The sequence below is a fragment of the Antechinus flavipes genome, chromosome 3 (genome assembly GCF_016432865.1).
Source record: "Antechinus flavipes isolate AdamAnt ecotype Samford, QLD, Australia chromosome 3, AdamAnt_v2, whole genome shotgun sequence".
Taxonomy (NCBI): domain Eukaryota; kingdom Metazoa; phylum Chordata; class Mammalia; order Dasyuromorphia; family Dasyuridae; genus Antechinus; species Antechinus flavipes.
This window is the reverse complement of record NC_067400.1, coordinates 333,918,631-334,202,331: the sequence shown is the minus strand read 5'-3', so window position 1 is coordinate 334,202,331 and position 283,701 is coordinate 333,918,631. Positions and strand designations below refer to the sequence as shown.

The following is a 283,701-nucleotide window of genomic DNA, read 5'->3' as shown; positions in this document are numbered from 1 at the left end:
GCTTTGGTAGATCTCTAGGATAACAGACCTCGGTCCTGATCCTTTCCCTTCCAGCTGCCTCCCACAGCTGGCTTTAGAAGAGACCGCTCTACTTGGCTGCACCAGCAACTTCTTGACCTTTTCACCGACGACCCGCCTCCTCAGAGCCCCAATAGCAAAGGATCGAAACAGTCACCGAGTAAGGCCCGGGAGGGATCTTGGACGCTTTCCAGTCCCTCTCATTTCACGTTTCAGGACAACGAAGCTTTTTCTTCAGATACATGGATATAAGTTTCCACGGGGAAACGTGACAGCTGATTGGACTTGAACGGAATAACAGACACCCTGCAAATTAAAAGCAGATCTTCAAGGGTGATGAGGAGTCTCTCAGTCCATCTCGTCTACCTTGTTCTTGAAAAAAGGATCTCTTCGAATGACATAATATATGTATATAGAGAGACACACGCATGCACGCACATACAGAAAGAGAGAGGGAGAGACAGAGACACACACAAAGAGAGGGAGAGAGACAGAGACACAGAGAGAGACAGAGACAGAGACAGAGACAGAGAGACAAAGACAGAGATAGAGACAGAGACAGAGAGACAAAGACAGAGACAGAGAGAGAGAGAGAGAGATGGATGTGACTGGTATATCCCTATCCCTCCACTTTCCACCTTCTGCCTGAGGGGATAATATTAGCATTAAATTTCTTACCTCTCCATTCCTTATTCATTTTTCCTGCTTCTTTTTAATTTGGAAAATATCCTCACTTTGCTGATCCTATAGGATATTAAGGAATGTTACCATTGGTATTATACTGCAACTCAAACGATATATAAGTTTGAATTTGGAGGGACTTAGGCTGTTCCAGTAGACAGAAGATACCATTTCTCTCCCATTACTGCCCACTTCAGACATGGAGGCCATCCATCAAAACTTTCCATGGTGGTACCTATTCTCTCCATATGAGGAATTGTGAAGGTTGTTAAAGCTGTCTCTTTGTGCAGGTGTTCTTTTTTTTTTTTTAAATAATAGATTATTTTCAAAATACATGCAAAGATAGTTTTCAAAATTCACCCTTGTAAAGCCCTGTGTTCCAAATTTTTCTCTCCCCCTCCCTTAGACAGCAAGTAATCTAATATAAAGGTTAAACATGTGCAGGTCTTCTAAACATATTTCCTGATCAGCAGAATACTCTCAGGAAAAAAATAACTTGGAAAATTCTTCATGAACAAAGTGAAATATACTGTATACAGAGTAATAGCAATGTTCTAGAATGACCTGCTGTAAATGACTTTGTTATTCTCAGTAGTATAATCATCCACTACTACTCTGAAGGACTTAGATGAAAAATTCTATCCATTCCCAGAGGAGCTGAATGTGTCTGAATATAGATTGAAGCATTCTCTAATTCTCTGTCTCTTTATTTTTAACTTAATTTTTCTCCAGGATTTGTATTTTCATTAAGGTTGGGAGATCTATGTTTTCTTTCATAACTTGATTTTTATGGAAATGTTTTTCACAACTTCACATGTGGTTTCTTAATTGTGGGTGGGGATAAGGAAGAGACCTAGAACTCCAAAATCTTAAAAACGAATGTTAAAAAATTTGTTTTGAATGTAACTGGGGAAAAACAATAAATAAATAAAAACAGCTAAACATATTTCTACATTTATCATGCTGCACAAGAAAAGTCAGATGAACAAGGGAAAAAATGAGAAAAGAAAAAAAAGGTAAACAAACAACATCAAAATAGGTGGAAATATTATGTTGTAATATACTTTCAGTCCCCATAGTCCTCTTTCTGGATGCTGATGGCTCTCTCCATTGCAAGTCTATTGGAATTGGTCTGAATCATCTCATTGTTGAAAAGAGTCACATTCATCAGAGTTAGCCAAAACAGAATCTTGTTGCTATGTACAATGTTCTCTTAGTTTTACTCACTTCACGAAGCATCAGTTTATGTAAGTCTCTCCAGGACTTTCTGAAATCATTTGTGCGGGGGATCTTTATCTCCTGCATTACATACACGAAGCTTTAGAATTCTATGGTCTCATTTCAGTCTCACAACTATGAAAATAATGAATCAATAGACATTCACATTCCTCCTCTGTGCCTGGACTGTGTTAAGCTCACACAGAAAGAAACAAAACAAACAATAAACTAAACAGTTACTGTCCTGTAAACACTTTACAATCTAATGGAAAGTACGAGTATAATAGGAATAGAGACTGGATGTGAGTACCAGTTCAAGGAATTATCAATATGTATATATTAAGATCTTAATATGTATCAGGCACTCTGTTAAGGCTTTTGAGTACAAAGAAAGGCAAAAGCCTTGTCCCCATCTTTCAGGTGTTCACCATCTAATGGGGAAAAGACATGTAAACAACTGTGTTCATACCAGATATATATGTATATATGTATAGGTTACCTTGGTAATCTTAGAAAGGAGGCATAAAGGAAAGACTAAGAGGAAGAAGGAAGTATCAAAGAACCTCGAAAATCATCTAAGTGTAAATGGAATTTGAGCTCTCTTGAAGAAGGTCAGGAAAGTGAGAAGATGTGAGGAAGCAGAACAATCCGGGCAAGGGGGACAGCCAGAAAAAAAGGAACAGTGGGAGATTGTCGGAGTTTCAGTCCAGTGAAATACAAAGATCAGGAATGAATATCCAAGGCCAGGTGGAAGATAGGCTTTACAACCTCCATTTATTAATCTGAATGCCAGTGTTTATATACCTTTTAGGCTAGTGTTATAAAATTACTAGCTACTTTTATCACTGGCATTTCCAATATCCATCTTAACTGTCAATACCAAGATGCTTATTAACACAGAATTGTAAATATAGTAGTTGTGATGCTCATCAACATCAATAGAAATAATTGTAAATAATTGTGATATTTATCAATACAGAGCAGAAATTATCATACTAATATATTTACCTCAAGTATATCTTTGATTCATTGTATAGTTAAAATGCCTTGTTCCTGTTGCATGCATTCTCCATCAAGATTATCCTGAATTTACCAAGTGTCTTTACAATTATTAGAGAGATGGTGAGCTGATGTAGTTTGAATAGTTCGTCTTAACAGAGAGTAGGTCTCAAGTAATATCTGGATTGAACTCTTGCTGTTTCATGGACTTATTCAATACTGGCCCTCTATAGGAGATGGACTGGCTTTTGGGAAGAACAGCAGCCATTGGCTCAAAGATCAAACAATTAATAATACCAGACTGGCATTCTGGAGAAAGGCTAAGACTGGATAAATAGATCTTAGGATCATCTGCATAGAAAGCCATGGGTGCTTTGGAGGTTATAAAGCCAGATAGAAGAGAAGAGAGACGAGAACATCAAAGACAGATCTTTGGGGTCCCCTTTTCTTACCGGGAGTGGCTTGAGTGAAGACTCCACAAAAAGGGATTGAGAAGGAGTTGGGAGCCAGGAGGAAATGAAAGAGCATTGTCCCAAAAACCTAGAGAGGAAAGAACATTTAGGAGACGAGTGTAATGTCAGAGACTGCAGAGAGGTCAAAGGGAGAAATGGCTACTTTGAAGAGTGCAGTTTCAGTGAATAAAATCTGGGGCAGGTTCCAGAAGGTTTGGGAGAGTGAGAAGAGAGGAGGTCAAGGAATCAATTGTCCAGTTTTCTCATAGACTTTAGTCATGAAAATGAGGAGTAGGGTTATAAGATGACTATTATTGTTACTCTACAGTCTAAATGAATATTTTTTATTTTTGAGGATGCACCAGACAAGAGTGTATTTGCAGACAGTGAGGAGATTAAAGATTAGTGAGAAAATGTGGACAATAGGGCAGCTAGGGGGTGTAGAGGAGAGAACTTCCTGTCTGAGATCAGGAAGATGAGTCTGAGTTACAAGGTGACCTCAAACACTTACAACTTGTGTGATCCTGAGCAAGTCACTTAGTTCTGCTTCAGAGTAAAATGAGCTGGAAAAAGAAATGTCAAACCACTCCAGTGTCTGTCAAGAAAACCCCAAATGGGGTCATAAAGAATCAGACATGGCAAAAATGACTGAGCAACAACAATAAAGGGACAATCTGCAGGTGAAGGTAGGATAGAATGGGATCAAAGGTATCCATAGAGGGGTTCTTCTTAACAAGTCATAGGTCAGTTCATCTTCTGAGACAGCAGTGAATGAGCAGATTAGTGTTAGATGATATCTGGATAATGTGAAAGGAGGAAGAAGAAGTTCCTGGTGAATGGCGTTGTTTTGGTTAAGCATGAGACAAGTTCTTAGCCAAGACAGTAGGGTGCCAAAAGAGGGATTGAGGAGTGAGGAAAAAGCTTTTAAAAGTTGCTGTAATGAGTGGTTAGTGAATTGCTTGGGAACTTATAAAATGATTGCTTTGTTGCAATGAAGACTCTATTCAACATGGTTTAGTAATTTTTAACAGTTCTGTTCAGCAGTATTATCATTATTAGGAACAAATGCAGCAGATAGTGGCAGTAATTCAAGGTTGGAATTTGGTAATGCTCCTTCTGTGAAACACCTGGGTAGCACAGTGGATAGAGCACCAGATCCAGGGTCAGGAAGATCCCAGGTAAAATCTGGCTTGTGTGACCCTAGCCAAGTCACTTTATCCTATTTACCTCAGTTTCCTCATCTATAAAATGAGTTGGAATAGTAAATGGCAAAGCCACTGTAGGATCTTTGCCAAGAAATCCACAAATAGAATCTCAAAGAGTCCAACACAAATATAAGTGATTGAACAAAAACAATTCTTCTTTGGAATATATAGTCTTAGAAAGTTGCCTAGAATATGAAAAGATTAACTGAGAAGAAAAATGAATGTTTTTCCTCAGTTCTTAAACAGTTAGGATTACAGATTTGGAGCAGAGACTTTGACATTTCTGAGAATCAATGATTCTAACCACTATCTTTTTATGTCAAAAATGCTATAATACTGATTATAGCAATGATCTTTGATTTGTGATCAATGGGATTAATTTCAAGATTAGTACATCCAAAGACATAGAAAAGAAAAGATAGTCCTCGAGGCTGAGATCTGCGACAAGCCTGTGTAGGGTATAAACCACCCATATATAAAAGTAAACAGAACATTTCTTTATTTTTAAAAGGACACATAATATATCCTTGTCATGAATTTAGGATTCAAATATTTAGATTTGTGTGTGAAATCTGAAAAAATCTGAAAAAACCTTATGACAACATCATAAAATATTTTTAAAGAGTAGCACCATAAGAAAAACAAATGCCAATTATAAAACTTAACACCTTAACTACAAAAAAACAAAAACAAAAATTAACAATACTTTAATTCTCTTGATTTAGACTTCCACTAGTTCATGGAAGTACCCTCGAATACCTTTGAAGAATTGCCACCATTTCCCATAGCAATTATATTGGGACAGGCCTAAAATTTGGCTTGTAGAAATCTTAAATACAACAAATTGTTTCAATGAACTTCAACTTTTTAAAAATTTCCAAAAACCACTAGTTCCAGAAGAAAAGGAAATGTTTCCCAAGCTTCATGGGATTCCCTCTTTTCTATCCTACATGCTTCCTCTCCCATGTCACACACAATTTCCCATTCTTTCCCAAGAAAATCTGGACAGTTCTGCCTCCTGCAGTGGTAATCTCTGCTCTTTCAGGTTTCAACCAAATAAGACCTCAGTATTTATCTTTTTGTGTATGTGTTTGCTTGTTTTAAGGCAATCAGGTTGAAATAACTTGCCCAATATCACATTGATCCTGGATTTGATCTTAGGCTCTCCAGTGTTGGAGTTCTATCCACTGTACCACCTAGCTGCCCCAGTGTTTGTAAGACCTAGGAAGGACCCAGCTAGTCCCTCTTTCTCAGTTTTTTTTGTGGGGGGAATGAAGTAGAATCCATAGCAGAATCCTATCTGGCTTTTTTCTGTTGTGAAAGGAAAAGGAAAGATTCCAGGAGGATAAGGTAAAAATCCTTAAAACCATTGGCCAAAGTCTAAAGCTCTAGATACAATTATCATTTGTATTCGCCTCATCTTATTCCAATACTAGTTCACTCTGAGACCCTAACATAATCTATTATTTTTGCTTGTGCAGTGAAAAGAATGTTTTAGGCCATATCACATTTTCTGAAACACTTTAAGAAACTTGGGCTAGGAACATATTTCAAAAAAGAAGAATTAATAGGATTTTTGTAATGGAAACAATAGATTCTTTTTAACAGTATACATATGTGTGTATGTATGTGTATTTTATACACACATACACACACACACATATATATATATCAGATACATGCATATAGATAATCCAGGTCCAGAAGAAAGACTTGTTTTATTTATTTAAAAATTAATTTAACCTTTATTATTTAATTATCTTCAAATCTCTCTCATTCTTACAGATTATTTCTGTATACACACACACAAACACACACATACATACACAGGTTAGATAATTTGTCCAGAATTGCAAAGCCAGTAAGTGTGAGAGACAGAATTTGAACTCTGGTCATCTTGACATAGATACAAACCTTTAGATATATATGTATAACATGCAAAATTATATATTTTATATGTTCATATATGTATGTATATACCCATATAATATATATGTCTGTGTGAGTATATACACATACACACAGCTGTAATATGGCACTGTCCTACTAAAGAAAGCTTAAAGAGGAATAAAAAGCATGAAATATAATCAAACTATCTACCTGCATAGGTAGAAATGAAAGAAAGAAGAGAAAATTCAGCACTCTTCATTAAAAATCTATTGGAATTGGCTTGAATAATTTCATTATTGAAAAGAGCTACGTTCTTCAGAATTGATCACTGTATAATCTTGTTATTGCCGTGTACATTGTTCTTTTGGTTCTGCTCATTTCACTTAGAATCAGTTCATGTATCTCTCCAGGACTTTCTGAAATCATCCTGCTTGTCATTTCTTATAGAACAATAATATTCCACAACTTATTTAGCCATTCTCCAACTGGTGTACTTCCACTCAGTTTTCAGTTCCTGGCCACTACAAAAAGGGCTGCCACAAACATTTTTGCACGTGTGGGTCCTTTTCCTTCTTTTATTATCTCTTTGGGATACAGGCCCAGTACAGATATTGCTGCATCAAAGGGATGCATAGGAAAATTATTTTCTTGAAAATAATATCTCCAAAAGGAGTAGAAATTCTGCCAGTGACTTCTACATCTCACCTCACACACTGAACACTAGGTAACTTTTAGCTTGCAGGACCCCAACAGCTTCTGACCTTCAGACCAGATTCACTGTAAGCCCTGATTAGTAATAAAAAGTCACTAATCTGACATAGGAAATAGCTTTCCTTGTCCATTCACCATTGCTTCATATTCACATTCCACACTTTTGACAATTCTTTTTTTTTTAATTGTTTAATACCTTTATTTTACAAGAAAGAAAGTGAAACTAGAGAAGTTGTCTTAAGTAGTAAGTGATAAAATTTATGGCTCCAAATGTAATATTTTTGATCATAAAGAGTGGCCTTCTCTTTTATTGTAAACAGTGGTTTTCACTATACTATGGTACCCTGGCTTCTGTCATTAACTTCTTTTTTCTTTTTCTTTTTTTTAAATTAAAGCTTTTTATTTTCAAAACATATGCATGGATAATTTCCAACATTCATCCTTGCAAAACCTTGTGTTCCAAATTTTTACCTCCCTTCCCCCCACTCCTTCTCTCAGATGGCAAGTAATCCAATATGTTAAACATGTGCAATTCTTCTATACATATTTCCATAATTATGCTGCACAAGAAAAAATCAGATCAAAAAGGAAAAAAATGAAAAAGAAAACACAATGCAAGCAAACAGCAAAAAGAGTAAAAATACTATTTTGTGATCAGTATTCAGTTCCCACAGTCCTCTCTCTGGGTGCAGAACTGACAATTCTTGCTACAGTCCACATTTCAAGATTAAATACAGTTAGAAAAATCAGAGTTCTATCTGTTCTCTAGGTTTGCTTGTTTGGTATTTTAAAAATTCTTCAGGCTCATTATTCTTGTACTACTAATAGGAAAGTAACAAGAAGGGGGAAAGTAGCAAACTTTTAAATGGTTTCTCCCTCAATAGAGATTCAGTTCTCCCTGATATCAATATTAAATAGTACATAAATGTGTTTTTCCTAACGATGATCATTATGGAAGTTGTATTGTACAGTACAATTTATAGATGAAGAAGTCTGTAATAGCTCCCATTTGTTACTGAAAAAGACTTATAGAGGATAGAGCCAGGAGTCAAAAAGACTTGTGTTCAAAACTGATCTATACACTTATTACCTGTATGATTTTGAGCAAGCCACTTTATCTCTACCTCAGTTTCCTCATTTGTAAAATGGGGATAACAAAAGCACTTACCTTCCAGAGTTATTGGGAGGATCAAATAAAGATAATATTTGTAAAGTGTTTGGCTTAATACTTCTTCCATGGGAGCTATATAAATATTAGTAATACTTTAAGACGGGTGGGCAATTTTATTGAGCTAATTGGCCCTACCTTTACATCTGTAAGGATGAAGTTCCACTGCTTCTGAAAGATCAGAGGTGCAGGTGACCCAAAGGGACATAATCAGGTTATAGCACATTAACAGTCACAATTTGTATTCAAGAAGTGGGGCAAGAGATATTCATATGGATCTGTGATCGGATTAATTTGAGAGTTCCCCCCAGCAAGGCAGAGTGAAGTCAATGCAAGTCTGTCCATTCATTGGAAATCTTTTCCATGTTCTCCTAAAAGCTCCTGTGTGTATGTGTATGTAAGAGAAAGAGAGACAGAGACAGAGAGACAGAGAGAGATACAGAGACTGAGAGAGAGACAGAGAGACACACACACACAGAAATCTCATTTGTGTCTAGATTGTATTACTCAGCTTTCTTAAATGAGCTCAACTCTACGGAACCTACCCTATGGAAAACTTGATAGAGCTACATTTGCTAGACCTCCCATAAGGACTAGCCGATTCCTGGAGACTCCTTGGTAAAAAAAAAAAAAATCCCATTTTTAAAACCTTGCCCATATTTCAAGTAGGAATGAATATCCTGATTCCTTCCCTTGCTGGGGACTTGTACCACTCTGAATTTTGATCCAGGAATATTTGGGAGAATCAAGGGCAAATCTCCATTAGCCTTTACAAGTCACCATCAGAAAAATATTAGGAGACCAGGAACAGGATATGAATTTAAAAATAAAATTAACTCCACAGACATTTTCTCATCAGGTGAAATTCTTTCAAAGACCAGATTTGGCTCAGGGTTTTCTCTCAATCCACGTAGCTGTCTTCATATGTCTTATTTTTAGTTTCACCAGAAGATACTATATTTCCAAATGTCATCAGCCCTATTTTGTCATGTCAAATATAGTACTTGGCTATAATGTAACCTAGATCCAAAAGAAAAGTCTTTAATTTATTTATTTAAAAATTTTAGCTTTTATTCTTTATTTGTCTCCAACTTTCTCTCTTATTCTTGCACTTCGAGAAGTGAGAGGTCTTTTGAGAGAAGCTCCGAATCATAGATTTAAAGCTGGAAAGGTCATTCATCCTCCATTCTCAAAGAAGATCAGTGACTTGCATGAGAATTGGATATAAGAGAGACAGAGCTGTGCAAAGTTCTCCGTCTTACTCTTTTCTCTAGTTAACAAAGTCCACTGGCAAGACAAAAGATAGGATGATAGCTGGAAAGGGTCTTAAAAGTTATATGTCTTAAAGATCGCCTTTATTTTATATATTACTACAAAAATAATAATAAGTAATTAAGGGCAGCTATGTGGTATAATAGAGCACCAGGCCTGGAGTCAAAAAGATTTAGTTTTCTGAGTTCAAATCTAGTCTCAGATACTTAATAGTTGGGGGACTCTGGGGAATTCACTTCAGCCTGTTTGCCTCAGTTCCTCATCTACAAAATGAACTGGAGAAGGAAATGGCAAACTATTCCAGTATCTTTGCCAAGAAAACTTCAAATGGGATTATGAAGAGTCAGACATGACTGAAAAATGATCAAACAATTATAATAATAAGTATTTATGTAATGTTCTTTGTTTGGTTTTCTGGTGGTCTCTGGAGCAGCCTTTAGCCAGGTGTTAAAATTCAAGTCCTTTATTATCTCTTTCAAAGTCTTGTCTCCTTTCCTGGGCCGGGTTAGCTTTTTTAAAGGTCTTCCAGAGTCTTGGTTTCAGTGGAGAAAATGCAGGAGGAGGGTCTTTGTCTTCTCTCTCTCTCTCTGAATCTGGCTGTGACCCTGGCTTATATGCTCTACACTGAGTATAAACCAATCATTATATCACTAGGAAACCATTATTTGTGGTAAGATTAAATCAATCACACTGAATTTAGAGAACTGTTAATCACCATGCTAAACTAGATCACCATTGTCTCATCAAGTCCACTCACTTAACACCTTGTAAGAATCTTTGTTTTAAGTACAGAGTTCTGGCCCATAACATATTTATGTGACACTTTAAGTTTTACAAAGTCTTTTAGGTATGTTATTTCATTTGATCCTCACAACTCCATGAGTTTGGAACTAATGTCATCTCCATTTTACAAAATTAGTAAACTGAGATCTAAAGAAGCTAAGTGACTTGTCTAATATGCCTTTCAACAATTATTTTCTTATAAATGTGAAAATTAATGGAATAAATCAAGTTAGTATTGAATCAGAATAAAAACTGCATTTATGCCTGTGGAATTTGGAGCCTTGGCTTGACATTTATTGCCTTTGAAACCTTGAGTGGATGCTTTAATTTAGTTGGGACTCAGTTTCCTTCTAAAGTTTATAACTCTGAGGCAAGATCTGAATCCTGACTTCAGGTCCAACATTGATTTCATTAAAGCACAATGCCTCATTTAAGTTTTTCCTCTATTTCACTTTATTTAAAATTTAAAAATATTCAGTTAATGAAATCAAATATCTAAATAAATGTCCAAAACAAGGCAATTTGACAAAAACTGCTTGGAAAATTGGAAAACAGTATGGCAGAAACTGGGTATTGCCCAACATCTTATACTATATACCAAGATAAGGTCAAAGTGAGTATATGTTTTAGACACAAAGAGTGATATTAAAAACAAATTAGGAGAACAAGTAATGGATCTAGGCAGAAGGGAAGAGTTTGTGACTAAACAAGAGATAAAGAATATTAAAAGATATAAAAAGGATAATTTTGATTAGAGAGAAAACTTGTAAAAAGTAATAGTAACACTGTATGATCAATTGTTAATAACTTTAAGTATTCTCAGCAATACAATGATGCAAGACAATTTTAAAGGATTCATGATGAAATATGCTATCTACATCCAGAGAAAGAACTGATGAAGTCTAAATGTGAATTAAAGCATTTTACTTTCTTATTTTTGGAATGGATTTTTTTGTCTTCTTTCACAACATGACTAATATGGAAATATGTTTTGCATGATTGTACATATATATCCTTTATCAGATTGCTTACCACCTCAGGGAAATGATAGGGGAAGGAAAGAATTTAAAACAAAAAAAGTTAAAAAATAATTATTAAAAGTTGTTTTTACATGTAATTGGGATAAATATTAAAAAGAAACAAACAAAAAAGAGATGGAGGTAAATGCCCTCATACCCTTATCCTTTGTAAGGTAGAATGGAGCAAATTAACAAACAACAGACACACAAAATATTTTTGTTCTATGACCCTTTCCAGATTTGTTAAAGTTTTGCCATTTTGGCGTTGTTTTCCTTCCTTCTTGCCTAGAAGACTTCTTTAATGGAAAGGGGATAGAGGCCAGGAAAATGCTATATTTTATTACTGAAGGTCTTAAGAAGAAAATTTGTTAATGCCAGCATTCAGCATCAGTAAATGGTAACAAGAATCAAGACAATTATCTTGCCAAGATTTTGCAACACTTACTGTCTGTCTTTTAGATGAAGACCAAAAAGAAAAAAATAGAGAAATCTGCCTAGACTACTAACATTGGCTACATTTTCCAGGATAACAAAAGGGATTCGATTGGGTTTTTAGATTCTGTTAGGTTCAAAATAAAATGGAATCAAATTTTTCCAATTACTATTGTCAATTAATACATTTGATTAATGTATATTTAAATTATGTTTTATATTATAATTGTAAGAAGACTTACCATTTATCTAAATTTTCTTTCAATGATTATGTCAAGGAGGATTATGATTAACCTATATTATCTGGAGATAAAGGACATGGTTTCAAGTCCCTGTTACTTGCTATCTGTGTGACTTTGGGTGGATCACTTAAAATGAAGGAATTGGACATCTAAGGTCACTTTCATCTCTAAATCTATGATTCTGTTTCCAGTGTTCTCAAAATCAAACTATGCTTTCCCAAACTAGACACAATACATTAAATATATATATAAAACTGTGGTATACTTTGGATTCACACTGCAGATTGGTAATCTCAGCCTCTAAAAATAATAATCACTAGAGTAATCACTTATACCAAGAACCAGACTCAGTTTATGAAGTAGGCAGAACACATATATTCTAATGTACACTATAGTTTGACAAAAATAGTTTTCTAACATATACTTTATAAATGATGATGATGATGCTTACTCCCACTTATCAGTTGTCCACAGAAATCCATTCAATTGGTTGAACGCTTCCCTCTAGATTTTTTTTTAGACAAAATAAACATAAATCCCTTTTAGAAGTATGGAATGTAATCCATTTACCTGTGATTTTCTCTTCCTTAATACATAGCTGATCAATCTATTTGTTGTCATATATTTTTTGTACGATGCAGGCTGTGATTTGTGTCTTAATTGTCTTAATGGATTTTCACTGTTGTGATTATTGGTGAATTTAAGGCTCTTTTCAAAATGTGCTTTCAATTAAACAAGTATTTTTCTCTCTCCCTTCCTTCCCCCATTGAAAAAATAAAAAGAAATCAAATCTCTTGTAAACAACCAGGCAAAACAAATTCCCATAAAGAATTTAGGTTAAATATAAGAAAGAAGTGAGAATGAGAATCTGAAGGGAAGCTAAGTGGTCAAGTAGATAGTACACTAAGCCTACAGTCAAAGATTTATCTTTCTGAATTCAAATCTGGCTTCAGACACTTACTACTTGTGTGACCCTGGCCAAGTCATATAACCCTATTTGATTTGTGTTTGTTTGTTTGTTTGTTTTTATTTGTAAAATGAGCTAGAGAAGGAAATGACAAAGCACTCCAGTATCTCTGCTAAGAAAACCCTAAATATGATTATGACAATAGTCAGATACTACTGAAATAATTGTACATCAACAAAGAATTTGAAAATTAGATTATATTTTAAAGATTATCTAAACCACATAGATGAAGCCCAGATTAGTTTAATGACTTGTTTCATTATTTTTAAAAATCATGGATTTTTTTTTGTTTTTGCATCACTTTAATTTCTTAATATATTTCTATCCTCCTACCTCAGAGATATATCCCTTGTAGCAAATATGGCAAGATATGCTCTGGTTGGTTACACATTGGCCAGAGTTCTAGGTATGATGTATGAGGGAAGCTGTCTCTTTATTCTCATCAGTTCAACATTCCCACAGTTTACAGTAGCCTTGGTTTGTTGGGGGAGAGGAATGTTTAGAGCTGCAGTTACATTTAACCACTTAATATAGACTAAGTTTACAAGGGAGAAGTACTTCAAAGATATCCCAAGAACAATATAAACATCTCCCCCAATACCTCTAGTGCATATGTTCCCCTCTATCTGTTTCTGGGGAGTAGGAGACACATGTGATTCAGTTCCTACATACATTCTCCACCAAGTTCATATGGCATATGATAGATGAATCCTTTCATTGGGCTAGAGCCAAAGGCCACTCCCAAATATTCAGTATATCACTAATGGGCTAGCTGCAACATCAGTGGTTAATACAGTGTTTGACACATAATAGGAATTTAATAAATGCTTGTTGACTGACAACTTGCCTGAATTCCAACTTCTAGATTCTTATGGCTCATCTATCCCTAGTCAAAGATTACTCTCTTTGAACCTAGAATGGAAATGAAAAAACAAAAAAGCAAAGACACTTCTATTTTTGGAGTGCCATATGTCTTCAGAGAGGCAGAAGGCCCTGAGGCCTTTCTCCTTACAGCACAGTGATTATTAATCAATCACCTTATTTCCTTTGACTCAAATCAGCAAAAAGTCTACATCCTCCTTTAATTGCTAGCTGTTTATATTTGTTGACCATGTTTCTTTTGATGCAAGATTATAAAGAAATCTGAGCCAAATTTTGTTTATTGAATAGTTATACTTTTTTGGGGGGAGGGGAAGCAATTGGGATTAAATGACTTATCTGGGGTCACACAGCTAGTAAATGTTATGTTTCTGAGGTTAGGTTTGAACTTGGGAACTCTTGACTCCAGGACTGGTGGAGCCCTGTCTACTATACTAACTAGTTGCCCCTGAATGATTATGCTTTTAAGGTAATTGGTTTAGGAGAAGGAGGTTTAGATACCTTCAGCCCACATCATCTGCCTGGATAGAGAACAATATTATTTCTTTCCATTCTTATGTTAAGAGACATAAAGAGAAATATACTTGAGAAAATTTTTCATTGTGTATTTTATAAGATGTTGAACACAGTAGGTGCTTAATAAGTGTTTGTTGTTGACTCAGCACTAACCTCTAGAATGAATTTGTAATAATAGAATGATATGGTGAAAGTAATCTACTCTATATTGTTATTATGAAGATAGAAATTAATGTATGTAAAGTGCTTTATAATTATCCATTATAATTGCATGAAGAAAGATTAAAAAAGATACAGAGGAAGGACCTAATAAAAACTGTAATGGAAACAATATTGTATATAGGAACTCATTTTTGTCAGTTTAAGTTAAATGCTTAATATATTAAAATGAAATGCTTTTAATGGGGAAGTTACAATATGTAAAGTGAAGTCTTTGCCAGATGCTACTCAACGTGATTAGTCCAAGTGAAGGTAGAACAAAATGGAAAACTGGCCTAAAGTGGATCAGGCCGGATATATCCAAGCCTTTCTCCCTAGGAAGGAGGAAATTCATTTATGCATTAGTCCAGGAAATAATGCTTTTCTTCATATCTGACCTCAGACACTTACTAGTTTTTTGACTCTCAGCAAGTCACTTAATTGCTGTCTGTCTCAGTTTTCTCATCTATAAAATGGGGATAATAATAACACCAAATTCCCAAGTTGTTGTAAGGAAGCATTTAGCATAATATCTGGCACATAGTTGATGCTAAATAAATGCTTGTTTCTGTCCTTCTAGGTTGGAACATAACTTTTAAATACTTTATTTGCTTTCAGCACTTGCTATAGTTCTTATTTCTAGCTCTTTGCATCCTCCTACTTTTTGATGTTAAGGCAATTGCTTATTGATACCTTTTCTAGTGAGGATGAATGAGTAACATAAAATAAGCATTATTAAACATTTATTATTTTCTGTGAATGTATCTAATGATATTACTACAATATTATAGGTGATGAATTGTGACTTGCTACTGAGTACCTTTTTCAGGAAAATGAAATTGTTTATATCTCTCTGGGCAGAAGAGAAATTCCTTTTGACCTTTCCCATTTCTTGTATTTCAGAGAGAAGGCTAAGGCATTCCTCCACTTCCATTCTTTCATAATAATAATAGTAACTAGCATTTATACAGTGCTGTACCAAGTATTATGCTAAGCCCTTTACAAATATTATCTCATTTGGTCCTCACATCAACTTTGAGAGATAAATGCTATTATGACCCCCAATTTACAGATTAGGAAACTGAGACAGAGAGAGGTTAAGTCACTTGCTCAGCATCATGAGGCTAGTAAGTATTTGAGATCATATTTGATCTCTATCCACCATCCCTCTACCACTATTAGCATTTAATTAAAAAAAAAGATTTGATAACACAATAAGTCAGCTTGGCACGGTAGTTAGAGAACCAGCATTAAAATGAGAAAAACCTGCCTTCAAGTCCTGCCTCTGAATATACTGGCTGTATGACTTCGAGGAACTTATGTAACTCAAAGTGCTTCAGGAAACGCTAAAGCTACAAGTTACATAGAAATATGTAACTGATATTTGTGGATAGGAGTTTTCTTACCCAGGAGTTCCCTAATCATAATAAAATCATGGTCCTGGTCCTTGTCTCTAAGTATTTATTATTTTTGGTGAATTCACTCATTGATCTTAATACATTGTTTTAAGTAGTGAGCTGTAACTTAGAGTACCTGCTCCAGAGAACTGAAATACTTCATATCCATTTAGAGAGAAAAGGAATTCCTTCTAACTTCTTGCATTCCTGTTATTTCAAGGAGACGACTAAGTCATTCCTCTCATCATCTCTCTACTTTCATTTCTTTTGCTACTATGGTTATTTAAAAATCCATTTTTTAAAAAAGGCATGGTAATGCAAAATAGGACAGCAATATGCAAGTTGGAGGCACCTTGCTCTTTTTTCTTTCTTTTTTTCTTAGTATTTCTTTGGACTGATTAAAAGAAAAATATTTAACAATGGGGAATTTGATTAATTATTAAGCTCTGTCCAAGCTAATGCAAGCATATTTATTAACCAGGTAATGAGGAATTTCCATCACAAAAAATGCTTTCTTGAATTCCTGATGATGGCGATTCTACAGTCTTGCTTATTAGAACTTATGTAGGAAATTGATTGTCATGCAGATTTGGAAAAATATAATTTTGAATTACTTATATTTTATCATGAAGCTTAGCTTTAGATAAGTTACCTTCCTCCTCTCATTCACCCTGAAAGCTCTGTGCTTGGACTCCTGAAATATACTCACAGATTTTCCTGAGGTTTGTACCCAAACATTTCTGCATTCCTAACCATAATTTCTCTCTCTATTTTTGAGAGTGTGGTCCTTTTCCTTGCTTAACTGTTAAAAGAGGTATTGGACTAGAGTTATTCTTATCTAGAACATCTCGAATATGTTTAGTCTAAGGGTACAACACTTTGGAGAGCCCAGGATCAATGCTATTTCCCCCAATCACTCTCAAGGGGAATTTGACTATTTATGAACACCAGTCTACCTCTCTGCCACCAAATATTGATTCTCCAAAAGACCATCAGCAATAGCTAGTATGCCTCCTTATCAAAGTAAACACTAAATAGAAGATGATAAAGTTATATGATTAGAATAGACCAAAAAATGTACAGTGGACTCCTTTGGAGCAAGATTCTGTTAACTATTCAAAAGTTGGTGCCCTTAAAAGTGTGTCTTTTAACTATCTCTAGAAATTGCTTCACTTGTACAGGTATAGTGCAACTCATCATTTTCTCAATCAGATAATAATGTCTTTTTCCACCTACAGTTTTCAAAGAGGTATCCTATAGAAAATCAATCCAATCTATAAGAATGGAGATGTTACATATGCAACACCTATACAGTGCTGGACAGCATAGAAGACATAAAGTTGAACACAATGTGATTCTGGTCCTCAAAAAACTAATAGGTTTGAAAAAGAGAGCCCAAAAGGATGCAAATGGCTAGACCAAGATAAATGCATATGAAGCTTCTATTTTGATAATTATACTTATCCTAGGATAAAATAGAGATTCAAGCAAAATATGATGGTAGTACAGAGGACTAGGAGAATTAGGGAGGAAAACAAGCAATGGCAGGCAAGCTAGATTTTGAAAGATGGGTAGAATTTTTATAGGCAGAGATTTGGAGAAGGGCTCAGTTCTAAGTAGAAGGAATAGCATTAGCAGCAGGAAAGTAAGCAGTATGTTTTAAAAGTGTAATAGCTATAGTGTAAGGCAAATGAGGGTAAGTAATAAGTGATGAGGTCCAAAAAATAAGTTGGAACTAGATCACAGAAGGCTTTGAATGCCTGGTGGTATTTGCTATCTGTTATATAGCTGTTAGAGCAAACTACAATCTGATTTTTGCCCTTCACTTCCCTAAAGCAGCTCTCATAAAAGAGTCCAATGATCTTTTGCCCTCTGTATTCTTATTATTGCTGATCATTATTGCAGATCCTCTGAAATAGTCTCTCCTCTATGGGTTTTTGTGACATTGGTTGGTTCTTCTCTCATTCCGTCTCTCTCTCATTTCTTTGCTAGATCATCACCTATAATTTAGCTCCCAACTACGTGTCTCCCAAAGCTCAGTTCTAAGTTTTCTCTTCTCTAGAGACAGACTCTCTTTCAATGATCTCATCCATTCTCATGGGCTGTAACCATCTCTACACAGATGTCTCACAGCTCTATATATCCACTCCTCATTTATCTCCTGAGCACCAGTCCAATATCATCAAGTGTTTATTGGATATATATCATGGCGGCATTTAAAATTCAATATATTCAAAACAGCATTTCCTTAATGTACTCTTTTTTAGACTTTCTTTTTTTCTTTTTTTTCTTTTTTTGTCAAGGATACCACCATCCTTTCAGTCATGCTGCCAGTGGCCAAGTTTTGTCAAGTCTCCCTTTACAATATCACTTGTATCCAGCTCCTCACCTCTATTCACATGGAGACCATTCTAACTCAGGCTCTAAACCACTATACAATAGCTTGTAATTAATCTCTCTAAACTCATTCTTGCTCTTCTCCATCTTTCACAAAATTGCTAGATTAATATATTCCTTTTTAGATAATATTTTCTTTTAAAAATTATATGTAAATACAATTCTAAAAATTCATTTTTCTAAAAATTCAAGTTCCAAATTTTCTCTCTCCCTTCCATCTCTCTCTTCTTCCTATAGTAAGAAATTTGTTGTAAATTATAGTGTGCAATCATGTAAAACATATTTCCATATTATTCATGTTGAAAAAGAAGAAACATTTCAAAAGAAAAAAAAGAAGAAAAGAAAAGAAAAATAGTATGCTTTGATTTGCATTCAGAGTCTACTAGTTCTTTCTTTGGAGGAGAGTAACATTTTCCATCAAACTTTTTTTTGGTAATTGTTTTGAATCAACATTCCTAAAGTATAGATCTGACCACAATGCTCTCCTATTTAAGAAACTGCACTGACTCCCTCTTGCCTCTAGGATAAAACATAAACTTTTTTTTTTTTAAACTTTCAAAGCCCTTTACAATATAGTTTTAGTCTACCTTTCAAGGGGTGTTGCATGCACATTACCTCACACTCTGGTGTGATCATACTGGACTTTTTCCTGTTCCTCAGAAGCATTATCTATTCTCATATCTCTGTGATTTTACTGAAGCTAAGTTCCATCTTCTCTGCCTAGAATGTACTCTCTCCTCATCTCTGCCTTTGAGAATTTCTTATTTCCTTTAAAGTTCAGCTCAAGATATATCATCTTTTTTTTTCATTCGCCCAGTTGATGACACTTTTTCCCCAAATTACTTTCTATATTTCTTGTATAGATTTATACATGTATATGTTATTTGTTACCCAGTAAAATACAAACTCCTTGAAAACAGACACTATTTTATTTTTCGTCTCTGCATCCCCAACCCCTAATTCAGTATCTGCTTCATTAAAGACATTTAATAAATGCTTTCTGAATGAATGAGTGGTATGATCAAGGTGGCCAGTCAGGAAGACATAATTTAGAGGGGAGAGAATCTACAGCCAGAGGGACTAATTAAAATTCTAATGAAATAATCCTGGTAATAGATCATGGAGGAGTCTGAACTTATTATTAGCTATTAGAGTAGAAAGCATTGTAGCAATAAAAAAGGAGATAAAGAATTGACCTCCATTCATCAGATAGATAGGAACTTGATTGGCCTTTAAAGGCTGCTTTTGAGTATAAGATCTCACCAATAAGGTTATATGGGAGAGCTTCTGGCTTCCTAACCCCTGATTCTAGCCTTGGAAAGGTAGTGGTATATATAATGTAAGGATTCCAGAGATGGCAATAATGGAGAGGGGGAATCACATGGCCAAGAGAATGGCACTGGTTAGAAACTCCCCCTTCTCTCATTAGAAGGTAAAATTCAAAGATTATATCCAAGAAAGGCAGGACCTCTCCCAACTTAGCTACAAGTTCTCCCTCACCCTGGTTGCCATCTCTTCAATTGAGAGCTTATATTACTGCTTATCCACAGCTAGGTTCAAGAGCAACCTAATAAATGGTTATTATGTAATACTGATGACTAATTGAATATGGGGAACAAGGGAAGAAGTGAGTAAGTGTGACTATAAAATTTTTATGTTGGGTGATTACAAGAATGGTGATATCATTAACAGAAAGAAGAAAACGGATAGTTGAAACTAATTTGGGGAGGAAGATGAGTTCACTTCTGGATTTCAGGTATTGGTGGGACATCTACATGGAAGTATCCATAGATGTTTGGAAAAAAGTTCGATTGGGACTAGCTACAAGAGATTTAGAAGTCATCTGGATAGAGGTGATAAGTGACTCCATGGACATGAGTAAAAACCAAGGGAGACAATGTACAGAAAAATGAGAGAAAGTTTAATAAGATAATTTTGTGAAATACCTACATTTAAGGTATGGGACTAGAAAGAAGAGTTAAAAAGAAGAGAGAACGACCAGAGGAAGAATGAGATGATGATGATGATGATGATAATTATTATTATTTATTTTTTAATTTAATAGAAAATAAAAAGGCAGAAAAGAAAAACAAAATAAAACATAGAACAACATTGTCGTGTGCCCAGCAGAATGTCTGGGAAGATTCAAAATGTAACAATGAATTTCCAGTTCAAGAAAGGATGTATAATAATAAAAGAAATTTTATTCATATATGTTCATATTTTCTTTATTTCCTTGTAGATTGTTCTTTTGTTTTCTGCTGGGTACTTTTTCTACTTTGTTCTTACCCCTTTTATTCCACCACCCCCCAAATGAGATTAAAAGAAAATAGGAGAACGTAGCACAACCCTATTCAAGGAAAGGATTCTTGGCCAAACATGGAATTAAGATGGTCATAAAATAAACAATTTTGATTGCATAAAATTAAGAAGCTTTTATGGACATTGACGTGGAGCAGTGGATAGAGAGCATGGACTGGAATCAGGAAGACTATCTTTGTGAATTCAAATTTTGTCTCAGAAATCTATTAGCTGAGTAAGTCACTTAACTTTGCTTGCCTTGGTTTCCTAATCTATAAAATGATCAGGAGAAAGAAATGGCAAACCACTCCTGTATCTTTGCCAAGAGAATATCAAATGAGGTTATAAGTCGGACATGAATGAAACAAAAAAAAAAGACCTTTTTCATAAACACAATTAAAATAACTAGAATAAGAAGAGAAGTTATTTGAAGAGAAAAGAAAAACTCTTTGAGGCAAGGAAGTCTGCTAAAGAATTGACATCTAAGATATATATGGAGCTAATTTAAACATAGAACAAGAAACATTTCCCAATTAATAAGTGGTCAAAGGATATGAACATGTAGTTTTCAACCTTGTAGAAACAAGGTTGTTCTATAATCTTGTTAGAAGAATGCATGAAAAATATGAAAGAATGCTCCAAATAATTAATAATAACAGAAATACAAATTAAAATTACTTTAAAGTCTTGCTTCATGTCCATCATATTGATGAAGATGATCAAAGATGAAAAGAGACAATGAATTACACACAGTAATGTACTATTGTTGTGTATGTGAAATAGCTCAACCAACTGGAAAACCATTTGGAAGTATACTAGTAAAGCCAATGAAATGAACATATCCTCTGATTCATTAATACCACTTCTTGGTATGTACTGTAGTAAAGTTAAAGGCAGTAGAAGGTCCTATGTATACAAAAATATTTATAGCAGGACTTTTTGTGGTTGCAAAGATGTGGAAGTAAAGTTTATGTTCATTGCTTAGGGAATGACTGGACCAATTGTGGCATATGAATGTAATGGAATATTATTTTCTCATAAAACATGAAGAATATGATACTGGATAAGATACTGGACAAGATTACAGATACTGGAAAAGACTTTAGTTGAACTGATACAAACTGCAGTAAGCAGAAGTGTAAAGGGAGGAATTCACACAATAATGGAAAAGTCAGTAACACTGAAAGACATTGGACCTCCAATCAATGTAGTGATTAATCTTAAATTCAGTGAGCTGCTAGTGAAGCATGTCTCTCTCCTCTGAGGCGAGGGTTTTAGAATATGAATGTGGAATGAGGCTTATCTTGTCAGACATAGTTAATATGATGATTTGTTCTACTTAAATATTTTTCTTTTTAGGGAGGGTTGTATTGGCAGAGAGAGGAAAGTCTTTGAGAAAGTCAATTTTTTTTAAAGGAACATTTGTGAATCAATAACAAAAGGTAACCAGGATAGTAGATTTTAAAGGAAGCCAAGGGAAGAGAGATATTCAAGAAGGATCTAGCCAAGAGTATCAAATCCTACAGAAAAGGAAAAGAGGATTAAGACTGAAAAAAGGCCATTGATTTGGTGAAAAGGCATTTATTGATAATTTTGAAAAGAGCAGTGTCAGTACAGTATTTTGGATGGAAATTAGAATGCAGTGGATTAATCAGAATGAATTCAATATGTATGTTTAGGAGAAAACAGTTTTCGTAATTCAAGTATTTTTCCCCCTAATTGATACTGGTCACTAGGGAACATTATGATAGTAGAAACGCCTAGTTATCTGGAATCCTTTTACTTGGAAACTGGGATTTTTAAATTTTAATTTGGGGAAGTTTATTTTGTCTGATGGGAAATGGTGAGGTGATTGCAGCTGCCAGAATCCTTCTGCTCATTAATTCCTGGGTTTCATGCAAATGTGCATGTTTTCAATTCATCTATGGAGAAACAGTTTCAGCTTCAATCCTCAGGAATTCAAAGCAAGTACTACATTTGAAAACCTAGTTCTGGGGGCGCTAATCGGAATTCTGGCTACATGTCTCAGAACTGTTCACATTTTGGGAGAAAAAGAATCATTCTTCTGCCAAGTTGATTTTTTTAAGAAAGAGAAAAAGATTCAACTATTTCCCATTAAAACCAGGTGTTGATTTTCCCAGGCCAGTGGACAGTGATATTTTTATTGTGTCTTTCCCAATAAATCCTGGAGGGTGCCAGGTAACTGAGACCATTACTAAGGGAGAGAATATGTATTTTCAGGTGGTACTTGAAATTCTAGAAACTTTTCCCACTTTGTTCTTATGTGTGCATGCATATGTGTGTGTGTGTGTATGTGTGTGTGTGTGTGTGTATGTGTGCACACTGCTTTAAAGGAAGTAATTTAATATAAAAAGATCACTAAACAGATGTTGTTCTTAAGTGAGTGCTTTTGTATAGCTCTCTGGAGAGATATATAGAGGACAATGGGATTCATTGTTCCTGAAAACCATCAAAAAATGTCAGCATATTCGTTTTCATTTTCTTCTTAACTTAGTGTTCTGGGGCCATTTTTGGAGGGGAGATATTATAAATCTTCTGCTGAAATAAAAACATCATATTGGGTTCCAGATATTTTTAGTGGGATATTATAGGGAAAATGTGAGAAAGTTGCAAAAAGGCCCTTCCATCCTAGCAAAGGTGAGGGACTATGGATGTGGTATACTGTATACATTGTTGACCATAATAGTGTGTTAGTTTTTTGTTGAACTGCTTTATTTTTCCTTCTCAAAGGATGCAGATCCAAAAAATAGGAAGTGAGATCCGGAAAAGAGGAGCTATAAGTTAGGATGTCAAGATAGATGAAAATGCCAGAAGTCAAGGTTAAGGAAAATTCCACAGTTCATTATTATACCATGTTGCCTCTGTTAATATATTAGTTCTGGCAAAATCCTGGTTAAGGTGATTCTGAGCATTGAAGGCAACGGAATAGTCAAGGTAAGGTGATCTGAGTGTGTTTTGGAAGTGGGAAATAGTTGTAAAAATACTGTACTAAAGTACTAGGTAAGGACATACACAAGGTCACAGACATTAAGGGTAAAGTGAAGACTTGTGAACAAGCATTAATGAAGACTTGGAACTGTACAGTTCCCAGTTTTGAAATGGCCACAATGAAAAAGGCCAGTTGTTATTTGCCCTTCAGCCTAAAGCTCTTTGCATTCATTAGGGCATATCCCTAGTTGTCTGTTGACATTACTCTTTCCTTATTTCTGTTGTAAGCATCTATCCAAAATAACAAGCATAAGAAGCACAGATGGTGTCATCCAGGGCGATTTCTGCTTGTTGTCTTTTGGTGATTCATTTTTTTCCTGCTATTAAGACGCTGAAAGGCTATTCTTTTGGATGGTAATAATATTGTGCATTCTCTTCATTGCCTAAATTTAATGAGTTCTAAAAGCTAAGTATCCAAACCTGTAATGTGCCTTTTTCAGCTCAGCATGATATATTTCCTTCAAGGGAAGGAGCTCAGAGGTATGCAATAAAATTAAACCACATTGTGTTCTTCATTTCCTGAAATGTTCTGTGGAATGACTTAACATAAAACAGTTATGACATATTTATCCAAGTAGAGGCTACCCCTAATATAGACTGCTCTTTAAAAATGAAAACTCTTTGAAAGGAAAAAAAAAGGTATTGGGCAAAAAATGAAAACTAACACTATTCTAGGCCACACATAATTTATATAGGCTACATCTAAAGTTAATAGAGCCAATATTTGGACTGATAACATTAATAACTCACCCTACTCCTCACCTGGACTTTACTATTGTCCCATTTTCCTACAAGATCATATCTGAAATTCATTCTTGGATAGGATAGAATATGGTCCTGTAGATTTCTTCTCAAATTCTTTATTAAAGGAGAAAGCCTCATCATTTCCCATCTAGCTGCAAGTCTTCATCACCTGCTTACTCTCACCCTCCTCTTCTCTATTCCTCCTGACTCTTTCAGGTTTTTTATATGTTATCTCCCCCTATTAGACTGTGAGCTCCTTGAGGGCAGGGACTATTGTTTATCTTTCTTTGTATCCCCAGTGCTTAACATAGATGTTAAACAAAGTTTTATTGACTGTTGACTATTATATCAACTGTATACAACACAATTTTCCTCCAAGAAGTTTTATTTTTGTTATATCATATGTTCTTTAAGGTAGACAGGGAAGGGCTTGTCATTATTACATTTCAAAGATGAGGAAACTGACAAACACTTTTACTTATTTGTTTGTTTGTTTATTTTTTGCCAATAGATAGATGTATGAAACAAAATAAAATAAACTAGGCACCGGGAATGGCAAATATGAAAGAGTTGGGAGAACTATAGGGTTATCATTATCAAGGAAAAGAGTTTGAATGTGCCACAAGGCATGGGTGTGCCATTGACTGGCAAGTAACAAATACTATTTAAAATAAAAATAACATTTCTTCATACCAGCCCCCTGAAATAAGTAATGTTTTATTATTCTTATTTTATAAATAAGAAAATATAAATCCATAAAGGTTAAGTGATTTGCCTAAGGCCATATAGCTGATTTGTAACTGAGTTCAAGACAAAATAAGTGTCTTAATTCCAAATTTAGTATTCTATCCTTTTATATGATATAGTCATTGAAGATGATAGAATTAAGATAATATTTTTTGCCATAAGATAATAGAATTAAAACATAAAAACATGTAAGAGATCTAGTATGTAGATTCATGTTATAGTGATGCTCTCAAGGCTAATATTATCCAGGACAAAGCGTTATTGGCCGTCTTCCTTTGCCTTTTATAGTACTGTTCTTGGGGTCTCTTTGGCTCCTGGTCCCAGGAACAGTTCCTCTTTCAGGGGTCAATTAGCCAGGAAATATTTGGATAGCAATAATGAGGAGTTACAACATGGGTAGATTCCATTAGGAAGTCAGATATTTGTTTTTATCTGAAGAAGGATATGTCAGGAATGTGTTAACAGCCAAATAGCAGCTAAGAAGATTGCCTTGAATTAGCCAGAGAAAAGGCAGTAAGTCTGCCCTATGTAAATTAAGGTTCTTAGAGAGTACATATCAAATGAGCCATCAGAGCAGCAAACCGACATGCCTGTGTGTCATAGCAGTTAGTCAATTTACAAACATTTATTAAACACTTATTATATTCCAGGCACTGCACTATGCACTGGCGATACAAAGAAAGGTACAAAGCTCTCTAGGTGCTTATGTTCTTAAAAGGGAGATAAATAACTATGTACAAATGAGATCCGGACAGGATAAACTGGAAATAATCTCAGAGGGAAAGCACTCGAATTAATGGGGATAATAAGGAAAGGCTTCCTGCAGAAGGTAGGAAGGAAGAGGGAAAAGGAAGTGGGAGAAGCCATGAGATGGAGCTGAGGAGAGAGAATTACAGGTATGGAGGACAGTCAGTGAAAGGTCTCAGAGTCAGTTGTTGGAGGAACCCTGAGGAGGTCAGTGTAAGTGGATTGTAGCATCGGTGGGGTATATGTAAGATACAAGAAGATGAGATGGATAGAAAGGGACCAAGTAATGATGGCCTTTAAAAGCCAAACAGAGGATTTTATTTTTATTTGTCCCCATAGGTAATAAAGAACCATTGGGAATTTTTGAGGAGGAGTGGCAGTGATATAATCAGCCTATGGTTTAGGAAGGTGATAGTGTTAGCTAATATTGATCCTTTAACAAAGAATTTTAATAAAGAATAATAAAACTATCTTAATTCCAAGATAGACTGGAATCAGGAGAGAGTTGGAGCAAGAAAGCCAAACAGGAAATGATTGCAGTAGTTCAGATGTGGGGTGATGAGGTCCTACCCCGGGCTGGTGGCAGTGTCCGAAAAGAGAAAGGGGTGTTTAACATGTCCCTTTCTATCCATCTCATCTTCTTGTATCTTACATATACCCCACCGATGCTACAATCCACTTACACTGACCTCCTCAGGGTTCCTCCAACAACTGACTCTGAGACCTTTCACTGACTGTCCTCCATACCTGTAATTCTCTCTCCTCAGCTCCATCTCATGGCTTCTCCCACTTCCTTTTCCCTCTTCCTTCCTACCTTCTGCAGGAAGCCTTTCCTTATTATCCCCATTAATTCGAGTGCTTTCCCTCTGAGGTAGAAATGGCAGGACTTCCAATTGGCAAAGGATTGAGGAGTTTCTCTTCTCATGTGAGAGCAGCATGTACCCTGAGAAAAGGTTGCTAGGATCTGTCACTAAAGCGTCACTTCTATTTGAACCAGCATAAGGAAACTTCCATCTCCTGCTGCTAGTCCAGTCTCCCAACTCGCATGTAAAGAACAACTCTCCCTTTGACTTCAGGCCTTCCAGCTCTTGCTGGCCTGTCCTGTGTAGGTATGGATGGCACCTTCCACTCAATGATAAACATTCTCACACCTGGTCATACCCAACCTCATTCCATACCCCCTATCACCTGATTTCTCATTTCCATCCCCTTCAAAGCTCCACCCCAAAGTTTCAACCTAACTTCACTTCTATGATACCCTTTGGGATTCCATTCACCTTAAATCTTAATGATTTAAATAAACTCTAACTGATACCTGGCTTCCCCATGATGATACAGTCTCCCTGGCCATCCTTTCCAGTACTGGCTGCATTTGAGCTCTCACTGCACCTAGGCAAGCCTACTATACCTCCCTTGCTATTCCATTCTCCAGAGGGATTTTCCCAAACCTTTTAATCCTTCCTCAAATCTCTCATGGCTCTCCTTCTCCCCATCCTACTAGCTGGGAACCTTGCTTCATATTTTACAGAGATAGGAGAAGAACCAGAGAAATTAGTGTCATGAAAACTTAAGGAGAAGAGAATATGACGAGAAGAATATAATCAACAATTTCAGGAGGTCAAGGAGAATTTGAACTGAGGAAAAAAACCATTAGATTTGGCAATTAAGAAATTATTGGTAGTTTTGGAGAGAGCGGTTTCAGTTGGATGATGAGGTCTAGGTTTCACAGAATTAAGAAAAGAATGAAAGGACGGAAAGTCAAGGCACAAACTATAGTTTTCCTAAAGAAAGGAAGAAAGGGAGATATAGGTAGTGGGAATGGATGGATCAAGTGAAGGTTTTTTGGAGGATGGAGGAGATATATCCTTAGGCAGTAAGGAAGCAGCTAAGTGGATTTAAGAGAGAATGAAGATTAGTGACAAAAAAGACAATCTGTTGGAGAAGACAAGATGGAATGAATTCAATCATGCAGATAGATTGATTTGCCTTGTCAAAGAAGACAACCTCTTTTTTTATTATAGCTTTTTATTTGCAAGATATGTGCATGAACAATTTTTCAGCATTGACAATTGCAAAATCTTTTGTTCCAACTTTTCCCCTCCTTTCCCCTACTCCTTCCCCATGATGGAAAGTTGACCAATATATGTTAAATATGTTAAAGTATAAGTTAAATACAATATATGTATATGTGTCCATACAGTTATTTTGCTGCACAAAAAGAATCGGACTTTGAAATAGTGTACAATTAGCCTGTGAAGGAAATCAAAAATGCAGGCAGACAAAAAATAGAGGGATTGGGAATTCTATTCATACTCATCTCCCAGAGTTCTTTCGCTGGGTGTAGCTGGTTCAATTCATTACTGCTCTATTGGAACTGATTTGGTTCATCTCATTGTTGAGAGGGCCACATCCATCAGAATTGATCATCATATAGTATTGTTGTTGAAGTATATAATGATCTCCTGGTCCTGCTCATTTCACTCAGTATCAGTTCATGTAAGTCTCTCTAGGCCTTTCTGAAATCAAACTTCTGGTCATTTCTTACAGAACAATAATATTCCATAACATTCATGTACCACAATTTATTCAGCCATTCTCTAACTGATGGGCATCCACTCAGTTTCCAGTTTCTGGCCACTACAAACAGGGCTGCCACAAACATTCGTGCACATACAGGCCCCTTTCCCTTCTTTAAGATCTCTTTAGGATATAAGCCCAGTAGTAACACTGCTGGATCAAAGGGTATGCACAGTTTGATAACTTTTTGAGCATAGTTCCAAATTGCTTTCCAGAATGGCTGGATGTATTCACAATTTCACCAACAATGTATCAGTGTCCCAGTTTTCCCACATCCCCTCCAACATTCTGCATTATTTTTCCCTCTCATCCTAGCCCATCTGACAGCTATGTAGTGGTATCTCGGAGTTGTCTTAATTTGCATTTGTCTGAGCTAATTCAGTTTCAATTGATCAAGGACAGAAGCAGCTACACTCAAAGAAAGAACACTGGGAAATGAATACAAACTGCTTGCATTTCTGTTTTTCTTCTCGGGTTATTTGTACCTTCTGAATCCAATTCTCCCTGTGCAACAAGAGAACTGTTCGGTTCTGCAAACATATATATTGTATCTAGGATATACTGTAACCTATTTAATGTATAAAGGACTGCTTGCCATCTGGGGGAGGGGGTAGAGGGAGGGAGGGGAACAATCGGAACAGAAGTGAGTGCAAAGGATAATGCTGTAAAAAATTACCCTGGCATGGGTTCTGTCAATAAAAAGTTTTAAAAAAAATTTGCATTTCTCTGATTAATAATGACTTGGAGCATCTTTTCATATGGCTAGAAATAGTTTCAATTGAAGATGACCTCTTCATGTAAGGTAGGTATGAAGGAGAAAAGTGTCAGAAAGCATTTAGCTAAGTATAAGAGAGAGCTACTAAAAAGAAAACTTAAGATCAGGATACTTATGATTTGGATTCAAGCATGTAAAGTGGCCAAGAAGAGAGGCTGTGTGACATAGTGGATGAAGTGCTTGAATTAGAGGCAGAGGATCTGAGTGTGAATCTCACATCTGTCACTAATTAGCCAAATGACCGTGGGCAAGTTATTCCAACCAGTTGGACCTCTGTTTCTTTATCTATAAAATGAGAGAATTGGGCCAAATGATTTCTAAGATTCCTACCAGATCTAAATCTGTTTTCCTAAGAATTTTGCATTGACATATAATGTTTGTGCTTTTGCTAGTATCTACAAAATAAAAGTTGGATTCTGTCCTAGAAGATTAGTTTTCATTTGGGAAAATATTTCTGTAATTTTCAGATTATCAGAGAGAATAGAGTAATTATTGAAAGAAAGGAAGATTAGTTCCAAATTAAAAAATGAAAAAAGATGTGAAGAAGTAGAGGGATGTTAAGCTTATTTCATGAGGTTGGAGGATGGAAAATTGTCAGAGAGAAGGAAAAGTGTTTGTATTTCAGTGATAAGACAATATTTGTTAAGTCTTAGCATAGTTCCTGGCACAGAGTAGACACTATATAAGTGCTAATTCCCTCCTTTCCTTTCCAAATAAGTGTGAGCTTTCTTCTGTAGAGGAGGATCTGGTCTATTTGGTAAGAAGAGATATGTTTGTGCTACAAGATATATATATATATATGTACATATATATGTATATATATATGTACATATATATATATTTATTTATTAATTAAAGCTTTTTATTTACAAAACATATGCATGGTAATTTTTCAACATTGGCCCTTGCAAACCTTTCTGTTCCCTTAGATGGCAAGTAGTCCAATACATTAAATATGATAAAATATATGTTAAATCTAATATAGGTATATATATTAATACAGTTATCTTGCTGCACAAGAAAAATCAGATCAAGAAGGAAGAAAAAACTGAAAGAAAAAAAATGTAAGCAAACAACAGCAGAAAGAGTAAAAATGCTATATTGTGATCCACACTCAGTTCCCATAGATCTCTCTCGGGGTGTAGATGGCTCTCTTCATCACTGAACAAGTGGAATTGATTTGAATCATCTCATTGTTGAAGAGAGCCACGTCCATCAGAATTGATCCTCATATAGTCTTGCTGTTACCCTGTACAATAATCTCCTGGTTCTGCTCATTTCACTCAGCATCAGTTCATATAAGTCTCTACAGCCCTCTCCAATCCTTCCTGATCATTTCTTACAGAAAAATAATATTCCACATTCATATACCATAACTTATTCAGCCATTCTCCAACTGATGGGCATCCACTCAGTTTCTAGTTTTTTGCCATTACAAAAAGGGCTGCCACAAATATTTTTGCACCTGTGAGTCCCTTTCCCTCCTTTAAGATCTCTTTGGGAGAAACAAGTAGTGGTAGCCAGTGACTTCCTTTGGAGGTAGATCCTAGCATAATGGTTTGCTGACCTAACATAAATAATGAGGGAAATGGTTTGCTCTCTTCCCAAAATATGTATCTGAGACATAACAAAGTACCTTCTGATATATGTCAAATCGTGCTCACTCATTCAAATCAGTGATTAGATGACAGAGTGTTTGGCTATCTTAGAAGAATCACAGTCAGGAGAAAAGCCGATCCTAACAATGACTATCCACTTTTGATGATTAATTATAAATAATAGCACCAGAAGGGACTCAGGTAACATTATTAAAGATGATAAAATCCTATGGAGAAAAAGTTGAAGACTTTAAGCTCACAAGGGATCTATTCATCATTAATGCTGATTGAAAGTAGGGGATTCATAAAGAAAAGGTAGATTTTTGAAGGAAACAAATGATGGAAATACCCTTGAGATCTGTCACACTTGACAGTTGCCATACACTCATGTGATTCATGTGATGACAAATGATACTGTGAGAAGAAACTTAGAAAGTTTTGCTAAGGATTTGAAGTCCCAAAGGGAAAACTGAGGCCAAAAGAATACAAAGAGTGTTTTTGTAATTAAATCTGATGGAACAAAAGGGATTCAAAAGAGAAAGGCAGATTTTGGAAGTATACAGCTAGCAAAGAAGATAACTGAAAATGGGAGTTAGATTTATAGACCAAAGATTAAAATATAAGAATAGTGGTCAATTGGCCTGGGATGGAGTATACCTAATGAGGGTTGGCAAACTATATTTCTTAGTGTTTTGTAAATCTGAGTAAGATAGTTTTGGACAGGAAATGGAAGGAGAGCAGAAAAATTAGTAGACAAGTAGTAGTGACCAGTGACTCTCTCTGGAGGGAGATATTGGGGTGGCGGTTGGTTAACGTAACATAAACAAGGTGGGAAATCGTTTGCTCTACTATTATAGAGAGTAGCAGGTAGAACACTACAAGAAGAATAGTAGAAAAAAGGACAATAATTCTTAGGAAACAAAATCCAAGGGAGATATATGAATAAAAGCCATAGTTTCAGATCTCTGTATACAGATGCACAAAGTATGAATAATCAATAGGGAAGCTTGGTGGCTCAGTGGATAGAGTATTGGACTGGAGTCAAGGAGACTCATCTTCATGAGTTCAAATCTGGCCCTGAGTGATCCTGGGCAAGTCACTTCACTCTGTGTGCCTCAGTTTCCTCATCTGTAAAATGAGCTGGAGAAAGAAATGGTAAACTCTCCAGTGTCTTTGCCAAGAAAATCCTCAAAAGGTTCAGGAAGAGTCAGGTACAACTAAAAAACAGCTGAACAACAATGATAGATAATAAATAGGGAGAAGTAGATACCTTAATAATGCAAGGGGACAGATTTGATCTCATATTTATCATAGTGACTTAATAAAATGAAACTCATGACTACGTATGGCTCCAGAATGGTATACTTTATTCAAAGGGCACTAGCTAGATCAGAGATTCCAACTTGGGATTCATGGGTCTTGTGGACAGATTTCAGGGAATCTATGAATTTGATAAGAAAGAAAATGAAATCATTATTTTCACTAAGCATTAGTTTTGTTTAATCATATGGTTTTTATTTTATATATTAGAGAAAAGATTTATGACTTCCTCTGCTTGGTCAGCAATTATATTTATTAAAAACCCAGAAAAATACTTCTCATCTCCATCAAATGGCTCAGCATAAAAAATAAATATAATTTTATCAATGTAAATGACATTAAAGATGATGCATTACTATTTGCTTTGCTTCTGGGACCATTGGACCCTTCCATCTGACTTGAAGCTGAAACCACCTATATAAACAGAATCTCCCTAATAAATGAAATGTGCACTCTTTGAGGGCAAGGACTGTTTTGCCTTTCAATTTATATCCTGATTACTTACCATAATGCTTTGCTTGTATTTAATGTTTAATGAATGTTTTTTCATTTAGTCATTCATTCACTAGATTGTGAAAGGTTAAGAATCTTTGGAATAGATAGAGTGTTAAGGACTGTTAAGGGATCCCCTGAACTTGTCTTTTTGAATTGCCATATTTTCTAGAAACACTAAACTCACATTATGCAAAAAGCCCTGAATAAAAACAAAACCCTGTTAGATGTAATTTGTTGTTCACCTCCCAAACTGGACTCCGGGTGTGTCCTTGGGAATCAAGACAGGTGGCTGTCACTTTGCCCTAGGCTGAGAAACTGCTTGTGCTGCTAGGATCCAGGTAGATAAGCAAACCATCCTATCTTAATAGTCTAGCAATTCTCAAGAGAAAAGGATGCAACTTTGGCCTTGGCTTTGCTCTTCTCCTTTGGGAGAGAGTTTTGTTCTTTTTCTTTCTTTCTTTCTTTTTTAATTAAAGGTTTTTATTTACAAAACATATGCATGGGTAATTTTTCAACATTGACCTTTGCAAAACTTTCTGTTCCAAATTATCCCCTCCTTTCCCCCACCCCTCCTCTAGATGGCAGATAACCCCAATACATGTTAAATGTGTTAAAATATATATTAAATCCAATATATGTATACATATTTATACAGTTATCTTGCTGCACAAGAAAAATCAGATCAAGAAGGAAGAAAAAAAAAGCTGAGAAAGAAAATAAAATGCCAGTAAAGAACAACAGAAAGAGTGAAAATGCTATGTTGTGGTCCACACTCAGTTCCCACCATCTTCTCTTTGGGTGTAGATGGCTCTCTTCATCACTGAATCAAACAAAGAGGTTTGAATCATCTCATTGTTGAAGAGAGCCATGTCTGTCAGAATTGATCATCATATAGTCTTGTTGTTGCCATGTGTAATAATCTCCTGGTTCTGCTCATTTCATTCAGCATCAGTTCATGTAAGTCTCTCCAGGCCTCTCTGAAATCATTCTGCTGGTCGTTTCTTACACAAAAATAGCATTCCATAGCTTTCATAAACCACAATTTATACAGCCATTTTCCAATTGGGCGTTCACTCGATTTCTAGTTTCTGGACACTACAAAGAGGGCTGCTACAAACATTTTTGCACCTGTAGGCCCTTTCCCTCCTTTAAGATCTCTTTGGGATATAAGCCCAGTAGGAACACTGCTGGATCAAAGGATATGCACAGTTTGATAACTTTTTGAGCATAGTTCCAAATTGCTCTCCAGAATGGTTGGATCCATTCAGTTTCATCAACAATGTATCAGTGTCCCAGTTTTCCCACATCCCCTCCAACATTCATCATTGTTGTAGGTTTTGTTCTTTTTCTACCTTTACTGCACCTTTCCCCCTCCTCTGCCATATCTATTTAGGTGGAAATTTATGCTTCTGTCTCCTTCCTTTGTCCTGCTATTATAAAAATATAAACTTCTGCATATATTATGAACTCTTTGGTTCCACATGTATGTTCACTTCTCTTGGAATAAACCTAGTTTTCACTTAAGTTTTGTAGAGTTGTGAATGCCTGTTAACAAGAGGGAATTGCATATTAAATAATATATGTATTTAAAGAGTTGTAGCATCAGCACTAGGAGTGCTGCCTTAGAGACATCAAATTCAGGAAATAATTGTAGACTCTGTTGCAGAATTCACCATTTTGGTTCTTTGTTCTTGTCAGACTTGTAGAAAAGATAGGTGGGAAGAGATTTCTTCTTGAGAACCACATGGAAGCATGGGACCAGGTTAGGGTGCTGGAGGGATACCTCCTGCCATGGACATCCCTTCCCCACCTGTGGCCCTTGTGGAAGGCTGCTACATCAGGCTAGGGATTCAGAGGTGACTTACACTTAAATGGACTTGTTTCCCCCACCCTGTGGCTCCTAGAACGTCCTGCTTTTGCAGGATGATGGATTTGAACTGATGGAATGACATGGGGCTATCCAGAGATGATGAATAAGTTCTTGAGGTTTGGGCTTCCTGTTGGCTGTGTTTCTCTCTGCTCACCAAGGAGTTAACTCAAAATTTCCCTTATTCCAGATGAATGGCGGGGTGTCTGCTAATGTCTCCATTCCTTTTCTTGCTCAGTTCGGGAAAGAGATAGACAAAAAAATAGGGATCTGTTCTTCTTGTCTTTGAGCCAAAAGAAGCCAAATGCTTTTGTCTTTTACTTCCTTATTGTATCCCCTATGGCTGTCCATATATTAATAAATGGAAAATTTTGTGGCCACCAAAATTCTTGTTTGTGCTATTAATGTTATCAGAAAATAGAGATTTGGGAAAATGTATTAACTCTAAAGAGAAGATATTATCCCTTTTAACACAAGTTAAAAGGAGAAGGGAGGGCCATAAACAAATCTATCTGAATCTTCACAAAAGGGATGTAAAGCTAAATCATAATTATCTTCTAGATCAGATATTCATAACCTAGGTTTTGTGAATAAAAACATATACATACATAATATATTTTGATAATTATATTACAACATGATTGATTTCCTTTACAATATTGTATATTTTATTTGTATCTCTCTCTGTCTCTGTCTGTCTCTTGTCTCTCTCCCTCACTCCCTCCTTATCTCTATTTCCCTTCTTCCTTTCCTCCTATTCTCTGACTCTATCTTTCTCTTTTTCTCTTTCTTCCTCCCTCTCTCTGTTCTTCTCTGCCTCTCTCTTTCTCTGTCTCTCTGTCTTTCTCTTTCCTCCCCTCCCCATCACCAGCCTTCACAGGTACACAGGCTAATAACCCCTGGATTAGATTAAACATGGAGAAAAATTGAGACAAATAAGGATCTAGAAAGAACAAATCTCACATAAGATGAGGGCTAGGAAATTTGTGGACAGTGAGAGTGGGGTGTCAGTGATGTGGTTAGTGGTAGTTGTAATGAGGTGTGAGAATTGGGGTGGGAAATCCCCTCTGGTCGGAGCCGCAGGTCTTCTTCTCTGACTCTATCTTTCTCTTTCTTTCTCTGGCAAAAGGGATTTATTAGCAATGAGAAGACAATATCTTTACCAGTGCGCAAAAGTCCTGGCAGGGTAGCTTGCCAAGAAATCAATAATCCTGGCAAGAGTAATCGTAATCCTGTTTGAGACTTCTGCCCACTGGTGAAGATTCTCTTCTCAGGGTTAACCTTTAAAATCTTCTTAATAGGACCTTTTGTCCTAGCAAGCTGACTTCTCAGTGAACAATAAAAATCCCTTTTTGCCACACAGATTTCAGGTTTGCGAATTCTTTCACATAGGACCTGTGGCTTCGACCAGAGGGGATTTCCCACCCCAATTCTCATACCTCATCACATCTATCACTAACCTCATCATCAGGGCAGAGTTTAATGTAACAACTATATCTATTATTATGAACAGTCTACTCTTAATGAAGACAAGGATAGCAATGGCATTTTTTTGGACTGCCATGTCACATTTCTTTAAAAATTATCTTTTTTTTATGAAGAATATAGCAATCATCAATGATCATAAACATCTCAAAATTTGAAGAACAAGGAAAAGGACCATATTATGAGTTTCTACCACTTAAGGTGTTTGGGATTACACACACACACACACACACACACACAAACACACACTACCTGATTGCACTACTTTGGCATTTTACTACCTTTAAAAAAACTTTCAAAAATTCATTTTGAACTTAAATCTAAAAAGAAGAGGCTTAAATTTTAAAAAAAAACACACACACATAAATTTCCATTTCACAGTGTTTACTTTTTTTTTTTTTAAAAAAAACTATGTAATAAATATTACACATCATTTTCAAAACCATTCTGCTTTTCTGTGCTTGCTTCTTTTTTTGTGATGCAATCTGAGTTAAGTGACTTGCCCAGGATCACACAGTTGGTGAGTATTAAGTATCTGAAGCTGCATTTGAACTCAGGTCCTCTTGACTCCAGGACTAGTATTCTATCGGGGCTTTACCTACTTGTCTCTCTGAACTTACTTCTAAGTTTTCTTTTATTTTTTGCTGTGGATTTCCCCCCCTCCCCACCTCACTTTAGAGAAGGCTCTCATTAGACACAAATATACACAGACATAGATGAAACCATAGTACACATACTTCTATTTAATAGCATTTTCTCTGAATATGGATAGCATCTTCCTTTATAAGTCTTTTATAGTTGATTTGAGTGCTTATAATACTCATAATGACATAGTTATTTAAACTTGTTCTTAACTTCTCCAACAAGCCTTAGAAAGTTCCTATTGGGATAATTTTAGCATCTTCTAAGATTCTGCATGTTTTGGCACTTCAGTTCATCACTATCCCTCTGCCTCTGTGATTGGAATTTGGGGCCATGAACTCTAAATCTTTATTTTTTAAGGAGAATGCTCAGTTTAGCTATTTCATTTCTTACTATCTTATTTTGGGCCTTCTTTTACTTACTTCTCTACCATGTCCCTTCATTGGGTACCTTCTCTGTCCTACTTTATTATTTTTTTATTATAGCTTTTTATTTACAAAATATATGCATGGGTAATTTTTCAGCATTGACAATTGCAAAATCCTTTGTTCCAATTTTTCCCCTCCTTCCCCCCACCCCCTCCCCTAGATTGCAAGTACAATACATGTTAAATATGTTAAAGTATATGTTAAATACAATATATGTGTATATATTTTGCTATACAAGAAAAATTGGTCTGTCCTACTTTTTAGCTTTCTTTTGTGTGGTCTTCAACCATTAGATTATAAGCTCCTTGAGGGCAGGGACAGTCTTGTATTTGTATCCCTAATGTTTACCATAGTATATGGCACATAGTATTTAATATGTGTTTATTGACTGATACATAAATATACATATACATGTATACATAGGCATTTTTATGAAGTCTTAATCAAGTAACAACAAATTGCTCTATTTTGGACTCCTGCATCATATCCCTTTCTTTCCCTTTGTGAAACTAATAAATTGTTTTAGTCATGTTCTCTCTTTTTTTTCCATCTCTTTATCAGAAATGTCCTTTCTCTCTCTTTATTTGTTGTATTCTTATAAAAGTTTAATTGGAATGTTACTTTTTTCACAAAGTTTTCCTTGATATTTTCTCCTCCCTACACCTTACTTTTGTGTTTAATAACCCTTTGCTTTGCATGTCTTTATTGTGGGATAACTGTGTATTTAATTGAACGTCATCTTTTCCAATTCACTTGCATGTCATGGCTTCACTTTCCTGATGTTCTAGTCCTTTCAAGAACGAAGGACAAACAATAACAACAAAAACCTCTTTTATATTTACTAATGGATCATTGTAAATAGTAAGCTCCTATTATGCATTTAAAATAGGGTCTAATTTGCAAAATTTTATTTATATGAACTTTGAAAGAATGCAGATATTAAGTAAAGGTAGTGACATCCCTATTGAGCTTTTCATAAACAATTCTTTTTTAAATAACAAGTTCATGACATTGCTTGATTCCATTATGTGAACATATTAGGAAAGCACTTTGGGTGAGGCTTTTGATTCCCATTTTATCAGAGTTCAGCCAGACTGATTCAATTCAGAATAACTCTCTGCTCTTTTAGAGGAGTAAAATTTCTCAAAGGCAGTGGACACCCATCAGTTTTAACAGTGGCTGACTCACCACACATACCACAGATCTCTTTTGCATCACAGATGCTATCACAAAGTTTCCCCAGATGCAAACAGAACAAACAGAATTCCAAGCAGCTGAGATGCTGCTTACATAGAAGCAGTTGGAATGGATATCTGGACAGGGAGTTAGCTTATACAAACATTCATTCCTGTAGGAGTCAGCCTCTTAGTTAGGTTGTTTTTCTATTGCCTGAACTTTGAAACATTTACCCACCTGTCATGAAATACTATCTATAGCTGAAATTGTCCCAAATTGCTAATGCTTTAGAATGCCGGCCATTATCCAAGTTGAAGTCAGAAATTGCTTACATTATCAACTTTGGCTCCCCCATTGAGGGGAAGTATGCATGACAGTTTAAACAGCTGCTGGAGAAAAAGAATGGGGAGAGAAAGCCAGGATTGCATTTTGGAAAGTGATCCACAAGGGCCAGTCAGCTTGCATCAAATTTGATGAAATGTTTGGTGATACACTATCATGGGACTGACCCCCTAACTGAGGTCTCGCATTTCTGTCCACTCTTTTGACTACCTTATCAAATAACAGAGCACACTGACCACTTTCAAAACCTACTTGGAATTAAAGGACATTATTTATTAAAGGGTAAAAATAGAAAAGCTCTAACTCCGGCTTTTTTAATTAGAGTACCAGAGATGGAGCTCTATCATTGGTGGATCTCAAGTGAACCTGATGGATGTTAGCCCACATCACAAAGATGTTGGCAATCCAAGCGGATAAGGACTACAATAATAATCATCACCCTATCACTTCATGCTTTGATTATTACAAGATCCTGTTGGTGGGCCTGCCTGCCTCAAGTATTTTGCCATTCCAATCCATCCTCTATTTGGCCACCAAAGTGATTTTCCTAAAGTACCAAAGTGATTTTCCTAAAGTACAGATCTGATCATATAATCTTACCCTTTCTTCCATCAATAAATCCTTATTGCCTCAAGGATCAAATATAAACCCTCCATTTGGTGTTCAAAACCATTCATAATCTAGTTCTCTTCTACCTCTTCAGTATTTTTACATCTTTATTCTTTACTACATACTCTTGCTGTTGCACGAACAAATACTTCATCTCTTGGTTCTGGCTATTTTCTTTGGCTGTGTCCCATACCTGGAATACTCTCTCTCTTTATCTCTACCTGATGCCTTGCTTCCCTGCTTCCTTCAAGTCTCAGCTAAACTACCATTTTTAAAAAACCGTTCTTTACTGTAAAGCATTCCTATTCTAAAAATTATTTGGAATAAAATTTTATTGATATTTCCTCTTTCTTATATAACCATAGTATCCCACAGTATATAACCATTGCCGCCCCTCCCCCGTCCCTTCCAGAAAGCCATCTCCAAACAAAAATTATTTTTTGAGAGAAAAAAAATCAGCACAATTGATTAATAATTGAAAAAGTACAAAAGCATGAGCAATATGTAACATTTGTGGGACCTCTCACCACAAAAGAGTAGGTTGGGAGTTTCCTCTCATTTGAATCTCATTTGATCTTTCTAATTTTGTTACATTTACTTTTGATTTTTTTTGGTAAGTCATCATTCTTTCCATTTACATTGTTTTTCACTTTTCATTAACTCATGTAAATCTTTCTATGCTTCTCTATATTCATCACATTTCTTTCAGCACAATAATATTCCATTATATTCATTAACACAATTTGTTTAGCTATGTCTCAATGGAGGGGCATCTACTTTGTTTCTAATTTTTAGCTATAACAAAAAGTGCTACCATAATTATTTTGGTATATATGTGAACTTGTTTCTTATCAAAATTCTTTTTGAGTAATAGTAATGGAGTCTCTGGCTCAAAGGCCATGGACATATAATTTATCTGCATAATTCTAAATTGCTCTCCAAAATGATTGTACCATTTTACAGCTCTACCAGCAAGATAATAATGCCTCTATCTTTTCACAACAACTCCAACATTGATCATTGCCTTTTTTTGGGTCATATTGGGTGAATTTTCAAATTGTGAATTAAAATCTCAAGATTGTTTTGATTTGCATTTCTTTTGTTATTAGTGATTTGAAACATGTTTTCACATAGTTGTGAATACTTTGGAGTTCTTTTGAAAACTGTTTGTTCATATTCTTTGGTTATCTATTGAAGAATGGTTATTAGTCAAATACATTTATTAATTATATATATATATATATATTGGATACAAAACCCATTCAATAACTTTTCTTTTTATTGTAGATATATTGTAGATATGTAGATATATATGTTATCTATGCAGATGACTTCATTTTCAAGTAATCAAAGTTATCCAATTTATTTTTAGTAATTACTTCTATCTCTTGTTTGGTTAAGAATGTATTTCTAACATAAAGATATGAGAGATATAAACTCTTTCTCTTCCATTTTTTTAGTATGTTCTTTTATATTCAGGCCACCTATAAATTCAAAGCATATTATAGAGTGTAATTAGATGCTGGTCTAATTCTAATTTTTGCCATACAGCTTTCCAGTTTTCTCAGCAGTTTTTTTTTTTTTTTATCAGATAGGGAGTTTTTTCCCTAGGTAATTTGTGTTTTCCTCTTTTAATTTGTGTTTTCCTCTTTTAATTCGTGTTTTCCTCTTTATCAAATAGAGTGTTATTGGATTCGATTGTTCTGAATCTTCCCTGTCTATTCTGTTCTATTTATCTATCTCTTTATTCTTTAGCTTTGATGGTTGCTGCTTTGTAATATAGTTTGAGGTCTGAAAGTGCTATTCCCCCTTTTCCTTTCTTTTCATCATTTCCTTTGATATTCTAGATCTTTTGATTTTCCAAATGAATTCTGTCACCATTTTATCAAGATCTGTAAAGAATCCCTTTGGTAATTTGATTGGTATAACATTAAATGTCCAAATTAATTTTGATAGTACTGTCATTTTCATTATATTGGCATAGACTTATCATAAATGCAAAATATTCCTTCAGCTATTTAGGTTGTTTTGTTTTAAAATTTTTTAGGTAGTAATTGAGTTTATGCTAGTCTTTTGTTTGTTTTGAGAAGTTGATTTCCAAGATATCTTACACATTTTGTAGTTATTTGGAATGGGATATTCTTTTCTATTAATGCCTCTGATGTTTTACTGTTATTATATTGAAATGTTGATTATAAGGATACTTTTCCCTGTGAGAACTGCTTTATTGCATCCCAGATATTTTGGTATACTATTTTATATTTGTTGCAGTGCTCTGGTCTGGGTCAGGGAGTGGCCTGGTTTAGGTTACTATATCTTGCCTCTCCTTGGGTGCTAAAGTGCTCCAGCCCTGGGAGGTCCTAGCTCAGTCCTGTCCCAGTACTCATAGAATTCTTTGTCTGTCTTTTTATGCTGACGTGGGCTTGACAAAAAACTCACTGTGACTTTTTTTTTTCCTGGATTTTTCTGGAAAGATCTGGCCTGGAACATGTCACTTCACTTGCATTCACTTTCCAATTCACTTGCATGTGATGCTATCTCCCCTCCCTCTCTCCCATCATAGTCCTCTTCTAGAAAGAAAGATGAATAACATCTCCTATCACACTGCCATCTTAGCTCTGTCCTCTTAATGTCTTTATGATATGACATTTGTATTTCTACTTGGAACTTATCGTGGTAGATGATGTGGGATTTTGGCAAAATCATAATTTTTTCCAAACTGCTTTTCAATTTTCCCAACAGTTTTTGTTAAATAACCTTTTACCCTAGTAGTTATAATCCTTGAGTATATTGAACACTGTGTTGCTAAGTTTGATTGCTTCTGGATCTTGTATCTATTTCATTGATACAACAACATTGATACAAACAACAGTGCCAAGTTGTTTTGATGATTATTGTTTTCCTTCCCATTTCCCTTGAGTTTCTTGACTTTTTTTTTCCAGATAAATTTTGTTTTGACTCTTCCTTAGTTCTATAAAGTACTATATTGGTAGTTAGCTTGGTGTGATATTGAACAGCTAGGTTAATTTAGGCAACATTATTTTAATATAAAAATTAGTATTGGCCCGACTGTGAACAATTATTTAGCTGTTCCCTTATTTCTGGGAAAAAAATCCCACAAAAATCCAGCATTTTGTGGCTATATTTATGTAATTTCTGTGTATATCTTAGTAAGTAGATTCCTAGACATTTTTAGTACATTCTTCAATTTTGAATGGAATTTCTTTTTCTATTTTGTACCTGTTGGTTTTGTAAATGATATACAGAAAGTGTGATTACTTTTGTGACTTCATTTTATATATTACTACTTTATTGAAATTATTCTAGCTAATTAAAAAAAATTAATAGCTTTTTATTTATGTTATCTAGCTAATTTTTTAGTTGAATCTTTAGAATTCCCTAAATAATCTTAATACACAAAATTATATATATATACATATATATATATTTGCCTATGCTTGTTTCTTCATTTTTTTTGTTGGTCCTATCATTTCAATAGCTAGCATTTCTAGAACTACATCTTAACTTGTTTTTGTCTTTTGTTATTCTATGGTTAACAATTAACATGAGATTTATTTATACAAAAAAAGGACAGAAAAAAAAAGATTGCATATGAAACCATTAGTCTACTATAATCAGCTTACTTCTTTTTTTTAAAGCATATAATAAAATGAAGTTGGACATTGAATTGATCAGAGTATTTAAGTCTTTTCAAGGTTGACACCTAAATACAAAAAGCAGAAATGATAAAAATAAAATTTAAATTTAAAATCCTCTCCCTTGTATCAATTAAGTCCTCTCATGAAAAATAAATCAACATATCAATATTTTTCTGAAAATACACACCACATTCTGCATTTCACATCTATCATCTCTTTTTAAGGAGGTGGGTAGCATGCTTCATATTTATCTTCTAGATCTAAAGTATGTCACTGATTTCTTCAGGCTTTTTTTAATCTTTCAAAATTATTTTTCTTTACCGTTTTGTAATTACTATTCTCCTATTGTTCTCCTAATCATGATCATTTCACTCCATCAATACATACACATATTACTATGTTTCTTTGAATCCATCTCTTTCATTGTTTCATAAGGTACAAAAATGTTATTATATTCATATATCATAATTTGTTCAGCTATTTCACAAATGATACAAAAATGTATCCTTCTATTTTTCAATTCTCTGCTACCATAAAAAGATGTGCTACTGCAACAATAAGACTATACAATTCTGATGGACATGGCTCTCTTCTACAATGAGTTGATTTAAACCAGTTCCAATTGTCAGTAATGAAGAGAGCCATCTACACCCAGAGAGAGGACTATGGGAACTGAGTGTGGACCACAACATAGCATTTTTATTCTTTCTGTTACTGTTTGCTTGCATTTTTGTTTTCCTTCTCAAGTATTTTTTCTTTTTAGATTTGATTTTTCTTGAGCAAGATGACTGTATAAATATGTATACATATATTGGACTTAACATATATTTTAACATATTTAACATGTATTGGACTACCAGCCATCTAGGGGAGGGGATGGGGGAAGGAGGGGAAAAGTTGGAACAGAAGATTTTACAAGGGTCAATATTGAAAAATTACCCATGCATATGTTTTGTAAATAAAAGCAATAATAATAAAAAAGGGAAAAAAAGTGTGCTAGAAATATTTTTGTACATGAAGGTTCTCTCTCTCTCTCCATGTCTCTCTTTGTCTTTCTCTCTTTGTGTCTCTGTCTTTGTTTCTCTTTCTGATCTCTTTGGAGGTATAAACTTTATAACGACATCACTGGATCAAACAGTACCTAGGTTAATAACCATAGGACAATAGTTTCCAATTGCTTTCCTGAACTATTGGATCAGGAAAATAGAGGGGGACCGAGAATATAAAATGGAGAATTTTAATTATACAAAGTTAAATAGTTTTATTTAGTTCCTACAATGAAAACAAAGAAGAAAATGCTTAACTGAGAAAAAAATTTGCATTAAGGGGCAGCTAGATGGCACAGTGGATAAAGCACCAGCCCTGATGTCAGGAGGACCTGAATTCAAATCTGGTCTCAGACACTTCCTAGCTGTGTGACCCTGGGCAAGTCACTTAACCTCAGTTGCCTCAGCAAAAATAAACAAATAAAAAAATTTGCATTAAACTTCTCTGATAAATATAAGATATTCATGATGAATAGGGAACTATTTAATGAATAGGGAACGATTTAAATTTATAAGAAATAAGGATATTTTCCAAGTAATAAATGATTAAATGATATGGACAGGCAGATATTCAGAGAAGAAATTCACACTATCGATAGCTATATGAATAAATCACTAATAATTAGATAATGCAAATTAAATTAATGCTGAGATTCTACCTTACATTCTTCAGATTCCTTAAAATGATCAGAATGAAATGCAAAATGGACAATTTTAATTACATCAAATTAAAAAGTATTTGCACAAACAAAACCAACATAAACAAGATTAAAAGAGAAGTACAAAACAGGGGGGAAATTTTGCAGTCAGTGTTTTTGACAAAGGTCTCATTTCTAAAATAATGGTGTCAAATTTGTAAGAATACAGGTCATTCCTCAATTGATAAATGGTCAAATGTTATGAATAGACAATTTTCAGATGATGAAATCAAAGCCATCTATAGTCATGTGAAAAAATGCTCTAAATCACTATTGATTAGAGAAAATGCAAATTAAAACAATACTTCTCAGATTGGATAAAATGGCAGTAAAAGATAATGATAAACATCGGAGAAAAGATGGGAAAACTGGGACATTAATGCATTGTTGGTGAACTTGTGAACTTATCCAACCATTCTGGAGAGTAATTCAGAACTATGCCCAAAGGGCTATAAAACTGTGAATACCCTTTGACTCAGAAGTGCCATTACTGGGTCTATATCCGAAGGAAATCATAAAAGAAGGAAAAGGAGCCATCTGAACAAAAATGTTTTTGTGGTGGCAAAGAATCAGAAAATGAGTAGATGCCCGAACAAGTTGTGGTACATGAAGATAATGGAATATCATTATTCTATAAAAATGATGAACAAGCTAATTTTAGAAAGGCCTGAAAAAATTTACATGGACTGATGCTGAGTGAAACAAACAGAACCAGGAATACAGTGTACACAGCAACAACAAAATTGAGCGATGATCAACTATAAAAGACTTGGTTCTTAGCAATTCAGTGATCCAAGGCAATCCCAATAAACATTGGATAGAAAATACTGCATCCAGAAAGAGAACTATGGAGATTGAATGTAAATCAACACATGCTATGTCCACTTTTTTTCTGCTTCCCCCCCTCCAAATCTGTCCCAACATGATTCATAAAGAAATGTATATTTAAAAAGTTAATATACATTCATAACCAGAAAAAAATAAACTTAAAAAATAAAATGACCAGAAAAGGAAAATGACAAATGTTGTAGGAGTTTATTGAAAACAGGAACGTTACTATACTATCAATGGAATTAATTCATTAATTCATTAATGGAAATTAATCCAATCATTCTGGGAAGCAATGTGGAGCTGTGCTCCAAATAATGTTAAAATATGCATTTTTTTCCCCTGTGACTTAGCAATACCATAGTCCCCAAAGATCAAATAAATAGGGAAAAGACCTATTATATATAATATTTATAGTAGCACTTTTTTATTGTAGTGAAGAACTGGAAACAAAGAGGATACTCATCAATTGGGAAATGGTTGAACAACTTATGTACATGAACATAATGATATATTTCCGGACCATAAATGAAAAAGGGGACAATTTTAGAGAAACTTGGGAAGACTTATATAAATTGGTGCAGAATGAGGTAAATGGAACCAGGAGAACAATTTAAATAACAAGAACAGCATTGTTAAAAAAAAATGTTTGAAAGACTTAAAACCTCTCTTTACTGCAATTATCAACCATCGTGGAAGTAAGCTACCACTCATCTCCCTGACAGAGATGATTAAATTGAGATGTAAATTAAGGTATGCATTCTTACTTGCTTATACATATTTGTTACAAAGATTTTGGGTTTTTTTCTCTTTTCTAATGATTAAGGGGAAGTGGGAGAGAGAAGAAAACTAGCATTATTATTGATAAAGATATAAAGAGAATGGCTGTACCATTTGACAGCTCTGCCAGCACTATATTAGTTTGCCTGTCTTCTCATGTCTCATCCAATAATTGTAATTTTCCTTTTTCTGGTCATCTTTGCCAATCTGATATATGTGAGATGAAACCTGAGGGTTATTTTAATTTTCATCTCATTATTAGAGATTTGGACTTTTAAATATAATTATTCAAAGGTTGAATTTCTTTGAAAACTGCTTATAAATATCTTTGGCTACCCGTCAGTCATTTTTTAGTTGCATCTGACTCTTTGTGATCCCTTTTGGGGTTTTCTTGGCAGAGATACTAGTTTTGCCATCTCCTTCTCCAGCTCATTTTTCAAATGAGGAAACTTGAACAGGGTTAAGTGACTTGTCCAGATCACATAGCTAAGTATCTTGATTTGCATTCAGAAAGATGAATCTTTCTAACTTCAGGCTCAGCACTCTAAGTATAGACTCTCCTAGCCACCTATTCTCATCTTTTGGCCCTTTATCTATTAGGGAATTACATTTATTCTTTTTGAAAATCGATTTTTATTGATAATTTTTGTTTTAACATTGCCTACATTTCTCCCCTCCATTTTCCCAGAATCATCTCTTATAAAAGGTTTTCTTTTAAATAAAAAAGAAAAAGAGGAAGGAAAAAAATCAATAAAGCTGATCAATATAAGAAAAAAAATCTTTTATAACATGAAATATTTCTCACCTATGGACTCTAACTCTGCAAAGTAGTAATAGATGTTTTCCCATATCCCTAGTCTTTTCAATTTTGCAACATTCATATCATTTAACTATCTATTCTTGTATATTTGAATCATTTTCCTATAAATTTTCATGATTAAATTTCTATCAGAAACTCTACAAAGATTATTTTATCCTGGTTGTTTACCTATTCATTGTAATTGTCTTGATTTTATTTGTGCAGAAGCTTTTATGTAATCAGTCTTGTCCATTTTATTTTCTGTGATCTTTTCTATCCTTTGGTTAAGAATTCCCTCTTTATACCTGGCTGAAGAAGTTATCCTCTTTCCTACTCTTCTAATTTATTATATGATCTTTTATACCTGTCATGTATTTATTTGGAATTTATTTGGGCAAATCATATGAAATATTAGTCTAAATTAATTTTCTGCTTCATTACTTTTCATTTTTCTTAATAGTTTCTCTAAAAGTCAATCACTAAGCACTTACTGAGGACTTACTATGTAGTAGGCACTTTATTATTTTCTTGGGATGCAAAGAAAGGCAAAAAATACTTTCTCTGGCTTAAGGAGCTCACATTCTAATGTGGGCAACAACATAGAAATATACATACATGATATACACAGAATAAATCCAAAGTAACGGGAAACATTATCAGAGAGTAGATTTTGGTAAGTTTGAGAAAGAACTCCTGAAGAAGGTGCTACTAATGTTGTCAGAAGTCATTGAAACAAAGAGAGGGAAGAGCTTTCTAGGTATTGGGCTAACCTAGACAGCTTTGAATGGAATCAAAGTTAAGGGATAGAGTGTAAAGAACATCAAATAGATTAGTATAGCTGCCTAATAGAGTATTTTTGTAAAGTCAGATTTGGCTTCATCAAAAACTATGCTACCAAATTTGTTTGCTTCTGGATCTTGTATGCTTAATCTATTCAAATGGATGTTTGTTTGTTTGTTTGTTTTTTCTAAAGCTAGCAAGTAGCTAAGTAGCATTGATAATTACTTTTTTTTTTTTTACAGAATAATTTCAGCTATTGTGCTGTTAGGCTTCCTAGCTTCCTACTTTTTCATTATTTCACTTGAGATTATTGACTTTTTTTTTTTACTACAGATAAATTTTCTTTTTATTTTTTTCCCTAGTTTTGTAATGTAGTTCTTTGACAATATGCTTAGTATGGAACTGTTTAAGCTAATTAGGTAGTGTTGTTATTTTTATTGTGATGAATAATCAATACTTCTCAAATTATTTAGTTTTTTTTTTCCATATAGTGTTTTATAATTGAAATTATCTAGTTTCCCTGTATCTTGGAAGATAGACTCTCTAATATTTTATATATTCTGTTGTTATTTTGAATGGATCTCTCATTCTTTTCCTCCTGGCTTTTATTGGTAATGATGGGGGGAACCCTGAAACTGTCTTCCCTGATTTTTTGGGGGAAGCCATGGGGGTGAACTCTGAGAAACTCTCCTCTGCAAGAAGCCTGCCTCAGGGAATCAAGATAAAGTGGCTTCATTCTGTTATCTTGCTGACTAGCCTGCACTCTGTATTGAGCTGAAAATTAGTCCAGGACCACTCCTACTTAGCTAGAACTTAAGGGGTCTCATTCAATTGGAAATCTAGGCCTGGGAAAAGTGACAACATTGAAGGAATCTCATTCAATTGAAACCCCACTCTCAGATCTCTTATAAAAAAAACCACAATTTTGAACCCATATTTTTGCAGAATGTCTGAAGTAGGATTATGCCTTGTCAAGGAACCTCTCTCCTTGGCATAGCTGCCTGCCAGGACTCCTGCCTGCTGTGAAGAGAACCTCTTCTCAGTGAAAACCTTTTGTTATTTCTCTGTCAGGACCTAGCCACTGAAGAAGTCAGTCTCCTAGCAAATGACTTCTCAGTGCCACTTTTTTTTTTCTTTTTTGCCACTAATATTTTGGGTTCGTGAATTCTTTCACATTGAACCTGTGCCAGCAAGAAGGGGTTTCTCACACCTTGACTCTCTGCACTGCCACTAACTGTATCAGTAATATAGAGAAAAAGTGACAATTTATATGTGTTTGTTTTATATCTTGCTACTTTTCTGAAATATTTCTTTAATTAGTATGTTCAACTCACTCCTTAGAACTTTAGAGCATAGTATCTTTCACACACAAAAAATGCTAGTTTTGTTTCTTATATGTATTCTCTTAATTTCTTTTTATCTTATTGCTAAAACTAGCAACTGTGCAAAAAAAATGGTGGTAATTATGTATCACAGAGTAATTGATTTACTCTGATCTCATTAGGAAGGACTCTAATCTTTTTCTGTTACAAAAAATACTAGCTCTTGGTTTAGTTAGATATTATTTACAATATTAAGGAAAGGTCTATTTATTTTAAAATTTCATTGAAATTTTTTTTCATTTTTTTCCCAGTGTTAAGCACATATTTTATCTCTTTTCTTCCTCTCATCCTACTCTAAAGAAAGAAAGAAAAACAATGCCCTTGTAACAAATAACTATAGCCAAGCAAAACAAATTCTCATACTGTCCCATTTATTCTTAGACATTTTGTTTTCACATAATTTGGTGTTGAATTTTGTCAAAAGCTTTACCAGCATTTATTGATATAATAATGTGCCTTTTATAAATTTTGTCATTAATACATTAAACTATGCTCATTATTTTCTTTACACATTGAACAAATTCTCCATTCTTGGTGAAACTTTTGCTGTTGTTTAGTCATTTCAATTGTGTCCAATTCTTCATGACTCTATTTTCAATTTTCTTGGCAAAGATAATGGAATGGTCTTCCAGTGCTAAGATGACAGAGTAAAGGAAGAATTCACCTGATCCCTCTCAAATTCCCCTTCAAACAACTTTGAAAATTGCCTCAGATAAAATTTTTGGATTGGTGGAAGCTCAAGACAGCTTGCAAGTTCAATAGGAAAGGTCTAGCTCACTGAGTTGGGAGGGAAACAAGGTCAGGAGCACAGGCTGCACCCCAGGGGGCTTGCAAGGAGACCCCCCCAGGACACCCAACACAAACTAAAACAAGACCAGAATCTTGAAACAAACTAGAAGTCTCTGAAGACCAGCAGCACAGTGAGGTTCCCTTTCCCTCAATACAGGCCCACTAGGCCCTGCTCTCACTGATGGCTTGTAGCAAATCTCCTTTCCTGGAGTAACAAGTAGCAAGATCTTGCCCCTGGGGTGGTCATCAAAAAGGTTCCATTCCCAGGAAAAGCCAGCCTGGAAATCCTCCTCTAAAGCAAGTCAGCATCTAGGCCTTGAGGCCTGGTGCAACCCAGCAGCAAGATCCAAAGTGCAGGCACAAGAGCTTGGGACAATGTTCACACCACTCCAGGAGCAGAAATGATATCTTTATCAGAAACCATGGCTGTAAATTGCCCCCTCTCCCTAGCTTTGTACTTCCCTTTTAATCTTGTTTCTGTTGGTATTGTTTGTGCAAAACCTTTTTAGTTGAATATAATCAAAGTTGTCCATTTTGCATTTCATAATGTTCTCTAGTTCTTCTTTGGCCATAAATTCCTCCCTTCTCCAAAGATCTGATAGGTAAACTATCCTTTGCTCTGCTAATTTATTTATGGTATCACCTTTATACCCAAATCATGTGCCCATTTTAACCTTGTTTTGATATAGGGTGTGAGATGTAGGTCTTTGCCAAGTTTCTGACATATTATTTTCTAGTTTTCCCAGCAATTTTTGTGAAATACTGAGTTCTTATCCCAGAAACTGGAGTTTGGAGGCTTATCAAATACTAGATTACTACAGTCATTGACTATTGTGTCATGTATGTTGAACCTATTCCACTGATCCACCACTCTATTTCTTAGTACCAAATGGTTTTGATGACTATTGCTTTATAATGTAGTTTTAGGTCTGGTACTGCTAGTCCATCCTTTGTATTTTTTCCCATTAATTCCCTTGATATTCTTGTACTTTTGTTCTTCCAGATGAATTTTGTTATTATTTTTTCTAGCCCTATAAAAATTTTTTTTGGACAGTTTGATTGGTATGACATACACAGAATTAGACCATTTAAGTAGCACTGTCATTTTTATTATCTTAGCTCATCCTACTTATGAGCAATTGATATTCTTCTATTTGTTTAGATCTAACTTTGTATGAAAAATGTTTTGTAATTGTGTTCATATAGTTCCTGGGTTTGTCTCAGCAAATATTTTATTTTGTCTACAGTTATTTTAAATAGAACTTTTCTTTCTATTTCTTGTTGCTGGGCTTTGTCAGTAATATATAAAAATGCTCATGATTTGTGTGGATTTATTTTATATCCTGCAACTTTGCTAAAGCTGTTGTTTCAAGTAGATTTTTAGATGATTCTCTAAATATATCATTATATCATTTACATTTTATCTCCTCACTGTCTAATTAAATTTCTTTAATTGTTTTATTTTTTTCTTTTCTTATTGCTAAAGCCAATATTTCTAGCACAATATTGAATAATAGTGGTGATAATGGGCATCCTTGTTTTAACCCCTGATCTTATTGGAAGTCTATCCAGGTTCTCTCCATTATAAATAATGCTTGCTGTCTCATCTCTTTTATCATAACATTGTTGAGGTGTGAGAAATGAGGGTAAGAGATTACCCAGGCTGGTTTGGTGTCCAGGGTTTTGTGAAAGAATTCTGAATGCAGACATGGTTTGTGGCAAAAATGGGTTTATTACACTAAGAAAACAACTCAGTGGGCTCTTCCAAAAGGAATTTAGCAAAACTTTGGGGTATAAAGTTGTTTTTTTTTTTTTTAGTAGCCTTCTAAAGGTTTGGGGGCTAAGGAACAATTAAAAGCTAATTTTCAATTCAATAAAGAATGGTGATTATGCCCCAGGTCAAGATCTCTAATTGAATTGTAGGTGGAGATCACCTTCTGGGAGTCAGAAGGGGTTGAAATTTTACAGTTTCTCTAACCCAGATCCACACCTTCCCCCACCCCCAAAATTCAGGGTGTCAGTTTACATCAACAATGTTTCATGGCTTATCTCTTTTAATTAAATCCATTTTTGCTTTAATTTTGTCTGAGATCAAGATTGTTCCCTCCTTTTTTTTTTTTTTTTTTGCTATCATGTAAAATATATTTCCGTATTAGTTAGAGTTATGAAAGAAGAAACAGATCAAAAAGGAAAAAACAACTATGAGAAAGAATAAAGTTTAAAAAATGCTTCTATCTGTATTCTGAGTCCATCAGTTCTTTATTTGGTTATGGATGGCATTCATGAGATTTTTGTACTTGTCTGGGATCATTGTGTTGCAGAAAAGAGCTCATAGTTGATTATCATAGTTGATTTTCACACAGTGGTGCTAATACTATGTAAAATGTTTTCCTGGTTTTGTTCATTTCACTTTGTATCAGTTTTTACAAGTCTTTCCAGGTTTTTCTGAAATCTGCCTTTTCACCTACAGCTCTTTAACTCTGGAATGGGTGGAATTTCAGAGCAATGTCTTGCATTTTAAAATGTGTTTCTTATAAACAACATATTATCAGATTCTGATTTTTTAACCTATTCTGATATTCATTTCTGTTTTATGGGGGAGTTCATCCCATTTGTATTCAAAGTTATAATTACTATTTGTGAATTTTCATCCATTCTATTTTTCCTATTATCTTTTTCATTCTCTCTTTTTACCCAATCTGTCCTCACACTTCTAATTTACTTCTAACTATGACCTTCTTAATCTATACTCTTTTAAAGAATACCTCTCTTTTCCTCTCCCGTACCTTCAGATTTACACAATCTTCTAAAAGTCCCTCCATTTTTAATACTTCTTGATGTCATTAGCTTCCCCAGTCCAATTTTAATTTTTAAGGAGTTCTCTTCTTAAGTTTTTGTATTTCTTTGTCCAATTGGTTAATTTTCTTTTCATAAATTTCTTTGATTGTTGTTCTTTTTTTTTTTTTGCCTATTTTTTTCCTTAACCTCTCTTGATTTTTAAAGTCTTTTTAAGTTCTTCCAAGAATTCTTTTGAGGCTTGTGACCATTTGACATTTTTCTTTGAAGTATTTAAATTTCTCTGTCTTCTTCTGAATGTGAACCTAGATCTTCTCTATGACCATAGTAGCTACCTAAGAATGGTATTTTTTATCCTTTGCTTACTCATTTTTTTTTTTTTACTAATTATTATAATCAAGTTCTAGTCCCTAGATGTAGGAATGATGTTTCAGATTTTTCTGAGTTCCATCTGGGGACCTGACCTAAGCTATTTCTTTTCACCCATGAGCCATGGCTAGAGCCACCAGCCATGTTGTCTTCCTATACTTCCTCTGCTCTTCCTCCGTGCTGTCTCTCCCACAGCTGCAAACTTCAGCTCACTCCTCCACCTTGGAAGCCAAACCAGGGATTCTGGTCTCCTGCAAGTGTTCTTAGCCAGCAATCTTCATCGCTCAATTACTACACTCACCTGAGATGAGCTCTCTCCTCTTCGCTCACAATTATAGTTTGGCAATGCATCTGGTCAGCAAATCTGGGTCTGGCAGCCAATGTCAGTGGAGAGTCCTTCAATCTTCCCCTGCTTAAATGTTTGATCATTACACAGTCTGTGAGACAAAAGTTTCTGAAGCTGAGGATGCTGTCTGACCCAGATGCCTCTAGGGCTTGTTTTTCTTGATTCAGTAAAAAGAGGTTTTGCAAGTGACCCGAACCAGAGAATCAAATCTGCTAGAAGTTGCTCTGGAATTCCATCCATTCCAGAGTGCTTAAGAGATTTAAGGGCTGCATTATATGTTCTCAGAAATCAATTTTATGATATATTAAAGCCCTATAATATGCTGGACTGATGAAATGAACAATAGGAGTGGATTAACCTTTTTTTTTTTTAACTTCTTCCCTATGAACCTCTATTCTATAAAGTCTGTTTGTCCTTTAATAGCTCCTGTCAAAATGTATGTTAATCTTATGCTTCCCTCATAGTTTCCCATCATAAGCCAATAGTTACATTTGAATTTCCCCATTAGTAGAGTTTTACTGTCTATTTTCCCTATAACTTAATATTTTCAATTTGTTATTTCTTTTGGAAAATGAATAGTAGATTCTATTTTCACTTTGTCCTCTGGCTCTAATAGGTCTTGAGTGTTGTTTTGTGAATTTTGTGAAGTTTTAAATTTAAAGAACCAGTGTTTTATTATTGGTCATGGTTTTCAAAGAGCCAAGTGAATATTAAATTATCTTGCTTTTACTTGTATTCTATTTCTTTTGAGAATGTACACTTTATATTCCCTTTCAATTTTCTAGTCTTTTAACTTTGTACTATTATTTCTTGTTTTGTGGAATCATTGAGTTTAGTATACTTCATTTTATTTTTAGGGCATCTATTACTTTGGAAAGTTGTTAACCTTCTATTTTAAGTTATTTTATTCTTCTAATTTTTTTCTCAGGAGCCCTAAATTTGTTTTGTTTCTTGTTTCATTTCCTTCAGCTACTCTTGAAGTCTTTGTGGCACATGTTTTTCTCTGAAGTTCTATTTATATTTATTGTAGAATTACTCTCTTCTTCAAGATTTGTCTTAGGCCTCTCTTAATTCAAATTTTCTCATAGTGTTTGAAATTTCCCCTTTTTGCTCATATAATATCTCAGTTCTTAGTTCCTATATTGGGTTTTGGGCCAGGTTTTACTCCTTCTATTCTTAATGGATGAGTTGGACAGATCATCTCTGGTTGTACCTCTATGTCTACAAATCTCTGCAAGTTCTGGATGAAGTATCTGGGGCTAGTTTCCATACTCTTCTATGCTGTTATTGGTCCTTGGCCTAGTAACTCAATGTAGATGTTGAACTTGGCCCAGTCTTTGTCCCTTTTCCCCATTTAATCACCCTGTGAGTTGGCCCTGTCTCCATCTAGGGTTCTGACAAGGTGTCTCCCTATCCCTAACCTACTGAGCAAGCCATTTCTTGCTCCGACTCTAATAGGAATTCTGTCTTCATTTCTCTTTCCCTTGCCTTGTACTTAAATGCTTCAGTTCATTTTCTTGTGTGGTTCTGGTCTGGATACAAGAAAACTATTTTCCACTGGTTTTCTTGGTCATTATTTATCTTATATGATCTCTTAAATCTTTTTTTTTTTTTTAAATAATCAGAGGAATGGAGTTGGCTAGTTAGATCAGTCAGTAAACATTTATTAAATACCTATTACACACCAGGAACTGTGCTGAGTACATGTTGTCATTTTCAGAGATTTTTGGTCCTTTGCAATTTCCCAGTGACATTACATCCATATCCAGTCTGTGTGTTCCCCCCAGTACTAGGTGCTATGAGGAAGTCAATGGATGGAAACATCTTGTTCTTTAGGATTCAAGAGACAATTTGCACTTAGGAAACAGAATAAGATTAAGATAATACATACTAAATGCTGAAATAAGTGACACTGACAACAAATGTTCTAATACTCTCTTTGTCTTGGATTACTAAAGTGGTTCAAGGGAAGTACCACCTAATCTGGAGTTTAAAAGAGGGAGAAGTGAATTAAAAAGCATTTGTGAAACTCTTCCTATGGGGAAAGTATTGAGAATACATAATAAAAAAGCAAGATAACCCTTATTCTCTTTTTCTTTTTGATGGGGCAATTGGGATTAACTGATTTGCTTAAGGTCACACATTTAGTAAGTGTTAAGTGTCTGAGATCAGATTTGAACTCATATAATTCTGACTCCAAGGCTAGTGTTCTATCCACTGCACCATTTAGCTATCCCTGGTAATCTTTATTCTCAAGAAGCTCACATTCTAATGGAGAAAACCCCAAGAGAAATAAGCTGAAAGTCAGATGAAAAATTTCTATATCCTTAGGGCACAATGACAAAGCAAATGGTAGTACATCTTCTTTAGTGTCATTTCTGCAAACCACAGCTAGAAATGGGGTAGGTGAAGGGAAGATATTCCTGGAAGGTGAGGAAAATAGCATGAATAAAATCTTGGAGTCAAGAATGAGTAAAGATAGAAACCAAAATATTAGCCAACGAATTTTTGATCTGGTCATTTAATTCAACCTCCTCATTTAGTATAAAGGCAAGTGACTCTAGTCTTCCACTTTAGTATGGGCAAATCTTTTTTTTTTTTTTTTTAAAGGGAAAGGCAATTGGGGTTAAGTGACTTGCCTAAAGTCACATAGTGTTAAGTGTCTGACTTCAGGGCTAGTGCTCTCTCCACTGCACCAACTAGCTGCCCCCAATATGGGCAGTTCTTATACATAAGCCTACAGCAATTTAGTGAACTGGAGCCTTGATAAAGGGGGGTAATAGCAACAACAAGACTGATGAGATTCATAACAGGACTTCATGACTGGAATGTGGATCTGGAACTACAAGTGCTGGTCTGAGTTTAGAGACCGTCCGGTGCTGATATGAAACAATTCTGGGATTTTGCTATGGCTAAATTCATCCAGAAGGTGAGGGCAAAGGATTGCTATTATGTTAAGCTCAGGGCACGGCTTGCTTGCAGGGACTTAGTTCTGGAAAACAGGTGTTTCCTAAAAGTAAATAGAGGAGTAAAATGAGAAGGAAATCTTTGCATGGAGAGTCTGACAGATCCTATGCTTCTTTGACCTAGTCAATGATGTTTCCAAATTATTGTCTATTGTGATATAGGAGCCGCTTGCCAGTGGCTGCTGGAGGTCTAACTCAGACCTGTAGAATGGATCTCTTCATGTGAGAGGAGGAGGAGGAGGATGATGATGATGATGATGATGATATAAAGAGACTGAGAGGCAGTTGCATTCTTTGACTTCTTTCCTCTTCCCTCTTCCCTCCAATGCATTTCATTCCCAATCTACAAGAAACAAGTGTGAAGGCTGCTTTGCAATTCCTTCAAGTGTTATGATTCACAACTGTGGATGATCTCAGAGAATTGACTTGCCCTTCTCTTAGGCATGGTCCTTAATAATTGTCTTCTCTGTTCTCCTTCCCTTTCCAATATTATTTTTTCTCCAATTGAACTTATAGGCTTATTATTCTTAAATTTGAATTTATAGGCCTTAGAAAAAAGGTCCATATCTCTTCCTCACATAGCACAAAAGGTTCTCTTTAAATATTGACTGAGGACTTGGTTGCCCCTTTTTTTACTTCTTTCCATTTTCCTTCCTCCTCTAGGAGAGGCAACATAGCATAGTAGGTGAGCTGCTTTGGAACCAGAAAAAGCCTAGGTTTTATCTCTGATATGTACTGGCTGTATGACCCTGGTCAAGTCACCTGTTTAACAACACAGGCAACTCTAAAACTATAAATGACAGGATCTACATTGATAGGGGAAATTAATGAATCCAGGTAGTTTCTTTTCCCAGTGAAATCACAAGTTCAGTCCCTATTCTCTATCTAAATGTAGCATACTAATAGAAAAGGAACATAAATCACTAATGTAATTCTTTCAAGTTTAAAGGGTAGAAATCACCTGTCAATGATCTTAATCTTTATCAGCACTTTTTCCCCCCCACAGAATGAAAAGTCCAGGGATAGCAGGAATTATTTTTTGACATAGTCCATCACTGGATTTGGGCTCAGATCTGGGCTTTCCTATTGATAGAATCTGCTAATTGTTGTTGCTTTGGTCTTGTTTGACTTTGCAAGACCTCCTTGGATTCTGTCCATGGGTTTTTCTTGGCAAAGATAGTGGAGTGGTCTGCCATTTCCTTCTCCTGTGTATGCTGTATCCACTGTACCACTTCACTAGCTAGTCTTCAAGAATCCAGGGATATTTTGTGTTATAATGAAATCTCTAAGTAAGACTTCACTGGAAGAGCTCTAATATTAATATCATACATCTTTCATATGTGATTTCAGGAAAGTCAATTAAATTCAGGTCAAAAATATAAAGTACCTACTCTGTGCCAGGCAATGTCTTAGGTATCTAAAGTTAAGAATAAAACAACCTTTGCTTTTGAAGAACTGACATTCTTCTTGGGGAATATAGCATTATCCACAAAAAAACAAAAGCAAAGTATGTACATGGAAAGTAATCAAGAGTTACTGCCTATAACTGGGAATATCAGAAAAAACCTCATGTAAGAGATGGCACTTGAGTTATGCTTTGGAAGATGATAAGAATTCAAAGAGGTGGTGATGAGAGAGTGCATGAAATATCTTCAGTGTTCTCCTAGGAAAATTAAGGGCTAGAAATAGATTATCTCTAAGTCCTTTCCAATTTTGACATTCTTTATTACATAAACTGCTCCCCCCCAATTCTTCTGATCCCAAATCAGTAGGGAATGCACTTTGAATTATTTTCTGGTAACAGGGATGATTTTATACTATGTAATTGATGTGAAATTTTATTCTCATCTTTGTGAATGAAATCAAACATTATTAGTAAGTTTGGCATGGGTTGTGGAGGAATGGTGTGGGGTAAGACATGATGGCACACAGAATTTGAGATTATGTGTAGACACCAAATAGAACAAATCTAACGGTCTTGAAAGGGGATTAACCTCTTTATTATCACTGGGCTCTAACCAGCTAAGCTCACCAAAATTGTCTCTTTTAGTGTCATGCTCACACAAGGAACAACTGACAGACTGAACAGCAGACTTTATTAGAAATGCTCCTCATTCATCAGTAAATTCACATTAAAAACGCTGAAGGCAGCTCCGTCTGAATATTTGACATCCCGCCATTACAACAATTTCCAGTTAAAAACTAGACCAGGCAGATAATTTGAAACATGTAAGAAATGCAAATAGGAAGCAGCATCTTAAAAAATATATATAATATGTATATTTTATGTATATATATATATATGTATATATGTATACATATATATATTAACTGAGCTTGGAAAATGAAGGATGATACCTTAAACATTCCACCATTCTAGTTACAAGGGGCCCAAGGTTCCCAAACAGATAAACAATAGAGCACATGTTCTTTGTGCATATGTTAGAAAATGGGGGCTGAGAATTTAGAATTCACATAAAGTGAAAATAATACTTTTAATAATAAAGATATAAGGCTGGCTCTATGTTTAAGTTGGCAGGTCACCTGCCTCGGGGGTGTGATTTGAAGTCATGGAAAAGGCCCATCTTCCTACTCTTACCTCCAAATATCAACTGAAACAGCTGTCAAGCCTGAAATTCCATTTTTTCCTTTCAGTTCAGCATTACCCTACTCAGGCTACTTTTTAAAAATCTAGACTCCCCCAGATGGAGGAATAAAATGAGGATAAACTCTTTCCTCTCTGACTGATCTGATAGGGCTTGCTAGAGAAGAGGTGAGTGGGGGACGGCATTTAAATAGGGGGAGTGTGGTTTAATAGGGAGAAATAAAGGGAAAATATAAGAGGGGAGGGCTGCCAAAATAATTTGCCACCCTAATGATTTTATTGAGCACTAGCGCTAGTCCTTTAGATCCCTTGAGAAGAACTGCACTCCAGCCTCTAAATGGTGACCAGTCCTCCTTACAAATTATGCAAAGTTGGGAAGGAACTGGCCTGGGCTTGGAAATAACTAGAGCACTGGCACTTAGCTGCTTTCATCATCCATTATTCAAAGGCAATTGTTTTTCTTTTTTTTTTTTTTTTGTTCCCGCTCTGTACAATCACCCTCAATATATTTGAAACCAGGGTACAGGATAGAAAATCTTTTACCTAAATGTTTTATTCATTCTTTTGAATTAAAAATATGCTTTTTAATCAACACACTGATAGCATCCCTGTCTTGGTTGAGTGGGCAAAGCCTCAAGGCAGAAAGCTAACTGGTTTAGCTAAGCTCCCTATTGAGGTGTCCAGCTTTAGAGGTCACCTTTGAGGATGGCAAATACTATTGGCAATTGACATTTATTTCCAAAATCAGTAACAAATCCCAATTGTTCACATTATCTAATAGCTCCCACACTGTCCTGTTGAACTGATTAAAGGGGGCAGGGAATGCCCCACATACATACATACATACATACATACATATATATATATTTATCTATTTTTTAAAAATTAAATTATGGTCAAGTGTCCGCTGAGACTTTGCTTCTGATGTAAACAATTCATTGTGCCGGGTGCATTGCTTTAGTCTATTTTGAGTCCAGAAGGGCTTCAGGCTTCTTATTGGTACTGGAGATAGTTTTTCAGAGACTGAGGCAAAGGCAGAGATTCTATTTCATGCAGGCGATCCCGACTGAGGGCAAATCGAATTGATCTTCGGCACAAGTCCATTAGGGGCAGGGGCTCCGCTGAAACATAAAAGTGAGAGAGATTGAATATCACCAATAGCATTGTGGGCACTTAGATATACTTCCTCTGCTTATGAGAGAGGAGAGATGCAGCAGGTCCATTTAAGAATAAAGCAGAAGGAATAGAGCGGGGCGAGTTAGGAGGGATCAGGAAAGTTTATTTTATGCCACACTTGCTACTACCTCCTTGTGCCTTTGCTCATGTCATACACAAGAGCACAAATCATAGATTTAGAGCCAAAAAGGGCTTTTTGGGTTACCTAACTGAACATCCTCATTTTTACAGTTAAGAACCTGAAATTTAGGGACATGATCTAACTTGTTACTTAAATCACAGTAAATATGAGAGTCAACATTTTAACCCAGGTCTTTTGATTATAAATCTGTTTCATTGTGCATTACTCTCTAGCCTTTTAAAAAACAGTATTCATCCATTTTAATTGTATAACAATTGTATAATTTATCTCCAACCACAACACCTTCACTCTCCCCACTCAGTAAGCCAACCCCTGTAACAATAAAAAAGAAAAGTAGTTTAGCAAAGGCAATGAACATGTCAACTGAGTCTGAAAGTATATTCAGTAATTTATACCTATGTTCCCCAACTCCTGCAGACAAATACACAACTTTTCTAGAGCTTAGACACTTGAATCATTATAGTTACAAAGTATTTAGTTTCTTTTTTTTTTCTTTTTTGTTATTGTTCTTTTCAACTACTTTGTTGTAGATAGGTAGCACAGTGAATAGAGTACCAATCATGGACTCAGGGAGACTCATCTTTCTGTGTTCAAATATGACCTCAGACACTCACTAGTGGTTTGATCTTGGGCAATTCACTCAATTCTGTTTGCCTCTGTTTCCTCATCTGTGAAATGAGCTGGACAAAGAAATGGCAAACCACTCTAGTATCTTAACCAAGAAAGTTCCCAAATGGTTCAAGAAGAGTCAAAAATTGAAAAATGACTGGAGAACAAAGAACTGTATTACAGGATCATAGAATTGAAAGGTGACCTCAGAGACCATCTATTCTAATCTCATTTTACAGGTGTTTAAATAAGTGAAGGTTAAATAACCTGTCCCATTTCACAGAGGTAGTTAATCACTGGAGGCAGAATCTGAGCCTAAAGTCTTCTATTACTCAATGAATACTTACTCCATTATACTTTAAGGTCTTCCATGTATTTTTAATTCTGCTTATTTCGACCTGCTTCAGTTCCTATAAATATCTCTTGTGCTTCTCTGAATTTTTCATATTGATCACTTTTTAAGGCATTTACATTCAAGTACTGTAGTTTTAACTACTTTATTGATGGGCATTTATTGTCTCTATTTCTTTGCTATCACAAAAATATGCTGTTAACCCCTAATTTGATGTATTAGGACCTTTCCTTAGATAAAGGCCTAACAAAAGAATTCTTGGATTGATGGGTATGGATAGTTTAATTACTTTTAAAACATAATTCCAACTGAGTGAATGCCCATCAGTTTGAGAATGGCTGAATGAGTTATGGTATATGAATGTTGTGGAATATTATTGTTCTGTAAGAATTGATAAGGAAGATGATTTTAGAGACCTGGAGAGACTTACATGAACTGATATTAAGTGAAGTAAGTAGAACCAAGATAACATTATATACAGCAAACAGCAAGATTATGTGATGATCAATTCTGATGCATGTGGCTCTTTTCAACAGCCAGGTAATTCAGGCCAGTTCCAATGGTCTTGTGATGAAGAGAGCCACCTGCACTCAGAGAGAAAACTGTGGAGATAATGTGCCTATCTTTCCACATGGAGAAGGAAATGGAAAAAAAAATCTAGTATTTTTACCAAGAAAATCTCAAATGGGTCAGGAAGAATCAGACATGATTGATGCAACTCAGCAACAACAATCTTTCCACAGCCTCTCTAAAATTGGCTATTTCCACTTTTTGTTACCCATGCTCTCCTATCCTTTTTAATCAAGATCCTTCTCTAATGTCTATGTATAGAGACAAGAACACCAGATTTGGCATCCAATTCTGATTCTGCTCTTTCTTTTATGGATGTGTAACTCTGAGAAGTCAATGAACTCATCAGGATTTCAGATTTCTCAACTATAAAATGAATAGACTATATAGTTTCTAACATTGCTTATGTCTAAATCCTGAAATCTTGGATGTCTTACTGTCACTATGAAAGCTTCTTTGACTTCACTGATCAAATCCTTTAATATTTACATTTTCCCCAAAGTAGTGTTTATTAGATTGCTAATTTGGCATTCCTTTTTATGTGCTAATTTTTGAACAAGGTTACAAACTCCTTAAGGTCAGGGAAATGATTATTTGTAATAAAAACCAGTAAGATTTTCAGTATCTTATATCACATTTGAATGTGGTTAAACCACAAAAGAGAGACCCTAAAAAACAGGAATTATTGTGTAATGGAAAGAACATTGAATTTGAAGTAAAAAAATAAAGTTGGGTTCGTATTTTGATTCTACCACTTCCTAGCCATGTGACTGGCTTCTTTGACTGTTCTAGCCAAATCTTTTAATATTTACATTTTTCTAAATTAGGGTTTATGGAATTGCTAATTTAGCAATTCCTTTTTATGTGCTTTTAAACTAAGTTATAAACTCCTTGAAGTCAGGAATAACAATTATTTGTAATAAAACCAATAAGATTTCAACATCTTATGTCACATTTGAATGTGGTTAAACCATAAAAAATAGATAGTAAAAAAAAAATTGATTTCACATCTCCACTATTTGCTAGTCATGTGATCTTGGGCAAGTCCCAAGCCTTTTTGAAGTTCACTTTCCTCATTTGTCAAATTTGGGGGATAATAACATTTTAAGAATTTATGCTTTGATGCTCCTTTCACATTTATTATTTCATTTGCTTGTCAGAAAAAGTCAAGTGAATTGCAGAACTGACTTACACATCTCTCCACCATCCTCCTTTTCCCCCCATTTCCATGACCCCACACTAGGCTAGGATCTTCACCTCACACTTAGATTACTCTAACAGCCTCCTAATTAATTTGTTTCCATATTCCTTTTCCTCCAAACTCACAATTCCCATTTCTCCAAGATTAAATGCTCCAAAGCACATCTTTCATTTTGGCACTGCCAGGAACCCAATAAAAGGCCAAGAGTAAATAAAACTCGCCATTGGGTATTCAAAGTCCTCCACAAACTAAAGTTACCTTTATTGACTATCAATACTGTCAATAACAACTGTCACTAACAACAACAAAGACAGACATTTCCAGGGCACTTTAAAGTTTGCCAATAAATGCTTTCCATGTTATCTCAGGTATTCTGTAACCCAGTGACATGTCCTTCTTTCTGTTCTTTGCACACCATATGCCATCTTCCAACTCTGGGCATTTTCACCAACTGTCAGTGCTGAGAATATTCTCTCCTTTTCTCTTCCTCCCGGACTTTCTGGCTTCCTTCAAATCTAATCTAAAATCCTACCTTCTATAAAGTATCTAATAAGCCTCTATAAGAGGCTATTCCCCTATAAACTGTTTATAACTTTGATCCAGTAATATCACTACTGGGTCTATATGCCAAAAAGATCATTAAAAAAAAAAAAAAAAGGAAAAGGACTACATGTACAAAAATATTTGTAGCAGCTCTTTTTGTTGTGGCAGAGAATTGGATATTGAAGGGATACTCATCAGTTGGGGAATGGCTGAGCAAATAGTGGTATATGAATGTCATGAAATGTTACTCTGCCTTTAGAAATAATGAACAAGAAGAATACAGAAAAAGTTTGGAAAGACTTAGATGAACTGATGCTGAGTGAAGAGGACAGAACTAGGAAAACATAGTACACATTAACAGTAATATAGTGAGATGATCAACTATGATCGACTTAGCTCTTCTCAGCACTACAGTGATTCAAGAGAATTCCAAAAGATTCATGATGTAAAATGCTATTCTCATCCAGAGAAAGATGGAGTCTGAATGCAGATGAAAGTATACTATTTTCCCTTAACTTTTTATGTTTTTTTTTCCTTTTGCAAAGTATCTTAAAAACCTTTTTCTTCTTTTGAAACATGATTAATATGGAAATATGTTTAGCATGATTGCCTACTTATAATACAAATCAAATAGTTTACCATCTTAGAGAGGGAGGAAATTTTGGAACTCAAAATTTTGTTTAAAGAGAATGTTAGAAATTGTCTTTACATGTAATTGGAAAAAGTAAAATACTATTTTTTAAAGAGGCCATTTCCAATACCCCTTAATGTTGGTGTCTTCCTTCTAAGATGACCTTCAATTAATTTTGTATGTATCTGGTGCGCGTATTGTCTCCCCATTAGGCTATGAGCTCCTTGTTTTTATCTTGTGTTACCAGCATTTAAAACAAGGTCTAGCACATATAAGTACTTAATAGCACTTTGGGTTTGCAAAATGCTTTATGTACATTATGTCATTTCAGCCTCCCTGAAATCTGTGAGTTTTACTATTTAAATATAAAACAGGTTAAGTGAGTTTGTGACCTTCCTGCCTATGGCCGCACAGCTAATAATGCCAATTCTTTTCCTCCTTTTCCCTTCCCTGAGACAGAAAGCAATCTGATATAGGTTATATATGTGCAATCATGTAAACATATTTCTATATTAGCTATTTTGTAAAAGAAAAAGAAAGAAAAAATAGTAAGCTTCATTTTGCATTTGGAATTTATCAAATTCTTTCTCTGGAAGTGGATAATATTTTCCATCATGAGTTCTTTGTCTTAGATCATTTTCTTGCTGAGAGTAGTATCCACACAATACTGCTATTACTGTGTACAATGTTTTCCTGCTCACTTCACTCTTATCAGTTTATATAAGTCTTTCTAAGCTTTTCTGAAATCATCTTGTCATTTCTTACAGTAATAATCCATTATATTCATATACCACAGCCTGTTCAGATATTCCCAGTTGAGCAGCATTCCCTCAATTTCCAATTTTTTTTTGGGGGGGATTTACATTCAACCTCCATAGTTCTTTTTCTGGATACATATGTATGATGTGATGGGGTAAAAGGAGAAATCCCACAGAAGGCTGTAGGTAGGCCTCATTGTGAAAGATCTTGAATGCCAAGTCAAGTAGTCTGGCTTTTATCCAAACTTTTTAGTGATGAAACCTGGGCCAAATTCTTTTTAGTAAAATCTTTTAAAATCATTATATTTAATGCTAATATCAAATAACATAAAAGTTCATTTTAAAAAATGAGGGTGTTTCATTGGAATAATTTTTCTATCTAAGTAAGAGAAAATAAAAGCTAGTTAATTGAGGGAAAAAAGCTTAAAAAAAAAAAAAAAAAAGGAAAGCAATATTGCTAGTGGGAAGAGACAAATGAAAGGTACCATGGCGTTTTCACAGCTACATAACTAGAAAAAGCTCTCTCTGTGGTTTACACTTTCTCTCTTCTCATTCACTTTTCAACCTTTTCCTGGTTTAGTTTCTGAGCTCATAATTCACAGTTTTCTCTAAAGTTACCAGTGATCTCTTAATTGCCAAATCCATTGATTTTTTCTCAGTTCCCATTTTTCTAGTAGTTGAGAGACATTGATGGCCACTCTTTTCTTCTTTATCGCTTCATTATACTGCTCTTTCCCGGTTCTCCTCCTACCTATCTGACCATTCCTTCTCAGTTTCTTTTGCTGGCTTATCATCCATATCATACCACTTACTGGTAGTTGTTCCATGAAATTTTGTTCTGTCCTATTCCTTTTCACCCTCTTCTCTATCTCTGTTTGTAACTTTATTAGTTCCCATGGATTCCATCTTTCTGAAGATAATGTACTGTTTCATATACTTCTATGAGCAGCCCTCTTTTTCTATATCCTGCCCCAGACTTTTCCCAAAGTACGATCCTTCACCACCAATTTGCAATCTCTTTGATATACCTGATACTGTTGACCATCCTTTCCTCCTAGACACTGTCTGCTCTCAAGATTTTTATTACACTGACTAGATTCACAGTTCCTGGTTCTTCCACCAGACCATAGTGTCTCTTTGCACAGCCTGTTTCCAGAGTCTCTCCTTGTCTTACCCTCCCATTTTTATCAAAAATAAGACATGACTCCATTCAACTACTCAATTAGTGCAACTATATATCAGGCAAACAACTACTGAGAAAGCAGAGGGAGGTAAAAGTCAATTGCTTCCATTCTAAGTCCTCCTGCAGTCATTAAAATTAATCTAGAGCTAAAAAAAAAATAGTTGGAAACACATTTTTAGTTTTAAATGTGAATCATAAATCATCTCTCTTGCTCCTGAAGGGACTTCTAAATGGTAAATGCTTAACAACAGAAGCGAATAAAGAAAGCCCTTAAGCTCTTATAACAGCTGCAAAACTTCAAGAATTCAGCCTGTTTTTCTAAGGCAAAATGTTAGTTGATTTTTTCTCTTTCCTTAGTCTTGGAACTCCTTTCAGAACTGCAGCGGTAAGACTGAACTGTGAGCAATCTGATAGGCAGGAGAACATTTGACTTCTCTGGCAGGGGTGCTGTTCTGAAAAACATTCTCCTGCTGGCTATATAAATGGGAGAGAGCCCTGGATTTAGGGTTACAAGGTGTGGTTTCAGATTCTGGCTCTGCTACTTATTTCAGTTTTCTCAGCTGTACAATATGATCAGACTAGATTATGTCTATGAACCCTGATAGCTTTTATAATGCTACTAATAAATGGAAAATGTTTAAAAATATGTAATATATAAAAAAGCATCTAATCTAATTATTTTTTTTAATAGATGAAGAAACTGAGGTCCAAGGAATTTAAATGATTTATTCAGCATCACAGAGTAAATGGAAAATCTGGGATGAGAACTTAGGAGTTGCTTCTAAATCCAACTCTTGTTCTACTCTGTATCTTGGAAAGAAAGTGGGGTGGGGGAAGGCAAGGAAAGGAAGTTAAGAGCTCAGGAAAGGACCACATGATTATAAATTCAAAGCTGGAAGTGACCCCAGGGGCCATTTAGTCAACTTTCATTTTACAGAGGAAGAAACTGAGATTGAGAAAGTAATGTGCTGAAGATCATATATGTGGTAAGTGTCAAGGATGGAAATTGCAACTAGGGCCTGACTCTGAACTCCACTCTCAATTTACTGCATCATGGAGATGAAGCAAGTGGAGCAGGGGTGGAGAAAGACATTTAGAGGCATGGAAAAGGATCTGTTATAACAAATGCAAATGTTCAGCAACAGAATCTGGCATGTAGTTACTCATATATACAGTGAAAATCAATGATGGATGGTCCACCTCAACTTGGACCTTTGCATAACTGGGCACATACCACTCCTCCCCTTCTGTTTCCATTCAGCTATCAGGTCTTTGGAAGACTAACACTATTGTCTTGTGAAATTTTATTAAACTACTTAGCAGATATGTTCATATTATAGCCAGAGACAGTATAAAGTAGGTCCCACAGGCAAAGCCAATATCCACAAAAACTGTGATGTAAATGAAATCAATCTTTTGGCCTTCAGTCAAATTCCAATTCTATTCTCTAGCTGTGTAACTTAGAACAACACTCACCTCTTTGGGTCTCAGTTTCTCCATCTGTAAAATGATGGGTTTGGACCAAATGATGTCTAGAAGTCCCATCAGGTCTAACATTCTATGAAACTAGGATTTTGGTTTCTGGAGACACCTAATATTGCATCTATAGGAAGAGGCAGGATATTAAATAGAATTCACAGGTGAAAGGACCCTTAGGAGTCATCAAGTTTAATTATCTCCTTTTAGAGATATGGAAACTGAGGCAGGGAGAATAAGTGGGTGATCAAAGCAGTAAGTAGCAAAGCTGGGTTTGATTTTAGGTCATCTAATTCTAAAACAACATGAGCCACACTTTCTCAAAGTAATGTGAATAAATGTGAAAGAAAGGACAACCTTCCCAGGCCATTATAAACTTACAAGTCATGGATACACATTATTAGGTCTCAGAAACCCAGCAGGTTATTCTCATACTTTCCCATTCTCGGCCTGGCATGGAGAAGACATTTGGCTAACTATTGGAAGGAATCTGTTGTATTAACTTCAAAAATTAAGTGGGAGAATTCAGTTAGATCCCTCGATTCAACAGACATGTTTTCACAGGAAATCTAAGGTTTCCTTTTAGGCTCCCAGACTCCAAAGAGGTAGTTGCCTTCCAAGGACCTGTCGTTCCTTTTTTGTGAGTTTGCAGACATCTCCTTGCATTCAGACAAAATCAAAATCACTCTCCAGCTAATGGGGCCTCAAGGAGCCCTTAAATGAAGTTGGACACAAGACGAATTCTTTTCACCATATCTTTGTCTCCAATTCAAATCATTCTTTCTTGATACTTGATCACAGCTTACCCACCCCTTGAAGCCCTCCAGGTAGGCAGGACTGACTTTTTCTTTTATTTAAGTGGAGTGAGCAGTGGGAAGTCATTCCTGTTCACTGATATCTAGAATTCTTTGACAACTAAGAGGCAGGAAGGTACAGTGGAAATAAGTGCTGGATTTGGAATCAAAGGACTTGGCTCTACCACTGTGCATCCTTGGGCAAAACAATCACCTCTGGGCTTCAGTGGCTTTATCTGTAAATTGAGAGAACTAGACTAAGTGACCTCTAAGGTCTCTTGAATTATCATTCTAAAACTATAATTCAAAATTTTCCATTTTGTGGTTAGAGATAAAGAGGAAAATGCAAATCTTCCTGGAAGAGGATAAAGACTCAGTAAATGATTGTGATCAGATTCCTTCCTGAGAGCAAGTTTTGAAAGAGGGATTAAAAAAAAAAAAGAAATTTACATTTAATTTTGTTATATATTTAAAAGGAAAAGCAAGTTATAACTAAAATAAATACAAAAAAAAAGAAAGAGGGAAAATCATAGGATTACAGATTTGGAGCAAAAAAAGCTTTATAGGTCATTACATCTAATCTCCTCATTATACAGATGAGGAAGCTGAGACTAAGAGAGGTGAATAGAATTGCCAGGGTCACACAGATTGGTAGAATTTGAATCTAGGCCTTTCAGATTTGAAGGCCAGCATTTTTATCTATGTCATGCTGCTTTTCAAGGAGGAAGCTCAAGGGCAAAGGACGCTGCAGGGAGAGGATGCCACAGAATAGGAGGATGGAGGAGTCCTGATATTTCAATGAAACATTTTGCCAGTTCACAATGATGTCTGAGGCTGGCCCAAATTACTGAATTCAGATTCTGCCTGAGTCCTTAAAATTATTTTTTTTTAATTATAAAAGACTCTGCATCCCCAGGTTCTTTCACCTCTAAATACTATGTATTCATATAATACATTTTTGTTTAAGAGACAACACAGTGTGCCTGCCAGAGACTTTTATGCAGATACTTTTGCAGAGGTTTTGAAATTCTACTCCAGGTTGAAGTCGACCCACAGAAATTAATTGTCAAACCATCAGCTGGTATTTCCTGCACTAAACCTGACAACTGAACTGCAGGAATTGCACTGAGACAACTATCCTTCCAGCCTGCATAACAACTTCTAGCCCCCAAGAGCAGAGTATTTCTTTGATAACAACTACAACAAAACTTTCTTGAAAGCTCATGAATTTGAATAAGGGAGGGCCATTGTGCATGAATGATGTGACTCAATTCTAGAATATTTCTCAGAAAAAGAAAACTTGATAATTTCCAACATAAAGAGCATCTCAAATTGTTGATTAAGTCTTCCTTTACGGGGGAGAACTCACAAGTCCTTTGTAATGGACATATATCACTAGTGAACAGATTCTGCCAAAGCCTTCAAAAATAACTAAGTTGGATGTGTGGATTGCTTTACATGTATTATCTTATTTGAGTATAACAGCAATCCTGTGAGATAGGTATCACAAGTATTCCCATTTTACAGCTGGGAAAATTGAACCTAAAAAAGGTTCAGTAACCTACCAAGCATGGGAAACAAGATCAAAGGGTCCCAGATTTAGAGCTGGAAAGAGTCTCAATAACATTCATAATAATAACAAGTAGCTAGTCTTATATAGTACCTATTATATGCCAGGCACTGTCCTAAGTGTTTTGACACACATCTCATTTTATCCTCACAACAACCTCAGGAAGTAGGTACTATTATTACTATTACTCCCATGTTACTGATGAGGAAACCGGTTGCTTGGTTGATTGTTGTTCTGCATTCTCCAAGAGAACCAATCACTATGTTCGAGTTACAGCGTGTCCGACTGCGGTTGCTCAGACCAATAGGAGCTCGGGATGCTCTGCCACAGATAGGACACAAATAGTCCCTATGGACATTAGGGATGGCTTCTTTAACTTTGCCCATCTCTTGTTTCTCTTGAGGGCCTGCCATGCTAGGTGGTCCTGGCCAGTGTTTCCCATGCCATATATTTTCAACAATGGGGAAACTGAGGCAGATAGGGATTAGATGACTTGTCCTGGGTATTCCATTGTATTTGCTATTATTATTATTATTCCTGCACAGAATACCTTCTTCCTTCTTCTACTCAAACCCAACTTGAGAATTACTGCCCTCTGAATGCTTGAGTCCCAGCTCCATTAAATAGCTCCAAGCCATTTACTCGGTGAGCTCCAGTTTCCTCCTAAAAGGGTTGCATCAGAGACTATATAAATGTGAGATGTTACTATGACTCATATTTCAAAGCTCAAATTTCCCCCACTTTATGAAGTCTTTCCTGACTGTTCCAGTCCACATTAATAATTTCCCTTTTGTCTAAATTCCTCTAACACTTATATTCTGTAGAGGCTCTATCTAGCATTAAATTCTACTCTGTTTTTCCATGGCAAACTGCTGTTTCATGTATTTTGTTGGTCTTATCTTCTCCAATGAAATCATAAGCATTTTGAGAGCTGGGCTCCCATCTTCTCCATCTCTAAGCTTCTCTCCAATCTCTAATCAGAACAGGGGCTGCTCATGTTGAATTGAACTGAAATGAGAGGAATTATTTCCTCTCTAAATATACAGCATTCCATCCATTGATATTGTCATGAATTAGCCAGAAACAATCATTAACATTCACAGAGCATTTGGCAGATAAATCTTCCTTGAAGGAAAAGCTTATTACTGTTACCTTCAAAGGAGGTAATTCAGGGATATAGGCCTTCAGTCTAACATCCACAATTGTTATTAATAGCTGACATTTAAATTTTTGAAGCATTTTACATGAATTGTTTTATTTTATCTTATAATTCTATAAAATAGTAGGATTTTTAAACTGTGGTTTGCAACCCCCATAGGGGATCAGGTCACATAACTGAATATGGGGGTCATGAAATTATGATTTGTTATCAGTAAATTTTTGATTTGTATACCTATTTTATATAACTACATTACTAAGGTCATATAAAAATTTATCAGGTGAAAAGAAATCTTGGTATGTGGAACTCCTAGGTGAGGAAACTCCTTTTATCAAAGGAAATGGCAGCTTCTTGACAATTTATAGTCCCAAGAGAGTTTCCTGGAGTTCTAAGACATTAAATGATGATCCATGATCAGACTAACAATATGGCTTTGAGGCATGATTTGCATGGGATCTTCCCAGCTTGAAGGCCAGTTCTCTGTCTACTAAGCAAAACAGCTTCTTGCCTTGCATTTCTTTTTTTTTTTTTTTTTTTTTGGAAGGCAATCAGGATTAAGTAACTTGCTCAAGGTTATACACCTAGTAAGCATCCAAGGCTGAATTTCAACTCAGCTCCTCTTGGCTCCAGGACTTGTCCCCTAACCATCTACTTGTCCCTGTCTCAAAAATCAAATTGGGTCATCCCCAACATCAGTTTAAGATTATCTCAGAGATGAATGAAACCAGTTCCAATCATTTTGTGATTAAGAGAGCCATCTATAACCGGAGGGAGGACCTGGGGACTGAATGTGAATCACAATAGTATTTTCACTCTTCCCTCCTCCTCCCCACTCCCCCCCCCCCCCAGTTGTTTGCTTTCATTTTGTTTTCTTTTTCCCTTGTGGAGCAAGAAAATTGTATACATATATTGGATTTAATATGTATTTAACATGTTTAATGTATATCAGACTACTTGCCATTTATTATCAGTAGATTTTTGATTTGTATACCTATTTTATATAACTACATTACTAAGATCATATAAAAATTTATCAGGTGAAAAGAAATCTTGGTATGTGGAACTCCTAGGTGAGGAAACTCCTTTTATCAAAGGAAATGGTGGGGAAAGAAGGGGAAAATTTGGAACACAAGGTTTTGTACAGGGGTCAATGTTGAAAAAGTATTGATATATATGTTTTGAAAATAAAAAGTTTTAACTAAAAAAAAAAAAAAGATTATCTCATATAAAACTCTTCATCTCTTACCTTCTCCCATTTTCTTTTTGCTTCAAAACCTGTATATTTGTTTCAAAGGCCATAGACTACATTCTGGACTTCAGTAACTTGCTATCTTATTAATGATATATCCATACCTGGGAATATCATATCCAGAGTGGCAAGCTTCAGTGATAAGCAGGTGGTTATATTGGAGGCAGGAAGACCTGACCTCAAATCCTACTTCTGACACAAGCTGGCTGTGTAACCTTGGGCAAGTCACTGACTCTCTTATTTCTGTTGTTCTCACAAGTCTTGACTTGCAAGTGAGCTGGATTTAAATGAGATAAGGTTCTGCAAGTTATCAGCCTCACTTTCTCCTCCAATCATCAGAATCCAGTGGCAAGACAAAGGTCACAAGGACAGGATGCAGTGGGGGGGGGGGGGGGGGGGGGGAGACCTTGGCCTTTTTAAGCTAAAATCTTTCCCAGGTCTTCTCATTTTCTCAGACTAAAGTTGTGGAGAGATTGCCAATTTGCATTCAGTGAAAATTCCTCACTAAATAAATGAAATTCATAGGTCTTATGAAGAAACAAAGGCAATTATAGGTAAAGATGGTTTACAACATTCATTTTTGTATGATCTTAAATTTCAATTTTTTATCTCCCTCTCTTATCTCTTCTCTACCCAAGACCATAAGCAATCTGATAAATATTATATATTTATAATTATTTTAACATATTTCCATATAAGTCATGTTAAGAAAGAAAAATCAGAACAAAAGGGGAAAACCACAAGAAAAAAAATTAAAGATGAAAATAGTATGCTTCAATCAATATTCAGTCTCCATAGTTCATTTTCTGGATATGAATGGCATTTTCTATCCTAAAATCTATTGGAACTGTCTTGGACCACTGGATTTCTGAGAAGACTTAAGTCTATCAAAGCTGATCATCACAAAATCTTGCTGTAACTGTGTACAATGTTCTCCTGGTTCAGCTCACTTCACTCAGTATCAGTTTATATAAATCTTTCCAGACTTTTCTGAAATCAGTCTGTTTATCATTTCTTACAGTATTTCATTACAATCATATACCACACACAGCTTGTATCCCAGTTGATGGGATCCAATTTCCATTTCCTTACCATCACAAAAAAGAGCTGCACACAAAAAAAAGTTTCCCCATCTGTAAAATGGCAAGAAAAATTCTCTCTCTATTAAGTCACTATAAGAATCAAAGGAGAAATCTATTTGAAGGTAACTTCAAAAAAATTTTTATATAGATCCTGGAAGGAACTATTGAGTTAACAAGTGTTTTTGGATGACTATAGCACCTTCTTCTCTTGGAAATGCTGGAGAAGTTTAAAAAAGTACCTAGCTGATGCCAAAAGTTTATCCTCGATTGTTTCAAGAACAATCTTATTTAACATCTTATAATTCCTGGCTATTTCTAGTTAAGTTTTCTAGTTAAGGATGTGTGTGTGTGTGTGTGTGTGTGTGTGTGTGTGTGTGTGTGTGTGAATATGTTCAGGCACAAATCTACTCAACTACCCAGTGGTTATGCAGGAGGAACCACTTACTGGTATCCTCCTTCTATAAAGAAAATAGTTTTGTTAGAGATGCTTTTTTCTGTTGTAGGAATGAGCTGCTTGAAACCTTTACATTCTGTCATAACATCAGAATCTGAGGCTATTAAGGCCCTCATTTTAGAGGTGAGAAAATTGAAGCCCAAAGAGAGAAATTAAATAATCTAAAATAAAAATAAAAAAACAAAAACTAGTTAGTGGTATATCATGAGCTAGAAATTGGCCTTTAGTCACTAGGGATAAGAAGGAATATTCTGAAATAAGATGTAAGCTTAATGGTTTCCAAGTTTGTGCCCCTGAACCTGGATTAGTTCATAACTAGCATTTATATAACACTTAAGTAGGCACTTTACAAAAGTCTGATCTCCAAAACAATCCTGTGAGGTAAGTGCTATTATTATTTCCATTTTACAGATCAAGAAATCGAGACCAACAGAGGTGAAATGACTTGTCACACATCTAGCAAGTATCTGAGGCTGGATTTGAATTCAGATCTTTTTGACTACAAATATAATACCATTCATCTAGCTCTTTCTGGATTAATAAGACTAGCTTCCCAGTGAAGAAACCTTCCAACACAGATCAGCAACTAAAAAGTCTCGGAGAATTGTCCTGGACGTTGAGGGGTTAATTACCTATGGCAAGTTGACTAAAATTAAAATTGAATTCAATAAAAATTTATTCAGTATCTACTCTGTATTCATCCCTGTGCTATGAGAAGGAATAAATATGGTCCTTGTCCTCGGAGCTGATCATCTAAATATAGGAGATGGAACAAAAGTATACAAATGAAAAGTTAAGTAGCTATATAACAAGAGATGTCACAGGCAGTAAAATGTCTAGTGAGTCACTGGTCATTTCCATTAGTGTTAAGAGTTTAGAGGGAGAGATTTCTATGAACCAAAGAAGGCAGGAAGGCTTCAGTGAGGAGGAGACTTGAGCTAACTCTGAAGGATGGATATGCTCATTATACAAATAATAACTACTATAATTACTAGATGGTGATTCATGAGTGCCAAAATGCCTTGGGTTTCTTATTTCACTTACTTAACCACTGATTCATTTTGGCATCATCAAAGCAGAGGGAGGGAATTTTGCTTTCTGAATTATTCATTCAGAAATCCCTGAGGTCCCCCCCTGCTTCCAAAGGGGTCGGACTTTTCAGACAACTTGCTTTATTGATGTACCTTTTTGCTTTATGAAAGGCAGAGTTTACATTATTGATTGCTGCCAACCAGCTGTTGGTAGAAATCGACGAAACCTGGCTTCCCTGGGGTTTGGGGGAAGCATTAGTGATCTGAGGTCCTATTTTATGAATACAGGCTGTAAATAAATATGTCATTTTGGTTGTTCTTTTTATTTTCAATGCAGGGGCCGATCTTTATGGAACCCATTTTTTATAAAGGCAAAAGCAATCATGCATGTTCCAAGCCACATTTAGGATCCTTCCTCTGAGTGGCCCAGACAGAAAAGTCCTTGGAGAATGACAAGTCATTTCTAGCTTTGTTTCTTTCTTTAAAAAAAAAAAAAAAAGAATAAAATCTATTTTCTCTAGATCCCATCTCCTGAGATTGGGGAAGAACAGAAAACAAAACCCTTGTGGTAAATATGAATGGTCAAGCAAACAAATTCCTGCATTGTTAGTGTCCCCCCCCCCCCGCAAAAAAAAAAAAAAAAAAGCAAGAAAAAAAGATTTTGTACCTGGAATCTATCACTTTTCTGTCAAGAAAAAAATGTTTTATTGTGGATCCTCTGCCTAGCTTTGTTCCAAACTTGAAATATTTTCAGATCTTAAGAAATAACAGCTGGTACCCCCATGCTATACCCTGGGAATCTCAAGTATGATGAATGATGGGGTTTTCTAGTAAATCATCCCTATAATGCAGGGACTCATTATCTTTCTTACGTTATGGAGCCCTTTGCAGTCTGATGAAGCCTATGACCTCCTTCCCAGAGTAATGTTTTTAGATGTATAACTATATATATAGAATTATGATTCTATAATCATACATAGGATTACATGTAATATACATATACATATTCACATGTATGTGATACCTATTACATAGAAATATGTATTTCTTGGCACCTAGTAAGTAAATGCTTAGGAAAGCATCATAGCATCAGAATCTGAGGCTATTAAGGCCCTCATTTTATAGATGAGAAAATACATAGGATTATAAAAGAAATCAATTACATGATTACTAATGCAAAGTATTTTCCATGTGTTGTCTTATTTGATTTGATCTTTACAACAACCCTGAGAAGTAAATGCCATTGTTGTCCTTATTTTACAGATTAAAAAACTGAAGCTGATTCATATAGCTAGCAATTGTGTAAAGCTGAATTTGAACTCATAATCCTGATTTCAAGTTTAACCTTAACTAGTGAGCCACCTAATCACTGATGTTGACAGTTTTCTAGTTGCTCTTCCCTCCCCTCCCTCCTTACTTTTCCAATTTTTTGTAATTTTGTACAAGTCTTTTTGAAATATTTGTAGAAGATAGGAATTATGGGCAATCAAATAGTATTTTGTAGTGGAATTTGTAAGTCCAGTAATTAGCTTTCTGAAAGTAGCTAGAGAAGCAATGTGTATTAGGAAGGAGATCAGGGTTCTGGGAAAAAGACAGTCATTATTATAATCCAGGAGGGACAAAGCAGATCTGACGCTATAAATGAGAAGTAAATAAGTTTCAACGAAAGTATAGTTCCCTTCATAATTTGTAACTCCCACTGGCCAAAGTGTAATATGGGGCATGTAATCAATCAGTCCTTTACTACTAAGTAATGGAAAAAAAGATGATGAAAATGGTGTTGACCTTTATGATGATAATGAACTTAATGGAGACAATGGCAGTGAGTGATGATTGAGATCCATATGATAAAGAAAATACTTTGAAAGGTAATGGGGTGATTAGGGCACTGAACTGGGGAGTCTGTAAGACTCTCTACACAATTATAGGTGTATGAACTTGATTGAATAAATTACTGAATCCTGCTCAGAGATGCTCCTCATCTCATTTGCAAAATTAAGATGTTGGAATCAAAGGCCTTTAAAATCAGAGCATGATTGTAAAATAATGAAACTTCTTTTTTTTTAATTAAAGCTTTTTATTTCAAAACATATGCAAAGATAATTTTCAACATTCACCCTTGCAAAATCTTGTGTTCCAATTTTTTCTCTCCCTCCCACCTCCTTTCCTAGATGGTAAATAATCCAATATATGTTAAACAAGTATAATTCATATATATATATGAATAAAAAATGAAAATATTATGTTGTCATCCATTTTGGGGGACTAAATAGTCCCCACAGTCCTTGATCTGGGTGTGAATGGCTCTCTTCATCATGTGATTTATTTTTCAAAAGAAAACCAAAAAAAACCCTCAAAAACCCCCCAAAAACAAAAAAAAAATTACTTTTAAGTGAATGTTGTTTTTTTCAATATAGGCTGTACATTTATTCCTAAGGATGCTGTTTTTTGGACACTATATTTGACAAATACTTCAGCTATGACCTTCAGAGTCTATGCCATATTTTATCAAGTATTCCCAGTGGTGACACATGTTTGTCCTATGAGAACTAGTTTGACTTTTGAAAATAGCCAAAAAATGTCCCAAATCTAAAAAGGGGGAGAGTCCCATTTTGCTTGTATTTTTAAATAAAAGGCCAACACACTAATTTGATATAATATATGTTATTTGTTTAAGAATTATAGCTAGGTCCCCATTAGTGTGAATAATAAATTCCATAAAATGATCACATTTATTCAAACTTATAATTATGTAAAATATGGCAATTGGTTTCAGCCCAATGAGACTATGGGAGTGGGAACTTGAATAATGTGATCACTTGAGGGGATTCATTATTCCCACTAATCTGAGCCAAGCTGCAGTCACTTTATTTTGCAATTATCTTTCTATATAATGTGGCTAGGTATATGATCCTGTGTCTTAGGTGGAAAAGAAACCTAATCAAATCGAAGAGAAATCAGAAAGCTGACTGGGATATGTAAGTAATACTTTCTCTATTACTACATAATGCAGGGGAAATGGATCCAAGTCCCAAGAGGAAAAAGCCAGTTGCAACATTTGAGCAATGGAGGGGTTCCAGCATCTACCATTTATCCCTAGGGGAATAATCACATACTAAGAGGCAGAAAAGGAGAGAAAAGCAAAGGAAAAAGACAATTTAATTAAACTACAAGATGACAAAGTCTCCCATAAAATGAAGTAACTGTGTGCACAATTTATATAGGAAGCAAGATGAGATAGAAAAAGAACTGGCTTTAGATTCAGAGATTCTGGATTTAAACCTGTCTTTGATGCTCATTTCATACGTGATTGGCCAAGTTGTTTTACCTCCATAAACCTCAACTTCCTTATCAATAAAATAATAAGTAATAATAATAGCTAATTTTTATATAGAGCTTACCATGAATAAGGCCCTGTGGTAAGTGCTTTATAATTTTTATTTCATCTGAACCTCCTAATAACCTTGAGAGGTAGATACAATAATTATTCCAGTTTTATAGATAACGAAACTGAAGCAAAAGAGACTTGCTTAGCTAGGTTCACACAGCTAGTAAGTGCCTGACCCATAGTTGAATTTGGGTCTTCCAGACCTAAAGCTCTATACCCTGAGCCATCTAGCTGCCTCCACATCTGTAAAGGACTTTTAATTTTCATACCAAATCATTTGATCCTGATACCAAGCTGATGAAGAAAGTAGAAGAAATAGTGTTATCCCTATTTAACATATGAAAAATTTAAGCCACAGAGTACCATTCATTCTTGGACTATAATAATAGCTAACATTTATGTAGTGTTTTAAACTTTGCAAAGCACTTTACCCATATATCATGCCATTTGATCCTTACAAGAACCATGAACATGAGATTTTTATTATTATTTATTTATATTATATATTATATTATATATATGTTATTATTATTATTATTATCATCATCACCCCATTTTACAACTGAGGAAACTGAGGCTAACAGGTTGAGTGACTTTCCCAAATAGATATCACAGAATAAGTAAGTTTCAGGTGAATCTTTAACTCATGTCTTCCTCACTTCAAATCCAGGGCTTTATTCATTATGCCACTTAGAATATCACGTTCCTTATTAACAGTGTGGTGAAAGTGCCAGATTCAAGGTCAGGTATAAAATCACATGCTTTCAAAGATGAATTCAGAAAAGATACAGCCAGGTGTAGCAGATAAAGCATGGGGGGGCTCAAAAACCTACTTCTATTACTGATTTATCTACCCGGGCAAATCACTTAATCTCCAAGGAAACTATGTTTCCTCCTGTCTGAGGGAGTTGGAATAGATGTTACCTGGAAAACCTCAGGCAACTTCCTAGGAAGCATCTACTATTTGCTATGAGAGAGAGTTTCCCTGCTGAAAAAACCACATATTTTGGTATTAAAGCTTTTCAAACTTAGTTTTGACAATGCAGCCAATTAAGTATTTACTTACTAGGTACCAAGAACTGTGTTAAGTGCTGAAGAAAAAGTCAAAAAGGTCTTTGCTTTCAAGGAGCTATCATTCTATTGGGGGAGATGACCTTCAAATAGCTGTTACATAGAAGATATGTACAGAATACATGTGGGGTAATTTCAGTGGGAAAGGTTCTAACTGCAGGAAGAGCAGAAAAAATCTCCTGCAGAAAGGAAGATTGAAGGTAAGTGAAAAGGCACAAGTCAGGAAGTGGTGCCAGGATAGTTTCTCTAGATCACAGAGTATGTAGGAATCCACATACTTTCCACATCTTGGGGTTAGGAGGACAGTGCCCTAGTGATCTGAAAAATCCAAATAAAATTTTTTGGCTCTCCCTTTGTACCAGATAAGAAGTCTGAATTATTCTAATATTAAAAGATAAAATATTGGTATTATTCAATACCATACATATTTTAATGCATTTCTGAATTTCTAAACTTTCTCTGTATCATCTGCTGCCTTTTGAGTGTTGTCTGTGGCTTCTACAAAACTTCCAAAAATTTTCCATTTAATTTTTTATGCCAACTGTGATAAATCAAAACCTTGATGGGGAAAGTCAAGATGTGGAAGGAATTTCTGTAAAGCTTAAGACTAGAAAGGTAGGAAGTGGCTGAGTTGCAAAGGGATTTTGAAATACTATCTATAAGAAATTGCATGTAAATATTTTAGGCAGGTCTAACCCTGTATTAAGATAATATGACATAACTGAATAAACATTGGCCTATGAGTCATATAATCAATTGTAGAATTTTGGAACAGGAATGAACCCCAGAGATGGATTATCTCATTTAACCCAATCTTGTCTCACAGGTGGAATTGTCTTGTCCAAGGTTATACGACTAGTTAGTGTCAGAACTGGAATTAGAATTTAGGTATCCTGACTCCTGGTCCAGAATGCTTTCTCCTTAAAAATAGTGCTTCTCAGGAAGTCTGGATTTGAGTTCTAACACTGTCATCAATTTGTTGCATGATACTAGGCCTGCTTCACAGGGCTCTTGTAAGAATCAGATGAAATGCTGAATGATAAGAGATGATCATTAGGAATACAGACAAGTTTTGCTTTACATAAGTGGAAAATTGGCAGACCTCTACCTAAAGCAATTTTTACTTAATGCAAATTTGTCCATGTACATGGGGACTAGAGGGAGGCAAAAAGGGGGCCATGATAGGTGTAGGGTTCAAGGACAAATGAGTGGTAGGTATAAAAAAGATAGATCAGGAGGATAAATTTGTAGGGTAGTACAGGTGTATGTGGGCAGACAAATAGGGGCTGGAAATTGACACAGATCCGGGACCTGGACACATGGACAGCAAGTGACCTATCTGGTGGCAGCCCTGATGGCAATCTCTGTGATTTTCTTCATAAGTTCATTTTTCTGCTTTTACTTGGTAGTTTTCTTTTCCTTTTTTTTTTTTTTGGGCAGGGTTGATGGTGGTGGTAATGATGGAAACCAAGCCAAGGGGCAGGAAAAAAAAGAGCACAGTAAAGAATAAAGTTAACAGGTTGGTTTTTTTTTTTTTTTGGGGGGGGGGGAATCTAGCTTTCTTTCAGAATTCTTTATATAAAGTTGAATTTGGATAATGTAAATTTATATAATGTTAGAGCTGTCTGTTCTGGTTAGTGATACTTAATTTTCTGGGGCAGGTAGATATCTGAAATTGCTACTATAAAGCCCTAAAAATAAATAAATAAGTGTATGTGTGTACACAAACATACATGTATATATGCTATACATATATGGGATGTATATATAGTATATATACATCTGTGAGTATGTGTGAGGGTATATTTTGGCACAGGAAGATTTCCATGCAAGGAACTTAAAACAGTAAATGGAAATCCAAATTCACTAAATATAAACAAACCAAAGGATGAGAATTCTTATTTTAAAGGGATTCGCTGCACTAAAAACAGATCTATCAGGATTATTCTACTCAGTGGTTCTCAAAACTCTTTTTCTCAGTATCTTTACGGTATTAACAACGATTGAGAATATGTCCAAAGAGTTTTTGTTTATATGGGTTACATAATAGATATTTATCATAAATAGAAAAATTAACTAATTTTGAATTTGTAGACCCTCTGAAAGGATTTTGAGAACCATTGCATAGTGAGCTCCCTAAATTATTCAATGTATAATCGAATATTATGATCTAGATTTTTATTATAATTATACTTTCTAATTATTCTATTTTCCTTTTCATCATCTTTCCCTTCCTCTTGGGATATATAGGTAATCTGTTTTCTGGTTAGTAGTTGGTCTATTCCAATGTTATTTCCAGTTAACCAAGGAAGATTAAAAAAAAAACAAACACATGCTATCTCCCAAAATGGTGTTATTTTTTCTTGATGATATCAAAGACTGAAGATCCCAGGCATTTGAATGAGGCAGGAGGAGCTATTACTTAGCAAGTTTAGGGAGGCTGGGAGTGGCAGTGAGATTTAGTGTCAGGAGTATATCCACACATACATATATACATATTACACCTACACATATATGTATATATCCACAAACACACACACAAATTTTTACATGTAAAATTGTTAAGACATTTTTGTTTTGTTTTTAAATTTGATTTCCAAATTCTCTCTTTCACCTGCTTCCATCATTGAAAAGGTAAGCAACTAGACAGAAGTAAAGAAAGTCCCTCTCCCCCCAAAAAACAAGAAAAATAAATAAAATATTAAAAATTATTTTGATCTGCACTTAGGCTCCATCATTTCTTTCTCTAGAGGTGGAGAGCATTTTTCATCATGAGTCCTTTGGAATTGTCTTAGATCATTGGATTGGTCAGAATAGCCAAATCATTCACAGTTGATCATTGCATGATATTGCAGTTACTATGTACAATGTTTTCCTGGTTCTACTCACTTTACTTTGCATCATTGTTAGAATCCTTATTAAGTGATAAGTCAATTGCCTAATTTAGCATGGTACTTAGCAAATTCTCTAACTCACTAATGTATTTAAGTACTCATTGGAGTTACAAGTATGGGAGATTCACAAAGTTAACTTTGTAATTTTGTGAATTCACATTCCCATAATCCCACTCTCAGAGGAGGAATCAACCTTTGAGAGAGCATAAAAACAGCTGAACTCAGTCAGCAAATTGAGTTGAAAAGATTGAGAGGGGAGCGGCAGTCAGTTCAGAAGAAGCTCAAGGAGGGAGAGAGGCCTCTAAGAAAGCTTTCTGGGCCCAAGGAAAGAAAGACCAAGGCTACCTCCAGAAAACCTCTCCAAGAAACCTGCTCCCAGAGAACCATCATATATATTATAGAAAAGAAGAACACCACACATCACTTCATGCAAATCTTTGCAGGTTTTTCTGAAAGCATTAGGGTCAGGATTTTAAAGCTGAAAGAGACCTTAGTGATCATCTAGTTCATCTTCTTTTTACAAATGAGTAAACTGAGATTTACTCTGGATTATACCACCATGTTTCTACTCCCTCCTCACTAACAAGCTCCTTTTCCTGTATGTGAGTTCTTTCTGGGCCTTCCTTTTTTGTGGGGAGGGTCCAGACCAGTCATCTCATATTCTCTAGAGTCTAGACTAATCTATCATTTTCCTACCCCCCCTCACTTTGGGTAATTTCTTCCTTCTCAATGGTAATCCTTTTCATGAGACAAGCATTATCTTGCTTTTTGCTTGAATTTGTACTTCCAGAGCCTAGCATATAGTAAACACTTAATAAATGCTTATTGACTGACTGACTGACTGACTGACTGATGTTTTGGGATGGGTAATGATTTTCCAATAATGCTGTGAGGGCAAGCACTGGAGCTCAACTTCCAATATATCTTCAATGATATCTGGTTGTAGCAACTTAAATAGAAATGGATTCTAGTCAGCTGAATATTGACTTAGAAAACCACATATTAAAGATTAACTATGTCATAGTGTATTTTATTTATTTTGTTAGATATTTTCCAATTACATTTTAATCTGTCTGCCATACTAATTCCCTGGTCATGAGTAGCTGGCTGGTTGATTTGATACCTGTGAATTAGAAACATATCAACTAAGAATCTGGTATCACATAAACAACTTATTGAATGAAAATAAGGTGCAAGATGATATTTAAGCGCAAAAAAAAAAAAAAAAACCCAACAGGGAGAAGGTGCTAAAATTCTTTAAATCTAGTGATTTAAATTAACTGCGAATACATCTCATTTCTACAGCAACAGTGCCTAAAGGGGAACAAAGGTAGGGATTGACCAAGTCAGTAACTCACTTTATCCTCACATTTTTTTATAAAAGAAGGGGTGAGTTTTTGTATAGCTAGAGGGCTGACCTTTTGACTGCCAGCTATGAAAATTGCTCTTAGCCTCTTCTAAGTCAGAAGACTATATATTTGTACAACGTTCAGCGTTGAGTGTTAAGGGATAGAAAAGAGAATAAGAACAAGGAGTCCAGCTCCATTTTACATATTAGTTACTGTGGTGAGAAGGCATTTCAGGGTCATTCTTGGCAACTTCTCTCTTTCCCTTCAACTGATTCATATATTACCTATCAAAATCTACCTCAGTTCTCACCATATTCACAAAGCCTTTTAGTGTACTAAAGTGATTTCTCTCTCCTCTAAACAAGGTAACATTTACTACCTCCTCAATTCATCTGGCACTGACTTGTCTTATTAGCTAACTTTTCACTTTGTCTAGATCCTGTCTGCACGGCCAAGTTCCTCCAGGACAACAGAAACACAATAAATAGCGATCTGGAATCCAGGGCAAGAAGAACCTAGAAAAGATACTTGGTGCAAATAAGGGCCCTCTAATAAACTTTGTTTAGATGGAAAGAAGTGAACTTAGAAAAAGATCTTAGGACACAAGGTCTCATTCAGGGAGAGATTGTACGGCACCCAACTTATGGAGAAAATTATAGTGACTGGGAAACCTAAACACTAATGGTGAGGTGAGGTGGTAAGGTGAGGCTGAGCTGGGGTGTGTGTGTGAGATATCTGATATTTTCATATTTCAACTACTTTTGCTAACTAGGTGCTAAAAGTTCAGTTACAATTATTATTTTTTCTTTTTTTAATCTCAAAGAGTCTCAGTAAGTTCCACACAAAGTAAATCCCCAAACCTTGGATGCTCAGTCCTAATAATGGCACTAGTTGAACTATTGCAAATAGGGGTGGCTCAGTAAAAATTAATTAAAAGAGGATGATAATTGATGAGCATCATTTTATAGTAATTTAATTTCCCTCACCTGCTGACTTCTACGCATAGTCTTTAAAGGACATGAAAGCTGTCCTTTTTTTTTTTTTTTTTTTGGTCGTTTCCTATGTTCCCATGCCTGAGTCTGCAGCTTACTTTTAACTTCAGGGTTTCTCACACACCATTAAGGATGACAAAATGTCCTCTTCCCAGCTTGGCTGACATGCTGTTGAATTATAACTCCCCCTAGAATGCCGCCATCAAACTATTCTCATAAGCCGCCTTTCTTGGACAAATTCCCTCTTGTAATAGAGGCACTTTAAACAGTATAAAAGTTATTTTTTGAAGTGATCACCAAATGAGACCCTAGACATATCCTCACAGCAAAATGGTGAAGAAGTTTCTTTTCTTTCACTTAACCTCACCTTCCCATACTTCTGCATCTAATTCAGGCTCGTTGCACTCTCAGACTGGTCCCCTCCCCATCCTGTAATGCCCTTCTACCTCTCCTAGGAGATTAATCACTCCAAAGTATGACTGAACGTGTTATTCTTCAAAGAAGAATTTGCATTAAAAAAATTTATAGAGGTTTCCTAGACCTTAACCAAAAGGAATGAATCTTTCAGAGTGGAATTTCAGACACTTTAGCATCTGGAAGGAGGTTTTTGAGGGGGGTAGGATACAAGGACTTGCCAGGACTTCTCAAACCACACCAAATAGGGGACGACTTCCTGCTTTCCTTTTTTTTTATTGCCAGTCATGCTAAGACATGAGGACATAAACATTTCAGACTCTAAATCACTCCAGTTTTAGTGCTAAAGACAGCAGGTAAAAATGATCAATCTACGGTATTAAATCTATGGTATATGTTCACATAACCTAGGTTCAGATCCTGGCTCTGTCACTAATAATATTACTTATGGGACCTGGGACAACTTATTTTCCTGAGTACCCTCCCTTTTTTGTCCCCTCCCCCAAATCTCTGTCCTTCACTTTGCTTATCTGACTCCCTGTGGCCTTATGATCCCACTCTTCTTGAGAGGAAAAACCAAGCCACAAAACTGATTGCTACCCCATGTGAAGAGGCTACAAAAGGTCATAAAAATGCAAAGCATCTAGAATTCCTCCAAATTGCAGCTGAAGCTCAGAAAGAAAGTGGGGGGAAGGGGGGCGGGGGAAGCAACTGCTGAGGGGCCTAGGATAGAGAGAATGTCAGGCATAAACTCCTTTGAAGAGTCACCAGAGCAGGTGGCTGACTATGTGATTTGACCTGAGGGACTGGGAAGGTCCCTCATCCCCCACTCTCTCAGTGCCTGAAAATTCACTTTAAGTGATTCATTCTTTTGGATTAACCATAAGCCCTAGTTAGCCTCTGTGGCCATGGAACAATATAGGTCTCTAAGGGGTTTTAAGAGAAGCAGAGAGGGTTCAAGGTTGTCCTTGGACCTTGGAAATATGCGGTGTAAATTCAGCTAGTGAAACCCAGCTGATGCAGCAGGAAGTGCTTATTCTATGACACCTGAAATTCCTTTAGCAGGGGAGACTATCAATCTACAACCAGAGACATAGGGCTGAATACGGCTGAGATAGCTCTGGGAGAAGGAGCACAAACTAAAATGAAAATGACTTTCTAGAGAGTTTGTTTTTAGATTAAATTTGATTTTTCTTAATGATCAAAAAATTAATTCCCCACCCCCCCCCACCTTTCCTTTCAACTCCTCCACTCTAAACTGCCACCACTGAAAAAGAAAGACAAAATCTTTGCAAATAAACATAATAAAGCAAAACAAATCCCAAACTGGCCATGTCCCCCAAAATTGTACATCTCATTTTCTCTCCTGAGATTATCACTTCCAGGATTAGGAGAGGGGTATGCTTCAGTATAGGTCCTGAGGGCAGGTATGGGGGGGTTGGTAAGAGATCCTGGGCACAAGGAATCCTGTTGATCTGGTGGGAGTTCAAGGCACTGAGTTAAAGATAGACTTTATCAACTTTTGCAATTTGATAAGGCTCAGAACCCATAGCTCCATTTGTTTCTGGAGAATAAAATCAATACAAATTACTGACTGTCCTTCATGTATATGGCACTGTACTTAGCCCCAAGGATGCAAAGATGCCAAAAGAAATAGATTATCTCCTTAAAGAAGTTAGAATCTGTTATATGTTGGGCAAGACATTCATAGCAATACTAGTCTGAAACAAAGCAGATGGAAAAGAGAAGTCCAGAAAAGGTGTTAGGAGACTTTTAAAGAGGGATTGGAAAGATTTAGCAATAAAGGTTTCCTTTATACAAAGATGGGGTCTGGTCTGAGTTGGCTCTTGGGGGATGGAAGGCAAAAGGAAGGAGCAAAGTCTTAGTCCATTCTAGACATGGGAAATACTGAGCTATAGATATGGAACTGGAAAAGACCCTGTGGGCCATGCAGTCTAATTCCCTCTTTTTACAGATGAGGAAACTGAGGTCAGGAAGTTAATTTGCCCAAGGTAACAAGAGTGCTAAGTGTTGGAGTTGGATTTTGAACTCAGGTTCTCTGATTCAAGTTCAGGGGTTCTTAACATGGATCCATGGACAGATTTCATGGAGGTCTGCCATTTTGGATGGAAAAAAATTCTTTATTTTCATTAACTTCTGACTGAAATTTATCACTTTAATTATGAATGTAAGGAATAAACCAAAGTTTATTATAGACATTATCAATGATTGTGCCACCAATAAAAAATCATATTTTCATATCATATTCATTTTAGATCTTAAAATATTATATTCTTCACTATTTCAAAATTACTATAATTATTAAACCTGCTGCTAGATCACACACGAGTACTTCCTGTCTATATTTCATTGGTTTTCTTCACAATCCTTTGTATGAGTTTAAAAACACCATTCTGAAAGCCATTCTGGCTATACCACACTGGAAAGGAGTCCAAGACATAAAAAAGAGCAAATACCACTGTTCTACAACCAGAGTGCTCTTTCCACTGTGTGGTACATTCCTGGTCTTGATAAATGGAATTCCTACCTGTGTATTCCAAGCCTAAAACTTTGGAATCATCTTTGCATTCTTTCTCTTTATTTTACCGATATCTAATTGGTAATCAAGTGATTTTTCTTTGAGCATTTCATACCATCTATGTCTTCCCCTTTTATTTTTGTTGTTGCTACTGTAATCCAGGCTCCCATCTCTTTATATCTGAATTATGCTAGTGTCATGCCTGATCTCCTTGTACCTCCAGATCCATACTACATGCCATTGACAAATGAAACTTTTTCAACAATGCTTCTATGTTTCTCCCTGATTAAAAACAAATGAACAAAAAAACTTTTGGTATTTTCCCTGTCTTGTTTCTTTAATTATTTGATTTCAATATTTTTGGGTAGGGACTGAATCTCATAATCCTCCAGAGCAATGGTAAAAAATTCAAGTAGAACCAGGGGCCACTAAATGATATTATAAAGATCTCTAGGGCTGCACACTGACTTAGAAGACTACATATTAACATTATCTGTGTTTTATTGTGGACAGCTCGGTGGCAAAATGGATAGAGTGCTAAGCCTGGAGATAAGAAGAGGCTTCTTCCTTCAAATGACCCTCAGACACTTACTAGCTGTGATTCTGGGAAACTCACTTCACATGTTTGCCTCAGTTTCCTCATCTTTCAAATGAACTGAAAAAAAAATGGCAAACCACTCCAGTATTTTTGCCAAGTAAACTCCAAAATGGTCAGAAAGAATCAGACACTACTTTAAAAAAATGACTAAATATCAATTTTAAATTTTATTTTAATTTATTTTGTTAAATATTTCCAATTATATTTTGATCTGGTTTGGGGCATATAGGCCCATGTATTTGAAACCTCTAATCCAGGGCATCTGGTTGTTATGTTATAAGAGCAAAATCATCATTTGTTGTTCAAACACTGAGCCAATTAGAAAATTAGCCTTTGTGGAAAGGAAGACAGGCATCAGAAAGTTTGTGCCTTCCCAAAATGAATGCAATTTTAGTCCAACTGTTTTCAGAGCAGAAAATAAGAAAAAAATATTCCTTTCATGCTGTCCAATTTTTCTTGCTCAAGAGAACATAACATGCCAGGTAAGTCTCTAAAGACCGACAAAATTAGTAACGTCCTGCACCACTTTCTCTCAGTTAACTTGAGAAAGACATTCCTGATTCAGCCAAAAATTTCCCAGAAAACCTCAGTGGTTTCAACTTGTATTCTTTCTCAAGAGAGTTAGGGGATACAGACATATTACAGAGGGCTACATCCTTAGATGAGAATAATACTTGGTCACGTAGGCAATTAACTCTTGGTTAGCTACTCTTGGAAAACAAGTTCTGTATGTTCCATGAACATACAAGAAAGGAATATAGGTCAGGAACAAAAGGAGTTGGAAGCCCCCAAAACAAGTTGTCTCTCACTCTCCCAAATTATTTTGTTCTTCTCTGGGGATATTACTGGTCATTATTGATGCCAAAGAAACCAATTTTGCCAAAATTCTAGAACAGGTAGGATCATAGAACTAAAGTTGGAAAGGAACCTCCATATTAGAGTCTAACTTCATCCCCCCATTTTACAGAGAGTAAATGACTTGTTCAGAGTCACCTGGGTAATAAGTGAACTCAATAAGGGGAACTCAAACTTTGTAGCTTAATCCTCTGACTCCAAATCCAAAGCTCTTTCTACTAAATTTTACAGGTTTCTGCACTGATGAACTTTTTTTTAAGCTACAGTGACAATAAATAGATGATAAAGGCATGCAGAATGATAGGGTAGGGTAGCTATATCTTAGGATATCTAATACCCCTGGCAAATGTTCTCTGCTGCTATCAGGTTTTCAAAATCCATTCTTGGAGTCAGGATGAAAGGCTCAGAGATAAAACGTACAACCTAGCATGCATCTAGACAAATTTTTGTGACACACAGTTGAGAGAGAAACTGCTGCAATTTTCCAGGTTTTCTAGCATTATGCACACTCAGATTATTTTATCCCAATCTTGTTCTTTTCAAATAAGCAATCCTGGTGGGGCATGGTGGCACAAATTTGTAATTCTAGCTTCTTGAGCCACTGACACTAATGGTTTTGAGTTCAGGAGTTCTGAGTCTCAGTGACTATCTTTGCCAATCCACGTTCACTAAATCAAGCATCAATATGGTAAGGATGGAGCAGATTGCCTAAGGAGAGGCTATTTAGCCTATGCTACAAATACAATAGGTCAAAATTCTCATAATGATGAATAGTAGGGTGAGCCACGCTAGGAGACCCAGTCTTTAAAAAAGGAAAAAAAGACAAAGAAAAGGCAAACCTCTGTTCTTAGTCACTGTTTGTTAAGAAAATATTTGATAAAAGCATTTTAAAATACTTTAAAAAGAAAACACAAGGTAAAAAACTACCCAAGCAACAAACTTCCTGAAATTAGAATGGACTAAATAGAAGTTAATGATTCGACAAAATAAATATTAAAATTGAAGAAAACATAAGCTATCTCTAAGCTAAAATAACTGACCTGGAAAAAAAATCACTGAATTGTTAGAAAGCCATGAGGGGAAAAGGGGCCTAGAAATCATATTTCAAGAAAGTCTAAGAAAAAACTTGCTCAAATCTCTTAGACTCATAGAACAAAATGAAAATAGAAAAAATCCATTGGTCATCTCCTAAATGTTGTAAGAAATGAAGGAATAGTTTCAGAGTGAAACCTCAGAAGACTTTTAGGAATTGATACATAGTAAGGTGAACAAAACCAAGAGAACAATTTGTATAATAAAACAATATTATACAAACAACTTTGAAAATTTTAGGAAATCTGATCAAAAGAATGCTTAGCCACAATTCCAAGGAAATCGTGATGAAATATGCTACCTAATGAGAGAGAGACAAAGACAGAGGGATGAGAGGCAGGGAAAGATGATGAACTCAAGAGTGGACAATGAATATGGGAATTTGTTTTGTTTGAACATATTTATAACAATTTTTCCCTTTTTCATTTTCAATTAGTGAGAGTGAGGGAATAGTTAAAAAAAGAGATTTGTAATAAAAAATGTAATTAAAAAGCAAAAATCATCGATTGTGAATAATCTTTACCAGTCATTTCCTTAAAATCATGCCAAAACCTCAGAAAAATAGGTTGATGACAACATAGCTTTTAAGAGAATCTCAGGGTTGGTTCCTCTGAAAGTGTTACTAATGTCTTTGCTAATAAAGAAACAGCTAAACCCTTGCATCTTCCATTCCCTGCTATTAAATTTGAGATTTCTGAGAATTAAGACTACTTATGGCAAATAGCAAAGGTGAGGGCTGAAATAAAGGCTGTCATTTAGGCTGTCAACCTAAATCCCCTTGGGTTCCTTTATCAGCTAGTGAATTGTTAAGGAAGCATATTTTGTGCGTGTGTGTGTGTGTGTGTGTGTGTGTGTGTGTGTGTGTGTGTTTTACAAAGGAGATAATTTTTTAGTGAGTAATCGGGATTAGGCAAGCTTCCTTCCACTTGGAAAATGTATGACTTTAGCCTCTAACTATACAGTACAGGCCCCCTGGGTTTAATATTAAAGTTTTTAAAAATAGATTTATTGTGTTTATCTGACCTCTCTACGCAAGAGCTCAGGAACAAGTTAGAAAGAAGAGGGTGGGAACTTGTTTTTCCTACCTAAAGCAAAACAGAAGAATAAATAAACTCATTGATTGAATTATTTTAGTGTTCCTGTCTCTTTATCTGGACTAAGAAAGACTAAAAATGTTTAAAGAGGGAAAACAAGAAAGGAAAACTATGTTCACGTAGAGGCAAGAAATCATGAAGTCCACAAATACATTTTGGATTTGCAGAGGAAGAAGAAAAATAAGCAATTAGTAGATTAAACTTTTACTAGAGTTCATAACTAAAAAAAATAATTTGTTGGGGGTTAAGAACCATTATTAGTTTTAAGGAAGAGTTCCAGTCTTAATTAGTAGTATTCATGGATGAATAAAGGTTCGCTTATGTTTCACAAATATATTTAAATGTCAAGACTTACATCATTTTACACCAGGGATTCAAATGTATCCTCAATACTTTTATGTAATTAGCCAAAGCATAAGGTCTCATTTAAACTAATAAATGTTTAAAAATCCTTGACAAAATAAGTATAAACAAAATCCTGATTCATGAATATATTAATCAATTCTTCTCTGCTGTGGACATTACTTAGCTCTATGTTTTTGGCCCGAGCTCTACACAAAATACCAGAAAGACCTCATAACACCAGCATACATGACCTGGCAGCTTGGATCCTGCAAGATGATATGGTTGATCCTAATAACTGATGGTGACACTAATGGAATAGGAATCAAAGATTTCTATTTCTTAACCGATTCTCCTCATAGCAAATCAGGATCAGGACAAAGTCAGGCAAAGAAACCTGATGAATGTACTGAACAGAAGACAAAAAAGTGATTTTAACTCCTGGTTCTGTCATCCTCCCCTCTATGAGTCTGGGTTTCCTTATATATAAAATAGAACTTATTGGTCTAGTTGTTCTCAAAAGTACTTTCCAATTCTAAGGTTCTGTGACTCAAAGGAACAATGAGTATGGACTACTGCATACTATAGTAGCTGTGGCTTTTCTGTTCTCAGTCTCTCTCTACTTCCCTTCTTCTCCCTCCTTCCCTCTGTATCTTTCCCCCCTTTCTCTGTTTTTTTCTCCCCTTCGTTCCTTTCTTCTCTCTCTCTCTCTCTTTCTCTCTCACCTCGTTCTTCCTTCCTTCTTTTCTTCTTCCCTCCTCTTTTTTTCCTTTCTTTCGGGTAGAGATAGTAAAAAAAAAAATGAGATTGTATATAAAATTTACTGTGTACCCAGGCTAGGTAATGTGTAAGATGTAGTCCATCCCTTCAAGGAGCTCCCTATATAGTTAGAAAGACAAAACAAAGGCATTTGAAACATTTAAAAGACAAGCCATTGCTTAGGGATGTGGTACTAATAAATCCAACAAATTAAGAGTCACAAAGGTAATATGGTATAGTGGAAGGAAGGAAACACAGATTTATTAAATACCTACTATGTGCTAGGTACTATGCTAACCATTTTGCAGATATTATCTCATTTGAACTTTGCAAAGGGGTGGAGGAGAGGTGTTATTATCCCTACTTTACAATTGAGGAAACTGAGGCAAATAAGACTGAATAACTTGCCTAGAACAGCTGGTAAATGTTTAAGGCTTTCTGATTTCAAGTTCATACTGTACCTTCTGTGCCACCTTGATGTTTCTAAAATGGCTAGTGGAGAGATTTGGTGATAGAGAACCTGGGTTCAAATCCTAACTATGCAACAATCTACTATTTCTATGATCTTGAAACAAATCACTTAATTTCTATGGATCTCAGATTCCTCACCCATAAAATGATTGGACTACATGATCCTTTCATCACTCAGTGTCTGGTCCTGGGGAGATAGCATCTCCTTGGAATGGGTAGAATATATTCTGAGCTCAGGATATAGCTAAAAAATTTTGTCTTTTATTGAATAAAGTCCTGTCTGCGCTATCTCTTTGGGGCAGCAAGGTGGAACATTTAGATAGGGTATATAGGGGCCTGGAATCACAGAGACCTGAATTCAAATCCAACCTCAGATATTTACTAACTGTATGACCATGGGCAAATCACTTCACTCTGTTTGCCTTGGTTTCCTCATATATAAAATGAACTGGAAAAGGAAATGGCAAGACCACTTGAATACCTTTGCTGAGAAAAACTCAAATGGGATCACAAAAGATTTGGACATGATTGAAAATAAGGCTGGCTAATTTAGCTTACAAAGAGTAAAAAAAAGTAACAAGTCTTGCTTTATCTAACAAGTATTTAAATTCTCAGAATTACTATCTCTCAGGGCAGTTGTTGGGTTGCTACAGATGGATGTCCTGTTATCTCATCATCTAAGAACTTTGTTGATGAATATGGCCCTAAGAGTGTTAATCCAACTGTATCAGGTAGTAAGAGAAGGGAAGTAAGGAAAACAGTCACAAATCAGCATCAGAGATTCAGAGTCTGGGGATAAATTTGGAGAAGCAGACAAAGGAAAAATAGGAAGAATGAAGAAATCAGAATAGCAGTGACCTCTAGGTTCTAAATTAGATTCATTTAAATTCAATTGAATTTAAAAAATTAACTATGGGCTCAGAACTGGAGATAGAGGGGACTGGTGATTTCATTAATATAGGGAAATCTCAGAAGAGAAAATTCCTATCCATGTAAGTCATCACCTTCTCTTTAATACATAATTTTAAAGAGCTGCCCAAAACATGTGAGGCAGTGACTTGCCCAGGATCTCATAGCTAATGTGTGTTAAAAAGCCATGTCTTCCTGGCTTTCTGGGGATACAAAGATGACTCAAACATTGTTCCTGATTTTGATGATCTTTGGTGCTAGTAGAGAATGATAGATAAAAACATATATGAGCATAGGAGAGTTACAACCACAGTCCTAGCAGTCAACCAATGTCAACCAACCTGGAAACACCTATATGCATTAAGCATTTTGCTAAGTGCTAGGGTGGCTAGAATCAGGAGGACTTGAGTTACAAATCTGGCCTAGTTTGCATGACCCTAGGTAAATCACTTAACTTGTTTGCCTTAATCCACTGAAAGAGGAAATGAAAAATCATTTCAGTATCTTTGCCAAGAAAACCCAGCATGGAATCATGAAGAATTGGTTATGAATAACAACTGAACAAGGAACACAAAAACAAAACAGTCCTCCCATTAGGAAGTTTTACATTCTATCAGGGAAGACCAAAGACAAACATACACAACACACACTGACACACGAAAAAACACATATAAATGATGGATACAAAATAAATCCAAGATTATTTGTATTTTGGGGGGTGGGTGGGAAGAAAATGTTCTACCCAATTAGATAAATAAGGATATCAGAAGAAATTTGTATCTAAATTGACCTTTGAAGGAAATCAGAGATTCTAAGAGATAGAAGTAATTAAGTAAGAAGGTAAGAAGTAGAAAGTGCACTCAAAGCATGAGGAATAGCTAGGTCAAAGGCATGGAAGTGGTGGGAGATAAAGTGTTATGAGAGAGGAATAGCAAAAAAGCCAATTAAACTAGATTGTTAGCTTATAGGGAAGGGAAATGTGTAACATCTGAGGAGAGAGAGAGGGCATCAGATTGTTGGTTTTTTTTTTTAAGCTTCATGGAAATGGAACTGGAGTTGGCCCTTAAAAGACAGGAGGGACATCAATAAATAGAAATCTAGGAATTTGGACATTATTTCATAGGCAACAAGAGTGACATGCTTTATTAAGAAGTTAATTGTTAGCAAGAGTATGAAGGATGGATGAAAGAAATTGGAAGGGAGTAGGTAGGTGAAGAAAAATTCATTGTAAGAATTCAGGCAAGGGGTCATAAGAGAATGAACTAGGTGAGATGGTACCGTATGAGTGGAAGAAATGACAGAAAATTCCCATTCATACTCCTCTAATTTTGGCTCTTATCCCATCATCTCTGGACCACTGGGACAATTTCCTAATTGATTTCACTGCATCAAGACTCACCTCTCTGACCTATCCTTCACATAGTTGCCAAAGGGATATTCCTATAGTATAGGACGTTAATCACTCCCCTTATTCTTTTTGGATAAAATATGAACTTCTATGTTTAGCATTTAAAATCCTTCCCATTTTAGCTACAGTCTACCTTTCTTTTCTTATCACATTCCTCTTTGTCAATTCTATTGTTTAGGTACATTGCTATTCGTAGACACTGGATTCTGATTCCCATCACTTTACCTTTGCACATGCTGTCCCTCAGACTCGAAATCAACTCCCTCTTCATCACTCCCTCCTAGAACCCTTAGATTTCTTAAGTTCACCTCAAGTATAGCCTCCTAATATCTTCACTGATGGTGCCTCCACATTCCAAAATTATCTTGCATTTATTTTATATTTACTTATATGCCTATCGTTTCCTCTGAAGGACTGTACAGCTTGAGGGCATAAACTGATTGGTTTGCTTCTTTTTGTATTTCCAGTGTACAGAACAGAGAATAAGGCATAGGATTTAAAAAAATACCAAATTAACAAGGAACTTTTAAAATTAATTAAAGCAGAATTGATAAGTCTTGGTTTTAGAGGATATAGGGAAAAAAAGAAATAAAGAATAAAAATAAAAATAATGGATAACATTTGCACAGCAATCACTATGTGCCACTTACCATGCTTTTGTGCCATTTGATCCTCACAAGAACTCTGGAAAGTTGATGCTATTATTACCCCTATTTAGCAGATGAGAAAACTGAGGCAAAACTAAGGTTAAATGACTTGCCCAGGGTCACAAAGCCAGCAACAATGTGAAGATAGATTTGAACTCAAGTCTTCTTGGTTCCAAATTCAATGCTAAATCCATGTGCCACCTAGTTGCCAATAATGACAAATCAGAGCCAAGGAAAATATACTTATTAGATTTTAAAAATTGATTATTTACTTATTGATTACTTACTGGGTTAAAGGAATTGAGAGGAAAAACACTGTTTTTCTCAAGAAGTTAATCCTCTAGCATATATTTAGCTTATATCAGATTGCTTGTTGTATTGGGGAAGAGGGAGGTAAAGGAGGAAGAGAGAAAAATTTGTAACATAAAGTTTTATAAAAATAAATGTTTAAAACTATCTTTACATGTATTTGGGAAAACAAAATTCTATTGAGAAAAAAAGAGAAGTTAAGATTCTAGATGGTGAGACAATATGTCATTCCATGAATGGGGAAAAAAGCACCTGGAGAATAATAAAAAACAACATTATACTAAAACACTTGGGAATATTTGTGTTGTGCTTGGATATACAGGGTAAAGTCAAGTTAACAGCCTTTAAATACAAAACTAAGAAGTATGGAATCAATGCTGAGGGGTAATGAGGAGTCATTGTTGGTTCTTGAATAGGATAATAACATTACGAAATTCATCCTGCTCTAATCTTGCCACCGTATCCAGATGGCTCTGGACGGTAAAGTGAGGCTGGTGACTTTGCAAAGCCTTCCCTCACATAAATCCAATTCACTTGCCTGTCATGGCATCATCTCTCTGACGCCATGGCCTTCTTCCAGAACGAAGGACAAAAATAACAAAAGAGCAATAGCAACAAACATGATGAAAACAATATTTTAGGCAACATGGAATTGAAAGCTTAGTCTGGAAGGTTTCTATCGATTGCTCAGTGAGGCAGAGATTAGTCAGGGATACCTGTCTGGGGGCCATTGAAGTAGTTCAGATCTGAGGCTAGAGCTTCTGCTGAATGAATATTCCTGGAGCCATTCGGAAATAGAACTTGGACTCATAGATGTAAGAGTGGAATGAGTTCCAAGAGGTCATCTAGTCTAAGCACCTTATTTTATAAATTTATAAGTAACACTAAATAGCTAACACTTACCTAGCACTTCCATATGCCAGGCACTGTACCAAGTGCTTTACAATTATATCTTACTTGATCCTCACAACAATCTTGGGAGGTAAGTGCTATTATTATCATCTCCATTGAACAGATGAGGAAATTGAGAGATTAAGTGATGGATCACACAGCCAGCACCTATAGGAGGTCAATTTTGAACTCTGGTCTTATTGATCCCAAGTCTACTTTCTCCAGAGCACTACCTAGCTGCCTGAGGATCATAGAACTACAGGTAGCATGGTCCCCCAAGGTTATCTATCCATATCTCATAATTTTACAGATGAAGAAACTAAGTCACATAAGGAGTTATTCATCAGAGGCAGGATTTGCAGCTCCTCTGAATCTAGAACCAGTGTGAGATATTGCCCCCCAAATCCTGAGCACACACCCAGAGCAGCCAAATCATAGTGAGAGCCTACATCTTTTCACTGTAAATACAGCTTTCTTTCTACTATTCCATATGCAAGGTAAAGTGGAGAAGGAAAACCTTGCCTAAATCTTCTTGCCATCTTGCCTTGAAACTAAACAGGAGGGTTAATTCCTCAGCCATCAAAATGCCCAGAGAACATTGATGCTTCCAAAGCCAGCTACTGAAGTGATACTGAATGATGGAAGAACCGCAGCAAGGCTCCCTAAGGAGGAATCAGAATGCCAGGCTATGTAGGAGTTTCTATCAGGTGAAGGGATAGAAGGCAGAGTTAATAGGTCAGAGCCAGAATTTCAGATTCAGGTTTGTAAAATGGCTACTCATATTAGGGAGGTTTGAAAGTGAGGATCGTCTGCTAATAGCCCACTAAGTCCAAAGAACAGCATTTCACCCTCCAAGGAGTTAAAATGATGATATGATTACAGTTACCCAAGTTCAAATAAAGGAAAAAAAATTACAAGGCTAAAGGGAAAACTCCTGTGATGGAAATATGCAGCCAGAGGACATGCATCAGACCTCATTTGGCAACAACGATTAAAGTGCTATAAATAGCACCCAAGATAGACTCGAAGACCATAAAACATGTTTCCCGGTACAGCTCAGATCTTACAGTCTTCCTTGCTTAATTGGGTCTCAAAAATAAAGTACTTGGAAGTAAGTACACTTCCTACGCATTTTGAAGCCTCCTCCCCCTTTCTTTCCCCCCTCCCCCGTTGCCATAGTAATGAAATTTGGCTCTGGAAAAGAGACCTGTCAAAATGTTATTCTGAACAAAGAGACCCCACCCCTTATTTGGTCCTTTGACAATACCTGTTAGGGTCATAGATTGAAAGCTGGAAGGGATAGCATTTCATAAATAAGGGAACAGAGGTCCAGAGAATGTTAATGACTTGCCCAAGGTCACATGAATAATGAATATCAAAGCCAGACCTCAAACTCATGGCACCCCCAGATTCTGATGAAGTACTCTTGTCCACTAAATACTTCCTTTTGTTGAGGTCATTTTGATCCCTTATGGATAATTCTGAACAGGATAAAGAATCTTCTAAACAATGTATTGCTAAAATGAATTTTGAGTAATTCAACCAAACAAAAGGCCACCTTCTAGTTTGGTAATTCGGGAGGATGAAGGAATTTGAGACTTCGTCAAACAGGGAGGGAACATAGTCATTGTCTTCAAATAATCAAAAAGTTGTGATTTAAAAGGAGGATTAGACTTATCTTAGCTTATTCTGATTAAAAAGAACTAGGATTGATGGGCAAAAGTTACAGAGCAGCAAATTTCTGCTTTAAAAAACAAACAAACAAAAAATACCAAACAGCAATTCCAAACACACTCTCCTTTTCCCTCCCTCCCTCCCTCCTCTCCTCTGCCTCCTTCTCTCTCTCTCTCTCTCTCTCTCTCTCTCTCTCTCTCCTTCATAGTGCCTTCCCTTTAATGGTGCCTTGTTACTTACCCTTTGACCCAGCAGTGCTACTACTGGGCTTATATCCCAAAGAGATCTTAAAGGAGGGAAAGGGAGCCACATGTGCAAAGATGTTTGTGGTAGCCCTCTTTGAAGTGGCCAGAAACTGGAAACTGAATGGATGCTCATCAGTTAGAGATAACTGGCTGGATAAGTTATGGTATATGAATGTTATGGAATATTATTGTTCTATAAGAAACTATCAGCAGGATGATTTTAGAGAGGTCTGGAAAGACATGAACTGATGCTAAGTGAAATAAGTAGAACCAAAAGAATATTGTACACAACAACAACAAGATTATGTGATGATAACTGTGATGGACATGGCTCTTTTCAACAATAAGGTGATTCAGACCAATTCCAATACAATTGTGATGGACAGAGCCAGAGAGAGGACTATGAGGACTGAATGTGGATCACAACATAATATTTTTTGTTATTTGCTTGTTTTTTTCTTTCTTATTTCTTTTCCCTTTTTTCCTGATTTTTCTTGTGCAACATGATAAAGGTGAATTTGATTTAGAAGAATTGCATTGTTTAACAAGTCTGTGAGATAGGTAATACAAGTATTCTTGCCTCAATTTTACAGATACAAGAACTAAGGCTCAAAGTTCTGTACCCATAGAGAAGTCAGTTAGCATTAGCAAATGCTGTGCAATAATATAGAGCAGGATCAAGAGGATGAAATACTAAATACATAAATGTAACTAAAGGATAAGCATAATCCAAAAAGATGGAACAAAGATTTTTAGTCTTATTCTCTTAGTAAAGCACTTTTGGGGCCTCTATTTCCTCATTTTATAAATGAAGAATTGATCTGGATGATCGCTAAGGTCCCAATGATCCCATGTAGCAGATCATAAACACAACTGTGTCTTACAATTTCATTCCCCCTGCAATATGTATTCACTACCACCAGGTGGTGGTATCGAGTTGCAGTAATAATTTGAAACTGCTTCAGGTTTGGTTTATAAAAATCTGTTTAAATCATTTAAAACTCAACAAGTAAAACAATTGCAGTTAAAAATAATTTGCAAAATAAATGATGAAAAAAGCTAAACCTGAGTCTTAAATTCCGATTCATGTGGGTTATTCCTAGCAATATGGAAATTAATTATATAAATTACACAAACCATATTAATTAATTATATGTTATTATATAATTAATAATATATTAATCACTACATTATATATGATATATTATATTAATTATATAAATTATAAAAATTAACTTAATTACATAGGTTTAATAGAAATTTATTCCCATTCTTCTTATGGATGCTATGTATATCAGTCAGTAGTAGTGTCTACCCCTAGCATATGAGGAGGAAATGCTATGTCTTCGTTTAAGAAAGGGGCTCACTCTTTCAACAGAATTTTACAGTTGGGGAAAAAAAAACCCTAGTGGTCCCTTAGTTCAACTCACTAAATCTGAAATAACAGCCAAATGGAAGTGGGAAAATTCAAAGGATGGAACATGAGTTTTGTTCCTTTCTCTTCCTCTCCCTGACCCATAGATCTGAAATCATACTATGTTGAAATGATAATTTATAATATTATAATCACCTTCCTGGTATTACTCCCTTTCCCCAAACATGATTCTTTACTTTCATTATTACTAACTTCCCTATGGTGGCTTGTTAGGACCTTTACTTGGCTACTCAGTACCCAAGTGATTTTTCTAGGTCTCACTTTTCCTTTTCTGTCCAATGATAACCATCTCAGAAACCTTCTAAATCCTATTATCTTGGTAAGCCTTGTCTCTGATAGCATCCTAAAGACCTGAGATGATTAGGATGAAGTGTTTTGGAAGGCAGTGTAGTTAGGGATGATGATAGTTTTCTTAGCCAGTAGCAGGGGTTCTTGCTGCCAGTGAGTATTTCTTCCCCAGAGTTATGAATATTTAATTTTTGTTTATTTTTTTAGGGGAGATGGTTCTTTAAGTCTCTTCTGAACTGTGCTCAGAGCAACACATCATCATCTCCCAGGGATAGTCTTGACATACTGCTTGTACAGGTGTTCGTACTATTCTATACAGTTGGCAGATATTCCTGAAAAGGTTCCTTCCCATCAAGTGAAAAATTTCCAAGTTCGGCAACTATACAAGTATACTGCATTTCATCGTGCTTTGCTTTATTGTGCTTCACAGATAATGTGTTTTTAATAAAGTGAAAGTTTGTAGCAACCCAGTGTGGAGCAGCAAGTCTATGGGTGTCATTTTTTTCCAACGCATATGCTTACATTGTGTCTGGAAATACTTGCAACATTTCAAACTTTTTCATTATTACTGTTATAACATCTGTCATGGTGATCTGTGATCAGTGATCCTTGATATTATTTTTGTCATTGTTTTGGAGCACCATGAACTAGCCAATATATGATAATAATGTTATCTGTGCTCTGACTGCTCCACTGACAGGTTGTTTCCTCATCTCTCTCCCTTTCCTTGGGCCATCTATTCCCTGTGACACAATGCTATTAAAGAATATTACATAAATAAACTTGGTTGACAAAGCAGCAGCCAGATTTGAGAGAATTAATTGCAATTTTGAAAGAATTTCTACTGTAGGTAAAATACTATAAAATAGCATGAAAGGAAGAGTCAATTGATGCAGCAAACTAATATTGTCTTATTTTAAGAAATTGCTACGAGGAAGAAGAAATTTGTGACCAAAGATGAACTAGAGATCATTATTGATGACAAAACAGAAAATTTTGATTACATCAAATTAAAAAGCCTTTGTACAAACAAAACTAATGCAAACAAGGTTAGAAGGGAAGCAACAAACTGGGAAAACATTTTTACAGTTAAAGGTTCTGATAAAGGCCTCATTTCCAAAATATATAGAGAATTGACTCTAATTTATAAGAAATCAAGCTATTCTCCAATTGATAAATGGTCAAAGGATATGAACAGAAATTTTCAGATGATGAAATTGAAACTATTACCAATCATATGAAAGAGTGTTCCAAATCATTATTGATCAGAGAAATGCAAATTAAGACAACTCTGAGATACCACTACACACCTGTCAGATTGGCTAAGATGACAGGAAAAAATAATGATGAATGTTGGAGGGGATGTAGGAAAACTGGGACACTGATGCATTGTTGGTGGAGTTATGAACGAATCTAACCATTCTGGAGAGCAATCTGGAATTATGCCCAAAAAATTATCAAACTGGGCATACCCTTTGATCCAGCAGTGTTACTACTGGGCTTATACCCCAAAGAGATACTAAAGAAGGGAAAGGGACCTATATGTGCCAAAATGTTTGTGGCAGCCCTGTTTGTAGTGGCTAGAAACTGGAAATTGAATGGATGCCCATCAATTGGAGAATGGCTGGGTAAATTGTGGTATATGAACGTTATGGAATATTATTGTTCTGTAAGAAATGACCAGCAGGATGAATATAGAGAGGCTTGGAGAGACTTATATGAACTGATGCTAAGTGAAATGAGCAGAACCAGGAGATCATTATACACTTCAACAACGATACTGTATGAAGATGTATTCTGATGGAAGTGGATCTCTTCAACAAAGAGAAGATCTAACTCAGTTTCAATTGATCAATGATGGACAGAAGCAGCTACACCCAAAGAAAGAACACTGGAAATGAATATAAACTGCTTGCATTTTTGTTTTTCTTCCCAGGTTATTTTTATCTTCTGAATCCAATTCTTCCTGTTCAACAAGAGAATTGTTCAGTTCTGCCAAACATATATTGTATCTAGGATATACTGTGTAAATCCTTTGTATATACATTTAACATGTATAGGACTGCTTGCCATCTGGGGAAGGGGGTGGAGGGAGGGAGGGAGGGGAAAAGTCGGAACAGAAGTGAGTGCAAGGGATAATGTTGTAAAAAATTACCCAGGTATGGGTTCTGTCAATAAAAAGTTAGAATTATTGAAAAAAAAAAAAGAAAAGAAATTGCCACAGCCATCCCAGCTTTTAGCAACCACCACTCTAATCAGTTTGCAGCCATTAATATCAAGGCAAGACCCTATCACCAGCAAAAAAATTATGACTTGATGAAAGCTCAGATGATGATTAGCATTTTTTAATCAATAAAGTGTTTTTTAAAGCTTTTTATTTTCAAAATATATGCATATTTTACAACACTTACCCTTGCAAAACCTTGGGTTCCAAATTTTTTCCTCCTCCTTTTCCCCACCCCCTTCCTTAGACAAAAAGTAATCTGATATATGTTAAATATGTTCAATTCTTCTATACCTATTTCCACAATTATCATGTTGCCCAAGAAAAATGAGATCAAAAAGGGAAAAATGAGAAAGAAAACAAAATGTAAGCAAGCAAACAACAAAAGGAATGAAAATGCTACGTTGTGAACCTCAGTCCCCACAGTCCTCTCTCTGGATGCAGATGGCTTTCTTCATCACAAGATCATTGGAATTGATCTGAATCATCTCTGTTGTAAGTGAATACACTTATGTTGTATTTGCTTAATTTATATATATGGTTTTCCCTCCCACCCCTCTTCAAGAATGCAATCACCTGAAAAGAGCAATCAGCTATCAGAATTAATCATATAATCTTGTTGCCGTATACAATGTACAATGATCTCCTGGTTCTGCTCATTTCACTTAGCATCAGTTCATGTAAGTCTCTTCAAACCTCTTTGAAATCATCCTGCTGGTTGTTTCTTCCAGAACAATAATATTCCATAACATTTATATACCATAATTTATTCAGCTATTCTCCAATTTATGGGCATCCACTCAATTGCCAGTTTTTAGCCACTACAAAAAGGGCTGCCACAAACATTTTTGTACATACAGGTCCCTTTCCCTCTTTATGGTTTCTCTGGGATATAAGCCCACCTTTTTTTTCCTTCTTTATAGTATTTGTCTAGAGATAAAATAATAATACCCGATGTGTTTAGCTCACAGATTTGTGACAAAGTTAAGAAATGTATATACAAATATAATGGGATTTGTATTATTGTTAAGAAATCTACTTCAAGAACTGATGCTACATGAAATGAGCAGAACCAAGGAGATCATTGTATATGACAAAATTATACAAGGATCCATTCTGATGGACATGGCTCACTTCAACAGTGAGACCATTCAGGCCAATTCCAATGATCTTCTGATGAAGAGAGCCATCTACACACCCAGAGAGGACTGGAAATTGAGTGTGGATCACAATATGGTATTTTCACCTTTTTTGTTGTTGTTTGCTTACTTTTTGTTTTCTATCACTTTTTTTTCCTTTTTGATCTGATTTTTCTTGTATAGCAAAATAATTGTATAAATATATAGACATATATTGGATCTAACATATATTTTTTAACATACTTAACATATATTGGATTACTTACCATCTAGGGGAGAGGGTGGAGAGAAGGGGGAGAAAATTTGGAACACAAAGTTTTGCAAGGGTCAATGTTGAAAAATTATCCATGTATATGTTTTGAAAATAAAAAAAAAATAAGGCATTTTCAGGAATGCAAAAAAAAAAAAAAAAAGAAATCTACTTCAATCCTGTTTCCTGTATATAATATTATTGTGTCTCCTCCTTTCATCCTTATGCATAGGGTCCCAACTTTTTGGCCTAAGATACTGCCCCTCCTGACTCCTACCTCTTGGAATCCCAAACTTCCTTTAAAACAGCTCAGGTGTCTTTTTATATGTGTTGTATTTGCTTAATATATATATATGTATATATATATGTATATGTATATATAAAATTTGCCTCCCAATCCTCTTCAAGAATGCAAACTCCTGATGATAAGGGACAGATTTTTGGAGTTGTTGGTTTTTTTTGGGGGGGAGGTTGTCTTCATATTCTAGGACATAGCACAAAAGGGAACCCTCTATTTCCCTTTGCCTGTAAAAAGAGCAGCTATATAAAGTAGTGTTATGCCAAGGAATTCCTACTCTTACACAAGGGCCCTTGCTTGGGTTCCCACTGATACTATTCACTTTACAAAAGGTATTTTCATTTATTTCAAACTCCTACAAATATAATGGGGCAAATTATGTGACAATTTTTTTAAACTTGAATCAGCATAACTAGCACCTCATAAAATGACATTGAAAATATTTGGCTGGTTTCATAAAAGGAAAGACACAAAGGCACATTTGTGAAAATATTTCTCTAGCAGAGGCCTTTTCCGGCTCCCGCCTCTTACACATGCTGGACTTGCAGACAGTTGGTCCAGGGGCAGCTATTGAAAGTTGCAGGCATCACTGCCCCACTGATTCCAAACACTATCAATTTGTTTGGAAGGAGCCCGAGAGCTGGCAGCCTTTCAAGCCATTAGGAAGAATTTCGGTCACAGGCACACATTATAAACTTCATACATCTTCCTAAGCAGACTTCCCCAGAAACAACCAGGGACTTCCAAAAGCTGAGTGGTCAAAAATAAATTTGCAGCCATTTATGAATCTAAAAAGTGCTCAGGTAGCAGGAGAAACCACTGCTAAGTTAGAGCTCATTTTGGAGGCTGCATGTGCATACTGCCTCTCACAATTTCATAACCCTCCTGGCCATATTTCTCATTCTTGTCCCACAAATTTTTACTCCAGCTTATCAAAATAATTTTGTATAGAGGAGAGAATAGGCATACCAGTCAGACATGATATTTTCTTTGTCACTTTTTTCATTATTAATAAGATCTAAGGTGCTTTCTATCCTCTTGTCATCTTCTCTATCTTTACTTGCTTTAGAAATCAATTCTTCATGAATCAATTCACACTATTATATTGGTTCTAATAATAATTCCTTTTAAGCACTTTTCCACACAGGCCTAGCTTTTTAAGGAAAAAAAGTAAATGAATGCTTTATTGATGCCTTTGGGCACTACCATTTCCCTGCAGAACCCTCTCTTGTGATAAAGAAACAAAGTTACAAGTAAATACACTGTCCATGCTACCAATTCTGCCATATTCTATTAATTTTTTTATCAGGAGAAGGGAGGCATGTTATATCTGACTCTTCAGGACCCTATTTGGGGTTTTCTTGGCAAAGGTACTTCAGTGATTTGCCATTTCTTTCTCCAGCTCGACTTACAGATAAGGAAACTAAGGCAAACAGAGTTAAGTGACTTGCACAGGATCACATTTGAACTCGGGTCTTCCTGTTGGGCACTCTATTCAGTGTGTCATCCAGCTTCCTTTACTCTTCACTCACTCTAAAGTCAAGATTTGCCTCATTCCTTGCTGCCTCTAACATTTTGCTCACAATTTCTTCTCATGGATTGTCTCGATATGTCCCCTGCAGGAAGCTTCATCAGATCACTTTTGGGACAAGAGATCCTTCCTCGGAATCATAAACACAAACATCTATACTACAGATTTAGCAATTAACCATATTCTTCTTTGTCTTGACTTCTCTAAATTTACATGTAACACTGGAATTGCTATGGCAGCATATCATTTCTTCAGTCTGTAGTCTGAAGTCAGCTTTTTGGGTAGCCAAAGTTTACCCTCCTATAGTGTATAACTTTTGTTTTTTCTTTAATCATTACATTGCAGAAGTCTTTCTAAATTTCCTTGTCATCTTCAAGGTATGTAAATAATTCACCCTTCATTTAATGATTTGTCATCACTATGAAACTCAGTGTATCATCCTATATAGACCGTTAAGTCATGCTATCAGGAACTCTATTGAAGTATAACATTGTAGTGATCACATTAAGTCCAAGAACATTGTAGAGCTTCCTACATAAATGGGATCCACAAACACTCAAAAAAATCTAGTTTAAATTGAAACATTAATATATTGTTGATGGAGTTGTGAAATGATCCAATCATTCTGGAGAACAATTTGGAACTATGCCCAAAGAGTTATGTTATCCCTTTGATCCCTTTGATCCAGCAGTCTCACTATTGGGTCTGGATTTAAAAGAGATCATAAAAAGATTCATTATATGAAAAAATATTTGTAGAAGCCCTTTTTCTGTAGTGGCAAAGAACTGGAAACTGAATGGATGCCCATCAGTTGGAGAATGGCTGAATAAATTATGGTATATGAATATTATGGAATATTATTGTTCTGTAAGAAATGATGAGCAGGCTGAGGGAAGTGAATAGAACCAAAAAAACGTTGTACACAACAGCAAGATTATGTGATGATAAACTATGATGGATGTGGCTCTTTTCAACAATGAGGTGATTCAGGTCAATTTCAACAGATTTGTAATGAAGCGAGCCATCTGCATCCAGAAGGAGGACTTATGGGGACTGAATGTGGATCAAAGCGTAGTATTTTGACATTTTTGTTTGTTTATTTAAAACCAAGTGAATGAAAAATGCCTATTGCCTGGACTGTGATATGTAATTAAATAGATAACAATAGAGAAATCTATCATAAAATGGACAACACATAGAGCTTATCTATCATAGTCTCATAGATTCAGAATTAGAAGGGACCTAAAAGTCACTGAATCCAACCCTCCCATTTTATGGAGGAAAAAAATTAAGATAGAGTAAGTGACTTATCTAAGATCACACAATTAGCAAATGAGTACACACACACACACACACACACACACACACACACACGTAGACAGATTCTACAACTATGTAATGACATTGTTCCGTGTTTTAATGTTTTGTTTTGTTTCTTTTGGAGGCAATAATGCAGGGCTTTTAAGAATCCTAAGCTTCTCTCTGAAACGGTTTTATTATTTTTAACATTAATTTTCTTTCTTTGACAATTTGACATGGCTTTGAGTCTTTAAAACCTCCAAAGAAATAAATTTGGGGAATACCTAAAGGACTACGGGGATGCACCTGATAAATATGACTTGAGCTACATCATATCAAAAATAAAGAACTCTTTGGATTCTCTCTGGAAGACTTATGGGAAGAAATGGACAACAATTCCCCAAGACCTAGGTTGTAGTTTGGACATATAGAAGCAGTAGTCACATTGAAGAGATCTTAGATACATGAAGTGTGGAAGCAGTTTATCTTAGTCTGAATGCTACCATGCTAGAGTTCTTATGTCTGTTTGCCTTTGACAGCTGTCAGGTATCATTTCTTTCTGTTGTTTGTATCCCCCAGCAGCTTCATCTACCCTCCTATTTGGCTCCTTTTAATCTTCCTTGATGCTGGCTGTCCCTTGCACATGGCACTTCATCTCCTGATGTTGAACATTTTCACTGGCCGTTCCATCTGTAACTTTTTCCTTGTTATGTCTATCTATTAGCTTCTCTGACTTCCTTCAGGTCTCAGCTACAAGTCCATCTTTTGCAAGAAACTTTTGCCAGTGCTCTTTAATCATAATGCCTTCCCTGTTAGATTAAAAACCCAGTTTATCTTGTTTTATTTCATTTGTACATGTTTGTTCTCTCCCTCATTAGAATGTGAGCTCCTTGACAGTAGGGATTGTTGATGCCTTTCTTTGTAGTCCTAACCCTTAGCATACTTCTTGGAACATAAAGCTTAAACTTCTCTTCTACAATTCCAAAAGCCCTAAGAAAATTAATTTTTGTTGTGCAAGATATATGCAAGAAATCTATTTATTTCAGGTTTGGGGCTAAGTTCTGTTTAGTCAGGGTTGTCCTTGATTTGATAAATGAGCAGATATTGCATTTAATTCTGTGCATTTATTTTTTCTTTCTTCCAATAGATGGCAAGTTTTTGCCAAGTTCCTTGAGTATGGGGCTGTTTTATACTTCTTTGCCTTGCAGAGTGCCTTGAAAATAGGGAGTTATTCAACAAACATTTTAACTTACTTGATTTCCTGTAGAGAATACACATTCTGAGAAAACTCAACAAGATATATTAGTACCAAAAATGATGTCATTTTCAAGGGAGTCTTACTTAATTGGTATACTCTTCACTTCAAATCCCACCATTACTTTCCATTATTTTTCAATTAGCTTAAACTCAAAGCATCCAGCACTATACTAATCACTAAAGACTGCTCTTCATCTTCTCTCTGGACTAGAAAGTTGACAGGGAAGCATCTGTGGTAGATGGTTCTCTAAATGAAATCTGTTTTGGAATTGGATCAAGATAAACAAAATTTTCTAAATTGTTATCACATTAGGTCTTCTGAGTTGTCAGAACAACTTCATTTAGGATTAAGAATTTGCTCACTTTGTACATGATATATACATATACATATGATATTACTATGAGCAGATAATGAAGTGACCACAAGAGACATCTAGTCCAAAATTTACCTTAATGGAATTCTATTATATTCTTTGCCTTTTACCTTTCTTTGTAACCCCAATGCTTAGTATAGCACCCAGGACGTAGTAAATGTTTTTTAAATGTTTATTAAGTAGCCCAACTTGGGGCAGCAAGGTGGTGTCCAGTCCGATGTCAGGAAGATTTATCTTCCTATGCTCAAATCTGGCCTCAGTTATTTATTGGCTATGTGGTCCTGGGCAAGTCACTTAACCCTGTTTCCCCTCGTTTCCTGTAATTGAGCCACAAATTTCTTATAAATTGAGCTGGAAAAGGAAATAGCAAACTACTCCACTATTTGCCAAGAAAACCCCAAACGAGTCATGAAGAATTGGACTTGACTGAAATCAACTGATCAGCAACAAAAAGTAGTCAACTAGTCTTCACCTGATGATCTTCATTGTTTAGGAACTCACTGTTTCCTAAAGAAACCTACCCCACTTTTGACAGTTATAATTTTTAGTATTAGAGTATTTATTTTTTCCAAGCTATGCCTTTTATTGAAGCAAAATGTGTCTCTCCATCTTCTACCATTTGTTCCTAGTTCTACCTTCTGCAGCCATGTAGGAAAAAAATCAAAATCTCTTCCAAATAATGGCCCTTTTTCTTTTCCCCAGGCTAAATATAAATCCTCTTGTTCAACCAATTCTTTTACATAGCAAGTTCCCTTATTATTCTGATTACCTTTTTCTGAATCTGCTCTAATTTATTAATTTTTATTCTAAAATGTGACATCCCAAAACTGAATACAAAGCTTGAAACACCATCTGACCAAGGTAAAGTATGGTGGAAGTAGAGTATAAAGTAATGATTCATTGTTAGTTCATCTATTGATTAATAAGGCTATTCCAAAAATTTTTAAATGACAGCATTGGTATAATTAGAATATAAAGTAATAAGTAATTTTCCAGAAAAGGTCATAGAATCATAGATCTAGATGAGACCTCTAATCCAATCCCTTTAATTGATTTGCCTAGTGTCACACAGTTATGGCAGAACAAAATTTTAACACAGTTCCCTCTGACCTCAAGTCAGTACTCCTTCCACTGTACTACAGATATCCAGGTTCCATTATTTGAAAGAAAAACAAATCAGATCTAATACAGGGGCTAATAAAGTATTATTCACTCCTATGATGAGAGAAACAGAAGGTAGCTGTCAGGGAAATCCAGCTGTTTCCCTGGATCCAATTCTTACTACTACTTCATGGCTGCTGCCAGAACCCTGTGAGGAAGCAGCCCTGAGCAAGCTGAGTCACTACACATTTAAAGGATTTAGCTGAAGTGAGTGTTGTATGTCAGTGACGGCTCTTTTCAGGTCCTGGAAAAAGCTGTTGGTAAAAGAGGAAGCTTTAAAAAACAACTTATGGGCTATTCTCTTTGGCTCCTCAAGGTATGGGATATAGCTTGGTTAGAACCTGTAAAATAACTCAAGCTTTATAGACACATCTGGAGCAATAACTCTACTGGCATAGATATCATTCACTTATTTTTATCAGTGAAATCTTGTTTAGGATCCACAGCCACTCTTGTGTCAGAAAAAAATGACTAGACTAAAAATATGAGAAATTAATAATTAACATAAAATATACATTATATATTACAATACACAATGTTTATTACATATATAATGCTAACTTCTGTATAATATATAATGTACATGAAATATAATATAATGTATTTATATATAACGTACATTAATATAAATATAAAAATGTATATTAATCTATACAATATAACATGGCCTCTTATCTGACCATCTATTTATGCAGAAGAAAGCCTTAAATGGTTTGTTGACTATAAGGCAGAGGCTACTATTATTCTGGAGGCAATCACTGAACAAAGTTTATTTATTGTGTTAATTCAACAAAAATCTCAACATCTACTTGGAGCTTATCAGCATCTACCTTGTCCTTTGTGCTTGTATTCCCCTTCTCAGACTCATGAGCTCCCTTGAAAGGCCCCTAAAAGAATAGCTAAGTGGAGAAATACCATGTATTCCCAGTCCCACCCTGACCCACCTTTTCCTTTGCCTCCTCTCAAAAAGGTAGATTATGAAATCAACTTTTGCCCATTTTCTATCATTGAATTCAACAAGTCTTTAATATAAGGCAAATTTTATGCAGTCTCTGTGGCAGGTACTGAAAAGGAAATAAGTGAGCAAATCAATTCATGTCTCTGGACTTGTTTCTTTTTCTCAGAAATAAAAAGCTATGGTTTCCAGGGTAGTTGAGACCAGGAGATATTGCAGTATCCTATGGCATCTTGGTGAAAAAATCTGAGTGTTTAGTAGTTGATGGAAGATCAGAATGTTTGTTTAGATTTTGGGCTATAAAAGACACTCTTTGGATTGATTTTTATTTATTTATTTTATTGGGGCATTTTTTGTGTTGAAACAGGAAGGCCTACCTAGATTCCATTATCATTAATAATAAGCATTTACTGAATGCTTACTGGATATAGGTAGGACAGTGTTTTGGGGATGCTGACTGAATAGATCTGTCCTTATCATTCTGTTTTCCACAAATTGGTAAATGATATTACAGATCATCTTGTTTCTGTAGGCCTATCTTCTGCCTGGGCAGAATGTAGAGGTCATTTACCCATATTCATGGAGCAAATGTGAAAGTTAAATGCCATCTTTCCCCAATATCCACCAACTCTTATCTCATCTCTAATTCATAAAAATGTTTTCTCTGACCTAGAGACAAAGATCCTCAAATCACTGTAACATTGTCTTTCTACCAGACCCACATCAACAAGAATTTTAATTCTTTTCCCAGTCTCCTTCTACAGATTTTCCTGACCCTCCCAGTTTCTAGTGCCCCCAATCCTTTCCAAGACTATTTTTTAAATCATATGTTCATATTATTTCTCTTGATAGAATCTAAGTTCCTTGAGGCCATAGTTTATTTTAACTGTTCATTTACAGATAATGAAACGGAGAATAATAAATGACTTGGCCAAGATTCCAAATACCTTCATTCTTCTGTACCTTTATGTTTCTCTTGTTTTATTATCTGAAAATGAACAATCAATCAATAAGTATCAACTGACTATGATGTGATAGTCTCTGAGTATTCCAAAAATAAAATAATCTTAGGAAGTATGATCTCTAAAGTCCCTTCAACCCTCATATTCTACAAGCCAATTAGGACTAAGGAAGACTAGTAGAGCACTAGCCCAGAGGAAAAAACAGAACAAAATATGTTTTGACTAAAAAAAGTCTCTTCCTGAGTTCAAATTTAGTCTCAGACACTAGCTGTGTGATTCTGGGTAAATCACTTAACCATGTTTGCCTCAGTTTCCTCATCTATAAATTGAGAAGGAATGGCAAACTACTCTAGTATCTCTGTCAAGAAAACTCCAAATAAGGTCACAAAGATTTGGGCACAACTGAATTAACTGAACAACAATGACTGAACTACCAGTACCTAGCACAATATTTTTATTTAACAATAAAATGGGAATAATAAAAAAAGAAGCTTAATAAATGCTTTTTAATAGAATCAGAGATGCAGAGTTGAAAGAGACTTTGCAGGGGGATCTCTGTCCTTTGGAGGGAGAGATGGGGATGGAGGAGGGAGGAATGGTCAGTGTAGCAACCATAGCCTCCTTTTGGCATCCTTGCCCTCATGGAATTTATTGCTAAATAAATTTCTATAGACTTTAATTTCCCCCCTACTACCAGACTGAGCTAATTATTTATTGTTTGTTCACTTATAAACACTGGAACACATTCATAAATATCAAGAGGACAAAGAGTTCTTCCCTTCATGGTGTGTACCCTGTGGCAAGGAACACAAGAGCCAGACAGAATGAAATAATGGGAGGAGGTCAGATATGTCACCTCTGATACTGGTTAATATTTGATGCTGTGATGTCACCACACCCATCCAGAGACACCCATTCCCATTTGAGGAGAGAATGTGGGGGAACTGACCTAAGAGCTATTGTAAAATCCCCACAAAGAATCTTTTCATTCTTAGAACTTCATGTAGATAATGTCTTTAAAAATACCACATCCTCACATAGGTTATTGGTGGATAGCATCTCTAACTGAACCCAAATCTACTTTCATTTTCTCGAAGAAGCCTGGTCTGATTATATTAGCCAATAGGGCTTTCAGATTATTGATGTCTCCCAGGAGAGGGTGTTTCTGGTGAACCACCTTAAATCAATAAAATCACCATGCTGACAATGAGCAGGGAAGGATTAAGTCTAAATCATCTTGGGCTAGTGTTTGGGTTTTCTGTTTTGTTTTGTCTTGGGGAAGGAGGGAAGATAGTTGCTGTTAAATTAACCCAGGGTCACATAGCTGATAAGTATCTAAAGCTGAATTTGAACTCAGGGCCTTGACTTCAGAGCTGCTATTCTATCCTTGCATTACTTAGCTGTTGAGCTTCGTTTTTAAATAGTTTCTTACACCCCTATTTCTGAAGGGTTGCTTATAATAACATGACTCTAAATTTACAAAGTACATTACAAATTTATCTCACCTTGCAAGATAGGTTTTTTTTACACATGAGGAAACTGAGGCTCAGAGTGGTTTTAAGAGACCTGTGCAGGGTCATACAGATACTAAGTGTCTGAGGATAGAATCTGAACATAGGTCTTTCTAATTTGGGGTCCAGTGCGCCAATCTATTGAAATTATGTTGAATTGGTTAAAATACTGAATGGGAAAGGGTCAAACACAGATTCCTGGAGATGTTACATTGGAGACCTCCTTCCAAGTGGACATGGAATGACTATTTAAATCCATCCATTCAACCAGTGTTTGCACCCATCTGTGTTATCCTTTAGTCCTTATCTCTCCACATTTTCCACAAGAATAACATGAGTTATTTTATCAAAGTTGGCAGCTAAGTGGTCCAATAGATGCAGGAACTGGAGTCCAAAGAACTGAATCCAGCCTCAGATATTTACTAGCTGTGTGAACCTGGATAAGTCACTTAATTCTGTTTGCCTCAGTTTCTTCATCTGTCAAATAAATTGGTAAAGGAAATGGCAAATTACTCCAGTGATTTTGTCAAGAAAATCCTAAATGGGGTCATAAAGAATTAGACATAACTGAAACAATGCTTTATTCAAATGCTTAGTTCAGATCAACATAAATTATATATACAGCATTTCCTTGATCACTGCTAGCTTAGTTATTCTGCCAAAACAATGAAATACGGCTAACTGTCTGGCATGATCTGTTCTTGATAAAACTGTACTCTTTGTAATCATCATTTCCTTTTCACAATGTTTTACTTCAATGATTCATTCTAGAACATTCCAAGACATAGAAGTCTAACTTGCAAACTCTTTTTTTCTCCAAACAACTGTTACTTATATAGTGCTTTACATAACTTATCTCCTTTGATGTTCATAACTTTAAGCAGTACTAGTTATAACCCTCATTTAACAGAAAAAGAAACTGAAAATGAATGAATTAAGCAATTACTCAAGATCACATGGATACTATGGCTGGAGGAGTAAAATCATCTCTTCCTAATTCATGGCTAAGCTCATGTTCCATCTCCTCAAAAGTTTTCCTTGATTACTCCAGTTTCAAATATTTCTCTCAATATTGGGTAGGAAAAATTTATTGATTTCCTTTGTAGTTCTGTGTATTTTATTTTATGTAATTATACACATTATCTGAAAAGGGGTCCATATAGTAAGGAATATTATTTTTCAATTATATCAATAACCAATTATTAAGTTAGAATTAAGATTTTTTCACTTTGTTTTCTCATTCAGCCAGTCTCTGAAGGAAAAAGCTGATAGATGAAATTGGCTTAATCCTTACAGTATATGTTTCAGGATCTTGGGCAGATCAACTAGGAGACCTTACTTCTGTTTTGATTGCAAAACAAAATCGAATCTAAGTGAATTCTAGCCCCCAAATATAAATTTTATGCCTTTGTGCTTCTCCATTAAAGTTTAGGGTAGCCCATCTCCATCAGAGTAAACCAACCAGAGAGGTTTGGATAGAGATGGATTCCTGGAAGCGACTGAGTCTCATGATTATCCCACTTACTCAGCAGAAGTGAAGATTTTTAAACCATCTCCTCATTAATATACCCACTCTCTTATTAATTGTTCATCATATTCAGTGTTGATTTCTCCTGTGAGAGACATTCCCTTTAAAAAAATATTTAAAGCATTCAATGCCCCCATTAAGTGTCTTTGGTTACTGAAACCACTGACTATCAATTTATTATCAGCTAGCCTAATTAATAAGCTGATTATTACCCAAAAACTATCTCTCAGGTTTTTCATTTAATAGGTTTTACTAGATTGCCAAAAGGTTGCATGGCTCCTGTTTTTAAGCCACAATTTAATTATATTCAGCAATATATTCCATGTGGAAGCCACCTCCTAAAGACACTGTTAATACTGAAGACAAGGATTTGTAACAAACTTCTGCCATCACCTATCATATTACTGAGCTCATATTAGAAGACTGATAAGTACTGGTTGATTGATTGTCTCTCTCACATAGCCACTAGACAAGCCTTCCTAAAAATGTCATTTCTTCATATTTTTCCTTTTCTTAAGAACTTTCAGTAACTACTTATTGCCCACAAAGTAAAGGATAGCTATTATCATCAAAATCCTGTCCACCCTTCAAAGCCCAGGTCTTACCCTTAAGGACATCAGCCTAGTAGGAAAAAGAGATAGACAGATAGATAGAAACATATATAGATTAATCTTTCCTTAGGAGCCAATACAGGAAACATTCTACTTTTGCAAATTCCAAACTGACTGCTTCAAATATTTGCAGGCTATTTTATTAATAATATATACTGGAGTCAATTAGATCCAGTTCCAGTGCTGCTATAATGCTGGCCCAGTACCAATGATGTATTTTGTCTTTGCATTGTCCCAAATCTCTTAATGATTCTGATTTCTGGCAGAAGTCTCTTACATAGGGCAAACTGGTTAGATGGGGGAATAGGGAAGGGGGAGAACTATACACAACAGGGAGGACAAAAGGAAATGTTCTATTTATGCTATCTCAGGCAACCTGCCAAATGATGCTAGGTACTAGGGGTCTGGTCAGGTGTGAGTTGATAAGAGAAGATGGTTCCCTGGAAGACTGGCCTTCCAATGATGAACATCCAGGACTAGTAAAAGGAAGAAATGAGGGGAGGGAAAAAATGCATTACCTTTCTCCAGGGTACCAAAGAGGACATACTTAGCCCTACATCAACTGCTAATGGCAAAGAATTGCCCTTTGATCTATGTCAGCAACCACAAGATAAAGGTCATTGCCTAATTGATGCACTCTAAATGTAATTTAAAAAAAATAAAAAATCATTTTAAGAGAGGGAGAGCTTTGGAAAAGAAAACAGCAATATGAAGCATTGTGTGAGAAATAACTCCCTTTTAAAACATTATTCTATTAGTACAGTTCAATATTTGTGGATTTTTCACAGAAACAGAAAAAATTATCGAGGTCATCAGTTCCCCAGCTTCATAAACTGTGGTTCACAAGCCCACATGGAGTCTCATAACTGAATGTGGTGTGGGGGTTGCAAAATTATGATTTATTACCAATAAATGTTTGATTTGTCTACCTATTTTATATATCTATATATCCGGGGCCACATAAAAATTTCTTGGGTGGGGGCAGCTAGGTGGCACAGTGGATAGAACACCTGAAGTCAGAAGGACCCGAGTTCAAAATCTGGCCTTAGACACTTAACACTTCTTAGCTGTGTGACCCTGGGCAAGTCATTTAACCCCAATTGTCTCAAAAAAAAAAAATCTTGAGTAATTGCATCTGGAGTATTATTTTCAGGTCTGGATACCACATTTTTGCAGGAACTTTGACAAAATGGAACATTTCTGGAGAAGAGTGACTAGAGTTAGGAATCTGAAAGTATGTTACAGAAAAATCAGCCAGCAAACTAGGAATATTTACAGTGGAAAAGAACTTAGTGGAGTATAAGGGGAGGAAAGATGCAATTACTGCCTTTATATATTTGAAAGATTGTCATAAAGGAGAAGTATTGGTTTATTGTGCTTGTTTCTGAAAGGAAGAACAAGAATGTTGTTAAGAGGCAGATTTTTGTGTCTGTTAAAAGTGAAATCTCCTAACAATCAGAGCTGTACAAAAATGGAATTGTAGTTTGGGAAGGTGGTCCATCTTTCTTCAAGTGGAGGCTGAATGTCTATTTGTCAAGAATGGTAATCAGAGAGGTTGGGTTAGATATAGAGGCTTCTGTATAAGAGCCTTGAAGAAAACTTAATGCAAGAAGAGGAAATAAAAAGAGAGAGCATTCCTAAAATGGCAGACAGTTATAGAAACTGGATTTTTTTTCTTGGTGTGTAGAGTTTGGAGAAGCTGGAGAAACTGAGTATGCTGTGTTTGAGGGGCAAGGAAGAAACTCTACTAGAGGAAAAAGTTTCTTTTAAGTCAAAATAGGAATTGTGGTGGGAAAAGCAGAGATCATTTATAGAGGATCTCATAGAAGGCTTCAGATATAAAATTTCCTAGATAATAAAATGAGGGATAGAGGTGTACCCAAGATACTATCTAAAGTTTCTGCAAGCTCTTATGAATATGAGTGACATGATGAAAATGGTATAAAAAGGGGAAAAAAGATGAAAAAGATATTAAAATTGGCTTGAAAGCAATATATCAAGTAAAATGGAAGGGATAGAGATTAAGAGAAGGGAAAGTCCCTTAGTTGATTCAGGATATAAGGAGTGAATTAATGAAAGCCTGTATTAAAGTGTTGGCAATAAAAAAAAATGAAAGAAAGCCTTAGGAAACTGCTTCAATTCATACTGTATCTCACTTCTTAATCTCTATAATCTATTTAATCTATCTCATTTCTTAACTCTACAAATCCAGAAAACTATTGTTACTGAATGTTACCTATCTCCTTCAAGAAAGATGATGACTCAAGATGCAGAATGAATTCTCACCTTCCTCATTTCTCCCTCTTGGCTGCCTTGACTTCCCTTCAAGTACTATCTAAAAATTCCACCTTCTTTGGGAAGACTTTACCTATATTCCTTATTACTAGTGTCTTCCTTCAGAGATTATTTTCAATTTATTCTCTCTCTCTCTCCCTCCCTCCTTCCCTCCCCCCTCCCTCCCCTATACCCCCCCTGTCTCCACACACATACAAACATCTTGTTTGTTCATAGTTATTGTATGTTGTCTCACTCATTAGTCTGTGAGCTGACAGAGATCCAGGCATGCCTATTGCCTTTCACTGCATCCCCAGCATTTAGCAAAGGGACTGATTGACTGGCTATTTTTGGTCATCACAAATATAGTAAATTTTTTTTTGCTTGACTATGAGTAGATGTTACAAAGGGTCAGTTTTTCTTTTTCTTCATTAAGGAAAGAGATGAAAAAGAAAATAAATGTCAATTAAAAAAATTAATCTAAATTTTTAAAGTTTTAAAAAATTCCTACATCATTACATTGTGCATAAAAAACTGGTCTTGGAGGATCCACACACTGCCTTGTAATATATATTGCATTGTTCTTGAAAGCTACATCAATAGAATTTAAGCTCTAACAAGTCCTATCGAGTTGAAAAAGCTCAGGTATGGGCCCCACGAGAACCAACCTAGATCAGAGATGCTTGCCACTGGCTTACCACAAGATGATGGACTTTTAAGACCTTAGGTGTTGAGATGGGGGTGAAGTCAATAAACATTAAGCTCCTACTATGTGTTTCAGGCACTATCCTAAGTGTTAGGGATACAAACATGAAAAAGCCAATTCCTGTTTAAAGAGCTTATAAATTAATGAGGTAAGTTAGCACAAAATGCAGCTTAAAAAAGATAGGGGTGGTGATGTCCCTTGCAAGGGGGCATGGTGAAGTCCAGAACACTCCTTGATAGTGGATGGAAAATGATGAGAAAATTTTTCTTCCAGCCTTGATTTCAAAGTTCTTTGTTCTGCCCACTGGCCCTCCAAGTTATGGGAACAGAGGCTGCTACAGTCTCCCAGGATGAGTTTCCCCTAAAGGCAAAGTGGAGTCTAATAGCAAGGAGTGAATGTGGTAGGTGAAGTGTAATCCTTATCAGTATAAGGAGGATTGTAAAGTTCAGTGTTGGGAATACATAATCCAAAGAAATTTTGGATCTTTGAAATATATTCAATATTTCATAGACATATGAATTTGGATGAAGACTTTTTTTAAAATTAAATCTATGGATAACCAAAACCTGGAAAGGGCAGCTAATATGTTGTCTACTTACAGAATTAGATTTACATTTGTCTTTAGAGCTTGGGACTACTAAAAAGAAATTTAAATCCCTCATTTAAGTTAAGGGGAAAACCCAACCCAATTACATTAGCATTAGGGGGAAGGGAGTCTCCACATTATAGAAATAAGCTCATATGAAAAACGCTGAGGTGTTTTAGTTTACCATAAGTTCAATGAGTCAACAGTGATGTGATTGTTCAAAGAACTAATGAAATTCCAGGTCTCACTAAAAGAAATGCCCCATCCAGAAAAATAGATCTTACTCTATCCTTAACTAGTTAGAACACATCTGGAATATTTTTCCAGTCCTGATTGCTACAATTTTGACAAGCTACAGTATGTTTTCTGAAAAGGACAAGTAGAATGGTGGGAAAGCCTGGCAAGCATGCCATAAGTCATAGTTGGAATAGCTGGTTCTGAGACTGCAAGTGTTCTGTGACTTTTGACCCAGGCCTGTTTTGAGAGCTGGAAGAGGCATTGGATATGATGTAGATTAAATTTGATTTTCATATGAAGAAATGTGTTTTAGTTAAGAACATGAACACAACTATAAGTGATTTTATGATATACAAAGTCATCACTAAGCAGCTTTTTGGTATATTTTAATTCAAAATGGCATATAATTTCAAAACGGACACCTAGATGGTGGATAGATCTGCAGGCCTGGAATTCAAACCCAGCCACAGTGTGACCCTACGCAAGTCACTTAACTCTGTTTGCTTCAGTTTCATGTAAAATGAAATGGAAAACCATGTTATTATCCCTGCCAAGAAAACTCCAATTGGGCCATAAAAAGCTGGACATGGCTGAAATGACTCAACAACAATAACATATTTTTAAAAAATTTGACTGAAAGCAATAAAGAGATATTTAGCTGAGACCAGAATACCAGTTAACTTAGACTGTGAGTTTCTTAAGGGCAGGGACTATCTTTTACCTTTCTTTATATCCCTAGCTTTTAGCATAGGGCCTGGCACATGGTAAGAATTTAAGAAATGCTTATTTATTGAATGAGACTAGGATCATAGTAGCGAAGTTAAAAAAGGATGGGAACCCTCACAATACAGGATGTCTTAGCCCAGAAGAGATGGAATATTTCCTTCTTTCCCTTCCCTTCAGTTACATTTACTCTAGGTGTTTATTTGAATTTCTAGTTAGAGCTCTACTATAGCCTCTGTTTTGAACCAAGAGTGACACTCATTTTCCTTTTAAAAATTAAAGTGTGATTCCTGTTCAGGTTGTCTGAATGTAGAATCACCAAATGATGCCTCTTTTCAACAATGAGACGATTCAAGGCAAGTCCAATAGACTAGTAATGGAAAGAGCCAGGAGCATCCAGAGAAAGAATTATGGAACTGAATGTGGATCACAACATAGTATTTTCACCTTTTGTTGGTTTGATTTTTTTTCTTTCTTGTGTTTTCCCCCTATTAATATGATTTTTCTTGTGCAGCATGACAAATATGAAAATATATTTAGAAGAACTGCACATATTTAACCTATATCAGATAGCTTTCTTGTCTAGGGGAGGGGGATGAGGAGGAAGGAAGGAGAAAAATTTGGAACACAAGGTTTTGCTAAGGTGAATGTTGAAAACTATCTTTGCATGTATTTGGAAAAACTCAAAAGCTATTATTTAAAAAAAAAAAAAAACAATCACCAAATGAGAAGCTGAGGGACAATGGACAGAGAAGGATCATTGGAATTGGGGAAGTGGTAGCTCCTCATTTTTTGGTTATTGTCTTTGATATAAAATCCACCTCCTCTTTATATCTTTTGCCTTTTGGGACCAAGTAAAATAACTCTACTATTTTCTCTTCATGACAATATCTCATATATTTCAAGCCAGAGATTATGCTTAAGATTTCAAGCAGTTTATAATACCAGTCTATGCACAAATCCTTCTCCAGAGACACAACACGGAACACAAATATGGGCAAGGGATGTAGGGAAGACCACCTGGTAACCAGACTCACTGAGAACTGTCCTTCTCTGCTACAACAGTTTCATTTGACAAATCTTGCTCTTCCTCCTTCCAACAAAGTGTTAGAACCATAATATAAAGATCAGTTAAATGAAATGAATACTATCCCACAGCCATGGATTCACTCTGGACTATGAAGTACCCACTGTCAACCTCACAGTTAGGGAGGCTGATGCCTTTGTTAAAGCTATTAGCAGCAGCTGTCACTTTACTGTTCTCACTGCTCAAGTGCCTTGCTTCCCTGATTGTGGTTACTCTGGAAATCTTTAGTTTAGAAAAAAAAAATGCTCTCCCTGCAAGCATGAAAGCTTTCTTCAAATAGTTACAGGGCTTTTGTAGGGAAAAGAGAATGAGATCAATTTATTGTTTCAGATGACTAGTGGACAAAAATTACAGGGAGACAGATTCTGGCTAATCAGAAAAGAATTTCTTACAAAAATAGCTACCCAACAATGCAATGAGCTTTCTTATGTAATAGCAAATTCCCCATAATCAAACAGAAGTTAGGTGTCCATCTGTTAGGCAAACTATAGGGGTCAATATTATTGAATTCTCTTGGAAATTGAAATAGATGATCTTTAAGGTCACCTTCTAACTCTAAGATTTTGAAGAGCATTAAATTATTATTCTAATAAATCATCCAGGAGGAAATTAAACTGCCTTGTCAACCAACTCTTTACTTATCAATTAACATATTAACAGGGATTAGTAGAAATAAAACATTAGAATAGAAGTATCTTGGGAAGAAGGAAAGGGAGGGCCAAGAATATCCAATATCCAGAAGGAAGAATAGGGTCATCAAAAGATAATGGGTAGAAATTAAAGACAGAATTCATTGAACTTATTGAACTCCTTCTATTTGTTCTAAACCTGGCTCAAGGCTTTTTTTTTTTTTTTTTTTTACTTTTTAAAAAATTTATTTTATTTTAAAAAAATAATAAGAAAAACAGAAAAGAAATCCAAAACAAAAGAGAAAACTGTCATGTGCCCAGCAGTCAATATATAACAACAAATTACCAATTCAAGAAAAGTGTGTATGTGTAGTATGTGTGTGTGTGTGTATCAAGGCTTATTTATTACAATGAAATTTCTTACCTCGATATTTTTGGATATGCATCTCAGGATATACAAAAGTACCTCTATAAGAGGTTTCATAATATAATAGAAACGTTCTAGATTTCAAATCAAGAGATCTGGGGGTTTGAATTCTGATTCTTTCATTTATTAGCCATATGATCATGTACAAGCAATTTTAAGGAGCATAGGATTTACAAAAGAAAGAAATGATGGAAATAATCTAGGTTACAGTCTTTCCTTTTATAAATGAGTAAACAGAGATTACTTGGCCCAAATGAAATCACACAGGAAGAAAATAGCAGAATCCATGTCCTATAACTCTTACTTGAACTTTCAAAAATCCCAATTTCGTAATCTTGGGGTGAAAATATTTACTCCATTTCCTATAGTTGAGAGAATGTACTTTCACCCTAAATATCTTATATAAATTAGAATAATTACATTTCAAAGGGAATCAGGTCTTTCCCCACACCTTTCCCTCTCTGCTCCCATCTTCCCCCTTCTATTGCTCTTCTTCATAAAGAAAGGATATGTCCAGGAGGATTCTCCTTTCTTCTCCCTTAATTTTGTCACCGTCCTTTCAATCTTGGGAAATCAGTCATGGGAACAGTCCTTGACTAAATTCAGGTTAAGCTGCTCTTTCTGGCCTGTTACTACTGTATCAGCCAATTTGACCCCATGATTCTTACCTGAAGGTTCAAGTCTGGTCCCTGCCCTGAGTCTTATTGATTCCTGGCTTCCATTGTTCACTTTGCCTCTGATCTCTGTGTGTTCCCCACATTCTGATTCACAGTTTTCCTTAGGTTACTGTCTTCCACATGTTCCTTGGTCCTTCTAGTCTCAGTTTTGCTTCCCACCAGGTTTCTATGTTTTCATGCTGTCCACAGTCCTGCTGTGGTGAAATACCACAACTACTATATGAAAAATGAAAACCCAGTCCATTCTAATGAGTGGTTTTGTTCAGGGAAAAAATTTCAAATAATGGACTGAATTTTCAACATTCACTCTAGAGGTCTGTGGTATTGTTAAAGCTCAGCCTAAGACTCAGGGGACAGGAGGAGTGGAGCAGGTGGGTGAATGAACAATGAATGAACCCATTCTAAACCCTCAAGGCATCCTCTTCAATTATTAATGAGTATTCATTAAGTAGCCATGGTGCACTAGGCTCTATCCCAAATATACAAAAGGCACAGCTGTTGAGCACTTTGTAATCTTGCATTTATGGACTAGCTGTAACAATCTCAATCCTTCTAACACTGACCTCTGCAACTTTGGTGCCCATGGGTTAACCCAGTCCCTGAATCTTTAGGCTATAACAGACTTGCTCATCTCATATATGTGTGAAACATCATATTTATTATGATGTCAGGCTCTGCTTCCAAAGACAATGTTGTTAATGTTCAATAAATCTCTATTTTCTTTATGCACACATATACACACACAAACACCCTTCCCCCCTAATTTTTAGGAGACTAATATCTCTTCTGATTAAAAATGAGAGTAGGAATAAGGACCGTACCTCTTGACAGTTTGGAGGCATAGTAAATAGAGTTCTAGATTACGACTTGACTTGAATTCTTCCTTAAGATATTTGTAAATGTAAAATAGATAATTTTGATTATATAAAATTGAAGTTTTTGCACAAACAAAACCAATTCAATCAAAGACATAAGGAAAGCAGAAAACTGGCAAAAAAAATTTGCAACAAATATCTCTAATAAAGATCTCATTTCTCAAACACATAGAGAACTGAATCAAATTTATAAACATACAAGTCATTCCCTAATTGATAAATGATCAAAGGATAAGAATGGCATTTTTTCAGATAAAGAAATCAAAGCTATCTATAGTCATAAAAATACTCTATCACTTCTGATCAGAGGAATGCAAATTAAAACAAGTCTGAAGTACGATCACATAATTATTAAGAATGACTAATAAAATATTAAGAATGACACAAAAAAGGAAAATGTTGGATGTGGAGTGGAAGTGGAAAAACTGGAACACTAAAGCATTGTTTATGGAGTTGTGAACTGATCCAACCTCTCTGGAGAACAAGTTCTCAAGCCATCTCTTCCAGCATTGGCTGCATCTTCATTCATTCCCCTCAGTCCCCTGATCAAGACAAGGGAGTTGTAATGCCATCACTTAGTAACTCCTCTTCATTTGAAGTTCATACTATTTATATCTACCACCCAAATTTAAAAAAAAATATATATATATATATATAGTTGCTGTAGTCTACCTGGCTCACATCTTTTCTCTTCTCCCCAATACTGCCCTCATATTAAGAGTCTTAAACATACATATTGATTCTCTTTCAAACACCCTAACTACTCAGTTCCTTTGCTACAACCTAGGTAAGTTAGATCTACACCTTACCCTGATCTAGTAGCTCCATCAAAAAAAAGATGTGGAGATAGTCTAATATAATCTGTTCTTAATGAAGACAAGTTTTTTGTCGTCATGACCATTGCTTTCATCCCAGATGGGAACTGACCATACCTTTACTAATAAAGATAGATTTCATTGGAACAGAGCAATCTTGAGCAAAGAAACTCCCTCTACCAGCAACTACTTTGCAAATGTAATTTGCTTTGCAAATAGTTTAAGAAAGCTGCCTAGGTTTATTGTGAGGATCAAATGAGATAATATTTGTAATGAGTTTAGCATTGACCTGGCACATGGTAGATGCTTAATAAATGCTTTTTTTCTCCTTTCATATATACTGGATAGCAATGGATTTAGAAGGTCTCTAATTTTAAAACCATCCTTATAACATTAATAAAATACAGGATTCATTCTTCTTTGGAAGCCATAAAAGATGAATATATCTTCATCAAAAAGCAGAAAAATAATTAATCGTCTCAGAATAGATAATAAATTGATTAAAATTTTACAAAAATACTTTTGTAACAAGAAAATCACTTCACAAAACAATAGTAAAGGCAGACACCAAGTATAGTCCGCTGAAATTTCAACAAAATATGATTTACTTCCAGATGGAGCCTATAAAATAGCTGTTTCAAGAACAGAATTAAAAAATCTCTTCATGAGTGACACCCACACAAACTCAGGCACCATGTATCTATCCATGTCACCCACAAGCCTTCTTCAGAGATTTAGATAGCTACACATATGTGTATATGCACATATATATGTGTATTTACTACATTTACTTATTTGTTCCTCATAATAATCTAGTAAGGTAGAGACTACTATGATCTAAACATTAGAAGGTGAGGAAAGTATAAAGAATATGTGAGGAAATTTTTAGAAAAAATTAGATGAAGAACTTTAATGACTTGCCTAGTAATACACAGTTAGTAAGTGATAGTCCATGTTTAGCAACTATATCCACTGGAAAGGTATCAAATTCAAGGCCTGAAGTCCCAGCAAAACTCCTTAGTGCAGCAACAAAATGGGATTGGGAAATGCTTTAAAATAAATAAATAAAGACCAATATGACATAAATTTTTTAAAAAGTTGCCTAGGTGGATTTCAGAAAAATCTGGAAAGATTTATTTGGATTGATGCTGATTGAAATGAGCAGAATATTGTACATAGCAACAGCAACACTGTATGATGACTTAACTTCACAGCAACACAGTGATCTAAGACAATTCCAAAAGACTCATGGTGAAAAATGCTATCTAGATCCAGAGAAAGAACTATGGAGTCTAAATGTAGATCCATGCCATTTTATTTTTTATTTTTTCTTTCTCATGGATTTTCCCTTTTGTTCTGATTCTTTTTTTCACAACATGACTAATGTGGAAATATGTTTAATATGATTGTACATGTGTAACCTATATCAGATTACTTGATGTTTTAGGGAAAGAGAGAAGAAAGAGAGGGAGGAAAAAATGGAAATCAAAATATTATAAAAGTAAATGTTGAAAAGAAAACAAAAAAAAAATTTAAGGGGGAAAAATGTTACCTAAGGCACTGATAAATTAATTTACAAGGGGTCACATGGACAGTGTATTTCAGAGATAGTATTTGAATTTAGATCTTCCTGATTCCACAGCTGGCTCTTTGTCTACCATTCCACACTATCCATAGAACAACTAGGTGGTAATATACTCAGATCTTGCCAGGAAGTGAAGCCAAGCTTATTAGCCTATCTTTTATAGATTCCTTAAAGAATTTAAGAAATTTAAAGAGTCCTTTCTTTGCAAAACAACATATTTGATCCTTCTTCAAGTCACTGAATTATAGATTTAAAGTGGAAAGGTCTTTAATAGTCACCTAGTCCAGTGACTTGGCTGCCATTTAAGTCACTTAGCTTCTCTTTGCTTCAATTTCATCAACTGTAAATTGAGGATAATAACAGCATTTATTTCATAGGGTTGTTGGAAGGATTAAATGAGATCTGTTAAGTCTTTTGCATAATGTCTGCCACAGTAAGTATTTAATATTTAATAAATGCTTGTTCTCTTCTCATTTTTCCTCCAATGATCTTTCAAAATTTACAAAAATTGATTTGGCAATCAATTGGCCATTTCTTTCTATGCTGTAATCCATCTAAGTTTGGTGATCTGAATTCATTCAGCCTCAGTTCTTTCAATACACTCTTACTTATCTTGGAATTCCACTCCCTATTAACTCTCTTCCAGTCCAAAGATTTTCTCTTTAATAGAGAAAATAAAAGGAAAGCAGCAAAACCTTTTCTTCATTGTCCATATCCACCACAAACAGAATTCCAATTTCTCCCTTAATTCTTTTCTGCTATAAAGCTCAAAACATAAACAAACTAAGTTTTTGTTGGCCTTAGTTTTCTTCTGCGCTTCAGTCCATGTTGAGTCCTAGCATTCTTGATAACATTCTTACAGTATCATGTCACCCAAATTAGCTTTGCTATACACTAAACTCCCTACCTAATCATGGTCTCTGAGGGGGATATAAAGAAAGGAGCTTTAGGGTTAGGATTGAAGATCTGTTAGATCTGATAGACATGCAGTTTATCTACACATCATTTAAAAAATCTGAATCAGTAGTTTTGCTCACAACTGGGTGGTGGGTTCCATTTTTTCAACATGGCACAATGAAAACAACTCTAGATTGAGAGCCAAGGAACCTGCATTCTCATCTTGGTGGTGACACTAATCAGTTGGGCAATACAGGATTGACTATTCCACCACTCAGAGTGGTAAACCATCATTTTGACCGCAATGCTTGTGACTCAATACAGTACTCAACTATAATTTGTCTTGCTATAGAGTTACACAAATTTTTTTAGCCCCCTGAAGACTGTATTAGAAAAGGTGGCCAGCCAAAGAAGGAAATGCCTTCATTTTTCTGCACCAAACCAGCAAAATTTCCCAAATCATCACTGGTCTTTGTACTCACAGCTGCTTCTTCCCTTTCTCACATCCTCTGCTTGTTTTATATTTCTATGATTCAGGATCTCCACTGCCAATCCAAAGACACAGGAATTTAGTAATTTAGTTCCTTTAAAATACAGCAACTTTAACTAGTAACTCAGTTCAGTCTTTAAAAATGAGACTGATGGTATGAGATAACCGATCCAAAGTAGACAGCCCCTATTTCTTGTACCATTATTTGTTTGGTGAACTAACTCAACATAACTTCCTTATGATACTTTTTTAATTGCTTTATTATATACAAAGTTATTAACATTTTAATTCCTGGCCTAATATAATGGAAGGAACCTAGATTTTGGAGTCAGAAAAATCTATGTTAATAATAACTTGCATTTAATACAGTACTTTAAAGGTTTGCAATAAACTTTACAAATTTGATCTTCACAACTCTGGGAGGAAAGTGTTTTTATTATTGCCATTTTTTTTTCCTGAGGCGATTAGGATTAAGTGACTTGCCCAGGGTCACACAACCAGGAAGTATTAAGTGTCTGAGACCAGATTTGAACTCCGATCCTCCTGACTTCAGGGCTGGTGCTCTATCCCCTGTGCCACCTAGCTGCCCCAATTACTCCATTTTAAAGAAAGGAAACTGAGATTCAGAGAAGTTAAGAAATATGCCCAGAGCCACAGGGTATGAACTGAGGTCTTCCTGATTCCAAGTCCAAATCTCTACTATCAGCTATCTCTGCATAACATTGGGTAAGCATGATATTGTGATTCATCAGTAAAATGTAGGGAATAGACTATATGATCTTTAAGTACCTCCCAATATTAAATTCTATATTCCAGTCTAGCCATCTTCTGGTTGTCTTTATTCTTGCCTTTGTTCATCTTTTCTCTGTCTATCCCACCAAACTTTTTTTTTTCTTTTTGCATCCTTCATATCCTTCTCCTCCATGAAACCTTTCTTAATCCAGACTATGCATTTCTAGGTGGCACAGTGGATAGAGTGCTGGGCCTGGAGTTAGGAAGTTTCATTTTTCTGAGTTCAAATCCAGTCTCGGACACTTCCTAGCTGTGTGACCCTGGGCATGTCTTTTAATGTTTGCCTCAGTTTCCTCATCTATCAAATGAGCTGGAAAAGGAAATGACAAGTCAGTAACTTTGCCAAGAAGATCCCAAATGGGGTTATGAAAAGTTGGACACAACTGAACAACTATAAATGCTTCTCTGAATTCCCAATTACAACTTAGTTCTTACTTATTCCTGTTAGCTTCATCCCCCAATTAAACTGTAAGCAATTTGAAGACAAATTATTCTCTCTATCTATATTCTCCATAATGCCAGCACAGAGTGAGCTGCTAAAAGTTGCACAATAAAACCTGATGATCCAACAAAGTTTTACTTCTTGTACCAAATTCCCCTAAGTAGACCTTCTAAAATTAATTAGTATGAAACCCTGAAAATGTGGTCCAAAGGCAGACAGAATCTTGGAGCATCATGTACTTACTGCCCAGCCAGCTCACTAGATCCTGATGTACAGAGCTGTTCCTCTCAGGGATCCGGAAGCTAACAGAGACTGCGTATTCAAAGTCTATTGGGTCTTTGAATAATGTATACGAGTGGTTGACTCACAGCTGTTCTCAAAGAATCTGCCATCAGGAATTGGCCTTGAGCTCATTACACAGAAAAAGCATCTGAAATTTTATATGTGTGTGTAACAGAATGATACAGACTCAGTCATTTGTCTTTAGAATTGTGAGGTTACGGCTCATGCCCACCATTTCCATGTCAATAATGAAATCCATTGTCCCTTGGATGTTTGATTTCTCTGGCCTGGATTTAACTGTAGAGGCAGATTTTTGGTATGATCCAAGGAAAAACTTCTTAGTTTTAAATCTTTCCAAAAGTGGATTGGTCCACCTCAGGAGGAGATGTCTGTCTAGATATTTCAAAGTAAAGACCCCGTTGGCTGTTTGTTGGCTGTGTTGTAGATGGAATTTTAGTTCGGCTTCAAGTTGGATTGTATCCTTTGAAATCCTTTTCAGCTTTTCAGATTATGTGACTCCAAGCCCAAAGCACTTTCTATAATACCAAATGACTTCTCTGTTGATGTGGAAAGGCTCTTTTGGAGGACACACACACACACACACACTCTCTCTCTCTCTCTTTCTTTCTCTCTTTCTCTCACCTCACCATCAAGAAGAAAAGGATTATATATCCTTGAACATTTTCCGCACCTCTCTACTTCCCAACCAATACAAAAAGACTGAATCTGATTCTGGAAGCAGCTATGCCCATAAAATGGGCACATGAGGAGAAGGCATTTCATTTTCCTCAGTGTCACAGAATCATAACACCTACCACAACTGAAGCCCCATTAGCATTCAGAGAGGGCGAATATCCTATACCCAGGTTAGAGGAGGATTTATCATCATTAAGATACAATCATGGCTATGTGAAGCAGTCCTGCTTAAATAAATGGCTGACAGGGTTTTAAATTTCTCATCCCAAGACCCTTCCATTTTCATGCTCATTGAGCCACAGCCAAACTTTCTCTTCCTAAAGAGCCACATACAATTAGAGGTCACAAACGGACGTTCTTCTACATCTTCTCCTCTGCCCTCTACCCCAGACTCTAAATGGTAGAAAACTATATGACGCTATTTTCTCCTATGCTGTCCCTGCAAAATCCCTGTTCTAACAACCTCAGCTATAGTGCTTCTGTTTGTTATAAGGAAGGCCTTATAGGATATTTCCATGAATGGAGTTTCCAGAAGACTTGCCATAAAGTGAATTCTATTCTGCAATAAAGCAAGTCTCAGCAAAGTTTTTGGCATTTATTTGAAGAATTTCCATGCCTGATTTAATGATAGAAATTTAAATATTGACCCACAACTGCATTTTAAAAACAAATATCCATAAAAACAATTGAAACATTCCCAGGCCAGTGAATCCCTGAGGTTACTCTTTTAAGCACTCACACTGGCCATTTTAGATTGCCATGGAACAGGACATTAAAAACAACTTTTAAAAGACTATTAATGCTGCCTTTGATGACATCTGCAATGGAAATAAATGGTAACATGAGAAAAAAAATCCAATATTCCTGTTTCTATAATATGATTTCATACATACATTTGAATGTAAATGTCTGTTGAATGTGAATGTCTAAGGCTCTGGAAATAATGAAGCCACATTGTGAAGATTTAAGTTGGAAGAAGCTAGAAAGCAGTGCAGTATTCCTATCCTGCCTTCCTGCTTTGATAGCTTTCCTGATTCCATTTCAGAGTAAATCACATTTACTTCTTAGCCAAGGGCTCTTAAGCTGAAGTTCATGAACTTGGTTTTTAAAAATATTTTGATAAATTTCTATCAATAGTATTTCTATCAATTTCTATCAATAATAATTGGTTCCATTTGTAATCCTATTTTTAAATTTTATTTTATGCATTATTCTGAGAAGGGGTCCAGAGGTTTCACTAGACTACCATAGTTGTCATACTACCATATGTCATTAACACATAGAAGGTTATAAACTTATCTTGGCTTAACCGATACAAAGCAACCACTTCTAAGGGAGAACTCTATAGATGGTTCAGTGTCTTTTCCTTTCAGAGAGCCTTCATCAACTCTGTATGTATTTTATATATAACTAATTATTCACATGTCTTCCCCAGGAGCTACATTTCTTCAGAATAGGGACTTTTTTTTTTTTAACTTTCTTCATATCTACAACACTTAGCACAGTTCCTAGTTAAATATTTGTTGACTGACAACACAATACTGAACTCGATGACAACTCTTTGAAGGACACTGCTAGTTGCTGGACAGGGAAGAGATTTCTCCCACCTATTGTCCTATGTAGAGAAAGAAAAGAGGCAGGCAAATTACTTAACTCTGTTTGCCTCCATTTCCTCATCTGTAAAATGAGCTGGAGAAGGAAATGGAAAACCACTCCAGTGTCTTTGCCAAGAAAACCCCAACAGGATTACAAAAAATTGGACTTGACAACAACAATAAAGGATGGAAAAACCCAGGGGCATGTTTAAAGTACAATAAGTATTACAATTTGATTGCAATATAGGCTTGCTGTAGGAGAGTAATAGAGAGTAAAGCTAGAAAAACTTGAACAAATTGAAGAATTTAGATGATTTCCTATGATTTAGATGATTATCATAGGGATGATGGGGAATGTTTAAAGTTTCTGAACAGTGAGATGACACAATCTGGACAATTCTAAATACTACATTTTAGGAAGGAATACTGAAATATGTTTTAGGAAGGATAAATTGAAGAACATTTAGGACAGGGTACTTTGGATGGTGAATAGGTTCATGCCAGTTGAAGGGCCCCTGAGGTAATTGGGAAGCTTATTCTGGAAAAGAATGATCAGTTAGAGAGAACATGATAGCTGACTTCAAATATTTGGTAGCCTTCATTCTCTTAATTACTTCCCATTTAACCTGAATGGTATGCTTTGTATATATGTTTGCATGTTGTCTCCCCCATTAGACTATAAGTTTTTTGAAGACAGGGACTGTCTTTTACCTCTTACTGTATCCCCAGCACTTAGCACAATACCTGACACATAGTAGATGCTTAATAAATATTTGTTGACCAACTGAGTCAAGATGATAAACGTGACATCATGTGTAGAGAGAAGAGAAGAAAGACTGGAGATTGATTAAGAGGCTATGGCAACTGTTTGTAGTGGCTAGAAGCTACTTTGTCTTTTCTCATGTTTTCCTCAAAGTTTTTTTTAGTGCTTACATAAACAGTTCTCAAAGATTTTATAGAGAAGAGGAAGCACTTTATATGAATTGGTAGCTCGTGATATCTTCCTGGTCACCTTTTAGAATGAAACAATGGATGGAAATGAATGGATGCCCATCAATTGGAGAATGGTTGGGTAAATTTTGGTATATGAACGTTATGGAATGTTATTGTTCTGTAAGAAATGACCAGCGGGAGGAATACAGAGAGGACTGGCGAGACTTACATGAACTGATGCTAAGTGAAATGAGCAGAACCAGGAGACCATTATATACCTCAACAACGATACTATATGAGGATATATTCTGATGGAAGTGGATCTCTTCGATAAAGAGAGCTAATTCAGTTTCAGTTGATCAAGGATGGACAGAAACAGCTACACCCAAAGAAAGAACACTGGGAAATGATTATAAACTGCTTGCATTTTTGTTTTCTTTCCGGGTTATTTATACCTTCTGAATCCAATTCTCCCTGTGCAACAAGAGAACTGTTCGGTTCTGCACACATGTATTGTATCTAGGATATAATGTAACCTATTTAACATGTAAAGGACTGCTTGCCATTTGGGGGAGGGAGGTGGAGGGAGGGAGGGGAAAAATCGGAACAAAAGTGAGTGCAAGGGATAATGCTGTAAAAAATTATCCTGGCATGGGTTCTGTCAATATAAAGTTATTTAAAAAAAAAAAAAGAAAAAGAGGCTATGGCAAGAGCAAATATGTTCCTGAGAGCCTTTATAAAAGAAAAAAAGAGATGACAGATGGATAAAATTGGATAATTCTCTCAACATTTTATACTGATCTATCTTTTTCATCCATAATGAAAATAGCTCAATAACCAAAGTGAGTGAATGGCAATTCATTCATTATTCCATTTATTTATTTGACAAACATGTATTAAGTATTGCAGGGACTACAAGTATACAAAGTTAAGAAGATGAAATAAAGCAACACTGCTTGAATCAGACAAAGCACATATAGAAGAAATCCATGATGGAGGTAAAATTTTTAAAGACATTCAGTTATTAATTGTTGATGTGTGTTTTTTTTTTTTTTAAAAGGAACAGTACAAAAAAGAACAGATTGTTTCATTCTAAAAGGTGACCAGGAAGATATCACGAGCTACCAATTCATATAAAGTGCTTCCTCTTCTCTATAAAATCTTTGAGAACTGTTTATGTAAGCACTAAAAAAAACTTTGAGGAAAACATGAGAAAAGACAAATCTTTTCAGAAAACTTTCTATTGCAGATAATATTTTTATAGTCACACATAAATGAGAGACAGACAATTGCCTTTTGTTTATAGATTAAAAAAAAAACATACCTAATAAAAAGCATAGCCTCAGATGCTCAAAGTGTCTCCTAAATTGATATTAAAATTACATAAGACTATGACAGATGCAACAATGGAAATAATTTTGTTTAATGATCCAGCGAATATTGACATCAATCATTACTAGAAGAGCACAAATTATATATTCACTTAAGATGTGTTACTTGCAATACTTTAAATCAAAGGAAAGAATGTAAGAGTGGGCATTTCAAGGACTATGGCTTGTGCTGAAGTTATTCTGAGATGAGAGATTTTAGTAATCTAAAAATTAGAAGTAGCCATACATGATGAGTGGCACTGCAATGTAGTGAAAAGAGTATAGAGAGTTTGCATCAGAGGCCTAGGGACAAAACTCAACTCTGCTATTCAAAACCTGTGTCACTTAATCAAGCACTCTTGGCTCTTTTTTCTCACATATAAAATGAGGGATTTGGATTAAATTTAATTTTTTTTTGTTCCCTCAAAAAAAGAAAGTATAAAGGATATGTGAAACTGTTTATTGTTTGGAGAAGCTTGCTATATTGTATTACATGACTATATATAAAAATGAGAATCTATAATCCATGATTTGAGAACACTGCGTGTTACAACAATTCACACATCCACATCTGCCTCTGGCCTCCTTTTCCTCTGCACCAGAGACCATTGCTACTGCCAAAGAATCCATTAAAAAAAAAATCTTGGAGCGTTGAGGGAATCTTGTGAATTAAGAAGTGAAAATGTAGGAAAGGAAAACGCTCTGAAAAGCAGGCAGAAGTTTCGTACAATCCATATGAGGAAGAGTATGGGAAGGGTAAGATGCCTTAGATCTGACTCATCTATATGGTAATCCTAATTCCCAATATAGCTTTCTCTAAAAATCTGAAATTCTAATTATTTAAAGATTCATTTGGGTTAACAACTTCCTCTTTTAATTGATTCAACAATAATTAATTGTTGACTCTTTTTAAAAAGCATAAATTAACTTTGGTAGTTTTCTTTAGTCATTCAGATGAATTAGTTAAATCAGAAAAATTTTGTAGTGAAACCTGGCAGAGGCAACAATATTGAAGGAATAGGCAAAGGGAGAGAAAAAATTTTAGAAATTGTTGGATTATTGAACAACACAAAAAGATATGATCTGGAGGCTGAAGAGGGAAAACCTATAAAGCAAGAGAAAGTTGCAGAAAAAAAAAAGGTAGATACTATTAGATATATATCCCAAATAGATCAATTAAAGAACAAAATTATCCATGAGTAGTACAAAAATACTTGTTACAGTCACAAAAGGTGGTAAAGAACTACAAACTAAAGAGGAATCTATTACTGAGTAATAGCTAAATAATATATAGTATATGAATGTGAAGGAATATTATTGAGCTATAAGGAATGATCAAAGGAATGTTTTAGAGTAACCTGAGAAAACTTGTATATATTGATGCAGAAAAGTGAGTAGAACTAGAACAATGTATACAGTTAAATATTATTGTAAAGACAAGAACTTTGAAAGACTTTAGAATTCTGATTAATGAAATGACCAACTACAATTCCAGAGGATTCATGCTGCTTATCTCCTGAGGTGATGAACATAGCTAGAGATTTTTTTAGATATGATCAATTAAGGTTTTTGTTTTGTTTAACTATACCTGTTTATAACATGTTTTTCTTTCTCAAATTGCAGGGGTGGGGATGGGGATGAGGGAGAAGGATAAAAGGATTTTGTTAATTGGATAAAAAATAAAATTTAATTTAGAATTTTTTTTAAAGTAAGGAAGGCAGAGGAAATTTCATTTTCCTTCATGCTCTCCCTCCTTTCCCTTTTCAATTGATCCAGAAAAGAACAAAATGAGACTCATAGCCTTCCCTCCCTACCACTATCTGCAGTTGATGTTTAAATGTCTTGCTGGGTTTGCCATTCTGACTCTTTGATGAGGAGGTGACTGCAAAGGCTTTACTTATTTATTTATTTTTTAAATTTAATTTTATTTAATAATAACTTTGTATTGACAGAATCCATGCCATGATAATTTTTACACAGCATTATCCCTTGCAATCACTTATGTTTCGTTTTTTTCCCCTCCCTCCCTCCTCCCCCCCCAAGATGGCAAGCAGTCCTATATATGTTAAATATGTTGCAGTATATCCTAGATACAATACATATTTGCAGAACCGAACAGTTCTCCCGCTGCACAGGGAGAATTGGATTCAGAAGGTAGAAATAATTCGGGAAGAAAATCAAAAATCAAATAGTTCACATTCATTTCCCAGTATTTCTTCTTTGGGTGTAGCTGTTTCTGTCCATCATTTATCCAATGAGACTCATTTAAGTCTCTTTGTCAGAGAAATCCACTTCCATCAGAATACATCCTCATACAATTATCGTTGTCGAAGTGTATAATGATCTCCTGGTTCTGCTCATCTCACTTAGCATCAGTCCATGTAGGTCTCTCCAAAAGGCTTTACTTATAAAAAGTAGTTCTGCTTTTCCTGCTGTACTTCTTGCCAATGTCCACAGACATCTCCTCAACTGTCTGTGGTTATACTATATTGCTTAAGGCTGAATCAAGCTTCAGAAAGTCCCACTCGTTGAATTAACTAGAGTGAATTCTTTAAAAACCACTTTCATTGTTATTATTCAGTCATGTCCAATTTTTTGTGACTTCATGGTTCATACTATCCATAGAGTTTTCTTGGGATTCTGGAGTGGTTTCCCATTTCCTTCTCCAGTGAATTAAGATTTAACTAAGATTAAGGGATTTGCCAAAGGGTCACACAATTAGTAAATGTTTAAAATCAGATTTGAACTCAGGAAGATCAGTCTTGTTATTAAAATAAAGCCTTCAGTAGTCTTCCTAAAATGGGACAAAGGCATGGAAAATAACATTTGTCCCCAAGAAACTATAAATTTGATTGTTCGTCCCAGTTACTAATCAAGTAATCACATATTACCTGAGCAGTAAGGAGGGGAGCTAACTCCCGCTAGTAAAACTAGTAAAGTAGAAAAGGCAATACAAGGACACTCTTAAAGAACTTAGGCATTAATTGTGTGACATGGGAGATGCTGGCCATGACCACCCAGCATGGCAGGCCCTCCTCAGAGAGGGTGCTATGCTCTATGAGCAAAGCAGAATTGAATTAGCTCCGAAGAAATGAGAGATGCACAAAGTTAGAGAAGCAACTCCATGTTCACAGGGACTATTTGTGTCTGATCTGACCTCCTCAGAATGGAAGCATTCTAAGCTCCCATTGGTCTGATCAGCCATAGTTGGACACACTGAACTTGACTCTAACATAGTGATGTTATTTTGTTCCTCTTCTAGAACAAAAGGCAATAATCAATCTTTAGTAAACTCTTAAGATTTTCAGTGTCAGCATTTATACTTTAGAAATCAACAAACACTACAAATCAGGGCTTGAGTTATTGTTTTGTTAATTGTCCAGACTTAAGAAAGTGATGAAGAAAATGCTAATACTACAAATTAAACCCCCAAAATGTGTCCTCTGCACATTCCTCCACCCCCACCCTCACTTCAACCAGCCAATTGTTAAATATTTACTGGCACAGAGCTGGATGTAAGAGACCTTATAAATTTTTAGTTGTTGAACTACACTCTTTTTACACAGGAGAAAATTAGGCTCACAGAAATTGTCACTTGCCCAAAGTGACAGTGAGTCAGTGGCAAAATTGGATTGGAACCAGGTATCCTGACTCCTAGAATAATACTCTTTCAACACCACCTCTCCAATAGACACCACCCCGTCCTCCCAACACACTTACATAGATGTCTGACCCATTCATCATTAGAAAATGAAGTCCATAAATAAGTTAGGGCAAACGCAATTAGAAAAAGAATTGAATAGCCCACTGAAAGAAAGGAAATAACCTTGTAAAGATCAAAATGTATTTTTAAGCAACCTCATTTACATTAAGATGAAGAGGCTCAAGTGAGTTTAAAATATTAAAAGATATCTGAGTATCTTTTACTTTCAACCTCCAACAATGTTCTCAGCAAAACTACGCTGTCAATAATTGTCAGTGCTTCCTGCTCACGATTGTATTTTTCTTTTCTGGAATCCACCTGTGTCTCTTTTCCTCCCTAAATACCAGTGTCCTCAGCCCCTTAGTCTGCCATAGAACCCACTTCCTCATTCCCTTCAGCCTATCTTCCCGCAAGGGAATGGTACATACAAGGGGCCAATGTCTTCACCCTCTGCATCCTTACCATCTCCTATCATCATTAAAACTTAACCTTCTGAGTATCATTACAGATCTATGCTAACTGACTCAAAAACTTATGCTCTAGAAGTTATCACAATGGGCAGCAAGTTGCTAAAGTTAATTCACAGGAATGACTAATCCTGTTTTAATGTGTTACTCCTGGGTGTGGGTCAGAGAACCTGGTTTCATATCCTACTTCTGTCACTAAGTATTTATTTAACCTTCAGGAGATTGTATTTAGAATATATGACCTCTAAAGATTGTGTATGATTCCGTAATCCTCTTGGGTTAACCTGAGAACTTTGAATCTTAGGACAATGAAATAAATTTCTAATATTATAATGTCATACATTAGCAACAGGCCAAAAGGAGGGGGATGTTTTGGGGAAGGCAAGAAGACTTCACGAGCAAACTACACATGACATTATATATGAAATTTGACTGAATAATCAGCCGATTAACAAATAACATTTAAGCACATATTGTGACAGGTACTAGAAATGATACAAGGATATGTGACAGATATAAGGACAAAAATGAAGGCTCTCTGATCTCAAGCTTAACTGGCATTTATGTATCATATTAAGGTTTATAATCAATCAATATTTATTAAGCAGAGTACTTTATATATTACATATCATATTTATTATTATATATAACAATATTATAATTTATACAATGTTATCACATTCACAACAATCTTGTGAGATAGGTGGTATTATTATCCAACACTTATAGATATAGAAATTGAGTCTCAAAGAGGTTGAATGATTTACCTCAGCTAATAAAACTGAGGTGGGATCTGAAATCAGGTTTCTTGACTCAAAATTGCTGCTTCTGGCATGTAAGTCTGGCTTTTTTGCAGATCTGAGCAAACCAAAAATGCATCCCAAATGAGCATGGAGTCATATTTTCTAAATTGAGTGTGGGAGAAGTCAGAGAATCCTGGCCCTCACATGTTGGGAGGCCAATATAGCAATCTGCTGAGTGCTTTGGGTCAAAGACCCCAGAGGTCAAAACCTTTGCCTGGTATTAATGAACACAGATTAAAAACACATGGGGTGTACAAATGGTTGAACTCAGCAAAATATGATGCCTTTTCACAGATGGCCTCAGGAAATGGCACAAACAGCCAGAAACTGTTAAAAAGTACTATGTGGGTCCTCAAAGACATGAGGCCTCCTTACCCCACTCTGGTACCCAGATTAGTTAAAGCCATGTTGCCCTGTTCTCCATTTTCAGTCCTCCCTACCTCCTTCCCTCTGTCTCTGTCTGTTTCTTTCTGTGTCTTCCTCTTCTTGCCAAGGTGATAAGGAGCTAAAATTCATCGATTCATTTGATCACCTCTATGGATCCCACACATACTCTCTTAATACTCATGAATTTTAATTAAGACCTCTAAAAGATATATCCTGCACCATCTCTTTTAAAACTGTATATCAAAGAATATTAAAACTAGAAGAAACATTTATTTTACACAAGGGATTCTTATCTTTTTTTGATTTCCAGGCGTTTTGGACAGCCTGGTAAAACTTGTGAATATCTTCTTAAAATAATGTTTTTAAATGCATAAAATATATAAAATTACAAAGGAAACCAATTCTATTCAAGTAGTTTTCAAAACACTAAAAAACAAAGTTCATGATTAAGAACCCTTAATTTAGACCAATATTTTTATTTTTTAGTCAAAAAGAGGTGAAGTGGTTTAGTTGTTTACGGGTCATAAGCTAAGTACACAGGTGTAAATACATGGCTCCAACTTCTTGTGGTCAGGTACCTTTTACTCACTGCATTCAGACCAGATTCTGGGTCTGGTTTTGGACAATAGGACTAGAAAAGGAAGGGGGTTCTCAGCTGGGAACTCTAAATTTTTCAATGACATTTTGAAGAGGATCACAAATAAGGATGTCTCCAACATAAAAAGACTGTAGTTGCCTCCTGCTCTCATTGGTAAAACAAAACAGCATTTTCTGTGATTGCCTCCAGCAGGGTAATGGGGTGTTTCAGCGACCCATCTGGTCTACTCCTAGGCACAATAATAGAAGCTTTGTGAAACATATGTTTTTGCAAAGAGGGCTGGGGGTTTGGATGCCAGGTACAAGGCTTGGCCCCTGAGGAGGGTGGAGTTCTAGCACAATTGCTTCCCCAAAAGCATTATACTGACTGTGGCACATTGTGAAAACATCAAGTGCTATGTGCACAGCTGGGAGACTTTGGAGGTAATCCCTTGGGAAGTTTTCAGTGTTAAGGACACTGCTATTACATCAGAACAATTCCTGACTAAAGGACCCATGAGACTGGATCAATAAATTAATATTTACTGGGCGCCTATTGGAAGGATTAAATTTATACTGTATAGCTCCATAGGAGAAACAAAGGCCAGTTGGTAGAAGTACAGGAAAGAAAAATTTTTTTTAATATTAGGAAGAACTTTCTAACATTCAGAGACATACAAAAATAGCATGGCCTTGTCACTACAAGTATTTCAGCAGAGATGAGATGGATCACCTACAGGGGATGCGATGAATCGTATTCTTGTACTGGCTGTAAGTTAGTACCGGATGACTGGAGTACAAAGTCCCTCTTTGTGATCATATATCTGGCAGAGACAAGAGAGACTTAGGTCCTGTCATCAGGAGGTTTGTTTATGGCTTTGATTCCTATTCTCTCTATCTTTCTCCAAAATTTTGGAGTCATTGCCTATCACACATCTTCAATCTATCTTTGTGTGTATGTGTGTGTGTGTGTGTGTGTGTCTGTCTGTCTCTCATTTGCTTCTTTACATCTTCTAACTTCCAGACTCTGGACTATCTATTTGGGATGAGAGGTAGTGGAAAGACTACTCACTCTTATTCTTAAAAAGAATTTTTTACAACATGCTTTTAAAAAGCAAATGCATGTAAAAGAAGTTTGTGGTTTCATATACAATCCTTTTCATTATTCTTTGTATACTGAAATGTTTGATTTTGTTAATAATTATATTCAGGTCTATAAGTTTGCCAATGATCTCTTGCTCATCAAATTCAATGTCCTTTTTTAATCCTGATGCCCCTTGATTTTTATTAACTTTAAAATACTGATATTATACTCACTTTATATTAATGTTACACTTTGAATTAAAAAAAGTTTTCCCAAACAAACAAATTAATGTTGAAAAATGGCATTGTTTTACATATTTTTGCAAATCTAGCAACATAAAGTCAGACAACTGGATTTTCATATCCGCTTCCCATTCAAACTGTTGTTATGTTGTTTTGGCTGAAGGAGAAGAAAATCTGACTTCACATTGATATGTACTTGGAAAAGGGAGGAGTGTCTTAACAGGCAAATAATATCTTAGTTATTGTTTAGTTATTTCAATCATATCTGACGCTTCATGATTCCATATGGGGTTTTCTTGGCAAAGATGATAGAATGGTTTGCCATTTTCCTCTCTGGTTCATTTTACAGATGAGGAAACTGATATATAACATCATTTAGTATTATTTTGAAAATATAGCTTTGATCCATAAAAGGGTTTTGAGAATTCTCAGAGGTTTATGCATCATACTTTTGGAACTACTGTCCTTGCCTGAGAAGTCTTCTGACCTCTATCCTACCCCTTGAAATCTAGCCTTCATACTACTAAGAGAGTAATTTTTCTTGCTCAAAAATCTTTAGGGACTGTCTTCTGTTTTCTGGAGAATGAGAGACTTCAGCTACCCCTTGAATATGTAGATTCAGAAGAGAAATAGAGTAAGAATGGAATCATATGTAGGACACATGATGAAAATAAAGGCATAGAGAGATAAATATGCTAAATGTGTTCAGGAGATGGAATAGACCACTTAGGTCTATAGACCAAGGGACTATAGAATAGACACAGGGATTATGTGATGCTAAAGAAAGCAGAAAAAGTTTAGAAAACCATGTGAGGCCAGGTAATTTAGGATCTTGAATACTAATGAGTTTGAACTTGACTCTATAGCTGTTAGGGAAACTGTAAAGGGGTCACTAGAAAGTGTTGTCTTTTAGGACTTAATTATAGATCTTAAGTTAGTCGCATATTGTTTTCTGTTTTTTGTGTAAACTATTGCCTTAACTAAATTTAAAGTTCCTTGAGGTCAATGACCATGTCTCACCAATCAATTATATCATTCCCCAGTCCCTGAAGCAGGCCTTTTCTTCTCTGATCTTTAATCTGTCCTTGTGGTTCTGTCATGGTCAACCACATAAATCTGATCCCTGATTCTGACCCTTACCATTCACTAAATCTTTTTCTGCTTCTTTGTTTCCTAGATAGGGGCTCATATAGACTGTCAAGGCTAAACTGGCAACTTTGAGTGATAAACTCCTTGACAAAGTCTTGTTTGTCTTTATTTCTCACTCAGTGCCAAAGGTAGGAACAGGTCCAAAGCAGGTTGAATTATCTCCAATTCTTTAAAGCACTTAAGGGAGGGCTTCAGGTATGATTCCTTGGGGCTACAATAAATGGCCATAGTTATTCACCCGGAGCAAGGCACAGAGATCTGGATAGAAGTGGCTTCTTGAGGGAGTGGGATCTTGGGCCTGGTCCAGAAAGATACAGAATGGCAGGAGGTAAAAATTGTGAGAGTGATTTAAAGAATGGAGGGAGTGGACTAAAAAAGAAAAATGTCAGCTGTATTTACTCGAAAAAATGGGAAACTAAATGAAAAAACATTTCAATGATAATTGTTATAATAAAGTGGTGGAACACATTTCAAACTCTTACCATTTTACATTCTTGAAAACATCCCACTAATAGACAATTAAGCTACAAATATTTTAGCTATGTTTCATTTCCTTCTTGATCTCATGGTCAACATTTTAAAACACTAACCACTTTTCAGGCTGCAACTTTGTCTAATGAATGTCTTCTCCCTATGGGCTAACAGTCATTCAGAAATGAAATCAAAAACATGATTAAAAGAAAAAACAACTCGACCACAGAACCCAACATTCTCTATAGCTTGGTTCAAATTGGGTGTTCACTAGTGAGAAAGAGAGACGGATAGACAGAAACAGAAAAAAGTGAGACAGAGGAGATAGTGCTAGAAAAAGTGAGAGAGAGAAAAGAGATAACACTAGAAGGTGAGAGAATGAGAGAAAGGAGAGAGAGAGCGAGCGCACTGTCTGCCCCTGGAAATTTTGCCAAAAGTACTCTAACCCTTTGTTCTCTCTGGTCCCTGCTTGATATATACAGTACTTCCTTAAGTCAACAAGTATTTCACAGGCCTGCTATTTGTGTCCAGTACACTGTAAAACAAAGGTGTCAAACTCTAAAGCCAGAGTAAAATATAACTGGAAAATATTTAACAAAAAAAAAAATAACAAAACAAAACAAAACAAAACAAATAAATATATATATATGATGTTAATTTGTGGTTCCCTAAGTTAATATTCAGCAGGCAAGGATCCATTTCTGTTTCAATTAGGCATTAACTGGTATTATATAGCTCATTAAAGGTTGACTTGACATATATCATCTCATCTGAATCACATATATTATAATATCTCATAGTATAAGAACCCTATAGTATTGGTAATATTGGGGCAGCTAGGTGGCGCAGTGGATAGAGCATCAAATCTGAACTCAAGACCTGAGTTCAAATCTGTTCTCAAACACTTAACATTTCCTGGCTGTGTGACCCTGGGCAAATCACTTAACCCCAAATGCCTCAGGGAAAATAAATTAGTACTATTAAATAATGCTAATAATATTAAATACCAAAAGAATTCTTTTTCTTACTTTATTGATGATAAAACTGAAGCCACACAGTAAGCAACTAATGTGGGAAAAGAAATTAGGGTTATCCTGATTTCCAGGTGAGGTACATTAGGAGCTATAACCACACTATATCTAGGCTATGGGAGATAATAGAACAAGACACAATCTCTGTGGTTCATAGAACTTAGAATCTGGCTGAAGGATCAAGATATACACACATGAAAAGATAACATTCTAAGCCAACATGGGATAAATGAATCCAGATGAGTTGTTTAAATAATAAATGTTATAGGCATTCAGAGAGAAGTGTGGGCTGGAGTTATCAGCAATAGCTTCATGGTACAGAGAGTATGGGTGTTGGCAGGTTGTACACCAGGGAGTATACAATGTAGAAATTTCTGCTTTGACTTCTTATTGAAAATAACTCATTTTGATCTCTCTACTACTTAAAAGAATTTCCTAGAATATAGCAAAGAGGGCTGGCGATAGAAAACTCCTATGTAGATTGCCCAAATGAGCCCAGTTAAACTATAAGCACTTTGAGGAAAGCATTGTTTTTCTGGTTTGGGTTTGTTTTTTGTTTTTGATTTTTTGATCTTTATATCCTCAGTCTATATAGCACACTACCTTGTACTTTTTTTTTTGGAGGGGGGGAGGAGGGGTTGTTATTCACACCTATGATTTCATTGGTACAACGAGCTCCCAGAAAGGAAACATTCTCTACCAATGCAGATTAGTAGTACTAGTTCTGCAGTTTTTAGACTTAAATGCCTTGGAGGCCCTGAGAAATTAAGCAACTGGTTGTTCACACAGTCAAGATATCAGGAGTGAGACTTGAACTCAGATAGGTCTCTCAGATTCTAAGGTTTGTCCATGCTGCCTCTGCCTTGAATGTAGAAAATGCTTAAATGTTTCTTTTATTAAATTTTTTCTAGTCTAACACCTTTTCTTTTATAGAGTATTTCCTGTGGAGTATTCTTTAATGTAGTAGCCTGTAAACTACACAGTATAAGTGGCTATTAGGGTAGCTGAATTAAAATTTAAGTCATATCTCAGGTGAGGTTGGATGTGTTTAGATGCTGCTTACTTTTGCACTAGAGTTGAGTACTTGGATAGATCCTTTAGGTTCAAGAAAACATTAGTAAGCAGAGATGCTTGCAGATTGATTCAAGGGAAAGGAGGGATATGTATAGAGACAGAATACCCTTAATGAGGAAAAGAGGGAAGAAAAGTTAGGATAGAGCCTTCAAATACCCAATTGATGAGAAACCTTTGAGCCTCTTCTTCTAGTCACTGTGAAGCTATGACTCTAAGAAGAAAGTAAATGATAAATTTATACATCTCTGCTTCACTTAATTCTAATTTATATGCAAGTCAAATCATCATTGTCATGATGTCACTGGTCCTCTTCGAGATGGACAAACAACAATAACTATGTCAGACTGGTTCAAAGAGGCCAGAGAGATTAAAAATGAATAAAAAAAAATTACTGATAGTTTATTCTTTTTCTAGGTGCTATGGTAGACAGAAAAGTTACAATCAGAATCCTCAATGTGTATATACACTGATTGAAAAGGGAAAATTAATAAACAAAAGAATTAGACAACAATACTTTACAAGATAATATATTATGAACTAAATTGAATAACTCAGAATTTTTTATAGGAGTTCAAGGAAAGGAGAAAAGACCGAGAAAAATTTGATCAAATGCCATAAAAATTTTGTTGTTTTTGTTGAGTCATTTGAGTTGCATTTGACGCTTTGTGAGCCTTTTTTTTTTTTTTTTTTGGCAAATATACTGGAGTGGTTTGCCATTTTTTCTCCAGCTCATATTGCAGAGATGAAAATGAAAACGTAAACAGGATTACATAGTAAATATGTGAGGCCGGATTTGAACTCAGGAAGATGAGTCTTAATTTAGAGGTCATTAATTAGAGGGAAAAATGCTCTGTTAATCTCATGAAGTTTGGTGGATGGAAATCATATTGAGCTGGAAGAACCAGGGAAATCTTAAGCGTTGGTTCTTGAAGGGTCCTGAAGAGTACAATTAGATTTGAAATGACGACAAAGAAGAGAAATGAAAAAGCATAAGCCAGGGAAATAACATCATGATCAAAAGTCAGAAACCAGTCTGGAGTTTGTGGAGGACTGGGACCAGCCCAACAAAGTACAGGCCACACTTTATTTGTAGAGGAATTGAGAATTGAGAATTGAGATCATTATCATGGAGGGTGGGGACACAGAAAATGCTCCTAGAACTGCAGAGCAAAAAGATGAGTAAGTAGCACACAGCCCGGGATATGGAAGCAGTATGAGATCCTGTCCCATGACAAGGTCTGGAAGCAATGCCAATGGGATGAAGACCATGCTGGAGTTTGATTTTTTTTTTTTTAATTTGCATGCACTTATTTACTAAACAAGTTCTGATGCTTCTATTGTCCTGGAACATAAGACCTGTAACATGCTGGAATCAGCCCTGCCAGTTTAGGATTTTGTCTCTGATGAAGACATTGAAAAAATTGAGCACAGCTATCATTTTCCAACATCAACTTCTAAAGGTTCCTGGGGAGTACTGGCACTTAATAGTGACCTGATTGATGGAGAGAGGCCCTGAAAGCACTTAGATAATCATGGAATGAACCCTAGATAGTGCAACTTAGATTCTGTGAACTTAAAAAATACTTTGAAAATATATATTAACATGATTGATTTCTGAAACACAGACAAGCAAGAACATTTGGAAAGTTACACAAAGACTAGATTATATTTTTTAAAAGTGGTATGAAATATTCACAGTCTCATCTATAAATCTTTACTTGTATTTTAAGTATATATGTAAATGATCTTTTTTTGTGTCAGAATAAAAAATAATTTAAAAAATCTTAAAAAAAATACAATTGAGTTCTTTTGTAAATAGAAAGGATTACAAAAGACTGAGAAGAGGTCTGTAGATTTTACCAGTCAAAGGGGACCATCGCACAATTAAGTCTCTCCCTCCCCAGTTTAACTTCAATCCTCTGATTTCACAAATAAGGATTTGAGGCCAAGAGAGAAGAGAAATAGCTTCTTTTAAGATTCCACATCTAATTTGGGCTACAATCAGGAAACTAGAATCCAAATTCACTAAAGAAATGTAATCCTAAGAAAAAGAAAGATATGTTTTCAGAAGGGGGTGATTATTATTGCAGCATTTTGATTTATTTCTGGGCAATGCTGAAAAAGAGAATCTGGAAAAAAACCAGATAATCTAATAATTAATGTAGACATTTGCATTATAAGGTCAAGATAGAAGGACTAGATTTTAGGATTATTATGGATGATCATCTTTATGCTCAATTTTATTTGGAAAAATGCATTCAAATCCATTCATATGCCCAAGATAGAGTTTTTAAATTGAATTCTAAAGACCAGAACACCAATTAGTTTAAAATCTCTATCGCGAGGGGACTTTATGAAAAACTGAAGTCAGACCAAAATAATTAACCTTTCTATTGACTAGTTTATAACATACGATCAATATTAAGCACACTAGAAATGTGCCTTATCTGCTTGAAATTCAAATAGAAATCCATACTTCAGAATCTTGGAGACCTTGTAGGAAACCAGACACCCTGTCTATTTCCTGGCAAACTGAACCTTTTAGCAAGATATTGGAAAGTTTTCTCTCTGATCTCCAACCTTTACCCTTGATTTGTTTATACAAGCAAAGGCCACAAGGTCAACAGTACTATGTGATCAATGGGACCAGCACGGGTTCTCCCTCAGGGCAGCCAATATTTCAGAAAATGAAAACCAGATAGCAGAAGTTTCCAAACATTCACCATGTGCTGAAAACAATTGAGAGCTTTAAACAACTTACTTTCACAGTACAAATATGTGCTGGGGAAATGCCTCTGAGTTAGTCATAAAACAAAAGGGGACAGAGTCATTTGACCTTTACAAATTTGCTGAAGACCACAATTTTTCCCTTTAAATTGTTTAGCGCCCAGTTTTGTGCCGAGGGGACAATATAAGAACACAAGAAAGCATAACCCGCCCTTCCCCTCAAGATGTTTACAATCTACCTAATAGGACACACATTTAGAAAATTTAAAATATAAGGGTGGTAAGTAACAAAATGAATTGTAGAAATGCTGAATGCTATAGAAATTCAGAGAAGACTTTCCAAGGCATTCTTAATCTTTTTTTGTATGTGGTGGATCCCTTCTCAGGATGTTTCTAATAGTGCATTTTATCAATCCCACCCTGAAAATACTTCGTATTTTGGATTTATCTGGGTACATGTTACTTCTTCCCAGCTCAATGTAAGCCCCTTACACTAAGAGGACAGGGACCAATGACAAGTAATAAGTATTTAATAAATTTATTGAATTAAATTCAACCTTCTGTTTCCTCCAAATTAATTTTTACACTGTCCACATTTATACTTCAAGATCTTTGTAAACTGAATTGCTTCAGTACTTCCTGAGCATCTCCAACCATATAAACTCCAATCAACTCCACTTGAGCCAACAATCCTTATCAGAAAACTGGCCTCTATCCCTGGAATCATCCTGGATTTTGAAAGACTAACCTTGGCCTTATTTTGTTCAGTTCCAGACTCCACAGCAATTCTAGTCAAAGGAAAGCGCAAGCACTTAATAAATGCTGACTCACTCACTCTATCTGCAAATCCTATCCATATTTCAAGGTCCAGGTCAAATGCTACCTTCTCCATGAAGCCTTCCCTGATTTCTAAACTGTTAAAACTCTATGCTATTCAATTTATTACTGTCTTGATATTGCATGTATAATTCTTGCCTCTTTAACCCTGGAACCTTGAAAATAGAAATGATGCACTTCATAGGTATGTAAGATATGTGATAGCTACTCAGGAAAGACTTGTTAAATGAATTAATGAATGACACTTTGATTAATCGAAGAAAATTTCTTGGAAGAGAGGAAACTTTTATAGCTGATCTCTGAAGAATAGCTACAAATTTTAATGAGATCAGCAAAAATCAATACATTACAGAAATAACCTTTCATTTGAGCCATTCTTAAAGTAGATGGTAAATTGAATTTCTCACTTGTTTATTCAAAGAATCAGAACAAAGAATAAGCTTTCATTTGAACCATTTTTAAAGAAGATGACAAATTTTATTTCTCATTTATTTTATTCCTCATTCAAATGATCAGATATACAAATACTTTCTCTTTCTCATGGTGAACTATACACAGGCTACTTAACAATTAAATACATCGTGGTAACTCAATCAATCACACTGACAATGCCATTGAACTGAATCTAGAATTAAGCCAACTGAAAACACAGTCCACCATTGTCTAATCCCATGGTTTTCACCAAGTAGATGCTCTTGGCTTATAGGCCTGAATTACCTGTTCAAAGAAATTCTCTCTCTCATAGAGCAACTCATTCTGCTTAAATATCACCCTAGCCTATAAGTTGTGGGAAATCAATCAAAAAAAGCCAATATATGTTCTTGTTCACCACATCCAGCTTGGAATGTGGAGAATTCTGAACAATCCAGACCAATGATATATGTAGAGACAGTGTTCCTAAACATCTGTACTCGCTCAACAAATGTGTTGATGGCAACGAGACTCCTTAGGTCAGAATAAGGGGCGCTTACACTGAGGCTAGGTCAGCTCCAAGAGACATGCCCTCCCCCAAACCCATATGTCACGATACAAATGAGGCCTACAGTTGTGGAGTCTACAGAAAACAAATAACTTTTTAATGTGGTTGGTGGTCTAATCTGGTTCTACTATCTGAAGGAAGAGCTTAAGACTTCTCTGAGATTGCTCAAAAACTATATATTTAAAAATAACTAAAATGTCTCTTTTCCTAGCTTGTCTTTTCAGACACTTAACATTTTTATAACAAAACCACTTGAAATCTGTACAGTATTTTACAGTTTTCAAAATCTTTTCTTTTACTTAGTGTACTAAAAAAAAAATACCATTATTTGATGTCAGAGACTTGAATTTGAATCCCAGCTATTCTACTGAATTCTTGCTCTTATGCAAGTCCCTTTCCTTCTGTGAGCTTTGGTTTCCTCAACTATAAAATAAAGATAGTATTAGCACCTATCTTACAGGGTTATTATGGAACTCAAATAAGATAATGGAATGCCAAAACTATAAAAAACATTTGAAAACTCCCTGATCAAAGTTCCTTAAGAACTTAATCCTGGAAAGGACCTAAAATAGACCATATACACTAACTCCTTCATTTTACACTTGATAAAATTGAGGTATTAGGAAGCTGAATGATTTTCCTAAGTTCACACAGATACCAAAGAGCAAAAGTCCAAAATTCAAACTCAATTCCTCTAACAAAAATGTTTAGTGATACCTATACCAGATATACATCAAAATATACCAAAATATACCAGAATGACAGATGAGAAATTAGAAAACCCAGGTCTCTTGACTCCTAATTGAGCACTTTAAATTAATACATAACTTTTTTTAGATTTAAATATGTTTTTTTTTATTTTTCCAAATACATTCAAAAATAGTTTTCAACATTCTTCATCTTTGCAAAACCTTGTGTTCCAAATTTTTCTTCCTCCCTCTTCCCTTAGATAGCAAGCAATTCAAAAATGTTAAACATGAGCAAGTGAATAATATATTTGAGATTCTACTGGAGGTCCTATTTAGAGATAAAAGAAGTGGAAGGCTGTGACTAATGTACATGAAAACATTAGTGAATAATATAAGACACCATGTAATTACTACAAGTGCCCCCAACATCATGAAGAGACACCTATTGACATTTCTCACTATTAATTCCTCTGCACAGTATCCAGATTTTAATTAATTAGGGAGTTTTCTGATGCAACCAATTAGCACATTAGGAAATGTGATCCTTTTAAAAGAAAGAGATCCATTTGAGGTGATCCATTTAAGTTGGATTTAAGTAATTCCAGCAATCAGAGATCTTTCAAATTGTGACTTTAGAAAGAAGATCTGTGTATTCTTTATCATCCTTTCCCACCTCACAGGAGAAAAAGTATCTTGGTAATCAGCTCTGACAGCCAGAGTGGTGCAACATGTGAAATCTGGAGTGGAGACAAATTTAAAATCATTGGCGTCAATGCACCAGTGCTCATTCGTCATGTTGAAAGCAAAGCTAATGGCCTTTCAAACCAATTGAGCCTTATTTGGTTAATGATCTATGAAGAGAAACCCAATTAATATCCTTAATATGCTGATACTAATGTTCTTTGTAAAATGTTAAGAGTGTGTACTTCGATCTTCCTGATTCTTGTACCAGCCACACAACAGAGCAAAGTTAATGGCAATAATTACCCCAAAACAAAGGAGTCCAGAATGCCACATGGAGTTATGGAAAGAAATCAAGAGACCTGAGTCTGTTTTTGTCTCAGCCATGTATTAGTGACTTGTGTGACCTGAGGCAAATCAATCCACTTCTCTAGACTTCACTTTCCTTATTACAAAATAAGGGGTTTGGACTAGTTATCCTCTAAAGTCCATGTTGCTTCTAAATCCAATGGCTTTTGGCTTTTAGGCAATAGGCCTTATTTGAGAGAGGGAAAGAATCCATCAATCAATAAATATGCACTTAGGCCCCATCATGGACCCAACTCTAATTTAAGTATCATGGGGGATATAAAAGCTTAGAGAAGTAAATATTTAAGAATGTAAAAATTGTATTCAGATATTTGAAGAGCTATAATGTAGAAGAGCTAAAGAGCCTCGTTCTTTTTAGCTCCAAAGAATAGGCTAAGATCAATGGGTAAAACTTATAGGGAACCAAATTTTCCTTCAACATAAAGAGGTTCTAGGCAAATGGAATTGTCCAAAAATGAAATAGGCTTCCTCAGAAAGTAGAGGGCTTCCTATCTCTGGCAGGGCTCTGGGTTAGGCTAGATGCCTACTGGGGAAGACGTGATAGAAGGAATTTGTGTTTCATTAAGGGACTGAATCAGATAATCTCTAGTCTCTTCTAATTTTGAATTTATATGACAAAATCATTAGTAAAAGGAAGTTTGAGATTGAATGGACACTATAATTATTTTTCTTTAACTGCTTTTGGGATTCATTATTTGACCCAGACTAGTCTGCTCCAATAACTCTAAGAAAAAGTTTAAGAATGCTTTTGGGTCTGTTCTATTACCAGCATGGCAAGAGATTATCAATTTAATATCAATTAATTCCGTGACCATTTGAGACAAGCAACAATGACTTAACAACTTATTGAACATTTAGAACAAAAATTAACAAGGGCAGGATGGACTCATTCAAAAATCAATTCAATACAATAGACATTTATGTCTAAGTAAAAAGGGAATAGTCCCTGCCTTCAGAAAACTAACTTTCTACTACTGGTCAGAAATGCTTATATTTTTTTGTAAACAAATATGAAGTTCTTATTGTTATGCCACAGTTCTCTTTAATGTCCTGACCCAGTTTCCCTAATTGTCCTATTCAGTTACTCTTCCTCTGGTTATAACCATTTCCTCTTAATGTTAGGATAAAGGTCTTATATCTTACATCTTAGGCTATAATCATTACCTCATAATGTAGTATAGGCAGTAGTAGTCAGACCACATTTCTAGGAAAGTTGATTCCCTGGAAAATGGCTGAGGGGGATGGGCTGGTAACAGGGCTGATATTTGGGTGGGCTCTAGAGAAAGAGAGAAGGGGGAACGAAGAATAGGATTGGATAGACAAAGAAAAGTACAGATGGAATAGAAAATACCTCCTCAGTAACAACACCCAAACTACATGTAGATTCCTACCCTATGTAAAACAATTTTACATGTGTGTAAAAAGGGTGAAATGAACTCGGAAAATTCACTTTTAGAATTAAGTAATTTTCTGAAATAACCCAGAAGGAAGGGGGAATAGAGCGTATCCCCTCACTAACAACACCCACATTACATGTAGATTCCCACCCTATGCAAAACAACTTTATGTTTGTATGAAATAGGTGAAATGAACTCAGAAAATGTACTTTTAAAATTAAGTAATTTTCCAAAACAACTCAGGATGAATAGCTCTAATATTTTCAGTTGTTCAGAGAATGGGAAAGATTATTATTTTTTAATCACATTTTCAAAATTGCTCCAAAAAAAGTGTTTAAATCAGACACAAGTGAAGCGATTCAATAGCAAACATGTCAAAATGAAGAGGAATGATTATGAAGCAACACACAAAAGCCTAGTTCTGGTCATTCTTGTCTGACACAGTACCTAATAATAAAACATTCCTTAATCAAAGCAAATTAGTAAAGTCATCCTTGAGCTTTGCATAGCACAGAATGATTTGGAGCAGGAAGAATAAACATAATTGTCTTGGTGCTGCCAAGATAGAAAAGCTGAGCTCCATTAAAGTTCCCATGAAAGTCTAAAGTCACAGCTACATTCATAACTAGGAGTAAATAGCTTGGAGGAGGAAAAGACTTTTAAAAATTTGCTTTTTTAACAGCTACCTATAATCTAGGTCTCCCTCTCTCTGGTATCTCACTTTTTTCTTTAAAAATTTAATGACTAGACTCTAAATGACTGGAAGGAATGGATTTGTAAATGTAAAATCAGAAAACTTCCAGCATAGGTTAAGCCTTGAATTTTCTCTAAATTTCTCTCCATTACTAGGACACCAACAACAATACGAAATGGTCACTTTGGTCATCCCTTTGGGAAAATACCCATTTCTGGTTATATCTGGTTAGAAATCAGAAATGTTCATAAAAGATTTTGTAAAGAGATTTTTTGTGTCTGCAGAAATTTTTTCAGGTAAAGTTGATATTCTGTTTGCATTCATACACATAAATATATTTTTCAGAGTGATTTAATTCAGCTAAAAAGATGTTTGAAACCCATTAAGCAAAAAATGTAGTAATCACAGACAGAGAACTGCATGGGATCCTAGAGACCATCTGGTTCCATCCCTTTATCATATAAATGAAGCCTAGAAAATTCTTTAAAGTCAAGATCACATAGATGTCAAAAGCTAGAATACAGACTCAGGCCCCATATCTCCCAAATTCATCATTTTGAGTTCAGTACTCTTTCCACATTAACAGGCTGCTTCATTTTGATTATAATGTGGCATTTATTATTTGTACTGTTTATTTTGTCATTAAATCATAGAATACTTTGAGTTGTTACTTAGTTGTTAAATGGGTTAAGTCCCCAACTAAACAACAGCAGGCTATAATCTCCATAAGACAAGGATCAGTTTTTCCTGGACCAACTATTTACCAGTTGTGTGAACTTGGGAAATTCACTTTCTATTTCTGAAGCCTCAGTTTCTTCAACTGCAAAATGGGACCAATACCTGCCGCTGAGGAATGTGCTTAAACACTGATTGCAAAGGACGATAGAAACCTCCCTGCTAATTTTACCTATGAGGAAATCACCTGGATAAGGTCATAAAGCTTGTAAATTGAAACATCAGGTCAAGATTTCAAATTCTTTCAAATGCTGTTACATTCAGTTGGGATGACTGAACTCTGTCTCTGCTCTCCTTGTTAATCACCGTCCCTCTCTCCATAATTATGGTTCTTATTTGCAAAGCTGGAAGGCAGAATTCTTCAGTGTCATAGAAATTACTTGTTGAAACATTTCAGTAAAGACAAATTGTGGAATGTGGTCTAGAAATTAGGAGGTGAGAAACTATGCCAAATATACAGTTGTCTCGATTTTTCACTTTTAATTCTAATACTTTGACATAATGATTACATCAATTATTATTTAGATTCAGACTGCAGAACCACAGAATCATAGAAGCTCAGACTTAAAAGGGACTTAGAGAATGCACAGTCTGACCTACCCCCAAACAAGAATTCTCACTACATCTCTAGCAAGCATTTCTTCACTTCATATATGAACATCTCTAATGAAGGGGAACCTACTCTCTTCCCCAAGGCAGCTCATTTCACATTTGTACAGCTCCAATTAGGTTGCTAATTAGCTTGTTTTTCCTTACCATAGGCTAAAAAGTACCTATGAGCAATTCCATCTATCATGGTACTTGTGTCCCTTGGTGCCATGTTTAGCAGAATTATATTTGCTTTTACATGACAATCCTCTAGATATCTGAAGATAGATATGTACTCACTAAAGCTTCTCTGGTTATTTATTCAATCATTCTTCTATGGCGTGACCTTGAAGCCTTTTACCAACCTGGTAATATTCGACTGGATAGTCTGAAATTTTTCAATATCCTAATATAACATTAGTCATACAATACAATAATCATAATTCCTAATGTCCTTTTAAGAACCAATTAATAAAGAACACAGTACTCCTTGACTCTATGGCTTTTAGATTTTTTAGCACATAGCAGCTAGATGGTATAGTGAAGAATGTATTGGACCTGGAATCAGGAGGATCTGAATTCATATCTGGCTTCAAACACTTGACACTTACTAGTTTGCATGACCATGGGCAAGTCACTTAACTCTGACTGCCTCACCCACAAAAAAGGGTCTTTAGCACAGCTTTCATTTAATTATATTATTATTATTATATGTTATAATTATATCATATATAATATATAATGATAATTATTGTTATATTATATTGATGTGTTTGTCTTTTTTCTTTAATTATACTGGCAACTAGTTGAGTCCAAAAAATATCTTGGGTTTTCTTGTACTCTCACAGTTTTTTTATCATGACAAGCACAACTGAAAGGAAAATAAAATGATTAGAGAAAAAGGCATTGTAAAAATGTTATGTAAGTTACAAATAAAAAATTATGTGGTGATCAAATGTGATGATTCTTAACAAAGGCAATGATTCAAGACAATCCCAATAAATTGGGAATGGAAAATGCCATTAATATCCAGAAAAAGAATAACAGAGACTAAATGTGTATGGAAGCATATTATTTTCCCTTTTTGTTTGTTTAATTTTTCTTTCTCATGGCTTTTTCCTGTTTGGTCTGATTTTTCTTGTACAACATGACAAATATGGAAATATGTTTAAAAGGATTGTGCATGTTTAATCTATATTAGATTGCTTGCTGTCTTGGGAAGGAGGGACATGAGGAAGGAAGGGAAAAAAATTTGGAACACAAAATCTTCCAAAAATGAATGTTGGAAACTATCTTTATGTGTATTTGGAAAAATAAAATACTATTGAGAAAAAAAGTTATGTGCCATATGCATTCAGTGAGAGATCTATGGAGAATGAAAGTAAATAAACACATGCTTCCATGTTCATTTTTTTTCTTTATTTTTTTCTCTCTCATGGTTTTTCCCTTTTGTTCTGATTTTTTTCTTTCAACATGATTCACAAAGAAATGTGTATTTAAAAAAAATTAACGTACATGTATAACCAGAAAAATGAAGAAAACAATAAAAAGAAGAAAAAAGTTATATAAGGCAGTTTATACACAACAATAAAAGTTATGTAAGACAGTATATACACAATTATGAATAGGATGTATCCGGTTCAAGCCCCCATATAGGCTTCACTGCCCTGAATTCTTAGGGGGTGAAAGTGAGTTATCTTTTAGCTCAAAATTCTCCACTTTTAGAGAAAAATACATAATTTGCCAGAAAAGGTCCTCCTCACATTTAAACTGTACAAGGAATTCTTCTCCTAAGAATTTAATTCAAATAACATTTACGGTAAGGATTCCACTGAAATGTTACTTCCGTGGTTCATAATGTCACAGGTTCTCTACGGACTGACACAAAAGTCTAGGCTCTGACAATTTCCTTTTAATGCAAAGATGCCTCTGGGAGTGGACAATACATCTGTTATCCAAGGGGCCAGCCTTGCTAAGTTCAAAAGTCATCCCTTTGGCTCCAGGGTGATGCTATTTTGTGAACATTAAGAACATCATTCACAAACAGCATTTCCTGTAAGTTATAGGGAGACTGTGATTTGTACCAGTGGAAAAAATAACCACACCTGTGACATTACAGGTCCTTGGAGCCTTGAAGATATACAAAGCACTAAAGATATAAAATGGTGTAGTCTTTGACCCCAAAGATCTTACAGTTTAGTCTGGAACTAGGGAAAAAAGGACACAAATAAGCACGATTTAAGATTAGATTATAATAGAGGCAAAGAAAAGATCTAGATAAATTCCTATAGGAAGAGTTGAAGCAGAAGAGTTTTAGTTGGGATATCTGGGAAAGATGTGGCACCTGACCTGATCTTCAAAAGAAGAAAATTTTATTTTTAATAGAGATGGAGAGAGAATGAATTTCAGGCATAGTAGGGCAATGGCTGGACTGAGGGTCTGTACAAATGCAGAAGCAAGAGAGCACAGGATGGAATCAGAGAATAGCTAGGAGTTGAGGTTAGCTGTCCTGGACTTTGCAAAGGAGAACAGTATGAAACTAGGACAATAATGTAGGTTGGAGCTAGATTATGAAGGACCTCATTAAATTTGTATTTTGTTTGACTGAAATAGGGAGTCATTGAAAGTCTTTGTATAGGGAAATGATTTGGTTTGATTTGTGCATTCAGAAAATTAATTTACCAGTTGTTTAAAAAACAGATTGGAGAGAAATAGAAACCTGTCATAATGGTCCAGCAAGAAATGGTGATGTAGGTATCAATAGAGAAAGTAGATTAGAAATAGATTAAAGATATATAGATGTTGAATGGATAGGATGAGAGGGCTTAGAAAGGAATAACTACAAGATAATTCTAAGGATTTAAGTCTTGGTGGCTAAAAAGATAGCGATGCCATTAATGTAAATACAGAAGTTGGGAAAAGAGGCAAGTTTAGGGTATATGGGAAGAAAAACTGAATTCAATTTTGGACATATTGAATTATATATATATACACACACACACACACACACATTATTTTTAATGGATGCAGATGGCACATAACTTTTTTTTAAAAAAGGAGGAAAATATATATATATATATATATATATATATATATATATATATATATTTTAAAAGCCATTTGGGGCTAAGTGACTTGCCCAGGGTCACACAGACAGTGTTAAATGTCTGAGGTCCCATTTGAATTAGGTCCTCCTGATTCCAAGGCCATTACTCTATCCCTATATTGAATTTTAGATGCAATAAACTGAAAGTATAAAACAGAAAGCCAGGGGAGAAACTAGAGCTGAATAGAGTACTGGACATGATGCCAGAAGACCTATATTCAAATCCTATCACAAATATTTATAAGCTATAAATCCCTTAACATCTCATTATCTGAGATTCCTCATATGCAAAATGAGGATAATAGTTGAATTGGCTGTCTTATAAGGGTTATGAGAAAAGTGCTTTATAAAACTTAAAGTGCTATATCAATTTGAGATTATTATAGATAGACTTGAGAATCATCTACATAGAGATGATAACTAAAACCATGGAAATCACAAATATGGAGACTTAAGAAAAAAGAGAAATGGCCAGAAACACTTAGGAGGAAAAAGGAAGATAGAAAATAGTGAAAACAAATAAAAGGAGACGAGAATAGAGAAATGTAATGAAAGTTGAAGGAAGAAAGAATAACAATGAGAAGTGGGTGGTCAATTATGTCAATTCTAATCCAAAATCATTTGAGTCTGTCTTTACCTACATTTTGACTTTTGACTCGACTTAAATTTAGTTTTTTTAGTATATATTATCTATCTCGTGCTGTTCTCTACGCTAATTCTTTAAACTGTTTAGTTTTGTGTCTTCCATCAATCAATCAACAAATATTTACTAAGCACCAGGGCATAAAAAGATAGGTAAAACCAATTACTGTCCTCAAAGAGCTTGTATTCTAGTAGAGGTTTATTTAAAAAAAATATAGAAAAGAGAAGTTAATCAAAGTATAAATTCCTCAAGGGCTGGGACTGTATTTGACTTGTGCCTAGCACAACAAGGGAATAATGAAGAATCTATGATCTCATTAGGGTGGGGATCATAGCATGTCTGCATTTCTGGCAACCAGAATTATAGCTTTAGGGCTAAAAGGGACCTAAGAAGTCATTAATCCAATCCCTTTATTTTATGGATGAGGAAAGGAAAGATTCCCAGAAGTGATCACACAGGCAATAGGTGATAAAGATGGAACTTGAACCCACATCCTGATACTAAATCTGGCAATTTTTCCACTGCACTATGCTAACTCCCTAATAAATAAATTCTATAAAACTGCTTGAGGCATTCAGGGATTAAGTGACTCACCCAAATTTATAGGACTCTAAGTGTCAGGACATGGATTTGAATGTTTCTGTCTATCTTAATGCTTCTTTACATATAGCACAATGTTAGGCACAAAAAGGAAAAGTGAGTGTCACAACTGAGGTTTCCCTAAATGTAGACAGTCTCTTTAGACTAGCATTTTAAGAGCTTAACAAACTAATCCCCCAAATTCTGGGAGGGATGTGAACACAAAGCATGTTGCTTAAAGTGCCATACTTATAAGGAAGAAGTTGCAATTAACTCAGATAATAAACACCCACAGCAAAACTAAACAACTCCCTCCAAATCTAATCTGAAAGAAAAAAAAAACATCAATGGGGGAAATCTGTGATTAGGCAAGTTGGCTCCTTAGATTAACTTAAAGCACTGTTTTCTTGAAATGAATCCAAAGTCAAGGGAATAATGTCTCTCTCCTGAGAAAGCTATTTCCCTCCTGCTGCTCCATATTTCAATCATGTGCCTGTGATGAACAGTGCTGGGAAGATCAGGAAAGATCGAAAGACACCATATGCTCTCCTATGTATAATTCCTTGGACGCATGGAAATACAGCATTTGCTTTGACTGTCAGCAAAACAAGCAGGTCTGTCTTCCCCAACAGGCTGTCCCTAGAGACTGATAGTGCATCTCTATTTATAGAAGGCCATCTTATCTAATATAATGAAGTGCTACTGTGAAATCTAGACATGGCCCAGATCTTGTGATCCCATTCTTTCTTAGTTGAACTGCATCCCAAGAAAGCAGATCAGTCAATGGTCACTTTGAAGATTCAATAACATTTTTGATAACATTTGGTATTAGAGCAAATCAGAAGTTTTATAAATACAGCTATTATTTTTTAGCATATTTAATAACTCTAGCTCCAAGAACAGTTTTAAGGAAGATAAGATTCATCTGTCTATTGGTAGCTCAAACATTGCTTTAAAAAAATTGTTGGACATGGTAATTGTGGAAATATGTATAGAAGAACTGCACATGTTTAACATGTTACTTGCTGTCTAATAGAGGGAGTGGGAGGAAAGGAGAAGAAAAAATCTGGAACACAAAGTTTTGCAAGGGTGAATGTTGAAACTTATTTATGCATATATTTTGAAAATAAAAAGTTAAAGATGACAGGAAAAGAAAATGATGAATGTTGGAGGAGATGTGGGAAAATTGGGACTTTAATACATTGTTGGTAGAGTTGTGAACTGATCTATGGTAAATGCATGTTATGGAATATTATTTTTTTCTATAACAAATGATCAGCAGAATGATATCTGAGAGGCCTGGAAAGATATGAAATGATGCTAAGTGAAGTGAGTAGACTTAGGAGAATGTTGTAAACAGCAAAAACAAGATTGTGTGATGATCAACTGATGGACGAGGCTCTTTTCAACAGCCAGATAATTCAGGCCAGCTCCAATGATCTTGTGATGGAGAGAACCATCTGCACCCAGAGAGGAGACTATGGGAATTGAAGTGGATCACAACAGCATTTTTACTTTTTTTCTTGTTGTTTGCTTACATTTTGTTTCCTTTCTCATATATATATATTTTTTCCTTTTTGATCTGATTTTTCTTGTGCAGCATAATTGGGGAAATATGTATAGAAGTATTGCACATGTTTAACATGTATTAGATTGAATTACTTGCTGTATAAGGGAGGGGTGAGGAGAAGAAAGGAAGAAAAAAATTTGGAGCACAAAATTTTGCAATGGTGAATGTTCTAAACTATGTATATATTTTGAAAACAAAAAAACTTTATAATAAAAATAGAAAAAAAGGAAAGAAAAGGCAGATATATAAAAATGAAAATAAAAACAGTATCAAATTTTAAAAAAAAATAAAATGTTGAAAAAGTCTATTCTCAAGCCATTCAAACATCCCTACTGAAATTTTAATTATAAATCCTTTTACTTTACAAGTTTTATTTTCTTTAGTGTGACTTCTTTTGTAATTATCAGGATTTCTGGATTTTGGAGTGAAGACTAATGAAATATAATTCCTTAAGGATGCTAATACTAGTCAGTGTGTGTGTGTGTGTGTGTGTATGTGTGTGTGTGTGTGTAATATTTTTCCAAGCATATTATAAAGAGGATAGGATAGAAATTGTACCTTTTCTGTCATTCTTCCCCTCCCCCATAATTCCAACCCACTGTTTGTCGTATATAGAATTTTAGAGATCCATAAATGTTTTCAAGTTTCAAATCATAAAAACAAGATGAAGAATGATGAAGCTTTAACCAAGAAGGCAAGTAATTTTCCCAAATAAGAAAGGTCTCCCAGACTTCTTGGGGTTCTTTACAGTAGAGTCAACAAGTTCTTAAAAAGCTGGTAGACAATAGCATTCAAACTTGATATAGTTAAAAAAAAAAAGTGTTGTTAGAGATTCTTGAGTGGGGTAAGAGAAATGGTGTGATGACAGCTGTGTTTTTGGAAGATTATCCTGGCAGCACTGTGCAGGATGAATTGGAAGGAAGAAAGAATGGAGGCAAGGAGGCCAGGTGGAATTGCTGTCATACCTGGGTAGGATGTGATGAGAACTAGAGACTTAAGAGACCAAGGTGGTGACAGAAAAGCAATAGGCTTGTGGGTGGTTTGGATGAGGCAAGATTTGTGGAAAGGCAAAAGCATTAACTTTCATTCTGTAATTTCAGCAAGAATTTCTGAAGAACTGATTAAACTAATCCTCAAGATAAACCTAAAGCAAACAAGGGACTTACTTTAATGGATCCATGATCTCATCTATTCCAGTCACATCCAACCCACACCTTTTTGTACTATGTGATGATTCTTGTTCAAGTCTTCCCATAAATCTCTCATAGGAGGTCTGCCCAAGGCACTAGAGCCAACTTCAGGTCTTTCAATATATCACATACACCAGTGTAGGACTCAGACTGTTTCTCTTTCTCTCTCACCCTCAAAACATTATGAACCCATATATCCATTTCTGGTTACATATGTCCTGGGATAATGTTGTATTTAAGAAGAAACTTTGAGATGACAATCTTCATTTCACAAAAAAAGTGAGAACTAATTTGTAGTAGAATGGGACTTCGAACCTCTCTCAATTCCTATTCCAGGATACTCATTAAAAAGGGACATGCATTTGGGTCCAAGTATATGTATATAAAATCTAGCCTTGGGTTGTCACAGGTATTCTAAAATTATCTCTGACATCTTGTCAACTCTTAGTATTATTGACTTTACCAAGAATATAGCATAATGACTCTTTTCAAAATAATTTTATTTTTTCCTCAATTACAAATAAAAATTATTTTTAACATTTGTTGGGGTTTTTTAAGTTTTGAGAGTTTCCAAATTCTAACCCTCCTCTATCCCCTGACTCTTCTCTGAAATGGCAAGCTATGAGATAAGTTGTACATTTGAAGTCATGTAAAACATTTTCTTATTTTTTGTAAGAAGACAAAAAAAAAGTGAAAAAATAATATGTTTCAGTATGTGTTCAGACAACATCAGTTTTTCCCCTAGAAGAAGCGAGCATTTTTCATCATGAACCTTTGGGATTGTCTTGTATCATTGTATTGATGAAAATAGCTAAGCCATTCACTGTTCTTCATTATACAACATTGCTGTTACTATGTCAGTGTTCTCCCAGTTCTGCTTTTTAACAATGGGAATTGCTCTTTGAAATAGTAATAGATTCATGACTTTTCATCTCCTATGACTGAAACTCTTCATTCAAAAGGTGGATGACAACTTTTAAACCAATAGGACTGTCATCAGAGAGATCCATGTTCAGGGATGGGTTGTGGTAAATGGTATGAGATGAAGGGGCCAAGGAATGATGACTAATTTGGTGGACTTTAAAAAACAGGTTTTTATTTCTCCTGCACAGTTTTATTATTGCATTTGCAAAGCATTTGGTTGTGCTCTTCCTTTTCTGAATTCCTGTGATACATCATGTACAACATAGATTAGCATGTCATCTAATTTCTTAGCTATCCTCTGTATGCTATAGTGGAAAGAATACTAGATTTGGAACTAGGATAGCTGAATTCTAGTCCCATCCAGCTAATAACTTGCTGTATGACTTTGGGCAAGTACATTTTCTCTGGTCATCAGGTTCCCTCATGAATAACAGTGGTAACATGAGATGATTTCTAAATGTCTCTATAATCCTAATATTCTCAAATTCTTTGTGTATTTGGAGATAGTTTTGCAAGGAAAGATTAAGGTGACCTGGGAAAAGCTTATTGTAGAAAATGGGAATTTAGTGGGAACTTGAAGCATCCATAGCAGCTAGGTGATGTGGAATGGCAGGTCTGAAGTCAGGAAGACTTGAATTAAAATCCAGTCAAAACTGTGCGACTCTGGGTAAGTGACTTAACTGTTTGCCTCAGTTTCCTTATCTTGTCAAATGATCTGGAGGAATCATTCCAGTATCTTGGCCAAGAAAATCCAAATGGGGTCACAAAGAATTGCATGTGCGCGCACACACACACACACACACACACACACACACACACACACACACACAAAATCTGATAAAATGATTAAAGGCATCCCAGAGGCAGAAATGAGGAGGGAGAGAATTCCAGACAATGGTAGACAGCCATTTAAAAATGCTTAGAAGTGGGAGATGGACATGTTTTGTGCAAGGAAAAGCAAGAAATTTAGTGTCCTTGGATTACAGAATAGAAAACAGGGTATAAGTGCAAGAAGATTGGAAAAGGAGAAATTTATCTGATTATGGAAGAAGATTTGAGTCAGGGAGACTAACCAGCAGGTTCCTGTCATAATTCAGGTGTGGAGTGATGGGGGTATCCACTAGAGTGATGGTAGTGTCAGGAAAGAAGGATAGGAGTGGGAAGAATATTTGAGAGATATTATAAAATAGTATTGATAAGACGGGATAAATGATTGGATGAGGATGGGGTGATGAGAGTTAAAGGTCTAGGAAGACATGTAGGTTTGAGTCTGGGTGGCTGCAAGGATGATGTTACTCTCAACAATAATAGGAAGTTAGGAAGATGGGAATAGTTTGGGGGAAATTGTGTGTGTATGCATGTGACTTGTCTTCCCAAGGATCACTTCTAGATATGAATGAGTAATTGGTCTTTGATAAATGAACGCTGTGAATTTGGTGCCATACATGGGCAATGATTTCGAAAATGAGTAGATGTCCTTGGAACCTGACAGAAAGTTCTTTTCAGCCATCATTAAATGATTAGGGAGCCTGGTGGTATATCAGATTATACTGCTGAGTCATCATGTCACTAACTACTTGGATAATTGATAGAATCATTCAAGAACACCAGCTGAATATGATTAGTTGAACCACTTTTGCCATATTGTGCCAGGGGTCTTACTGTGACCTGGATCTTTGCCCTGTTTATCCTGATATTCTTGTGGATAAGACAGAGGTATGTGCTTTAGATCTTAGCATTCAGATTCATATATGGATGTTTCCAACAGTCATAACGAAAGGTTAATTCAAGGAAAGAACTCTCTGGTGATACTGCGACAGAACTTTTTCATTGATCCCACTTTTATTCTATGTTTTTAAATGATTTACATAAAGGCACAAAAGACACTTTACTTTGTCAGATATGTGATTGACCTAAAAATAAAGATAATATTTAAATTTACAAAAAAGATATGTGGATGACACAAAGAAGGGAAGGAAAGATAAGACAACAGATATTAGATTCAGGATCCAACATTATCCTGACAGGTTAGAATAATAAGACAAAACACTACAAGATGAACTTAAATAGGATAAATTTCCATATTTAGTTTTTTAAAATTGCATATATAAAAAGAGAAAGACCTGGGCTTATCAAAAGTTCATGATAATTGATAACGAGATATGGCTGCTAACAAAACTATACCAAATATTCAGGCTTCATTAAGAGAAACATAGTTTTCAGAATAGAAAACTAGACTAGTCAGATAGAATCTGAAGCATTATTTTCGGTTCTTGGCCCCACATTTCAAAAGGATCATTGACAAAAAATGGATCATGTGCCAGAGATGGGCAACCAGGATACCAAAAAATGTTGAAACACTGTCAGATGAAGGAAGGGAGATTTGCAAGTTTAGCTTGAAAAAGATTTATTTGGATTAATACATGATAGGTGTGAAGCAAGAAACAGATCAGGAAATGGATAGGTTATTTGGGGGTTTTTTTCAACTCAAGCAAAAACGTCTTTTACCAGTCTTCTGAAAACACTATGTAGATAACCAACTCCTTTATGAGCCATCTCAGGTCCTCATGGCTTAAATGCATCACTAACAGCCAACAGTCACAATCAGACACCTCATTTATCCTTTTAACTATCACAGTCCATTCTGTACATGTTTCCATTCTCCACCGATTTGAGCAATTACTCATTATACTGCAGAGTTGAACTCTATGAAGTACAAACTCTTTCCAGGAAAAGGTCCCTGGAAATCACAGAGACTCCCAAGATCTTATTGTGTACCAGAGGCAGCATAACTTAGATGAAAGCCACTCTCAAGTGAGAAAGAATATTATTAATATAATAAAAAAATTCTTGATAAAATAATGAGAGATGAGACCCTGCTTATTCTGAATATGATTATGTAAGTATTCCCTCCATTTTGGAGGTGAGCACAATTGCACTGTGAAAACTGAAATGCCAGAAGGCAATGGAGCTTTTATTTTCAAAACATTTGGAGAAAAAGATAGTCTATTTAACATATTGTTTCTAGTAACCACATAAACTTATGAGTAGGAAGGACTCTCAACACATCTTTCAATTTCACACATAAATAAGAATGAAGTGCTTTTAAATGATTCTGGAGGATTACAGTGTTTATTAAATTTTCTAAATTGTTTGTTGGAATATGTTTGGGCTTTGATTCAGAACAAATTTTGGGGCTGTCTTTAAGCAAATTAATTTTTACAGAATAGTCTTTGGAGTTTTGTATTCAATTGAAAGTTCTGAAGAGTATATGTTGAGCTGGAAGAAGGGGGAGGGGGCAAAATTAATTACCTGAATGTATAAGTAATTTTATATATATAATCCACAAATGCTTGTTGTTTGGTTAATAGGTCAAGTGATTTGAGTAGTAAAAAGAAGAGACTAAGAACTAAATTTTTCAGAACAATTTTCAGCCTATATAAAAGGAAATCTACCTAACCTCAGCAATCTGGAAATAGTTGAATATGTCAATTTCAACAACCCAAGGGAAAATTGCCATGTAATTTTGCCTATCTTTTCTCAGATTAAGAAAATGCATAGAGACCTAATTGTTTTTGTTAGGCATATCTCACTTCTAAACTCTGTCAATAACCCTAATGTTGAGGAGATCTGGATTCCAGTCTCCAGTTCTTCCCCCCAATTCTTGCAACAACCTTATGAGGTAAATGAGATAAAAAAAAAACCCATTTTATGCAGATTAAGCCAACTCTGAGGTACCACTTCATACCTCTTAAGATTAGATAGTGATAAATGTTGGAGGGGATGTGGGAAAGCTAGGACACTAAGACATTATTGGTGGAATTGTGAAATGATCCAAGCATTCTGGAGGGCAATTTGGAACTATGCCCAAAAGGGGCAAAAGTCCCTTTGATCCAGCAATGCCATTATGATGTCTATATTCCAAACAGATAATGAAAAAGAGAAAAGAAGCTATATGTGCAAAAATGTTTGTAGCATTTTTTGTGGTGGCAAAGATTTGGAAATTGAGTAGATGCCCATCAGTTGGGTAATGGCTGAATAAGTTAAGATATATGAAAGTAATGGAGTTTTATTGTTTTATAAGAAATGATGAAGAGGCTTAGTACTTGACATCAGTATGCATTTGAGCATGAATTACTTTTCAGTTTAAACTCCCTTTTGAGTCAATATTCTTATACTAACAATGGAAAAGTTTTTGACTGTCAGAGAGAAAAGTTTTAAGTGAGTATTGTTTATCTGATTATGAATGTCTATATTTTTCTTGGAACTGGTCACTATTAAGTGGCCCAAGATGAGAAAGCAAAAGGTGCTATGGTAATTAATTAATGACTGCTTCCATTATAGGCACATATATGATAACATGTAACTGGTAATAATGGAAGGATTACTAGAAACAACACAAAACTGGGGGGAAAAACCATGAGAGAACCTGAGATCCAATCGTGGTCCTGATACTTATTTCATTCCAAGAATGTCAGGGAGTCAGTTTTCTTCTTTGTAAAATGAGGGTTATTTGATAGTTCGTAGTTTTATGATCAATAGTGATATTCAATAAGTTTTTTTCTCTCTATCTTTGTTTCTCTCTCTTTCTCTCTTTCTGTGTGTGTGTGTGTATTGGAGAGATTAGCAGTGTTAGGTAGGAGATGGGCAAGGAATAGGTGACCCATAGAACCAGATCTCAAAATCATTATCATCAAAAACAATTTATCCCCTTGGGATTTATCAAGTACTAGGTGACTAGGCTCATTTGCTTCTGTATAATGTGTATCTTATATTGACCAAACACCATCTATTTGATTAGTACCAAATTGTTTTTGACAATTAAGCTCAAAATGAGTCCATGATTTAGACATAAAAGATGATATCAATAAGCAAATTAGTGGAGCAAAGAAAACATCTGTCAAATCTCTGTAGGGGAACTATTTCAAGACCAAACGAAAGATAGAAAGGTTCATAGGAAGTAAAATGAATAACTTTGACTGCAGAAAATTTAAATTTTTTGTACAAACAAAACCAATGAAGCTAAAACTAGAAGAAAAGGAGGAAATTTAGAGGAACAAAAAAAGATCTTTGTCACAAGTTTGTCTCATAAATAAAGTTTATCTGATATTTCTAAAATATATAGGGAACTAGATCTAATTTAGAAGAATAAAGGTCACTCTCCAATTGATAAATGATCAAAGGGTATTAATGGGCTATTTTCAGAAAAAGAAATGTTACCTATCAAGAGCCACATAAAAATGCTCTAAATCAATAATAATTTGAGAAATGCACATTAAAACAACTCTGAGGTACCATTTCACAACAATCAGTGGTTAAGATGACAGAAAAGAAAAATGACAAATGCTGGACAATCTGTAGGAAAACAGATACACTAATACATTAGTGTAAATTATTGGTAAAGCTGTGAATAAGTTCAAACATTCTGGAAAACAATTTGGAACCATGCCCAAAAAGCTATTAAGCTGCGTATACCCTTTGATCCAGTGAAACTGCTACTAGATCTATACACCAAAGGGATCAAAGAAAGAGGAAAAGGGCCCATCTGTACAAAAATATTTATAACAATTCCTCTGCTGTGGCAAAGCATTAGAAACTAAGGGGATACCCAAATCAGTAAGGGAATGGCTGAAGAAGCTATACTATATGAATGAGATAGAATACTATTGTGCTGTAAGAAACTGATGAAGGTGATGATTTCAGAGACTTGGAAGGACTTTTAGGAATTGACACAAAAGAAAGTGATCAAAATTAGGAGAATAAGTTATATAATAACAACAATACTATAAATATAATTAACATTCAAAGACTTAGTAACTCTGATCAAAACAATGACCAACTATAATGCCAAAGAACTCATGATTAAACATGCTATCCACCTCCAGAAAAAGAACTGATAGATTCCAAATGCAGATTGTGGGAATTTGCTTGGCACAATTATACGTATTTGTAATAGGTTCTGTTTTTCTTTCTTCATGGGTGTGGGGGATAGAGAGAATTCAGAACTAAAATAAAAGAGAATTTATATATACTTATGTAATAATAATTGTTATTTATAATATATAGTATAGTTTACATATACATGTGTTTACATACATATATACACACATACATACACATACATGTAATACATACATATATGAAGCAATTGAAGTTTGGAGAGGTTGTGATTAACCCAAGTTCACAAAGGAAGTTAAAGTGGCACATACCCTTCGATCTAGCAATGCCATTATGGGGTCTATATCCCAAAGAGATAATAAAAAAGAGAAAAGTACCTATATATTATGTTTGTAGCAGCTTTTATTGTGGTAGCAAGGAATTGAAATTGAGTGGATACTCATCAATTGAGGAATGGCTACATAGATTATGATATATGAAAGTAATGAATTTTATTGTTCTATAAGAAATGATGAAAAAGCTGATTTTAGAAAGGCCTGGAAAGATTTACATAAACTGATACTGAGCAAAACCAAAACAGAATCAGGAATACATTGTATACATTAACAGCAAGATTGTGTGATGATCAATTATGAAAGACTTGGTTCTTCTCAGCAGTTCAGTGATCTAAGGTAATCCCAATAAACTTTGGATAGAAACCACCAACTACATCTAGAAAAAGTACTATAGAGATTGAATGTAAATCAACAATATGCTATGTTCACTTTTTTTTCTCTTGAGGTTTTTTTATTTGTTCTGATTTTTCTCTCCCAACATGATTCATAAAAAAAATTTAAAAGTTAATATATATGTATAACCGGAAAAAAAAAATTTAAAAAAAAGTATTACCAAGAGCAAGTCACTCAACTGAGGAAACCTCAGTTTCCTGATCTGTAAAATGAGAATAGTAATACTTTCACTATTTATCTCACAGGATCTTCAGAAGGAAAGTTTTGTAAACCAGGAAGCAATGTGATAAAAAGGAAAGAATGCTGACTCTGGAGCTGGGGGACTTGAATTCAAATCCTCTTCCCTATTTATTTTTAAAGGCTCTAATCACCCAAATTTGCAATCTCTGTCTTCTTTAACGCCTCACTAACACTCAGTCAATAAATATAATCTGTTATCATACTTTGTAATTCCTATTCTCATTTAATTTCTCACATTTTTTCTTTTCTCTCTACTCCAGGTTCTCAGTATTTCTTATCTAGATAATTTCGTAGGTCTCCCTGCTTCAAGTCTCTTTTTACTTGGAAGCAGCTAGGAAACTAGGTAAATACCTATTTTTATCAGTTTTTTCTATTTTAAAATCAGATAATAACAATATCTACCTTCCAGGGTTATTGTGAAGAACAAATGAGGGAATATTTGTAAAGCACTTAGCACAGGGCCCGGCACATAGTAGGCACTTAATATAAATGTATGTTTCTTTCTGTCCTTTCTACTCTAACTCATACAAAACTGCCACGGAAATGTTTCTAAAGCACAGATTTGACTATACTACACTCTCTTGGCTCTCATTCCATATACATTCAACAAATTCCAGCATCTCCCTCCAGGAGCAAATAAAAAAACCTTGTATTTGGCATTTAAAGTCCTTTACAAACTGGCCTCTTCTTCACTACCTTTGCAGTCTGAATATCTTTGACTCCCTTCCATATCTAGTTATGTGGGTCTGTTTTCCTTTACATTTGACACTCTAGCTCCTGACTACACTTTCATGGCTGCCCCTCATGCCACCAATATTTTTCCTTCCTATCACTTTCATTTAGCTTCCCTGGCATCCTTTAAGTCTCAGTTCAAATCTTACTTTCTGTAGAAAGTACCTTCCACTCTGCTCACCTACTAATACCTTCCCTTGAAAATTACCTTTGATACAGACTGTGGAAATTTTAAATGTGCATAGTTACTTGCTTGTAGTCTCCTTGATTAGAATACAACTTTCTTGAGGAAAGGCACTGTTGCTTCTGCTTTTATATCTATCTCCAAAGTTTAGCACAATTCCTGGTACATCTTAAGCTCTAGCTTATTGACTGGGGCCTAAATTTCCTCATCTATAAAAGGAAAGAAATGGACAAGATAGCTTCTGAAGTCCCTTCCAACTGTAGATCTATGATTTCTCTTACATTGTAATATTATATAAGGTAGGAGGCTTTTCTGGAGGGGAAAGACTTGGATTTGTGATTTTGCTGAAGTAGAGAAATCTCAATTAAGGAAATTCCTTCTAGCAGGACAGGGTCAGTAAATATTCTGCTGCTTTTTTCTTAGAAATTTGCCTAAACTTGGCTCTTTTCAACAATGAAGTGATTCAAGTCAATTCCAATAGACTTGAGAAGGAAAGAACCATTCACATCCTGAGAGAGAACTACGGAGACTGAATGTGGATCAAAGCATAATATTTTCACCTTTTGTTGTTTGTTTGCTTCTTTGTTTTCTTCTTTTGCTTTTTGATCTGATTTTTCTTGGGCAGCATGACAAAAGTGGAAATAAGTTTAGAAGAACTGTACATGTTTAATCTATTTTAGATTGCTTGCTGTCTATGGGACGGGGTAGGGGATAGGAAGGGAGAAAAATCTGGAACACAAATTTTTGCAAAAGTGAATGCCATATTTTGATGGAAGTGAATTTCTTTGACAAAGAGACCTAACTGAGTTTCAATTGATAAATGATGGACAGAAGCAGCTATACCCAAAGAAAGAACACTGGGAAACGAATGTGAACTATCTGCATTTGTTTTTCTTCCCGGGTTATTTATACCTTCTGAATCCAATTCTCCCTGTGCAACAAGAGAACTGGTTTGGTTCTGCACATATATTGTATCTAGGATATACTGCAACATATCCAACATATATAGGACTGCTTGCCATCTAGGGGAGGGGGTGGAGGAAGGGAGGGGAAAAATCAGAACAGAAACGAGTAAAAGGGATAATGTTGTAAAAAAATTACGCTGGCACGGGTTCTGTCAATACAAAGTAATTATTAAATTAAAAAAAAAAAAGTGAATGCCAAAAGCTATCTTTGCATGTATTTGGAAAAATAAAAAGCTATTAAAAATTAAAACTAATAAAAAAAAGAGGGTTGTCTAAAGCACTAAGAGATTGTAACTTACCCAGAATTATATATGTTGTATGAATCAGAAGCAAGGTTTGGGCTAGGTGGCAGTGGATATAACACGGAGCTTGGAATCAGAAAGACCTATCTTCATATTCAAATCTCTCAACTCAAACATCACTAGCTGTAAACCCTAGGCAAGTCACCTAATCATATTTGTCTGTTTCCTCATCTCTAAGGATGAGGAATGGCAAGCCGTTCTAATATCTTTGCCAAGAAAACCACAAAACAGGGTCCCAAAAACTCGGACACGACTAAAGAAATGACTGAACAACAACTTCCTGACTCCAAGACAATTAACTTCCTGACTCTAAGACAATTCTCTATCCATTCATTACGCTATGCTACAAATTAATATTATGTTTTTTACCATGTTTAACATATATTGAATTACTTGTCATCTAGGAGAAGGGGGGGTAGAATTGGAACACAAGGTTTTTCAAAGGTCAATGTTTAAAAATTATCCATGCATGAGTTTTATCAGAAAAAAAAGCTTTAATTAAAAAAAAAGTTAATATTATTATTATCTACATGGTAATGTAGTTAATTAACTACATGTTAATGACAATGGAAATTTAATTTGGTCATGGACATCTATTTCAATAAATACTTTCAAGCATATATTTATTAAGCACCAGAAGAATGTATCCTACACACAGTAGTATCTGGACTAGGACCTGGGAGAAGAATAAAGCTTAGTTAAGACATTGCTCTTCCCTGAATGAAATGACCCAAGTTGTTGACGAGGGTAGAGAAAGGGTAGAATACTTACGGTCAAGTCCATTAATGTATCTCATTGTGATCTCACAGTGGCCCCACACGGCACTCACTACTGGGTAGAGCTTTTTCCCCTTCAGCCCCCGGAAGGCCACACCAAGGTACTGTCCATCCACAATGAAGCTGAGCGTGCCCTCGTCCATGTCCAGAACTACGAGCAGAGAATCTGGAAGCACAAACGCCTCATCTGGCTCTAAGAAGGCAGGGTAGGTCACTCCGGGTTGATTCTTACAATTGTGGTAGAGTCTGTTGCGCCCCAGATCCCAGCCCCAGGACTCACTGTTACTGCCGACGAGGGCCGTGTAGCCCACCGAATGCAGCGGGGCGTCGGCAGTGGCCACCCCCACCACGGCGTGGGTTCCTCTCTGCCGTGTAGGCCAGTGAATCTGCCATACATGCAGGCCTCGGGCATGGCCCACCTTCCCCCGGATACAGTCCGTGCTCTGGGCCACTGGGTGCCGGTGGAAGGTCAGCCGGTCATCTTCTTTCACAAAAATATTCAGCGAGCGGTCCTCAGGATTCCAGGCGTGCTGGTGCTGGACCTCCGGCCGGGCTGGGGGCATATCCAACAGCAGGTCCAGGCGGGCTGGCCGGCAGAAGTCGGGACCCCTCAGGTCTCGTTTCACTGATTGGTAAGGGGGCTCTCGTACATCCACAGATTTGATGCTCCCTGAGATTTTCTGGCCCATTGCTTCACCAAGAGGGAGAAGAGGCCAGTCACAGGCCAGGGTTACCTCATGGGAGTGTCTACCCCCTGACCCAGAGACTAGGCAAACAATTCAGATTCACTCCCTCGATAGCAGCCTGCCTGTTCTACTGCTGCCGGAGAGCAAGAGCTCCTAGAACAAAACAGATGATAGTGGTTAGCTTGGAAAAGAATTGGTAGCGACAATAATTAAGCAATCATCATTTATTGAATACCTACAATATACAAGGCATTGAGCTAAGTCCTATGGGATTTAAAAAAAAAATCATAGAATTACAGAATCTCAAGAATCAGAAGGGACCTTTAGGGTCATTTAGTTCAACTACCTGAATCACAATTCAGGCTACAATACTGTCAACAAGTGATCATCTAATCACTGATGAACATCTCCAATGTTGAGGATATCTAAGATGTAAGTCAAGAAGTTTATTATCTAGTTTGGGAGATCAGACATATTCATGAAAAAACGACATCAAATGAGCCGAGTGAGTGACATAGTAAATAACAGTACAGCTGTACAAAGGACTAGAGGTGGCTGGGGGAAGACTTTGGGAAGATGAATCCCAGCTGGGCCTGGAAAGATTTTGAAGATTAGTGTAGGCAGACAGAAGAGGTTCAAACACAGTCAGGACCTTGTAATATTTCTGTGAAGTAGACTTCAACAGTTATTCCTATTCCCATTTTAGAGGAAGAAATTCAGAGAGAAGTTAAGATACTTGTCCAAAGCCATGTGGCTAATTAGTGGCAGAGTCAGAATTATTGTCTAGGCTTTTTGACTCCTACTCCAGGGCTCAATTTACTTAAGCTTGGCTGCTGACCTAAGGTCATGGCAAATCTGTCAAAATGTCCTGGCACAGACCCTAGGGGCTTTAAAAGGTGGAAAGTGGACAGTACAGTATATAGTCTTAAAAATAGGGAAAAAAATCTTTCCCTCCCCCCTCTCTGGCCCACAAAATGTGCAGCAGGATGTAGAGGGCCCACTGTGTATATAAAGCACAGACAATAACTTCCTCTGAGTCATAATAGGACACAGACATTCTTCACGCCCTGCCTGCCTCCCACCCAAACAGGCTGGAGATGCTCCTCAGTCAGAGGCCTGGGGGTTGGGACAGGGAAAGAAAGGGAGCATAGCTCAGTGTACTACACTACAGCAAAAATGAACAGCACTGATTTCCTTTTGATAAGAATTCCAGGGTGATTTAATTGTCCCACATCTGTGTGCAAGCCAATATTATTCTCCATTGTCTCTACAATTCCATGCACATAAACCAGCTAAGGTCTAAGCTGTGATTTGATATAGACATTATGTAGATGTCTGGATAATATTTAATCCAGGGGACAAAACAGACATTTGTAATACTGTACTTGCTAATGAGTTTCTTTCTTTGTTCCTTTTCCTCCTCTTCTGCTTTTCCATTCTCCAGTTCTTTTGCTTACTCTGCCTGCTCCTCTTTCTCTTTTGCTTGTTATCTTTCCTTTCTCCTCAATCTTTCTTCTCTTCCTTTTCTCCTCTATTTTCTGTCTACCAAACCATGGAACAAATGATCTTTCTGCTTCTCACCCCAGACTACTACTGATTTTATTATGGTCACATACATGCCTCTTATAAGTAACTCTCTTATGACCTGGGACTGCTCAAGCATTAAGGAAAAAAAGATGAATGCAAAGCAATTCCAATATATTTTTGATGGAAAGAGCTGTCTGCATCCAGAGAGAGAATTATGGAAACTGAATGTGAATCAAAGTATAGTATTTTCACCTTTTTTTTGCTGTTGTTTGTTCTTTCTCGAGCTTTTTTTCCTCTTGATCTGATTTTTCTTGCATAGTATTAGGAATATGGAAATATGTTTAGAAGAATTGTACATTTAGCCTATATTGAATTGCTTGTTGTCTAGGGGAGGGAGGGAGAGAGAAATAAAAATTTGGAACGCAAGATTTTGCAAAGGTGAAAGTTGAAAACTATCTTTGCATGTATTTGGAAAAAATAAAAAGCTATATTAAAAAAAAATGAGAGGAGTCTACCTTTCTCTCATTTGTCCCCTTTCTGTTTCACTATGAGCAACAACTGAGGGAAAAGAGTACAGAGACTGGAAGTACCAGTTTTTTTATATTAAGGGCTTTAGGAAGTAGAAATTCTTTCTTTGGTTATGATGCTCAGGTTTGGGGGAAGAAGAGTAGAACACGTGGTAGGGTGGGACAGTGATAGGCAAAAGAAAAGACAAAAAGAACTAGATGAAGATACCCAGACAAAAAAGACAATAGAATAACATGGACAAAAGATTAAAGTAGGGAGGAAAGACTTTGGGGGAAAGAGAAGCTGCTGGTTTGGGAAAGAACAATGAATTGTCTTTTCCCAAATGTACTTGCAAGTCACTGAAAGATTCTAAACAAGCCGTGTCCTCTCTCAGCCTGGTACCATATCTGCTAAGTGATGATGGATTAATTATCTCTAAGGTATCTTCTAGATTTAAAACTCTCTTTGCAGGGAAATAATGATGGAAATAGAAAAAAAAAAAAGAGGAACAGAGATAGAAAGAAGGAAATTTACAAAAAAGAAGAGAATAATGTGGTAAATATATGTCTTCATCATTACATTGGACAAGTTTTTCTGGTCATAACTAACATTAACCAGAGTTAGGTCTTCTAACTCAAAGCTTCTTAAACTGTGGGTCATGACCTTCATATGGGATCATAACAATGAAAAATTTGGCAACAGTAAAAAATTTTTGAATGCAACAACCAAAAATTAATTTGAAATCAAATGCATAATGAATTGAGGTGTTTCTGGCAGTACTTGCATAGCATGACTTCACTGAAGCTTTGGTTCTGAACACACAATGTCCATACTTTGCACTGGACAGGTACAGATGCTGCCAGAAACACCTCAGTTCAGATTCAAGATGGGGTCATGTAAAAATTTTTCACATGAAAAGGGGTCATATTTGGAAAAAGTTTAAGGAGCCCTGCTCTAATTCTTACATAAAGATCAAAGATTTTTTTCTCCTTTTTTCCCCTTACTCAGAAAAATGGATAATCACTTTAGAATGAGCAGAATGATGATAGTACTAGGAAATATCTGAGAATCCTATTGTACTAGAAATGACAAAAAAAAAAAAAATTACTTCATGAAACACAGAAAAACTGATGCAGAGTGAAGTGAGCAGAAACAGAACCATTTGTATTGTAACAAATATGTCATAAAAACAAACCATTTTGAAAGAGTCAATTTTGATCAATGATGATTCCAAAGGAGAATGCTGTCCACCACAGGACAGGGATGATGGACTATTATTTAGAATAAGAAGAATATTTTTTGAATGTGACCAATGGGGAAATTTTGCTTGATTGAGTTTATATGATACATTTCTTCCTTTTTTTTTCTCCAGCAGATAGAGGAAGGTGGAAGAAAAAATTATTATTATTATTTTTTTTTAACGAAAATCTCTGGGAAATATGGGACCAGTCAGAAGATCACTTCTAAAAGAGATGACATTTATGTAGTACTTTTTAGTTTATAGAGTTCTTTTTTATAAAAATCCTGTCAGGAAGGTAGTATGTATATAACTATTATCTACTCCACAGAGGAGAAAATTGAGACTTAGAGAATAAAATGACTTGTCCATACCTACCTCATAAATTTATCGCGGAAGCTGAATAATAATGCAAGGAGAAGAAGAGTCCTGAAAAGCTAAAATTTCATACAAATGTCAGCAACCTTTAAAAATATTGTTTTGTGTTCATTTTATTAATGTGCAGGTTCAATCAGATGACATTTTGGTAAGTCTTTTTGTTAACATACAATTAATCCCTTGAAAATCTGAACATAGAAATACTTCATATTGAACATCCAATGGGGATACAAACACACCTTTTCTAAAGCCTCCAAAATCTATTTCACAGAAATCTTTTCTTGTCTAAAAAAATGCTCAGCATAGTTATCCTGACCAGAAGAAATCCAATGGTTTTTAGATACTTACCTTTGTTGTATTTATAATCAACAAGAGCAGCATTTATTTAGGATAAGTTTTCTTTTGGAGAAGCAGCCTGGCATATTGGATAGAAAGTTGATATTGAAATTAAGAAGACTTGAACGTGAGTAGGTTGGACTAGATTATCTCCAAGTCCTTTTCCATCATTAACTCTGCGATACTATGAGCGTAAGTATCCAATTCTACACAGTGTGAAACTGTATATGGCAATAATAGAATATTACTGTGCTATAAGAAATTACAAAATGGAATGTTTCAGAGAAATCCTGGAAGACCTACATGAATTGATGAAAAGTGAAATGAACTGGAGAACAATTTATACAATAATAACATCACAAGGAAAAACAACTTTGAATTCCCTATACCAAGGTAAGGTTGAAATGGGTTCTTGATTTAGACATAAAGAGTGATATCATAAGCAAATTAGGAAAACAAGGGATAGTCTAGCTCTCAGATCTGTGGAGAAGGAATTTATGGCCAAAGAAGAATTAGAGAACATTATGAAATGCAAAATGGATAATTTTTATTATATTAAAAAGTTTTTGTACAAACAAAACCAAAGCAACCAAAATTAGAAGAGAAGCAGGAAAGTGAGGGAAAATTTTACATCCAAGGATTCTGATAAAAGCCTCATTTCTAAAATATAAAGAGAATTGATTTAAATTTATAAGAATACAAGCCATTCAACTGATAAATGGCCAAAGGGTATAAACAGACAATTTTCAGGTGAAGAAATTAAAACCATTTCTAGTCATATAAAAAAATGCTCTAAATCACTATTAAAGAAATGCAAATGAAGACAATTCTGAGGTACCACTTCACACCTCTCAGATTGGCTAAGATGACAGAAAAAGATAATGAAGAATGTTGGAGGGGAGCTGGGAAAACTGAGGACACTAATGAATTGTTGGAGGCGTTGTTAACTGATCCAAAAATTCTGGAGAGCGTATCCTTTGATTTAGCAGTATTTTTACTGGGCTTATATCATAAAGAGATCATAAAAAGGAGAAAGGTTCCCACGTGTGCAAAAATGTTTGTGGCAGCCCTTTTTGTAGTGGCAAGAAACTGGAAACTAAGTGGCTGCCCATCAGTTGGGGAATGGCTGAATTGTAATGAAATATGAATGTAATGGAATATTATTGTTCTATAAGGAACGATCTGCACGATAATTTCAGAACAGCCTGGAGAGACTTACATGAACTTATGCTAAGTGAAGTGAGTAGAACCAGGAGAACATTATACATAGCAGCAACAAGATTATGTAAATGATCAAATGTGATGGACTTGGCTCTTTTCTATCATGAGGTGATTCGGACCAATTCTAATAGATTGTGATGGAGAGAGAGCCATCTGCATCCAGAAAGAGGACTATGGGGACTGAATGTGGCTCATAACATAGTATTTTCACCTTTTTTTTTTTTTTGTTTGCTTGCTTTTCTTTTTTTTTCTTTTTTGATTTTTTTTTCTTATGCAGCATGACAAATGTAGAAATATATAGAAGAATTGCACATGTTTAATATTTATTGGATTACTTGCTGTCTAGGGAGGGGAGTGGGAGGAAGAAAGGAAGAAAAATTTGGAACACAAGATTTTGTAAGGATGAATGTTGAAAACAATCTTTGCATGTATTTTGGAAATAAAAAAACTAAAGTTATAGGCTAAATTTATATGCTTAAAACAAGAAATCAGCTATACATAATATCTGCAGTTTCATGTGCTATCCTTTTCTATTCTATGTATATAGCAATACCCATTTTATTTCATGTTTGTTACTTTCAGAATAAAAATAAATTATTTTTTAAAAAGTTAATTGGTGAGAAAAGGAGCAGAGGAAGGGACATGATTCATTAAAACACGTTCATTTCTGCTTGGATTATGACATAAAATCAAGGTAGACATATCAAGGGAAGGAACCAGTAGTGAAACAAATTTTTATTACTCATAGTAAATCCGATTGGTCAATAATAGTTACTTCCTTTTTAGTCCATCCAATGAAAAAAATTTTTATCTTTTCCTATTTAACCAGCTTTACTCCTTCCTGCTTGTCAGGTCAGGCACAGGTTGGGAGCTGAAATGTTACCAGGGTGTGCTTAGGCCTCTCCCTTCAGGGACTAAATAAATGCTTTCTCTTTGCATCTGAAGATGTCTCTGATTAATCTGGGTAAGGGGATCTAGCACCCATCCCACACTTCTTTCTCTGTATCTTCTTCCAAAGAATACTTAAAGTTGAAGGGACATTAGAAAACATTGTTCCTCATCCCCCTCTCTTTACAGATAAGGAAACTGAGGCTCAGGGAAGTTAGGCAGAAAGTAGGAGAGCAAGGGTTTTAATGCAGACCATCTGTCTGTAGACCCAATATTTTTCCTTGCATACCACAGTCTCCCTCACTTCATAGTTGTCATATTCCTTAGCCCATGTAAGGGCAATATCTTAACGCTATAAACTCAGGTACATAATGAATACTGTCTACTTTTAGGAAAAGAAAGGAACAGGACTAGCTTTATATGTAGATAACTGCTTTTGTGGTCTTATTTGAGGGAAAAAAAGGAATTCCCCCCTCTCCTTCATCTTCCATCCTTAGAGATTTTCCTTTGGCTCTGGAGCCACCTCTTTTAAAAATGCAAATACACCTGGGAGTAGGGAAGCATTAAGTCTTTTACACATTACTGTGAATTAGTTTAGGCTAGACTGGGCAATGAAACTGCTGCATGCCTAACAGTGAGAAGGAAGGGAAGGAAAAGGGCATTAAAGAGACACTTGACCAATTTCACTGTTTTGAAGATGATCAGCCCAGCAAGGGTGTTTTCCTGGTGAGTTTCTTTCAAAGTATAGCTTTCCCAAACATACCACCCAGCCCCACTAATCCCTTTTTGAGACAGTTTGGATTGTCCTCAAATAGAGAAGGTATTATTTAACCTAGAGGAGGGGGAGAAGGAGTGCATAAAGGCTAAACAGCCTTTATCTATAAGTAAACTGGACACCATAGCCCCCTCCAAAAAGACAGCTCTGGTTTCTTCTACCCTCCCCAGAATGTTTACATTAAAACTTTCCTCCACCAGCCCCAACACAAAACCCTCTTTTCTCCTCCCCACCACGGTGGGTGACTTCATAAACATTCCCAAGAGGTCTAGCAGCTTTCCTGTTACACTATGGGCACATTCCTCATCCACGTGGTTTCGATTTCCTATAATATAGATGAAAAATTGAACATACATCATTTCCCGTCCTTCCCAGTTAAGTAACAACCACTCTCCATCACAGAATGTAATCGCCAATCCCACCACGGAGCAGCAGATGTAGCAGCTTAGGGTCATGTCAAAGATTTGCAGATCCAAAACTAAAGAATAAAGTGGGGAGGGGCAGAGGAGAAAGGAAGTGGAAAGGGGCAGTTAGAAAGGGAGCCTAGTGTTGGGAAGTGAGTAGTTCAGAATTCAGCTTTGGTTACTTCAAGGCAGTCTTTGACCCCAAGGAGAATGCAGGCCAAAAAGGGTCATAGGGTATTCTCCTTGGGGAATGCTATTCATTGACTCCCATTCATATGCTGAACTGAGGGACTTAAAATAAGAAAAAGACTATAAGTGTCCCGGAGGGATGGAGTCCTAGTTTACTTTCCACTAATCCCTATCCATTTTTTTATATGCAGTCAATGGTTGGAAGAAAACTTTCTTTTTAGTAATTTTCCCACACACTTTCAATTTTGTTCTATTTTGTATTATTTTAAATGTTCTTTCCCTCCCAATTAGACTGAAAACTCCAGGAGGGCAAGGACTGCATCTTACTTCTCTACTAGGTGGTAAGCAATGGAGAGATTCCAAGCACTGACTATGGAATCAGAAAAACTCATTTTTGTGAGTTCAAACTAACACCTTTTGCCTCAATTTTCTCATCTATGAAATAAGCGGCAGTATCTTTGCCAAGAAAGTGTCAAATGGGAACATGAAGAGTCAGCAAGATTGAAATCACTCAACAACAACAATCTTTTCCTAATGTTGAGCCTGGCGCTATACATATAAGAAGTTACATTTGATTGGTAAATGTTTGTTGAACCAAACTCAAGACACTAGCTTCTCCATATCACACTTAAGTCACCATCTTGAACAGGTCTAAATTAGATAACTGTACTTTGTCTGCACTTTTACTTCTCAAAATCTCTGATTTCCTTAAAGGCACAATCCAGGGGCAGCTAGATGGCACAGTGTGATAGATCACCAGTCCTGAAGTCAGGAGGATCTGAGTTCAAAAATGGTCTCAGACATTTAACACTTCTTAGCTGTGTGACTCTGGGCCCCAATTGCCTCAGCCAAAAACACAAGGCCTTTCCTGGCTCCCTTAACTCCAATTTCAGGTGCTGTTGCTTTACAAGTACCTGCTTTAAGTGTTATGTATTTTTCTATATCTGTAAGCACAATATGTCCTTCATTAGAATGAAATCTCTGTGAGGGCAGAGGTGGTTTTAATTTTGTTGTTATAAATCGGGTGCTTACAACAGCATCTGGCATATAGTAGTTTTGCTCATTAAATATTTGATTAATTCTATGTTAGAGAAAAGGGAAGTCCATGAAAATTTTCTTAAGTATTAATACTAATTGCAATAACTATAATAATAGCAGCTGGCACTTTGTAACACTTTAAGATTTGTAAAGTATTTTATGATATCTCATTTTAGCTCATACCCACTTTGGGAGATACTGACATGGACTACCATCATTCATTTTATATTAACCCCATTTTACTGTACAAAAACTGAAACAGACAGAAGTTGAGTTACTTCAATTAATTGAGCAATAAATGTTTATTAAGTGCGTACTATGTTTCAGGCACTGGATCACACAGCTACTGTCTGAGGTCATATTTGAACTCAGGTGTTCCAGACTCCAGGCCCAGGGCTCTACTTTGTAGCCTAGTAATAACCAAGATTTCCCAAAACTCTGAAAAGATGATTTGTTAATATAAGAGCTTTGAAAGAAAAGCTAACAAAACTTCTCATAGCTGAAAAAAAAATGCTTTTGTCTACTGTCCATGTGTCCAACAACATCAGGTTAGTGAGTCTCTTGCTCCCATCAGTGGTACCAGGTGGTAGATAGGGCTCACTCAGGATTCCCTATTCCCTTGTGACAATACCTACCTCAGTGTAGAAGGAAGGGGAAGACATTTTCAGAGAATGACAAATGACCCATTTGTTGCTTCTCTGGAAAGCAGCTGTCTGTGGCAGGTATTCCACTGTGGCTAATGGTGAGTCATTAGGAAAAAAATAAACTGTTGTTCTGCACGGTATCCTCTCTATAGAAAAAGTGGCAGCCAAATCACTATTCAAAATGAGGGGCAAACAGCCTATTTACAAGTAAAAGTGTAGCTAGCAGAGGGTTACAGTCAATTCTAAAGGTTTGAATAAGACCTGTTAATTCTCTTCCCTGGCAGAAGCTGGTATAATAATGAGGCTGCAGGGAAGCAAATGTCATCTTCTTGACTGATAATCACCATGTTTGCATAAATGAAGGTAGGATTGGGTGAAATAGGAGCCTTCAAATCAAGTTATCTCATTTGTTCTTAAAAATCCTTTGGGGTTCACATTATTATTCCCAGTTTACAGAAGAGAAAACTCAGTTACAGAGAGGTTGATTAAGTTATCTAAGGGCACATAGCAAGTTAATGGTTGAACTAGCACTAGAACTCAGGTCTAATTTAGTAAGGAGCCAAGACAGAGTCTTAAAATACAGTGAATATGAGAAATGCTAAATTTCTTTCCAATGGACTACATCATTAAAAAAAAAAGAAACATATCCAATACCTGTGGGATTAAGCCTAATAATTCTCATTATGACCCCCTTAATTTATTCAGCTTTCTTTTGGATTGTCTTTCAATCAATCAATCAGACATCTGACCAGTTTTGGGTTTACTTTCTAGTTTAGGAAACTCCATGATTTCTCAATTCTGTTCTTGACCTAAAATCTAAGACCCTATGTCTTGTCTAGTAGTTCTGGTCCTGACTAAATTGTCATTTCTCCCTCCCCCTCCTGTCATTGAACATAACATGAGACACTGACATGGACTACCATTATTTATTTCTGTTTTGAGCTGTGAGGCCTACAGGCCCAATAGGAATGTTACTGGCAGATTAAAAAAATTTTGTCTGGGTTTTAGTTCATAGTTTCCATGGAGCACATCCCGATGTTGCCCATACCTCCTTTAACTAAATTACAAGATAGGTTCTTTTTAAATTAAACACTCTACCTATCTTCACTCTTATTTCGCATGGTCCTGAATAATCTAGGGACCTAAATTGAAGAACTCTTGGTTACAATATCATTGGCCTTGGTGCATTTTTCCAATGTAAAAAGGTCTATAATTGTAGTCAAGAAATTGGGAGTTCAAATTCCAATTTTGATACTGTTTTTGAGACTACAAAATAATCAACTTGATTTCTTTTAAATTTCAGTTTTCTAATTTATAAATTGGAAATAATATTAGTTGTGAGGAAAATACTTTATAGGCCTTAAATAATAACAATGTAAGTTATTTGAAAGTTCAAATCTAGTGTTGGGTTTGTTATTCAAGGCTTTCTACCACTTGGCCATTCTATCTAACCTCTTAGAATCACTCCATTATAGAGGCAGTTGGATGACACAATAGTTAACAGGCACTGGGCCTGGAGTCAGGAAGACCCTGTTCAAATACAGCCTTAGATAACTTACTGGTTGTGTGACTATAGGCAAATCACCAATTGCCTCAGTTTTCTCATCTGTAAAGTAGGAAATATTGTGAGAATCCCTTAAGATCTTTGCAAAGCATTTAATATATATAATAGATACCATATATAAATGCATATTTCCTTCCCTTCCCCTAATCTCATGCACACTTCTAATCCAAATGCTTCTTTTCCTTCCTCTGATCAAATACCCTTTGAGAGCTTTGCTGGCCTCTTCACTGTCAGCAGCCCACATAGCATGATCTGGGCATTTACCAAGACTTTTTATCCAATATATAAAGTCTTTCCTAACTTCTCAAAAATTTTGCTTATCTTGAATTCCATTTCTTCCATTAAGGTTTCCTAGTCAATGTTGATAATTCCCCTCCTAGATTAACCATGGCCCTTTACACTCTGCTTCAAGCATTCTAACACTTGATTATATCCAATTTACTGCTTTATTTATTACTTTGGAGAAGGAAATAGTAAACCACTCCAGTTTCTTTGCCAAGAAAACCCCAAATGGGAGTCATAGAATCAGACACTGAAAAATGACTTAATAACAACAAAAACTACTTTAGTAATTTATTACTTTATTTATATATACTTTATTGTACACTATTTCTATACTGTTCTCTGTTTAGTGTGTGAAAATATGTTCCTGAGACTGATTATAAAGCTTCTTGAAATCAGAGGCTGGGTACAGGATGGGTACATCTGGATTTTTTTTTCTTAAGCTTCATTCTCTCAAACCAATATGGATTACAAAAAGCATCAGAGAATAACAACTTCAACTCTCTCTCTCTCTCTCTCACCAAACTACTTATTTCCTCAGCTTCATTTGGACCCGGATGTTTAATTACATTATCAGGTATTGTACATGACTGAGTTCAACCCATGTCTGAACAATAAAACAGAAAAAACCAAATTGCCAATTTCACTTTCCAGTGCTCTGCTCGTGTGTAGTTGCTGAGAAGTTAGTCAGCAGCAAGAAAATGATGAAGTATGAATATTTGATTCTGAGCTTCTTAAAACAGCCCAGATGGCATTTTGTAGGGGACATCAGCTCAAGACTGCTACTTTCCCTAGGTAGTACAGAACCCAGAACACCAAAGTCAGAAATAGTGATTTTGGCTAGTCCCACTAAATTTCCTCTCATCTGGGAGGCCTGGGGAAAGACTGAAGCATACTTCCAGGATTCTTTGTAATTACCATGCAAATATGCCTTCCCTTCCCATCCTCCCCTTCTCAGGGATTAAGAAAAGTTCAAAAAAAAAAAAAAAAGAAAAGTTCATTCAATTCTACCTCCCCATCCCCCCTAATCTTAACTTCTCAAAGTCAGACCTAAAGGGTTAGTCTGAGTTCTATATATTTTTATATATGAATTTCTATTCATTTTTAAAACAAATAATTTTATTAATTTTAAGTATACATTATAACTTCCAAACAGATCCTGTTGTTCAGTTGTATAAGATTCTTCATGACCTCATGCGGAGTTTTCTTGGCAAAGATACTGGAGTGATTTGCAATTTCCTTTGTTCATTTGAAGAAAATGAAACAACTAGAGACAAATATGGTTAAGTGACTTGTCCATCGCTGAATGAGTGTCTGAGGCCAAATTTGAACTCAGGAACAAGAGGCTTTCTAATTACAGGCCTAGGGCTCTATCCACTAGATCATTTGGCTGCCAGGTAAGATAGGACCCTGTGTTTAGTGCAAAGGGTTAGACCATGGAAACCTGGAGTTCTACTTGTTTTATTTGCATCATCCTGTATTTGTTTAATCTTTGTCTTCTTCTTCTACAGAATGGAATATTTCTCCTATCTACTTCATAGGGTGAAGAATATATGGAAAATACTCTGTAAGGTATTATTAATACCATTTGCTTAAAGTTCCATGGACCTCAATTTCTGTATTTTTACAATGATGAGTTTAGATTGGATAAACTCTCAATTCCCTTTCAGCTTTAATATTCTATGATTCATTCATGGAAACTAACAATAAAGGCATTGAAGTCTTTAGAAAGAACTTGTTCATTATGTTCCCAGCAAATTAAATATGTTCCTAGAAATCCTTTGTACCTTATTAATTGTCTCAGCAAATCTTTTCTTCTCAAGAATCCAAAGGGAGATTCAAGTCCCACTTCTGCCCAAATTATCATGAATTCTGTATCCCTGGGACCCAAGACAATGTGGTTTTGTGGAATTACTCTATAACTTGGTTTCTATGGGAATCTTGTCTGTGTTTGAGGCCCCAAGGCCAGTGGGGTAATTCGTTAGCCTAGTGATGCAGAGAACAACTGGAGATACAGAGTAGTGCCTGCCTCTCAAAGGGGGAGAGGATGATGTGAAAGTAAGAAAATCTTATATAGATAGACAACCTAATGAGTCTGAAAAGGTTACTACTTCTTGGGCAAGATTAATTATGCCCACTTCACTTGAAAATTCATTTGTAGAAGACCCACTATTTGAACACCAGGTGGCAACAAGAATTCAGAACCTGCTTGTGATAATTTATGATAACAGGGGAATTAAAAATAAAATGGGAGTGGACCTCTATTTGCACAACAAAAATAGTTCTGAAAAGTTAGGTGTAAATTAAAATTTTAATTTAAACATTTAAAATGTATTAAGTTCTGGGCACAGATTTTTTAACCAAAGGATCATTTGGGGGGTTAGGGGGAAAGAAGAGGAGGGGAGGGAAATTCTTTTGTTAAAGCAAATAATGGAATATTCTTTTTTTTTTTTTTTTTTGAGGCAGTTGGGTTTAAGTAACTTGTCAGGGGTCACACAGTTAGTATCTGGTGCAGGCCCAGATTTCAAGGCCAATGCTCTACCCACTGCAACATCTAGCTATTCCTGTCAAATATTCTTAATGCTAATAATCAACCTATAATTTATTTAGCAAATTAAAAATCTGAGTAAATTAATAAATTATTTTCTTAGTATTTATTATTAGCAATTAATATAATTAGGAAAAAATTTTCTTAATATAAAGGCATGCTAAAATTATAAAACAAAAACATGCGCACATCAGGCTTGACCTGCCACACAATGGTTAACACACAACCTGTGTGGGCACATGAATATATATGTTTACAGATGTGCACGTGTATGTGTGTATGCATGGAGGTCTTTAATGATTTAAAACCAAACAGGTGTTGGGCTCCCTTCCCTGTGATGCCAGACAAGGTCGAGTTTCCTAGTCCCCCCTCCTTGTGCTCACTGAACTGAGAGAAAGTTATGAGAGGGTCTTGTCTGATTTAATTAAGCTGCTCTTGGAGGAGTGAGGAAGGTGAGGGAGGAAGAAAGTCAGACTGGGAGAAAAGTAAATGTATAATGAAAGAAATGAAGAGGAAATGTAATGGTCCTTTGATTTTAGAAATAAACATGCAAATAGTGTGATATATCCTGAAGTAAAGATAATTTTCAAGTCCTGCTCATTTCAAGAGACCCAGGGTCACTTGACCTAACCAAAGTCATTTGAGAAGGAAAAAGCAGGGTCAGCATTCAAAACCAGACACCCTGACTCTAAATTTACTGTTTATTCTATTAGACCACATAGCTTCTATTATGGGAGAAGAGGGAAGAATGAACAAAGAGGTCAGAACTCATGATTTCATCAGTATTAGGAATTTCCAGAGTGGAAAACACACTCCACAGTAATCCCTAATCTTGGAGAGTTAGTGATTTGGGGAAATAAAAGATTAAGTGATTTACTCAAAGGTAGCACAGCTTAAAATGCCTGTGGCTAGGCTAGAACTCAGGTCTTTGACCAGAATTATCAAGCAAACATGGTAGTATGATTGGAGGTCAGAACTCATGATTTCTTCAATATTAGGAATTTCCAGAGTGGAAAACACTCTCCACAGTAATCCCTAATCTTGGAGAGTTAGTGACTTGGGGGAATAAAAGATTAAGTGATTTACTCAAAGTTAGCACAGCTAAAATGTCTGTGGCTGGGCTAGAACTGTAGACGATCTGGAAACCAGATTTATCAAGCAAACATGGTAGTATGATTAAAAGATAATAGTCCCTTTAGAACTGGAAAGGACTTTAAGGAGCCATTTAAAGTCTCATTTTACAGATGAGAAACTGAGCCCTAGAGTTTCAATAGCTTGCCTAAGATCAGAAAAGGGGATTTGAACTGGGTCCTCTGACTCAAATCAGTTTATTTTCTCTAGTTCCAAGTAGTAGAAACAATACTGAAAGTATTAGTAGTGAAAGTAGTTAATCTTCACTAAAGAACTATATATATACAAAGTAGTGTCATTATTTCAGAAAGTAAAAGAGGCCTAAGGAAAGTAGGAATTATTAGAATCCCCAGGAAACCTGTTTAATTCGAAGCATAGATGAGGAAGTTTCCTTTTAATTACCTGGCAGTAAGCCAGAAGCTCATATGAAAATCATGGGCAAATCAAGGAAAATGAAATAATTTCCAATATGTGTATTTTATTCTTCTTGAAAGGGCAGAAAAAGGCCACCTTGAGCTCAAAGGTTCACTTGCCTTAGCCCAAATCCCCAAAAGTCAAATAACAAATACAGCCTGGGCAAATTCTATGCTGAATTCTAACAATCTTTTCTGAATATAGTCACATTACCTGAGCACTCAAATACTCAAGATTGATCCTCACTCTGTTATGTTTGACAGCCTTCAGATACCAAGCAGGCCAAATTATTAAATCCAACAATCAAATCAGCATGGGATAGAAAAAGGGGTCACTCATAGGTTTAACAAGTCTTGACAAAATTTGTAGTAAGGGGAGGATAGTTCACCCCATCTTCTCTACCTGGGGAACCCAACACATGGCAGAATGGCTAGTTACCCATGAGCCAAGGACACTCCTGAGGATATTCCTAGATCTGACCACCCTGAATTTTTTCTCCCCATATCCTCCCACTCCTCACTGCTTGTAGGATATATATAGCACTTAGTTACCAGGATCTCACTCACCTAATGATGCAAAGACAAGGGTCCTATGGTAACGGGTACGTGTTCTGATCGTTAAATTTTCAAAGTATTTACACCTTGAAAATTGCAACCACTCCAAATACGAGCTTGATTTATTGTTTTGTTTACTGTCCCAAATTAGAAAATTCATCAAAAAATGGTCATAATACACATTTAACTTAAGTATGTCTAAGACATCAAGAAGATATTAATAATGCAGATTAAACTTAAAAGTGTGTTTTGGGTAATTTCTTTTCAGAAACTCTATTACTAAACATTTACCAGCATACTCTAGGTCCTATTTTGTTCTCAGTTTTGATGTCAAATAATATCCTACTCTATGAAAGCACAACCCAAATGACATCTCTTGGATAAATTTTTCTCTAACCTTTATCAATGACAACCTTTCCCTTCAGACCTCATACAGAACTGGGTTAGTTTTTTACTTGTAAATTTACCTTGTAAACTGTACACTGTGGTAAACAATGTTTTGCTTCCTATTCCTATTAATTAAATGGAGATGATAGGTGTCTCATGGAATGTTTTATATATGCCCCAGTATAATTATGTGACCTTAGGCAAATTATTTAATTTTTTTTTTTTTAAATCTCAGTTCCCTCACCTATAATTTGGGGAGAATAATAGCATTTATCTCTCAGAATTGTCTTGAGGATCAAACGATATAATAATTGTAAAGCATTTAGCATAGTACCTGGCACATAGTAAGTGCTATATAAATGTTGAAGTAAATAAAATAGAAGCTGTCAAACAGGTTTACACTTTATTCTTTTCCCATAAAAACACACCAAGGCATTTCAACTTTAGATTACACCAAAACCAAGGCTAAGATTTTGGAATCATGAAGTCAAAGCAAAAAGAGTCTTTAGGCACCACTGAATTATAGACAAGAGTACTGAAGTCCAGATAATTTAAGTGATTTGACCTTTCAGACTCACAATCTAAGATCCTGGGATGGGCAGGTAGCTTCTTACACAGCAAGATTTTCAATCCAGTGAAAGTCTCCCATCCCTTCCAAAATAAGTTAATATTTATACAGAGATTACTAAATTTCAAGAATTTTGCTACTGTCTCAGTATTCTCAAGACAACCCTGGGAAACAGGTGCTATTATTCTCCTTATTTTACAGGTGAGGCAACTGAGGCAAAGGGAGGTTAGGTAATTTGTTCAGAGTCACACAATTAATAGAGATTTGAACTTAGGTCCTCTTGATTCTAAGACACACACAAGCTTGACCTAGAACCTAAATAATTAAGGTATTATAGGCCCATATTAAACTTCAAATTTGTTGGAAAGAAAGGGGGAAATGGTGAAACCATCATTCACTATTAATACCAGATTGCCGACCAATTCTTCAGAATGGGCAGGTATTTTAAAAGAATCTGCCTTTAAGAAAATGCTTCTCATACCTAGGATTCCAAAGCTTAAAATAAGTTATTTTAGGATTATCCATTGTTTTTTATCTGCACTTTCCCCTGACTCTCCCTAGGCCTATTCTAACCCATCAGGCTCCTCATAGTCTTCTCTGTATGTATGTCTCTTTTACATTTCCATCATGTCTTCAGCTGCCACTTTTCCCATTTTTCCCTCAAAAGATTTTTTCTTAAAATCTGGATATTTCTTGGGGGTAAGGATTCCTGCAATCTATGCAGGGCTCATCAGAACTGCTTTCCCAGGGTCTTCTCCCTAGTACCTGCAGTATTCAGACCACCAAGGAAGAGGTTATTATAACCCCTAATAACATTGCTGGTTGGTAGTCTATTACAGTATCCCAGTTTTCTTAACAGTCTACCATCAATTTGTCATCCACTGATATCTGTCAACCGTTCTTAAAATCTGTTTATATTTTCAGCCTTTAACCTCTAAAGGTGAAAGCTGGACATTTCTGGTCCTTAAACTCTCCTTACATATCACTATCACACAAGTACTTTTCTAGCACTAGAAACCAAGGTTTATCAAAACAAACATGGCAAAAAAAAAATTAAAAATTAAAAGCAAACATGGCAGCTTGATCATAGGAAGAGATGAAAAGTGTTTTAGAGGTCACTTAGTCCAGTCCTCTCATATTAACAGATGAGAAAACTGAGCTTCATATAGATGAAGTATGGTCTCCAGATCAGAGCATTGATTAGAACCATAAAGACCATCTAGTTAACCAATCACTGGCCTTCATTCAAAGAGAACCCAAGTCTACACTTTCATTCACATTCCACTTTAAGACACAGCAGGGGATAGGATGGTACTATAGCTCAGGATGACAATTGGGTTACTTAACACCAAGCCAACATTGAACAAAGAGAGGCAGGGGACATGGAGATTCAGACCAGTGGGAGGACAAGACCTCAGGTCTTAAGGAATTTACTTTCTAGTAAATAGGGCTAGAAAACAAGTCCAGGAGGCCAGAATCCTTTTTTTTAGCCTCCAGTGGGAAAGCCCACCGGTGGTTTCTCAAGTTGTCTCCCCTAGAAAAATGGAATTTTGCCTAGACTATCTGCCTTATTAGAAAATCTTAGAAAATGAGATCAGGTTTAGAAAGCAAAGCTTTCTATTGATGCTTCTAAGATTTACTGCAGGAAGGAATCTTTAGTCCAAAGCTCTCATTATCAGAGAAGGAAATCTGAAGATTACTGAGGGTCACTTGACCTAACCAAAGTCACTTGGGAAGGAAAAAAGGAGAGTCAGCATTCAAAATAAGGCACTCTGACTCTAATTTACTGTTTATTTTACTAGACCATGTAGCTTCTATATAGACCATGTAGCTTCTACTATGGGAGAATGGGGAAAAAAGAACAAGAAAGGAGGTCAGAATCCAGGATTTCATCAGTATTAGGAATTTCCAGAGTAGAAAACACTCTCCACAGTAATCCCTAATCTTGGAGAGTTAGTGATTTGGGGAAATAAAAGATTAAGTGATTTCCTCAAAGTTAGCATAGCTAAAATGTCTATGGCTGGGCTAGAACTCAGGTCTTTGACCAGAATTATCAAGCAAACATGGCAGTATGATTGGAGATCAGAACTCATGATTTCCTCAGTATTAGGAATTTCCAGAGTGGAAAACCCTCTCCACAATAATTCCTAATCTTGGAGAGTTAGTGACTTGGGGGAATAAAAGATTAAGTGATTTACTCAAAGTTAGCACAGCTAAAATGCCAGTGGCTGGACTGGAACTCAGGTCTTACTGATACCAAGTATTTCTTAACCATTATCTCACACTGTCTCTCAGCTATTATAATTCTAATAATTTTTAAAACTACTTTTGGCCATAATTCCCATGTTAGAAGACTTGATGACTTAAATAATATTGTCTTTCTTGACTTTCAAACACGTGGATATTGTCCAGCTAAAAAGTATAAACTTGTTCATGGGTAGTTTGTTGAAGGCGACAGCTAAGTTGGCTAGAACACTGGGCCTAGAATCAGAAAATCTTGAGTTCAAATTTACACTAACTGTGTGACCCTGAGAAAGGCCCTTAAACTCTGTTAACCCTAGTCCATTGGAGAATGAAATGGAGACCTGTCCTCAATCTTTGTCAAGGAAATTCCATGGATAGGCAGTATAGGTGTGTTGAATCCGTTGGTTCCAAAGAATGGTACCAAACTGAACAACTATATCTTATTGGGGAGATGAGGAAGCCTGCTCTGCTTCAGGGTTTGGTGGTTACAGACTGGGGCCACAAAGGATAGAAAAATAATACTGAACTAAAATTTGTTTCAATCTTACTTTTCTATTTTCTAAGAGAAAAAAGCACAGCCCTCAACAAAAAGAGGCACTGAGTAGTTAAATGAATGAATAAAACTACACATTTCACACATTATACATATGAAAATCTGATCAAATGTAGAGTTTCGACATTTCTGGTGTAATGGAAACATTTGTATTACTTCGGGAGTAAGGATGCTAACCATAAGGTAAGGTGTATGTGAGGATAGGGAAAGAGAGGATGTATCTGTCAATTATTACTTTGCCAATATCTTGGGAAGCCCAGTAAACTTGGAATGAAGGTAAATGGGAGCCATAGATCGAAGATTATAAGGGGATGAGGTTTTAAGATCTACAGGTAGTTCTCAATCTAGTGATTGGGAATTCTTGGTGTAATGAAAAAAATGAAAGGTCAGAAGACCGGATTCTAATCCCAGCTCTGCAACCAACTAGTTGTGTGACTTTAGGCTTAAAAATTTAACCTTTCAGTTTTTCATTCTGTAAATTTGGGCTAATCACACTTTCCCGGTCTAACTCCAAGGAATATACTAAGTTAAAAGTTAAAAGCACTATATAAATATCAAATATGTTAAAAGTGAAGGATCATATCTCCTCAGAAAGAAAAATTCAAGTCTTTAACTTCCTATTTTAGCCACAAAAACTGCCTAGAAACACACAAGAATACCTTTATCCTTTCTCGTAGCTGGAATGTGTTTGAGTGGCAGATTCTTTGAGAAAAAAGTAAAACCAATCATGAATCGAATATTTTTAGGCCAGTCAAATATGCTGAATTGGGAGAGAAGTACACAGTGGAAATCCATTGCCGGTAGAACAGTGAAACCCTATGAGCAGTGCTTCGAGATGGGATGTTTCTTAAATCATGCCATACTGCCCCAGAATAGCACGGATTTAACCCCTAGGAATTCTGTTACAAAAAGAAAAAGACAAAAACAAAAACAAAAACAAAAAAAAAACCAAAAACCCTTTGCTAACAAGGACAGAATTAGCCCTGTCTCGGGATGCCAGCCTGATTTAGAAGTCATGTAGAATCCGGACAGTCCTTTTGGCCTTTAGTTTCAGGGATATTCCCAAGGACTCTTTTCTTAAGTTTGAATCACAAGCCGGAAGACTGGGGGAGAAGAGGAGGGAGGCAATTAACTTAGCCTAATGTGCAACCTGGGCGATTTAGCCTCTGCGGGAGAGTGATGCTGGCAAAGGCGTTTACTCGGTTACTCAGAAAACCACCAAGCTCCCCGGAGGTGGGCAATAAATCAAACCGCCCGCGAACAAAAGGTGCAAAAGCCCCCCCATTGCCTGCCTGGGTCAGATGCTTGTCACATACAGAAAATCACCCTTCCTGTGTCTAAGGATCCCGGGCACTGAGACTCTCTGAGGAAAGAGGTTAGTGGGCTGGGAAGAAGTGAGGGTTGTGTGTGTTCAGACCGCAACAGCGTGCTATAGAAAAGCCTCATAAAGGCATGCATGGTGCTTAACTTGTAAAGCAGCCGGGATCCCATCAGTGCCCCTTTGAATAGCTTAAAATTCAAACCTCTCTCTAGAGCGGAGGAAGAATGAGCCATGGAGGGATTTTAGTACTTACCATAAAATACATATGAATCTAGTTATCGCCAAAGTGCCAGCCAATCTTCGGTTCACCGAGTCTACGAGCAAAGCCCCAACTCTCAGCAGCCGCGCCCCGTTGGGTGGCCGGGAGGAGGGGGTCTGGAATTCTGAGCTCCGCTCTCCTGCTCCGGAGGGCGAATCCTCCCCAAACTGACCGCGGTAGCGCGCAGCGAGAGAGAGAGAGCGCTCCCAGGCTCTCAGGAAGAAGGGGGCCGCCCCAGAGTTGCAGAGCGCTTGGAGAAGTTGGGAGCCTCAGCAGCGGCGGGAAAGGAACATCTGTCTGCTAGTCTGTCTGGGGCGGTCAGGGACGCCGCGGTCAGCGCGCGTACTCGGGCAGCAGAGGAGACATGGAGCGCGCCCAGCCAGGGTTGGGAGCTCTGTGTCTCAGGGGGCACCGGCCTTAGTGCCTCGGCCCCCCGGGCCCCGGCAGGCTGGCTTCCCCTGTACCCCGGGACGATGCGGTGTCTGCAGGGAGCTTCTCCCAAAGCAGGGTGGCTTTGTGCTGAGATCCTGACTTCTCCTGCTATAGCTATAGCTGTGGCTGTGGCTGTAGCTGTAGCTGCTGCTGCTGCTGCTGCTGTAATTGCTGCTACTGCTGCTGCTGCTGCTGTTGTTACTGCCACTGCCGCCGCCGCCGCCGCCCGCCACCCGCCGCCCGCCGGCTCCCCTCCTTGCAGGACAGGGAAGAGGCTGCAGCTGAAAGCCGATCTGGCTGAGCTCATCCCTGAAGGCCACTAATCCAATAGCCTGGGAAGGAGCAGCAGATGGCAACGCCCCTTCCCCCACCATCCCAGCTCCCGCTTGGCTTGGCCCAGCCCAGCCCTGCCCAGCCCGGCCCAGCCCGTCCCAGCTCCGGAGCTACGCTACTGGCTTCCCAAGGCCAACCGCTGGCTAGAGAGCGAAATGGATTACCCCATCACTGGTAGCCTTGATGTCATTTCATTTTATTCATTCATTCCATTTCCATTCATTCAGTTATTTATCTAGCGCCTACTAGGTGCATTAGCATTGTGGCGGATACACACATTTCCTTGTGAGCTTGCTTCGCTGCCAATATAAGGGCAGCCGAGGTGGACCAGGAAAGCTAAAAACTGCATCATTTCCTAAGTGTCCCAGAGCTTTCAGTTAATCACACTTTTTTATTTGCAAAGCAGCAATTCTAACCTCATCCTCTACGGCTCAACTCAAGCCCCACTTCTTCTGAGAAGCCTTCCTTAATCAACCTCTACACTGAATTTTCTTAGAATTGATCGGCATCCCTCCTTTGCCATTTATAGTCTGTTTAGGGTTAACTGTCTCACTTGTGTGTTATATTCTCAACTGGACTGACTGTAAGCTCATTTTTTTTTCATCCACAAATCCATCCATCCACTTATCCATCCAGCACTGATTATGTGTCTCCTCTGTGCATTAGGTTGATGTAGATACTGGGAAGATATACAAATATAAATAAAATAAAAATATCTACATTCAAAGATCTGACAGGATCTGGAATGAGATATCTGAATTTTAAAATATGTGAATAAGAATGAGTATAAATTTCTAAGAGGAATACAAATAGTGCAGAGTTTAAGATGAGGGAAAGATCATCGTTGGGGGTGGGAAACTAATATCAAGAGAAGACTTCATGGAAGAAGTGGCTTTGGAAATGGGTAAAGATGAAGGAGGAGAAGAGTACATTCTGCCAGTAGGGGATGTTGTGAGCATAAATATTAGAGGCAGAAAAGCTCGTTTGGGGATGAGGAAGCATCTGTAAGCTCATAGGGAGCAAAGGGTCCCTGAGAGAGAGCAATAAAAATTAAGGTTGGAAACATAAGTTTCAGGCTATTATTCTGATAAGGGCACTTAGAAAGGGTTGGGACAGGTCATAGTTCTATCAAAATAACCTGAGGATTAAAAATGTATCTTGAAAATCTCTAATTTCACCTTGGTAATTTGACAAAACCAACCTTTCCAGCTCTTTGTGGGCAAATCTCAAATCTTATTCTTTTCTACTCAGCACTCCTACCCCAGGACCTAAATAAGAACTGAGCATACAGTGAGTACTTAATATAGGCTTGTTGACTCATTCTTTTTTCTTTCTTTCTTTCTTTCTTTTTTTTTTTTTTTTAACCCCAGATTGTAATAATCCCTATCTTCTGAAATGGAAAATTGAGAAGATTCATTTCATGAAAACTGGCATACTTGCCACATTTGGAAAGGAAGAGAGAAGTAAAGGGAGAGAGATGAAGAGACAGAGGGGAAAAGGAGAAAAAGTATAGCTATAGTTAAAGTGGGAGAGGCAAGTGCTTTCCCTGAGGTCTGATTATGAGGCACTTAAGCAAGGAAAGGGAGCTTCTAGGCTGAATTTTATTCTTGAGTGTTATGGGCCAGAACTCTGTATTTGAAACAAGGATTCTTACAAAGTGCTAAGTGGAATTGATAAGACATTGGTTATCTAGTTTAGCATGTTGATTAATAGTTCAGTATGATTGATTTACTCTTACAACAAATAATGGTTCCCTAGTGATATAATGATTGGTTTATACTCAGTATACTGTAAATGATCTAATTATAATAAAGCATATAAACTGGGACAAACTCAGCCAGGACGGACTCATTACATTTCCCACTTTTGTAATAACTGGAGGCTGGAGCACAAGCCCTCAGAGAGTACTTAGAGATTCATTCCATCTCACACCACTTAGTGGTAAGCCTCTCCTCCTTTGCTTCTCCACTGAAATCAAGAGTCCTGAAGGCCTCCAAGAAAGCTAGCAGGGCCCCAGGCAAAGAAATTAGATTGTGAAGGAGATAATAAAGGATTTGGACTTTTAATACCTGGCTATTCTTGTGGTGATTACACTACTGAAAAGAAGGCTGGTCCAGAGATCTCCAGAAAACCAAACCAGAACACTACACTTGAGGAACCAGAATAGAAAAATAATGCTAAATTAGTGAATAAAAAGGAAAAGAAAAGAGGGGAGATTAGTTTTGATTAGACATGGAGGGATGACTATATGGATAGAGATGGAGATGGGAGAAATTATGGGAATTTTATTATTAATGATTATCTTTTTGAAAGTAATTATTCTCTTGGAGTAGTTTGAAATCCTTGAGTTTTAGGGATAAGTCATTCAGAACCTCTATATTTCTAATAGAGCCCCACATTAAATTTTTTTCCATCAAGCAAATATTTGTTCCTTAAATATCATATTCCAGACAATGAAAGTCACGCAGAAAAAAGGCATTCTTGAATTCCAAAAACTTATAATCTAATTGGGGAGATAAATTATATTCACATAAAGGTAATTAATATATGATTGTCATAGATAAGATGTCCCAAAAGTCTTAGTGCAGCTTTAAGCCTTATTTTAAAACATATTTACAGAGTGTTTAAAAAAATTCTGGAATGCACTTTATTGGTAATACATATAATAAGAGCTACTGTAGTTCAAAGGAGGGATTATTCCACTCAAATTTTCCCTCTCATATATTAATGCCATTTTTTTTCTTAATTCAGGGGCTGGAATGCATAGCTATATCTTCATAGGTTCATAGATTTAGATATGAAAGGAATTCCAATTCAACCCACACATGTTTACAGATGAAAAAACTTGTCAAGAAGGGTTTTTGGAGAGTTGTGTTTTTTGGAGGATCAACAGAGGTTACAGTTGAGGAATAGAACAATGGCTGGATCTCTATAACAAATGAAGCAAAGAAATCTAGTGAGTTTCTTGAGCAGTGTGCATGTCACAGGATTTAGAACTAAAAAGGAATCTTAAAAATTATCTAATTCAACCATTTCATAATATATGTGAAATTATATGGAGTTTCCCAAGGATATATAGGTTGTAAGTAGAAAATCTGCAGTTCCAATTCAGGTCTTTTCATTCTAAATTTAGTATTCTTTCCACCATATCCATGCTTAATAAATGTCAGTTAAACAACAGCCACATTTCTATAGTATATTAAGATTTACAAAGTGTTATTCTCACAATAACCTTGTGAGGGAGGATAGTGTAGATAGTATTATCTCCATTTTACAGAAGAGCAGACAAACTCAGAGAAATAAAATGACTTGACCAATATTATATAGTAATACTTAGTGCTCAGTCTATCAATAAAACATTAAAACAGAAAAGGGCATCAGTCAAAACCTCTCATTTTATAAATGGAGGAAACTAAAGACTATTGAAATAAAATTACTTGCCCAATATCACCAATGAATTAATGGTGGAGCCAAAATTAGAACTCAATTCTTTGGATTCCCCATTTAATATCCTTTCCATCAGTATACAAAGCCCATTTAGAGGCCTTATTTATCCAGATGGGCTATCCACACTGATCAAATGAAGTAGAAAATTCACTTCCTTTATGACAGAAATGTACTCTTCCCTGAGGCAAAGAGAAAAAGATCTCTCCAGCCCAGGATTCTGCATGATAAAAATATTAGTGAATCACTTAGAAAAGGTCAAGTTTGTCCTTAAAATGTCAAATTAAAGAGATAAAGGTTGTATAACATATAACCTTAAATTCCGTTTAATCATTAAAAATTCTTGTTTTGCCACTAATTGTGTTATGTTGGACAAGTCACCTAATTTCTCAGGACTCCAAGGTGCTTTCTATAATTTTTTTTTGAAATTCCATGTTGGAATTTCTCCAAAGAAGCAGCATTATGGCATGGGTCTAAAGAGAACTGATACAATATTCAATCCTTCAAACGTTTATATTAGACTATTGAGAGGTCATGAGCTTTGATTCATTTTTCTAGCAATAAACCTGTTTGTTATATTACTCCCTTAATTGGCCTGTCTTGTGGCAATATCCCTTGTGTGTCTAAGGGTCTAGAAGTAGTATCCTTTGGCCATGATGTCACAAAGCCTGGCATTGGAGGCATTAAAGCAACAACAGCAAACCCAGAATCCCCCTTTGCTGTGATTGATCTTTGTTTTCAATCATTTTCTTATTTCTAATAGGGGAATACTAACTATTTCTTCAATTTCCTGCTCTTTCCTTAGAGAATACCAATCATATTTTAATAGGAGTTGAGGAAATAAATTCAGTGTCCAGTAATTTCAGAGGTCAGGATTCTCAAGGGATTAACCAAAAAGAGGAGAATGATTAAAGAGACCTCAGTCAATTTCTTAAGGTGAAATTTTCATTTTTTCAGTAATTCATATTTTTAACTTCTCTGCTGATGTCATTGTGATCTTTGGAAATGTTATGTAAGGAGTCTGGACCAGATGGTCTCGAAGGTCCCTGTTAGCTCTGTTCTATACACTGACTCTTGTTTCAAAGATCTTCAGTCAGACAGTGTAACCATAACCAACAGTTATAGTTACCTAAATTCTCTTTTTTTAAACAAGGCATTCACTTTCCAGTTCAGTTAAGCCCACTGAATTGCAATGTCACTAACCATTTCAGAACATGGTAAATCAGGCAGAGATGCCACCTGCATCCAATAATTAATATGTATTCTTCACTCAGAGGCAGAGATCATTTGCCCAGAGAGCCCTAATTGTATTTCCTCTGAATTATTTGCATCCTATTAGATGATTTACATACTGACTGCGCTGTAAGATCCCTAACCCTTCCCCCATCCCCACCAGCATTTTCATCTCCCTTTTGTAGTTAGGTTATTAGAACTAGGGTAATCTCTGAGGAGTGAATTTTTGAATGAAAACTCTAGTATGCTATGGTGTAGATCTCAGCTAGGCTGAAATAAAAATTATAAAAAATTTAGACAACTAAACCATGGTACTACAAAACTAAAATAATTTTGTTTTGTAAAAAGTTGCACTTTATACTTTATTAGATGTTACTGAAGAGATATGGTCTTCTGATAACAAAAACAAACAGTGCTACACTATGAAGATCAGAGAACTCAGTTATTGTATTTGTTATACTAGAGGGATACAAATCATTGAAAAATCATGTCTCGGCCATAAGAATCTGAATATTATGTCAATATTTTTGTAAAGGTGCAAAGGAATTAGGATTTAAAGCTAGGAAGGACCCTAGAAATCATCTAGATCAGCTCCCTAATTTTAGAAGTAAAGGAAACAGGCTCAGATAAATAAATTATCTGAGATCTCAAAAGTATTAAGGAGTAAAATTGTGATCTGGACCCAGGTCCTGTGAATCAACTTCAGTTCTCTTTCCACAGTTTTTTTTTTTTGTTTGTTTTTTGTTTTTGTTTTCTGAACAAATCTATTTTGCTCCTCTTTTACTCTATTTTTAGCTGTTTTACTCTAACAGATGAGCTTTTTGTTTGAACTGTAATTGGATGGTCAGCCCCTGGATTAGTCACACTAAATGTCTTTCTGTGCAAAAGCACAAAAAATACAAAATGAAGGATGATGGGGAGCTGAGAAGAGCTTAATGCTGCCACAGGAACATTTGGATCCTAGGCTTAAAGAGATTTACTTGTAAAGAAGTCTGGGTGCACTACTTGGGGAAAGAAGTATTAGCACAGAAAATTCAGGCATTGTACCTGTGATTCTAGACATATTAATGACCCTCCTTTCATCTCTTATCTCTTGGTAGGCAATAGTGAGATTGCTGGTAAGGCAAGCATAATCTGATTGATTGACAAATCAAACATAAATGTGAAATGTCCTTCTTCATACTCTTTACTTATTCAAATTTCATCTATACTTCAAGACCTAATTCAAAACTTGACTCAATAACTAGTCCAGATGGAACCAATCTCTTTTTGAAATCCTGAGCAATCATTGTTGATATAATTCATTTGTTAATTAATCTAGTCTGTCATGAGGTGTTTTCCATTATTGCCTTGAAGTGTTATTTAAATTGTGTTCTGTCATTTAACTGCACAAGAGATGTGTGTGCTCAAACAGATTATAAGTATTTAAGTGAGGTAATGGAAACTATGTTTTCTCAAGAAAATTTAGGTTTAATCCTGGCTCTGTCATCAATCCCTTGTGTAACCAGAAGTAAGTTACTTAACCCTATTGGGCCTTTTCTCCTGTAAGAAGTATATTTGTGGGGGAGAGGGGAAATGCCATTGAATTAGTTAAGATAAATTGTGGAACATGCCACAGGTGAACTAAGAATTAGAATAATCTTTCAGGAAAGCAATTTGGTTGTATATAATTGTTGTGCCATAGTTCCCTTTTAATGTCTTGACCCAATTTCCCTAATTGTCCTACTTCGGTTACTCTGCCTCAAGACTTCAGTTTATAATCATTCCCTCTTAATGTTTGATAGCATAAAGGTCTTATATCTTAGACATCATTAAAATATCAGGAGCCTCTCCCGTACCTCCCTCCGTTATGTCCTCCTAGGTGCCTGCCTCCATTAGGTCATCCCCATCCCAGGTATCTCCCCCATTATGTCATCATTCTTGTTGCCCTATAAAAGAATCTTGGATGCCACATTCGCTGTTGGATTCTTGGAGCCGATAGTCTCATTCAGCCCTGGGACTAAACTATGGATCCATTTGGTCCCAGTAAATCTCTTCCTTTTAAATAAATTATTAAAAACTCTCTAATCTCTATCTTGCCTCAGTTTCTTCGGTGTTACATAATACTAAGAACCATGAAGATAATCATCTACTTAGATACAGGAATGCTACTAAAACTATAAGAAAAATAGATCAATCTATAAAAAACAATAGCATCATTGTTTTTGGCAAAAACTAGAAACAATCCATGGATTAGAGATCATCTAGTTGAACATTCTCATTTTAGGTCTGAGAGAATTGAGAACCAAAAAGGATAAATAAAGTTACCTAAATACTAAGTGGAGAATTCAAGATTTGAACTCTCAAGTTCTAAGATTTCAAAGACTGGGCATTTTCTATTGTACCATGATTACCTTATACAAATTAAAATAAATATCTTTTTAAGACAACTATAAAGAATAGAGTTTATCACTTAGTACATGATCTTTCTTTTTGTTTTGTTTCTATATTTCAATATTGGTTTTGTTGATAAGGACTAAATTTAGAATAATGTTTTTCTGAAAGAAATTAAAGGCAAGAGTAGGGTTCAACTTGATGACATTTAAATTTCCTTCTTGCTTAGGGTTCTAAAAAACTCATATCCTCACCAGTGCCTATTGCTAAAGCACAAATTTTAACCTATCAATAAACATGTTAGTTTTATTAAAGTGGAGGTGGGGAGCTGGAATGAAAGTTGCTTGGAGCTTTATAAAAGTCTATTAGAGAAAAGGATTGAAAAATAATCACCAGCACACTATCTTTCTTTTCCCTTCTCCTCCCTTTTCCAGTCCATTATGCCTACAGCTGGCCTAGTATATCTGACTGAGACAATTGAGGGTCAGAAATAGAAAAGAAATTGGGCTTTGTGAGATTGCTGGAGGAAATCAAGGACAGTCATGGTGGAAAATCCACCTAGGGAGGGTAAAGTGATCAGACTGCATGTCTGAGAATGTAGGGGGAATGTGGTATCCAGAATGCACAGATAATTCACATTGTGGATATTTAGTCTACATTCAAAAATGTACCTCTACTTGATAGTTTGCTTCAATTCAATTTTAGATTATATTAATGGAAACGGGAGCATTTGATCTCTTTCATGGAACAAAAATAGCTCACATTAATATATCAGACTTTTCTTATAATAACCCTACAAGGTCAGTGGTACATGTGTTATTTTCCCACTTTTACAAAAAATAATAACTGAAACTTGGAGTAGTGAATGGCTAATGGAGTTGGGGGAGACACAACAGGAATACAGGTTCTAGAGGGAAATACATGTTTCTAGAATATCTTAAGTAAAGCAGTCTGCCATAGAGGAGAACAGTTTGTATTCTGAGATGGAATGACTAGGGTTAAAGCAGTGCCTCTGAAAGTTTCTGTGTGTGATCCTGGACAAAAAACTTTAATTTTTCAGTGCTCCAGTGAAATAATAATGACAATAAAGATAGTTCTCCCTTCCTAGAGTCTGCTTAGCCTTCATCACTTAATGGGTATAACCTTGCCATTTCCTTCTCATTTTATAAATAAGGTCAAACTGAGACCCGTTAAAGACTTTAGTTTAAAAAGTCTAAGGTCTCCCATTGCATCCAGGGTCTTCTCCAGTTGTCTTGATCTATATCTGGCCACTGGACCCAGATGGCTCTGGAGGGGAAGTGAAGTGGGTGACATTGCACAGCCCTCCCTCCCTTTTAAATAAATTATTAAAAACTCTCTAATCTCTATCTTGCCTCAGTTTCTTCGGTGTTACATAATACTAAGAACCATGAAGATAATCATCTACTTAGATACAGGAATGCTACTAAAACTATAAGAAAAATAGATCAATCTATAAAAAACAATAGCATCATTGTTTTTGGCAAAAACTAGAAACAATCCATGGATTAGAGATCATCTAGTTGAACATTCTCATTTTAGGTCTGAGAGAATTGAGAACCAAAAAGGATAAATAAAGTTACCTAAATACTAAGTGGAGAATTCAAGATTTGAACTCTCAAGTTCTAAGATTTCAAAGACTGGGCATTTTCTATTGTACCATGATTACCTTATACAAATTAAAATAAATATCTTTTTAAGACAACTATAAAGAATAGAGTTTATCACTTAGTACATGATCTTTCTTTTTGTTTTGTTTCTATATTTCAATATTGGTTTTGTTGATAAGGACTAAATTTAGAATAATGTTTTTCTGAAAGAAATTAAAGGCAAGAGTAGGGTTCAACTTGATGACATTTAAATTTCCTTCTTGCTTAGGGTTCTAAAAAACTCATATCCTCACCAGTGCCTATTGCTAAAGCACAAATTTTAACCTATCAATAAACTTGTTAGTTTTATTAAAGTGGAGGTGGGGAGCTGGAATGAAAGTTGCTTGGAGCTTTATAAAGGTCTATTAGAGAAAAGGATTGAAAAATAATCACCAGCACACTATCTTTCTTTTCCCTTCTCCTCCCTTTTCCAGTCCATTATGCCTACAGCTGGCCCTAGTATATCTGACTGAGACAATTGAGGGTCAGAGATAGAAAAGAAATTGGGCTTTGTGAGATTGCTGGAGGGAATCAAGGACAGTCATGGTGGAAAATCCACCTAGGGAGGGTAAAGTGATCAGACTGCATGTCTGAGAATGTAGGGGGAATGTGGTATCCAGAATGCACAGATAATTCACATTGTGGATATTTAGTCTACATTCAAAAATGTACCTCTACTTGATAGTTTGCTTCAATTCAATTTTAGATTATATTAATGGAAACAGGAGCATTTGATCTCTTTCATGGAACAAAAATAGCTCACATTAATATATCAGACTTTTCTTATAATAACCCTAGAAGGTCAGTGGTACAAGTGTTATTTTCCCACTTTTACAAAAAATAATAACTGAAACTTGGAGTAGTGAATGGCTAATGGAGTTGGGGGAGACACAACAGGAATACAGGTTCTAGAGGGAAATACATGTTTCTAGAATACCTTAAGTAAAGCAGTCTGCCATAGAGGAGAACAGTTTGTATTCTGAGATGGAATGACTAGGGTTAAAGCAGTGCCTCTGAAACAGTTTCTGTGTGTGATCCTGGACAAAAAACTTTAATTTTTCAGTGCTCCAGTGAAATAATAATGACAATAAAGATAGTTCTCCCTTTCTATAGTCTGCTTAGCCTTCATCACTTAATGGGTATAACCTTGCCATTTCCTTCTCATTTTATAAATAAGGTCAAACTGAGACCCGTTAAAGACTTTAGTTTAAAAAGTCTAAGGTCTCCCATTGCATCCAGGGTCTTCTCCAGTTGTCTTGATCTATATCTGGCCACTGGACCCAGATGGCTCTGGAGGGGAAGTGAAGTGGGTGACATTGCACAGCCCTCCCTCCCTCACTTAAATCCAATTCACATGTCATGGTTCTCTTCAAAAGGTAGGTGGAACAGTGGATAGAGCTCCAGCTCTGAAGTCAGGAGGACCTGAGTTCAAGTCTGGTCTAGGACACTTAACACTTCCCCAGCTGTTAAGTCACTTAACCCCAATTGCCTCAGGGGAAGGGAAAAAAAAAAAAAGAATGAAGGACAAATAACCAGTTTTGGTCTCCCTGGCTCAAATCTCTCCCCTCTCCAATCTGGCTTCTATTCATCTGTAAAAGGTTTTTTCCTTTATCTGACTATTGTCACTCCTCACCTCCTTCTCAAAAAGTTCTGGTGATTCCCTGTATTATATCTAGGACCAAATATAAAATACCTTTTTTTTTTTTTTTTTGGCATGTAAATTCCTTTACAATCTAGACCAGGGGCAATTAGATGGTTGCTTCTAGGCTTGGAGTCAGGAAGAACCGAGTTTAAATCCAGCTGCAGATACTTACTAGCTGTGTGAGTTGGGCAAAGTCCTTAATCTTGTTTGCCTCAGTTACCTTATTTATAAAATGAGAAGGAAATGTCAAACATTCCAGGATTTTTGCCAAGAAAACCCCACAAGTTTTAGAGTCAAACATGACTGAAAAATTACTGAACAACCACTGCCATATAGCCTCTTCCTATATTTCCAGTCTTCCAACACTTTGAACATTTTCTGCACTATCCTACTTGCTATTCTTCATATGTTATATTCCATCTCTCAGTTCTTCTATTTTTATAATAATAGTTTTTTATTTTTCAAAATACATGCAAAAATAATTTTCAACATTCACCCTTGTAAAACCTTGTGTTCCAAAATTTTCTCCCTCCCTTCCTACCTCCGCCTCCCTTAGACAGGAAATAATCCAGTATAGGTTAAACGTGTGCAATTTTTCTAAATATATTTCCACATTTATCATGCTGCACAAGAAAAATTGGATCAAAAAGGGGAAAAGTGAGAACAAAATAAACAAGCAAGCAAACAACAACAAAAAAAGTGAAAATACAATATTGTGATTCACAATCAGTCCCCATAATTCTCTCTCTGGACATATAGGACCCTCACCATCCCAAGTCTAGTGGAATTGTCCTGAATCACCTCATTGTTGAAAAGAGCCAAGTCTATCACTCAACTCTTAACTCTCTTAGTTTTCTTGGCTTCTTTCAAAACTCAAGTGAAATCCCACTTTCTTCAAGAGGACTTTCCTGAATCCCAGCTTCCTCCTGACTCCCACAATCTTTCCTTTAAGACATTCTTCTATCTAGCTCTCTAGCTAGCATTTATATAGTGCTTTTAGGTTTGCAAAGGGCTTTATAAATATAATTGTATCTTGCTTGTACTTATAACAATCCTGAGAGGTAGGGCCATTATTATCCCTACATTTTATTAATGAAAAAACAGAGGCAGACAAAGTTTTAAAATAACTTGTCTAAGATCCCATAGCTTGTAAATGTTAGAAATCAGATTTGAACTCAGCTCTTCCTTTTTCTAACTTCTACACTCTTATCTACTATGCCATGTAACTGCCATACACACACACACATACATATATATATATTTATGTGTATATATAAAATTATTTGCATATTGCCTATCCTTATTAAAATATGAACCTTTAGAGATTAGGGACTATATTTTTGTCTTTCTTGGGTAGCTTTCTATACAGTAAAAGAAAAAGAAAAATGACCAGTTCTATATTTGAAGAGGATTTAGATAAATTATTGGGTAATGGGACTACAAAAAGGACTCCATAGGTATTCAAGATACAAAAATCAAATATTTATTGAGAACTGTGTGCCAAACCAAACACTTATTTCTTCTGGTTAATTCAAGTAGCCCATTTCAGCATGAGGACAAAGGGACTAGATATTGTTACAGAAACTTTGTAATAATTATGCAATGAAACTAAAAATCTTTGTGGAATAGGGAATCTTTGGACCTTAGCAGTAGCACATTTGGTAGATGGAACTTAATAAGAACAAAGGTATATTTAACTTACAGGATTCAAGTATTCAAAACATTACTCTGAGAAAATAGTAGCATAAAAAATGTGATACATGGAATAGAGATATTATAATCAAAGTCCATCATAATATTAGCAAATCAGAAATCATCAAGCCAGTTATGTGAGAATAGCCTGGCTTTTTTCTTATCTTTTCCCCTGTTCTTTCATTTCCACTAACTCTTCAATAAATAAAAAAAAAATCTATCTTCTAAGGCTTGTCTTAGTAGTCAGCCAGTCAATAAACATATGTTAAATGACAACTATGTGCCAGACACTATATTAAGCCCTAAACATACAAGAAAGGTAAATCAAGTGTGGTTGGTGGGCAGGGGAGAGACCAGCAAACAGATAGGTCCAAAAAAAAGGCTACTTACAAGATAAATAGAAATTGGTGAAGAAAAGTCATTATAATTAAGAGGGATTTAGAAAAGCTCCCTGATGGGATTTTAGTTGGGACCAAAGGAAGCTAGGGAAGTCAGGAGGCAGAGACGGGAGACAATATCAAGGATGGGGGGACAGGCAGTAAAAAAGTGCCTGGAGCAGAGATGAAATGTCTTGTTTGTGGAACAACCTGCAAGGAGGCCAGTATCATTGGATCAAAGATTAGAAGAATGGAAAGCTTAGGGAGGAGGGTAGTTTATAAAGATATTTAAATGCTTTTGCATTTGATCCTGGAAGCCAAAAGGAAGCCACTGAACTTTATTGAATATGGAAGGTTAAATCTGTGCTTTAGGAAAATTACTTTATGGGCTAAATGGAGAGTGGACTGGAGTGAGGGGGACACTTGAGGCAAGCTACCAGCAGGCTATGACCATGATCTTGGTTGAAGTGACGAGGGTCTGAATCGGGGGTGATGGCAGTGTCAGAGAAGAAAAGGAAGAATAAATAAGAGATATTGCAAAGGTGAAATCAAATGGACTTGGCTTATTGGATATGGGTAGAGAGGAGGATAGAGAGAGTGAAAAATTGAGACTGTTGTCTAAGTTATGAGCTTGGGGGACAAGGAGGATGGTAGTGCCCTTGAGAATATTAGAGAAGTTTGAAAGAGGATTTAGGAGGAGTAAAGAAAATCAGTTAGGTTTTCAACATATTGAATTTAAGATGTTTACTGGATATCCAATTTGAGATGTGTGAAATTCAATAGTTGACATTTATATATGCTTTAAAGTTTATAAAGCATTTTTAGGTCCATTACCTTATGTTTTCCTTGCAATTATCTTGTGATATATTATAGTTATGTTTAATTACAGTTTCCCAGTAAGATAGCTGAGGCAGGATCCCAACTGGTACTCAAAGTGGATTGTACTTAAAGCAGCTTTGTGGTATAGTGAATAGAGCATCGGGCCTGTCAGGAGGACCTAAATTCAAATCCAGAATCAACACTTAACTAGCTGTATGTTCCTCTGAAAGTCACTTAATCTTTCTGTGCCTCAGTCTCCTTGTCTATAAAATGGGGACAATAAGAAATCTATTTCCCAGGATTATTGTGAGGATCAAATGAGATAACATTTGAAAAGTATTTAGCATAGCGCCTGGTCCATAGTAAGTGTTCTGTAATTGTTAGTTATTATCATTATTACTGTTTGAGGGCTGGCTTTATGCTGTTTGCTCTGGAGGCCAAAATTCCCTGTTAATTCAGGGGTGTACGAGAGCCAGCTGGAACAGGTTTGATAATTAAAATTTCAGTATGAGCATTTATCTGCAAAGTACATATTGGGTATTAAGTTATTATTTTGTTGATCAGCTAGAATTAAGAAAGTGTAAGAGAAAATGCTAATAATGCAGATTAAATTTAAGAGTGTGCTGTAGCATTTGAATTCTGCTTTAAAGTTTGCAAAGCTTTCAATATATTATCTCAGATGATCCTTTAAACAATTTTTCCTCTTCCCAATTCCAAGTCTAATACTCTGGCAATTTCTCCATCTAACAGCCATTTTTTTGGGCTATGACTGGGTCTTAGAGAACTAAAATGATTTATTCAAAGTCACCCACACTTAGTAAGGGCTGAATTGGGGTGATTCCAAGGGCAAGGTGTTATCTTTAGGTTGAGGACTTTTCCCACTATTCTGTCAAATATAGGCAACAATATTAAATGATTATTGACTCAACCTTCCATGAGAACAAATATAACAACAGATCAATTAATCAAGAAATATTATTTCAGCATCTACCATATGCCAGCATTGTGCTAAGTGCTAGGGATAAAAAAGAGGCAAAATACAGTCCCTACTTTCAAGGAACTCACAATCTAAAGGAGAAAAACAATAAACAAACCTATACATCCAGAGCAAGCCAGACACAGGATAAATAGGAAATAATTAAGAGGGATTGAAAAAGACTTCCTGTAGAAAATGAGATTTTAGTTGAGACTTAAAGGAAACTAGGAGGCAGAGATGGGAAAGGAGAAAATTCTAGATGTGGAGAATATCCAGGGGAAATGTTGGGATCTGAGAAATGGAGTAACTTGTTTATGGAACACCCAAGAGGAAAACGCCAATTGCATTGAAGAGCATAAGGCCGAGAGTAAACTATAAAAAGACTGGAAAGATAGGAGGGGATTGTGCAGGGCTTTGAATGCCAAGCAAAGGATTTTGTTGGAAATGGGGAGCCACTGGAGTTTATTGAGTTGGGAGGTGGGGGGCTGGAGGAGGGTGAACAATTAATTGCACCTGTGTTATAGGAAAATCACTGAATGAAGAATGGAAGAGACCCACCAGCAGGCTATTTCAGTAATGGAGGTATGAGGGGATTGAGAGCCTACATAGAGTGTCAGAGGAGAGAAGGAGGCATATTAGAAAGATATTGCAATAGTGACATCAACAGGTGTTGATGAAATTGGCTATGGGGAGGTGAGAGACAGGTTGTGAGCCTGAGGGTCACATTTTTCATTAATGTCCTTTGGTAGGATGTATAAAGGATACAATGTTTTGGAGCTTGGGCTTTTTGGTACTCTATTTATTCTAGACTGCAAACATATGCATTTCATTGTATAGTTGACTTGAAAGTAAAATTCATGGAATCAGCATTGCTTTTTAACATATTACCTCCTCACCTTTTGAAGCAATTCTTCCTTCTACAAGATTAATTTTAAAAAATAACCTAGCATTTTTATAATGCTTTCACAAAGCTCTTTACATATATTATCTCATTTGATCCCCACAATAATCCTGTGGGATAAGATGCTATTATTAATATTCCCATTTTCAGATGAGGAAACTGAGGCAGGTGGAGGTAAAATGATTTGGTCACATAGCTAGTAAGTACCTGAATTGAGATTTGAACACAGATCTTCCTGACTCCTTCTGGGGAATGGACTAGTTCACTGAGCATTTAAACACGGGAATACAGAATTCCCAAAATACCTAAGATCTCTTGTATTTCTTAAGACAAAATTTCATTACAAAGAGAAAAAAACCTGGATACTTGTCATTTATTGAAATAAAACTTTACTGCTATACAAGTGTGTCTCCCCTCACTGACTTCCAACCTCAGTGCCTCATGGTAGCATGGAGGTTATTCTAGACTCTCGCAGGCCAGGCCAGTGGGGCACAAACTCCAGTAGGTTCTAACATACCAGAAAAGCTTTGAATATGGGCCTACAGCCAAACTGCATAAATTCAGAGAGCCTCATTATCAAATTTTCAGCTATCATAATTAAAATAAGACTCTTCTATGTCAAAGAGAGTTTGTAATTTCCTAGTAGAAAGAGGACACATAATTAGGACAGCTTGGTAAGTGTCAACACATATTGACAAGATGATTGATACTCAGTCTATTTGAGTAAGTACAAATATGTGCAAGGGTTCCCTATGTGAACACAGATTAGCTGTATGACGGGGGAAATTACTTTTTCTTTTTTAGGATTCATCTCCTTTAAATGCAAAAATGAGAAGGTCAGATTAGATGATAAAGCAATCTGATTTGTTCTAAAGAACACTAGAATTCAAATTCAGCCTCTTCCTTGCTATTTGTGCCAATTTAAGAAAATTATTAACCCTTTTTGTGCCTTAGTTTCTTCATTTGTAACATGAAAAGGATTGAAGTAGGAGTCTTAAAATTCATTGATGCAATTCTCCAAAAGATCTTTGATGAACTATATCTCTTGTCCATTATATGTAAAAAAAATGGATCCAAATATAAGAATAAGAGCTATTTCCCAACTGAAAATGGTCAAAGGGTGTTAAGAAGAGAAGCTTCAAGTTATTAATAACTATATGAAAAATCCATATATGTTCCATATCACCAACAATTAAAAGAAATGCAAATTAAAGCAACTTTGAAGTTCTACCCTCATTCATCAGAATTGCAAAATTGATAAAAATGATAAATGTTGTTAGGCATAGGTAAAAAGACCCATCAATACACATCTGGTGGTTTTGAGAGTAGCTTGGTGACACAGGAGATAGAGTCCTGGGCAAGGAATCAGGAAAACTCGTCTTCCTAAATTCAAATTTGGCCTTGTGAGACTGAATTTAACCCTGTTTGCCTCAGTTTCTTTCATCTGTAAAATTAGCTGAAAAAAGGAAATGTCAAATCACTCTGGCATCTTTGCTAAGAAAACCTCAAAAGGGGTCATGAAGAATTGGACACGACTGGACAATGATTGAACAATTGTGGAGATACAAATCAGTTCAGTTCTTCTGAAAGACAATTTGTAAACATGCTCCAAATTCACTAAACTGAGCATATACTTTTGATCTGGCAATACCTCTAGTAGGCTTATATCCCACAGAGACCAAAGAAAGAAGAAAAAGATTCATAAGTACAAAAATACTTGTAGCATTTCTTTTTGGGGTGTCATAGAACTAGAAACAAAAGGAGCACCCATTAATTGATAAACGACTAAGCAAAATACAACGTATTTTGTATATTGACATAATGCAATATTAGTTTTCAAAAATAAAGACAAAAGGGATAATTTTAGAGAAAACTGAAAGCTTGTATGAGATGATTTAGAGCAAAGTGATCAGAATTAAAAGAACTACTGAATTAAATGACCATTAAGGTCCCTTCTAGATACAAATCTATTATCCATTTTCTTAGATTTATAGAATGTTCCAGCTTAAAGAGACCTCAGAGACTATATAGTAGAACATTTTACAGATGAAGAAATTGAAAGAAAGTGACCAAGGCCTCAGTACCTATTTCTCTTGATATAAGCTGGTAATTCTCTTCCAAATTCTCCCATACTTTTTTTTTTGTGTGTGTGTGTGCATTTACCTGCTGTTAGCACAGATCCCTGGAAAGACAAATTCAGCTGACAATGATCCTTAGTAACAAGATTCCTGGCAATTGAGATAAACATTTACTATGGTTTAAGAGAAAACTTTTGACTATTAGTCTCCAGATAAGGAGAGAACAATCTGCAAGTTCATTTATGGTATTTACACATTTTTGTTTGGTCACGTTTTTCAGAGAATCTGATCATTCTTAGATTATCTCTTCTTGACCTCTTTTCTAGGTCAGTTGTTTTTGATAGTAGATACCTCAAATGTTCAAATTTGTCAGTTTCATTATCCCACTAAGTCACTGATTTCTTTTTGTTCCATTCATTCTCTCTCTCTCTCTGTCTCTCTCTGTTTCTCTCTCTGTCTCTCTCTCTCTGTCTTTCTCTCTCTGTCTCTCTCTTACAAATCTTTTTGCAAGGTTAATTATTTAAGTACATCCTTCTTACTAATGTTGAAGGACAGGTCCATGAAATGATTTGCCAGAATTGTGAAACGCAAACATCCTTAGGAAATATAAATAAACTTTCATTTATTAAGTGGAAGGAGGATCTCTCCTCATGGCCTGTTATTTTCTGTCCCTCCTCATAGTGTTCCCTTTCCTCAGTGACAAAAATTTAAATGGTCAAGATGGTTTAATCATCATATTAGTGCAATAATATTCATATTTAAATAAGGTTATAAAATTTCCAAAGCACCTTTTCCACAACAATTTTGTGAGGTAAATAGAGAAAGTATTATTATAATTTTATAGGAAGTGGAAGTTCAGAATGGTACATATACTTTCCCAAAATCAAAGTTCGTAAGGCACAGAGAGTACATTAAAACTCATTTTTCTTCTTGGCACACAATATGTATGAAAGACAAGAAACTTAGAAATGATAATAAAATTCATCTAAATCAACTCAAAACATCTAACCCAACACTTTCTTATGCGAAACTGAATTGGGCTTTAATAAGCTTAGGTAGTAGCTTATATTTATAGAACATTTTTCTTTGAGCATTTTCACATGCATTGGCTCATTTGGTCCAATCAAAGATAATAGATATAGAGCCGGAAGAGGCCACTGAGGTCAGTGAATCCAAGGCTTCCTCATGACTTGCCTAAGGACAATAAGGACTTGAATGCTATAAGGTAGGTATTGTCATCCTCATTTTTTAAAAAAATGAGGAAACTGGTTTTTAAGAGGTTGAGGTCGGAAAGAAATAGAATCCAAGTCTTAGTAAATCTTTATTCCACATTCCTATGTCTTATTTCTGTAATGAAAAGTGTTTCTGGACACAGTTTAAAAAATAAACCAGCTTAAATATGTTTTCTTGATTCTTTCTTAAACATTTCCCAATATAACTTGAATTTTATTTTGAAATATGTAAATCAAAAGTGGAGAACTAGATATAAATATATCTTTCAATTTTTTCCCCCCATTTACTTATAAACTTTTTCTCTCCACATCACTTGTATATCTGCACTCAATGATTTCTCCTTAGGTTGAAACCATTTTAGGAAGAAATCACAGAAATATTTCCAAATCACTACGTTAAAGGAGGAGTTCGTGGAGAATCTGCCCTGCAAAAAGGATTTTATGATGTCACAAAAGTTAAGAGCCACAATGAAAAGTGAAGACATTAATAAGAAAGTAACTTCACTCAATCTAAAAAAAAAAAAAAAGTAGAAACATTTTCAGCTTTTTAACACTTTAATTTGGCCTTCATCATTGCAATCATATATAGTGCTCTGCCTCCTCTCAATTATCTGCTTACCTATTAATTATTTAGCAAAATTATTTACATTTTATTAAAATAATAAAATTGTCTACTTACCAACACATTATGTTGAGCCTTAAGACTTTCAATCAGGATTTTTATTACTATGTATTTTCCCTGGGTGACTACTTGGTAGTTAATACTGGAAAATGTTCCTTTTCCTCCTTCCCAGGCTGCAGAGGCTCTTCTCCATTATATAAGGATGGAAATTTTTCTGTCACAAAAGACCCAGGCTGCTGGCCCATCTGGAGCCTGGCCCTGATTGGACTGCCACAGACACAAAGACTTCGGGGAGATAAAGGGAAGTGTGGTCCTTCCCAAAGGCTTCCTTCTTATTGTTGTTTTATTGCAGGGTGCTTGGGGCAACCCCTGGGAGAGGAGAGCATGAAGGAGCCAGGCCTCAGATGGCAGGCGTCAGACCCAGCCCAGACAGATGGTGAACAAAGGGGATGAACCCGGGACACACATAGGCCGAGTCCCAACAAAGCCCTTTCACTAGCCCTCCGTTAAACTCTGCAATAATACTCAAGGGAATACACTTCCCAGTAAGATCTCTCTCCCTACATATATTGGAGAAATTGGCTTGTTCTTTAATTGATTGTTCAGAAGAAGGTATATCAGTATTAGATACTTATATTTGAAAATATTAATGAATTAAAAATGCTTTTGACCTAACACATTATGTTATTTCTTTGCTGGGGGACTCACCTTGCAAAACTTATCAGTTAGTTAAATCTCTTTTTATCAAACTCTAAAAATAAGATCCTAGATTTGTCATTTTAGAGCTGAAAAGGGACCTAAGAGATCTTTCATTTTACAGATAAGAAGTTTGAAGACCAGGGAGATTGTGACTTGTCCAGAGTTACTAATATCAAAGTAAGTATTCAAACCCATGTTTACTGACTCACATCTCTAACAACTATACTCTGTGGATCCATAGGCAACAAGGGTCCAACTGAGAAGGACTCTATTTCACTAGCTCTATGTATATGTGTATGGGTGCCCACATGTGAGTATGTAGACCAATAAGTCACTATATGGACCTTGGAGTCTAACTGTTAAGGTTTTTGTTTGGTTTCAACTTTGTCTCCAAGAAAGCAGACAAAATAAAATCCCGACCTCCTAAGAGAATATAGAGAATTTATTTCTATATCATTTTGCCTACTATAGTCCAAGGAATTGCATTTCTCCATCTACTACAAATAGGAATGCCAGGCCAAATAGATGGGTAAAGGGCTTCTTATCCCCAAACCTATTTCCATTCAACAGCCTGAAGTAGGAATTTGAAAATCTTTCCTTAGAAATGAGATCTAGACCAGAAAAACCTGGGTTGCTCTCCCTCCCTCCTGGTCTAGATCTAATTCCCACTGGAGGTGTTAATCAGATACTTCCTTCTTAACAGAACCACTAGTACATACTAGGGAGGTTCTCTATGAAAGGGTTGACAAGTGAGGGAAGGAGAGGAAGGTATTGAAAACTAACATGATATGCATTGGAGAAATATCGGAAGCATTCTTGGTTTTAAATGATATAATTTTAGAAATGCTGCCCTACTGAACTGCCCCTCTCCTCTCCTCATCCTGTGAGCTGGTGCAGCAGAGCCTAGTGCTACATAAAATACACTAAAGGTGTTGACAATGAAGAGATTAAGATTTTTTTTTTTTAATAACTTTTTATTGACAGAACCCATGCCAGGGTAATTTTTTTTTTTTAACAACATTATCCCTTGCACTCGCTTCTGTTCCGATTTTTCCCTCCCTCCCTCCACCCCCTCCCCAAGATGGCAAGCAGTCCCATATATGTTAGATATGTTGCAGTATATCCTAGATACAATATATGTGTACAGAACTGAACAGTTCTCTTGTTGCACAGGGAGAATTGGATTCACAAGGTAAAAATAACCCGGGAAGAAAAACAAAAATGCAAATAATTCACATTCAAAAACTAGTTTAGTCCAACCTCTCCCTACCTCTGCTGACCCCAGAAAGATATAGATAGTAGAAATGGCATGAGTGTATACGTGTGTCTGTGTGTCTGTGTATATGTGTGTGTGTTTAATAACGGCTTTTTATTTTCAAAATATATGCAAAGATATTTTCAACATTCACCCCTACAAAACTTTGAGTCCCAAATTTTTCTCCCTTCCTTCTCCTCACTCCACTCCCATACTCAGCAAGCAACCCAATACATGTTAAACAAGAACAATTATTCTATACATATTTCCACATTTATTATGCTGCATAAAATATCAGATCAAAAAGGAGAAAAATGAGAAAGAAAAAAAGTAAGCAAACAAAAAGTGAAAATACTATGTTGTGATCCACTTTCAGTACTCACAGATATATTTTTAAAAATCCAATAAACTCAATAAGAAGTTGAGTTAATAAATTATTTAAGCAAAGTAAAGTGAGATAAATTAAGTCACAAGTTATCTTAGAACACCTGCCCTGGAGATAGTAACACCTGAGTTCAAATATGGCCACAGATACTTACTAGCAGTATAATCCTGAGTGAGTCATTTAACCTGTTTATGTTTCCTTATTTGTAAAATCGGGCTAATAGCACCTATCTTTGACAGTTGTAAGGATCAAATGAGATAATAATTGTAAAGCATTTAGCAGACTACCTGGTACACAATAAGCTCTGTAGAAATATTAGCTATTATCACGTTCTTTTTTCTACATTTCTAACAAAAGCAGGAAATATTGTTAAGGAAAGACCCCATTTACAACAATGACAAAATATATGAAATATTTTTTCATTAACCTATCACATGAGACACAGAAGACAACTTCCGTTATGGTATAAGGAAATCACTCAATCCATACCTTACTCATTTTGTTGTTGTTCAGTCCTTTGAGTCATGTCTGTTTCTTCATGACCCCATGAGGATTTTCTTGGCAAAGATAGTTTGTCATTTCTTTCTTCAATTTATTTTACAGATGAGGAAACTGAGGCAAACAGGATCAAGTGACTTCCCAAGGTCAAATAGCTAATAAATATCTGAAGCTAGATTTGAATTCAGGAAAATGTTTTCCTTATTTCAGGCTCAGTACTCTATCCATTGCAGCACCTACCTACCTATACCTTAGTGCCCCACTCTTCAGGGGTCATACCAATAGGATGCAAGTGATGATGAAAAGTTTGTACCATCAGAAAACAATAAGAATGTGAACTTGTGAGGTTCTTAAAGTTTCTACTGAGGAAGACTGTCCTCGTGGGAAGTACATGGTGATCTAGGTGATAGGGCAAGCTACAATTCTATTGTTCTCAAACTTTGGCCAAATTAATTTTATTTTCTAATCTTGATAATTTATACAGAATGTGAAATTATTCCATCGCCACTTTTCTGCCTGGTCAAAATAGTAAGATTTTTCTCCTAATATCCCTTCTTGGTTTCTGCTGAGATAAGCCACACTTATATGAGTATAAGTGATAGCTTAACTGTGTTCTCTCTTTTCAGGAGAAATGGGAAGATATACAGAAATGTCTGTTGATCACAAAATAGAAAATTTTGATTATATCAAATTGAAAAGTTTTTGTACAAACAAAACTAATGCAGACAAGATTAGAAGGGAAGCAATAAATTGGGAAAACATTTTTATAGTCAAAGGTTCTGATAAAGGCCTCATTTCCAAAATATATAGAGAATTGACTCTAATTTATAAGAAATCAAGCCATTCTCCAATTGATAAATGGTCAAAGGATAGGAACAGACAATTCTCAGATAAAGAAATTGAAACTATTTCTAGCCATATGGAAAGGTGCTCCAAGTCATTATTAATCAGAGAAATGCAAATTAAGATAACTGTGAGATACTACTACATATCTGTCAGATTGGCTAGAATGACAGGGAAAGATAATGTAGAATGTTGGAGGGGATGCGGGAAAACTGGGACACTGATGCATTGTTGGTGGAGTTGTGAACGAATCCAACCATTCTGGAGAGCAATCTGGAATTATGCCCAAAAAGTTATCAAATTGTGCATACCCTTTGATCCAGCAGTGTTTCTATTGGGCTTATACCCCAAAGAGATACTAAAGAAGGGAAAGGGACCTGTATGTGCAAGAATGTTTGTGGCAGGTCTCTTTGTAGTGGCCAGAAACTGGAAACTGAGTGGATGCTCATCAATTGGAGAATGGCTGAATAAATTGTGATATATGAATATTATTGTTCTGTAAGAAATGACCAGTGGGATGATTTCAGAAAGGCCTGGAGAGACTTACATGAACTGATGCTGAGTGAAATGAGCAGGACCAGGAGATTATTGTATACAGCAACAACAATACTATATGATAATCAGTTCTGATGGACGTGGCCCTCTTCAACAATGAGATGAACCAAATCAATTCCAACAAAGCAGTAATCAACTGAACCAGCTACACCCAGTGAAAGAACTCTGGGAGATGACTATGAACTACTACGTAGAATTCCTAATCCCTTTATTTTTGTCTGCCTGCATTTTTGATTTCCTTCACAGGTTAATTATACACTATTTCAAAGTCTGATTCTTTTTGTTCAGCAAAATAACTGTATGTATATGTATATATATATATATATATATATATAGTATTTAACTTATACTTTCACATATTTAACATGTATTGGTCAACCTACCATCTGGGGGAGAGAGTGGGAGGAAGGAGGGGAAAAATTGGAACAAAAGGTTTGGCAATTGTCAATGCTGAAAAATTACCCATGTATATATCTTGTAAATAAAAAAAAGCTATAATAAAAAAAAAAGAAGAAGTGTTTGTTACTGGTACTGGACATGGTTCCAGAAAAATGCCATGGATGTACAAGAACAGGCTCCTAAGCATACTTGCAGTATAGAAGACAGGAAATTCACTTTGGAGATGTGATATAACAGTTCCACATTCACAAATCAGAATTTAGTATAATAGTTTCCAAGAATCCCAGAACAAATCCATACCAGATGCTTGTCAGACTTCAAGCTTCTCTTAAACAAAACTGACTGGCTTTTTTTCTCCCTCTTCAAACATTTGTTGGCCATTGTTCAGGCTCTATTATTGTGACCTAACTGTGGTTAGATCTAAATATCAAAAGAACTATAGTTTTCCCTTTCATCATTAAATGTACTGTAGAATATATTGTTTACTTGCAAATTCTTTCTTGCCTGATATTTCAGACATGCACATATTTTTAGGACAAAAACAATACTCCCCCCAAAACAAATTTTCCTTTCTTTTTTAGGAACAGTAAAAATTGCTGCCAGCAGCAGCTTATTTAAGAATGTGCTGTGTATTTTCCAGGGTAATTGAAGAGTTAAGTCAAAGTTGGAACTGAGTGTTTCCTACTTGTCAGGTGCTAGGAGGCCTGGATTTTACTGGAAGAAGTATGGAACTGTCTTGGGCATTAGAAAAGCTGGGCTCTTCATCCTAGCTCTTCAATTAATGATGTGCACATGAGCCAATAATCTAAACATCTGGGTTTTAGTTTCCTCACCTGTAAAATGAAGGCAATGGATTAAATGAGATCTTTTCTAGATCTATGTTCTTTTTTTAAAGCTTTTTATTTTGAAAACATGTGTATATGTTAAATAAAAAATATGTATACATGTCCATACAGTTATTTTGCTGTACAAGAAGAATCGGACTTTGAAATAGTGTACAATTAACCTGTGAAGGAAATCAAAAATGCAGGCAGACAAAAACAGAGGGATTGAGAATTCTATGTAGTGGTTCAGTCATCTCCCAGAGTTCTTTCCATGGGTGTAGCTGGTTCAGTTCATTACTGCTCCATTGGAACTGATTTGGTTCATCTCATTATTAAAGTGGGCCACGTCCATAAGAATTGATCATCATATAGTATTGTTGTTGCTGTGTACAATGATCTCCTGGTCCTGCTCATTTCACTCCTGCTGGTCATTTCTTATAGAACAATAATATTCCATTACATTCATATTTCATTACTAATTCAACCATTCTCCAACTGATGGGCATCCACTCATTTTCCAGTTTCTAGCCACTACAAAGAGGGCTGCCACAAACATTTTTGCACATGTGGATCCTTTCCCTTTTTAAAAATTTTTTATTAGATCTAACATTCTTACCTAGTCTAGGCCTTTCATCTCTGATTTTTACTACTGCAAAAGCTTCCTACTTATTCTTTGCGGAGGTCAAGGACTTTCTTTTGCCTCTTTTTAACATATCCAGCATTTAGCACAATGCCTGGTATGTAGTAGGAGATTAATAAATATTAATTGAATTGAATTGAATTCTGTTGCCCTTTGATTTCCACACAGCTGCCAAATTGTAATTGCTGAAGATCAGGTCTGAACATGTCACTCATCTGTCTAAGAATCTTCAGTGGCTTTTCATTTAGGTTAAAATACAATCTCTTTTGGCATTTACAGCCCTCACGATGTGGCTTCAGTCAATCTTCCCAGTCTCATGCCACTTTGATTACTCAGCTTTAGGCACGGTACGCTTCAGCCAATACAGCTCACTTGCTGTTCCATCGTTCACTGTCTCCCATCTCTGGGCCTTTGCCCCAGCTATTCTTCATGACTAGAATTTACTGCCTTATCACTTCTACCTCTTGGCATCTGTACCTCCATGAAAGCCTCTACTCAATTCCCATATCTACAAAAAGCTGCTCCTGCAGTTGAAGATGTCCCCATCACTGGGAATTTAATACCTGGGAACATGTATCATGCTAGTTGCATGGAGGGCAGCTAGGTTGCTCAGTGGATAAAGCAGCAGGCCTGAAGTCAGGTATACCTGAGGCCTCAAATGCTTACTGGCTGCGTGACCTTGTGCAAGTCATTTAATCCTGTTTGCCTCTGTTTCCGTATTTGTAAAATGAACTGGAGAAGGAAACAACTGCAAAGCACTCCAACATCTGCCAAGAAAATCCTAAATGGGATCATGAAGAATCAGATACAATTGGATAAAATGACTCAACAAATAAAATGTAAGCTCCCTTGAAGTGAGGAACAAATTTTGTATTCCTATTTACAACATTGTTCAGAGTACATAATAAGTGCTTAATAAATGTTTATTGATTGATTGGTTAGTCACCTGGTTGCCTCCTCCCATGGCCTAGCTTTTTTGACATATAAAAAATGACATGATTGTCATATTCCCAGTCATTATCCTCTAGGGAAATGTGAACACTAAGCTAGGAATACAGAAGCATCTTGATCTGCTTCTCAGGAACCCAAAATGCTTAAGTCCCTCACATGAAACATGAAAGGAAGGAAATTCTAAATGTAATTTCTCTCTCAATCATCTGGAAAACACATTCCCTTCTTTCCTTTTCTCTGATTCTCAGATAGCTACATTTGCAGCTGCAATTATAGTAGTCTTTCACTAAAAGCAGTAAGAAATCGTGAAAAGAAAGAGAGAAATGTTGAGATGAGAATTCTAACAAATTCTGCCACTGATTGCTATGTAACTGTTTCATAGCAGGCAAATGATATATCCACTGAATGAATGGGTTCTTTGATAAGTGGATTATAATGATATTAAAGATTAATGAAGTTTAGTAAGGATAGTGGTGATCCAGAACCAGATGCAGATTTCCCTTTACATCTTGACTATTTGTTTTTATTTTTAAAAGCTATATTGATGGTTTTTTTTTTACCATAGTCATATCAGCTGACATCAAATTTTCCCTTTTAACAAAGGAAAACAGCTAAGCAAGACTGATTGAAAAGCAGTGTATATAACATTCCACACCCGTCGTCTCATCCCCCCATCCCCATCTCTCTGTCACTTAGTAAAATGTGTTTTTTATCCTCTATTCTGAGAACAATTTATTTCATGAATTTTGCTTTTCTGCATGGCTTTGGAAAATATCTTCTGTTTCAGCATCCAAGCCAGCATGAAACACATTCCACCAAAAGTGTGTGTGAAGAGAATGGAAGAGGAGGGAAGAGGAGATAGAGGAGGATTATATCATTATTACACACCCTAAACCTAGAACCAAATAATTTAAGGATACTTTAAAAATATATTCTCCATCTAAGCTGCAAATGAGAAAGTATTCAGCTGCTACAAAAACTTTATAATTATATTCAAGCTAAATTCTAAATCAAATACCACATCATTATACTATAAAATTATTAATATGCAGTGTAAAGTTAGTTATGAAAGAGAGCTATGCAGAATATAGAAAAGCAACTTCATGCTAGTAATAAATATACTACAATTACATTTTATATTATCATGGAAGGCTATAATACAATACTTATTTCTTTCCATATTTTAATGTTGCAATTTATCAAGCCTTTAAGAGTTTCACAAATCTCTCTAAAATGTTAGTATAAAAAACTTTTATGTGATTTTAGTTTGGATGTTTTTCAAGCCTTGTCTATAATTTAGAGTCTTATGGAGGCTAAGTGACTTTCTTAGTATCTCACAATTAATAAGTGTTTGAAACAAGATTTGTACTCTGATTTTCTAATGAGCCACTATAAAATACCACATTGGGTCAATCCCACTACCCCCAAACCCTAATTTTGTGCAAATATAAGTACTTTTCTAGGAGTGGCTGACATTATGCTCTTCTGAAAACTTCCTTTGTCACTGCTTTAGATCAATATGGAGGAGTCAACCCTAACAGGACCTCTAAAATGTTTTCAGGGCAAGAAAAGGCTATTGCTCCCTGGACCTTGCCAAAAGCTATTATAATAGAGTTTAGTCTCTTAGCTGCAGAGGCCCCATCTGATGTTCTGGGCTTGATGAGTTCCAGAAAAAAAAAATCAGCTAATATGGTTTCTGAAGGGAAAACAAACTATCAGTGAACATATTTACATTAGAAACAAACTTTCTTCTTTTTTTTCATTTTTTCATATTTTTTATTAAAATGTTTTATTTTAAAACCCATGCATAGATAATTTCCAACATTCACCTTTGTAAAACCTTGTGTTCCAAAATTTTTTCTTTCCTTTCCCATACCCTCTCCAGATAGCAAGTAGTACAATATATATTAAACATGTGCAGTTCTTCTATACATTTTTCCACAAATATCATGCTGCACAAGAAAAATGATATCAAAAAGGGGGAAAATGAGAAGAAAATATAAATAAATAACAACTAAAAAAGTGAAAACACTATGTTGTTATCCACACTCAGTCCCCATAGTCCTGTCTCTGGCTCTCTCCATAACAAGTCTACTGGAATTGGCTTGAATCACCTCACTATTGAAAAGAGCTAAGTCCATCCCAGTTGATCATCACAAAAAATTGTTGTTGCTGTGTACAATGTTCCCCTGATTCTATTTACTACACTTAACATCGCTTCAAGTCTTTCCAGGCTTTTCTGAAATCATCCTATTTATCATTTCTTATAACACAATAGTATTGCATTATATTCATGTACCATAATTTATTCAGTCATTCCCCAATTGATGGCATTCATTCATTTTCTAATTCTTCACCATCACAAAAAGAGATGCTACAAACAACTTTGCATATATGGGTCCTTTTCCCTCTAAATAAAAGACCTTAAAAAAAGAATTGTTTATCAGAGTCACAGATGATGTTATTTACTAGTAAGCCAAAAGGTGATAAGATGTACTGAAGTGTCACAAAAAGTTTTCAGGACTTGGTTCTCTATCTCTGAATTAATTTAACATCTTTTTTGAATAGAAGAAACAACTGCTTGGCAAGGTAGATACAGTTCCTGGCCTGGAGTCAAGAAGGGCCGAGTTCACATGTGGCCTCAGACACCAGAAGTATGGCCCTGAACAGGGAACCTCTGTCCACCTTAGATTCTGCATCTGTAAAATTGTGGTCATTAATATGATCTATTACCCAAGATATTGTGGGAATAAAATAAGATAATATTTAGAAAGTACTTTGCAAACCTTCAAGCACTAAATAAATGCTAACTAGTGGCAGGACTGGGACTAGCACCAAGTTCAGTGATCTTTCCCCTCACATTATATAACATAGACTACTGACATAATCTCTACCTTGTGACCATTCCTTTGCAATATGATGAGAAATAAGAAGGAATCTATGACATGATTGAGCTTCATGAAGTTTATAATCTAGTTGGGAAGAAAAGGTTGATGGCAAGCAAATGAATTCAAGGATACTCAAGCATTGAATGGCTTGATATTGACTTGGAGAGCCAGTAAAATGCCTTTTAAACCTATTTGTTCACTCTCCTGAATGTGTCTTTCACTGTTCTATTTCTACTAACACATATAGTATCACTTGCTTCTAATTTTTTGGGTTTTTTTTTCCTCCTTGGATTCATCCTATACGTCACTGCTAGATTAGTCTTCCTAAAGTAGATCTAAATATATTACTCTTTGAAAACCTTCATTTACTTCTCATTACCTAAGGAAGGGGAAAGAAGAAGATAAACATTTATTAAGCACCCACTATATCCCAGGCACTGAGCTAAGCTTTACAAATACAGCATTTATTAACCACCTATTATATGCCGGACACTGTGTTAGGTGCTTTGCAAATCTTAACTCATTTGAGATACCTACAGAGTACTATCACTTAGAAAATTCCAAACTGGGCAGGACATTTGGCTTCTTTTAAGGCCTCAGTTTCCTTATTTGTAAAATGAAGAGGTTAGACTAGGTGATATCAAAGGTCACTTCTACATTTTAAATCCCATGATCCTATGAGTGGCTGAGAAAGCCTTCTGGTTCTGCATCTATGATCTGTGAGCTTCCTCCACTGAACTCATAAAGCATCTTACTGCTTGTAGAAAGGGACATACTGTATATACTAAGGTGTCTCTTACAGAGAATTCGTCTTGAGGATAAGTATTGAGTTTTATTGATTATTTTGTCTCCCCCTATATTGTGAAGAGTCACTTGCACATAAATATTTGTTGTATTGAAAGGATACAACTGGATTTCTTTCTTTTCATTATCCCAGACACAAGCTGACACAGAAATATTTAATCACCATAAATTTAGTGGAGCTCAGTCAACTCAGAATTGCAAAAACCAAGACAGAATGTGGAAATTACAAACTCATCAATGGCCACCAAACTTAGGGCTAATCTGTAGAGGGACAGACTGAAAGGAAAAAATGTTGGATATGGAGTCCAGCAAGGGAGCCAAGATCAAATCCTTACTACAGTGTAACTTCTAACATGTAAATTCCTTTCTGTAAGCTGAGATTTCCTTCTTTATAATTGAGGGATCATATAATATAGTACATAGATCAATTCTCTATTCAGCCATTTAATATCTCTTTGTATCTGTTTCCAAATTTGTAAATTTGAGGTATTAGATTACATGATCTTTAGGGTTCATTACAATTCTAAATCTAAAATCTTATGATTTGAACATCCCTGACTGATCAATTGGCTCTATTACCTTTATGTAGCTGTCCTTGTTCCCTGAGATTAAAAACTCTTCTTTTGTATCATCAGAACTTAGAATATAGGAAAAACTGAAGAATATTATGAGAACAATAAGATCATAAACCTATTTTGATGAAATATGAAATGCCCCAAGTTCCTGTAGTTATATCATAAAATATTTGATTAAACATTTGAAGGATAGAATCCTGGGAAAGAAACTTTGACAAGGAATTAGTAGACTTGGATTCTCTGACTTCTCTGATATTTAGTAGACACACAAATATGGGTAAGTTATTTTTTATCTCTGAGCCTGTCTGCCATCTAAAAGTGTGTAACGGAAGGAACACTGGACTTGATGTCAGCAGACCCAAGTTTGTCTCTAAACTCCCAACACTGAAAAATTAGGAACTGGGACTTCAGTTATACAGTTTCCTGATAATATATAAAATAAATGTGGTAAATATGTGGAAACATATGAAGATGAGCCAGGAGTCAACTTTGGTTCTTAATTCTTCACCTCCCATAGCCAATCAGTTGTTTAATAAATTAATTGATTGGTAAGAATATATAATGTCTAATATATGCCATTACTATTTAGTTCTCAGTGTAGCCTTTAAAGCTCTGAGATCAAGCAGCATGAATCTAAGAAAACTATTTTTACCCAGAACTGCAAGTTGATTTAATATTCAACATTCAAGGCAAGAAATGGAACTAGGGTCATTTACAAATGTGCCAATGTAGAACAAGTACTTTAAAATATACCAATCTCAAAAGAGGCCAGATAAGGATTTTAAACATAAGGGTTATTAAAATTCCTTGAGTCAGATGTTGCATTTAATGAACAAATTAGTAATTTTAACATTTAAGTCAATTTAAGATTTCTTCTATGTGTCCTCCCTCCTTAAACTGGGAGAACAGACCTGGTCTGATTGACTGAATCAGACATGATTCAATCTTGAGCTAGTCTCTTCCTGGATTTGTTTTAATCATGTAAAACAAAATGGTTGAATTAGGTCTCTGTTGAGATAATATCTTCCTTAGATATATTAGAGTTGTCTCTTATCAGAGTATATGAAAAAGTGCTTAGTAAAATTGTCAAGTTCTATTTCTTTAGGTTTTACTGAAATTGCCACAATCAACACCATTTGGAACAAGCTTAATATAAGGTCTATTAAGGGATGTGGGGGTTGTTCATAAAGGTCTAGCACTTCTGGTGGGAGGGTTTGCCAAGCTCTTTTCAAGGCTGCCCATCCACCTTTGGTGTCAACCTATCACTAAATTCTCTCTCTCTTTTTTAAATTATTAATTAAAGCTTTTTATTTACAAAACATATGCATGGGTAATTTTCAACATTGACACTTGCAAAAACTTTTGTTCCAAATTTTCCCCTCCTTCCCCTCACCTCCTCCCCTATATGGCAGGTTGTCCAATACATTAAATATATAAAATATGTTAAAATATATGTTAAATCCAATATATGTATACATATTTATACAGTTATCTTGCTGCACAAGAAAAATCAGATCAAGAAGGAAGGAAAAAAAAACTGAGATGCACACATAATATTCTAGGATATACTGTGACATATTTAACATGTATAGGACTGCTTGCCTTCTGGGGGAAGGGATAGAGGGAGGGAGGGGAAAAGTTGGAACAGAAGTGAGTGCAAGAGATAATGTAAAAAACTACCCAGGCATATGTTCTGTCAATAAAAAGTTATAATTATAATTAAAAAAAAAACTGAGAAAGAAAACAAAATGCAAGCAAATAACAACAGAAAGAGTGAGAATGCTGTTGTGGTCCACACTCATTTCTCACAATCCTCTCTCTGGATGTAGATGATTGTCTTCATCATAAGATCACTGGAATTATTCTGAATCATCTCATCGTTGAAGAGAACCACATCATCAGAATTGATCATTGTATAGTCTTGTTGCCGTGTACGGTGATCCCTGGTTGTGCTCATTTCACCCAACATCAGTTCACATAAGTATCTCCAGGCCTTTCTGAAAGCATCCGGCTGATAGTTTCTTATAGAACAACAACATTCATATAATAGAATTTATTCAGCCATTCTCCAATTGATGAGCATCCACTCGGTTTCCACTTTCTTGTCTCTACAAAAAGGGCTGCCACAAACATTTTTGCACATGTATCACCAAATTCTTACCTGTGGCTCTAAGAAGCTATAGTATATGCAACAGCCACATCCTGGTAAACCATCTTAGTAGACAGGCTAAATCAGGTTGAGAGTAAACAACAGATCTCAAACCCATTGATGAGTTAGGGGGATCCTACCCTAAGCATCAGGCTTTCTTTTGTGGAATGAGTGAATGAGGACAATTTGTTCCCAAAGCACGAATGTAGCTGAAGCAGGCACTGCAAAGCACTAAGAGTTTGGTTAGACATTGGAGACACTAGGGATATCCACTGCATCCCAGGCCATTGGTAGTCATTTTGACTTTTGTTTCGACACTGGACTTTGATGAGAAGGAGTGAGGCTGATGACTTAGTGTTACTTTGCTTCACTTAAATCCAATTCATGCCTGACCATCCATGTCATTAACCCTCTTTGAAAATGAAGGATGACAAAGCCCCCAACTTTGGGGATAAGGACTCACTATTTGACAAAAAACGCTGGGAAAATTGGAAACTAGTATGGTAGAAACTAGGGATTGACCCACACCCAACACCATATACCAAGATAAAGTCGAAATATCACAAAGAGTGATATTATAAGCAAATTAGAAGAACAAAGGATAGTTTATGTCTCAGATCTGTAGAGGAGGAAGAAATTAGTAGCCAAAGAAGTGGAGTTCATTATTGAATACAAAATGGATAGTTTTCATTATATTAAGTTAAAATATTTTTGTAGAAACAAAACTAATGCAGACAAGATTAAAAGGGCAATAAACTGGGAAAACATTTTTACATTCAAGGTTTCTAATAATCATTTCCAAAATATATAGAGAATTGACTCAAATTTATAAGCATTTAAGCCATTCTTCAACTGATAAATGTTGATGATTCAAGGATATGAACAATTTTCAAATGAAGAAATTGAAACCATTTCTAGTCATATGAAAAGATGCTCTACATCACTATTGATCAGAGAAATGCAAATTAAGATATCTGAGGAAACACTACACACCTCTCAGATTGGCTAAGATGACAGGAAAAGATAATGAGGAATGTTGGAAGGCATATGGGAAAACTGAGACACTAATGCATTGTTGGTGGAGTTGTGAAGTGATCAACCATTCTGGAGAGCAATTTGAAACTATGCCCAAGGGGCTATCAAACTATGCATACCCTTTAATCCAGCAGTGTTTCTACTGGGCTTATATCCCAAAGAGATATTTTCTTTCTTTTCTTTCTTTTCTTTCTTTCTTTCTTTCTTTCTTTCTTTCTTTCTTTCTTTCTTTCTTTCTTTCTTTCTTTCTTTCTTTTCTTTCTTTTCTTTCTTTCTTTCTTTTCTTTCTTTCTTTCTTTCTTTTCTTTCTTTTCTTTCTTTCTTTCTTTCTTTCTTTCTTTCTTTTCTTTCTTTTCTTTTCTTTCTTTCTTTCTTTCTTTCTTTCTTTCTTTCTTTCTTTCTTTCTTTCTTCTTCTTTCTTTCTTTCTTTCTTTCTTTTCTTTCTTTCTTTCTTTTTTGCTTTTTTATTCATTTATTACATTTATTAGAGTTCCTTAACAAAAAAACAAAACAAAGCAAAAACACCAGTAAGCCTATCCCCAAGTTAAGCAGATAATCAGTTCTGTGGAGATTGGACAGATTTCAGAGCAAATTTTTTTTTTTAATAATAACTTTTTATTGACAGAACTCATGCCTGGGTAATTTTTTTTACAACATTATCCCTTGCACTTGTTTCTGTTCCGATTTTTCCCCTCTCTCCCTCCCTCCCTCCCCTAGATGGCAAGCAGTCCTATATATGTTAAATATGTTGCAGTATATCCCAGATACAATATATGTCTGCAGATCCGAACAGTTCTCTTGTTGTACCAGGGGAATTGAATTGAGAAGGTAAAAATAACCCGGGAAGAAAAACAAAAATGCAAATAGTTTACATTCATTTCCCAGTGTTCTTTCTTTGGGTGTAGCTGCTTCTGTCCATCATCGATCAATTGACACTGAGTTAGGTCTCTTTGTCAAAGAAATCCACTTCCATCAGAATACATCCTCAAACAGTATCGTTGAATAAGTAATAATAAAGTAATGATCTCCTGGTTCTGCTCATTTCACTTAGCATTAGTTCATGTAAGTCTCTCCAAGCCTCTCTGTATTCATCCTGCTGGTCATTTCTTACAGAACAATAATATTCTATAACATTCATATACCATAATTTACCCAACCATTCTCCAGTTGATGGGCATCCATTCCTTTTCCAGTTTCTAGCCACTACAAATAGGGCTGCCACAAACATTTTGGCACATACAGGTCCCTTTCCCTTCTTTAGTATCTCTTTGGGGTATAAGCCCAGTAGTAGCACTGCTGGATCAAAGGGTATGCACAGTTTGATAACCTTCCCAAAGAGATCTTAAAGGAGAGAAAGGGACCCTCATGTGCAAAAATATTGCAGCCTGTTTCATAGTGCCAAAGAACTGGAAACTGAGTGGATGCCCATCGGTTGGAGAATAGCTGAATAAGTTATGTTATATGAATGCTATAGAATATAGAATATTATTGTTCTGTAAGAAACAATTAGCAGGATGATTTAAGAGAGGCCTGGAGAGACTTTCATGAACTGATGCTAAGTAAAGTGAATAGATCCAGGAGAACAAAATTATATGATGAGAAATTCTGATGGATGTGAATTTTTTCAACAATGAGATGATTCAGGCCAGTTTCAATGATCTTGTGATGATGAGAGCCATCTACACTCAGAGAGAGGACTGTGGGAACTAAGGGTGGATTACAATATAACATTTTTATTCTTTTTGGTGTGATTGCTTAAATTTTATTTTTTTTTTTGATCTTTTTCTTGTGCAACAAGATAATTATATCAATATGTATGCCTTTATTGGATTTAACATATACTGGATTACTTGCCATCTAAGGGAGGAGGTGGAGGGAAGGGGGAGAAAATTTGAAACACAAGGTTTTTTAAGGGATAGCGTTGAAAAATTATCCTTGCAATAAAAACAACCAAACAAAACAACGAGATGATTCAGGCCAGTTCCAATGATCTTGTGATGAAGACAGCCATCTATATACTCAGAGAGAAGATTGTGGAAACTGGGGGTGGATCACAACATAGCATTTTCACTCTTTTTGTTGTTTGCTTGCATTTTATTTTTTCTCATTTTTTCCTTTTTGATCTGATTTTTCTTGTGCAGCAAGATAACTATATAAATATGTATCATATATTGGATTTAACAAATTTTTAACATGTTTAACATTTAGACTACTTGCCATTTAAGGGAGGGTTTAGGAGGAAGGGGAGAAAATTTGTAACACAAGGTTTTGCGATTTGAAAAATTATCTATGCATATGTTTTGAAAATAAAAAAAACTTTAATAAAAAAAAAGAAAATGAAAAATGAAGAGTGAGCAAAGCCATGAAATGGGTTGAAATAACTTGAGATTATCTACTTTTATATTTATATAAAACAAGTGGGAAAGATGGAGAGAGGGATCTTGTTCTTTTATCTCAAGTAGAAGATCGATTTTTGTGTGTGTCACAACCCACTTTTGCAGACTGGTAAAGCCTATGGACCTTCTTTCAGATTTTTAAATGTTTGAAATAAAATGAGATTACAAAGGAAACCAAAAGCTGATGAAAATAAAGATGCATCATCTCCCTTTCAGAGATTCTCTGAAATCTGTGAACCCCAAAATAAGAAGGCTAACTTCAAAGGAATTTATAGTTCCTCTGAAGTTCTATTAAAAATTTTGTTCATTGTTTTAAAAAAAAGTCAATTTTATTTTCATTTCCAAATTCTCTTTCCTCTATTAAGGAGGCATGAAAAACAAAACACATTACAAATATGTATTGTATGTATCCTCCCACAAAAAGCAAAAGAGAAAATGTTTCATTGTGTATTTTAAGTCCCAACAGCTCTCTATCTGGTGGTGGATAGCGTGTTTTGTCATTAATCCTTTGGAATTATGACTGGTCATTATGCTGATCAGTTACTAAACATTTTGGAGTTGACAATCTATAATATTGTTATAAGTTGTTCTCTTCGTTTTGCTCACTTCAGCAAAGTGTTGGTTCATATGAGTCTTCCCATGGTTCTAAAACTATATCCTTCATTTCTTATGGCATAAGAGTATTGCATTGAATTCATATGCCATAATTTGTTCAGCTATTTTCCAATTGATGGGTATCTCTTTAGTTTCCAATTCTTTGTCACTACAGAAAGAGCAATTTGAAAACAAAGGGGTCCTTTCTTTTGAGTACAGAACTGGTAGAGGAATTACTGGGTAAAAGGGAATCCACAATTTAAAAGTTTTTTGGACAGTTCCAAATTCCTTTCCAAAATGGTTTGATTATTTTCTCATACTTCCTTTAAAATCTGTTATCTTGGGTGGATCCAAGATGGCAGAGAGGTCACCCAATTCATTCTGAGCTCCCCTACTGCCCTCACTACTGATTACAAAATTCAGCTTCTGAAATAGTGCTTGGCTGGTAGAATCCATAAATGTTGGGAGTATAACAAGTTAAACCAGCAGATGATAATCTGGAAGATCACTAGAAAAGATCTGTCTTGATCAGGCCCGAGAAGGCCAGCGCAGGCAGGGAGGCAGAACACAGAGGCTAGTGCAGGCCGAGCAGACGGGGGCAGAGTGGAGTTTCCGCAGGTTGGAGAATTTGCAGGGAGGACTGTACCACAGGTTGGCTACTTTACTTTGTTTGCAAAGCAGTAGATCAGCAAAGAAGTTAAACAAAGGCCAAAGGTAGAGTGTACCCCAAAGTGCCAGAGTTTCACAGGACCTGGCTACATCCACCCAACACTGGAAGTGACTCAGCACAACTTCATTCCAGCTGCTCTCTGCAGCGCAGCCACTGTTCAAATAGCGCAGCCACTGTCCATCCCTGGTCTGTAGAGGAAGCTTGGAATCTCCTTGCCCTAAAGACAGATCCCAAAACTAAAAAAAAAAAAAAAAAAAGAATAAAAAAGCAAAATGGGCTCTAACTATAGACAGCTTCTATAGTGAAAGCAAACAGATTTCAAACCCTGAGGAGACTAATAGCAAACGGTCTCCAGACAAAACCCCAAAGGGGGATATAATCTGATCCCCACCACACAAGGCTTTCCTAGAAGAAATTAAAAAGGATCTCAAAAGAAAGCTAGAAGAAAAATGAGGAAAGGGAAGCTTGGCAAGAGGGTCTGGATAAGTCATCTTACTCATTAAAAGATAGAGTGGATAAAGAAATCAACTCCCTGAAAAACAGAATTAGTGGATTGGAAAAGGTAAAAACCTCCCAGGAAAACAGAATTTGTGAATTGGAAAAAAAAAATAACTCCTTAAAAAAATTTTGTGAAATGGAAAAAATTCCATAGAACAAAACTCATTTAAAAACTCAATTGGACATATACAAAAAAAAGTAAATGAAGAAAATAACTTATTAAAAATCAGAACTAAAGAAATGGAAATGAATGATTTGATGAGACATCAAGAATCAGTCAAGCAAAACCAAAAAAAAAAGAAAAAATAGAAAAAATGTTAAATACCTACTTGGGAAAACAATAGACTTGGAAAATAGATCTAGGAGAGATAATCTGAGGATTATCAGACTCTCTGAAAATCATGATGAAAAAAAAGAGCCTAGACACCATTTTTCAGGAAATCATCAAAGAGAATGGCCCAGATGTCATAGAATCAGAAGGTAACATAGCCATTGAAAAAGTTCATCGAACACCTCCTAAAAGAGACCCCAAAATTAAAACTCCAAGGAATATTGTGGCTAAATTTCAGAATTATCAGACTAAGGAAAAAATATTACAAGCAGCCAGAAGAAAACATTTCAAATACCGAGGAGCCACAATAAGGATCACTCAGGATCTAGCAGCATCCACATTAAAACATCGAAGTGCCTGGAATCTGATATTCTGAAAGGCAAAGGAACTTGGAATTCAGCCAAGAATAAATTACCCAGCTAAGCTGAGCATTTTCTTCCAGGGAAGAAGATGGACTTTCAATGAAACAGGTGAATTCCATTTATTTCTGATGAAAAAAACAGAGCTAAACAAAAAATTTGACCTCCAAATACAGGACTCAAGAGAAGCATAAAAAGGTAAAAAGAACTCTTGAGAACTATATTTCTGTTATAGGCATACATAGAGAGCATATGTATAATTTGATTTTACTGTTATAATGTTAAAAAAAAAGGGGATTAGAAGTGGAAAAGTGATTATATCAGAAAAAGGGAAAAGTGGAGTGTAAAAAGAGGGAAATTACATCTCATGAAGAGGCAAAGGAAACCTATCATATCTGAGGGAATGAAGGGAAGGGGAGGAACATTGTGTGAATCTTACTCTCATCAGCTTTGTCTTAAAGAGAAAATATTATACAAATTTGGTTTACAGAGAAACTTCTCTCACCTTATTGAAAAGTGAGAGAGGAAAAGGAAAAGGGTAGGTTAAATAGAAGGGAATACAGAAATATTAAGGGAAAGGTATAAGAAAGGGGGAGAGATTTTAAAAAGGGAGAGCTGTGTGAGGCAAGTGGTGCTCATAAGTTTAATACTGGGGAGAGAGGTAAAGGGGAAAGGAAAGAGAAAAGTATAATCTGGAGATAATAAGATGGCAGAAAATACAGAATTAGTGGTTTTAACCGTAAATAGGAATGGGGTAAACTCTCCCATAAAGCGGAGGTGGATAGCAGATTGGATCAAAAGCCAGAATTCTACAATTTTTTTTTTTTTACAGGAAACACATTTAAAGCATTACCAAATTATTTTTATGACACAGACATGGTACTGATATCTAAATCAGGTAGGATGAAAAGAGAGAGAAAATTATAGACCAATCTCCCTAATGAATATTGATGCAAAAATCTTAAATAAAATATTAGCAAAAAGATTACAGAAAATCATGCCCAGGATAATACACCATGATCAAGTAGGATTTATACTAGGAATGCAGGGCTGGTTCAATATTAAGAAAACTATTAACATAATTGAGTATATCAATAATCAAATGAACAAAAACCATATGATCATCTCAATAGATGCAGAAAAAGCATTTTGTAAAATCCAATACCCATTCTTATTAAAAATACTAGAGAGTATAGAATAAATGGACTTTTACTTAAAACAGCCATTAGCATCTATTTAAAACTATCAGTAAGCATCATATGTAATGGGGATAAACTGGAACCATTCCCAATAAGATCAGGAATGAAACAAGGTTGTCCACTATTAGCATTACTATTCAATATTGTGTTAGAAATGCTAGCTTCAGCAATAAGAGATGAAAAAGAAATGCAAGGAATTAGAGTAGATAATGAGGAAAGCAAATTATCACTCTTCGCAGATGATATGATGGTATACTTAGAGAGCCCCAGAGATTCTACTAAAAAGCTATTAGAAATAATTCACAATTTTAGTAAAATTGCAGGATACAAAATAAATCCACATAAATCATTAGCATTTTAATATATCACTAAAAAAATCCTACAGCAAGAGATACAAAAAGATATTCCATTTAAAATAACTATCAAAAGTATAACATATTTGGGAATCTATCTACCAAGGGATAGTCAGGAACTATATGAGCAAAACTACAAAACACTTTCCACACAAATAAAGTCAGATCTAAACAAATGGAAATTATTAATCATCATACATGTCAATTGGAGAATGGCTGAATAAATTGTGGCATAGGAATATTATGGAATATTAATGTTCTGTAAGAAATGACTAGCAGGATGATTTCAGAGATCAGAGATTTCAGAGAGACTTTTATGAATTGATGTTAAGTGAAATGTGCAGAATGAGGAGATCATTATACACTTCAACAATAATACATGTGGATCAATTCTGATGGACGTGGCTCTTTTCTTTTTTTTTATTTTTATTTTTATTTTTATTTTTTTTATTTTTTTTTATTTTATTTTTATTTTTTTATTTTATTTTTTTAATTTTATTTTTATTTTTTTAAATTTAATTTTATTTAATAATAACTTTGTATTGACAGAATCCATGCCAGGATAATTTTTACACAGCATTATCCCTTGAAATCACTTATGTTTCGTTTTTTCCCCTCCCTCCCTCCCCCCCCCCCCCAAGATGGCAAGCAGTCCTATATATGTTAAATATGTTGCAGTATATCCTAGATACAATACACATTTGCAGAACCGAACAGTTCTCCTGCTGCACAGGGAGAATTGGATTCAGAAGGTAAAAATAACTCAGGAAGAAAATCAAAAATCAAATAGTTCACATTCATTTCCCAGTATTCCTTCTTTGGGTGTAGCTGTTTCTGTCCATCATTTATCCAATGAAACTCAGTTAAGTCTCTTTGTCAGAGAAATCCACTTCCATCAGAATACATCCTCATACAATATCGTTGTCAAAGTGTATAATGATCTCCTGGTTCTGCTCATCTCACTTAGCATCAGTCCATGTAGGTCTCTCCAAGCCTCTCTGTATTCATCCTGCTGGTCATTCCTTACAGAGCAATAATATTCCATAACATTCATATACCACAATTTACCCAGCCATTCTCCAATTGATGGGCATCCATTCATTTTCCAGTTTCTAGCCACTACAAACAGGGCTGCTACAAACATTTTGGCACATACAGGTCCCTTTCCCTTTTTTAGTATCTCTTTGGGGTATAAGCCCAATAGAAATACTGCTGGATCAAAGGGTATGCACAGTTTGATAACTTTTTGGGCATAATTCCAGATTGCTCTCCAGAATGGCTGGATTAGCTCACAACTCCACCAACAATGCATCAGTTGGACGTGGCTCTTTTCAACAATGAGATGATTCAAACCAGTTCCAATTGTTCAATAATGAAGAGAATCATTTCTTTGGAGATGGAATCTCTTTGGAATATAAGCCCAGTAGTAACACTACTGGGTCAATCACTTTGATAATTTTTTGAGCACAGTTCCATATTGCTCTCCAGAATGGGAGGGTCCATTCACACCACCACCACCACCATCAATCAGTATCCCAGTTTTCCCAAATATCCTCCAACATTTCATCATTATCTTTTCCCATCATCAGGTAAGATGTACAATATGTAAGAATTCCCTATTTGACAAAAACTACTGGGAAAATTGGAAACTAGTATGGCAAAAACTAGGCACTGACCCACATTTAATACCATACACCAAGATAAGGTCAAAATGGATTCATGATCTAGACATAAAGAATGAGATAATAAATAAATAAGAACATATAGGATAGTTTACCTGAGACCTGTGGAGGAGGAAAGAATTTGTGACCAAAGAAGAACTAGAGATCATTATTGATCACAAAATAGAAAATTTTGATTATATTAAGTTAAAAAGTTTCTGTACAAATAAAACTAATGCAGGCAAGATTAGAAGGGAAGCAATAAACTGGGGAAACAGTTTTACAGTTAAAGGTTCTGATAAAGGCCTCATTTCCAAAATATATAAAGAATTGACTCAAATTTATAAAAAATCAAGCCATTTTCCAATTGATAAATGGTCAAAGGATATGTACAATTTTCATGTGGAGAAATTTAAACTATTTCCAGTTATCTGAAAAGGTGCTTCAAATCGTTATTGATCAGAGAAATGAAAATTAAGACAACTCTGAAATACTACTACACACCTCTCAGATTGGCTAAGATGATGGGAAAAGATAATGATGAAATGTTGGAGGATATTTGGGAAAACTGGGACACTGATTGATGGTGGTGGTGGTGTGAATGGACCCTACCATTCTGGAGAGCAATATGGAACTGTGCTCAAAAAATTATCAAAGTGATTGACCCAACAGTGTTACTACTGGGCTTATATTCCAAAGAGATTTCAAAGGGAAAGGGATCCACATATGCAAAAATGTTAGTGGCAGCCCTTTTTGTAGTGGCCAGAAACTGGAAACTGAATGGATACATGTCAATTGGAGAATGGCTGAATAAATTGTGGCATAGGAATATTATGGAATATTAATGTTCTGTAAGAAATGACTAGCAGGATGATTTCAGAGATCAGAGATTTCAGAGAGACTTTTATGAATTGATGTTAAGTGAAATGTGCAGAATGAGGAGATCATTATACACTTCAACAATAATACATGTGGATCAATTCTGATGGAAGTGGCTCTTTTCAACAATGAGATGATTCAAACCAGTTCCAATTGTTCAATAATGAAGAGAATCAGTTACACCAAAGGGAGAGAACTATGAGAAATGAGTGTGGACAACAACATAGCATTTCCATTCTTTCTATTGTTTGCTTGTATTTTTGTTTTTCTTCTCAGGTTTTTAATACTTCCTTTCTAGATCCGGTTTTTCTTGTGCAGCAAGATAACATAAATATGTATACACGTATTGTATCGTATGTATAAATATCTTAAATATATGTGAACATATATTTAACATGTATTGGACTATCTGCCATCTAGGGAAGGAAATGGGGGGGGAAGAAGGGGAAAAGTTGGAATAGGTTTTGCAATGGTCAATGTTTAAAAATTACCCATTCATGTTTAGTAAATAAAAAGCTATAATAAAATAAAAATAAAATTTGTCATCTTGAGGCAGCGAGGTGGTGCAGAGGATAGAGCGCCAGTCCTGAAGTCAGGAGGAGTTCAAATTTGATTCGTCATTTTAGTCAATCTGATTGATGTGAGGTGATAATCTGAGTTATTTTAACTCGGATGCTGATCTTTTAGAGCAAAGATCTGAAAATAAGATGGTAAAATCATAGATAGAAATGCAAATCCTTTATTCAAATAAATAAATAAAAACAACCCAACCACATAAGTATAAGGATGGGCAAGGAAGGAAAGAGGTGGCTTGAGATAGTTTTTTAAAAAAAACTTAGGCATTTTATTTGATTTTAAATTTAATGAGTTGTAATATGGACATGAAGGCCACATAGCTAATATTGTTGCCTAAATTAGTATAAGTATATAATATAGTGCTGGATTAACTACATCTGGAAAATTGTACTTTGTTTTGGTTGACACAGAGGAAGGTTATTAGTAGTGTAATGAAAGCAATAGATTCAATATGAGGCTCAATTCCCATAGATGCTATCATCCCCTAATAAATTATGCATTTATTTTGGATATTATACATACATAGTCTCCCTTGATAAAAAGGTTCTTAGGAGATTTTCATTTTTGTCTTTGTACCCCCAAAGCTTAATGTAATCTCTAGCACATAGTAGGTACTTAATGTTTATTGATTTGAAGACAAGAGAATCTAGGCTCCACTTCCAGCTCTCAGTTGCTACTTGAATGATCTTGATCTGATGCGTTCACTTTTCTAGGCCTATGTTTCCTCATCTGCAAAAATATGGGATTGAACTAGATAAATTCTTAAGTCACTCCTAGTTCTAAATTTGTGATTCTATATAAATGTTAGTCATTACTATTGCCAAATTCGGCAAATCATAATGTTGGGGAATAAAATGAATTATTTTCAGTTTCCTTGTATTGAAAATGTCTTACCAGTTTTGTTCCCAAAGGAATTTAGCTGCTTTAGACAGAAGCCAGTGGATAAAATAACAGGCATATCACATGAGTATTAATATTTTGTTGCAAGGTAAACTGGCACCTTAATCAATAAATTTATTTAGGGTTTTGTTAACATTTTTAGCAGCATTATCTTTTTTCATTCTATTGCTTTTAAAACTAGTGATTCCCTAGTGCATTCAAAATAGCTTGAATTTAAATGTCCATTTTTTTAGTCTTTCCATAATCTGGTTTTACCTACAAGAATCTCATCTCTAATTCCCCAAACAAATATTCCAGATGGACTGACCTAATTTCCCAAAATATTCATTTCATTGTCAAAAAGTTTCTTCCTTGCCTATCTGATCTACCTATCTTCCAAGGTCCAAATAAAGTTCTATCTTTTCCACAAAGCTTCCAACTGTCCTGCATAACACCCAACAATCCATAGTGTATTTTCCCACTTTTAAACTCATATAGTATCAAAGTAGCATTCAACTTGGTAATCACATATTACCTTGTATTGTTCAAGGTTCATGTAGATCTATTTTTTACACATCCTTCCCTCAACTAGATGGTAAACCCTTTGAGGGCAGGGAGTTGGGTGGGACCTTTAAGTTATTCTTTCTTCCATTAAATATCTAGTCTAGGGACACAATAACAATAACTCACATTTCTAGAGTGTCTTAAAACGTACAAACACTTTTTCTCCCAATATCCCTGTAACACAGGCAGATGTCACACAGTCCAAACCAACCTCAAACTTGTAGTTAAATCCTTTATAATTTCTATCTCATATAAATATATCTCATGTAAGCCTCAACTACCATTTCTTTGTCTCTCTGCTTAATAATTAAGTTCTTTAGTGGGAAGAGAATTATGTTTAGAGAATTGTTTTATTTCTGTGTTGAACTTATGAAACAGGTAGCACCTAATATTATGTCAATGTCTAAAATAGTCTCTATTGATTTATATTTTGATGAGGCAAATGGGCTTCAATGACTTGTCCATGGGTATAAAGCTAGTAAGTATTAAGTGTTTGAGGCTTTTTTGAACCCAGGTCCTCTTGACTCCAGGGCTGTCACTGTATCTACTGCATTATCTAGCTGCTCCCTAAATCAAATCCTATGTCATAAACATTTAAAATTGAAGGAAGTTGCATGATCTTAAAAAAAAAAGTATAAATTTAGGCCATTGAAGGAGGTGAAGAGAATAAGCATTTATTAAGTGTCTTCTAGTGTTTTCAAGTATTCTCTCTTTCGATCTCAAATGAGATTATAATGGCTAATATAGTGAACAGGAAACCTTGGATTGAAGATGACTTGGCTTCAAAACTTACTTCTTCATGTTGGTAATGTAACCTTGGGGTAGAAGTCAACTTTTATATGTTCCAGGCCATTGTAAAATTATAAACTGCAGAACAGCTACCAGTTTGTACTGGTATGAGTTTCTTTAGATCCTATTTTAATGAAATCAGACATCCTGACTTTTCCCCTTCTCTCCCAATATTTCAGAATCATTAATACTTTTTTAAAGCCAAACTCAAAATCTTAGCTGCTCTAGCATTTGGAAAAATGCTTAAATTAAATAATCACATTTTCTAATTTTTGCCAATTTCTTTCAGTACTGAACAGTTTAGGTAAGAGTTGAATGGGACCTTTATTCTTTCTTCCTTTAAATATCTAGTCTAGGGACACAAAAACAGTAACTCACATTTCTAGAGTATCTTAAAACTTACAAATACCTTTTCTCCCAATACCCCTGTAAGACAGCTAGTGCAAGAATAACAAGATCCTAGAATTTTAAGAGACCATCTATTCTACCAATGTCTGAACAGGAATTCTCTTTGGCTTCCCTTTTCAACTCCTGATTGAAGATAATCACAGGGAACTCATCTTCCCCTGGTGATAATTCTAGTCTATATATATAGCTCCAGAGGTTGGGAAACTTTTCTTTGCATTGAGCCCAAATTGGGCAGCTAGGGTTCAGTGGAGTGCTGGGCTTGGAATAAGACAAACCAGACTTCAAATCCAATCTTATGACATTCATTAGCTATGTGAATATATAAATCATTTGTTTATATTAGCATTCTCATTCCATCAAATTGGAAATAATGCCTATCTCACAGGGTAGCTAAAAAGCATCAAATGAAAAACATAGGTAAAGTGCTTTGCAAATAGTAAAGCATTACATAAACCCTATTATTTCTTCCTAGCACTAGAAGATCTAACTAGATATCCTAGCAAAGTAACTTTACATACAGATATTTACACTTCTTACCCCAACAACTTTTAAGTTCCCTCCAAACTAACACTGTATCATTTTATAAGCAAAAAGCCGGGAAGATAATTTAATAAATTTGTATGAATTAAATATCCTTCATATAACAGGATAAGGAGTCATTTATTTTAAAACTATACCAAAAATCTTCTAGAGTTTTTAAAACAATATTTGTCCTCAATGAAAATGAAAAGGAAAATTATTAATAAGAAAAAAAATGCTATGCAAGGATTTAATATTAAATGTTATGATATTGTTTCTTATTCCTCTAACAGATAACCTCAATGTCCTGGAAAACAAAAGTCTCTCGAAGTAAATGAACAGCAGCCATTTTTGCTCTATTTAAAATGCTAAGAAAGTATAACTAAAATTCCAAAGTGCCAAATAATGAGTTTTACAAAATAGTAGCAAAAGCAAGTCACCGTATTTGCATAAGCATTTTAATTCTTGAATTTTAACAGTCCAAACAAATGTCAGCTAGATAACATAAATATAGGGCAGATGCACACAATTTACAGCCACTTACGTAGTTGTAAGAATAGCAAACCTCACAAGAATGTCAAAATACTTCAACTTTCATGGAGCCAACTATTTAGATATGACTGACAGGTCATAATTTTAAAATTCACATATGTAGGGGTAAAGACAAAAAAAAAAAAAACCTACACAAACTCCTAAATGATATTACAATTTTCAGTTCCTGGAAGGATTAATAAAAAATGAGCAGAGGTAAGTAACATGAAGGATAAGCAAGAAGAGATGGTGGTAGGGTAGGGCAGAAAAGAGTACATTTACCCAAGGATATTTCTGGGCTCATTTTACAGTGTTTTATACAAAAATGTCTTTTTCCAATTTAAATTCTTTGGGAGTAATGTCTCAGGAATGTTAAAAGTCATGATCAATGCAGGATTAGGAAAGGGATGAAGTATGCTATCACAAAAGCGTCCCTACAATACTAACAGAACAGGAGCAGGTTATGTAAACTAACATAATACCAAAAGATGAAGGGATAGCTTGGCTGAATTAACATAAAAAGTTAATAATTATAACATATATGGATTTTTAAAAAAAATATAGTTTAAGGCCATTCTAAAAACTTCAAAGAAATACTTATACTTCAATTAAAGGTGGATTAAACACCATTTTTTTTTTTTTTATAATACCCGAAGTCTTCTGGTTCTAATGTACTTAGTAATGCTGTTTCATATCTTGTGTCAGGATTTATAAAGAGTCAATGCCGTTACATAATCCAATGATATTTCTTCTATTGTGGTTTTAAGTTATTAATTTTTGAGGTGCTAATCTTTGTAATGTTTGTTCCACAAAGTCTTATCCATAATGAGAAGAAAAAGCTTTGGTGGACACATTTTTCATGGATTCATATACTATGTTATAACCCAATAAAGCTCAAATTTGGACAATAAAACTCACACATCTGTTTCTATGCTATGACCCAGTATATACTATAGTCCCACCTACTGTTCTATTAGAGTACTACAGAATGTTATTCCAGGACTGATATTTTACCTATAATCATATATATACTAAATTTCCATGAGGATTACATATAAATAGGTACATTCTGAAGAATGCTAATTGGCTGTCTCTATCCCTCAAATCACATATTATGATCTAATGACAAACAGAAGACAGAATATGAGACATGGTAAAAAAAAAAAAAAAAAGGGAGGGGGAGGGAGAATTGATTTAAACACTCTGATAGCATGACAAATTGTTTCTGCATTTAAAATCAATAAAAACCAAAAGAGGTGGAAACTTTTAACAAAGCTCTGGTAAATAAAATTTTTGTACATGTATTTCCTACATAATTTAATCCTAATAGATCTCTACACATAAACTGTCCTTCTGGAGATTGTGCTTTGGAAAATCTGAATAAGAACTGTCAATTAGCATTAGAATTCATTGTGGTTTTTTTTCAAGTAGTACAACACAGCAAGAGATTATACTATTTTTTTTGTTACATACATAATACCAATGTTTAAATGTTATATGTATGCATGCATTAAAGGCAAATTTAATTTATACAGGATTGGAATACCTGTTTTAATCTTTAAACAGCACTCATCTCTTAACTTGAAGTAACTAAGTAAGGTTTTGCTTAGCTATTAGTTTTGTTGTTATCATTTTGGTATTTATTGAGTCCCATTATGATTAGAAGAGCTTCTGTTCCACATTCAATTCAACTAATGTTTTGAGTCATTCATGGGGCATATGGCACTATAATTAATTAAGTGGCATTATGTGGCACCAGAAAGGCTAAAATACATTCATGATGTAGACTTTGTCTATGAATATGAGTTAGAAAATCCTCTTTTTCAGTGTTTTTCAATAAATACATTAAGGTAAAAATTATTTCAAAGTGTATCAATTATTATTACATTTAATTCACTTTTGATTTCCAAATTGACTGGAATACGCTATTTCTAATCAAAGCACCTCAAAAATATCCAGTTTTAAAGTTAAATGAAAATTAGGAGATCACTGTGCTTCACTGCTGATGGCAGAGGAAAACTGCTACATTTCCATGTTGAATGGCTCACCGAAGTTGTTTAGTAGGGAGAACATTACCAATGAAGAGAGTACATTAGAAACTTTTACAAGAAAAACTATTTATAGATATAACACATAGAACTCCAAAATGATATATAACACATTCCATGAGTAAATAGATGAGACATAGTTTCTCTTATAGTACATGGGAATCAGGAAAAAATACTTTTGTGAACATATTTTGTTTTGAATACTGTCTAATATTCTTCACCAATATTTCAGAATCTTAACATGGAAAAAAAAAATCACAAGCTTCCCTCCCTTCCAGCCCACAAAAAAGGCCACAAAGTGCTTAAGGAGTTCTTAATATAAAGCCATTGCACAAAACTTACAGTCCTATGTATACTGAAATGTCACACTGGAGATTAATTGCACTCTTCTGTAAACCAGTGTAAGAACTTCCATATGGAGAAGCCTACTGACAAAATCATAGTAAACATCTTCGTTAAGGGCCACCATAGATATAAACCGTATTTAAGTATTAAAAGGTGCAATTGAGAAGTCTAATAGTAATGTTAAAAGCTACATATTGTTAGCACATTTAACCTTAATATTTTATGATTTATTATTTAGTAAATTATTACAGAATGAACTTCTCTTGTCAAATGCAATTTGTAAATATCATTTACAAAACTAAGTCAATAAAATTATTATCTGCAAGTCAGATGTTAGGGGCCCCTTTTTAATGTTTGTGTTGCCATAATTTAACATAATGTTGCTCTTTAAAGAAGGGATATAATATGTAAGGGAAATGCTTTAAAACATTCTTAATTACCATTTTCTCCATTTAATTGGATGACTGCATTGGGCTAGAAATCAATCGAAAGTTCTTAATATATAGGGATATATCTATAAAAACAAGAAACAACAAAATTCACAAGTGGTAAAATATTTTTTCCCTTGAATTAAATGACATCTAGGTCCAGCAAATTATTTTTCAAAGAATCTTATTTTTTTGTCTTCATATATTACAATGTAGGGAAGATTTCAGGACATAATGTAGTCACTAAAATAATCAACAATCGATTTTTCTGTGGTTCATTAAAAAAAAAAAAAAGAAAAAAAATCAACCCAGGTGGATCCATAATCTGCTGCAGAAAGCATACTTACTACCTGAAGTGTATTTACTAAAGAGTTATTTAAAAGGCTCGTTTTGCTCAAAACCAAGAGCTGGCACAAATGGAAATAAAAAAATTCAATATTAAAGGATTTAATATATCCTTTTCAGACATTTTACCAGTTAACATAAAGATGACTATTGTGAGTAATAATTCATTTTGGCCACAAGATCTGATGATTTTATCAAAGATAACATGGAAATGGTACTCAGATTTTTAAAATTAACTCAAAACAATATAGAGTTGAACACATACATGTTTTATCCAACTCTATCTTTTGATAAGAGGATAGTACAATTAATGTTTATTGGAGGCATTGCTTGGAAAAGTACTCATGGAGTAAAAACATTAGATACTCCCACCTTATTAGGAATCAGAATTTAACTGTGTTGGGCACACATTAGAGAAAATGGCAATTTTGAAAAATGGAATATTTAAAGGCATTCCCTTAAGAGATAAAGAGCTGGCCCAGGTTTTGTTACATTGCCCAAAAAGGCCAAATAAGGTAGCAGGACTGCAATGATTCCTACACCAATCATCCTTTTAGGGCATAGCTATATGTTCCCGAATGATTTTTCTTCTGTCCACCAAGCTGGCTTTGACATTCTATGGTCCACTGCAATCTTTTGGTCTTCTCCCTCCTTAGGACTGCAGCAAACAACTGCTATCCATTGAGTAAGTAGACTACCAGTTCATAGGTGGCCATCATTATAGCCGTGTTTGGAATCTGTCTGACCAGATGTGTTGTTAGACCACGGTAGAGAGACCCATATCCTTCTTCTCGAACAACCAAAGATAGTGTCTGGAAGAAAGATCTATATTTTGTTCCCTCTTCACGTAGCCTTGTTCTTACAACCTCTGTGTGAAGAAAAAAAAAGACATCTTATTACTTATTATTTTATATAAAGACTTTAACAATAGTTTCCAGTTAGGTTATATCTTCCCCATTGTTAAAATTTTTCTTAAAAAGAAAAAAAAAACACAACTAAATTTAAAAGATCAAAAAAAAAAAAAAAAAAAAAAGAAAGAAAGAAAGAAAGAAAATATTTCCACATATACAACCCTTCTAACATATTCTTCAACGCAAAGAAAAAGGAAAAATATAATTGTTCTAACAAATAAGCATAGTTAAGAAAAAAAAATCTATACAGCTGTCATGTCCAAAAATACTTATCTCATACTGCATGTTGGGGTACATCCCCTCTGTCAGAATGTGGACAGAATGTTTCATTATTATTGGTTTTTTAGAATATTTGATCATTGCACAGATCAGAACTCTTAAATTTTTCTAAGTTTATTTTATACCTTTTTTCCCTCTTGGTTTTATTCACTTCATTATGTACCAGTACATCTGTTTTCCCAGGTTTTTCTAAAACTATCTTTTTTGTTATTTTTTAAGGACTGTTATATTACATTTATATTATGATCTGTTAAGCCATTTCTCAATTGATGACTAATCCCCCTTTTTCTTAGTTCTTTAACATAACAAAAAGAGCTGTTATAAGTATTTTTGTATACACAGTTTCTTGTCACAGAGTCTACCTTACCTACTTGTTCAACCACTAATGAACTAGACCAAGAAGATGAATGCTGAATAAAAAAGCAATATTCATACAAGTCAAATCAATGAACGCACTCCAATGGACTATATTGGAATTTTTTTGTCAACACTGAACACACTGAAGCTGAAGAGCTTCTGTATAGATATCTGTTGTAAAAAGGATTAGACTATTAGGAATCACAATTCTCTTACCATGTGGATATGCTATAGATGTGGCACAAGTTTTAGAGGTGGCAGCAGCCAACATCATTCCCACAAAATCTGAAGGTTCTTTTGTAGAATCTTCTTCATCTTCCATATTAGAAGCAGTCTTATGTTCCAGTAGTTTTTGCTTAATACTTTCATAAATAACAAAATGAATAACAGTCTCAGATATGCCAGCATATGAAGCAGACATGCCTCTATAAAATCCTTTGAGTCCATCTGTCTGATATACTTTACGGATACAATCAAAAGCACTCATTCGCTTTTCTCCACGGTTTCTGAAAAACAAAATGACAATGGATTATCAAAAACTTAAAAATTTTGAGTCTATTTTTTTTTCTTTTTTTTTTTTCCTGAGGCAATTGGGGTTAAGTGACTTGCCCAGGTCACACAGCTGGGAAGTGTTAAGTGTCTGAGACCAAATTTGAACTCAGGTCCTCCTGACTTCTGGGCTGATACACAATTCACTGCGCCACCTACCTGCCCCAAATCTACTATTTTTCAAAAAAGAAATCTAAATATAGTAGAAGTGGCAGAAGAATATATCACTTTTGATAAAGAATAACATTTTGTAAACTATGAAGATCAGGGGTTGGCAAATTCCTCAGTCTGAGTTTAAAATTTTTTAAAAATGTTTTTCAAAATTCATATTCCAAATGGCTAACAAAGAAATACTATGTTGAACATTAAACACATATACACAGCCACATTTATGTGTCTCGCTCATATCTTTAAAGAAATTATTAGATTAAGCTCCCTTTTACATAAGATGAAACAGATACACTCTATGCCCATACATTAATGTTATGGTGAATTCGCCTGTATTTAAGAATATGTAAATAGTAATTGTTGCTCATTACACACGCAGTACCTATGTAAAAACATTCTCCCCTGGCTTCCTTTACAAAATAGATCTTTATTGTTAAATTTGGCTTATTCAAGAAATCTTTCATAGTTAACTTTTTTTTGGGGGGGAGGAAGAGGACAATTGGGGTTAAGTGGAGTTGAACTCAGATTCCTTCTGAATTCAAGGGTGCTCTATACACTGTATCAACTAGCTGCCCCCCCCCCCCCCCCGCCCAAGCTTAACTCTTCTTAAACTCCATGGATTTCTTTTATTGTAATATCTTAAAAAAATAATTATTCTAGCATCCCTTATAGTACACCTTTATCAATAAAATGTTAAGTATCTACTTTGTAAAGAATAAAACTCAGTACTTCTAAAAGGGACAAAATAAAGTAAGTTATGAATCCTGACTGTCAAAGAACTTATAATTTGAGGAAATGAGACAAAGATTTACAAAAAGATAATCAGACGAGTTAGCATCCATGTTCCAAATGTGTGGTACAGGTTGAATACCACAAGGATTTAAGAGGAGATAAATTTACTGAGGCCTAGGAAAGTTAGGGAATCTAAAAGGAAGTAAGATTTCAACTGGGCCTTGAAGAAGAAGTTAGATGCTTCAAGTTGTCTATGTTCTTTTGTGTATGTATTTCACATATACCATCTCTCAGTCTTTATTCTTCATGATCTTGGCAATACAAGACACTGTTGATCATTTCCTCCTCAGGATAATCTCTGTTCTCTATATTTTCTTATTCAACTGAGTCAACTACCTCTCAGGCTCTTTTGCAGGTTCTTCACTGATGTTGCAACATTCCATCTTGAGACTTTTCTTTTTGCTTAATATTATCTCATTTGATGATTTCATTGGCTCTTAGAGGTTCAATGATCATTTTCTAAGCAAAAAAATTTCAGTTTTATATATCCAGTCCTACTCTTTCTATTGAACTAGTTTTGCATTTCCAGTAATCTTTTGAAAATCTCAAACTGGGATGTCCTCTAGACATTTCAAACTCCACATGGTCAAAAATATCACTTATTCCTCCAGGTTTAAATGGACTTTAGACTCTAATTTAGTCACTTCTAAATTCCCTTATTACAGTTGAGAGCATCATCATCCTCCCAGTTATCCATGGCCATAATCTCAGTATCCTTAACTTATTCCATTCATACATTCCACACAAACTTGCTGCCAAGTCTTATTGTTTCTACCCTCAAAATAACTCTCAGTACATAGCCTCCTGGTTCCACATTCACAGTTACAATACTAGTGATAACTTTCTAGAGTGTGTCCTTATCCTCCAATAAGCTGCCCCAAGTGAAATTCTAACAATGTCACACTGCAGACCCCTCACGTGCTCCACAAGTTTCAGTGGTTGCCTATAAATATTCCAGGATAAAAGAGAAAATCCTGTTCTCATAATCTTGTCCCTTACTGCCTTCCTATCTTTCTTATATTTTATTCCCCTCTGCACATTCTACGATCTGACACCATATTACTTGCTGGACCATCTCTCACCTGTCTGCCTCAGCAACAAATGTATAACAAAAGATATTTATTGAAAAAATAATTTTGAAAAAGGATGAGATAAAGATGGAAGAATATTTCATCCTCAAGTCAACAGGGAACCACTGGAGTTACTTTGTGGGGAAGAATAAGTTAGACTTGTACTTAAGGACTATTACTTTTAAATTCTTTGCTGTCTAACTGGAGGTGGTAGTTTGTTAACAGAAAGGACTTATGTGAATCAGTTGTTGAAGAGGAATTTTAATTTTAAATGGAAGTTGCTAAGAAAAAACAGGCATGGCTGGGGGAGCTGTGAATTTATCCATTTCAGAAAGCAATTTGGAACCATATCTAAAAAAAATTAAACTGTGTGTGCAATATCTAGCAATACCGCTACTAGGCTTTTGTCCCAAAGGGACCAAAGAAAGACATCTTTTCAAGTAAAGAAATTTTTAAGAGAAAAAGGACTTATTACTTAAAAAGTACTTATTGTAGCTCTTTATATGGTAACAATTAGAAAGCTACGGGGGATACCCATCAATTGAGGGATATTTGAACAAATGGTGGTATATGAATAAAACAGAACACTACTGTATGTAAGAAATGAAGTCACAGTTTCAGAGAAACTTCTTAAGATTTGTACCAGCTGATTCAGAGTGAAAAATCAGAACAATTTATATAACACTGAAAAGACAAATACTTTTCAAAGACTCAAAAAACTGATTTAATGCGATAACCAACCAATATTCCAAAAAACTAATGATGAAGTATGCTATCCACACCTAATGAAAGAGAGGTGATGGACTCAAAATGTAGGGATTTATTTTTAGCTATAACCCATGTGAGAATTTATTCTTTCTTTCTTTCTTTCTTTCTTTCTTTCTTTTTTTTTTTTTTTGAATGATAAAGAGAGCTAAGAGGGAGAGGGAAATTTTGTTAACAGAAGAAAAAAGACTAAAACAATCAAAAAGCGTGATCTTAGGAAGGTTTTCTGTTCTGAACTCTCCTTGATTTCAGCAATGTGGTATTACATTAAAATTACAGATAAAATTAAAAATAATTTAAACAGAGATTATAATAAGGAAACATTCACACCTTTTTCTTCAAAATGAATGGGATTTAGGAAGTGTTAGTTTGCTTTATTTTAGATTGGTCAAAAAAATCTGGAAGGTCACTTAGAAAAATAGATTATTCACTATAAATTTAATAGTTGCCTCTTTCTAAATGTCCTTTTACTTTTCCAAGCTTAGTTTATTTATCTGCAAAATGGGGATGGAAAATCACTTCTCAACTTTGTGTGGAAAGTGTTTTGGAAGGAAGAAATAAACTTGTGGTAGGACACCAAATAGGGGCCGGCCTACTACAATAGTTGAGGCAAAAGGTTTGAGTAAGGTTGTGTGAATGAAAAGAAGTGAGATGTTATTTAGGTAGAATCTCTGTTTGGCAAATGACTGGTTATGTGGAGTTAGAAAGTTTAGAGTCTAGGATGGCAAGGTTGTGAACTTTGTTGACTTTCACCTCAAAGGAGGTTCAGGGCAGGGCAGGCTTTGGGGAGCAAGATAATGAATAAGAGCTGTAATACAGACCATAACTTTGGTACTAACTTCTCTTGTATGACTATCCCATTAAAAAATGAAAAGGAGATGGAGGGCTATGGTGTGAAGATTACTGAGATGCTCCAGGAAGGCTAGATCATGAAGTGCAGCTATATTGGCTATAATATATATCATATTATATAGATAATTTTACTTATCTATTTTTACTTGTATGACCCTGTTGTAGTTAGATTATAAAAACTATGAAGGAATGACATGGTTAGTAGAAAGGGAGAAATTAGGAATTTATAGAGCCATCAGAGGCCAGTAATAGAAGGCAGTGGAGTGAAGAGTTGTGGGTAAAGCTAGATGATACTTGGTGAAAGTATAGGGATTTGAATTATCTCTTAATCAGCTATAGCAGGAATGCTGAGATTAAATATTTTTCCAAATAATCCTAAATTAAATATTTTTAATGGTTTACAATAAAGGAAATCAGAATTTCTTCTATAAGACTTTTCCTCCTTTAATAGATTAATATTTCCTTTATTGAAGCAAAGGGAAGTTGCTTTTGGAAGTAGTTTGTATTGGTATGTTATCAATCCATTACAAACTCCATTTTAAAATTGTCCTGTTCTTCTGGACAACTCTGATTCACAAGTGCCTTTTCTCTTATTTAATTACTCTTTTGGGAATGAAAAAGAAAAGTGCTACCAGTGCAATGGAAGTAGCAACCATATTCTTCTACTTGCCCACACACCTGCTGTAGCCCTAAGCAAATTATTGCTACCAAAATGGCAAAAGCAATGAACTTTTCCCCTGTTCTGCAATTATTATTAGGAACATATAGGAGAGAAAACCATTTGGTTTTTGACTCTTTGGTCAAGTCAGTGACTAGAAGAACTAGAAGAAGGCAATGATGAGTTATGAACAAATATTTACCAAATCCTTTCTGGGTCCATGTCCAATTTTATCTTCTATCAGAAGAGGTAGAATAAGGAAGCACTTTAACAGGCTCCTATTATACTAGGGGAATTTAAGCTGGAAAGAAATATACAAACTGACTACTGTAACATCTTATCTAATCAACATTTCTAGCAGATCATCTAGCTTTTCTGTAAAAACTAACTGCTTCTCACAAAGAAATCCATTTCTTCTCTTGGATAATTCTAATTTGTTAGAAAAAATTTCAAATATTAAAATGAAATTGCATCTCTGTAACTTCCTGTCCTTGGTCCTAATTTCTGTCCTCTGGAGCTAAAAAGCATTAATCATATTTACATCTTGAGACCTCTTGTTTCTTGGCCAACTATTCTTTAACTATTTTTCACACACAGAATCAGAATTGAAAGGGACCTTAGAGATCTAAGAATCATCACTTGGGAGCTGGAAGGGATGTTAGGTCTTTTATTCCAATCTCTTCTTTTTATGAATGAGGGAACTGAAACCCAGAAAAGATAAGTATCTTGCTCAGAGTCATACAAGAAGAGGCAGAGTTGGGCTTGGTACTCAGATCCTTTCATTCCAAATCCATTGCTTGTTTCATTCAAATCACTGATCAGCTTCACTGATCAGCTTCCTCACTGTCAACTAGAAGTAAAAACAATGCTTCAGATATGCTCCGCCCAACTCTGGTAGTATGTTTTTTTACTCAGATTAGTTAGCCTTGTTAGCTGTCATATCACACTGTGTGACTCACTGAACTTTGAATTGAATAAAATAGGTTCTGTTTAGGAATATAGGAATAGGTTCTGTTTAGTTTTAAAAAATAAAATAAAACAAAACACAACCTGTTGAACTATCTTCTTGTCTACCCTTATACTTGGGTGGCTGATTTTCCAAATCTAAATATAAGATTATACATTTATTTCTCCCTATGAAGTTCTGTCTTCTTAGTTTCAATTGTTATCCAAAAAAAAAAAAAAAATCAGCAATTACCTCTCATTTTGTGTTAACTGTAAGCAAATCTATAAAATTGACAAAGAGGGTAAATAAGACATAGAACGACTTCTTAAATGCCTTTAAAATTAATTTTTATTTGGCTCTCTCCATTTTTCTACTGACTTTTATATAAAACTAGATAATAATCAAACTGAAAAATGATTTCAATTAATTTATTTTTTAATGAATACATACCTTGCATCAAGCTGTAACCGAGTTTTTATGAGCCAAATGGGGTTGGTCATCGTAATTGCAGTAAAACCTAAATAAATGTGTTAAAATTAGTCCTTGCAACAATAAAAAACACTAAAATTAATATGAATTTTTAAAAACCCTGTAATACATACACAGTAACTTTTTTGCTGATGGAGACTATTCTTTAAATAACTATTTTAAAACTTTTTCTTTTATTCTTTTATAATTTATTTTTTATGAATACATTTTTCCAATTCAGATCTTATCTAAATAAGTCCCTTTAAAAGGTAAAATATAAATGCATATAAATTCTTCTCCTGATCTAAAAAGCTCTGAGAGTACCTTCTATTTTCTAAACTGAAATTCATTCAGGAATCAATTTCTACTAAATTAAAAAAAAAAAAAACTACAATTTTTACCTATTTAAAAAACATTCTATTTGAAATTTAGTCTGGAATTTAAAAAGCATGCAAACTGAACAGATGCTACTAAAGTTCAGATAAATACATAAATTACTATCTCTATGATAGCTACACTACATTAACTCTCAAATAATTGCCAATATTTCAGTATTTCACTAGGGCTTCCAAAAGGAAGGACTATTGATTGGCTTCATGAATACATGTGTAAGCATACAAATATTAATATTGTTAAAATAATGGTAAAATAAGTTATTTACTATTTATACCAACTACTGTGCTTTATGTTAAGGTTAATATATCAAATGTATTTTTTCATCTGCTTAAAGACATACCCACAAAAATCAGTGCTTTTCTCTCACTTCTGCAACCAATGAAAAAAGAAACTCAGGATAAAGTTAACCATTATAGTTAACTTTAAGTTATAATCCTATATACTAACTAACATGAACATTAAGGGGGTCAGATTTCTGTGTGGAATGAGCTGCTAGGCAGTAAATAGCAATCTGTGATGCTACACACTGGATCTGTGTATGTGTGTGTGTATGTATGTATCTATATACATTATTATTTGATACTTTCCCAAAAAGTAGGAAAGGGGTTTGTGAAACACAAGTACTATGAAAGGGCACCTACAAAGCATAGTTCATAGCTGTGCAAAACAGAATTTTGATGTACATATGAAGAACAAAATTTAGCTACAGAATTTCACTGAATTGTTTGCCATTTTTCTTCAAAAAGATTTAATTTAAGTAAAATATTAGAATACCCATTTGCAAAAATTATCAAGGATCTTAACTGTTTTAATAGTATAGTACCACTTACTAGCTAAAGAAAGTCCTTCATAAGATTTGTGCTGTAATATACTTAAGTATTACAACATAAAACTGTAGGTAGGCAGTGTTCTGAAAAATATATAAATATTTTTAGCTTTCAAAATTAGCATGTTTATGTCTATAATATGTAAAATAGTTTGACCAATTTAAAAAAAAGGTGAATTCAAACAGTCCTCTCTTCCCCATGATACCAAATAACCAGTTAAGTTTATTTCCAAGACACTCTTTTAAGAAACACTGTAAACATAACTAAAGACTATTCAAAAGGTTATTCTATTTAACAGATAGGAAAAAGTTGTTGGGTGAGGGGTAAGAAAAAAACTGTTCAGTGACATACATAATATTATTAAAACGATTTGGTATAGATTGCATATTCTTCAGTTTTTTATTTTTAATACCTTTTTAGTACTTATTTTTAAGTACTTAAAAAAGTATTTGGGGTAACCCTAGTATTTTTTTAGTCTTCAAATACATATGCATACAATTAAAATGGGATTAATGACTCTAGAAAGACAAGTTGATATTAAAAATATTTATTTTTAAGTGTTTGAGGAGTTGCCAGGAATATTTCTTTTTATTACAAATGGGAAATTTTTAATAAAAATAATCTTAGTAAAAAAGGAAAGAGAAGATAAAATATGAAACAATCATTCCCATTTAAACATTTTATTAACTGTAATTATCAATGTTTCAGTTTTTTCCTCTTCTGAATCCCATTTTCCTATGTGAAAAAGACTAACTAAACACCCCAGAATTATATTTTGAAGCAAGATTTGGAAACCAGTACCTTTTCCAATTTCATCCTAAGTTAATGATTAATCATTTCCTCATTTATTTATTTTGCATAACTAAATGTCTAAACAGCAAAATCAAAGGTTTGTTAGTTTAAAACCGCTAAGCAGCATACACGAACAAAGCATGATGCATTGCTCATTATGGCTTTTAAGAATTGCTCTTAAAAAATTAAATGTTGTTACATTTTTTTTTGAGGCTTTATATAAAAATTGGGACCCCTTGCATCACAAAAAATTTTCTTATCATTGTTTCAAAATAAAATACTTTCCCTCTCACATCCTGTTTCTATATAAATGCAGTTATTTGAAAACAGGCTAAGTTGAAATATTTTGCTAGGGCCTATCAGCACAATTAAAAAAAATATCAAACAATGCAAATTATAGTCTATTTCTAAAAATGTGATTTGTATATCCAAGCTTCTACCACTAATAGTGTTCTAAGACACAAAATTTTGTAAATAGAGGGTGTGGAGTTAAAATAAACATTGAAAAAAAATCAGTATGGTGTTATTAATAGATGTGGAACTGGAAGGGACCTTAGAGGTCATCAATTCCAACCCCCCTCATTTCATTTAGAGTTTAGAAGACTAAGGCTCAGAGAAGAAAAAGAGATGTGCCCAAAGTCACACAGGGATTAAATGACAGCTGGGATCTGAACTAAAGTTCTACTTCTTTAAGTTCAATGCTATTCCTTTTGCAATGTTCTGCCTTCCTTTGTTATTCAGAACAAATTAATCTTTAAAAAAGAATGGTAGCTTTCTGATATAAAACATATCCTCTATCTAACAGTAAATTTAAGTTAGGAAGCAAACTATAGGTATTTCTCACCTAACTGAAATTCATGTCAATTCCAAAATTAGGGAATTTTGTTAAGTCACAAATTAATTAAGGAACAACACCCACCAAACTTACGGAATGTGGGGGAGTCCCATGCTGCCATACTGTCCCTGCTGCTGCTGTCAGGTGGACTGCCCAACTCTCATAACAATCAGCACTTTGCCACGCTCAACAAACAACATCTTGATCTGTGAACAGCCCCTAATGAGGACACTAGCCATCAGTTAATAACCATCATGTTGGAGATAACGGTCAATGCAGACAAGATCTACTGATTTTTAGATCACTGCTGGAAACTAGTTAATTTTTGGAGAACTATTCTAATAAACATTAAGGTGAGTCTCTAATACTAAATTAGAAATGAATTTCAGTCCTGAGCTTTATGAATTATTGTTTCCTGTCCAAGGATTACATAATTATCTGGCCAAGCCTATTACTGGATTAAGATGTTTAGAAAATTAAAACACAAAAATTACCTTAGAATGAAGAGTTCTGAGTGTGTTTAAGGTGGTTGGAAACTGTTTAAAAAAGCCTTCACCAAAGTGCAAAAGCTTCTGGCATAACATATGAGTCAGGAATTTTTAAAGTAGTTTCTGATGCAACAAGGTTTTTAAGCCTTATTATTTTATGACTTACTGACTACAGAATATTACTATTAATAAATTAAGCACAAAAGACCCTTAGCATAACACTAATGTGATATGAGGTAACTACATCCTCTTTTTAATTTCAGGCACAAAATCCGACTGAATGAGGGAATTTAAGATAAATCAACTTGGTTTATCAAGCATTTTGGTCTATAATGAATACTGATATTGTAAAGTTCCAATAAAATGGATTTTGTAATGGAAATCAAGGAGAAGGTAGAATCTAAGAAAAATGTTATTTACATCAAATTATAGTGAAAACACCTATTTCATTAAGTGAGAAATACCTGTAGCACTGCATTTTTAGTGTTGTGTCTGGATCAGTTAACCTACACATGGGTAAAAATAAGTAATTATGTATTGGGGGAAAACTAATGAGAAGTTAATTTTTTTCTCAACACTCCTTCCAACTCTCAACAAATAATTAAGAAATAAAACAGCTAAGATCCAAGGTATTCTTATCCTGCATTTGATTTGGAAATTTTAATCATAAGATAAAAAAAATATATCCAGAGTAGTAGTCTATTAGTCAAGTATCACCTATATATCAAAACACATTGCTTTTACTCTTGAATAATTAAATATTACTGCGGTGTAAAAATTTTTCAAGTATTGATATAATGGCATCCTAAATTTTGCCAATGGGGATCAAAACTGCAATGGTCAAGTAAGGTATCATATTATACTGTCTTTCTAATGAAAGATACCTGGATCCTTCCCTTCAACATTTCATTGAAATGAAAAGCTACTGCAAAATGATTGTGGATTGATTTTACACATTCTCAGATAATGCACATATAAGTCTAGAAAACAAAAATGTTTGCCTTCATTCTACTTATTCTATAACTATTAAAAACCAAACGTGTGTTTCTTATACTAGAGGCTGCAAGAGACGCTCAGTTCAGTACTCACGAGGTTTAAGTTAGTCCATATTTCTACAGGAAGTGACCTGCGGATGGGGAGCATGAGATGACAGGATCTCACTCTTTTCACGGGAGAAATGTACAGTAAATGCCTAAAATAGACACAGGCTTTTCTGTATCATAACAACAAGCAGTGACCTCCATCAGATACATGTGTACAAATTGAATCCCATTGGAAAGGATTTGAGAATTATTTACTGTGAGATCTAACTTTTTTAAAGTTTAAAAAAAAAGAAAAGAAAAATATCAGAACAGGCCACAGATTTTTTAAAAATGCACTGAGTACTGAAATTTCTGCCATCTGCAGCAGTTCACTTAAGAGATGTTAAATACTTACCTAAAAGAAAAAGAACCTGCAATTTACCAAAAAAATGTTAACCTTGTCAAGGAAGAATAAGAAGAAATGTGTTTTCTGGAGGGACAATTAAGATTTTATTACGAAGAGACCATCCATTGTTAGTAGAAATCTATAGATTTATAAATCTTTCAGAAATCTTAGCAAATCAACAGAAAATCTCAAAAAAAAAAAAAGGGTGAACTCTATTAATATAAACTAATTTTGATATAAATTTTTTAGTTTACATAATATGAATGACCCTAATAAAAAGTAATTGTGAATGTCTTAGAATTTCTACATCATAATCTTCATTAAAAGAAAACATATACTTTTGGAATGTATTAGATTACTTTTTAAATTCTCCATAGAGGCAGCTCTGGAGCTGGCCTCAAGAGTCAAGAGAATCTAGGTTCAAATATCTCCTCTGATACAGACTTGCTGTTATGACTCAGGGCAAGTCATTTAATTTCTCAGTGCTTTAGGCAACCCTGAAAAACTCCAAGTTGCAGAGGTGACAATCTGCACTAGTAGAGTAAGTTTTCTCATTTGAGAATTCACTATACTGATGAAGTCAGTAGTCCAAACCTTAATCCCCTATATTTTTATTACATATATATTCAGAGAAGGGAAATATAAGCAAAAGAAAGGCTTACTATATATCCACAATAAGAAATAGATCCAATCAAATGAATGGACATCAACAATTAAGAAAATTTATGTAAAAATTCCATTAAACTCTGGATAAAATATCTAATTTTAGTAAATATTAAGTACATCGTTCATTGCTTAAATGAAGCAGAAATAATATACTTTGAAAACCATTTGACTTTTGTGCAGAAGGCTGTCACTATATATGTAATATCTTAGATATATCAGATGATTCAAAAAGTTACATATTGGTTATACATTAAAAATTAATTTCTATTTGAATTTATTACCAAAAAGAGGCTGTAGAAGATAAAAATTATCTTTTATTTTCTTGAGCCATGAATATAAAAACTGAAAGAAATTTTAAAATGTCCTAAAGTTATAAACTAAAAACTTCTCTACTAAACTATCTGTAGAGAAATGTGTATGTATATATATTTAAATAAAAACAAAGAAACAATCACATCATACCTCTGGTCAGCTGTTTTTATGTAGTATGAAAAGTTAAGTTTATTTGATGTCAGAGCAGTCTGATAAATCTTTCCTTCTTATATTCTAATTTGAATGACTATTAGATTACAAATTTCTTAAGATAGAGACTGCCTTAGATGTCTGTCTCCCCAGCACCTAGGAGAACACATAACAGAAATGCTTTTTTTGGGGAGGCAAGAAGGAATATGGACCAGTGATTTCATCAATGTAAGGACTTTTCCTGTACCAATGTGGATAGGCAACTTGTTTCCACCTTACGGATTTAAACATTGTTACCCGGGATCACTGAAAGTTTAAATAACTTGTTTATGTTCACACAATTTATATGCCAGATGAAAAACTTGAACCTAAGTCCTCTTGATATCAAGTTTAGCATCTATCTCCCTCTCTCAGAATATCTGTTAATTTTAGAAATTAAGACAAGAACAGTTTTTCTATAAAAGTTTGTGTTACTTCAACTGTTCTTTTATTTCTGAAATCTATGTAAATATTTAAAAACAGCAAGAAACTTTTAGGTCTCAACTTCAGAAGTTTGGAAATTTTCCCCACAATGTTATAACATACTTAATAATTGAGTAAAAATTAGAAATCAGATCTGTTTTATATAAGCTATTTGGTTGAAAAAAATTTAACATAAAACCAAGGAAATTTAAGAAGTTATACTGATAAATTTTGTGAAAAAAATACAATTCAAAAAGAATTATAATTGCAAAGATTACCTAGATAAATAAAGGCATTCATGGTGTTTTGCTAAATCCTTACCTTAAAAAAATTTGGCACTAGATGGTTACTTCTTATGTGTATAAACATCTATTAGATTATTAACTTCAGGATAGGGAGAATATCTTCTTTCATCTTTGCATTCCAGTATATAGTACAGAGTGCCTTAAATACAGTTTTGTTAAATAAAATCTTGCAGGCAATACCACCAATTATTACTTTTAATAGATTTTCTATTGCTAAAGTGACAAGGTTAGCATTTTTTGAGTAGCTACAATAATTTGTTTAATGGCTCTCATAGCAATCTATTTCCAGCACTTTTGAGTCATAAAATCATTCATATTTATAGAACTTTAAATGCTTTTGGAGAATATCTAGAGCATACTGAACTAGGTCATTTCAAGAATGAAAAAAAAAAGCTACCTTAATGAATCTGCATGGGGCCATTCACTTTCACCAATCATGTGGTTAAGTATGTAACTGCAAAGCTCAATGTTAACGCTCATGAAAACTGTAAAGAAGCCCTAGAATCACAATTCTCAGAAAAACATAACTGCAAACAAATAGTAGTAGTCTCAGAATACAATGAGTGCACAATGAAATGACCTCCAAAACAAGTATAAACATCTTAATGTATTAAAAGGATCAAGGAACTCACAATGGGAAATTGCAGAGCATTGTAAAGAACACTGACAGATAATGAATCAACATCTGTTCATGCCCAGGAAAAAGGATGAAGTAATCACTGTACAATTTTTTTTATTAGTAATGTGAAACAAATGTACTAAGCCATTACAATAAGAAGTTATTTTGAACCTACATTTGTGGTATGAGAGCTAATTCATTTTTCTGACTTCAAATAATGTCAACAGAGAAAATACAAAATTACTTTAAAATTCTCTGAGCAAAAAGAATACAAGTAATAAAAAAAAATTTGTTATAAAGTCTAAAGCAATATAAGTTAATTCTCCACACATTTCTGAAACCTTAGTTTGTTTGGGGTAGAAGTAAAGGTAGAAGAAGTAGAAAGGGAATCAGCTAAATATATTTATAACACTTAAAAAATAAATTTTACCTAGTACTTTTATCAACTAAAAAAATTACTCCACTATTGTTAAGCATTTTAGATAAATAAAACTGCCTACAATCTATAATCTTGGCATAATTCTGTGTTGGAGCATATCATAAATGATCTTTTATATACATAGTAAAGTTACCTTTATCCCTTATGTGTTCAAGGCCTTTTATTTTTAATAATCATTGACTCATATATTCAGAGCTGGAAAAGGCCTTTAAAGATCAACTTGATATTTTTCTTTTCTTGTTGTTTATATTTTCATAAAACTAGAAAAGTCTTCAAAAGCTGGTTAGATACTAGCAAAACTGTCAAGTAGAAAACATACAAAAGTTGTTTCCATACATAGCTTTAGAGTATCAAAGTGTTAAAATATTCAAGAGAATACGAACAGTTTAATTTCTATCACTGTTAGAATCTGCTTTTTTGGCTAAAAATTTAGCCTTTTCTTTTTTAAGGATCCTGAATGAAGACTTAGGTTCCAATCTTGGCTACTAACTAGTTATATGAGTTAAATAAATAATATTTCTAATCTTACAGATTAAAAAAAAGATTTAAGATTTTACTATTATCACAATTACATATAAAAACAATTTTTCACTTTAGTTTTTAAAACTTTTGAGTTCCAAATTCTCTTCCCACTGACAAAGCAAGGAATTTGACACATAAACCTTATATATATTTTTTAATCTATCAGTGATGGACTTCCATGATTTCGAAAATCCTTGTTAGTTCCACAATTCTATGAGGAAATTTGTTTTGTGAAATAAAACTAAGCAAATACTCCAAGGTTTCTTATTCTGCAAAATGAGGGGATTGGACATGATAATCTTTTAAGATTCCTAGCTCCAAACTTCTATTATTCAATGATTATTAAAAATTCTGCAAGATAAAATATGATATACTTATGACAATCAGAGACTTCTGATTCAAAAATTTAGTTAAGTGAGCGTTTCACTTTCAATTTCTTAGTAAAAAGATCTAATTGTTTATCCTGTACTTAGCATTTTGGTCGAAAATAAACAAACGGAACTATCTTTAGCTTAAAAACAAGTGAGATATCAGTTAACAGATACAGTAGTACACAGGAGGCATTCAGTAACACTTGCTGGTTGACTGATAAAAAAAAAAATCAGTTTGTAAAAGTAAACTTCTGTAGAAGTTTACTTCAAAATTTCCTGGAAGCATCCCAACACTGATTTATCTGCGATAAAGTATTAATACATAAAATCTCATCCTAAGGGCAGTTGAGAGACATTGGCTGTTTACCAAGCATAGTGACAAGTTGTTTCAGAACTGGGACTGATTTCAAACCAAGCATTTAAGGCCCATCTGTTAGACAATGTGGTTGCAGAGACTCAGAAATATCAATTACTCTAACAGTAAAAGCTATCATTCTCAACATTTTAACTAAGTAGTTAGGGTTGGAGAAATTCCTGGAAACATTTTTATGCAAAGCATGTACAAAGAATTTATGCTTTATTAAAAAAATGCTACTCAGGTCCTAAATAAAATGTTTAAAATTGATTCCCATAATTCACCCTATGAACACATTCACAGACAATTTTTGTTATTCAATCTCAGTTACTAGGAAATAGAACAAACAAAAAAAAAAATTGCAGCATTTAAGCACAGGACAAATTAATACTTTACCAAGAACTGCCGGCACATTTCAGGCAGAAACCAAAACATGCAGCATAGGGGGAAAAATATGCTAACAAATAAAAATCAAGGAGGACAGAAGAATGAATTTAGCTACACAGTTTTATAATGTCACTGCTAGTTGGGTTTAAAAACATATGTAAAATTGACTTTCAAGTGTTCAATATGACACTATAATAAGACAATATAAATATTTACTATTAGTCTAACTTGATCAAATTTCTCCAAATCTCTCATTCAAAAAAAAAAAAAAAAAGCATTTATATGCCACTAAATATTGTTCATCAGTTAATGTAAAAATCTATAACTATCTGAATCAAAGCAAAATAGATAAATTATTTTAACTTTTCCAATTTATATTCATCATAATTCACTGAATATTAGGGCTCTATAATCAATTAAAAAAAATAAAGTTACAGATCCTTACCTGCCATTGCAGCTGAGATCATGTGAACCTGGGTAGAATCAGGATCAAATACATTGTTCATTTTTTCCTTGCAATTGGAATAGGCTGCAAAATATATAGCTCTAAAATTAAAATAAAATTTGAATTATATTATTATAGTTGAATATACTATGGTTCATTTATGGCCTCAAAAGATAAATAATTTCACAACTTTAGAGTGCCAACAAAATATATAAAATAGTAAACAAAACTTAGGCATATCCACGACCTTATCTAACATTAGGTTACTACTGTTGGCTCTGCAAATATGTTTTCCTTAGAAAAATGACAAAGCACTTTTTGCAGTCTAGCTTAAAAAAAAAAAAAAGAAAATGGGAGGGACAGTCTGAACACTATTTAGTACATGGTAAATGTTGTATTGCTAGCATCTTTTCAACTTGATCAAACAAAAAAGTGCTGTTAAGGCTATTTAACAATTGCCCAACTGACACAATGTTTGAACAAGGTTCTGATGATTGGAAAAACTAGGAATGGACTAATTTTAAAGTTAAATACATTTACTGAAGTGTATAAATGTGGTATGGACACTGGAAAACAAGCAAACTGATTTTTTTTTTGATTGCTGAGTAAACGTATTTAACTGCATTAACTAAAGAAACAAGAACCACAAGTAATCTTGATTTAGGAACTACTTTTTCTGAACATTTAAAAATAAGAACTCAAATATGAATGGCCATGCTGTTACTTCCAGGACAGTAATATTTTTAACAGAAAAGTAATTTTAGCAATGAAATCTATCTTAGAAATTAATTTAAGTCCTTATATTTCTTTTGGTTTTAGTTTTTATTTTCATTAAGCTTTTATTGTTATTATTATTTTACATAACTATAGTTCACCCTCAATATCCTTTTCCCCAGTAACCCCCTAGAGAGCTATCTCATATAAGAAATATATTTTTAAAAGAAATATGAAAAAAAAATTCAGCACAAATAGTGGAGCAAAAAAAAAAAAAAAAATCTGGGGGGTAGCTAGGCTGCACAGTGGTTAGAGCACCAATCCTTAAGTCGGGAGGACCAGAGTTCAAATGTGACCTCAGACACTTAACCCTTCCTAGCTGTGTGACCCGGGGCAAGTCACTTAACCCCAATTGCCTCAGCAAAAAAAGAAAATAAAATAACAAAATCTGCAAATAGGCCCAACTATGGACTTCCTCCCATTTCTGGTAAGGGATGGTTTTTCATATCCCTCTCTTTTGAATCATACTTATCTTTTATAATTTTGCATCATTCACTTTTGATTTCTGTGTATGTGGTTGGGTTTTTCGATTTGTATTTTTGTAAATTGCACATTTACATTGTTTTCACTCAGTTTACTGCTCTTTTTGCTCTGCTTACTTCACTCTGCAACTGGTTCATATAAATCTCAGCAGTCATCATATTTATTATTTCTTACATAACATGATAACATTGCATTATATACAAATACAACAGTTTGTTAAGCCATTCCCCAACTGATTTGTTTCTAATTCTTTTCTACCACAAAACTGAATGCTGGGCTGTGAGTTTAATTATTCTGACTTTCCCCAGTCAAATGTGTTTCACTGATATGGCTTTCTATTTTTTTTTAATCAACACCAGATGGTTCTGATGACTATACTTTATAGTTTGAGATCTGCAAGTGCTATCCCTCCCTCCATTCTTCCTTCCTTCTTTTTATTACTTCCACTAAAATCCCACAATCTTTTGTTTTTCCAAACGAACTGTTGTTATTTTATCAGTTCCATAAAGCATTCCCTCAGCAATTTAATTGATATAGCATTAAAAGTTTAACTTTGGTATTATTGCCATTTTAAAAATTTGGCCCAATTTTTTAAATGGCCCAACCATAAGCACTGAATATTCCTCCAATCAGGGTACAGTTTCTTAAAAATAGATAATTCTGAAGAAATGACACCAGAATAGGAATGTTAAATATGTTGAATGATACAGGGAAGGACAAAAATATATGAAAAGACATTTTTAATTTTAAAATCTCACAATTCTTATGGAAGTCAACAAGGCATGAGACCCAAGTAATGAAATAATTTAATAGGCAAAATAATTATTAGATGATGATACAATATATTTACTGAACTCTAAAGGGCAGACAAAAATACATAAATACTGCCTAAATATAATCAAAGATTGAGTTGATAAAATATGGCAAATCAGACATTTAACAGAAAAATTTAACTTTAATTTCAGAAGTATCATTGTTTAATGGGGCAATATAAAGAACAATGGACCTAACACAAGGAAATTTTGGTCTAATGTTTTGCTTTGCTGTGCGCTATGTGACAATGGCCAAGTCATTAACCTAAAACTCATTTTTCTCATCTTAAAAACGAGGTGATTAATACCAATACTCTCTAGTTGACTAATTACTCTAAAGAAAACGTTCTAAAAGTGATAAAGCATTGTACAGTTGTAAAGTTGAAGCATTTTAAAGCTTTAAATTAGAGGAGAAATTAAAAAATTCACAAAGGAGAAAATACATATGAATAAACAAATGTAATGACATAAAAATACATTTTATTAATATTCTTTATAAATTGGGGGAAAAGGATATTTGAAGATACGACAATGTTGTGCATTATTCTGAAGTTAATACATGTGTGAAGTCATAAGTAAGTAGTCAGTACTACTTTACTTGACATAATCAAATTATGGTACAATGTAAAAGGGTTCTAGAGTTGGAGGATCTGAGTTGGAATTCCATCTGATATTTACCACTGATTGAAGTTTGAACAAATCATTTAACCTTTTCAGGGCCTCAGTTTCTTCATCCATAACATGAAAAGACCAAACTTACTTTAAAGACCCATTACAGCTTTAAATCTTTAATTGATCCCATGAATTTGTTCTAGGGATTATTACTGTAGTTTCTTATTTATATGTCAAGCTCCTCTTCATAAGTGAATCTTACCCATATATCAATTTTGATGTTTTTAAAGGTGTGAAATAATTTCCTTAAAGTTTAAGAAATTTATTCCCAATTTTTATGCACTTAATTCTTTTTGTCAGGTGTTCTTGATGAAAGAATTTTTATCCTTTATTAATCTTGGCTATCTGTGTTATCTCTTTTGTTGAGAAGGCATAATCTATTGTTTTAATAGCGTCAGTCCAGTTATAATTTTAATGTACTGTTTTTACTTTATCTTGTTAAGACGGGGTAGCTATTAAGTGAGCTGGTTTGGCATCTTAGTTAAAAATGTAACTAAAGAAAAATATAGACATTTAAAGAAACTTGTTGTAATGTTGATGTGGAATATGTGGGTTCTTCTGTACCAAACCAAAAAAAAGAATTAGTTATATAGAAATATTTACCCAAGGCACTTTAAGATTTATAAAACACCATATTTAAAATAGCTATCTGAGGGGCAGCTAGATAGTGCAGTAAATAGAGCACCAGCCCTTAAGTCAAGAAGATCTGAGTTCAAATCTGGTCTCAGCCACTTAGCACTTCCTATCTGTGTGACTCTGGTGGGCAAGTCACTTTACCCCAATTGCCTCAGCCAAAAAAAAAAAAAAAAAAAAGCTATCTGTAGCTACTGTAAGTATTACATCTTATATAAGATATGGAAACAGGCTCACGGAAGCAAAATAATTATATCCAGGTTACACAGCTATCAAACAGCATATATTGGATTGTGAAGATGTTTTGGCTTCAAAAAGCCAAGTACATCCTCACACTTAATGGAAACTTTGGCCCAATTTACAAAAAAAAAAAAAAAAAAAAAAGCAAATCAGTAATCTAAACTAACTACAAAGTATTGATTAATGATTTATATCAAAGATTTAGTTAGCTCTTAAATATTTCATAGATCTAAAGAAGTAAAAGTGTCTTCTCCAAAGTCATCTAGATTGTAAATGGCAGGGCTGTTCTTTGAATGCAGGTCTTTGGATTCCTAACCCAATGCCAGTTAAAAAAAGGTCATGTTGGGGAGGAATATTTCCAAAGTGAGAAATCCAGAAGTATGTCGAACTTCCAGAGTGAAGTTGTTTTTGTGGCAGAATAAAGTCCAGAAAATCAAGAGTGTTCCCTAGAGAGAAAACAATTATTAACAAAGCCTACTTACTATATGCTAAGTATTTCATAACTTCGATCTTATTTGCTTCTTACAACAACCCTGGGAGATAGAGACTATCCTTTACAGTTGAAGAAGTGGAGGCAGATAAAGGTTAAATTACAGAGCCAAATAACTAGTGAGGATCTGAGCCTGATATGACTTCAGGTCTTCCTAATTTCAAGCCCAATACTTTTAACCACTGTGTGCCACTTTCCTGCCTGGCACATAATAAGCACTTAATAGTGAATAAATGATAACAAACTGAATGTAGAAGCAGCTATGAGAACCCAGTCATCTTCTATTAAGCAAAACATTAAAGAAACTTGCTAAAATATGTAAAATACCACTCTTTTCATGAAATTTATTATAGAAAATGCAGCTATTTTCATAAAAATGTTATCTCAAGATGCAATAAAGTTATTGTTAATATTTTAAAATTTTGTCATTTTAGTTTTTAATATAGTAGACATCAACAGATGACTTTAACATCATCACCATGATGATGATAATATTTAACCTTTTTACTATGTCCCAAATTGTAATCCATATAATTAAAAGTTCTTTGGAATAATTCTTAAGCGTATAGAATGGTCCTAAGATCAAAGAGTTTGATAACCTCTATGCTATGATAGTTTTACCCTCTCTATTGTTAATTTCCTACCATTCTTTGCCCTTAAATTCTATGACATTTTAAAATCTGGTGTCTCCCAATCTTTGTCCTTTTACATTTGATATTTATACTTCTGAATATATATAGCACACTTGTGTGCACACACTCATACACACCTCAGAGCTATAAATAACAGATTATATTGAATTTCATAATGGGTATTATAGGATTACTATTCCTACTTACTAAATTTAGATTCCCTATTAGTCTTACATCCTATTACTGGAGTCTTGTAATGTCCTTTTCCAGAGATAAGAAACCCTAAAGTTTTGTTTCTTTTTCTAGGGTAAGTCTAGAGTAAGACCAAAAAAATTCTGAAGGCTCCCCTGTTCAAATCTTTTATTTTGTTTTTTAATTTATGTAGAAAATGAGAGAGAAGAATGACTTGTAACTTAAAAAAGAACAGGATAGTAGTTGTGGTCAAACACAACCTGAAACACCATCTTGACTTTTTATCAGGTCTCAAGAGTTAAAGGAGATTAACTTGCTTAAAGGATCATTTAACTTTGGAGTTAGAAATAAATGGTTAGTTTACTTGACTCTTATAAAAATATGCCAAATACTTTTAGTTTAACTGAAGATTTTGAAGTGCAATTGGTATAAAGGTATGTATATTACACATTATACTTTATATTCTGCCTTTATAGCATGATACACTGGAAATGATTAGCTACAAGAATTGTTGTGTATGTGTATATACTCGGACAATTAATTTCTCTTTTTTAGATCTCAATTTCCCTAACTGTAAAATGAAGGGGTCTTATATGGCAAACTAGATCAGTTCTAGATCTATGTATGATCCTTCAATCCAAAGTCAGATAGCGAAAACTTTACTAATTCTTACAAAGTAAGAAAGACTCATAATCTAAGTATTTTTCTTTCTTCAGAACAAGTATATTAGTCACAAATCAGATTAGTTAAAATGCATTTTGTTTCCTTCCAAGTTAAATCTGCCAGAGAGGACAGATCATTGTGTACTTTAAACCCTTAAAACAAAATTTAATCGGAATGTTTTATTCCTACATTAAACACAATCAAATGCTGATTGTACTAACCCAAACAAGACGTTACTGAATTTAAAATAACCTGTTAATAAAGTTTTGGCCAATATTACATAGCTCTACTCAGCATACAAGTATATAAACGTTACACTAATGATTTGCCAGAAGTCTTATCTTTTCTGCCTTTATGCTTTATTAAACTGCCTTTTAATTTTTAGAATTCTTATTTAATTTCCATCACTCTCTTTTTTCTATCTTTTGTATAATTTCCTGTCTTCACTATTCTCAACTTCCCTGCTTCAAGTTCTGTCCCTTCCCTTATTCTCTACTACTTGGCAAAATGCTTTTTTCCTGTGTAGGTATGACCATGTCTTCAGCCTAAAAAACTCTAGTGATTCCTTCTTACCTATGATCATATAAAACTCCCCTTTTTTGAGGAGGAAGAAGGGAAAAAAGAGAATTTTGTATCCTTTACAACCTGGGCCTTTCTTAACTTTCCAATCTTGCCTACATTATTCCTCACTTTATAGTCTAGCCATACTGATTCCTTGTTGTCTTTGTTAACCTACATTTTGTGCTCGTGCTTTTGTACTGCCTAGAATGTTCTCCCCCTCCACATTTCGGCCTCCTAGAATCCCTGGCTCTTCTTCAAGATTTAGGTCAAATTCCAACTTCTGGAGGACTTTCCCCAGTTCTCCTGACTGCTTCTAAGGTTATCTCCCATCAGCTCTCTCTTGGTATCTGGCAAATATTTGGGCAACTAGGTGGTATACTGAATAGTGCCAGATGTGGAGTCAGGAAGACTCATCTTACTGAGTTTAAATCTGGCCTCATATAACTATGATATCTTGCACAAGTCCTTAAACTTAACCTTGTTTAACTTCAGTTTTCTCATTTATAAACTGAACTTTAGAAGAAAATAGCAAATCAGTCAAGTACCTTTGCCAAGAAAACCCTAATTGGGCTCATGAAAACTATCTCTGGTCTGACACCTGAGATCGCTATAGCCCTCTCTAAACTCCCAAGTACTCTTTCTTTTCTACTGCCAAATGGGTAGGATTACAACAGGAAAAGTTACAGTAAGAGAATAGGTGGAAAAAATAGCATTAACAAAAGCCCGGAAACAGAAAAAATAATCTCTGGAAATGATTGAACAACCAATGGCATAGTAAGGGTATAATAAATGAAATTGCAAAGCTAAAATGTATGTGTTTAATCCAATGACAAAGTTTTTTCTTTTAAATCTAAGAACTTAGAACAAGATTCTCTGAGTAGAAAGCACATCAAAAAATTTAAATCTAACTATGGCATTTCCTTATACATCTTGATTGTGTTCCTTTCTGTAGATATCTTCTTTTAGTGAGCTGTCCTGGAAAAATTTTAAACCACTATTGATTTTAAGTTAAAATAACTTAAGGAAAACAATAAGTCTCTTCCCTCCTCCCAATATAACCCATAATATGGACATATGGCATTAATCACAAATTTTAAAGATTGTATTTACATCATTTAGATATCTTAACGTAGAAAGCAATTAATGTATTTTATTTCATACTTTCTGAATGATTTCCATTTCTATGAAATCATGCATGGTACTACTCTGGTCTGACACCTGAGGTCGCTATGGCCTTCTCTAAACTCCAAAGTACTATTTCTTTTCTACTGCCAAATGGGTAGGATTACAACAAGAAAAGTGACAGTGAGAGAATAGGTGGAAAAAATAGTATTAACAAAAGCTCAGAAACAGAAAAACATCAAATATCAATGGGGGGGAGGAGAGAGAAGAAATTCAGTTTGATTGGAGCTTCGATTATAAGAAAGGAAACAACAATATGATAGAAAGGAAAGATAGGTGGTTGGAGGGCTTGACTATCAGGATATAGAAGCTGAACTTCATTTAGTAAGAAATAGGGAAGTACTGATGGATTTTGAGCAGAACAATGATAGCATTATTTGTATTTAGAAGGAAGAGTAATCTGGCAGTAAATATGAAGGATTGCTTAGAGCAGGGGAAGAAAGTAAAGGCAGTAAGAACTTGCTAGGAGGCCAACTACAATAGTCCAAGAAAGCATCAATAAGTCTACTTTAACGCAACAGGAACAGAAAAAGAGAAGCATCTGAGATATACTGAGGAAACAGAATCCAAAAGGATACGAAGTAGGGAAGAATCAAATGGGAAAATGGAGGATTGGCGAAGACAAGATTTCCAAAGAAAAGCAAAAAAAGAAGAGGAGGAAGGAAGCATGCAAGTGAGTGGGATTATACATGAATCAAGATCAGAACCTTGGGAAATAGCAATGATGAAGAATTAGAAATAGAAAAAAGAATGAAATACATGGGAGCAATTAAAGTAGGGGTCCTTAACCTTTTATAAATCAGGAACTGTGGAGAGAGACCATAGCTGGATGGCATAGAAATTCAAGGATTTCTCTGTTATATACCTTCCTCACTGGGTTATAAGAATCCAGTAAGAATTCATACTAAGGATTCATGTGTTGTTTTTTAAATGAAGGGTTTTCAAGTGTTAATCTAAATGACTGTTCTTATTAGTTTTAATAAAGAAAGGTGTAGTATGTTTAAAAAAAGATGAAGAGAGTCACAAAACTGTACCCCTAAAGTTACAACATGAAAATTTTTTTTGACTTTTAAAGCAGATGAAACAAAGACTTTTAGCCCATTTAGTTAATAAAGTTCATTTATCCTGAAGAAAAAAACAATGTTTTGCTTACAAATCTAATTTTTTTTTTTTTTTACCTGGAAGGGGCTACTCCAACTAAATTAGGGCCTAATCCTCTGAACAAAGAACGAGAACCCTCTTTTTCCAAGATCATCCTGAAAGAGAAAAAGCAAAGATTTCATAAGAATTGTAAAATTTGTCATAAAAATATTTTAAATAACAAATTATACAGGTATACTTTAATCAGATTACTATTCTTTTATCATCAATTTTCATTTCTAAGAACAATCTAAAAAGTTAGGCTTCATTTAATTAAAAAAAAGAATACTATACTGGTGTCATGTTCCTTTCTAAGAAGGGAGTTTTGGGAAGACAGGCCCATTAGTACACTGTTGGTAGAGCTCTGAATCAGGATGACCATTTTGGAAAGTAATTTGTAATTATGCATATAAATCAACTAAAATGTTCACATCATACCTTTTGATTCAGAGATTCTGCTACTAAATTTATAGGCTAAGGAGGCAACATTGATAAGAAAAAAAATCACAATTATACAAAAATTCCATAGTAGCATTTTTTGTGACATCAAAGAATTGAAAACAAAGTAGAGTCTACTGATTGGGGAAGGTAGAATATAAATGTAAAGAAACAGTACTGTGTTCTTAGACATGACTAAATGTAACGAATACAGAGAAATATGGAAACATCTGCATGAACTAACTCAGAATGGAGCAAGCTGAGGGAAGAAAAGTTTATATAGAATGTCTACAACATAAATGTAACAAAGAGCAACTAAATAATAAAAAATGAAGGCTGCAAAATTACAAAGAAAAAGTATGACTCCAAAGAAGGGATATGCCATACTCATTCTACCTCTTTATAGAGGTGGAAGATCCACAGATTTGGTATTTTTCACATATTTTCAAAATTTTTGATGAAACAATTTTGTTATTTTAAAAAATCTTTCTCTCCCCTTTAAAAATATCTGTGGCTGGTAGTACATGCCTCTAATCGATTCCTACTCTAATTCCTACTATTGGGGAAATTTGAGGCTGATGGATCACCTAAGTTTGGGGGGTTCTGGACTTACACTAGGGCTAAAAGTTGACTAGGTGTTGACATTAAAGTTTGGAACTAATATGAAGAGCCCCAGAAACAAAGGCTGCTTAAGAAGGAGCTAAGTGGTCCAGTTAGGAAAAATGGAAGTTTAAAATTTTCTTACTGTTCAACATTAGAAATATATCCATAAGGCTACTGTATTTCCAGTCTAGGTAAGATGAGACCTTGTCTCAAAAAACAAATAAAATTCTGTTTTATGGGATGGCTATCTGGATGGATGCTGACAAAAAGATACTTGAGGAAATTTTAGAGATGAAGAAAAAGACAAAGACTGTCTAGAAATTAAACTCTCAAAGATCCAAAGTTATACTAGTAAAGATTTTCATGATTAATCTGTGAGTCAAAATAACAATATAGGCAAATTCTGTGCAGAACTAAATCTGACAATAACTGCCCATAACTGGACTGGGTTGTATTTCCTACTAGTGATATATATCTCAATCAATCACTAATGGAAAATACAACCTAGCATAGCACTATTTATCACTATAGAGAATAATCATAATGTATTCCAAAATTATTTAAACAGATAAGTTACTAAACTGCTTACTAATCTGTTATCAAATGTTCTACTATATTATTATCATTAAGTCATTCTGTTAAAAATTAAGTATATTTAGTGCCTACTGTGAACAGCACATTCTACTAAGGTAAGAGATACAAAAGAAACAAGACGTAATTCTATGCCATCTAGAAATTTTCCATCTAGTTTTGTAGAAAAGATTACACAACAAACAGAGTAAAGTAAAAAAAAAAAGAGTAAAATAAGTAAAGTTTCAGAGAGCAATGAAAGAAATGTGAATATATACTGCTGAAAGAGGAATGAACAGAACAGGCAAGTCAATCATAAAAGGTTTTTTGAGGATAACAAACTGATGAAGAGGAAAGGGATTTTTTAGTCATGGTTGAAGACATAGGCATTAGACAGAAGAACAAGTCAGTCAGGTCAAGAACATCTCAGAAATGATATGGCATGGAATGGCATATTAGTGCAAGGGAAGAAAGCAAGAATGGGATGAGATGAGCATCAGAAGTAATGAGTCATCTGCATAGTTGAAACTACTGGAGTTCACACTTTCTCTGTGGGAGTGTAAGAAAAGAACTAAATATGGAAAAAATTTCTACAATTAATGGAAAGAGAAGAAGAAAGTGGGGGCAAACAGTGGTAATAAGAAAGAGTCAATCAAAGAAGGAAGAATCAGAGATGAAAATTTTTTAAAAAATTGAATGTCACACATCAAAGGAATGTATTTTAAGGAGAGGTAGACAGTAATATCAATATAAATGATTTTCTAGAAAACATTCTCTTAAATGTGGAAAAAACTCATAGTAGCCTTTTAATTTAGTCAAGTTAACAAAGGAAAGGATAAGCAGATGAAACCTTGTGGCAAAGGGCAACACAAGATGAGTTTGTTTTGCTACTAAAAAGTAAACATCATTGAACTTAGTTCAAATAGATCTAGTTCTAAATGTCTGATAACTCAGATACACAAAACATTTGGTTACATAAGCAGCCCCAAAAATGCTACTCCTCAATGATTTTTCTATTTTTGAAATGTATAAGGAAAGATTGTGGTTGAAAGTTCTCTGAAGTGATGTTTCAGTTTTATTTTTTTGTTTTCATTGCCTAACACAAGGTACATAAGCAATAATTTTTTTTGTTGGTTATCAACTATTTGGCATTTTTTAATTTTAAAGAAACTTGTGATCTTCTAAAAATGTCCTAACTCCTGATTTTTAAGATCTAGCTATCTTGAAATACGAAAAAGATTACTATTTTTTGTTAAGTTTTTTTTTAAAGTAAATTTTAAATTAAGTTTAAGATTAAACTAAAGGTTATCACTCTGGATGATTTTATACCTATTACTAGAAAACACATTTTATCAAAAGGCAAAAACACTAATAATTTTTTGAACATATATCATTTTGTTGTTAATATACCATTATGTAGACATGAAATTGTGTTATCATTCACCTGCATGTAAAAACTAGTATCAATTTAAATTAAATGATTCAGTTCATAATATTTAATTGTTTTGAAAAGCTAAAACAAAACAAGATTATATTGGTACTATTATTCCTTAACTAAACATAACTCATTAATCTAACACATGTAATATCATTGTTAGATTCTTGAGAAGAGATACAAAAGGAGATAATATTTTTGTTTCTTTGTATAATTTACATAAATAGAACTCAAATAGCACATGATTTAAAAATTACAGTTCCCCTTTTCCACCTATACAAGCCAATCAAAAATTTGTAATACCATTAACTAAGATAATCTGAATAGACAAGAGCTTTTCTAAGCTTGTTAAATAGTTTTAAAATACTGCAAATGTGGCAAAGTATATATAACATGCTGATATCTATTAGGTATTATTGACAAACTGAGGAAAATGCAAAAGTTTCATACTTACTTTAGACAATGGAGAGGTCCAGGGGAGACTCTTGCTACCCGGTTGACACTAGCACCAGTCATAGTGTTCAGCTGTACTTCAGAGATATAAAGTGTCACAGAGGAGGACTGTAACCTTGTTTTCACAACTTCTAGTGGACATGTTAGAATTGCACCAACAGTTCCCCCACATCTGTGGGAAAGAAAACATACCGAAATGATCTACTTGTCCCTCAAAACAACATTTAATTCTTGTCTCACTTACAGATCCTGATTTCTCTCAGATGCTCAGCTATAAGAAATGGATGAATGAATTTTATTTTTATCACATCATTTTATATTTTTGTCACTACATGTATCATCTGCATTGCAGAAAATTCGCTCTGACAAAAGTTGCAAGACACTGGAAAATCTACTTAAATTTGTTGCCCTCAGCTTTCTCATGTCTGTGAAAAAACTGTGAACTATGATTATTTCCAAGTCTAACTATACATACTTTCTCCAATTAGAGTATTTTCAGAATACAGATTTAGACTCACATCTAGGAACATACCAACTTCCAAATTAGCTTACTTAAACAGACCATCCAAAAGCAAAAGGAATAACATGGCTTCATTCAAAACCAAGTAAGTGTTTATTTTAAAGACTTCTAAGTTGCTTATGATTGGAACTTTGCTAACAAATAAAAGATATTTGGGACATTCAAGCTGTGAGAACTTCATTTTGACGGAAAGGAAAGTAATGGAACGGTACTGCTAAACAAGCATTTAAATTTTTTCCCCACTGCTTTCAATTCAAAAATGAATTAAAAGTCTTAAATTGTTTTGTATAATTGGACAGTCCCCACAGGGACTGTAAATTACACGTTACAACTTTTAATAATGGAGATTTAATAATCATGATTATGAATTTTAGAGGGAACACTGCTATAATCTAATATAAGAAAAAAAAGTGACTAAATTTGTGGTGCTTCTTTGAGCCAGTTTCAGTATTTTTTGTAAATTTTTACATGTCAATAGGTGTTTATTTTAAAAAGATTCCAGTGTAATATCTGTAGCCTTTTGAAGGTAGAGGAATCACCTGATGTTATAGAACTCCTAGTTTGTGTTTAATATGACTTTTTTATACCTACTGTTTTTTTGGTCTTGTGATTCCTAGGTTTTTTTTTTTAATAACTTTTTATTGATAGAACGCATGCCAGGGTAATTTTTTACAGCATTATCCCTTGCATTCACTTCTGTTCCCATTTTTCCCCTCCCTCCCTCCACCCTTTCCCCCAGATGGCAAGCAGTCCTTTACATGTTGAATGGGTTACAGTATATCCTAGATACAATATATGTGTGCAGAACTGAACAGTTTTCTTGTTGCACAGGGAGAATTGAATTCAGAAGGTATAAATAACCCGGGAAGAAAAACAAAAATGCAGTTTATATTCATTTCCCAGTGTTCTTTCTCTGGGTGTAGCTGCTTCTGTCCATCTTTGATCAATTAAAGCTCTCTTTATTGAAGAGATCTACTTCCATCAGAATACATTGTGATTCCTAGGTTAATAAATTCTATCTACCAATGTAAATTGGCAAATTATTGGTTTAGCGATTTATAATCTTAGAAGGTTGCCCGTGTGTATCAGAGGCAGAATATGGACCTATGTCATCTGAACTCCTAATGTGGCCCTTTATCCAAGATGCCACATTTCCTATCTAGTACATTAGAATTCATAGACATTTGTGAGCTATTAATACTAGAGCATGCTTATTATGGCAGTTTGGATATTTGATTAAAGAATAAAGACATTCCCCAAAATTAAATCAGTTTTGAACCATTTCCTTTATTTTTGTTATAGAGGAAAAATGTGATCTCTTCAAATCTATTTACTACTGATAAAGGATGGTGGAGAAAAACATTGATGATGACTAAGAAGAATGCTTTTTTTTTTTTTAAAATTTAGCTAGAAGTTTGCATATGTAATTAGTTTATAAATTATATATTTCCATCTAAGAATAGAAAACATATCTATTAATTCTAACTAACTCTATGTATATGCCTAAATCATAACACTTAAAACTGTAGTTTACGACTGATTCTAAATGAAACAACCTAGTTCAAATTTAATTGAAAAACACAAAACAAAACAATAGTTACCAGGAAATACAATTAGCATGCGTATTTTGGAAAGGACAGAGTTTGTAAATCTATCTAGCAAAAAAGCAACAAACCTACAATGAATTATAAGGAATTTTATAAAATTGTTTAAAAATGTCATTCATATCCTAAGATTTAATTAGAACACAGACATACTAAGGCTATAGCTTCAGATAAATTTAAACTTTAGAAGATAGGACTACAGTTTTCAAACATGCTGTATTTATCTGTTACTTACTATGGCTTTAGATAAAATTAAACTTCTAATCACTTGAAGATAGGCCCACAGCTTTCAAAGATGCTGTATTTACCTGTTGCTTTAACAACGGATGTTGGTTACCTTTTTATCTGGTTGGTTTCATTATATTTTTATTATATGAAATTAAAGAATGCCTTGGAAATATAGCCTTGCCTAAAGATAATCTAATGCTAGAAAACTGCATTTTAAGTTTATTAGAAAAACTAGCATCTTATAATATTATAATCCTATCTGCCAGGATTATCTTGCTGATATGTCTACGAGTTATTCAAATTGTAATATATTCCTACAGCAAATTATTACAATATATGCAAGTTCTATTCAAAATTTTGATCTCATTCTCCCCAAAAGACAACATAACACTTAATACTTTTGATACTGCTGAAAGTGAAGCATTGGTGCTTATCTGCGCGGAAGTATAAAGGTTGTATTAGGTAAAGTATAAGGGGTATATTAGGTGGTCTTTTATAAAAATTATTTGAGACATAATTGAGGCTTTAGAATATTACAAGGACACATTCTTAAAATATAGTATATTATTTTATACTCTGACACAGCCAATTAATTCATAACAAACTCAATGAAAACAGAACAGAGGAAAAGATTGCTTAAGTAGCACATAGTATTACTGATGAGACTAACTTCTACAAATTTATAGTCTCCAAGAATTGCCTCGTAGCCCTGAAAGATTAAGTGAATTGCTCAGGTTGGAGAACTATGTTAGAATAAGGACCTGAACCCTGGTTTTTGTGACTCAAGCTTTTATAGCAGGCTATTTTTCATTTTGAATGCTTAATAGTGGGAGGAAAAATGAGAGATCATACATATATCACAAGATTTTTAGTTCAAAAGGAAAAACTACTTGGAAAAAAAAACTGCTTCATTTTTGAGTTGATAAACAATTAGACAACATGTAAACTCCTTAAATATCTAGTTACACATTTTATAAACTGTAAAACACTTAAGAAATCAAAGTTGATGGCTGAAATTTATTAAACAAAAAAATACACAATCACCACAAGCAAACAATTACTGGGATATGTTCTTGGATCAATAAAATTCTTATTATTACAATAGCAGTTCTGTTTCTAATTGTCACTGATGAATTGCAATATTACGAATAATAAAAAATATTGTAATTTTTTAGGTTATGTTTCGAGGAATGAATTATGAGCATATTTGAGGCAGTCAGTCATTTCCTTAACATCGTGATGTTGGGAGAGCAGTAAGTGGTGGTAAGTACACTAGGAAAATGTATAAATACCCCGAAAAAGTGTACAAAAAATTATGAAAAGGTAGTGTTGTTAGAAGGAACCTTAGAGATCATTTGATCCAAGTCCCTCATTTATCACGCTGACATTAAAACAGAGTGACACTAGTGAAAATTGTGAAGATTATTTTGATCTCATTCCTATTATTTTTTCTTTACATATACATTACAATACAGGCAAAGCTTTTATTTTTTATGCCTCCTGCATAAGTTACTTCTATATTTGGGTATATTCTTATTTGTAAGTTTGTTTTAGTGTTTTTATAAATTTACTAAAGCAAAACTACACAAATGTAGTTATTTCAGTTATTTTAAATTTATTTGTTTGTGGACTAAAAATGATGGTATTCTTAGGTATCCTCTACTACAAGATTAAGGAACTATGGGATAACATAAATAAGAATTTAACAGGATGTTTCAGAAAGTATAGATGGGATGTAATCTGCACTGGCGAAGGGAAATAGATTCAATTAAATGTCTATGTGTGACATAACTGTTATTTTAACTATACTACAATTAAAAAATGATCTGTCTCTACAACATGGTCAGCAACCTTTTCAGTATTAAATACTATTAATGAATGGTGCTAAAGAATGAAATTAAGACAGGCAAAAGAGAAAGAAAAAGTTATGGGAAAAGGGAGTTAAGCAAAATAAACAATGATATTAAAAAGCAATGAAAACATATAAAATTACCATAAATGTAAATGTGTATTTACAAGATTCTTTTAAGTACAACCAAGATTTTCAAATCCTGAGATAAAACTGAGATAAGGAGAAAAAATTTGGAACACAAAATTTTACAAAAATGAATGCTGAAAACTATCTTTATATGTATTTGGAAAAATAAAAGTTAATCATAAAGAAATATCTTATATTGTTAACACTTATTAAGTTCTCTTTGAACAGAAAAAAACCACACAAAACAATATAGTATAACAAATTTAAAAATATGCCACAAAATTTTAAATTTCTTTTCAATCTCTTCCAATAGGAAATATCCCCTTTCCCATTTGTGTTAAATGATATAAAGCAAGGCACAGTCAATGTAGTAGTAACTATTGGAACTTTTGACTCTTAAAAAAATTTAAAGAACATTTTATAATCTATATAGCTTCTTTTTTGTAAAAAAAAAAAAAACTGCAAAAAATGACACAATTTGAATTCTAGCTCAGACTGTACAATGGTAATTTTTTTTTTTTTTTGAGAGGCGAGAAACAACAGTTAATTTATAGCCGGTTACCTTTAAAACTAGAATAACTCAAAGACAGAACTTTTAAACAACTCTGAATATTAACTGCTAATAAATGAGATCAAAGGGTGTCTTATTGGAGGCACGGGATATGCATGTGAGCAAGTCAGATGAATAAGGTACAGTGCCAGCTTTCAAATGTTTCTTATTTAACAATGCTGCTTGCTACCAGAAATCTATGAATTTGTGATCCTGATAAGCTAATATATACCCAATATAGTTACTACCTACTTGATTATGTACCAGTAAACATTACTGGACAGTTTGAAAACTCCAGTGTGTTAAAAATGTCAATTATAAAATGTTATATTACTGCGAAACAAATATTGCACTATCCATAAAATTTAACACTTGCCAATTTCAAAAGACATTTATGATCTTTAATAATTTAAATCATATGATAACTATATCAGCTTGAAGACCTGAGTTCAAGTACTGCTTTGACACATACTGGTTACATGACCAGAGATAAGTCACTCAAACCTTTCCAGGTCCTGAACTTAAGACTGTAACTTATAAAGAAGTTGACCGAGAGTGGTATTTTAGGAAGTATCAACACCAGGAATTTCCCACACTAGGAATATTAGTTCATATCCTACGTTAAAATTAAGGTGATCAGCACATTTTCAACTACAAATTCACCAAAAACCTGGGCCACAATAGTGATGCATTTCTCTTTTTTCCTACAAGAATTACATCTCAGAACTCCTAAGTCCAAATTAATTTCATGCTATGTCTCATCAGAACATAAAAAGAATGACATGTAAATTCACTCTCCCATAAAAGATTTATAAAAGCCATCACTTAAATGTTCAATATTCATTAAGACAATATTATCAGATCCAACTTGAATTTTACAGATGAACAAAAACTCCTTGATATTAGGCATCTCTTCCTGTCTCTTTACTCCTCCTGTGTTAACAGTTGCATAGTGGCAGTACTAAACTTAATTTTTAATCTCACTTTGTAATGAAAATACTGGAGTGAAAGACTTGTCCAATGTCCAGCAGGTCTCCGATTCTATAAAAGTGAAGCTCAAAGAACATGTTAAGGGATTTGTCTAAGTTGATTTAATAACCGAGCTAGGTCCAAAACCTAGTACAGTGTCTTTATGGTGTACTACCCTGCCTCTATTCCTACAATTCAAATCCCTAAAAAATTATTAAATTATATTCTAAGTCTTAGGAAAAAAAAAAGTTTGCATGAGAAAGTGTTAGTTTTAGAAGGAGGAAAACCAGGGCTCAAGTCCTCCTTCTTAACACATACAATTTGTGTGAGCATGGGCATTAAACTCAGCTCTTTCACTGTCTCCATGGGACTCTCTAAGAATATGTTGATAATGTAAAAGGAGATCTTCACATTGATAAAACCACATGTTGTAGAAAAAAATCCCACATAATAAAATTTATTAACAAACTGTGAAGGATTTTTTTTATAGAGACAAAAAAACTGACTAGTGATCCTAAATTAGTATAAACTCAGAATCTAATTTATTTGAAATTACTGATTTTTCAAGATAATATATTCATAATTTTTTTCTTTGAAATTCAAAGATCCTGCAAAGTGAGGCACAAGTTTAGTGAAAAGAAAACTGGATAATATTAAAATGTCTAAGTCTAAATCACAGCTCTAAACCTTATAATATGACTGGATTTAGGCAACTGATTATACCCTTAAATGTAAAATAAGGATAGAGCTAGGTGATGTCTAAAGTCTTTTCTAGTTCTAAATCTAAAGTGCTAAATCACATAAGGGTTTTTCACCAGTTAAAAAGAAAAATATCCTTAAGATTATTTTGGGGCCTAACAAAAAGTACTAATTAGTCCATCTCTAAATAAAAACTTTTTTTGGAGAAAAATTATTGATCAAAATAAATGCTAAAAAGTTTTATCACTTTTAAATGATACAGAAAATACTCCAGGTTAGAGATTTGTAAAATGAACTATCAAAGGGCATTTTAAAAGTACGTAAGCATATACAGCACTGCACAAAGACTTAGTGTCCCTACCTTAAGAAGCTGACAACTTTTAAAACAGCATAAAAATCCTCTAACCCAGACTCAAGGAATTTAGTTTAAGGAAGGAATATGCAAAAGGGCCTTATATTATAGTCTTACTATAGTCTTCTATGACATTATAGTAAGATTCCATTATATCCCTCAAAAATCCCTTAGAAAAAATTAGGTAACAAAAGAGGTAGAGAGACCATCAAAGGTCTCAGATTTCCGTCCCAGTTTCTGTAAACACAGGCAAATTATTGACAAACCATGGAAATTCTCCAGTCCCAGTTACTCCATTAAAGCAAAAGGGAAAGTAGCCTATCTATAGAGGAATTCATTAAGGTTTTTCCATTAGGTAATACATTTGGGCCCAAGGAGGTGGGGGGTAGTGGTGGTGGAAGGAGATTGCTTTCAACTTCAGGGTCCTAGATCTGGCCGAACTGGTGAATATAGTAGGCTCTCAGGAATCTCCCCTCTTCAGAAAGCACAGGGTGAATCCGCAACAGCCCAGCTGGGCTGGAGAAAAAACCCAAGCCTTTCCCCTTGGCTTGGTCCTACAGTCTCCTCGCAGGCCAGATCAAGTGAGGCCCAGAGCCTTGGCAGGCCCGGAGGCCTCGGGCCGCTCCAAGGGCACCCATTTTGTCCCCAGCTCCCCAGTTTCTAGGCCTTACTCCTCTTCTTCTTCTTTCCTCCTCCTTCCCCACTCCTTGCCCTCCGAATCACTATCGGTCACCTGCCAGGCCTCGGAGCCCACACGAGGCCAAGCGGGTCCTGGAGCGAGGCCTGGCGGCTGCCGCTCCCCTCCCCCTCCTCCGACCCCTCGCGTCCCCCAGGATTCTCTCTCTCGCCCCGGCTCTCGGATGAGGGGATGCGCGCAACATTTTCGCAAAGCGTGATAAACACGTTGTTAATTATTACTATTTTTTAATTTCAATCTCGTCTCGCGCTCCTCACTCCCCCTCCCCCCAGTTGAAAGAGTTCCCCCGCCTGAACCCCCACCTCAGCCCCAGAGTTCCTTGCAGGGGTCCCTATCAGCCCCTCCCTCCCTGATTTCGTATCCTCCAACCACCCCCCACCCCACTTCCTTTTCCCTCTGGACCCCCCATTCCCTCAGTCTTTCCCTCCCTCATTTCCTTCTCCCCGCCCTCGCCCAGTCCGTACCCTCCAGCAAACAGATGCACCAACGTGTCGCTCTGGTTCATTCTCTCTCCCGCATGTCCCCCGAGAACAGAAGGCTGAACCAAGACTGAGCCGGGCGGCGGCGGCGGCGGCAGCGGCGGCGGCGGCGACTTGGCTTGGCTTCCCGGGCAGGCCCGAGCTGCGCAGCTCAGACGTCAAGGGGAGGGGGGGGAAGGGAGGGAGACAGCAGCAGAGAGAGGGAGGCCGCGGGGAGGGGGGAGTATATAGGTTGGGGGGAGTGGGCTCAAGGTAACCGCAGCGCGGCTGCTTTCCCCAGCCCGCACTTCGGTTCCTCCTATTCCCGGCTCCCAGAATCTGCAGCCCCACACTCCCCGCCGCCGCAGCCGCCGCCGCCGCCGCAGCCTAAGCAGCCTCCTCCCAGCTTGGCTAGGGGCCCGGAAAGCGGACCTCAGGGAAGGCAGGCGAGCGGAACGGGGGGCCACAGTCTTAAATATTCAAATGACCCCGACATAAACAGAGGCTCCTATTGGCTCGCGTCCGTCGTGGCGTCACGCCGCCCGCACGCCACCTTCACGTGATCAATAAGTGCCTTCTCAATGAAATCGGTGGCCTCGGGGGAAGCGGAAAGGAGGGGGACTGTGGTGTCCACCGGGTGGGGGAGCGCATGTCTCTGGGGCGGGCACAGAAATCAGGTCTTCACGCTCTATATACGACGACACCAGAGGCTGGATGGCGGCCAGAGATCCGAGGCCTGGAAACTCTGGCAGCCAAGTGTAAAAGGGAGGAGGGTTGTAGGCACAGTGGCACAGTGAACGTCTGGTGTCCTTCCCATGCCCTACATTAAAAGACTGGGTACTTTGGGCAGTGGGTTATTCTCACATTGACCTTGCTCCATGTGACTGCACTGATTCTCAGGGTCTGTAGCTTCATGATGTGTGCACTCAAAGAAAGGAAAAGCTTAGGGAGGGAAAAAACAGAAACCCACCCACCAGAGAGGGATTGGAAAGCCCCAATCCCAGGGGGAAAAAATTTTAAAATTTAGAATTCCCCCACCCCCATTTTTCTTTATGGTTTATATTTCTGGAAGGGTAGAGTTAAAACACCTAGTCCCATTTAGCTCTTTTAGGAGTCTATATCTTTAACAATCTAAACAAAACTTGGATTATTCTTTAAAAATACTGAAAGAATAGGAGTC

The 283,701-nt window shown here is 35.2% G+C and overlaps 2 protein-coding genes across 3 annotated transcripts; both read right to left on the bottom strand.

Moving 5' to 3' along the window:
• Nucleotides 1-60,020: 60,020 nt before the first annotated feature.
• SPSB4 (splA/ryanodine receptor domain and SOCS box containing 4) lies at nucleotides 60,021-194,785 on the bottom strand. Of its 2 annotated transcripts, none has more exons than XM_051985653.1 (3): nucleotides 194,181-194,785; nucleotides 172,527-173,370; nucleotides 60,021-60,270 (listed from the first exon to the last, which is right to left on the bottom strand). In XM_051985653.1, the coding sequence occupies exons 2-3, from the start codon at nucleotides 173,218-173,220 to the stop codon at nucleotides 60,143-60,145; spliced, it is 822 nt and encodes a 273-aa protein (XP_051841613.1). In that variant the 5' UTR covers nucleotides 173,221-173,370; nucleotides 194,181-194,785; the 3' UTR covers nucleotides 60,021-60,142. The 2 variants fall into 2 exon arrangements, with proteins under 2 accessions (XP_051841613.1, XP_051841614.1); XM_051985654.1 differs by lacking the exon at nucleotides 194,181-194,785 and adding an exon at nucleotides 173,870-174,157.
• A 46,833-nt stretch (nucleotides 194,786-241,618) lies between these two features.
• On the bottom strand, nucleotides 241,619-282,972 carry SLC25A36 (solute carrier family 25 member 36). The gene is made up of 7 exons (XM_051985651.1): nucleotides 282,528-282,972; nucleotides 274,468-274,638; nucleotides 271,006-271,083; nucleotides 262,494-262,594; nucleotides 252,677-252,743; nucleotides 246,643-246,932; nucleotides 241,619-245,747 (listed from the first exon to the last, which is right to left on the bottom strand). Exons 1-7 carry the CDS (start codon nucleotides 282,566-282,568, stop codon nucleotides 245,554-245,556), a joined length of 942 nt encoding a protein of 313 aa, XP_051841611.1. The 5' UTR covers nucleotides 282,569-282,972; the 3' UTR covers nucleotides 241,619-245,553.
• Nucleotides 282,973-283,701: the final 729 nt, after the last annotated feature.

Coding starts and splice junctions, on each gene's coding strand:
- SPSB4 (XM_051985653.1), bottom strand. CDS start 173,220: ATGGGCCAGAAAATCTCAGGGAGCATCAAATCTGTGGATGTACGAGAG. Junction 60,271..172,526: donor ATACATTAATGGACTTGACC/GTAAGTATTCTA, acceptor TTTATGTTTCAG/CGGAGCCCCTGCCCCTAATG.
- SLC25A36 (XM_051985651.1), bottom strand. CDS start 282,568: ATGAACCAGAGCGACACGTTGGTGCATCTGTTTGCTGGAGG. Junction 262,595..271,005: donor GTTGGAGTAGCCCCTTCCAG/GTAAAAAAAAAA, acceptor TTTTAATTTTAG/AGCTATATATTTTGCAGCCT. Junction 245,748..246,642: donor ATCTATAGCATATCCACATG/GTAAGAGAATTG, acceptor TTCTTCACACAG/AGGTTGTAAGAACAAGGCTA.